Source organism: Schistocerca cancellata, chromosome 2, assembly GCF_023864275.1.
Source record: "Schistocerca cancellata isolate TAMUIC-IGC-003103 chromosome 2, iqSchCanc2.1, whole genome shotgun sequence".
Classification (NCBI taxonomy): Eukaryota; Metazoa; Arthropoda; class Insecta; order Orthoptera; family Acrididae; genus Schistocerca; species Schistocerca cancellata.
In genome coordinates this window covers 807,474,442-807,762,799 of record NC_064627.1, presented here as the reverse complement: position 1 = coordinate 807,762,799, position 288,358 = coordinate 807,474,442, and the positions used below count along the sequence as shown (strand labels likewise).

The window sequence follows — 288,358 nt, the reverse complement described above, 5'->3', positions numbered from 1 at the left end:
TTTCAACGCTGGGCGTCGCGGTTCTGATCTCCATTGCAGAGGCATCAGAAGAAGGGATGGAAGATGGATAAGAAGGGATGTGACGACCTTTCCATCGTGTGACACTTTCACAGTGGCGTTGATCAGGATTGCATTGAAATTTGGTGGCAATGCGAACATGCACTGAGGTTACGAAACTTACGGGTATCTCCTTATATCATGTGGGACAATCATTTTGCCATGCGTATTGCAGCAACTCGACGTGACATGGGCTCAACAAGTCGTTAGAAACCCCATGCAGAAATACTGAGCCATACTGCATCTATAGCCATTCATGATTGGGAATGAATTGCCGGTGTAGGATTTTGTGCACAAACTGACTTCTCGATAATGTCCTATAAATGTTCGATGGGATTCACGTCGGGTGAATCTGTGTGGTCAAATCATTCGCTCGAACTGTCCAGAATGTTCTTCGAACCAACCGCGAACAATTGTGGCCACAAAAATTCCATCGTTGTTTAGAGACATGAAGTCCATGAACGGCTGAAAATGGTCTTCAGGCAGCTAGACATAACAATTTCCTGTTAATGATCGGTTCAGCTGGTCCAGATAACCTGGTTCATTTCATGTAATCACAGCTCACACCGTTATGGAACCACCATCAGCTTGCAGAGTGCCTCGTTGACAACTTGGGCCCATGGCTTCGTGGAGTCTGCGCCACACTCTAACTGCCATAATCTCTTACAAGCCAAAATCGAGACCTATCTGACCAGGCTACGGTTTTCCAGTCATCTAGCATCCAACCGACATCGTCATGAGCCCAGTAGAGGCGCTTTAGGCGATATCGTGCTGTTAGCAAAGGCACTCGCGTCAGTCGTCTGATGCCACAGCCAATTAGCGCCAAATTTCTCCGCACTGTCCCAATGGGTACATTCGTCGTAGGTCCCACATTGATTTCTGCTTTTATTTCACGCAGTGTTGCTTGTTTTTTAGCACTGACTACGCAAACGCTGCTGCTCTCGGTCTTTAAGCGAGAGCCGCCAACCACTGCGTCGTCCGTGATGGGACGTAGTGCCTGAAATTTGGTTCTGTCGGCATACTCTTGACATTCTGGATGAATTCCTTAATGTCCTATGCCTCTAGCTCCAGTTTTCATTACGCATTCGAAGTCTGTTACTTCCTGTCATGCGACCATAATCATGACTGAAACCTTTTCACATGAATCATCTGAGAACAAATGATAGCTCCGCCAATACACTGCCCTTTTGTACGTTGTGTACGTGGTACTACCTCCATCTTTGTATGTGCATATCGCTGTCCCGCAACTTTTGTCACTTCAGTGTAATTATCCCGTCCTACACGACTCATGGATTTACGAAGTCTGGCTGTGTTTTCGCATGCGACGACACCTAACTGTTTCAAGCGTCGTCGAACTCGAGGGTGACGTCACAGGGTTCCACGCTTTTTCACCGTTATAGAGGAAGGGTGCAGGCACCTTTGGGCCAAATTTAAAACTTCTGAGTTACAATGGGAGACGTAGAGTTTCGAACAAGTGATCCTTTAATTCTGTTGCCTAGTAAATAAATGTAAACGTCGTGTGACTAGGGCCTCCCGTCGGGTAGACCGTTCGCTGGGTGCAAGTCTTTCGATTGGACGCCACTGCGGTGACTTGCTCGCCGATGGGGATGAAATGATGATTAGGACAACACAACACCCTCTCCCTGAGCGGAGAAAATCTCCGACACAGCGGGGAATCGAAGCCGGGCCCTTAGGATTGACCTGCTGTCATGCTGACCACTCAGCTACCGGGGAGGGACTGCTGCCTAGTGTAGTAATTTTAAAAGAAAACTGTGGGTCCTTCAATTTTCGGCCGAACAAAAACCCTTCTTCCCAACTGTTAATTGACTTCGACATTTTATACTGCGCTATGAAGACTGCGCGTCTGCACTGTATATCTCTAGCCGTACTCCGCACTCCGCACTCGCGGCCCGCAATCTGGCCGCCCACACCAGACTAATGCCGACTGTCATCGCTCCCCACATGCTTCCGTTATCTGACTCGCTTCGTGTTTGTTTAATCTTTTTCATTGGTTGTAAACATTCATGAAATTGTGCTCCAACTGCTCTCTAGACTCCTTCTCTGGTCCCACTATAGGTAATCCGGGCTGAGTTGCCTGATACGCCTATCGTCAGGGAACTACAAGTATTACTTTTCAAAAGGAAAGCAACACTTTGCAGCTAAGTGCATCTGTTTTGTGTTCACAAATAGTCGCTGAGTTCTCCGAGCTGCTATCGTTCCAGTACTATTTCTATATCGCACAGGCTTCGTAGCAAACACTACTGTGGATGGCTTAACTTAGCTCTGTCTGGAGTTCCCTAGACTCTTCTACATGACTGCGTAAGTAAAAGATTCTAGCGTCATCACGTCGCTGCACAAGATAGAATCTTTCACTGGGGACGATTACGAAGGAAGATATGATTCTAAGCTTCTATTTATTTTTGATACCATCACTTTTTATGACACAACCGTAAGCAGTTTCGGTTCACAATAGGCACTTTCAGACCCCACTATATGTAAAATAAATAAGGCTTTTATTAAGACCTTCAACCAAGTGAGAATGTTTTTACCAGGTTCAAAATAAAATGGCTCTGAGCACTATGGGACTTAACATCTATGGTCATCAGTCCCCTAGAACTAAGAACTACTTAAACCTAACTAACGACATCACACAACACCCTTTTACCAGGTCTACTTGTGAATTACGTATGTGAAATTAAAGAACATTCATGTCATGATGCCTATGGGAGGTGTTTGGTCCACGAACATTCGTGCCTTGTCAAACGGAATGTACGTAGTACCAGCCAGCTATCAGTTTTGCGTGTCCTCTAAAATATAAATCATTAATTGTAAAAACTATAAAGGTCAATTTCACAATAAAAGTTCAATCAACTATTCGTAAAATATAAACGTAGAATACAGGTCATTAAAGTGGTAACACCATATATAAAACAGAGTAAGGTCTTTATAATCAAAGGAACAAAGGAACAATCGTTTGATACATATTTCGTATGGCTGATGACGCGGTACTTCTGGTTGCTAGGGCCGTGTGGGATTGGCCGAGCGCTCTCAGGCGCTGCAGTCATAGACTGTGCGGCTGGTCCCGGCGGAGGTTCGAGTCCTCTCTCGGGCATGGGTGTGTGTGTGTTTGTCCTTAGGATAATTTAGGTTAAGTAGTGTGTAAGCTTAGGGACTGATGACCTTAGCAGTTAAGTCCCATAAGATTTCACACACAACTGAACATTTTTTGGTTGCTAGTTGTCTACCCACTGGCCATAATCTCAGAAGAGACGACGCACAGAGGATGACAGGGTATTATTCTGCAAAAGTGAGAACAGATTGCTCAACAGCGCGCAAGAATGTCCGCCACGGTAGCTGCGGGATCAGCGCAACAGACTGGTAACAGAAGGGGCCCGAATTCTATTCCCGGCCCGGTCTGAGATTTTCTGCACTCAGTGACTGGGTTTTGTGTAGTGCTAATCTTCGTACCGCCAAAACTAATGCAAAAATCACCTTAACGGCGTCACATGACAACTCTTAAGTATACATAGCTTTGCACCGGGTTACAGGTTGGCTCTAATGTAAGATCCAAATTGTCGAAACATTTGACGTCTCTGGCACTGTTGACATGGCTGTATCGGTTCCCAAAAGCCAGTTTATTATAAACAAAAAAAAAAAAAAGAAACAAACAAAAAACTGCGCGAGGGTAGATTCTACATTGCCTTAGCAAACAGGGCACAGCACGTGTTTTATTTTCTATTTGGTAATGTTTGCACCGAACTGTTGGTGACACTATAATCATTAGTCACTTTCTCCGAGTGTGCCAGTTCCTACTCCTCGTATATGACTACTAAGACTGTAACGTTCCAGTGGAGCGTACGTCAAGTGAGAGGGGCCACGTTGATCTTTGTTGAAAGAAATAATTCTCGAAAAGATAGAGAAACAACGTGCAGCAGCATTCCGATGCACAATAAAAGCATGTAAATCACATATTTATTTAAACGACTCTGCAATCAACATTCTGTTGACTAATGAAGTCAGTCGTAACAATGAAACTATTGATAATTTTATTCCAACTAAAGCAGTGCATGTGAGTTATTTCACAGGGCTTTCGGCCTCAATTTTCAGATTGCACATCCACATATGCATCATTCTGTTGACGCTGTCGTTTAAACTCAGACAACCACCTACTTTAACGCGAATGATATAGAAAGGCCTAATCGATCTAATACTGAACTTAAAAAACATGTGCAGTATATACAGGAAATGGTTTTAAAGTACAGAAATGGAATGGATCTCATCACCACGCCCCCTCCTAGCAATGTCAGTGTCAGAACTACCTTCCTGATGGACCTTGGCGTTGATATCCCATTCTCGTGATGTCCTATGTGACTATGAATGTGACCATTTGAAATGCGTGGTTCAAATTTTTTTTAAAGCGTTTTTTACTATTATAAAAATAAAAATAGTTTCCGTGACTTTTTAAATACATTGTCGAGTGTCCAATTATGGGCATGAGTATTTTATCTCACATTTTTAACCGCACCTATGACTGGTCTAGCTTAGCAGTCATAGAGACGCTATGTCTCTGAAAGTGGGAAGGAAAGTACTGTAGTGTCAACTTGTGTTTTCCTCCACGTGCAGTTGACCTGACTCAAAAACTGATCACCACGGTCATTTGAGCTACTTCGAAAAGTGACCCGAGGCGCAGCTGACAACCTCAGGAACAGGTAAAGTATGGGGTCTGTGCGCAGTCTGGATAATCCATTCTGCAAATCGCCGTCACTCCACTTCAGCCTGCGAGGTGTTTACATTAGCTGGGCAAGTTTTCGGCAGTGCAGCGTGGCCCGGACGGCCTAGTGAGGCACGCGGTCACAGGAGGCTTCATCATCAGCTGGAGCGTATATGCAGGACGCAGCGACCAACTCAGCTGAATAGATCGTCGTAGATATCAAAATAGACACGTACGCAAACTTCTTTATGCTCATTGAACATACTTCTCAAATAAATAGCACTTCATGAATAAATGACGTACTGCCTTAAAACAAATGCCGGCCGGTGTGGCCGTGCGGTTCTAGGCGCTGCAGTCTTGAACCGCGTGACCGCTACGGTCGCAGGTTAGAATCCTGCTTCGGTCATGGATGTGTGTGTTGTCCTTAGGTTAGTTAGGTTTAAGTAGTTCTAAGTTCTAGGGAACTGATGACCACTGATGTTAAGTCCCATAGTGCTCAGAGCCATTTGAACCTTAAAACAAATGTTCACTTTTCCAAAAGATACTGTCCCGAATGCGGCCGAGGTGTGGTCGCCATCCACAGCAAGATTCACCCCAGTGGCCTTTAAGCAAAGAATGACAGGTAATAAGTTGGCATATACCTTGCAATTAAGTCCTCACTAAACGAACTTCCTCATCCCACGGGGTAGCCTCGCGGTCTTAGGCGCCTTGTCACGGTCCGCGCGGCTCCCCCGTCGGAGGTTCGAGTCCTCCCTTGGGCATGGGTGTGTGTGTTGTCCTTAGCGTAAGTTAGTTTAACTTAGACTAAGTACTGCGTAAACTGAGGGACCGATGACCTGAGCAGTATGGTCCCATAAGACCCTACCACAAATTTCCAAATTTCCTCATCCCTTTCCACCATATTATCTTCAAGATCGTTTGCTTTGCATATGGTTTATTGGCTATGAAAGGTAATTGTTTCTACTCCATTTTAGACCGGTATTTGGTACACCGACAGTTCCATATATAAGTTTCCTTTAATTTGAAAAATATGTAAAAATCAGCCAACCGGTTGCATAGATTTTCTATATACCTTGACCAGGTTTCGTCATCTCTAAGGTTGACTTCATCAGAAGGTAAGACAATTACATGAAGTGTCCGCAGCTCGTGGTCGTGCGGTAGCGTTCTCACTTCCCACGCCCGGGTTCCCGGGTTCGATTCCCGGCGGGGTCAGGGATTTTCTCTGCCTCGTGATGACTGGGTGTTGTGTGCTGTCCTTAGGTTAGTTAGGTTAAGTAGTTCTAAGTTCTAGGGGACTGATGAGCATAGATGTTAAGTCCCATAGTGCTCAGAGCCATTTGAACCAATTACATGAAGAACATATCGTCAAAGATGTACAGTGATTTAAGAGCTGAGTTGCTCAAGTCATACATTAAAATATAAGACATAATGTCTCCTCACACCACACCGGTGTTACTTATGTTTTAATGTTTGAAGAACATTATGTCTTATACTTTAATGTATGACTTCAGCAACTCATCTTTTAAATCACTGTACATCTTTGACGATATGTTGAAAGGTGGCTACACTGAGTCACAGCGCCAGAGATTGCGCCAGAGAGTATTATTCAGCCGCCTCGACAGGCAGTAGTTGTTCAGAAGCGGTGGTAGGCAGAGTGCTTGTCGTGAAGTCGTAGTGGAGAGTTCTTGTCGAGAAGCGGTGGTAGAGAGTGCTTGTGGAGATGTTGCAGTAGCGTGTCGTTGTTGAGAAGTTCCCATGGAGAGTGCTTGTTCAGATGTTGTCATATTGCTTTGATGGACTAAAGTGTACTTTTCGTCAATATATATGAAGGTAAAAAATTCCTTTTTTTATTATTTCAATGTCTTAAACGATAATGCCTCTTGGTAACAGGTTCAGTCAACAAAGCATCTGGCTCGTGTTCTTGTATCAGACTGTATTGTGGTTTCTATGTGCAATTATAGTAGTTCAGTTTTATTTAATTAATTCAGTGTAAATGGTATTTAAAATATCTTGTCTTATTGAGGAAGAACCGTGCCAGATGAGTACGTTGAATCACACTTCAACACACAGAACAGCTACACTTGTGTTTTGTTGTTTCGTAAGTTTTATAGTTGCTGGGGACTTAATTAATTAATTGTGTTAACGGAAGTTTTGTTTCATCCTTTGTTGTTGTTCTATGCAGTCAGATTGCGTACAAATGCTGGTCAGGGCCAACCGGTTACTAGACTGCGTGACCGTACAGACAGTAAAAAATTATTTGCATAATATTTATTTAATTAAGCCCCCATGCAATGTTCTTCATGTAATTACCTTCCCTTCTGATGAATTCACCCTTATAGATGACGAGACTTGGTCAAGGTATATAGAAAATCTATGCAACCGGTTGGCTGATTTTTACATATTTTTCAAATTTGTGTATACGGTTGCTGCAAACGTCAGCCATGTCCAAAATTGTTTCCTTTAATTTACGTCTATGGTCACAAACTTTTTGTTAACAGATTACCGGTTTCGGTCTTTAACGACCATCATCAGATCTGTTTCATAAACACAAAGTCCTAATGTACTGCAGCCATAGTGGCTGGTGCTGATTTCGCATTCAGCATTTGACGCTGGTGCTGATTCCGCATTTAACATTTGACGATGCCACTATGGCTGTAGTACATTAGGACTTTGTTTTTATGAAACAGATCTGATAATGGTCATTAAAGACCGAAACCGGTAATCTATTAACAAAAAGTTTATGACCATAGATGTAAATTAAAGGGAACTTATTACACATACGGGCCACAGTTTTTTCGGCGACGATGTCGCAGCTTATGAAAGTTCCATATATCTTTTACCACGGCACAACAAGCTCAGTGCTGGCTTTAACATCAGATACAAACTGTGTTTGAATCTCTGACTTATGCCTTATATCTGAGCGCAGCCCGTGTTGTGAAAGCTACTGCATGGTGCTGGGCAGTGCCAGGCCAAGTGCTGTGCCCCCTGCCGTTCTCTTCACTTCTCTTTCCTCCGGACGGACAAGCGGAACCGCGAAGTTTGCCGTCGCAGTTCTCAATTCGAGGCAGCGGAGGTGCGGCCACTGTCTCTGGGGAAGCAGATTAAACTTGGGCTGGCTCCGCTCCCTCCACTTCCACTGGAGGACGGCTCTCCCGACTTCGCATGCAGCAGGCGGCCTCTTTGCCACAGAGATAAGCCGCGAACTTGTTGCTCCGTCGCCGACCGTTGTGACCGAGAGGTTCTAGGCGCTTCAGCCCGGAACGGCGCTGATGCTACGATCACAGGTTCGAATCCTGCCTCGGGCATGGATGTGTGTGATGTCCTTAGGTTAGTTAGGTTCTACATCCAGGGGACTGATGACCTGAGATGTTAAGTCCCACAATGCTCAGAGCCATTTGAATCACTTTTTGTTGCTCCGTTCTTATCGATGGTTTCTGAGGAACGATAGACAATAGTAGCTGCTGCGTGTGGCGTCTCATACATTCCAAGTGTAATGTCTGCTACGTGGCACTGTGTTGGTAGCACGCCCGGATCTCTGTGGGAGAGGCGTGGGATGGGGATCATGACCCTCCGCCCTCCAAACAACATTTTATTGAATGCATTCAGATTTTTGTATACGACGGTGTGCTGAAAAGTAGTTGCCTCTGAATTTTTATGTAAAAATTCTTGAAGTTTTTTTTAAGTAAAACCAACGTTATAAACATTCCACATCTTAACTCTTCGTGTTTACATATTTGCAGCCCTCTGCCGTAAGAGGACTCGGAGTTCAAAAATGGTTCAAATGGCTCTGAGCACGATGGGACTTAACATCTGAGGTCATCAGTCCCCTATAACTTAGAACTACTTAAACCTAACTAACCTAAGGACATCACACACATCCATGCCCGAGGCAGGATTCGAACCTGCGACCGTAGCAGCCGCGTGGTTCAAGACTGAAGAGAATATCGTACAGCTGTGCTGAAAGGCTGCCGCGGGTGACAACCGAAGCAAGTGTCCTATGAAATGAAACGGCACTCCGGACCATCACACCTGCTTGTTGGGATGTATGGCGGGCGCCAGTCACGACGCCCCAGGCAACCAATGGTGGGATACCATCCAAACTGTCGCCTGCCGTATGGCCCAGTAGCCAGGGCCACTCCATTTCGTAGGAGGACCCGTGGTAGCGTCTTTGATTAGTAACTAAAACGTCCTCCGTAGCGGATTTGAAAACCGCTACCGCTTAACTTTTGATTAGTAATCAGCATTGGCGGTCGGAGACTTCTGGCATAAGAAGTCACCCTCATTCTGCCAACGGTTTTGTCAAAGAGGGCGGAAGAGCAGACAGAGGTTCAAGGCAGTCTCTTGTCCTAGGGGTGGGAAACTGCCCCTAAAGGCTGAAGAATCAGCAATGATCAACGGCATGAGGATGCAGAAGGCGTTGGAAACACTGCATTAAAGGAACATGTGGCCCCAGGACATATGGCCTCTAATTGAAAAAGTGTCATGATCTCTCCACTTGCAAAATGTTCCGGAATAGTCCACCATTCGGATCTCCGGGACGGAACTGCCAAGGAGGAGGTGACCATGAGAAAAACATTGAATAATCACCGAAATGAGACCGTTCGATGAGTTGGGGGTGTGTAATGTCAGAAGCTTGAATGTGGTAGGGAAACTAGAAAATCTGAAAACGGACATGCAAAGGCTCAATCTAGATATAATAGCAGTCAGTGAAGTGAAATGGAAAGAAGACAAGAATTTATGGTTAGATGAGTGCGGGGTAATATCAACAGCAGCAGAAAATGGTATAATGGGAGTAGGATTCGTTATGAATAGAAAGGTAGGACAGAGAGTGTGTTAATGTGAACAGTTCAGTGATATGGTTGTTGTTGTCAAAATCTACAGCAAGGCAACACCGACAACGATAGTTCAGGTATACATGTTGACGTCGCAAGATGAAGATGAAGAGATAGAGAAAGTGTATGCGGTTACTAAAAGGGTAACACAGTACATAAATTGAAATGAAAATCTGAAAATATTACAAGAGGATATGAGCTTGGGACAAGGAATGAGAGAGGAGAAAGAATAATTGAGTTCTGTAATAAATTTCAGCTAGTAATAGCGAATACTTTGTTCAAGAACCACAGGAGGAGAAGGTATAATTGGAAAAGACCGGGTGATACGGGAAGATTTCAGTTAGATTACATCGTGGCCAAACAGAGATTCCGAAATCAGATACTGGGTTGTAGGGTGTACCCAGGAGCAGATATAGATTCAGATCACAGTGTAGTAGTGACGAAGAGTAGGTTGAAGTTCAAGAGATTAGGCAGGAAGAATCAGTACGCAAAGAAGTGGGATATAGAAGTACTAAGGAATGACGAGATATGCTTGAAGCTCTCTAAGGCCATAGATATAGCAATAAGGAATAGTCCAGTAGGCAGTACAGTTGAAGAGGAATGGATATGTCTAAAAATGGCAACCACAAAAGTTGGAAAGAAAAACATAGGTACAAAGAAGGTAACAGCGAAGAAACCATGGGTAACAAAAGAAATACTTCAGCTGATCGGTGAAAGAAGGAAGTACAAAAACGTTCAGGGAAATTCAGCAATACCGAATTACAACTTGCTGAGGAATGGAAGACATAGGACGTGCAGGGAAGCTAAGACAAATTGGCTGCATGAAAAATATTAAGAAATTGAAAAAGAAATGATCGTCAGAAGGACTGACTCAGTATACAGGAAAGTCAAAACATCCTTCGGTGAAATTAAAAGTAAGGGTGGCAACATTAAGAGTTAAATGCAGAGGAGAGAGCGGATAGGTGGAAAGAGTACATTGAAGGCCTGTATGAGGGGGAAGATTTGTTTGATGTGATAGAAGAAGAAACAGGAGTCCATTCGGGAGAGATAGGGGATCCAGTATTAGAGTCAGAATTTAAAAGAGCTTTGGAGGACTGAAGATCAAATAAGGCAGAATGGACAGATAACATTCCATCAGAATTTCAAAATCATTGGGGGAAGTGGCAACAAAACGACTATTCACTTTGGTGTGTAGAATATACATATCATGTGACTTTCGGAAAAGCATCATCCTTACAATTCCGAAGACGGTAAGAGCTGACAAGTGCGTGAATTATCGCACAATCAGCGTAACAGATCATGCATCCAAGTTGCTTACAAGAGTAATGTACAGAAGAATGGAAAAGAAAATTGAGGATGCGCTAGACGACGACCAGTTTGGCTTTAGGAAAGGTATAGGCACGTTTTCTTCAGTCTTGCTTCCATCATCAGCCGCAACGTCAGAATTGCCTTTCTCGTGCAGCATGAGAGAGGCAATTCTGACGTTACGGCTGATGGTGGAAGCAAGACTGAAGAAAAATCAAGACACGTTCATAGGATTTGTTGGCCTGGAAAAAGCGTTCGACAATGTAAAATGGTGCAAGATGTTCGAAATTCTGAGAAAAATAGGGATAAACTATAGGGAAAGATGGGTAATATAGAATGTGTACCAAGGGCAAGAGGGAATTATAAGTGGACTACAAAGAACGAAGCGCTCGGATTAAAAAGGGTGTAAGAAAGGGATTTAGTCTTTCCCCCACACTGTTCAATCTGTACACTGATTAAGCAATAATGGAAATAAAAGAAAGGTTCAGGGGTGGAATTAAAACTGAAGTTGAAAGTATATCAATGATACGATTCGCTGATGACATTACTATCCTCGGTGAAAGTAGTGGAGAATTACGTGACCTTCTGAATGGGATTAACACTCTGATGAGAACAGAATATGGACTGAGAGTATATGAAAGAACTACGAAAGTAATGAGAAGTAGGGGAAATGAGAACAGTGAGAAACTTAACATTAGGATTGATGGTCACGAAGTAGACGAAGTTAAGGAATTCTCCTACGTAGCAGCAAAATAACCAATGATGGACCGAGCAAGGAGGACATCAAAATCAGTCTAGCACTGGACGAAAGGGGATTCCTGCCCAAGAGAAATCTATTAGTATCATACACAAGTCTTAATTTGAGGAAGAAATTTCTGAAAATGAACGGCTGGAGTACAGCATTGTATGGTAGTGAAACATGGACTGTGGGAAAACCGGAACAGAAGAGAATCGAAGCGTATGAGATTTGGTGCTGAAGGCAAATGATTCAAATTAGGTGGACTAATAAGGTAAGGAATGAGGTGGTTCTGCGCAGAATAGAAGAGGAATGAAATATGTGGAAAACGCTGACAAGAAGATGGGGCAGGATGATAGGACATCTGTTAAGACATCAGGGAATGCCTTCCATGGTACTACAGGGAGCGGTAGAGGGCAAAGCTGCAGAGGAAGACAGAGGTTGGAATACATCCAGAAGAGTTGAGGACGTAAGTTGCAAGTGCTACTTTGAGACGAAGAAGTTGGCGCAGGAGAGAAATTCGTGGCGGACAGCATCAAACCAGTCATAAGATTGATGACCCTAAAAACAAAGGAGGACCCTTTTGGTTGTCATCCGCGGCACCCTTACAGCACAGCGGTATGTCGGCGATGTACTAAGAACCGTTTTGTTGCCCTTCATGGCAAATCATTGTGGGCTTACCTTTCAGCAAGATAATTCCCGCCCGCCCGCTACGAGAGTTTGTGCTGTTGTCTTCGTGCTTGCCAATCCCTACCTTGGCGAGCAAGGTCGTCAGGTCTCTCCCCACTTGAGAACGTTTGGAACTTTATGGGCAGGACCGATATTAACTACTTGGCGAAAATAAAAGAATGTGCGGGAGCATGTTGCCAGATATCTCTCAGTCGTGCAGAGGAATCTGGACGTCACATGGCGTGAGCTCAATGTGTCTAAAGCGCCAAATGGGGCTGATCTGGCGACACGAGGGAGTTGAAGGAACGAGAAGAAACAGTGTGTGCCAATCAGTGAGTCTTTATGTTTGTGTTCATCACTACATCATGGCCTGGAGACAAGGTCTGGATGATTTCACTCGGAGAAGAATCATCAGGAAAGTGGAAGGAGGACGAAACGTCGCCCAGGGGTATCTTATTGCTCACAGAATAGTTTCACGTGCATGGAGAGCGTTTCGAACTATAGGAACTGCTGCCCGATGGAACGGAGGTGGTCAGCCATTGTCAACTACAGTACCTAATGATCGCTGCATTATGCAACAGGCAAGAACGAACCCACGTCAAACAGTGGGTACAATTGTGAGTGTATTTAAAATGACTGCACTGCATACACTCTCACGGTCCACAGTGGCATGGCAAGTGCATTGTGTGGTCTCTTTGCCCGAAGACCAGTACGATCGGTTCCGTTGAAAGCTGCGCATTGCCGGCACCGTTTGCGATAGGGTCAAGAGCATAGAGACTGGACCAACGAGGATACGGTCACATTCTCTTCTTGGATGGGAGCAGATTCAGTCTGAATAGTAATTCTGGTCATACCCTCATATGGCGAGAGTTGGGCTTACGTAATGCACCGAGGAACATTGTCGAGCATGATCGTTTTGATCGTCAAGGTATTATGGCGTTTGGAGGCACAATGTTGCAAGGGCGAATTGAACTTCAAATCTTTGAACGTAGTACACTCAACGGCTAATCTTACTGCCACTCTACTCGTTCCCACCAGAGTATTTTCAGAGGTATGTTCTTCTCTGATTTCCTTTTCGTGGATGACAGTGCGCGGCCGCAACGAGCAGCGGAATCTGAGGAGCTGTTGGAACGACACGACGTACGACGAATGGATTGACCTGCCCGTTTCTCCGACTTACATCCCATCGAGCACGTGTGGAATGCGTTGGTGAGACGTATTTCAGAACGTCCAGATGCACGAAAAGCTATCCACTAGTTGTCAACCACACTGGTGGAAGAATGGAGCGTCCTACCACAAGAACTCCTTACCAACGTCGGTGCCAGCAAAATGATCGCGTTGCAGAGCCTGTACTGTTGTCCGTTCTGATCACATACCCCATTAAGAACCATGTCCCGTCTTTTGCAATGTCCAGCGGACCACCATAAATCGCTCTGAGTTCACTGTAGTTACTGTCTTGGAATAAAAGTATCATTTCTATTCCTGTTACTGCATATTTCTTTCAGTTACCTTCTGTTCTTTGCTTTACTGTACTGTAGCAGTCCTTTTTATTTATAGTCCACGTTTCATCGAGCTATGTTTGTTGGCACTGACACATCATGCGAAATACACTTTCGTTCTAAAGTTTTGCACACAGGCATACATACGGCTTCCAGGTAAGGTACTTTTCTCCGTAACTTACAAAATATTAGGCCATAGGAATATTAATTTATGTAGGCAAACGGAAAAAACTTTACGCTTTCTTGTGAACATAGTATATTCAGTTATTTTGTCGAAAGTTGTCGCAGCGAGTTATAACTCTTTTACCAGAATTTTTTTCTGTCGTGTAGCTGATGTCTTGAAACAAACTGCGTAGAAATTAATTTAAATCACGTGTATCAAATTTAATTCTGGAGCTAGAAACATTCAGAGTTTTAAGGTTGAATGCAGTGTGCTCCAGGTAGCGGAATGTTCATTTAAGTGACGTGTTCAAACGAGTGCTAATTTTCGTGAATGCACAACTCAGATCGACTACTAATCGTGCACCGAACACTGTACGAAGCGCTGGGAACTGCACTACGTCGACATGCATCAGCGACCATCCGACAGTTGTCAATGGCGCTGATGGAGGAACAAAACTCCCTATCAGTTTTGTAGCCAACGTGGGAGCACGTTGCAGAACATGCACTGCAGTCGGTGGTGATCAGACACCCTCTTAAGTGGGGATGAAAGGGAAAAAGTAAATATTTATTTAAAAATCATTACAGCCATATTTATTAGTGTACAAATCTACAATTTTGCAACCGCGTGGAATTAGCCGGGCGGCCTAAGGCGCTGCAGTCATGGACTGTGCGGCTGGTCCCGGCGGAGGTTCGAGTCCTCCCTCGGGCATGGGTGTGTGTCCTTAGGATAATTTAGGTTAAGTAGTGTGTAAGCTTAGGGACTGATGACCTTAGCAGTTAAGTCCCATAAGATTTCACATACATTTGAACATCTTTTAAAATTTTGCATCTGTAAAGAAAAAGAGCAGTGTTTTAACGGAAATGTATAATAAAATAGGCAGGATTACTATTTTGCCACAAATTTGAATTTTTAATTTTTCTATTGTCTTTCTTATAAAAGCCATAACTCAAAATCTAATCGTGCAATTAAACTGAAAATTTTATTGTAGTGTTCTGAGAAGGTTATAAGACCACTGAACTACAGTTATTAATTTATGGTACAAATTGTATCATTAACAGAGTTTTTAATTTTCACATCCAAAATTAACTTCTTTTTCTACATACAATCATCTAAAGATCAGAACGCAATTGCAGGATATCGTATTTTTTAGTTCCAGGGAGACAGCAACACGTTGTCAATAGTTCCTGAAAATTTCATAGCATTAGCGCACATACTTTTTGAGAAAAGACTTCTAATATTGTAAAAAATGTAAAACAGAGAAACAGAGGTTCAAAGATTTTCTACTCATACTTCTGCATATAATAAACGTATCTCAATTTTAAAATCCTCCATACTGATACTCCTCATCCTCCAGGTTTCTCGTCTCTCCTCTTCGAATCTGCCTGAACTATATTTGCACGTAAGACATTGATCTGTTAGCTTTCTTCACCCTGCTCTCGTCGATGTTATAAAATGCTTTTGTTGTAAACACACCAGGTTCTATACCAACTCTCTTCAGCACTTCAATTCTGCCATTATTTGCTTTACTTTAACATAAAACTTCAACTCAAGAGAATGTCCTTCTGGAGCATGTAATCCAATGAGGCTTTCATTTGCATTTTGTGTCTTTCCGTGAAGACACATCCTCAATAAATCAGGGTTTGCAAGAAACTTGAATATGGGCTTGATTGCATTCATTATAGGTTCTGGTAAAGACTGTTTGTGTGAATACGTCTCATTTCTGTTGCTGAACCTACACCAGTCGTCTTTCAGACAAAGAGTCTGCATTGATGTTTGGCCAGCGGATAGTTCGTGGAAAAAAATTGCCCACACAGCACGCCTTGTTGTTGTGGTCTTCAGTCCTGAGACTGGTTTGCTGCAGCTCTCCATGCTACTCTATCCTGTGCAAGCTTCTTCATCTCCCAGTACCTACTGCAACCTACATCCTTCTGAATCTGCTTAGTGTATTCATCTCTTGGTCTCCCTCTACGATTTTTACCCTCCACGCTGCCCTCCAATACTAAATTGGTGATCCCTTGATGCCTCAGAACATGTCCTATCAACCGATCCCTTCTTCTGGTCAAGTTGTGCCACAAACTTCTCTTCTCCCCAATCCTATTCAGTACTTCCTCATTAGTTATGTGATCTAACCATCTAATCTTAAGCATTCTTCTGTAGCACCACATTTCGAAAGCTTCTATTCTCTTCTTGTTCAAACTATTTATCGTCCATGTTTCACTTCCATACATGGCTACACTCCACACAAATACTTTCAGAAACGACTTCCTGACACTTAAATCTATACTCGATGTTAACAAATTTCTCTTCTTCAGAAATGCTTGCCTTGCCATTGCCAGTCTACATTTTATATCCTCTCTACTTCGGCCATCAGCAGTTATTTTGCTCCCAAAATAGCAAAACTCCTTTACTACTTTAAGTGTCTCATTTCCTAATCTAATTCCTTCAGCATCACCCGACTTAATTCGACTACATTCCAATATCCTTGTTTTGCTTTTGTTGATATTCATCTTATACCCTACTTTCAAGACACTGTCCATTCCGTTCAACTGCTCTTCCAAGTCCTTTGCTGTCTCTGACAGAATTACAATGTCATCGGCGAATCTCGAAGTTTTTATTTCTTCTCCATGGATTTTCATACCTACTCCGAATTTTTCTTTTGTTTCCTTTACTGCTTGCTCATTATACAGATTGAATAACATCGGGGAGAGTCTACAACCCTGTCTCACTCCCTTCCCAACCACTGCTTCCCTTTCATGTCCCTCGACTCTTATAACTGCCATCTGGTTTCTGTACAAATTGTAAATAGCTTTTCGCTCCCTGTATTTTACCCCTGCCACCTTCAGAATTTGAAAGAGAGTGTTCCAGTCAACATTTTCAAAAGCTTTCTCTAAGTCTACAAATGCTAGAAACGTAGGTTTGCCTTTCCTTAATCTAGCTTCTAAGATAAGTCGTACGATCAGTATTGCCTCACGTGTTCCAACATTTCTACGGAATCCAAACTTATCTTCCCCGAGGTCGGCTTCTACTAGTTTTTCCATTCGTCTGTAAAGAATTCGCATTAGTATTTTGCAGCCGTGACTTATTAAACTGTTAGTTCGGTAATTTTCACATCTGTCAACACCTGCTTTCTTCGGGATTGGAATTATTATGTTCTTCTTGAAGTCTGGGGGTATTTCGCCTGTCATCTTGCTCACCAGATGGTAGAGTTTTGTCAGGACTGGCCCTCCCAAGGCTGTCAGTAGTTCTAATGCAATGTTGTCTACTCCCGGGGCCTTGTTTCGACTCAGGTTTTTCAGTGCTCTGTCAAACTCTTCACGCAGTATCATATCTCCCAACTCATCTTCATCTACATCCTCTTCCATTTCCATAATATTGTCCTCAAGTACATCGCCATTGTATATACTCCTTCCACCTTTCTGCTTTCCCTTCTTTGCTTAGAACTGGGTTTCCATCTGAGCTCTTGATATTCATACAAGTGGTTCTCTTTTCTCCAAAGCTCTCTTTAATTTTCCTGTAGGCAATATCTATCTAAGCCCTAGTGAGATAAGCCTCTACATCCTTACATTTGTCCTCTAGCCATCCCTGCTTAGCTATTTTGCACTTCCTGTCGATCTCGTTTTTGAGATGTTTGTATTCCTTTTTGCCTGCTTCAGTTACTGCATTTTTATATTTTCTCCTTTCATCAATTAAATTCAATATTTCTTCGGTTACCCGAGGATTTCTACTAGCCCTCGTCTTTTTACCTACTTGATCCTCTGCTGCCTTCACTACTTCATCCCTCAAAGTTACCCATTCTTCTTCTACTGTATTTCTTTCCCGCCTCCTTGTCAATTGTTCCCTTATGCTGTCCCTGAATCTCTGTACAACCTCTGGTTCTTTTAGTTTATCCAGGTCCCATTTCTTTAAATTACAACCTTTTTGTACTTTCTTCGGTTTTAATCTACAGTTCATAACCAATAGATTGTGGTCAGAGTCCACATCTGCCCCTGGAAATTTACAATTTAAAAGCTGGTTTCTAAATCTCTGTCTTACCATTATATAATCTATCTGAAACCTATCAGTATCTCCAGGCTTCTTCCACGTATACAACCTTCTTTTGTGATTTTTGAACCAAGTGTTAGCTATGATTAAGTTATGCTCTGTGCAAAATTCCACCAGACGGCTTCCTCTTTCATTCGTTACCCCTATTCCATATTCACCTACTATGTTTCCTGCTCTTCCTTTTCCTACTTTGAATTCCAGTCACCCATGAGTATTAAATTTTCGTCTCCCTTCACTATCTGAATAATTTCGCACGATCTCGACGACGGCTCACTGATGTGGTCCGCATTGGCGGCGAGCGAGTCTGCCGCGATGTCTGCTTAATCCTGGGTTGATGATTGACAGCGGCAGCAGAGAGGACCAGAGCTGGTACTGTCCCCTCACGTCTGCTGTTGGATGGGCCACCCTTACTACAACATCTCCTTAATAAAGGTTAACATGTCGATCACCGAGCTGAGCGCTACGCAGCGACCCAGTACACAACTGCAAGTCTAACTGCGAGTGCCCTGTTGCTATCAAAGCTGACGTATTTAAAGGAAGCACGAGCGACGTCCTGACGTCATGCTCGTTTGTAATGACCGCATTCGTTCCACTTATACTGCTGATTCATCTGTCGTACTCGCCCCTTAGGTGTTCTTGCGACAGAGTTACGTGTTGTTACGACAGTCTTACGCGAAGTTGTGAAATGCAATACAGCTGACGCTATACCTCTGTCTTGTACTCTACGAAAGTCTCCGTCTAACACAAACCCACGTGCGAAGCAATTGTCTCTCGCCTGTTGTGCGTAACCATTTTACTATTCCGCGACACTACAGTACTTTTCAGCGCTGATTTCGAAAATGCAATCCATTTTTTCTACCACGTCAGGTTTTCTCACCAAAAAGGGAGTATTTTTGGGTATAATAACAAAATTTAAGCAATTTATCACATTTTTCCAACGTAATAAAATTTTATTTTATTTATAAATCATGTTCTAAACTACATTTCCAGTACACTTCCACTTCTCTTTAAGCTCATAAGCCCTTATAATAACGCTTTCGCTTTCTGTCGAAGCTTCTTTTGTTGCCTTTCTGGCTGTGGTCTCGTTGAGGATCATCTCTTTTTGTCATCCAGCAGTAATCCGCTATCGTGTTGACGTTCCATCTTCCTTGATATCTTCTTTCCATTTCTTTAATGTCTTGGTGGAATCTTTCGCCCTGCTGTTCACTTACATCACCAAAGTTTGTAGGGAAGTAGTCAAGATGTGAGTGGAGAAAATGAACTTTAATGCTCATGTTACAGCCCAGCTTCTTTTTGGGATCCACAAGACTTTTCCTCTCAACATATTTAACCTCTACCTGTAAGGTTTTTCTTAAGGGTCAAGCTTTTTTTATGTAGTGTTGCTTTCTGTCTCTAATGTCCCATTCACAGAGAAAACAAGGGAACTTCGTATAAGTACTTTGTTGACCAAGCAGCAATGAAATCACTTTTAGCCGGCTGAAGTGGCCGTGCGGTTCTAGGCGCTGCAGTCTGGAACCGCGAGACCACTCCGGTCGCAGGTTCGAATCCTGCCTCGGGCATGGATGTGTGTGATGTCCTTAGGTTAGTTAGGTTTAACTAGTTCTAAGTCCTAGGTGACTAATGACCTCAGAAGTTGAGTCCTATAGTGCTCAGAGCCATTTGAACCAAATCACTTTTAAATCGCCACATAGTTACCACAAATGTAGCAGAAGCAATCTGGTGAGTTTATACATTCTCTGGTAGCCATTGTCCACTGTCGATAAAACATCTTCACAACACAAGAAAAGTCACTACTTTAAAGCACTAGTAACAACAACAAGTAAACATCACAGAGTGAAGAGGTACTGTGAACTGAAGGACAATAGCAGAAGCTCACTGCTTCAGGACTCCAACGCAGAGCCTCCACGCGTAGCAGCTTGCTGCCCCAGCCGGGCACCGCCAGCCACGCGCGGTCGAAGTAAGGGCATTCCTCCGCTACGTCACACCACGCGGCGCTGCGCTAGCAAGACTGGTGCGGCCCGGATCTGGTGTCATCGCTACGAGCCAGCGAGGACTCGGGGAAGGTCGTTGATATCACCAAGCCACATTGTACTCGGCGGGAATAAAGGTGTTATGAATTATTAATGTTTCTTTGGCGTTTCTGACGCTTCTACAGCCATTTCCTAGCATCCCGACAACCGGAGAGGTCACCGCTCGGCCATCCAGTCCACCGTAGTCAGTTATCAAATTTCAAACAACTTTCAAAAAATATTTTTTTACAGACCTGTGTAATAGATATAACAATATACAGAGATGTGTGACCCCTTTTCATCCAGCTCCCATCTACAGACACACGCAGCTCAATAACTTTTATAGGAGATTCACTGACGTGAATATCTACCCCAGGATCTATTTCTTTTTGGTTTATTTCCACCGATTCCACCACTCCTTCCTTCATAGAAAATTTGGCAGTATCGCTTACAGCATCAGACATTTATTTATTTATTTTGTCAAACCTTGCACAAGGTGGAGGCATGTCCAGAAAACCACAAAATAAATTAGCTCGGTCCCTGCCCTGTCCAAGGCATCTCAGAGCATATGCTAACCTAAAATTGCCTTCATAGGTACCAGTGTCAGTTTTTTTGGAGGAGGAAAACGAAAATTCATAGCCACACGAATTACAAATTAATTTAAAATCACAAGCTATTCTCACTCTTCTTTCTTCAACAACAATCATGCATTCCGTATTTTTTCAGCTAACACATCAACATGAAAACTTAATAGCCTGGCAGAGAAGTTCTAACTCAAGAAGTCTGAACCCAGTGGAATCCATACGAACATCATTCACGCATCTGTACAATTCTCCTGTCCCATGTTTCTATGCTGAAGCTGAGAGCTTATGTTCTTCATTTCGAGCTCCTTCCTCTATTTTGCTAGTAAACCGATTTCCATGAAACCTCCGTTTCGTAAACACTGTTTTTCCACCACACATCATGCATAAATCTTGACTTCCACGTAAAGGTTTGCGAATTCAACCTTCCACCTACTCATATGTGTTAGTATTGCCAAAACGTAAATAAACCACATGAAAGAAAGTTTTCAAGCAAAGATATAGATGTCAGCCAGAGATATAGATGTCGGCCAAAGATATAGAAAGAAAATAGCCTTCACACTGACAAAAATTCTGCTGAAGCAAGCAATTTCGCAGATGTCGGAAAAAGTAGGAGTGGCCGCCGGTGCAGAGTTAATCAGTTTAACAATTTAAAGGCATTTCTAAAGCTGCTATCACGATAACACTCACACGCAACATAGATTAAACTGTTTAGAACATGAAGAAAATATTTTTGAAAAATTGACTTTTTGGACCAAAATCCCCCCCTTAAGAACCATTTCACGCATTTTGTAACGTTCAGGGGGTCATCATAAATCCCAATGACTTCATTCTAATTACTGTCTCCTCCTTGTTTTGCAAACCAGAATAGATGCTTCTTGTCTTGCCTACCACACTCCAAATGCTGAAACAGTGGAATTAGCCGAACTACCGTCTTGCATGCAGTTTCCTTAAGAGACGAATTGGACTTTCCCAGAACGCTCCCAAAAACTTTAAGTTATCCATTTACTTTCTCTAATACTGATTTTACTTGATCTCTCATTTCGTTTTGCTTGTTATTGCTATCCTAAGTACTGACTCGATGATCGTACTCAAAAACGTTCACAAACAATCTTCTGTTCGGATACTATCTGTTTCTTTCTTTTTGTTATAAGCATTATTGTGCTTTTATCCACATTTAGAGCAATCTGTCATTTTGCCTTTCTTCTTTTGCTTACGTTCGTCCAACGACGATAGCTTTGTAAGGACAACAGCGTCATCAGCGCTATTGCTATTGATACTACGTGAATCCTCTATGTTTGTTGAGAACATCTGAGGACCTTTTACACTTCTCTGGGGCTCATCCGGTGGTACGTTTGTACCTGAAAAATTTCCACGTGTGATACGACGTACTAGGGTTGTAAGTAGGCTGTTTAGGTTCTTATATTGGTAACGCCACCGCCACCTAGCGCTCTGTATGAAAATCACTGGCTGTGCTGTGTGCAGTCTGAGGCTGGGTGGCATTGTTGGAATTTGCTATTGTAGTGTTGGGCAGTTGGCTGTTAACAGCGCATAGCGTTGCGCAGTTGGAGGTGAGCCGCCAGCAGTGGTGGATGTGGGGAGAGAAATGGCGGAATTTTGAGAGCGGATGATCTGGACGAGTGTCCAACAGAAACAGTACATTTGTAAGAATGGATGTCATGAACTGCTATATATATTATGACTTTTGAACACTATTAAGGTAAATACATTGTTTGTTCTCTATCAAAATCTTTCATTTGCTAACTATGCCTATCAGTAGTTAGTGCCTTCAGTAGTTAGAATCTTTTATTTAGTTGGCAGTAGTGGCGTTCGCTGTATTGCAGTAGTTCGAGTAACGAAGATTTTTGTGAGGTAAGTGATTTGTGAAAGGTATAGGTTAATGTTAATCAGGGCCATTCTTTTGTAGGGATTATTGAAAGTCAGATTGCGTTGCGCTAAAAAATATTGTGTGTCAGTTTAAGCACAGTCATGTATAATTTTTCTAAGGGGACGCTTCAGGGTCTGGTAGTCAAATGCTCATAAAGCGAATAACATATTTGCGAAGGTACTCACGATCGTATCTTGAACATGTTGGAAGATGGAATCTATCTCTTGGCCTGCATCTAATTTCTGCAAGATGTCGTGCACTCCTTGACAATTGCTTAGGAACGACAGACCGCTGTCAAAGAGCAGCTACCAGTTGCTGCGGAACAACCGACAATGTTTACGGAACACTGACCAATGACAGCCGGCCGTGTGGCCGAGCGGTTCTAGGCGCTGCAGTCTGGAACCGCGCGACCGCTACGGTCGCAGGTTCGAATCCTGCCTCGGGCATGGATGTGTGTGATGTCCTTAGGTTAGTTAGGTTTAAGTAGTTCTAAGTTCTAGGGGACTGATGACCTCAGATGTTAAGTCGCATAGTGCTCAGAGCCATTGGAACTATTTGACCAATGATAGTAAAAGAAAAAGCAGAGGGCGGGACGTGTTCACTCCATCGAAACCTGTGCGCGAACGCTCCGTGTGCATTCGACAGTTCATGCGTTACGGTGTTTAACGAAGTTTGTTGTGGAACCGATTAGTGCGTCATCCCATGTGATACAGCAAGACGTTTGTAAGTCTTAAATTGTGTGCTTACGATCGCTTACGAGTAGTTGGACGGCTCGAAGCAGGTCAAACTGTCACTACTGTGGCCACAGTAATGGCTGTGTCCAGAAGACCACTTAAGGTCGAAATGCTATTCGAAAGTATGTCACTGGGTACAGACCGCCAAACCGCAAGAGCATCGATAAATAGCGCTAGTGGCGAAAAGTAACAGACCTCTCACTCTTAGGCATACGTGTATCTGCCAGCACCATTTCGAGGCAATGAAATCAGGCTGATTTGTATGCCCGGAAGCCTGGTAATGCATCCTACTTCGTCCCCGCTATCCTAGAGATGAGCACGTTGGTGTAGAGAGCATATTGAGGTCGGCAGCAGTGGTCCAGGGTGATGTTCTCCGAAGAATCCAGTTTCACTGTGGTAAGTGATTCCGGCTGCCAGTTGCTGCGGGGAGAGAGGGGAACAGATACCACACAAAGTTCACGAACGTGATCGGTATGGTCTAGGCGTGAGCACGCATTATGCACAACGGCCGAACATGGTTGCATATCTTTGCGCTATGTACTGTTACAGCACAGCGGTATTGTAGTAAGATTATTCTGGACCATGTCCGTCTGATTATTGGTGCGGTAGGGTCCGACTTCCTGTTTATGGTCGATAATGCCGCCCCCTCCCCCCCCCCCCCCCAAACGCACACACACATACACAGGACCGCTGAGGTGTCAGGCACATTAGAAAGTGAAGCTATTGAATGTGTAGAATGGACTGCGTATTCCCCTGACTTGAACGCTATAGAGCGTGCCTGGGATGGTCTTGGTATATGTTTTTCTGAAGGCACATCCCCTCCACAAAACGTTCAAGAACTGAAAACCGACTTGAGAGAGGAATGGGACAACATCCCCGAAGGACTCCTCAATAATTTGGTAGCCAAATGAATAACAGTTGCAAAATGTGCGTTAGTGCCCGAGGAGGGCAAATTCCTTACTGAGCGTCCGATATTGGCCTTTATGTTGGGAGTTTAACCTGTATCAGATATGAACGTTATTCATGTCTGCTATCTTGCTTTCCCTTGTGGTGAAATCTGTAGCACTTTTCGTTATAAATCTACAACTCCACATCTATGACGAATATACTGTGTTTCATGTCGCGCATCATTACCTGTAATTACTTGTATGTAACAATGTCTCTGTTCCTTAGCAACTGTCAACCCTGTATATGAGTATTAGTCATAATTCTCTACATCCGATCATTTGTACATTTTGTAAACACGAGAATCCACACGTCTTTCCCAGTAATGTGGGTCTATGAAGCAAAGGTGTGTTGTGTATGTGTGTCTGTGCGCGTGAAATAAATTTTCTTACATTCGTTTAACACCACCCGCCAGGGTAACCGAGAGCGCTAACGCGCTGCTTCCTGGACTCGGGTAGGCGCGTCGGCCCCGGATCGAATCCATCCGGCGGATAAACGACGAGGGCCGATGTGCCGGCCAGCCTGGATGTGGTTTTTAGGCGGTTTTCCACATCCCGCTAGGTGAATACCGGACCGGTCCCCATGTTCCGCCTCAGTTACACGGCTCTCAGACATCTGAACACATTCGCACTATTCAATGGTTTACACTCGATGCAGACAGCTGGGGTACACTAATTCCGTCCCGGGGGGTACGGAGTGGCGTCAGGAAGGGCATCCGGCCGCCCCTTAACCATTAACATGCCAAATCCGATTAACGATAGCTGACCCTGCGTAACTGCGGGACAAGGCTCAAGCGACAGATAGATAGATTCGTTTAACACCGCCACGACAAAGCTAGATTAGAACGGCTTGCCGTTGATGCTCCGCTCCTCCGGAATGAAACTCCAGTTGTCTTAACGAATCAGCCATGTGGCCAGAAGTAACAAGTGAGCGGGCTCAGAAAAGGCAACGAGCAAGCAAACACAATAAAACACAAGGATGAGAATAAACTGGAGGGAATTCGTGTCCCCCTATTTCGCTGCTTACAAATAGACAAATTCGCTTGACATATACAGCAAGACTCCAGCCGTTAACGATGAAAGAGCTGACACGATTATAACACACAGTCTGCTCATTTCCTCCCGCTACACGTTTCTATTGTTCCAGGGAACGGTGTGACGCGCGACCTACTTTTGCTATGTAGTTCAACTGTCCGCCAGAAACAGCTCCGCTAACCCCCGATATTGTCTGGTTTATACGAGAAAAACGAGACGTTTCTCTTTGCCGCTCCGTGTGTCGATACTGTCCGCGCCATGCTGAGCTGCAAGAGTACCGGACTGCATTTTATTCACAAGTGCGGATCGTCTAGTAAGTCTAAAAGCAGTGCCCCGCATAAAAATTTATGTCCCTCTGAGAACTCAACTATGTGCTATCTGTGACAGTCACAGGTTCCTAGGCGATTTAATGGGTCTGCTTTTTCTTTGTTTAACCAAGACGTTAAAGAAATAACTATTCAGAAGATGAAAGCGGACGTAAAATGTAAACCCAGTCAAAGTCGAGATGATTGCGTGGAGTATGAGATCATTCGTAATAGGGTGAATTTAGATATTCTAAAACTAAGACGGTTATTCGGAGCGATATACAAAAGATGTGAAACTAGAGAGATCTTTATGGAACACAAAAGAAAATATTATGAATGCTCCAAAACCAAAAGAGGGATGTTAATGAACACGTTGAAATACAGACTGTAATCAAAATTACATGGGAAAATTATTTTAAATTACAGTATAACAACTGTGTAAATTGAAATTAGACTCCAAAGCATAGGATAAAATAAACCTCTCAGTAGAGTGGATATGCACTCCAATAAAAAGACTTACAAACAGAAATCACCCATGGTTGCCCGGGTCAGTATACATGGCATGCGAGAAGCCGTGAGTATCATTCTAGGTATGAGATGCATACAGACTTACCAGAGGTAACAGGGCACTGGGTGTTTCATGTGGAGCGTGTCTACTGTAAACGGTAAATTACCTCGATTATGGGTGAAACAACTGCTGCCGCCTGAGCCAATTGACGTGTGCAGGAAAGAGTTGACACGTTTGCCGACGACTTTTGTGGAATTGTGCTAGGGGATGGAGGTTCAGCTTTGTGAGTTTCATACGATCGTTGTTTGCGAAATCTACATTTATTTCAGCAAAGGAGAGATTCGGTATCCAGATATATTATGTCACGTGTTCCAAAATTCTACAATAGACTGACGCGAGCTGTATACGCCTACAAGCAGTAGTCACTGAGTTTTTATTACTACCTCAGAAATAAAGTTACGTAATTAATTTCTTTGTTTGTGTGAAAGTAAATGTCTCCAGTTCTGCTACACAATGAAGGCGCTGAGCCGCAGTGATAGCGCGCCGCTGGATGTGGTGTAACCAGACACCAAGGCAATTACAGCATTCCCCTTACAGCTCAGTTTGCGGGTAATACACTCATGCTCATAAATTAAGGATAATGCTGACACATGGCGAAACAACGCTCTGGTGGGCGGTTTGTGGGCTTAAATCATCTCAGGGTATGACCATGCAGTGCACTTGACTTGCGGTCATCGCACGGTGGCGCTGGCAACAGTCCACATACGCTGAGGTGTGTTGGTGAATGTCAGAGTACGGTGCAGCGAGTAAGTGTGCAGACGTTTTCAGACGTGATAATGGTGACTGTGTGTTGAAAATTGCTCAAAGAACACATATTGATGACGTTATGAGGGGTAGGATGCTAAGGCGACTGGAGGCTGGTCAAACACAGCAGGTCGTAGCACGGGCTCTCCGTGTGCCACAAGTGTGATCTCAAGGTTATGGCAACGATTCTAGCAGACAGGAAACGTGTCCAGGCGCTACAGTACGGGACGTCCACAGTGTACAACACCACAAGAAGACTGATATCTCACCATCAGTTCCCGCAGACGGCCACGGAGTACTGCAGGTAGCCTTGCTCGGGACCTTACCACAGCCACTGGAACAATTGTCTCCAGACACACAGTCTACAGGCGACTGAACAGACATGGTTTATTCGCCCAGAGACCTGCAAGGTGCATTCCACTGACCCCTGGTCACAGGAAATCCCGGAAAGCCTGGTGTCAAGAACACAGTACTTGGTCATTGGAACAGCGGTCCCAGGTTATGTTCACAGACGAGTCCAGGTATAGGCCGAACAGTGATTCTCGCCGGGTTTTCATCTGGCGTGAACCAGGAACCAGATACCAACCCCTCAAAGTCCTTGAAAGGGACCTGTATGGAGGTCGTGTTTTGATGGTGTGGGGTGGCATTATGATTGGTGCACGTACACCCCTGCATGTCTTTGACAGAGGAACTGTAACAGGTCAGGTGTATCGGGACGCCATTATGCACCAATATGTCCGCCTTCTCAGAGGTGCAGTGGGTCCCACGTTCCTCCTGATGGATGATAACGCACGGCCCCACCGAGCTGTCATCGTGTAGCGGTACCTTGAAACAGGAGATGTCAGGCGAATGGAGTGGCCTGCCTGTTCTCCAGACCTAAACCACAACGGGCACGTCTGGGATGCTCTCGGTCGACGTATCGCTGCATATCTTGAAACCCCTAGGACACTTCATGAGCTCCGACAGGCACTGGTGCAAGAATGGGAGGCTGTACCCCAGCAGCTGCTCGACCACCTGATCGAGAGTACGCCCACCTGTTGTGCGGCCTGTGTACGTGTGCATGGTGATCATATCGCATATTGATGTCGGGTTACATGCGCAGGGAACAGTGGCGTTTTGTAGCACATGTGTTTCGTGACGGTTTTCTCAATGTATCACCAATACCGTGGACTTACAGATCTGCGTCGTGTGTGTTCCCTATGTGCCTATGCTATTAGTGCCAGTTTTGTGTAGTGCCACGTTGTGTGGCAGCAAATCCTGCAATTATCCTTAATTTATGAGCATGAGTGTAGTATAAGTATGTTTAGTAGGATTATTGTTAATGCTATTTTTGTAACCCTTAAGTTTGAATTGCGTACTTATTTTTTTGAATCTGTTTCTCGTCGAGGGATAGTGCCTTAACATCATGTCGGTAGCATTTTCAATGCCGCCTCCAACAACAGAGAGCTGACCAAGTGAAGGCGGTCACGCTTACGAAGATTCTGTCTTCTTTTGACTTTCATAAAAATGAATCGGATTAATTGTCTTTAACAAATATAATAATGCACGATTAATACTGTTAATGGAAAAGACAATGATGATTAAGTTAACTCATGTCTTGACCTCATATGATTTTGCATCGATGTTATTGTATGACATACGTTGTAATAAAGTAAATGGGTGAAAGTGAAAATTTATTTACGCATCCTTCAAGAATTTTAAATTTCAAGAATGTTGAAAAGTACTATGAATTTTAATCTGAATTCATCAACAGAAGAGTAATTTTGAGGAACAGGTCTTGCTGATACTTTTTGGAACTTGTCGAAGTTTGAAGTGAGTCAGCGAACGATATGCTTTTAGTCAAGTTCAGAGACAACAATTAACTTTGTTAAATTTTGCTACGTATGGATGTTTGCGGAACAGTTGATACGCAAATGATTGAAATTTTGTCACTCAAGTAAATCAAATTCGTTGTGGCACGCCCTTCTGGAAAGGGAGTGTGATACGGTTAAGCTTAATTTCCTTACATAACTGGTTGAGAGTATTCATCAAATGAGTGCAAATAAGGGAGGGGGGACGGACACACACAAAAGCCAAAACAAAACGGCGCGGTCCAGTGATCAAGCAGAGTATAGTGCGATAAAAGAGGAAAGGAAACAAACGCTGCAACAATCCATGTAGAACATTTAGAAGAGTACTGGAACTCTGAATCATCATATGACACGGTGAGTAGGAGGTGCCTGCACTTTCAGTACGGTCAGACAAGGCTGAATCACGAAGAAACCGTGGAGGACTGGGATTCGCAAGGGAAGTGGAGGCTCTGGTGCTTGAAGATCTGCGTATCAAAGTCGAGCCACTAGTGGGAAGTGTGAAAATCAGCATATTGCACGACATTTTCATTATGAGAGAGGTCGCCGCGTGCTAGTTTCCACCACTGCACAAAACCGTTTAAAAAACCCACTGAACAGAGGCGGCAGCGGAAATGTTTCAGCTGTTTCAAGCCAGTTCTGACGACTTCTTTACCAGCCCACTCATCGCCGACGAGCTGCGGATGTATCACATCATGACCACGAGATAGGAGCAGTGCAAGTACTGGAGACATGTGGATTAACCGAAGCTGATAACGGTGAAGGCTCAACCAACATCTGGTAAGTTGATGGAGAGTGTCTTTTGGGAGTGCCATGGTGTGCTACTGACAGATTATGCCTGTAAGGATGAACCATCGCAGGAGCATACTGCTGAAATCTCCTAACGAGGTTTCGAAGGCTTTCAGGACGTAGCGCCCAAGGGGACGTTGTTGCTCCACGATGTCACTCCAGCTCATTATGACTGCTTCGTTGGGCTGTAGAATTTTGCCTTGTACCCCGTATTCTCCTGACATGGCACGCAGTAACTTTTTCCTGTTTCCTCAGTTGTAGAAACCATTGCATGGCAGGCATTTGCAGATGACGGCAAGGTGACCTTCGAGGTGGATCCTTTCCTGAACGGCCGAAATGCAGACTTCTACAACCAAGATTTCCGCAAAGTTTACCATCGTTGACAGAAATGTGTCGCATTGAAGGGTGAATACGTAGGGAAGAACTAACACCATCACGAAATAATTATGCCTCTTATAGTTCTGTGCATCTGTTCGACGACTCTTCTTGCAGCCGACCAGGGTGACCGAGCGGTTCTATGCGCTACATTCTGGAACCGCGCGACCGCTACGGTCGCAGGTTCGAATCCTGCCTCGGGCATGGGTGTGTGTGATGTCCTTAGGTTAGTTAGGTTTAAGTAGTTCTGAGTTCTAGGGGACTGATGACCTCAGAAGTTAAGTCCCATAGTGCTCAGAGCCATTTGAACCATTTTTGAACCCTTCTTGTAAACAGGAATGAGCTAAGCATTTTTGCAATCATGTAGAACGTTTCGTCTCTTCAGTGATCTACGACAGACTGCTGACGAAGACATTCTTTCTCATTCTTTGTGTGGTATTGTACAAGCACCCTGTGAGGTCCAGTATGTCATTAGCCAATTCAATGCTGGGCCAAAGCACAAAAATAGCAACAACCGGTAAGTAGCCACAACATCTAGAACCAACTTCTCGCCAAATGGCACAGAAACCAAAGCGCCGCACACGAACCGGGGTGGTTAAAATTGAAGTGCAGCTAATCAGAGAAGTCATGTATGAGCTGTAATTATCATATGGCAGCGCAACTTGGTAGATATTCTAATCTGTTAATGCAGAAAATATTTACGCTGAAAAAAATCAGTTCCAAAATGGTACTGCGAATGCAGGAAATATGTATAGAAAGGTTTCCATACCTAATGGATTAGGAACACGACGTGTGCGAAAAAGGTGAAACAAATGATGAAGGCATAACGTTGATGTCGTTATTCACCGTAACTTAACACAATTTGTTCAATATGAGCACCGGAGACATCAACGAGATTCTGCATTTGTAAAACGACGTGATAAACGGTTGCTGGCAGCAGTTACAGTGGAACCTGAGCAGCGTATTTCTATATGCTGTCCTTCACATCAGGCAGAGACTGAACACGTCCCTGACAAACAAGTTCTTTTACGTGTTCCCAGAGCCAAAAGTCACACTGATTTAGATTATGTGATCTTGCAGGGCATATATCTGGAAAACCTCTGGTGAAAGGTTGCATTAAGCAGGTCTGTTACTGGGTAAGGACATGAAATGTTGCCCCATCTTCCATGAAAATAATGGGCTCCACACAACGGCGCTTTTCCAAAATAGGAATCACATGCTGTACAAGGTGGTATCGACAACGGTGCAGTCGTCACGGTACACCTGACAGAACCTCTGGGTGTGTTCTCTTCAAAGAAGGGACCGAGAAAAGTTGCTCGTGAATCCACACCACACCACACAGTCACATACGGCGAGTACAGTAGTTCTTCGCAAACAACACTCGGTTTAATAGTACCCCAAATTCGACAGTGCCGTGTATCCACTGCACCCTGTAAAATGTGACTTGTTACTTCACAGAATATTGCCCGGTCATATATCATCGACTATGATCTATGTAAGAAACCGAAGGGCAAATACAGATCATGAGGTTTCAGTTGCTGCACCGTCTGGATAATGCACTGTACAGGGGTAAAATAGACCGCGAAACTTTCAGTACTGTTAACCATGGGGATGGACAATCCTCGTGACACTGCACCAGCACTAGTGTTACCTGGAGCACATGCTGCATGGTTAGTTACACCGAAGCAACCTCTTCAATAACTTTCGCTGGGATAGACACATTTCTCTTCGAGGTGCCACAGCAAGGTCACCCATGTTTTCGATTTATATTATCACCTTGCTTAAAACATTCAATGGCATCGAGCTTCTCCTCAGACCTTTCAGTTGGCGATACTCTTTGAATTCAGCACTGTAATTGAAGGCAGGCACACAATCCAGCACTGTCGTTTAACATAATATTAATAAGTGAATAAGAAAACTGAAGTACCGATTTTTAAAATTAATTATACAAGGAGCCCAATGATATTTAAGAAACACGAAGATAAGATACGAGAAGTTAGGGCTCATACGGAGGCATATAGACAGTTGTTTTTTCCTCGCTCTATTTGCGAATGGAACAGGAAAGCAAATGAGGAGTAGTGGTACATGATACCCTCCGCCACGCTCTGTACGGTGGTTTGCGGTGTATCTATATAGATGTAGGTATAATTCGAAAGGTACTTTGCCACAGATGTCCACAAAAAATCATGCGTGTACATAGCCATTAAGACAGGTAAAAGGAAGTAAGCATACACACATGACAAAAGACAAAAGTTTTCTCTGTCTCTCACATTGCTACTAACTTCTACTACGCATACCAGTCAGGTGCTGTGGTATAAATGACACACGAAAGTAACAACGTTTCGTGAAATCGCATTCTAGGGACGCTCAGTTTTAATGTTGCTGAGGGTTCATTTTCAGTAACACTCGCATGACGGGGAGCTGCAATGCCGCAACTGATACTTCGTTGGTGTCAGCACAGGGAAACGAAAATCAGTAACGAAGTCGTCGGGGGCAACGAAAGTTGTTTATTGGAATCGTTTTTTCCCTTATTGTCGTCTAAGAGTAAACAGAACTAACTTTATGTTCATTTGCCGCCGTCACCACAAAATCAGGTGTTCCAAAATTTCAATATCTTCATTCTGAATAGCTACGGCTTCATTTATTACACGGAAGTTGTATCTGTTTTAGGGTATCCCTCGAAGAAGAATACTAACGGGTCGCGGTGAAAGACTAAAAGCTAAAGAGACCATTTTTACGTAGACGAAGTAAGAGGACTATTGTGGATCCCTATTGTTGTTTTGAAAAATATATTTAAATATGCACTGAAACACTGCAAACTTGTAATTGCGGTCTGATGAATTTACAGTCCAGATTTCGTAATGCAAATCATTTCACATCTGACGTTACATTACACGATACAGCGGCATTCACATTGTGTTGTCGTAAGTAAATTTTCCGCCTTAACACAAAATTTATTTTTCAACGCACTGAATGAAGGGCACACTTCAAATGATGAAACAATCAAAGGAATCAAAGGACCGTTTCAAGAATACTCGTGGCTACAATGCAGCATTTGCTATGGGTCACTTCTGAGGCTACAATTTCATACTTTTACGTGGAGTGTATCACATAAGACAGATGAAATTTTTTATCAGAGATCAGGTCCACTGACTCAGTTGACCGAATTTCGACCATAGGTGACACTAGTTTAATGAAATACGATCGTATGGACTATCAGACCAGATCTGTGACTGGATTGAAGAATTCTTACCAAACAGAGGACAGGGTGTCACTCCTAAGGAAAAAAAATCTTCAGATGCAAAAGTACACTACTGGTCATTAAAATTGCTACACCAGGAAGCAATGCAGATGATAAACGGGTATTCATTGGACAAATATATTATACTAGAACTGACATGTGATTACATTTTCACGCAATTTGGGTGCATAGATCCTGAGAAATCAGTACCCAGAACAACCACCTCTGGCTGTAATAACGGCCTTGATACGCCTGGGCATTGAGTCAACAGGTACATCTGCCCTTGAAGCTTCAACACGATACCAGTTTATCAAGAGTAGTGACTGGCGTATTGTGACGAGCAAGTTGCTCGGCCACCATTGACCAGACGTTTTCAGGTGGTGAGAGACCTGGAGAATGTGCTGGCCAGGGCAGCAGTCGAACATTTTGTGTATCCAGAAAGGCCCGTACAGGACCTGCAACATGCGGTCGTGCATTAGCCTGCTGAAATGTAGGGTTTCGCAGGGATCGAATGAAGAGTAGAGCCACGGGTCGTAACACATCTGAAACGTAACGTCCACTGTTCAAAGTGCCGTCAGTGCGAGCAAGAGGTGACCGAGACGTGTAACCAATGGCACCCCATACCACCACGCCGGGTGATACGCCAGTATGGCGATGACGAATACCCACTTCCAATGTGCGTTCACCGCGATGTCGCCAAACACGGATGCGACCATCATGATGCTGTAAACAGAAGGTGGATTCATCCGAAACAATGACGTTTTGCCATTCGTGCACCCAGGTTCGTCGTTGAGTACACCATCGCAGGCGCTCCTCCATGGTCTCCGAGCTGATAGTCCATGCTGCTACAAACGTCGTCGAACTGTTCGTGCAGATGGTTTTTGTCTTGCAAACGTTCCCATCTGTTGACTCAGGGATCGAGATGTGGCTCCACGATCCGTTACAGCCATGCAGATAAGATGCCTGTCATCTCGACTGTTAGTGATACGAGGCCGTTGGGATCCAGCACGGTGTTCCGTATTACCCTCCTGAACCCACCGATTCCATATTCTGCTAACAGTTATTTTATCTCGACCAACGCGAGCAGCAATGTCGCGATACGATAAACCGCAATCGAGATAGGCTACAACCCGACCATTATCAAAGCCGGAAACGTGATGGTGCGCATTTCTCCTGTTTACACGAGGCATCACAACAACGTTTCACCAGGAAACGTCGGTCAACTGCCGTTTGTGTATGAGAAATCGGTTGGAAACTTTCCTCATGTCAGCACGTTGTAGGTGTCGCCACCGGCGCCAACCTTGTGTGAATGCTCTGAAAAGCTAATCATTTGCATATCACAGCATCTTCTTCCTGTCGGTTAAATTTCGCGTCTGTAGCACGTGATCTGCGTGGTATAGTAAATTTAATTTCCAGTAGTGTAACTTCGGATGTACCCCGCCCATACCCAAGGGAGTGTTACAGGGCTGTTACTTTTCACAATACATACAAATGACCTGTTGGCCAATGTCGTAATTCCATGAGGTTTCCGCGGATGATACTATTATACACTGTGGTCAGAAACAGTCTTACAAACTTGTAAGGTTCTTGCAGGGTTGGTTGTGCTGAGAAATGACTGTTATGAATGAAATTCGATACGTCGCACCGTTTCTGAGTTAATTAACACTGCAGTTAGCCAATGAGACCGTAGCGCGTGTATTGGATAACTTTGGTGCTAATTAACTCAGAAATGGTGCAACGTATCGAATTTTGTACGAACAGCTTTTTCTCAGCACCATCTCCCTTGCAATACTCACAAACTTTTAAGCTATTTTCTGTCCACCTTTTATATTGAGTAGTCACAACGCTAGAAAGCTGTAGCGAAATGGTGGAAGACCTGCAGGGAACCATGCTGCGTGGACTTATTGGCAGTTGGCGCACAGCATAGACAAGTGTAACGTGCTGTGCATAAAAAGTCAGAAGGACCCATTATTGTATGATTACACGACTGCAGAACAATCACTGGAAACACTGTCACCCACTAAATATAGGGGAGCACGCGTACGAATTATTTAAAGTGAGACGACAAAACTAACTTCAGATAAGACGGATGTCACACATTCCTTAGAAGAGTCTTCAGGACGGTCTTCAGGAACTATAGTCCAACGAGGAAGGAAATATGTTACAAAGCTCTTGTTCGACTAATATTTGAATACTGCCCTTCAGTCTGGGATCAATATCAGATAGAATTTACAGAAGAAATACAGGAGATCCAAAGAAAAGCAGCGCATTTCATCACAGGTTAATTTGGTAAAAGCGAAAACGTCACGGAGATGGTTATCCAACTACAATGTAAACGTTATAAGAGGGGCCTTGTGCATCAAGATATGGTGTATTGTTGAAATTCAGAGAACGTATGTTCCTAGTATATTGCTTCCTTCCACAAATAGCTCACGAAAAGCCCGTTAAGGCAAAATCACAGATATTCGGACTCACACGGAGCTCACCAGCAATCGTTCTTCCCACAAACCATTTTCTACTGGAAAAAGAAATGTGAGTAGTGATAGTGTGTAAGACGTCGTGGTCTCCTGACCTTCATTGCTTACATATTCCGCCCTCACAATCATATTCCACACATCAAGAAGCTTCATTCGAACCTAAGATAAAGTCAATGTTGTATGAATTCATGTAAACGATATGCAAATAACAAGTAAATCTTGCGAGCCACATATTTCCTCCACAACAGTACACTTCACTGCATTTCACACGCGACGGCCTCGACCATACCTAGCAACATTCTAACGGATAATTATTCGAGTAGGTGCGGCTCTCAGCCATACTGCCAAGTCAATAACAATCTTAAACTTTGTATAGAAATTTCATTAGCGAATCCTATCCTTAAGAGGTAACTTCAGATTCCGAAAAGAACCCGGAAATAACTTGTTCAGTTCATAACTAAAAGTGCCATTGTGATTCCACAGAATTTTTGCAAAAAAAAAAAAAATAGTTTTCGTTAGTTTCATGTTTTTCTTACACTAAGTAGCACTACTCGAGTACCCAAGTATCCCACTAGTTACGTAAGAAATTTTGTGAATTTTTGTGTCATTTACTTACAGCGGGCGACTCCAGAAGATATTTATTGCTGAAAGTTTTTCAGACATTTCTCTTTAGAACGTTAGGAGCGTCTGTCTGACTTCTGTAGTAGTGTGGGGGTGGAAATTGCATCTTGCAGGAGCCACAGTGTAAAGGGTACATCTCAGATTAATCCATTGCGCAGAATGACAGAATAGCACCCACACGCTCACGAGTACTACACAATGTACCCACCACCACACACCATAAAGTGGCTTGTGGGGTATAGATGTAGATGTATATGTAATTGGTAAGTGGGAACCATGGAGAGCCACGGAGAATGCTGGATGTGCGTGTGATAATGTTCCCATCGGTTGGCATTGAGGGAGGTGGGGGCCTCTTTGAGGGACTGCACTTGGGTTTGTGAGGAGCGGGATTTAGATCCCAGTAAGAAATCCCTGGTTTAGGTCTTCCGAGGTTCCTCTTAATAGATCAAGGAAAATGTCGGGCTACCTTCTCTGGAAAGCACAGGAACGAATTTATTTCCACTCCTTGCGCCATCTGAGCATGTAAGTCAGCTCCACAAGAACGTTTACGCCATAATTTTAAATGTAACGTTCGCAGCGACATCTGTAGTATTGGTCTCGAATCTGTAATCAATGCCCTTTTGCACAGAGTGTAGATAAACAGTGTGAGAGATTAATGTTTTGTTTTGTCGGTTGGAGTTTAATATGAGTGCAAAGTATCTGAAGCGTCACGAGGCAGTGTTCCTTGCAAATCGTCTTTCTGGGCCTTGTCTCCTCTTTCAAAAGCCTGGTGTACGGAGTTTGAAAGATTGCTTCAACGGACTGTCGAACACCGGGTAAAAGTGCATGTTTGGGGATATTTCTCTAAACGCGGTTTTGGCTAATAATCACTTATTTACATCCAATTTAAACGCTGATAAAATGTGCAATATTTATCAAAAATTCCTTCTGAGGTCCGTTAAGAAGCTATTTGGTTCGAACGAGGCAAATTGGGCGCTTCAAGAGGATAATGACCCGAAACATCGCAGCCGTCTCTGTACAGCGTGGAAACAAAACAGTGGGATGTCCAAGATGGACTAGCCTGCAACGTCTTCGGATGCAAAGGAAGTTTAAAGGAAAGCCGATATATATTTTGAAGCAGGTTTCATATAAAAACAAGACGATATAGATATCGTTACCGAGAGAATATGCAGAAAATCTCGTAAAAAGCTTGCCCGAAAGGTGCCAATCTATAATCGATAATGGCGGGGATTGGATCAACTATTAGGTAATTGTGCAGTTAGTAATAACATGTATTTCCATGTAAACATATATTTATAAATCTGTCTTTTATCATACACATAACGGCGTACACTTTCCTGTAGGATTCTGTAACTAATTTATAATGACGAGGCGGAACTAATGAGAAATTAATGAATAGAAGCGGGTAAAAAATAAATTCATGGCACAACTTGATTGAAAGGAATCGTCAGTTTGTAACGGAGAGAAGTGTGGGGAATAAAGACTGTAGAGGGAGACCACGGGATGACAACAGTAAGCAGGTTCAAAGGGATGTAGGTTACGGTAGTTATGCAGAGATGAAGAGGCTTGTCCATGACAGATTAGCGTAGAGCGCTACATCAAACCAGTCTTCGGACTAAAGGCCACAACAACAACAACAACAACAACAACTGCGAACAAGCTACATGAAGCCCTAAGACAAATTGAAGAAAATGCCCAGTACCAGACGGTTTTAATGCAGAGTTACTAAAATATGAACGAGAAATTCGGGAACTACTTTCATTTAAAATAGTGAGTTCTTGTTGGGTAACAAAAGTAATATCGCAATCCTCGACAACAGCCGAAGGAATAATAGTTTACAGGAAAAATATCTTCTTTACAACATTTATAAGCTATAAGCACGATTAAATCAACAACCATCTTAAAAACATTGCCGATTCCCTACCATTTGAAGATTAGAATGGGCTTAGAAACAGAAGGTTCTGTAGCGACAACGTAATTCTAATGATACAGACCGTTGAAAAATTGAGGGATTTTAATATGGAATGTAGGTTTTATAGACTACGAGAAAGTTTTAGATCGGGTCAGCTGACATAATTTGCAGAGCATTTTAGAAATATGAGGGTACCCCAAGTACGTAAGGCAAATTATTAAGAGCCTGAAGCGATAGGGAGGTGTTTGGGGACTGGTAAGGTGCTGAGATAGCAAAACTGTATATTTTTAAACAGTACTTTATTATCAAAAACAAATGAACACTTTATAATTAGTAAAATACACAATTTAACCGTGGGAGCACTGATGACTAGTAAATAAGGCAATTAAACCGAAGGCTCACCACATGAATAAATACAGTTATTAAAATGCATGAGTGTAAGGTGATAATAAAAAAAATTACACATTGCGGACACAAAAAAAAAATTTAAAAAATCTCCATCCGTTTCTAACTAAAAAATTCATAGTACTAAGCAGTTGCAGCAAGAGTTATTAGTTACCGTAGGGCGTTGATCGTTAATAGACAATTACAGGTCAAGAATTTCAGTGGTCAAACAAATAATTACATTTAGCAACTGCATAAATGACTTAAGGCCCAACGACAAGTGGTTATTATGGTGAATCCCTTTCAAGTAGTTAAAAGTTTCATACAAATTTAATGAAGGAACATAATGTGTCGTCACTAAAAAGCAGCTTATGGCGACATTGACCAAACTGAAGTGAATAAAATTTCGGTACTAAAAAATCGTTAATAATTTTAAGAGAGATACAAGGTAACAGAATCAATGGCCGGCGGCCGTGCTATCAGTATTTACAATGGGCGAAGGTGCTTTATGATTTACACGAACTTTGGTTAAGGATACAAGATGCCCATTAGTATTTATTTTAAGGGTCCTTAAGTTTAAATTCAAACACACCTCTGTACGCAGCCAGGCTATCAGGGGGATTTAGGAGGAATCAGCTATAGTAAATCATAGAGAAAACTAATTGTAAATGTGAAGGTTCCCTGGCTTGTATCTTATACAGGGTGTCACACTTAACTCTGCCACCTCATATACCTCTGGAATAACAATAGATATTCAAAAACGGTTTTCACCAGCATAAATGCACGGCAGGGACTTAGGAAATCAAATGCTACGCGAAATTTTAAAACGTAAACAAATACTATTTTCAACACAAACTTGTGTATTTTTAAATAAACACCCCCTATTATTTCGCAAGCAATCAATAGCATGAAAAATCACAAAAATAATGGCATTGGTTGCATCGCAATACGTCAATTACACCCCGAGAAATTGCGAAGCGAAGTTGACGCTTGAAATAAATGAAGCGCACAGCTAGCGCACGTCCTGAGACTCAAGCGTGCACCTCACGCTGCCTGTGTCAGGAGCTCACACAATGGGAAGGTATGCACAATCCACAAAAATAAACAAGTAACACATCCAACGCAAAGTTACGTTTTTCAAATAGTAAATGTATGTTTATTCTAGCGAAATGACAACTAGAGTTACAATTAGATGGTTCAAATGGCTCTGAGCACTATGGGACTTATCATCTATGGTCATCAGTCCCCTAGAACTTAGAACTACTTAAACCTAACTAACCTAAGGACAGCACACAACACCCAGTCATCACGAGGCAGAGAAAATCCCTGACCCCGTTACAATTAGGGATAACACACTTGAATTCACTTTGCTAAACACATTTGCTAGTGCCCTGTCCCCCACAGAAACTGCATGGTTGTGCATTATATCCAGCATAGAAAATACACTCACATCTTCAGCAATGAAACTGTGTCATGTCAACATATGTTCGAAGTGCCCTCCGTTTGCATCAATAAACGTTTGCAGACGGGTAACGAGAGAGTGTTGCACAGATTGTAGAGTTTCTACAGATATTGCCGCACACGCCGCAGTAATACGATGTTGCATATCCTCTACTGTCGTTGGCGGTTCTTGATACACTCTGTCTCCCACTGCGCTCCAGAGAAAGAAGTCTAATGGCGTCAAGTCGGGAGACTGTGCTGGCCATCGCACATTACCTCCCCGCCCCATCCACCTATTTGTAGATGTCGCATCTAGAACGTCTCTGGCAACTTTTGCATAGTGTGCGGGACATCCATTATGTTGGAACCACATTGACAGACGAGTTTCCAAACCTAGATCCTCCATGAGGAGCGCTAGTGTGTGTTGAAGAAATGATGCATATCGCTGTCCATTCAATGTTCCACGGTAAAAATAGAGACCTACAATACAGGTAGCAATGATACCGCACCAAACATTGACACACCATTGGCGTTGATGAGCAACCTGGTGAATCCAGTGGGGATTTTGCACGGACCAGTAGTGCATGTTCCGCAGATTCACATTACCATGATTTGTAAATGAAGCCTCGTCCGTAAACAATGTATTGCTTAGGAATACTGGATTACCTTGCAACTGCTGAAGTGCAAAACGACAGAATGCAAATTGGGATTCAAAGTCATTCCCGTACAGTTCTTGGTGTAGTGAGATATGGAACGGATGAAACCGATGCCGATGCAAAATTCTGCACACACTGCTGTGGCTTATCCCTACACCTCGTGCAATTTCTCGAACACTCGCCTGAGGATTGTGCGCTACAGCAGCCAGAACAGCAATTTCGTTTCCATTGCCAGTGGCTGACGTTGTGTGGGAGCCCAGCTTCCTGTTTCCGTGAGTGTCTTGCAAATGCTGCCAACGGTTCGACATGACGAACACCGCCGATCTGGGTAGCGTTCAGCATACAGTGCTACAGCTGCGATTGCATTTCTGTGACATTTGCCATAAATTAAAATAACATCTACTTTTTCTTCGTTACTGAAAGCCGGCATATCGACTAGATGACTGAAAATGTAACAAGCCACAAGAAAACAGGTTTTAATGTGGCAACGTATGTGTTACGCTACAGTATGAGAGCAGTTCAGCAGACCAGATTAGGAGACACTTGTACACTGAAGGCAGAGCGAGCCGTGGTCATATTGGCATGTTTACGGCAGGATACAGGCGCCAGTGCAGGCAACCCGTGCTCCGAACACAAAAAAATGGCTCTGAGCACTATGGGACTCAACATCTTAGGTCATAAGTCCCCTAGAACTTAGAACTACTTAAACCTAAGGACATCACACACACCCATGCCCGAGGCAGGATTCGAACCTGCGACCGTAGCAGTCCCGCGGTTCCGGACTGCAGCGCCAGAACCGCTAGACCACCGCGGCCGGCCTCCGAACACAGTACTACATGCGATGCATTACGTCAGAAACTGTGATGCCGTTGCTATCCTTTACAAGCCACATATTTCAGAACTTACGTGGTTTAGAAATGTGAAACCAAGTGTGTTACCTCTAGTTGGCATTTCGCAACAATAAACATTATGCGTAGGACATCCATCATTCTGATACCGCATTATTTTACACATTATAAGAGGTGGATCGGTTCAAGTAAGGTACAGCTCAAGAAGGGGCTAAACTAGCCCCCTTTAGGAGTGTCGTCAATGAAATATGGGCCAATGATGTGTTGTCATGCAATACCACACCATACATTAACACTCCACTGACGTAGTACGTCAATCACATTACGATTACCTGCAGCGTGAGGTGCACGCTCGAATCTCAGGACGTGCGCCAGCTGTGCGCTTCATTTATTTCAAGCGTCAACTTCGCTTTGTAATTTCTCTGGATGAATTGACGTATTGCGATGCAAGCAACGCCATTATATTTGTGATTTTTCATGCTATTCATTGCATACAAAATAATAGGGGATGTCCATTTAAAAAAAAGTTTGTATTGAAAATAGTATTTCTATGCGTTTTAAAATTTCGCACAGTATTTGGTTTCATAAGCCCCTGCCGTAAGTTCATTTTGGTGAAAACAGTTTTTGAATATTTGCTGTTGTTTCAGAGATATTTGAGGTGGCAGAGTTAGGTGAGACACCCTGTATAATTGAAATACAGGACGCCAACGTGAGGCAGTTAATCTCAGGAGGTTAGTGGCAAGAAAACAAAGGCAATAGCCCATCAAATATATAGAAAGAATCAGCTAAGCACGGCGGGCAGAAACGGCAAACAAACAAAACACGATATAACAATTACACAGGTGGCTAGTGCGACAAATAGAATTCCGGTTTGCTAGAATCAGCTGGTCAGCTGTCCTACGAAAACAGACACCTTTTCATAGATGTACGAGTAATTTATATTACCAAAAATGATCTGATGAAAACCACAAGACCAACTAAAGCATACAGTGAGGCCTCTTTCTGCGTTGTCTCTTTAATTCGGTAAACAACGTACGAAGTAATGGCTGATATTTCTTGTAACAGAACACATAAGTAGAATTAAACACTGTTCTAACAAAATACAAAACATCAATAAATAAAACAAGACTGGCTAAATAGGTAGCACGCCACACAAACAACTCACAGAAAAATCTAACAGTAAGCATGGGCTTGCGCACACAATCAGCCAAGCCACGCTCCCAAGTAATGTGGTAAGTAACACTCGAAATCCAAATTACAATCTACATTCGCCACAAATCACGAATCCCTGTCTAGAAAATCAGCTAAGCACACCGTTTTAGAAAAATACGAACAAGCACGCACACATAATATTGGAGGAAGGATAACAAATAACACTTGGATGAACGGATACATTGGGTCACGTGTCAGTTCAGAACAAAATTATTGAGGAGAATTTGATAATTTTTTTTTATTTTGTCCGTCCCAGTTACATGAATATACAATTTCCTGCTACAGTGGTTACCGGTTCCGGACTGACTCTGCCATATTCTCCAACCACTCACCTCATTACTGTGGTTCAGATATCACATGCACGACATGGAAAACGCGTCGCGGTCTTAGTAACCCTTACGTATACAGGATAGCACCACCTGATGACCAAAGATAATTTTGCTTAATAACATTCGCAACGCTCGATGTAGTCAAATAATAAGTAAAAGAGACAGAGAATAAAAGAAAATTCCTACCAGATTAATTATCAGTAAAAGAATTAAGATATTTTAATGAGACTCACTACTTCCAAATTAAAGATTTAAGGAATTTAGCAAACATCTAAGTAGTTCAGCCAATTAATGAGAAGAATATTATCTGTTAAAGTACTACTGGAAGCAAATTTACCTACTTACAAATTTGACCGCCTCCATCGCTGAGTGGTCAGCTTGACTGAGAGCCATGTTGAGGACTCGTGTTCGTTTCAAGGTATGCTAGCTGTATTTCCTTGGTGGGAGGACAGGAATGGCGTCCAATCAGCCTCGTGATACTTCAGTAATGGATCTGGAGAGTGCTGTGCTGATCCCACGCCCCTCCATACCTCATCTAAGTGACGCCATCGCCTAAGAATGATACAGCCGACGGTCAGACCCGATTGGTTCGCCTAAGGTGATCACCGCGGAACCGAATTAAAGGATCACATTTTAGAAACCCCTGAATTCCCAACCACTGCGACGCGTAAGTTTGAAATTAGACTCAGAGTTGCCTAAAACCTTCCTCCCTAATGGTGCAAAAACGATGTCACTCTCTAGCTCGACGACGCTTCAGACTGTAAGGCGTTGACGCATGCAGAAAAAAGACAACATTTCAACAGTTCATGCGACATGTAAGGTGGGCTAATGATGTCGCATTGACACCAAACGTCACCGCAATTCTGCCCAGAGCTGCCGTGAACGTGTCACATCATGAGAAGGGGGTCATAGTCCTCTTACCCACATTTCAGTCCTTGTTTTGACGCCTCTGCCATGGAGGCCTGAGAAGCGACATCCGGTGATGAAATCACCTGGTTTTCTTATGAGTGGACGAGAGAAATATTTCAGTCACACCGCCTCTCAGAATGGGCACGAAAAGGCATCAGTGTGTGTGTGTGGCGGTGGGAAGGAAGGGGGGGGGGGCGAAAAGACCTACAATCAACCACACCTCTCCCTGGGGCATTGATTGTCACACATTTCATAGTCGACAACAACTGTTCGCAATGCAATCAGCAATAGGGAGATGTTCTTGACTATATTTGACGCTGCTGGCACCTTCTCTAACAATATTGTGGGGTTGCCTCCCCACTAAATGCGTTCTGACCGCTTCGTAAGGCACCACGACTGCAGTTTTGCTATCGTGTACGGTCTGGAACCACTAGGGGCCGCTCAAAAACATTCCACGAAATTCGAGCATGGCCCGTAGCAGGAAAGGGTACTTATGAATTTTCATCTTTCTGTTTTCGCCCCTCGTGTTGCCTGATCACATGATGGTGCAACATTAAGATCTGCGTGAATAAAACGGCGAATGGTCCCTCTAAGACCCCCAAGTTCGGCAACAACCTGGGTACCACCTACGTATTGTACACTAGTGGCCATTAAAATTGCTACACCAAGAAGAAAAGCAGATGATAAACGGGTATTCATTGGACAAATATATTATACTAGAACAGACATGTGACTACATTTTTACGCAATTTGGGTGCATAAATCCTGAGAAATCAGTACCCAGAACGGCCTTGATACGCCTCGGCATTGAGTCAAACAGAGCTTGGATGGCGTGTACAGTTACAGCTGCCCATGCAGCTTCAACACGATAGCACAGTTCATCAAGAGTAGTGACTGGCGTATTGTGACGAGCAAGTCGCTCGGCCACCATTGACCAGACGTTTTCAATTGGTGAGAGATCTGGAGAATGTGCTGGCCAGGGCAGCAGTCGAACATTTTCTGTATCCAGAAAGGCCCGTACAGGACCTGCAACATGCGGTCGTGCATTATCCCGCTGAAATGTAGGGTTTCGCAGGGATCGAATGAAGGGTAGAGCCACGTGTCGTAACACATCTGAAATGTAACGTCCACTGTTCAGAGCGCCGTCAATGCGAAAAAGAGGTGACCGACGCGTGTAACCAATGGCACCCCATACCATCACGCCGGGTGATACGCCAGTATGGCGATGACGAATACACGCTTCCAATGTGTGTCGCCAAACACGGATGCGACCATCATGACGCTGTAAACAGAACCTGGATTCATCCTAAAAAATTACGTTTTGCTATTCGTGCACCCAGGTTCGTCGTTGAGTACGCAATCGCAGGCGCCCCTGTCTGTGATGCAGCGTCAAGGGTAACCGCAGCCATGGTCTCCGAGCTGATAGTCCATGCTGCTGCAAACGTCGTCGAACTGTTCGTACAGATGGTTGTTGTCTTGCAAACGTTCCCATCTGTTGACTCAGGGATCGAGACGCGGCTGCACGATCCGTTACAGCCATGCGGATAAGATGTCTGTCATCTCGACTGCTAGTGATACGAGGCCGTTGGGATCCAGCACGGTGTTCCGTATTACCCTCCTGAACCCACCGATTCCATATTCTGCTAACAGTCATTGGATCTCGACCAACGCAAGCAGCAATGTCGCGATATGATAAACCGCAATCGCGATAGGCTACAATCCGACCTTTACCAAAGTCGGAAACGTGATGGTACGCATTTCTCCACCTTACACGAGGCATCACAACAACGTTTCACCAGTCAACGCCGGTCAACTGCTGTTTGTGTGTGAGACATCGGTTGGAAACTTTCCTCGTGTCAGCACGTTGTAGGTGTCGCCACTGGCGCCCACCTTGTGTGAATGATCTGAAAAGCTGATCATTTGCATATTACACCATCTTCTTCCTGTTGGTTAAATTTCGGGTCTGTAGCACGTCATCTTGGTGGTGTAGCAATTTTAATGGCCAGTACTGTAGCTGAACACATTACGAGTGTACCTGTGAAACTTCGAGGCTCGTGGTTGCTCTAGCGCTTGGCTGTTAGGCAAGCTGTTCGACACCCCTCAGGCGGTGTTTGTCTCCCTCAGGTGCTAGAGCGGCTGCAAGATAAAATGAGTGTCGAAGTTTCAGACAGGTACATTTGTAAGGTGCTCAACTGAGGTGCGTGGGTGGGATCCAGGGTGCTGCCGAAATGGGGGTCTTATAGGGACCCTTTGCCGTTTTATTCACGCAGATCTTCAAGCTGCACCACCATGTGATCAGACCATAGGAGGGCGTGAAAATGGAGGGATGAAAATGTGTAATTATTGTTTACTGCGACGGATCACGTTCAAATTTCGTGGAATGTTTTTGAACGGCCCCTAGCTGTCCTAGCCTGTATACAAGAGCAAAATTGCAGTCGTGCTACCTTCCAAAGGGGTGAGATCACGAGATCACGTTTAATGTTGAGACAGCCCCACAACGACCTTGGACTGAAACATCCAAGGGTGTCAGCAATGTCAAATGTTGCCAAGGACATGTTACTGTAGTTCATCGTACTGCGAACGGTCGTTGTCGACAGCGAAATGTTTGGGAATCAATGCCCCAGAGAGAGACGTGGTTTCATTGATGCCCTTTCATGCCGATTCTTTACGGCGGTGTGTCTGGAGCTCGGACACTCATAAGAAAACCGTTGATTTCAACGTTGGGTGTCACAGGGAGTCTGTTTTTGTACCATTAGAGAAGAAGGTTGAACGCTCCTCTGAGTCAAATTTTATTCTTACGAGTCACAATAAGTGAGAGTCAGGCAATTTTGAAAAAGTGATTCTCTTATTAAGTTGCGCAGTGTTAATTTATTTATGCAGGTTATTTCATTAGAGCAATGATACGCTACTGTATTTAGGGTTAGGTGTAGGATCGTGTCCAAGGTAACTGATCGACTATAATGGCAAGCAATAACTATAACATTACAACTGCAGTAACAGCAGTATGTTACGATTATTTATCCAACATGCGCACTGTGACTGCATTTTACACGCGAAACAGCACACACGATCTTCGCTACAAATTATCAACGTCTTGAGATTACGATGGCATCGGGTTTTGATCTTACATGCGAAACGGTACCCACGATCTTCGTAACAAATTGTCAACGTCTTGAGATTAGAATTGCATCGGATGACGATCGTCTTCAAGAATCCGCCGTGACCCCGTGTTATATACTGAACCGCTAAAGAAACTGGTATAGGCAAGCGTATTCAAGTACAGAAATATGTAAACAGGCAGAATACAGTTCTGCGGTCGGTAACGCCTATAGAAGACAGCAAGTGACTAGAGCAGTTGTTAGATCGGTTACTGCTCTTACAATGGCAGGTTATCAAGATTTGAGTGAGTTTGAACGTGGTGTTACAGTCGCAGCACGAGCGATAGGTCACAGCATCTCCGAGGTAGCGACGAAGTGGGGATTTTCCCGTACGACCATTTCACGAGTGTACCGTGAATGTAAAGAATCCGGTAAAACATCAAATCTCCGACATCGCTGCGGCCGGAAAAGTTCCTGCAAGAACGGGACCAATGACGACTAAAGAGAATCGTTCATCGTGACGGAAGTGCAACCCTTCCGTAAATTGCTGCAGATTTCAATGCTGGGCTATCAACAAGTGTCAGCATGTGAACCATTCAAATAAACATTATCGATTTGGGCTTTCTGAGCCGAAGGCCAACTCGTGTACCCTTGATGACTCCCCGACACAAAGCTTTACACCTCGCCTGGGCCTGTCAACACCGATATTGGACTGCTGATTACTGGAAACATGTTGCCTGGTCGGGCGAGTGTCGTTTCAAATTATATCGAGCGGATGGACGTATACGAGTATGGAGACAGCCTCATGAATCCATGAAACCTGCATGTCAGCAGTGGACTGTTCAAGCTGGTGGAGGCTCTCTAATGGTGTGGGGCGAGTGCTATTGGAGTTATATGGGATCTCTGGTACTTCTAGATACCACTTTGACAGGTGGCACGTACGTAAGCATCCTGTCTGATCACCTGCATCCGTTCGTGTCCGTTGTGCACTCCGACGGACTTGCGCAATATCAACAGGACAATGCGACAGCCCACACTCCAGAATTGCTACAGAGTGACTCCAGGAACACTCTTCTGAGTTTAAACACTTCCGCTGACCACCAAACTCACCAGACATGAACATTATTGATCATATCTGGGATGTATTGCAACGTGCTGTTCAGAAGAGATCTCCACCGCTTCGTACTCTTATGGATTTATGGGCAGCCCTGCGGGATTCATTCGTCAGTTCCCTCCAGGACTACTACAGACATTAGTCGAGTCCATGCCATATCGTGTTACGGCACTTCTGCGTGTTCGTGGGAGCCCTACACGATATTAGGCAGGAGTACCAGTTTCTTCGGCTTTTCATTGTATGTTAGGCTCGACGCACACAGCGTGCGGTAATTCTTCTTGGAACGCTTTCCAGGCTGCACCTGGTTTCTGACTGCCCCCGGAGGTGTCTTATTACGCGGGTACTGTCCGATTAGCAATAATGCCAGCGCCCCTCGGCGCTAGACACGAGCGCTGCATGTCGCTAGCTCACTTTTTCGCAGCCAGCAATGGGAGATTGTCGGAAGAGCATTGCGCAGCTCATTTGTTCAGTGTCCAAGGAATTTCGGAAGAGCATATACTCCCAACAGTTTTAATTTACAATACTATGGCCCGAGAAGTCCCAATGTACAGGGCTATTACAAATGATTGAAGCGATTTCATAAATTCACTGTAGCTCCATTCATTGACATATGGTCACGACACATTACAGATACGTAGAAAAACTCATAAAGTTTTGTTCGGCTGAAGCCGCACTTCAGGTTTCTGTCCCCAGAGCGCTCGAGACCGCAGTGAGACAAAATGGCGACAGGAGCCGAGAAAGCGTATGTCGTGCTTGAAATGCACGCACATCAGTTAGTCATAACAGTGCAACGACACTTCAGGACGAAGTTCAACAAAGATCCACCAACTGCTAACTCCATTCGGCGATGATATGCGCAGTTTAAAGCTTCTGGATGCCTCTGGAAGGGGAAATCAACCGGTCGGCCTGCAGTGAGCGAAGAAACGGTTGAAAGCGTGCGGGCAAGTTTCACGCGTAGCCCGCGGAAGTCGACGAATAAAGCAAGCAGGGAGCTAAATGTACCACAGCCGACGGTTTGGAAAATCTTACGGAAAAGGCTAAAGCAGAAGCCTTACCGTTTACAATTGCTACAAGCCCTGACACCCGATGACAAAGTCAAACGCTTTGAATTTTCGGCGCGGTTGCAACAGCTCATGGAAGAGGATGCGTTCAGTGCGAAACTTGTTTTCAGTGATGAAGGAACATTTTTTCTTAATGGTTAAGTGAACAGACACAATGTGCGAATCTGGGCGGTAGAGAATCCTCACGCATTCGTGCAGCAAATTCGCAATTCACCAAAAGTTGACGTGTTTTGTGCAATCTCACGGTTTAAAGTTTACGGTCCCTTTTTCTTCTGCGATAAAAACGTTACAGGACATGCGTATCTGGACATGCTGGAAAACTGGCTCATGCCACAACTGGAGACCGACAGCGCCGACTTCATCTTTCAACAGGATGGTGCTCCACCGCACTTCCATCATGATGTTCGGCATTTCTTAAACAGGAGATTGGAAAACCGATGGATCGGTCGTGGTGGAGATCATGATCAGCAATTAATGCATGGCCTCCACGCTCTCCCGACTTAACCCCATGCGATTTCTTTCTGTGGGGTTATGTGAAATATTCAGTGTTTAAACATCCTCTACCAAGAAACGTGCCAGAACTGCGAGCTCGCATCAACAATGCTTTCGAACTCATTGATGGGGACATGCAGCGCCGATTGTGGGAGGAACCTGATTATCGGCTTGATGTCTGCCGAATAACTAAAGGAGCACATATCGAACATTTGTGAATGCCTAAAAAAACTTTTTGAGTTTTTGTATGTGTGTGCAAAGCATTGTGAAAATATCTCAAATAATAAAGTTATTGTAGAGCTGTGAAATCGCTTCAATCATTTGTAATAACCCTGTACATCTTTCACAAATTTGAAACCGAGTATGAATGTGATAGATATTGTTTATTCGCATAAAACCTGATTTCTATAAAGAACATATTTGTGAAAATGGCAACAAAAATATGGTATTTGTGGTTTAAACTCCGTTGATACATTATTGTCTGCTGTTATCGCTTCTTCATGAGTCGTCACCTCGGGTTGGCAGCCTTTATTCTGACATATTCTTAGCAACACTTCAGCAGTCAGTTTCCATAAGAATTCCGATTCCTGACTGATGTCTAGCGCCGGCCGCTGGTGGCCGAGCGGTTCTAAGCGCTGCAGTCTGGAACCACGCGACCGTTGCGGTCGCAGGTTCGAATCCTGCCTCGGGCATGGATGTGTGTGATGTCCTTAGGTTAGTTAGGTTTAAGTTATTCTAAGTTCTAGGGGACTGATGACCTGAGATGTTAAGTCCTATGGTGCTAAGAGCCATTTGAACCATTTGATGTCTAGCTATGTTTGCTTCTTTTCAATTGTAGAGGGAGACCAAGACCTGAATACAGAATGCAGGCTTCAGTGGATGAAGATCGTGGTAGTTACGTAGAGATGAAGAGGTTTGCGCAGGATAGACTAGCACGGAGAGCTGCATCAAAGCAGTCTTCGGACTGAAGGCCATAGGAGGAACAACAAAACACAAACTGCATTATACACAAAGTTCCAACTGCAACTACTTTAATCTCACACTGCGTCCCTGTGTTGTCAACACAGTGTGTTAATTATGTTGGGGATGTTCCGCCACGACCTAACGACACAACGAATGCTCGTCTGGCGCCACCTTCTTCGACACAAACGCATCATTAATATCAGCGGGTATCTGTGTTTGATTACTGTGAAATTTGTCCCATAGGCTGGGCATCATCGTTAAATAATCAGGCGAAATTCATTTATTTCCTCAGTAATTTCATCAAGTCTCGCGAAATGGGCGAATTTATTGCTGCAAGTGGTCGCAGAATCGACTACCTGTTGAAGCCATTCATGGCAGGCCGTGGTGGCGTGGAGTGCACAGGCCGCCGAGGAAAGGAAGTTATTCTTGTGTCATTTGATTTGCTATACCTTGATATCATACCAAAGAAGCGCTATTACCCACTATTTGTTGGAACACTGTTACCGTTCACTTTATTTAAACACAAAGTCTGGTTACAAATTCAATTCAAGTAAAGAATTCGGAGCGCAACACAGAATTCTACTCGACGACAATATCGTACTCGTAAGGAATCAGCACTGTGAATTACTACACAAGTCCGTTGTAGCTCTATCACAATTTCAGGTGCACTCGACTACTAAGCCCAGACCAAGTTCACATCGTACGAGTATGCTGTCTGGAGGACGGAAGCCGACGTGTATCTGGTAATCATAAAGGTGAAATACTAGACTGCCTTGCCATCTGTGTGTGGGCCACTGTATCCCGCTCCCGAGATCATGTCACGTGACGTGGCAACAGGGGGCGTGTCCCCCTCAGCGACTTTGTAGCTGACGGTCGCGGGCCTGCTGTACCGCCGCTTGTTACGTTACATTACATAAATACTTGTTCCATAGATCATGAATACGACATTACGTGATGATGTGTAACGTGTCAGTTTAAGATGAGGTTCCCTTGTACGATGTAGTTAATACTCTTTTTGACAATTATTACAATTACTACAAATTCATCTGTTGAATAGAAGGAGTTTTCATTCAGATTTTTTTATTTTATTTTTATAGTTGCTGGTTAGCTATCTGTCAGTCTTCTAATGCTATTTAGTAAATGACTAAAGACTTTTGTGGTAGCATAATTCACCCCTTCCTGTGCCAGAGTCAGATTTAACCCAGAATAGGGAAGATCGTCCTTTCTTCTAGTGTTGCAGCTATGCAATTTGCTATTATTTTTGAACTGGGATGGGTTATTAATAGCAGATTTTATAACTGAATATATGTGTTGTGAAAGTACTGTGAATATCCTTGGTTCCTTAAATAAATGTTTCCCAGACGATCTTGGGTGGGCTCCTACTATTATTCTATTACAAGCTTTTGTGCAATGAATACTTTTCTCTTAATGATGAACTACCCCACAATGCGATGCCATATGAAAACAGTGGATGAAAATAGGGATACTAGGCTAATTTGCTGTATCGTTTATCATCACAATGTGCAATAACCCTTATGTCATAAGCAGCTGAGAAACGTTTCAGCAGATCATCAATGTGTTTCTTCCAGTTCAATTTCTCATCAATGCCAAAACCAGAAATTTTGAATATTCTGCCTTAGCAACAAACTTGTCATTTACTGTACAGAAGTGTGATACTGTCATTTCTCAAAATTTTGTGAGAGTCCTTTTTGGAGACAACCACTTAATAATTTTCTGAAAAGTTTGTTTACAATTTCCTCAGCTAATTGTCGTTTGTTGCATGTGATTACTATACTTATATCATTAGCAAAAAGAACTAGCTTTGCAGCTTCATGAATGGCACATAATTAATGTATATTAAGAATAAGGGACCCAAGATAGAACCCTGTGGGACACTGTTCTTGATACCTTCCCAGTTAGAGGACTCTGCTGATTTATACAGACTAACGTGTGGTTCCTGAACAGGGGCAGCAGCCTTTTCAGTAGCTGCAGGGGCAACAGTCTGGATGATTGACTGATCTGGCCAGTAACACTAACCAAAACCGCCTTGCTGTTGTGGTACTGCGAACAGCTGAAAGCAAGGGGAAACTACAGCCATAATTTTTCCCAAGGGATGCAGCTTTACTGTATGATTAAATGATGATGGTGTCCTCTTGGGTAAAATATTCTGGAGGTAAAATAGTCCCCCATTCGGATCTCCAGGCGGGGACTACTCAGGAGGACGTCGTTATCAGGAGAAAGAAAACTGGCGTTCTACGGATCGGAGTGTGGAATGTCAGATCCCTTAAGCCGGCAGGTAGGTTAGAAATTTAAAAAGGGAAATGGATAGGTTGAAGTTAGATATAGTGGGAATTAGTGAAGTTCGATGGCATGAGGAACAAGACTTTTGGTCAAGTGAATACAGGGTTATAAATACAAAATCAAATAGGGGTAATGCAGGAGTAGGTTTAATAATGAATAAAAAAATAGGAATGCGGGTAAGCTACTACAAACAGCTTAGTGAACGCATTATTGTGGCCAAGATAGACACGAAACCCACACCTACTACAGTAACACAAGTTTATATGCCAACTACCTCTGCATATGATGAAGAAACTGATGAAATGTATGATGAGGTAAAAGAAATTATTCAGGTAGAGAAGGGAGATGAAAATTTAATAGTCGTGGGCAACTGGAATTCGACAGTAGGAAAAGGAAGAGAAGGAAACGTAGTAGGTGAATATGGATTGGGGCTAAGAAATGAAAGAGGAAGCTGTCTGGTAGAATTTTGAAAAGAGCATAACTTAATCATAACTAACACTTGGTTCAAGAATCATGAAAGAAGGTTGTATACATGGAAGAATCCTGGAGATACTGATAGGTTTCAGATAGATTATATAATGGTAAGACAGAGATTTAGGAACCGGGTTTTAAATTGTAAGACATTTCCAGGGACAGATGTGGACTCTGACCACAATATATTGGTTATGAACTGTAGATTAAAACTGAAGAAACTGCAAAAAGGTGGGAATTTAAGGAGATGGGACCTGGATAAACTGACTAAACCAGAGGTTGTACAGAGTTTCAAGGAGAGCATGAGGGAACATTTGACAGAAATGGGGGAAGGGAATACAGTAGAAGAAGAATGGGTAGCTTTGAGGAATGAAATAGTGAAGGCAGTAGAGGATCAAGTAGGTAAAAAGACGAGGGCTAGTAGAAATCCTTGCGTAACAGAAGAGATACTGAATTTAACTGATGAAAGGAGAAAATACAAAAAAGCAGTAAGTGAAACAAGCAAAAAGGAATACAAACGTCTCAAAAATGAAATCGACAGGAAGTGCAAAATGGCTAAGCAGGGATGGCTAGAGGACAAATGTAAGTATGTAGAGGCTTATCTCACGAGGGGTAAGATAGATACTGCCTACAGGAAAATTAAAGAGACCTTTGGAGAAAAGAGAACCACTTGCATGAATATCAAGAGCTCAGATGGAAACCCAGTTCCAAGCAAAGAAGGGAAAGCAGAAAGGTGGAAGGAGTATATAGAGGGTCTATACAGGGGCGAAGTTCTTGAGGACAATATTATGGAAATGGAAGAGGATGTAGATGAAGATGGAATGGGAGATATGATACAGCGTGAAGAGTTTGACAGAGCACTGAAAGACCTAAGTGGAAACAAGGCCCTGGGAGTGGAAAACATTCCATCAGAACTACTGACAGCCTTGGGAGAGCCAGTCCTGACAAAACTCTACCATCTAGTGAGCAAGATGTATGAGACATGCGAAATTCCCTCAGACTTCAAGAAGGATATAATAATTCCAATCCCAAAGAAAGCAGGTGTTGACAGATGTGAAAATTAACGAACTATCAGTTTAATAAGTCGCATCTGGAAAATACTAACGCGAATTCTTTACAGACGAATGGAAAAACTGGTAGAAGCCGACCTCGGGGAAGATCAGTTTGGATTCCGTAGAAATGTTGGAACACGTAAGGGAATACTGACCCTACGACTTATGTTAGAAGAAAGATTAAGGAAAGGCAAACCTACGTTTCTAGCATTTGTAGACTTAAAGAAAGCTTTTGACAATGTTGACTGGAATACTCACTTTCAAATTCTGAAGATGGCAGCTGTAAAATACAGGGAGCAGAAGGCTATTTACAATTTGTACAGAAACCAGATAGCCGTTATAAGAGTCGAGGGACATGAAAGGAAAGCAGTGGTTGGGTAGGGAGTGAGACAGGGTTGTAGCCTCTCCCCAATACTATTCAATCTGTATATTGGGCAAGCAGTAAGGGAAACAAAAGAAAAGTTCGGAGTAGGTATTAAAATCCATGGAGAACAAATAAAAGATTTGAGGTTCATCGATGACATTGTAATTCTGTCAGAGACAGCAAAGGATTTGGAAGAACAGTTGAACGGAATGGACAGTGTCTTGAAAGGATGGTATAAGATGAACATCAACAAAATCAAAACGAGGATAATGGAATGTAGTCGAATTAAGTCAGGTGATGCTGAGGGAATTAGATTAGGAAATGAGACTAAAGTAGTAAAGGCGTTTTGCTATTTGGGGAGCAAAATAACTGATGATGGTCGAAGTAGAGAGGATATAAAATGTAGACTGGCAATGGCAGGGAAGAGAAGTTTGTGGCACAACTTGAATAGAAGAAGGGATCGGTTGGTAGGACATGTTCTGAGGCATCACAGGATCACCAGTTTAGTACTGGAGGGCAGCGTGGAGGGTAAAAATCGTAGAGGGAGACCAAGAGATGAATACACTAAGCAGATTCAGAAGGATGTAGGCTATAGTAGGTACTGTGAGATGAAGATCCTTGTTCAGGATAGAGTAGCATGGAGAGCTGCAGCAAACCAGTCTCAGGAGTGAAGACCACAACAACAACAACAACAACATCTGTACATTAATTTCAATTTCTGTATTCTTCCAGTTAAATGTGAATTAAAGCATTTGTGCACTGTCCCATTCATACTATGATACTTAAACTTATCTTGAAGAATTTCACGATTCACACGATCAACAGCCTTTGGGAAATCACAAAAATTCCAATTGGTTACGTTTGGTTATTCAGAACATTTAATATTTGATCATTGAAAGCATGTATAGCATTTTCTATTGAAAGATTTTCTGAAAAACAAACTGACTTTTTATTAGTACTTCATATTTACGAATATGGAAGCTACTCTTGAATACATTACTTTACAATGATGATGGATAAAGCTGTGAGAATTGAGATTGGGCGGTGGTTGTTAGCATCAGACCTGTCCCCCCTTCCTACGCAATGGTTTATCAATAGTATGTTTCAGATTAATTGTAAAGATGGTGTGCTATTTCATTTGTGGATGAGAATGTTACTTATATTTTGGGAACAAGCTTTTTGTACTCTGCTGGATATGCCGTCCATACCATGTGAGCTTTTAATTTTGAGTTAATTTATTATTTTCCTAATTTCAGTAGGAGAGGTGGATTGAATTTCAGTTTTATCAAATTGCATAGGTATTACCTCTTCCGCATACAGCGTTGCATTTTCCAATTAACAGTGGGATCCTATTAGCTCTACAACACTTAAAAATGATTATTTGAAATATTTTCTGCTTCTGACTTGGTCTTAACAAACTTTTCATTGCGTTTGATAGAAATACAGTCTTCCTGTGCTCCTGGCTACCCTGTTCCTCTGTTAACAGTGTTCGAAATAGTTTTAAGTTTACTATTGGAGCTGATAATCTCAGACATAAGGCACATAATTCTGAACACTTTAATAACTTTTCTTAATATAATGGCCGTTTATATAATGTTTGTTCCTGAATCCTCACTCCTTCCAGCTATAAGATATATTCCCCTTTTCTGTTTACAAGGTATTTTTATCCATTTAGTATGCCACGGCTTACAACTACACTACTGGCCATTAAAATTGCTACACCAAGAAGAAATGCAGATGATAAACGAGTATTCATTGGACAAATATATTATGCTAGAACTGACATGTGATTACATTTTCAAGCAATTTGGGTGCATAGATCCCGAGAAATCAGTACCCAGAACAACCACCACTGGCCGTAATAACGGCCTTGATACGCCTCGGCATTGAGTCAAACAGAGCTTGAATGGCGTGTATAGGTACAGCTGCCCATACAGCTTCAACACGATACCACAGTTCATCAAGAGTAGTGACTGGCGTATTGTGACGAGCCAGTTGCTCGGCCACCATTGACCAGACGTTTTCAATTGGTGATAGATTTGGAGAATGTACTGGCCAGAGCAGCAGTCGAACATTTTCTGCATGCAGAAAGGCCCGTACAGGACCTGCAACATGCGGTCGTGCATTATCCTGCTGAAATGTAGGGTTTCGCATGGATCGAATGAATGGTAGAGCTACGGTCATTACACATCTGAAATGTAACGTCCACTGTTCAAAGTGCAGTCAATGCGAACAGGAGGTGACCTAGACGTGTAACCAATCACGCCGGGTGAGACGCCAATATGGCGATGACGAATACACGCTTCCAATGTGCGTTCACCGCGATTTCACCAATCACGGATGCGACCATCATGATGCTGTAAACAGAACCTTGATTCATCCGAAAAAATGACGTTTTACCATTCGTGCACCCAGGTTCGTCGTTGAGTACACCATCGCAGGCGCTCCTGTCTGTGATGCAATGTCAAGGGTAACCGCAGCCACGGTCTCCGAGCTGATAGTCCATGCTGCTGCAAACGTCGTCGAACTGTTCGTGCAGATGGTTGTTGTCTTGCAAACGTCCCCATCTGTTGACTCAGGGATCGAGACGTGGCTGCACGATCCGTTACAGCCATGCGGATAAGATGTCTGTCCTCTCGACTGCTAGTGATAAGAGGCCGTTGGGATCCAGCTCGGCGTTCCGTATTATCCTCCTGACCCCACCGATTCCATATTCTGCGAACAGTCATTGGATCTCGCCCATCGCGAGCAACAATGTGGTGATACGACAAACCGCAATCGCGATCGGCTACAATCCGACCTTTACCAAAATCGGAAACGTGATGGTACGCATTTCTCCACCTTACACGAGGCATCACAACAACGTTTCACCAGGCAACACCGGTCAACTGTTGTTTGTGTATGAGAAATCGGTTGGAAACTTTCCTCATGTCAGCACGTTGTAGGTGTCGCCACCGGCGCCAACCTTGTGTGAATGCACAGAAAAGCTAATCATTTCCATTTCAAAGCATCTTCTTCCTGTCGGTTAAATTTCGCGTCTGTAGCACGTCATCTTCGAGGTGTAGCAAGTGTAATGGGCAATAGTGTATGTTTTACTTTTTTCTTAGGGAATCTCCTTTCAAATATACTCACAAAGGTGTCATTGAATAGGTTAAAATTTAAATTAGCATCAGGTTCCGTGTTCCCAGTCTAATTGACGCTGGCTTTCCGTAAAATTTGCAATTGTTAAACGGTTAATTGAATGCACTATTTTGGAGAACTATTTTGGACTACTGTGTGTCAATACTGTAACTCGCAGTGAATCATGGTCAGAAAGGCCGTTCTTAACATGTAATTTTTTGTATTTGATTAAATTTATCTAGAACCATAAAAAATTATCAGTTGCGTCTTTCCTGTGCTACCCGAGTAGGAAAATCAATAACTGATTTCAAACTGAAAGAACCAAGTAATACTGCAAGGACATTCTTTCTATCAGACTCTTTCAGAAAATCTACACTGGAATCTCCACAAACAATATTTGCTTTCCTCTGACAGACAGCACAACAAAGAATCCTAGCTTTTCAGAGATAGCTGAAAATTTCCCAATAGGGACCTATACACAGCTACAATTATAAAAGTATCATTATTTAGTTTAAGGTCACAGGCACATTCTTCTAATGTTGCTCTACACAAAAAATTTTCGTTTCTAAATTTTTCACACTACGATAAATTTTAACATATATGGCGACTACTCCTCTCTCTGTAATATCTCTACTTACATGTGCTGAAAGCTGGTATCCACCTACGTTTAACTTATCCATATCTGTGTCTATATGAGGTTCAGACAGGCATAGTACATCCATTACACTCTCAGTTTCTAAATGTTGTAAACAAACAAGAAACTCATCTACTTCGTTTTGTAATCACCTGATGTTCTAATGCAATATAGTAACATTATTTTTGATTCTACTTTTACGAAATTCTTGTGGTATACTTACATTATTTTTCACTGTACTTTTATGAGACTCTTGTTTCTATAGAGCGACAGAAAAATAAAGGGAGAGAATTTTAAATTGCGATTTTTTCAATGAATATTAAACTTGAAATTTTAAAGGTGAAATGAGTGTCACGTGAATACTAAGTTACGTGTTAACGTGCTTCACAAAGAAATTAAGAGTGCTTAATTAAGAGCGCTTTTAAGTGAATTTAAGATTTCAGGACTGTCAAGCACTACCTATGTTTCATAAGTTTACTAGTATAATGCAGGTTCGTACAGTTGCCACAATGATCAAATGGTAGCGATACGAAGCTGTAGCCTCCACACTCCGACCCCTTCTGTTGCACGCCGCTCTCCTGAAAAACTCATCTGAGTTTATTTCCCTTGTCAGACATGCGTGGCCACCTCCACTCGTAGCACGCTCTGAGGTGTATGAATTAGTCATCTCAGTTTTTGGAGGAGAAAAATTAGAAAATTACGGTTCCAATGCAAAGCTGGCCTATTGCGACAGAACCGGACCGCATGCAGGCTCGAAATAACACCCATAAAGCCGCAGAGATGAATGTCTAATCATACGTATGTGTAGGCTTGAAGTACAAATTTCTAGAGTTATTAAAATGATGAAATTTCTGAACTCTGAATAAATATTTGTTTTTACTATAGCTTCCTCTAAGAAAATAACTCTTTTCGTATTTCAGTTCACAAGATATTACGCCTCAGCGTTTAAATAAACTTAATTCTCTAACTGATTCCATAATAACTGCTATGCAAAAATTCAGTTAGATCTGATCCGAGAATACGTATCCCTATTTGAGTATCTCAAGCCATAGGCGTAAAGCACTGTTAACACATTTGATATAGGCCTACACAATCCATCTCAAAAAGAGCATATTTATCATCTACAGTCTTTGCCGTAAAACACTGCAACACAGCTGGTACAGTTCATCTCAAAATTAGGACATTTCTCATATCTTACGTCAGTTTATGTCACTATATTGTGATACATTAACATCCCTCGACTGTCTGAGCTTCTTATTAAGCTTTATTTCATTCGAAGCTGAATCATCGGACACTTTGCCTAATACAGAGGTATTCTCATGAGTTTCAATGCTCTGCATCGCCCCCCCCCCCTCCCTCCCCTTTAAAGATTTTGCTGTCATCCCAGCCAATTTACCCTTCCCTTTCCTATTGAGATGCAGTTAAGTTCAAATGGCTCTAAGCACTATGGGATATAACATCTGAGGTCATCAGTCCCCTTGACTTAGAACTACTTAAACCTAAATAATCTAAGGAAATCACACACATCCATGCCTGAGGCAGGATTCGAACCTGCGACCGTAGCAGCAGCGCCGTTCCGGACTAAAGCGCGTAGAACCTCTCGACCACAACGGCCGGCCTGCAGTTAAGTCCCACCTACCGATAGTATCGGCAGGGACTAAACATACGTCTGACAAAGTAGCAGCCCGAAGCAGCTAAGCTAACGTCATATTCACCCTCTTGACAGAGCTGTTCAGCTGGGCCGATCACACGGGATGAAAGCAGGAATCATGCCAACATTTGTATGGCTCGTTGCGGATGCTACTTCTATCAGGCCACACTGAGTTTTGTAGGCCTCGTCCCTATCAGCACAGTTTCCTACTTCACCACTATCACAACATGATCCACTTTGCACAGTGAGCCTCCATACTCTATCACTTGGCAAAGACATACACTGGGCTTGAAAAACTTGTGACCTGGTACCTGTCACACAATTTTTCCTGCGAGATCTGGCCCACATCTCTTCCATGGCTACTGCCTAAGAACAGAACTTTCCTGCTATTTTCTACTTTTTTTTTGAAACAGTTGGTTTCTTGGTGAAATTTTTTTGAGATTAACTACACTTACATCAACCTCACCCTCTTCCTTGGTTAACTTGCGGAAGCCAGCGCACAATCTCGTTCTCTGAGTCGAGATCGGAATCGCTGGATACAGCTCTATTCTTCCAGAATTCTTTCAGTATTTTAGAAAATGCATTTTAGCGTCTTGAAGCTATTTTGAGTATATTATTTCTATTACTAACAGTAGGAATTTAAAATTTCTGTGGCTGTGATTTTACTGGTTGGTATTAATCGTAACTACTATGACAAGCTCTTTCCTTCCGATTTTGCACAAAAATCACCTGCATCCGAACATAATCTATTGTCATCTCTACACATTCTAGTGAAATAACTAACGAACGACTTATCCAAATATAGAGCATGTTTCAGGTAGTTCGGCGAGAAGTTTCCACGTCTATCACAATACCAAATTGAAGGATTGCGTGTTTGATGGGTCTGACATTCGAAAAACTACGTCCGAACTGTGAGAGGGAAAGATAGAGAGAGGCAGAGAGAGAGAGAGGCAGAGAGAGAGAGAGAGGCTTCAGTGCCACTGAAGGACATTACTAATTGCTTAGACAGCAAAAAGGTTGCACACTATATTTATGTTATAGCCAACACGCTGGAAAAGTTCAAGAAGTTAGACAAATTTATGAGGCTCAGGACTTACTTTTTGAAGAGTCACATAGATTTTATCCCTGAGCATTTAGATAGTATCCGTGAGGAAAGAGGTGAGAGCTTTCATTCAGGGACTAGTGGTGGGCAGACGGTATAAGGACTGTTGTAATGCCATTATGATGGGAGATTACTGTTGCTCGCTTCCCAAAGACAAACTACAAACCATTCATTGGAGAAACAGCTACATTTGATGCTAAAGGACACATAAGACGACGAACACACAATTCATGTGTAATAAACGTGTTTTCAAACTTATACTTCAGTGAAATCTTTTTCTATGTTGAAAAATTAAATTACTTTTCGTTTTATATGTTCTTCTAACTTTCTCCTCCACATAGACTATCACTGTAACGTTGTGAGGACGTTTTTGTGTCTCAGTCATCCACAGAGCTACGCTGGCGTGAGCTATGCTCCTGGCAGGGTCACCTGTGCCAGACTGATCAGCATGTGACAGACCAAACAAAGAGTAATCCTGTAGGGGGCTCCCTTCTTGGGAATATGTGGGCGGCAACAACTAGGGCCCTTATCAAAGTTTGACATTGTTTCCATTTACTTGTGTCAGACTTCTATTCCCCTTACTACGAATCACTCTGTCAACCAACTCTTGCTTTTTTGACCCCAAAGGTATTAGGTTGCGAGGCCCCAGTGTGTGACTTTCGTTTTCATTCTTTAGTCTTCTCTTCCAGAGGAGAGAAAAGCCTCCTCAAGTGTGGTGAAGCCCACCTTCCTAAGGGAGAATACCTGTAACAGAAAGCCTGGTCCTCCAACCTAGGGGTTATGTAAAAAATTTTATACTCGCAAGCCTCAAAACAAGCTTTGAAGAGGAGAGTGTGGGAAGACTGAGGATTAAGTCATTATATAACACAAAGTTTTAGGTCACCTGTGGCATACAGAACGCCACGATTTCATGTTCCAAGAGAGTTCATTCCTTTGGCAGTCTGGTGTCCTCCAAAAGAAGTTAGACTACTGTCCTGACACCCCGACCCATCCACCCCCTCACCCTCCCAGCTCTTCCAGCAATCACTGCAATTATCGATTCCCATGCCCAGTGGACCCATTTAGCCGTTAATATGTTGAGTCATGTGACTAGCATAACAGGAAGTAACCTGCCAGGGCTGGACATGAGATTCAAGGCACTTGCTAATGTTCAGAATTTCTTTGCATACAATAGAAGTGATGAACCAGCGCCTCACTCCAGCTGGTTGCCTTCACTTTCTGCTTCGAGAGTCGAATTCGACTAATTTCAGGCATTTAATTACAATGCACCACTCTGCAGTGTAGCCAGATGCCCCTCCACTCCCTACCCTAGCCTCATACACGACACCTCACCCCTTCACCTTCCTCATCTCCCCTTCTCTCTGGGCCAACTGTGTGAGTCTTGTCACTCATCTTCTTTACACCGTAGTAAAAGGATGATGACGTGCCAATCTGCCAGGCAAAATAAGAAAACAGTTAGTTGTGGCATTATCGTGTTACTTACTAACCAATTATTCTGCTATACATTATAGCATTGTGACAACCTGCACTCTACGCCAAAGTACCATTATCGAAGATGGCGGCGATGACGTCATCCAAGATGTCGAATTTTGGTGGCAACTTTGAATTTTGTGGTCAAGATAGGTCAATTGGGCTACCTCCACTAACTTAAGTCACCCGACCACCACCTCTTCCTAGGGATTGGCAGGGAGAGAACTTGACCTGTGCTTTTCATAAGTCTTTATTATTTTGCATACACTATTTCAGTTAAACAATTAGAGGCACTAGCACCATCTAGTGTGGTTGCCAAGGGGTCTGGACTCCAACTGACCTAGTACACAGCACCACCACCAGAGGGTGCTGTCATCCCTCTTGTGCCATAATCCAAGATATTGGGGGGAAATGGTGGGAAACAGTGTGATCGCCATGGGGTCTGGACTCAAACTGACCTAGTACATAGTACCACCGCCAGAGGGCGCTCTCATCTGTGACATTATCCAAGAAGGCCACCACGATGTCAACTGATGACTCAAGTACCATTATCCAAGATGGTGGGAAACAGTGTGTTTGTCACGAGGGCCAGGTCTAGTACACAGTACCACCACTAGAGAGTGTTGTCATCTGTTCTGTGGTGTAATCCAAGATGACAGTCCGGGGTGGGGAAATGGTGGGAAAAGAACTCAGCCTGTTCTGATCATAAGCCTTAATTTTCAGGCAGGGTCTCTACCACAAGACCTAGAGTCCAACTGCCCTAGTACACAGTACCACCACTAGAGTGTGCTGTCGTCTGTTAAGTCATGAAACCCAGGATGGTGGGGGGAAATGGTGGAAAACATTGTGGTCGCCACCTGGTATGGACCTAGTAAACAAATCTGTCACCAGAGGGTGCTGTCACTCGTTGTGTGACATAACCCAAGACGACTGTCTGGAGGGGAAAATGACTCAGCCTGCGCTGGGCTGCTGGAGAGAGGAAGGAGTATACTTTATTTGTTTTGGAACAATTTATTTAGGGAGAGATTTTGAGAGTTAGTATATTTATCACACTGACACGAAACACTCGCCCTGATATGCTTGGGGTCACAATACACAATATGCAGACCTGCAAACTACTTGTAAATAATGCAAGAGACGTGCTTGATAATTGTAAACTGTCAAAATAATGCATTCCACAGCCTACACATATGAAAACCACTACACCAAAATAATTTCAGTACACAGCTCACTGACGTGTAAACTGCTCCTAAATAATACAGCACACTGATGTGTAGACACACTCAGTACTCGTAAAGTGTACAAATAATGCATAGCACACCCTACAGACCTGCTCACAAAATAATGCAACAGACACACATAGGCACTGCCTGCTGCCTCCTGTCCATTGGACCTCACACGGTCCCAGAAGTCAAGATGCACCATCACCCCCAGCGAAAAAAGGCACAGGTCTCGCAAGCATGAGGTGGTGGCATCCCTTTCATACTCAACACCTGAGAAATTTCTCTCAAAATACGTGATCACCTAGGCACGGTTGATGACATGACCTCATGTGAGCAACGACTCATTTGCATAGCGCAGATGTACCAAGGGTATGTGCAGGTCAACTCCATCTAAAAGACTTCCAAAACACGCTATCTAATCGTCAACTTTCGAAATCATGCACTGCACACCTATTCACAAAATAATACAACAAACACCAAAACAACTACAAAATCCTCAAAGAACATTGCATGTCTAATGCTCACAGTGCTTAAACAGCAGGGAAAAAATCCAGTGCCCAAACACTCAGTGCATGTAAAAAATGCTTCCAAACTATCATCAACTTTAGCTATCAGGTCAGCCAGCATGAGCCAGTGCAGGAGCGTGTGTTATACTATTGTCACATGTCTGTCTATCTAAATACGCACCAAGTCATCCTCAGGACAGCGTGCATATGTCAACCCTCTCTCTACCTGTGGTCCAGCGAAGACCTAATTGCCTAGTATCACCCTCACAGGCATTACAGAAATTGTTACCAGAATACCACAGGGTCCTTTGTTCCTCACGTTCCTAATGGAACATGCAAGCTGTGTCTCGCCATGCTTGCATACCCAGCATGGCTCACACTTCACAGTGGAATGTACATCCTGCTGTCAACATACTTCTCAGAAACGTTAAACGTTCATACAGTTAAAAGCCTGTGCACACTTGCAAAAAAAACCCTTAATCATTAATGCATTCTCCTTCTTTGGAAATAGATCACTGTCTAAGCATAGGCGGAAGCAATTCAGAACAATTACGCAAACAGAATTCGAAGCACTGTCATGTAGAAGAGGTAAAAGGTATCCTACAGCGACAGGTCTGGAGATATCCTATTACCATAGTGGTGGATGGGAGATGGCATCTCGGCCAGAGATGGATGGTATGCTTCAACTTGTCTTTCAACACTTGCTTTCTCGTAACTTTCCGTAGATACCTTCCCTCCATCTTGTTCACATCAATTTGTAGACACTCCTAACTCCTGGCACAAAGGATGTCTTGTGAATGAATCTAGCATTATGATTGGCTCTTATCGAATTTCCCTGCCGAATTACTGGTGTGGAAGCACCATCCGCCTTTTTCCTTCTTTCTGCAGACAAGACTTTCAGCAACCAAATACTATTTTACACAGATCACCATATTGCACCGACAATTAAACCCTGCAACGTGCCCTACATATCGTCAAATACGGAAGACTCTTACTCAGTTACACTGCTCGCCCACTGAGGACAAGTACTTGAATATTAGAACATGAAACTGATCTCCAACCCGTCAATATATCACTGCGAACCCTACAAATCATCAAATACAGAGAGACTGCTACTTAATTACACTGCTCTCCCACTGGGGACAGGAGCTTGATTATCAGAACAAGAAACCAATCTCCAACCCATCAATATATCACTGTGTACTGTATCGATCTAGTAAACATGCAATTCGTTTACTGTGCCATACAGACTCAGCCCTTTTACATCATTCGTTCATCTACCACAAAGACAGACAGCACAGTACGTATACTCGTGGCACTAGTATTTACTGTGAGATTGGGCGGGCATCCAACCCCAATGCATGATCAGAGACCCCTTAGTGGATAAAAGTCACTCTCAGAACGGAAATTCAGGCTCGTTTCCCCTCGGCAGAAAAGCGTTACTGTTTCTGGTCCAGACCTGCTTGCTAGCTTGCTCGCTTTTCTACAACCATCTCCAGACTCTTAGATTACAAGAACATTTCTAATCTCGCATGGCTTGCTAGAATATCGTACCATTTTCGCGGTACTTCTCGATATGAAGCACACAGCAGTATCCTACTAATCTTTCCTATCTTATAGTTTCATATCACAGCTTGATGATGAAGTGTATATTTTTTTCGTTACGGCTCATAATTGCTGTGATTCTTAATTTCCAAGTACTCTGTAGCACAAAACTGAAGGGTTTGCAGTGAGAAATGTCTTCACTGGCTTCTTCACGTCTGTTTCATTTTAAGTACAAGTTACTGTATACTAAATGAAGCTAACGCACCGTAATTGTTTTTAAAGTTGGAGGGAGACCCAGTCTCACTCAGTATGGAGAAAATAGAAATTAAAAGTGTTTCATTTGAGCGCGCCACGCACAAGCAGCATGCAGCTCACTGAGGAACCGCACTTACTCTCCATCACCGACTTCGTCCATATTTGTGGTATGTTCAGGGACAGAAGTGGTAGCTCCACATGGCCAGGCGCTCAAAAGAAACTAGCATATCTGGCTCGACTCGGGTGTGGTGAAATTCGTTTGTGGGAGCGCAACACGAAAGCAGTGCGTGGCATAGCGGAAAGAATGTGTAACGGCAAATGAAGGGTAGCGCGTTCGATTCCATCTGTGTAAAGTACTTTATCTTCTCTATTTTCAGTTTTTACGTCATTTATTCTGAAAAATAAACGGAAATAATGTTTAATATATTGTATTTATTAATACTTTAATAACAGGCATGAAGAGGAAAGGTAAACAAAAATTTGGAATTACAAATAACTTTCCAGGAAACGATTATAAGCTGTACACGAGAACTTCGTAAATAAAATTAGATGCTTTCGTTATTTTACAATTGATGATTTACACTTTATGGCGTCATATTCCTCTTTGAAACAGTGGTGAACAGCACGTAGAAGTAAATGCACGCTTCTCAAACTAGTGATCGCCATTTATTGTAGTACTTATTGCTGGAAGAAAATGATTAAGAAGAAGACATCCTACATCAACAATTACGTAACGCAAAAGCTGACCACATCTCATATTTAGCAAGAAGCTGGACAAGTTTCTTTGCGGTACTTATCAATCGCCATTTATTAACTGAATATGGTTCGCATTGCGTAATACCACTGTGGTTTCTACCATTAGCCTAGAGAAGCGGCCGGCTAGGGCGGTAAAATTCTAGGGGCGGCAAAGGGTGGAAAAAATTAATTTCAAAGAAAACAGCAAAAAAATTCAGAAAATGAGAAGAAAAAATGAAAAAGATGAAAAATTAAAACGCCGAATTGTTTTCAATAGAATACAGAACAGTTACTTAATAAGTCATTATTTACTTTGACAAAAGTAAACACATTTCCTCCGCCTACGTCAAAACTAAAGCAGCTGCTACTGAGTGCGAAAAGGAAACTAACATGAGCTTGGGTTATAATAGTACCACCCCTTTATCAGTCTATTTTCTTGCAATTAAATGAAATAAGTCATTTACGCCACATTTCGTTGTACCTGTATACTGAGTTGATTTCAACACCCATGTTCATAAATTAAGGATAATACCGATACATGGTGAATCAACGTTCTGATGGGCGGTTTGCGGGTTAAATCACCTCGGGGTATGACCATGCGGTGCATTTGACTTGCAGTCGTAGCACAGTGGCGCTGGCAGCAGTCCACATATGCAGAGGTGTGTTGGCGCATGTCAGAGTACGGTGCAGCAAGTAAGTGTGCAAACGTTTTCAGACGTGCTAATGGTGACTGTGTGTTGGAAATGGCTCAAAGAACACATATTGATGTTATGAGGCGTAGAATACTAGGGCGACTGGAGGCTGGTCAAACACACAGGTCGGAGGACAGGCCCTCCATGTGCCACAAAGTGAGATCTCAAGATTATGGCAACGATTCCAGCAGACAGGAAACGTGTCCAGGCGCTACAGTACGGAACGTCCACAGTGTACAACACCACAATAAGACCGATATCTCACCATCAGTGCCCGCAGACGGCCACGGAGTACTGCAGGTAGGCTTGCTCGGGACTTTACTGCAGCCACTGGAACAGTTGTCTCCAGACATACAGTCTACAGACGACTGAACAGACATGGTTTATTCGTCCGGAGGCCTTCAAGGTGTATTCCACTGACCCCTGGTCACAGGAGAGCCCGTAAAACCTGGTGTCAAGAACACAGTACATGGTCATTGGAACAGTGGCCCCAGGTTATGTTCACGGACGAGTCCAGGTGTAGTCTGAACAGTGATTCTCGCCGGGATTTCATCTGGCGTGAACCAGGAGCCAGATACCAATTCCTTAATGTACTTGAAAGGGACCTGTATGGAGGTCGTGGTTTGATGGTGTGGGGTGGGATTATGATTGGTGCACGTACACCCCTGCATGTCTTTGACAGAGGAACTGTAACAGGTCAGGTGTATCGGGACGTCATTTTGCACCAGGATGTCCGCCTTTCAAGGGTGTAGTGAGTTCCACCTTTCTCCTGATGGATGATAACGCACGGCCCCACCGAGATACCATCGTGGAGGAGTACCTTGAAACAGAAGATATCAGGCGAATGGAGTGGCCTACCTGTTCTCCAGACCTCAACCCCATCGAGCACGTCTGGGATGCTCTCGGTCGACGTATCGATTGCACGTCTTCAAACCCCTACGACACTTCAGGGGCTCCGACAGGCACTGGTGCAAGAATGAGAGGCTATACCCCAGCAGCTGCTCGACCACCTGATCCAGAGTATTCCAACCCGTTGTGCGGCCTGTGTACGTGTGCATGGTGATCATATCCGATATTGATGTCGGGGTACATGCGCAGGAAACAATGGCGTTTTGTAGGACATGTGTTTCGGGACGGTTTTCTCAACTTATCACTAATACCGTGGACTTACAGATCTGTGTCGTGTGTGTTCCCTATGTGCCTATGCTATTAGGGCCAATTTTGTGTAGTGCCACGTTGTGTGGCACCACATTCTGCAATTATCCTTAATTTATGAGTATGAGTGTAGTTTAAAATGTTCAGCACGATCTTCCTATTTCAAGAATATTGGAAAATTCCGAAAACTGAGGTTAAAAAATTAGAAATTGAAGGCTTTTCCGTGCTCAATCAGTTATAAAGGGATTGAGGACAAAGCATGACATTGAGGACTGTCCCTAGAAAATGAGGATCTCTGGTTGCTTTTGTTTAATGATTAAAAATATGACAGGAGCTTTGCGTTTTTGTGACGTTGGATGTTGGGGGCGGTGGAGGAGGGGATATCGGGGTGACCGATGGTTATAAAAAAGAGGGGGCGTCATTTTTCTGTTCTCGCCTACGACAGCAAAACACCTAACAACGGTCCTGCGTAATATATTGCAGTGAACTTACAGGTCTGGGCCTAATTCAAAACATATATGTAAATTACATTTTAATCACTCTACTTGCTTCATTTAAAGTAATGCCTATACGTTAGTTTCCGGCTGGAAATATGAGTGAAAATTCCAGCATGAATGCATACTCTGAAACTCCTGCAGAGTGTTCAATAACAGTTGTTTCTGTTTAAAGTGAATTTAGGTTATTAGTTCACAGTCCCAGAAAAAAAGGAGTAAAATAAAATTGATGCAAGGAAAGAACTGTTATTACGAAACAAAGTAGCTTCATTATCATCTGAAGTTAAAAACAGTAGCAGCTCACAGCTTGCTCATGTGATAAGTATTTGACTTAAGATTTATCAAACCTTGATTCATTAGCGCTTCCTTTCGTAAAAGCTTTCATTTCGTCAGTTGGATTGGTTCTGTTTCGTAAGACTGTCCATTTGGAGTCGCAGTAGTAAGCAACTATCATTTCGTGTGTATTTGGTTTCAATATGGCATCGAGCGCAACGCTTGGCTTCATGCAGATCAAAGGAGCCGCCCTCAGCTTTCTTTTCTGTATACTGTCTATTCGGGACTCTGCACTCGACTCACTCATACAGCGGACTAGTATTCCGCTCTCTGGCTCTGGACTCCGAAGGCGGCTGTCGAGTTCGGAGGCAACTTTGGGGTAGTCTGATGGAGTCTGCAGCACAGCATTGCCAGGTGCAAGTTGGTGGCGACCTGCCACGTCATCAGTAGTCAGCTCTTACACTATCATTGAGTATGGTGAGAATATCTCGCAGCATCGGTGTGCTAGGAAATTATCATTACTTCTCCATTAGGGTTCTCCAGGGTCGGCAGGGCAAGGCTATTGGCTTGTATAACTTAATTATCTTCACTGAAAGACGTAAAATCACTTTTACTGAGTCGTAACTGTGTTGCATTAAATCAGTTATGTTATCGAGCTGACGTTATCAAAATTCCACTGCCATATTTTGCCAACTATCTTTGGCTATAACTTAATTCCAAGGTGGTGTTGTTGTGGTCCTCAGTCCTGAGACTGGTTTGATGCAGCTCTCCATGCTACTCTATCCTGTGCAAGCTTCTTCATCTCCCAGTACCTACTGCAACCTACATCCTTCTGAATCTGTTTAGTGTATTCATCTCTTGGTCTCCCTCCACGATTTTTACCCTCCACGCTGCCCTCCAATACTAAATTGGTGATCCCTTGATGCCTCAGAACATGTCCTACCAACCGTTCCCTTCTTCTAGTCAAATTGTGCCACAAACTTCTCTTCTCCCCAATCCTATTCAGTACCTACTCATTAGTTATGTGATCTACCCATTTAATCTTCAGCATTCTTCTGTAGCACCACATTTCGAAAGCTTCTATTCTCTTCTTGTCTAAACTAGTTATCGTCCATGTTTCACTTCCACACATGGCTACGCTCCATACAAATACTTTAAGAAACGACTTCCTGACACTTAAATCTATACTAGATGTTAACAAATTTCTCTTTTTCAGAAACGCTATCCTTGCCATTGCCAAGTCTACATTTTATATCTTCTCTACTTCGACCATCATCAGTTATTTTGCTCCCCAAATAGCAATACTCCTTTACTACTTTAAGTGTCTCATTTCCTAATCTAATTCCCTCAGCATCACCCGACTTAATTCGACTACATTCCACTATCCTCGTTTTGCTTTTGTTGATGTTCATCTTATACCCTCCTTTCATGACACTGTCCATTCCGTTCAACTGCTCTTTCAAGTCCTTTGCTGTCTCTGACAGAATTACAATGTCATCGGCGAACCTCAAAGTTTTTATTTCTTCTCCATGGATTTTAATACCTACTCCGAATTTTTCTTTTGTTTCTTTCACTGCTTGCTGAATATACAGATTGAATAACATCGGGGATAGGCTACAGCCCTGTCTCACTCCCTTCCCAACCACTGCTTCCCTTTCATGCCCCTCGACTCTTATAACTGCCACCTGGTTTCTGTACAAATTGTAAATAGCCTTTCGCTCCCTGTATTTTACCCCTGCCATCTTCAGAATTTGAAAGAGAGTATTCCAGTCAACATTGTCAAAAGCTTTACTAAGTCTACAAATGCTAGAAACGTAGGTTTGCCTTTCCTTAATCTAGCTTCTAAGATAAGTCGTAAGGTCAGTATTGCCTCACGTGTTCCAATATTTCTGCGGAATCCAAACTGATCTTCCCCGAGGTCGGCTTCTACCAGTTTTTCCATTCGTCTGTAAAGAATTCGCGTTAGTATTTTGCATCCGTGACTTATTAAACTGATAGTTTGGTTATTTTCATGTCTGTCAGCACCTGCTTTCTTTGGGATTGGAATCAATAAATTCTTCTTGAAGTCCGAGGGAATTTCACATGTCTCATACATCTTGCTGACCAGATGGTACAGTTTTGTCAGGACTGGCTCTCCCAAGGCTGTCAGTAGTTCTAATGGAATGTTGTCTACTCCCGGGTCATTGTTTCGACTCAGGTCTTTCAGTGCTCTGTCAAACTCTACACGCAGTATCGTATCTCCCATTTCATCTTCATCTACATCCTCTTCCATTTCCATAATATTGTCCTCAAATACATTGCCCTTGTATAGACCCTCTATATACTCCTTCCACCTTTCTGCTTTCCCTTCTTTGCTTAGAACTGGGTTTCCATCTGGGCTCTTGATATTCATACGAGTGGTTCTCATTTCTCCAAAGGTCTCTTTAATTTTCCTATAGGCAGTATCTATCTTACTCCTAGCGAGATAAGCCTCAACATCCTTACATTTGTCCTCTAGCCATCCCTGCTTAGCCATTTTGCACTTCCTGTCGATCTCATTTTTGATACGTTTGTAGTCCTTTTTGCCTGCTTCATTTACTGCATTTTTATATTTTCTCCTTTCATCAGTTAAATTCAGTATCTCTTCTGTTACCCAAGGGTTTATACTAGCCCTCGTCTTTTTACCTACTTGATCCTCTGCTGCCTTCACTACTTCATCCCTCAAAGCTACCCATTCTTCTTCTACTGTATTTCTTTCCCCAATTCCTGTCAATTGTTCCCTTATGCTCCCCCTGAAACTCTGTACAACCTCTGGTTTAGTCAGTTTGTCCAGGTCCCATCTCCTTAAATTCCCACCTTTTTGCAGTTTCTTAAGTTTTAATCTACAGTTCATAACCAATAGATTGTGGTCAGAGTCCACATCTGCCCCGGGAAATGTCTTACAATTTAAAAGCTGGTTCCTAAATTTCTGTCTTACCATTATATAATCTATCTGAAACCTGTCAGTATCTCCAGGCTTCTTCCATGTATACAACCTTCTTTTATGATTCTTGAACCAAGTGTTAGCTATAATTTCAAGGTAATTAATTATTTTTATTGCATGCCAGTTACTTTCATCGTATGTTTGTTCTTTTAATTTTGCGCATCATGTTTTATAATAAAAATTCTGGATTTACTTAGGTCACGCTTTTAATTTCATGGCCAGTAAATCCTTTAACACTCAGAATGAAAATATGTGAATGTCTCAGGATACATTGCTAAGCGCCAAAATGCATTTATGGCCTCAACCACTCCGATCTGTAACTTTTAATCAAGCTCTGAAACCTGAGGAGTGATTTGTCTCTTGCAGAAATTTACGACTCTGATCACTACCACAGTCAGCTCAAGTGGGGCTGCGGAATGTGACAACTGAAATGATCTCTAATGAGTAAACACATATTAGGTAATGGAAATGGATGTGCAATCCCACGCTTCTTGACAGAGCATAGGGGAACGCTAGGGGAGACCAGCACCGCCGTACTAGGCAAGGTCCTAATGGAGGTGGTTCGCCGTTGCTTTCCTCCGACCGTAATGGGAATCAATGATGATGATGAAGACGACACAACAACACCCAGTCATCTCGAGGCAGGTGAAAAATCCCTGACCTCGCCGGGAATCGAAGCCGGGACCAGGTGCTCGGGAAGCGAGAACGCTACCACGAGACCACGACACAGATTAGATAGTCGAACAACAATGACTTCCCACATCGATTGAATTTTCTTATTCCGAGAGTACTGAACGGCGATATGTTTTCATTGTTAAAAACAATTCAAAAGCGAAGATCACACAAAATATTTTTTATTCAAGACAACCGGTTTCAACAGTCTTAGCTGTCATCGCTGACATCTTCACGTTTTAATTTTTTTTAAAAACATGTTCAATTCATGCTGAATGTCATGCACAAGATGTCAAGAGTTTTATCCACTTGAGACCTTGTGCGTGACGTTCAGCGTAAAATGGACACGTTTTACTAAAAAAATGTTTTAGAGCTGAAGATGACAGCTAACATTTTGCAAACGGTTCTCTTGAATAAAAAAATATTTTGTAAGAGCTTGGCTTGTGAATGATTTTTAACTTCCCACATTTTTAATACAGATGACTGTCCCCTTTAATGTATCAGGACAGTGAAGATCAAGTTACGTATCTTACAAACGGATGCTATTAATCATCGTTGATCAACATCAGTCTTAAATTACGGAAGCCTTTTAACGTCATATAAACTTCTTATATAAATCAGGGCTACAAAAGCGGATAATATCAGTTACTTTCATGTACTTCTAGAATTGTATTTAGCATTACTTCCTTTCAAGAAAGATAAATATACTGCTGAAATACATACAATTTTTACTGTGGTACTATCAACTGTAGCAATCTTGAAAACAATGTCCTGGTTGTGCTTTGGTATACTCGTAGAACACAGTATTGAAGTAATTTCGTAGTTTGCCGTTACATACAGCTATTTGAAGTACACTGAAGCGCTAAAGAAACTGGTGTAGGCATGCGTATTCAAATACGCAGATATGTAAACAGGCAGAACACGGTGCTGCTGTCGGCAACCCCCATATAAAGCAACAAGTGTCTGGCGCAGTTGTCAGATCGGTTACTGCTGCTACAACGGCAGGTTATCAAGATTTAAGCGAGTTTGAAGTAGTACTATAGTCGGCGCACGAGCGATGGGACACATCATCTCCGAGGTATTGTTGAAGTCGGGATTTTCACGTACGACCATTTCACGAGTGTACCGTAAATATCAGAAATCAGGTAAAACATCAAATCTCAGACCTCTGCGGCCGGAAAAAGATTCTGCAAGGATTGGACCAACGACGATTGAAGACAATCGTTCATTGTGACAGCAGTGCAACCCTTCCGTAAATTGCTGCAGGTATCAATGCTACATCATCAACAAGTGTCAGCGTGCGAACCATTCAACGAAACATCATCGATATGGGCTTTCGGAGCCGAAGGCCCACTCGTGTATCCTTAATGCCGTGTTCCTGGATTTCAGTAAGGTATTTGACACCGTCCCGCATTGCCGTTTAATGAAAAAAAAAAAATACGAGCTTACGGAGTAACGGAGCAGACCAGCGATTGGATTCAAGGCTTTCTTGCAGATAGAACTCAAAACGTCGCTCTTAAAGGAACTAAATCGGTATATGTAAAGGTAATATCCGGAGTCCCTCAGGGAAGTGTGATAGGACCGTTGGTGTTTACAATATATATATGTGAATGATCTAGTAGAAAGCGTCGGATGATCTTTAAGGCTATTCGCAGATGATGCAGTTGTCTATACCAAAGTAGCAAAGCCAGCAATAGTAAGAATTTGCAGAACGACCTGCAGAGAACTGATGAATGTTGTAGGCACTGGAAGTTGACCCTAAACGTAAATAAATGTAACATATTGCGCATACATAGGAAAAGAAATCCACTACTGTACAGCCACACTATTTATGACAAACAGCTGGAGACAGCGTCTGCCGAAAAATATCTAGGCGTTACTATTCAGATTGACCTTAAGTGTAATGACCACATAAATCAGATAATGGGAAAAGCAGACACCAGACTCAGATTCATCGGAAGAATCTTAAGGAAATGTAACTCATCCAAGAAAGAAGTGGCTTATAGGGCTCTTTTTCACACGATTCTTGAGTATTGTTCATCTATCTGGGATCGCAATCAGGTAGGACTGATAGAGAAGATAGAGAAGATCCAACGAAGAGCGGCGCGTTTCGTCACGGAATAGTTTAGCTGGTGAGAGAGCGTTACGGGCATGCTAAACATACTCCACTGGCAGACGTTACAAGAGAGGCGTTGTGCATCACGGAGAGATTTACTATTGAAATTTCGGGACAACACTTTTCAGGAGAAGTCGGACCACATATTGCTTCCCCTCCTCATACATCTCGCGTATTGACTACAAGAAGCAAATTCGAGAAATTAGAGCCAATATACTTATCGACAATCATTCTTTCCTCGCACTATTCGCGAGTGGAACAGGGTCAGAGGGATCAGATAGATGTACCGAAAGTACGCTCCGCCACACGCCATTAGGTGACTTGTGAAGAACGGTGTGGATGTAGATGTAATGACTGCACGCCACAGAGCATTACACCTCGCCTGGGCCCGTCAACACCGATATTGGGCTGTTGATAATTGGAAACATGTTGCGTAGTCGGACGATCTCATTTCAAATTGTATCGAGCGGGTGGGCGTGTGCGGGTATGGAGACAACCTCATGAATCCATGGAGCCTGCGTGTCAGCAGGGGACTGTTCAAGCTGGTGGAGGCTGTGTAATGGTGTGGGGCGTGTGCAGTTGGAGTGATATGGTACACCTGATACGTATAGAAACGACTCGGAGAGGTGACACGTACGTAAGTATCCTTTGTGATCACCTGCATCCATTCATGCCCACTGTGAATTCGGACGAAGTGAGGCAATTCCAGCAAGACAACGCGACACCCCACACGTCCACTATTGCTACAGAGTGGCTCCAATAACACTCTTCTGAGTTCAAATACTTCCGCTGGCCACCAAACTCTCCAGACATGGACAGTATTGATCATACCTGGGATGCCTTGCAACGTGCTGTTCAGAAGAGCTCTTCACCCCCTCGTACTCTTACGGATTTATTGACAGCCCTGCAGGATTCAAGGTGTCATTTTCCTCAAGCACTACTTCAGGCATTAGTCGAGTCCATGTCACGTCGTGTTGCGGCACTTTTTCTTGATCGTTGGGGCCCTACACGATATTAGGGAGGTGTATCAGTTTCTTTGATTCTTCAGTGTATAACAGCATATCGTTAATGTTTAAAGATGTTTCCTGTGTTCGGCGTCGGTCAAACGCTACTGACCAGTAAGCACATCCAGAAATCAAATGCGGCGTGACTATTTGTTTAACATCTATGAATATTATGAAAAGATTAGATTCCTTGTTTGAAAATGATGCGAAATTTAATCAAATGGCAAAATCACCCTTCACGTTTCACAAAGACAGAAGAAAAATCATTAATAAACGGAAAACAACATATAGTATTCATCCTCCGTACTCGGCCTTGGGATGTAAACCTGACACTTTATAGTGCATTATGTAATTCCTTAAAATGGCAGTCGGTAGCTCTCAAAGTATTTGTATTGCCAAATAATACATATTTCCGAATCCACACCACATTCAAAGCTTCTCTCTAGCTTATTAATTACATGTCAATTAAATTCAAACCACTTCATGAAATATAACGTATTTCCAGACTGCGAAGTCTATTTATATTTCCCCGAGTCTGCATATACCGTTCACTTCTATAAACGCAAACACAGTTAATGTAAAACTAGGAACTCTAATAAGCTCACCGAAATAGAACATAAACAGTAAACCTTCACATCACTAGTGCATTAATTAGAACAAACACAATTTAAGCAAAATATACAATCTTGCTATGTCAGCAATGAAATTCCAGAGAATCTATTAAAAGTTGTGAGTGTGGCGAGCGATGCATCGATCAGAAAAGGTGCAGGCGACAGTTTACCAAGTAACGACGCACATTATGTTGTGGCGAGTACGTCGTGACAGTCTTAAAAATTTGTGCCACACCGAAAACGGATTTCCTGCCTATCTCGAAGAGTTGTCATCGGAGCACTCTTCCATGTGTGACTCAAACTGTTTTAATCACTGGTGATTTCCCTTACAGTTTCGGCACACTACTACTAAGGGTTCTCCCATACGGCCTGAGAGAACAGAACCACTAGGAGAGCAGAGTCGCCAGAGCACCGTGGGCCACCCTGCCACAAAGGATATACATGAAATGTATTGTTGTTGTTGCGGCCTTCAGTCAGAAGAAGCTCTCCAGGCTGTTCTATCCTGTTCAAGTCTCCGTCTCTACACAGATACTGCAACATATATTCGCTTAAATTTGCTTATTGTAGTCAAGTCTCCTTCCTCTTCCTATTCTACCATAGCATCATATTTCAAAACCTCCTATTCAGTTTTGTCTGTTTCTTTTATCGTCCAAGTTTCAATTCTGTTTAAAGTGTACACTCCAAACACTTTCAAAAAAATCTTAATTCTTAAATTTACACTACATGTGATTTGAATATTGGAACAATATTTCATATAGCTGTTGATCGCCAAATCATATGTAAATATCATGAGCCGACACGGGGCAACGACGGTCTGCATTACTTGTGGTACTGTCATTCTTCCCGAGCGAGAATCAAATAATGTTGCGAACTTAAAGGAAGACGTACGTAGGAAGGAAGAGGACAATGGCTTACGGAGTTTTGGGTGAGACTGGGCAGCGTGCCGAATTGGCCAGGTTGGTGTCCCAGTCCGGCACAAATTTTCGTTTGTGACGGTTAGGTAATATATCCATATACATTGCAGCCGATGTCATAAAATTCGTATTCAGCGAATAACTTGGAATAATATCTTAGATTTATATTGCAAGTTTACATTATTTCTCTACCAGAAACGCTTGTTTTTACATTGTCTGTCTTTACTACGATTATTATCAGTTCTTTTTGCTCCTAAATAAAAAGTACTACTACTTTTGTATTCCCGTACGATACAAAGGACAATATATTCGAGACTCGACACAGCGTAGCCGAATAACGACACTTTTTGTACAAAAGATACACAGTAACAATAACGCGTCCGCGTTACAAGGAAACATGATCGCCCTCTCTCTCTCTCTCTCTCTCTCTCTCTCTCTCTCCCTCTGTCCGTGCAGCAGAGTCAAAGACGGTACTCTGTGAAGACAGTTCATTTGTCAGTGGCGTTACTTTGCGTTTCGTTCCCATACTTTCAATGTCTCGTTTCCTAATCTAATTCCCTTAGTGTCACCTGATTCAATTCGCTTACATCAGCCATGTTTTACTTTTATTTATGTTCATCTTGTAACTTATTTTCAATACTCTAACCATTAGATTGAGCCTATCTTCCTTTACCGTTTTCTCTATAGATTTCAAATTCCTTGCCTACTTTTCCCTTGGTTTCCTTCACTTACAAAGTTCCAGAAACCTGTTTAAAATGAGAGTATAAAGATGTTCATCCATCTCATAAGTTTCTCTCCCATAGGGATCGTGAAGACAGGATGAAATTACATCATGCATAGAGGCCTGGTATAATTATAATGTTCTCAGTACTACTGAGGATAGTGATGAGAACAATCAAATGAAAACAGTTAACACAGTCGGTTGTTCGAAAACCAACGACTCATTCTGTTGTAGTTTTATGTATTGGTTGAGTTATCCGTCTATTGTTTTGAGTGAAACGGTCTATCGGAACAATCGATTAAAAACAGTCGATTCAGTTGGTTTTAGTATTACGTTTAACATCGGTTGGATTATCACCCTTTCATTCATTTCGAGTGAAACCAGTCTGTGGAGGCAACAGTCCATTATAGTTGCGCATATTGACTGATATATTCATTCTTTCTTTTCAAGTAAAATTAGCTGTAGTCTTTCTGTCGGTTCTGCTGGTCGTATGAGTGCAGTTTTATGTCGCTTCCCCACACTCCTTCACCAGAATGCTCGGATGGTTAAGCGTTCGCAGGAAATTAACGAAAGATAGCAAGTATTATACGAGAAAAAATACTTTCGACAAGTGACAATATACGCTCAAAAAACAAGCGATTAAGTCATCAAAAAATTAAGAAATGTTGCATTCTGAATGCTTTCTAGTACCGTCACTTCACTATTTATAGAAAGAGGATTATTAGATTCAAGCCTGCGGGAAGAGATTATTCCCTTTTAAGAGAGCGATTGATCTTGAGTAGTCATGATGTCTTCTTCTTCCTTCGTTCTTCACAAATTCTCTTCATACGCTCGCTGTGCTCTCTCGCTCATGTTCTTCCGAGCATTTATTTCCTGTTTTTTCTCTGTGTGTTTTTGTTTAAACGTATGTTTCTTTATGATATTTTTGAACTTTTCTCGGTTATGTTGTCTTGTATGATTCCCAGTTCCTTAATATCTTCTTCTGTTTCAATAATCCACTTTATCTTGTTCTTGCTAGTGTTTTCTATGTCTAAGATTTGCCTTATGAGCCTGTCCTTCTTCATTCTGCTGATATGTCCATAAAACCTCATCCTTCTCTTTCTAAAAGTGTCCTTTATTGTTCTTCTCTCTTTGTAAAGCTCTCTTGTTGGCCTCTTTATCCAAATTCCTTCGTGAAACACTGGTCCATATACACTCCTGGAAATGGAAAAAAGAACACATTGACACCGGTGTGTCAGACCCACCATACTTGCTCCGGACACTGCGAGAGGGCTGTACACACTAGGAACCGCGGTGTTGGCCGTCGAATGGCGCTAGCTGCGCAGCATTTGTGCACCGCCGCCGTCAGTGTCAGCCAGTTTGCCGTGGCATACGGAGCTCCATCGCAGTCTTTAACACTGGTAGCATGCCGCGACAGCGTGGACGCGAACCGTATGTGCAGTTGACGGACTTTGAGCGAGGGCGTATAGTGGGCATGCGGGAGGTCGGGTGGACGTACCAACGAATTGCTCAACACGTGGGGCGTGAGGTCTCCACAGTACATCGATGTTGTCGCCAGTGGTCGGCGGAAGGTGCACGTGCCCGTCGACCTGGGACCGGACCGCAGCGACGCACGGATGCACGCCAAGACCGTAGGATCCTACGCAGTGCCGTAGGGGACCGCACCGCCACTTCCCAGCAAATTAGGGACACTGTTGCTCCTGGGGTATCGGCGAGGACCATTCGCAACCGTCTCCATGAAGCTGGGCTACGGTCCCGCACACCGTTAGGCCGTCTTCCGCTCACGCCCCAACATCGTGCAGCCCGCCTCCAGTGGTGTCGCGACAGGCATGAATGGAGGGACGAATGGAGACGTGTCGTCTTCAGCGATGAGAGTCGCTTCTGCCTTGGTGACAATGATGGTCGTATGCGTGTTTGGCGCCGTGCAGGTGAGCGCCACAATCAGGACTGCATACGACCGAGGCACACAGGGCCAACACCCGGCATCATGGTGTGGGGAGCGATCTCCTACACTGGCCGTGCACCACTGGTGATCGTCGAGGGGACACTGAATAGTGCACGGTACATCCAAACCGTCATCGAACCCATCGTTCTACCATTCCTAGACCGGCAAGAGAACTTGCTGTTCCAACAGGACAATGCACGTCCGCATGTATCCCGTGCCACCCAACGTGCTCTAGAAGGTGTAAGTCAACTACCCTGGCCAGCAAGATCTCCGGATCTGTCCCCCATTGAGGATGTTTGGGACTCGATGAAGCGTCGTCTCACGCGGTCTGCACGTCCAGCACGAACGCTGGTCCAACTGAGGCGCCAGGTGGAAATGGCATGGCAAGCCGTTCCACAGGACTACATCCAGCATCTCTACGATCGTCTCCATGGGAGAATAGCAGCCTGCATTGCTGCGAAAGGTGGATATACACTGTACTAGTGCCGACATTGTGCATGCTCTGTTGCCTGTGTCTATGTGCCTGTGGTTCTGTCAGTGTGATCATGTGATGTATCTGACCCCAGGAATGTGTCAATAAAGTTTCCCCTTCCTGGGACAATGAATTCACGGTGTTCTTATTTCAATTTCCAGGAGTGTGTTTTCCTAAGAATTGCTCTTTCTTGCTTTTAAATCTCTCTGATTTTGGTCTGACCATGAATCACTGTAGTTTCTGCAGCGTAGAGGGCTTCCGGTAGAACCAACGTGTTGTAATGCCTTAATTTTGCATTGGTAAAGTAGATTTCTTATTGTAGTGATTCCAAGTGAGCTTGTATGCTTTCTGTAATTCGCAGAGTCTCTCTTAATTGGATATGCAGTTCAGTTCTGATCGTTAGTTTATTTCCATGATTGAGTCTTCTCGTAGAACATTTGTTGGCCACTTTTCTGTGACATATCACGAAGTTTTCCAGGGCAAGTTGGGCTTCTTCTATGTTGTTGGTTAGAACGGCAAGATCATCCGCGAAAGTCAGGCACTTCACATTAATTCTCTGCTCTAGTTTAATCCCGAGATAAATCCCCTTTATTTCCTTTTGCCATGTCCTCACAATTTTTTCCAGAACCATGTTAAATAGAGGAAGGGAGAGACCATCTCCTTGGCAAACACCGGTATGAATATGAAATGCTTCGGACGTTTGTCCCGTGAATTCAGCTTTGGAGGTTGTACGTGTTAATGCCTGTTGGATAACTGATCTTGTTTTCCTATCACTCTTGAATTCCTCTAAAGCGTGGAATAATGTTTGCCTATCTATTAAATCATAAGCCTTTTAAAGTCGACAAAAGCTACCACAGTACTTCTGCACCTTCTCATTAAAGTGGTTAAGAATTTCGCAAACAGTGAGGAGTCAGCCTGCAGGACTGCATTCACTCCCTCCCAAGCTCACTCGCGGTCAGCCTGACAAGCACACTATCTCACGTCACTGAAGAACCGCAAAAGCGGTTAAATCTGCTAACCGGCAATGAAAACACAAGTAAAAAGAATGATTTAAAACTACAGAGGGAAATACGACTGACCGACACATATAGGAAAATATGGATAAGACAACGGCCCGGATAACACACTAAAAAGTTCTCCCTAAAATTTTAGGGAACAATTCGGTCAATATATAAAAAAATTAAAAAGTAATCATTTGTTAATTTAAACATAAATTCACAATACAGCACCATTCATCAAACTTTTAAAGCAACTGAAGGTTGATAGTTGATACCAACATAAAAATTACGAAAAATTCCAATGTACGTAAATAAATACTTATATATTGAAAATAATTTATTTATAGAAATACTCGTATGCATTTTATTTACTTATCCTTGACATGCAATGCTTTATTGGCTCTAAAAATTAAACAGTAGGATTGCAACGGTGATTCGGGAACAAAAACATCTCAGATAAATACGAAATAGAACATGTTGAGCCGAGTATCAGCTACTTTTCTAGATCGCACTACTTCCAAATTTCGGCTACATAAAGAGTGTTTTTAGCACTAGAGCTGCGTGGCCGAGGGCCCTTAGTACTACTGTTGTATAATGGAGGATGATTCTAACCAATGTTATGTGGCAGAGGGTGGTTCTTACCAGTGTTGTGTGGTAGTGGATGGTTCATATCTGTGTTGCATGATAGAGGATGGTTCCAATCTATGTTTCGTGGAGGGGGCTGCTTCGTACCATGGACTGTGGCGGAAGGTGTTTTGTATTAATGTTGCATGGTGGAGAGTGTGTCTTAACCAGTGTTACGTAGCGGAGGGTGCATCCTACCAGTGCTGTTGCTTCCTACAAATGCTGCGTGGCAGAAGGTGTTTTTTTAACAACGTTATGTGGCAGAGGATGCTTTGAGCAGATGTCGCGTGGTCGAGAGTTCTTGTTACCAATATTACATGGCAAAGTCCTACCAATATTAAGTGACAGAGGGTGCTTCGTTCCAGTGTTGCATGGTGGGGGGTTTGTCCTAGTAGTACTACGTGGCAGAAAGTGCTTCCTGTCGATGTTACGTGGCAGAGGATGCTTTTTCCCAGTGTTACATGGTGGAGTGTAATTCTTACTAATATTATGTGGCGGTTGCTTCTCCTACCAATTTTGTGTGGTGAAAGGTGCTTGTTACCAGTGTTGCTTGGCAGAGGATGATCTGTACCAAAGTTGTGTGGTTGAGGATGCCTCCGAACGAAGTTACATGACAGAGAGTGCTTCGTGCCAACGCTGTATAGGGGAGAGTGCTTCTAACCAATTTTACGTGGCAGAGGAGGCTTTGCAGCAGAAACCTGACGCAGCTTACACACACACACACACAAACATATATATATATATATATATATATATATATATATATATATATAGGGTGAGTCACGTAACATTACCGCTGGATATATTTCATAAACCATATCAAATACTGACGAATCGATTCCACAGACCGAACGTGAGGAGAGGGGCTAGTGTAATTGATTAATACAAACCATAAAAAAATGCACGGAAGTATGTTTTTTAACACAAACCTACGTTTTTTTAAATGGAATCCCGTTAGTTTTGTTAGCATATCTGAACATATTAACAAATACGTAATCAGTGCCGTTTGTTGCATTGCAAAATGTTGATTACATCCGGAGATATTGTAACCTAAAGTTGACGCTTGAGTACCACTCCTCCGCTGTTCGATCGTGTGCATCGGCGAGCACCGAATTACGTAGGGATCCAAAGGGAACGGTGATGGACCTTAGGTACAGATAGACTGGAACAGCACATTACGTCCACATGCTAACACCTTTTTATTGGTCTTGTTCACTGACGCACATGTACATTACCATGAGGGGTGAGGTACACGTACACACGTGGTTTCTGTTTTCAATTACGGAGTGGAACAGAGTGTGTCCCGACATGTCAGGCCAATAGATGTTCAATGTGGTGGCCATCATTTGCTGCACACAATTGCAATCTCTGGCGTAATGAATGTCGTACACGCCGCAGTACATCTGGTGTAATGTCGCCGCAGGCTGCCACAATACGTTGTTTCATATCCTCTGGGGTTGTAGGCACATCACGGTACACATTCTCCTTTAACGTAACCCTCAGAAAGAAGTCCAGAGGTGTAAGATCAGGAGAACGGGCTGGCCAATTTATGCGTCCTCCACGTCCTATGAAACGCCCGTCGAACATCCTGTCAAGGGTCAGCCTAGTGTTAATTGCGGAATGTGGAGGTACACCATCATGCTGTTACCACATACGTCGACGCGTTTCCAGTGGAACATTTTCGAGTAACGTTGGCAGATCATTCTGTAGAAACGCGATGTATGTGGCAGCTGTTTGGGCCCCTGCAATGAAGTGAGGACCAATGAGGTGGTCACCAATGATTCCGCACCATACATTTACAGTCCACGGTCGCTGTCGCTCTACCTGTCTGAGCCAGCGAGGATTGTCCACGGACCAGTAGTGCGTGTTCCGTAGATTCACTGCCCCGTGGTTTGTGAAACCCGCTTCATCGGTAAACAGGTAGAACTGCAACGCATTCCCTGTTAATGCCCATTGACAGAATTGCACTCGATGATTAAAGTCATCACCATGTAATTGATGATGTAGCGACACATGAAACGGGCGAAAGCGGTGACGATGCAGTATGCTGCTCGCCGATCGTGGCCCATGTTTGTTACAATACGCAACTGAACGTCGGAGGTTTCAAGCGTCAACTTTAGGTTACAATATCTCCGCATATAATTAACATCTTACAATGCAACAAACGGAACTGATTACGTATTTGTTTATTTGTTTATATGTTCAAATGTGCTAACAAAAATAACGTGGTTCCATTTAAAAAAACGTAGGTTTGTGTTAAAAAACACACTTCCGTGCATTTTTGTATAGTTTGTATTAAACAATTACACTAGCCCCTCTCCTCACGTTCGGTCTGTGGAATCGGTTCGTCAGTATTTGATGTGGTTTACGAAATATATCCAGCGGTAACGTTAGGTGACTCATCGTATATATATATATATATATATATATATATATATATATTCCACAGACCGAACGTGAGGAGAGGGGCTAGTGTAATTGTTTAATACAAACTATACAAAAATGCACGGAAGATATATATATCAAGCACAGGGCAGTATTTTGCCAGTAATTAAAATGAAATTCACGCACGCAGCCCTATATTTTACCAGCCATTAAAACGAAACAGCCCATTAGTACGTATTACATTTTTGTTATCCGCACCTCTCACTTGGCAACGAGCAAACTTCTGTGTTCCTACCTCACTTGGTGAAAGGCAAAATGAACCCCTGCAAATTACATATTCATGCATCTTAACCTTGTGTATTTTTTATCACCATACATATAGATTTCCTCTAAAGCAGTACAAAACACACACAGCTCACTTATTGGCACTCGTGGTCTAACTTACAAGTAGAACTGCACTTGGCAACGATCGTAGTTCAGTCTTCTCAGGGTTAATTGTCAGTCCCACCTCTCGCAGTCATCTGAAAATCTCTTTCAGATGCTCTAGGTATTGCTGCAGATTGGGGCCGTAAATAACTAAACCATCAATGTAATGGCACGTCAATTTATTTTATTTGACGTCAGAAAGATCTTATTAATCGGCTGTAATATAACTCTGATTCCAATGGACAGTTCAGACGACACGAGGGTGAACTCAAATACACTGACGGAAGAAAAATGTCAACTGTAAGGAGGAGTTACGGCATATCAAAGGAAGCTGACAGGTGTGTTTCTGCATCTGAACGTGATGTCTGTTCAAATTTCGCGCCGGCCGGAGGAGAGTGGCAGTGGTAGCGGCACTATGAGGATGAAAATCAGATTTGCTTTAAATATACGCTGTAACGGTCGTGAACGCTAGCCGTCTTTGAGACTGGACGTGGTGAGCTGATGTTCGTAAATAATACCTTTAATGCGACAAAGACGCCATTATCAATACCTCACTGAGTTTGAACGAGGTCGGGTAATAGGGCTAGGAGAAGGTGGATGATCCTTCTGCGATACTGCTGAAAGACTTGGCAGGAGCGTAGCCACTGTACATGAGTACTGGCAACGGCGATCACGAGAATGTACGGTTACAAGAAGACCGGGCTCCGGAAAGCCACGTGACACTTCCAAGAGGGAAGACCATCGAAATCGGAGTATGGTTCTGGCGCACCGTACTGCATCTGCAGCAACAATCAGAGAAGCAGTTGGCACCACAATGACGCAATGAACTGTTACAAATCGGTTACTTGCATGACAGCTCTGAATCACACTCTCTGTAACGTGCATTTTACTGACCCTGTATGGGTCCACAGTCATTGTGAATATTTTATGAACAAGGGGACTATTTCGAAACGAAACAGAACCTCCTTTTATACTTAGATTTTTCATATCTGATGATTGCAGTAGCCGAAATGTCGAAATAAACATAGCAATTTTAAGAAGCGATTTAGACGGTTTTATTCACAAAAAATCCTTCTTCACAAGCTACAACCGCTGTCTCCGTGTGCGGCACTGCTGAGATCCACTCACTCACTCTAGCCTGTGCACACTGCACCAATATACGCCTCAGCATATAAGTCATTCCCAGTAGGTAGCGTGGTATGGACTTCATTCAAACGATTGCCCAAGCGGCAGATTTAAAAAATGTCACAACACTTTTATTTGAATGCAAGCTGGCAACCTGATGAAGCTGCTCCAATTAAAATACGCTGCGAGTGCTGTAAAAAAGGAGTAAACAAAATAAACTTTCATATATATATATATATATATATATATATATATATATATATATATATATATATATATATATATATATATATATATATCAAATACTGACGAACCGATTCCACAGACCGAACGTGAGGAGAGGCGCTAGTGTAATTGCTTAATACAAACCACACAAAAATGCACGGAAGTATGTTTTTTAACACAAACCTACGTTTTTTTAATGGAACCCCGTTAGTTTTGTTAGCACATCTGAACATATGAACAAATACGTAATCAGTGCCGTTTGTTGCATTGTAAAATGTTAATTACATCCGGAGATATTGTAACCTAAATTTGACGCTTGAAACATGCGACGTTCAGTTGCGTGTTGTACCAAACACGGGCCACGGTCGGCGAGCAGCATCTGCGGGGACATGTTTACGATGACGACCGTGTATGAGTGTGGCTATAGTGCACTGTTGTGGTTTGGTATAGCTGTCGCAGTGTCCGCATGTAGCGCTTGCTGCTATTGTTATTCTGCATTCGTCTCCGCACGCAGACCAACTGTAGTACACCGTGTTACCAGACGTCTGTGATAGTGTAGTGTTGTAGGAACTGTGACCATGGTGTATTCGAACTCTGAAAAGGCGGAGATGATACTCATCTATGGCGAGTGTCGACGAAACGCAGCTGAAGCCTGCAGGGTGTATGCAGAACGGTACCCGGACAGAGAGCATCCAACGTGCCGCACATTGCAAAACATCTACCGCCAACTGTATGCAACAGGTATGGTCGTAGCACGCAAACGGGTCCGTAACAGGCCCGTCACAGGAGAAGCGGGTGCAGTTGGTGTGTTAGCTGTTGTTGCCATGAAGCCACACATGAGTACACGTGACATTGTGAGAGCCGGTGGACTGAGTCAAAGTAGTGTCATGCGCATACTGCATCGTCACCGGTTTCACCCGTTTCATGTGTCGCAAGATCACCAATTACATGGTGATGACTTTAATCATCGAGTGCAATTCTGTCAATGGGCATTAACAGAGAATGCGTTGCAGTTCTACCTGTTTACCGATGAAGCGGGTTTCACAAACCACGGGGCAGTGAATCTACGGAATATGCATTACTGGTCCGTGGACAATCCTCGCCGGCTCAGACAGGTAGAGCGACAGCGACCGTGGACTGTAAATGTATGGTGCGGAATCATTGGCGACCACCTCATTGGTCCTCACTTCATTGCAGGGGCCCAAACAGCTGCAACATACATCGCGTTTCTACAGAATGATCTGCCAACGTTGCTCGAAAATGTCCCACTGGAAACGCGTCGACGTATGTGGTATCAGCATGATGGTGCACCTGCACTATTCCATAAGCGCATCTTCGAATTCGTCCCTTTTCTCAGAAGGCAATCCTAGACAAGCTATATGGATGTGCACGACGCGGCTATGCAGTTTATATAGTGTCTGTAAACTGCATAGTAAAGGTGTTTTTAAAAAGTTTCATCCGATTTCACAGTACCACAGCTTCTACAAAAGAAGATATACAAACTATAATTTGAACTTACACATCGAAACAAAAAGTTTACCTTTCAGCTATTTGTAGGTTATTTGTTTATGTGGGAGCTGGTAGTTGATGAAATATTCCTTTATGGCACATTGACTACCGAATGGTATGTGAAGATTTGGGAAGATGATTTCATCCCCATTATCTAAAGTGACCCTGATTTCAAACAGATGTGGTTCATGCAAGACGGAGCTCGTCCCCATCAAAGCTGGAGAGTGTTTGATGTCCTGGAGGGACACTCTGTGGACCGCATTCTGCTCTGGAGTACCCGGATGCCACTGGCATGGGCCTCGATTGGTCGCAATGTTCTCCTGATCTGAACACAAGCAACTTCTTTTTGTGGGGCTAAATTAAAGACAAGGTGTGCAGCAGTGATCCCAAAACCATTGTTGAGCTGAAAACCGCCATTCAGGAGGTCATCGTCAGCATCAGCATCAATGTTCCGATACTTCAGCAGGTCATGCAGAATTTCGCTATTCATCTGCGCTACATCATCACCAATGATGGCAGGCATATCGAACACGTCATAACCCACGTCTGAATATCTGTAATGATGTTTACATGTTCAATAAGTGTGTTCACGCCATAGTTATTAACTAACTAACTTTTCATACGGTTCAATAATTGCCACCCTGTAAACATATTCCACATGAACTGCATGGTACTGTGTCCTACTTCTGAAGGAGGAAACCATGTGGCTCTCTGAGAGCAAGTTTTCATTCTGCCTCGGTGGTTGGAAGGAGCTATGTCGTGGTAGGAGAGCTAGTTTCATTAACTAGAACATTTTTTACTCGGTTCTAGACATTTCACTCAATGGCACATGATCTTGCTCCTCATGAGGGACGTTACAGCTTGTAAGGCTATAGCAATTCGGCACTGCAGATGTACAGGCTTCCAGCCTATACCTTGAATTCTTACATACATTGGTATCCAGCAAAATATGATCTTCCCAAATGACTGAACGCTGTGCAGGTGGTTTACAAGAGCAAATTGCGCACTGTGTTGAGGAATCAGGTAGAATGCCAGTGACTGAGGACCAGATAAGAATGTATAGGCTTGTCGCAACATAAGGAGTTGAACAGATGTCACCACCAGCCTCAGCAGAGTTTGGTACTGTGGGCACCTGAAGCCAGCATAATACAGTCATAGATGAGTAGCCTATGCAGTTTATACAGTCTCACTGCAGAAGCTACCTCGTTCACTCGTCGAGTCGGGGTGCTAATGAACAACACAACACATTTCTGCTTAATGAGTAGTGACGGTGCAGACATTAGAAATTCAAACAGCTGTGTGTCCTGTTTTATTAGGAGAGCTGTTGCACACAAAAAGGAGTTTTGCGTTCTCCGTTTCAACAACTTCAAGGCAATTACAACTGTGCAGCGTTACCAGCGTCAAGAGTCCGACGCTGCAGCCCTACAGCTGAAAGCATTCGACAAAGGCAGCAGCAGACTCGAGACACTGGTTGGCTTTATAAGACTTGGATCACATTCAACAGCGGCTCGCACGGAATTCACAGACGTCTACTCGCCATGTCAGCAGAGGGTTGACCAATCCTTGTGGTCTGTCCGGCGTGTTTCGGTGTGACGATAGTTCTCCAAACCATATAGGATTCAGCAGCTACAAACCGATCATCATGTTGGTGAACAAGTATGTGTAGAGTCCAGTGAATTCATTCGGGGCGCGGAGATGGAAGATAGTAATTTCCCTTCACTCTGAGTGTCCACTGATGAAGCTATGTAGCACAACGTAAGACTGTGGGGAATACACATCAGGCACATACCACACTAGAGCACGAGAGAGACTCTCCAAAGACCAAAGATTCATGTGTTTGGCGCCGTTTCCCGAGAAAAGACTTACGTCCTGTTCTTTTCAGCGGAAAAGATTTTTACAGGAATCATGTTCCTGGATCTGTTGGAGATCTGTCTTCTTTCATAATTACGATGACAACGTGCTGCAAATATCATTTTTCAACAGAACGGAGCACATGATTTCTGTATATACGAATAGCAATAGAACTGACCGGCAAAAATAGAGACCAGCATACTTAACATCAATTTGCTACAGAATTCTTCGAGATATTCTCATTCCGACTATAACAAATTTCCTTGAGACGCGAAAGCTTCTGGACACAAGTCAGCACAGATTTAGAAAGCATCATAACTCGAGCGAAACTCAGTTTGCCCTTTTCTCGCTCGATACCCTGCGAACCACGGATGAAAGGCAACCGTCAGATTCTGTATTCCTAGATTTCCGAAAAGTGTTTGACACGGTGCTCCTCTACAGACTGTTAACTAAGGTATGAGCAAACGGAATAGGTTCCCAGACGGATGAGTAACTCGGAGGCAGTACGCTGTCCTCGACGGCTAGTGTTCATTAGACGCAAGTGTAGCGTCAGGAGTTCCATAGGGAAGTGTGATACCACCGCTCTTTGCGGTTCTAGGCGCTCCAGTTCGGAGCCGCGCTGCTGCTACGGTCGCAGGTTCGAGTCCTGCCTCGGGCATGGGTGTGTGTGATGTCCTTAGGTTAGTTAGGTTTAAGTAGTTCTAAGTTCTAGGGGACTGATGACCACAGCAGTTGAGTCCCATAGTGCTCAGAGCCATTTGAACCACCGCTCTTATTCTGTATAAACATTAATGATCTGACAAACAGGGTGAGCAGCAATCTACGGCGGCTTGCTGATGATGCTGTGGTACACGGCAAGTGGTAGTCGTTGAGAGGCTGTAGGATGACACATAATTTTTAGGTGGTGTGATGAATGTTAGCTTCCTCTAAACGTAGAATAGACCTAAGTGAATACAGATGAATGTGGAAAAACAATTCCATGATGTTCAAAAAGATTTCGGGCTTGCAGCCGGTCGTCGTAAACTTCATTGCACGATATTTCAGTTGGACAACTACCAACCATCTTCAGGTGAGCCGAACGAGTACAGACGGACGTTCTCCGCTCCGTCTTATATAGTGCGCTGATAGTACTGCCGCGCATGCGTTACAATCGCGGAGACAGAGGGACCACACTGCCCAGCGACAGCGTCCTCTCTGGTGGAACTCCAAGACTCAGCTGCCGTCGGTGTTGTCGCTGGCCGCAGCTATCGAAGTCTTCTGGCGTCTTCGACTCGAGCAAATTTCGGAGATGACGGGATTCCACTCGTTATTCAATTGGTAACCACAGTCACGCTTCATTAGATTTCCCGCAATGCGTATTTAAACGGATTCTTTCATAATGGTGTCCCAAAAAGTTGTTGCTGTGGCCAAAATCGAAGTTTTGTCGTACTCTATTGAATGTCCGTTAGAAATACAATCCGCAACTACAGACTTACTGGGTTGCAGTAATCGAGTACAACGTTGATGTTGTGTACAACACTCTTCCACTGTACGCGTTGTCTGCCCTATGTAGGCCGTACCACATTGACTCGGTATTTTGTAAATTCTCGCCTTCCGCCGTAACAAATCATCCTTCACCGATCCCAGCTAATCCGAAATCTTAGAAGGCGGACGAAAGACCACTTTCACATGAAAATTATGAAGAATACTCGCTATCCTGAAGGAGATATTTCCAACGAAGGGAAGAAAAGCTAGGGACTTGGCTGGCGCGTTCTCCTCTTTATCCACTTCCCGGTTCCTGGCTCTAGTTGAGAAGGCCCTGTTAATTTGCCGGGTCGAGTATCCATTGTCTCTGAACACCGTCCTTAAATGTGCAAGTTGCTTTGGCAAATTCTCAACATCCGATGCCGTATGTGTCCGCCTCTGCACAAGGGTTTTAAGTACACTCATTGTCTGGGATGGGTGATGACAACTTGAAGAATGCAAGTACAAATCAGTGTGAGTGGACTTACGATAGACAGAATGTCCCACCGAGCCGTCACACTTCCGTTTAACCAAAACATCCAGGAATGGAAGGCAGCCATCTTTCTCTAGTTCCATAGTAAATCGAATTTTCTCATGGATGGAGTTAAGATGATGAAAAAACTCCGTTAACTTTTCTTCTCCATGGGGCCGCACTATGAAAGTATCAACGAAGTACCTCCAAAATGATGCTCGAATATAGCATTAGTTGTGTACTGATTGACACTGTCACGTCGATTGAATATCTAGTCATAACATTCAATTTGAAATGGAACGAACACTTAAAGAGGGTAATAGTGGATGCGAATGGTCGATTTCAGTTTATTGGGAGAATTTCAGGGAAGTGTGGTTCATCTGTAAGGAGACGGCGTATAGGACGCTGGTGCGACCTGTTCTTGAGTACTGCTCGAGTGTTTGTGATCCCCACCAGGTCGGATTAAAGGACGACATCGAAGAAATTTATAGGCAGGCTGTTAGATTTATTACGAAGCATTCGATCAACACGCGAGTATTACAGAGATACTTCGTGCACTCACACGGGAGTCCCCGGAGCGTTTCCAATTTCAATTTTTTCAATTCAATTTATCGCCACGAATTTTAGACCTGTTATCTGGAAATTCTAAGCAGGTCGTGCATATTCAATAAATGTGGTGACTTACGATGTTTTGTATTATGTATGTAGTAAAAAATCATGTTAACAACAACCATTGGCAATATTAATGCACAAGTGAAACAGAACATTTGAAAATTAAGAATCAGTTAAAAAATCTTAATATAAAAGTGACTAACTCAAGTGCCAAGTGAATAACTTCCAACTTATGTTATTAGATATGTTACTGGTAGCCTCGGAATAATACGAGGTTTGCCGACTAGCTACAACTATACCTACTTTTAAACCTATTGTTGTTACAGTATTCTACGTCACCCCAACACTAGTGTGTGTGTGCCTCGGCAATCCTCCAGTCTGAACATAACCGTGTCGGTGGCCATAGCGTCTTTCTTTTCTTTTTCCTTCCATTTTATTTTTCTTCTTTTGTTTATGTATTTGAAGTTTTTCTTAATTAAATTTGTATATGCCTATCATTGTATATAATCGAGGAAAAGCTTCTTCTGACCTGTTGGTATTATGTTTATATTCAGAGCATCCACTTGATCTTATCTGAAAGTTAAGCAGTTGACGTTTAGATATTCGGTGTGATGTCATATTTGCTGTAGTACACAAGTTTTGGTCACTTACAATTGTTTGCACATCGCATTCTAATTGTCTGTAGTCTCTCTCTACCTGAAAATGGGAGCATCTGAGAACGACATGATAAGCGGAATATTTCTCTCCATATCCACAAAGTGGTGTGTTACTACGTCACTCTCGATGCAAATGTTTGGGATATAATAGGTGCACCATACTTCGACAAGCGGTAATGTGGCGCAGTTTGATCCCGTTCCTGATGCTTGGGAATACGCTGCAGACATACTCTGCAGTGCTCCTAATGGAGTGAAGACAAATATTTTCGCTAAACACTATTGAGAAAATTTGGAGAACCGAAATTTCAAGCTGACTGCAGAACGATTTTATTGTCGGCTACGTAGATTTGGCGTAAGTTCCAGAAAGATAGAGGAAGTTAGGCCTCACAGGGAGGCATATAGATAGTCGTGTTTCCCTGGCTTAGTTGCGAGTGGTACAAGGTGTCCTCGGCCACGCACCATTCGGTGGCTTGGGGAATATGTATGTAAATGTAGATGTACAGCACTGCCATCTGCATTCCTTGAGAATGAAATTAAATGAGCGTTTGGCGTCATTGGCCGGGAGGCCCGTTACGGGCAGGTCCGGCCGCCTTGGTGCAGGCCTTATTACATTCGACGCCACATTGGCCGACCTGCGCGCCGGATGGGGATGAAATGACGATGAAGACAACACAACACCCAGTCCCTGAGCGGAGAAAATCCCCGAACCAGCTGGGAATCGGGCCCGTAGATTGCTGCTCATCCTGCTTGTCACGCTGGCCATTCAGCTATCGGGTCGGACATTCTTTAACAATGACCCGCCTCGACGACACGTCGTCCACAACGGGCGAAAAGATCTTGCATTGCACAGCTGGCCCGTAAGAACGTCAGGTATACGGACGTGATTTATTTTTCGGGGTTTGTGAAAGACTCGATAAGTTTCCTCTTTTTGTAACAACCTTGGGTGAACAGTGACGTCACATAGCAACTCCATTGAGTGCAAAAATTCCGGATATGCTCGCGTACGTTTGGAACGCGTTAGTCTGACGTCTGAGTGATAGTCGTGAATCCGGTGTAATGCACTTTGAACGTTTCTGAAAGCCAAATGGAAACTCGGATGCTAAACTTAATTGTACTAAACACCCGGAAAAGATATCTACAGGTTCTTTATAAGCACTAATTTCTTCCCATACGTAAGTTAAAATTCACCTAAACTTTTTATCTACAGTCGAGAGGAATTAGTCTTATGAAAATGGAAGAATCTTTTTGAAAAACCTTGTGTTTGACAAAAACTTTACTGAAACTGGACACTGCTTCACGCTGATCGTTTTTCATTTTCCACCACTCTAAGTGTAGCACCATCACTCATGGGAAGAGGAATTCCGCCTTATGCAAGACGCCTTTTTTCTGTTTTGTTTCACCCAGACATGTTTCAGCACATTTTGTGCTATCTTCAGTGGGTTATTTTTTGATTTTTTAACTGTAAAATCGTTGTTACATATTACAAAGACCGGATTTCTTGCTTTATCCACATGATTTCAGCCTTACGTTTTGTCTGCTGTGCTCCTGATGACATGTTGTTTGCAAAACATAAAATCTTGTTTACAAAATGTTGTTTACAAAACATAAAATTCAACAAACTTTCTTTGGTTTATAAAATAGAACCTAAATATGTAACCATAACTGCAAACAACATGTCTGGGTGAAACAAAACAGAAAAAAGGCGTCTGGCATAAGGCGGAATTCCTCTTCCCATTTCGTAGCAAGCACGGAAATAACAAGATGAACTGCAACACCACAAGATGATTATCACCATCACTCAATTTATGAACTGCTGTAATTTTATAAGGAATGTGGAATGAACGAGAGTAGCGTCTAACAAGTGGTGGTAAAGGTGAGAGGCGTGCTAGGTTAATCTGAGACGACGATCGGCAGGCCGTGGAGACTGGGACACCTACATACACAGGAAGTGTTTACACGGGGTGCCAGGGACAGACAGATAAACAAACACGCAAACACGCGCACAGATGCACACAGACACACTCCCAGGCAGCCGCTATGACTGCTCCCCTACGTTTTATTTCTGTCTTTAACAACGTGTATTCAGGCGATGATTAATAAACCGTTCCCAGTTCAAAAAACTGCGGTTTACACAACAGTTCCCTTGCCCATTTTTCACATCATTTGTTCTACATACTTTGATGAACTTAAATTTTTTATTGATGTAGCATAGATGAAGTCTCCAAAGTCGTCTTGTAAACGACATGTTTTCGTTCCTATTTAACACATTCAAAGTAACTCAATATTACGAGCATTCTTACGATTATAACCTTATATTACATGAGTATGTTGAAAAGCGATGCATCTGAACTGATGTGAATAACAAAACCAACTTTATTAACATTCTACATCTTTATTCCTCGTGTCTACATATTTATTTCTCAGCGTAATCACCCTGTAGACGAACACATTTCTGTCAACAAGAGACCAGTTTCTTGATATAATGTGTAGAATGGTTGACTTTTGTTCGTGGAGTCACAGCCTCACCTATGCCTGTAACGCTTCGTCACTGTCAAAGTGAAGTCCTCGAAAGCGATCTTAAAGTTTCGGAAACAGATGAGAATCGAATGGGACCAAGTCGGGACTGTACGGAGGATGATCGGCGACTGTGAACCCAGGGCTTCGGGTTCTTACGAGTGTCGCAGCGCTTTTTCTCACACACCTACACAGTTACGTCACAGACCGCCACGATACACGCACAAATTGGAGCTCTTCAGCGGCAGAGCGCTACAAATTTGTAGACATGATTAATAAAGGTGTAGAGTGTTAATAACGTTAGTTTTATCTAAAAAGCGTGAAGAATTTTCACATAAAAATTTCAGAGCCATTACATTTCAGCACTTGCAAATACTCTGCAACATAGCATGTGAAACAGAAAGACCACTCAAATTTACAATTGTTAAGTACTACTAAGTGCAGGTTGCGGACACTACATAATCATCACCAGACAAGACTTAATATAAGTACTAAAGACAACCATGCGGCAAAATGCAAGACACCGATATATTTACACATACCTACGCAAGATCATCAAATGGTTCAAATGGCTCTAACTAACCGAAGGACATCACACACATAGATGCCGGAGGCAGGATTCGAACCTGCGACCGTAGCAGCAGCGCGGTTCCGGACTGAAGCGCCTAGAACCGCTCGGCCACAGCGGTCGGCGCACGATCATCGTTGCCTTATTTATGCAGTCTGACTTACTGCAGTATCATCTACATCAATCACAACTGTGTAGTTTGTAAGACATTGATTCGCTGGTAACATAAAAACCGACCAACAGTTTTTTTTCTTTTCTAAATGAAAACATTATGGATTCTACAGAAAAACAAAATTTTAACGACCAACAAATCTTAGCTATAATCCAAATTAAACTGAAAAAAAGTTATAAACTGAATAATCTTAAGCAAATAACTAATTTCCGTTCATTATTCATAATATTATAAAAAATTAAAAAATATGTTATATTATTATTTTACTTTATTTTCATTTCCATGTAAAAAGGCAGGAAATCAAATTAAAACAAGTGATACTATATAAACATTTTTCTTTGTAGCTGCATTTCTTATTGTTCTTTTAATAATGCAGCTGCAAGGAAGATTGTTTACAAACTGAAATCATCAACATATGACCACGTCCCGTTGTGGTCTTCTGCCACAGTAGAATGAACTAGTTTAATAATTATAGAATTAAGTCTGGACCATAAGTTAGCAAGAACTGAAAAATTATAAACAAATATTAAATGCAGCAATCATACGCCTGTTAGAACTGGCGCACTCAGCTGCCTGCCGAACTTTTCTACATCTACATCTACATCTATACTCCGCGAGCCACCTTACGGTGTGTGGCGGAGGGTACTTATTGTACCACTATCTGATCCCCCCTTCCCTGTTCCATTCACGAATTGTGCGTGGGAAGAACGACTGCTTGTAAGTCTCCGTATTTGCTCTAATTTCTCGGATCTTTTCGTTGTGATCATTACGCGAGATATATGTGGGCGGTAGTAATATGTTGCCCATCTCTTCCCGGAATGTGCTCTCTCGTAATTTCGATAATAAACCTCTCCGTATTGCGTAACGCCTTTCTTGAAGTGTCCACCACTGGAGCTTGTTCAGCATCTCCGTAACGCTCTCGCGCTGACTAAATGTCCCCATGACGAATCGCGCTGCTTTTCGCTGGATCATGTCTATCTCTTCTATTAATCCAACCTGGTAAGGGTCCCATACTGATGAGCAATACTCACAGCTGAAAATGAAATTGAAGAGGAAAAATGATATCGCCAGTTCTTTACCTTCCTTCCTACGTTGAAGATGGGTCTTCTGGTTGGCGACACTTATCTTGGACCTCTTGCTGACTTGATTGGTTCTGATTGTGTGCTGCCTGATTATTTACCTCGGCTCGGCTTACAGACTTGATTTGGCGTCTCATCAGATCGCCTCACACTTAATACACGGGGAGTGGCTATGTTCTGTTTTTTTTTATGACCATCCTGCTATTTTTTTGTATATTCCTAGACTTAATAAATAACTGTGCAAGCCCTCAGGAAAAAGATGTTCGTGATATTATAACAGTTTCGTGGTTGACAAGCTGGTTATTCGGCTAACGTTTTATGTGATGCAGGGAGATCTTTGATCGCGAGCTAGAATAACCAGTTAAGAAAAATCAGTCGCACTGGTCGTTCACGTAGCTCATGTTTAAGAGTGATTTACTGCTATTAATGACTGTGAAATGAATTATTTAAAACTGAGACCCAAACTGTCTGTTATTCACATCTGGGCGAAACAATCTATATTAATTTCCATGTATTGAAAGGTCAGTCTTCCGTCTACAAATAACCTGGTAAGATATAGGAATTATGTGCATACGACATGGACACCTAAAAGGGTACAGGTCTGATGCCGTAATACTATGAACTGACAAAATGCGTAAATGTTGACGTTGAAGTACCTGAGGAGGAGGAATGGAAAGGAGGTGGGGGGGGGGGGGGAGTGAGGAATCTTTCAATTTTACTTATTGTCTGCTTGATGCATGATCATTTGATCATTTGACAACTGAAATAAAATTTTTGGATACTAAGAGACAATAAACAAATCCACTAATAACTGTTTATAAGTATTCATTCAAATTTCGTAAAATGTCTTATCTTCATCATGGAGCGATTTTTTCCATGAGAATTATATCTCTCTCAATGTTAGCATCACACACACATATAAAGAATCAGAAGAACTCGTTTCTAAAGACGTTTTCAGTAAAGAAAATGCAATTAGAAGCGATTAGTTACAATTTTCCTGATGCTGCAGTCACGCACAAGCTTTAGTTCTTGCTACTACATTGAACAAAAAACATATATTGCACAAAATTTCAGGATCATTGCAAATCGGAGGGAACCAAAAAACTGTTGAATTTACCTACATTAATGGAATAATAACAATCTTCCTGCAGTACAGTATGTAAGGCATGGGAGCTGAGGCAATCAAAGTGGTAAGAATTTGTGCTGTGTTAAGTTGAAAGCTGTCCCAGTATCACCTTTAGTTATTGAAATTTGCATACGGAAATATCAGAGAAATGTAAAAATTAATTTTTATTATACTTTTCTGATATGTGTTTTGTAACTGTTTTGTAAAACTGGAAATTTGTGGTAAGGTCTTACGGGACTAAACTGCTGACGTCATCGGTCCCTAAGCTTGCACACTATTTAATCTAACTTCAACTTACGCTAAGGACGACACACACACCCATGCCCGAGGGAGGACTCGAACCTCCGACGGGAGGAGCCGCGCGGACCGCAACAAGACGCCTTAAACCGCGCGGCTACCCCGCGCGGCTGTTTTGTAGATTTCATTATATGTGTGTTTGAGAGTTGCTGCGGTGCACTACAACCTCTCGTCCTGCAGTCTAGAGAGATTACGACCTACCATTGCAGCTTCCTGCCGAGAGTGCAGCCGACAGCCTTCAACAACAATATTTGAATTGTTAAAATTAATGGTTCGAATCCTTTTTCATGTGGTCTAGACTGGGAGTACCATTTTAAGCATAAGAGAATTTCGTTCAAGTCGTGAAGGGGGATAGTCATCAGTACTGTAGTTGTCAGGAGCGAGCCATCACATGCGGTAAGTCTTCTTTGGAAGAGAGTAGCCGACAAAACATGCTGCCTCGAGTATTATGCCAAGATAAAATTAGGAGGATCTGGTTTATTAGTTTCGTGGCCGACAAATCGGGATCGCCCTTTTTAGCAGAAGGTGCCGCTGTACTCGAAATTTAGAAAGCTGGCGTTTCCCAGAAAGCACCGAAAAATGGTTCAAATGGCTCTGAGCACTATGGGACTTAACTTCTAAGGTCATCAGTCCCCTAGAACTTAGAACTACTTAAACCTAACTAACCTAAGGACATCATGCACATCCATGCCCGAGGCAGGATTCGAACCTGCGACCGTAGCGGTCGCGCGGTTCCAGACTGTAGCGCCTTTAACCGCTTGGCCACCACGGCCGGCAAAAAGCACCGAAAGCTAGAGATAAACACCTCTAAGATAGGTTAGGGACCGCAGTCCTTGGCCGTTGAAAATGTGAGACACTGCCAAACGTTTTGAGTATGGAAAGTACAAAAGTTTGCCCAATGTAAAACCCACCAGCATTGGCTCACATAAATAAATTATAAGGCAGAAATAGATGAGACACTAGATGGTGACGATCCAGAGCATCTCATTGGTCAAAGAAAGAGGCAGAGAGAGGATGACCCAGCGATACTGATTGACTGGCTAGAAGAAGGGGAGTAGTGTTTCACAAGCAGAAGTTTGATCAGTCAGAACTCAGAAGATCCAAAGGTGAGACAATGAATATTCAATGAGAGATGCAAAACGTGGCACTGTGAGGTATCCCTTTAATTAACACTCAGTCAGGAATCAGACTTCGACTTCAGCTCCAACCTGCATAACGATGTTTAGTAGCCTCTGCCACCATACTTTTACACTGAGAGCCGCTGCCGGCCTGCTGATCTGTCTGAGTTGATGCATTGGGGACTTAGAAAACTGTTTGTTTTATTTTTTTAACTTACTATGATAGGCAACGGCCTTGCCGCAGTGGCTACACCGGTTCCCGTGAGATCACCGAAGTTAACCGCTGTCGGGCGCGGTCGGCACTTGGATGGGTGACCATCCAGGCCGCCATGCGCTGTTGCCATTTTTCGGAGTGCACTCAGACTCGTGATGCCAATTGAGGAGCTACTTGGCTACGGTCAAGAATACCATCTTACGACCGGGAGAGCGATGTGCTGACCCCACGCCGCTCCTACCCGCATCCTCCACTGACAAGGGAACCTCCCCATCGCACCCCCCTCAGATTTAGTTATAAGTTGGCACAGTGGATAGGCATTGAAAAACTGAACACAGATCAATCGAGAAAACAGGAAGAAGTTGTGTGGAACTATGAAAAAATAAGCAAAATATACAAACTGAGTAGTCCATGCGCAAGATATGCAACATCCAGGATACTGAGCGCTCAAGAGCGCCGTGGTCCCGTGGTTAGCGTGATCAGCTGCGGAACGAGAGGACCTTGGTTCAAGTCTTCCTTGGAGTGAAAAGTTTACTTTCTTTATTTTCGCAAAGTTATGATATGTCCCTTCGTTCATTGACGTCTCTGTTCACTGTACTAAGTTTAGTGTCTGTGTTTTGCGACCGCACCGCAAAACCGTGCGATTAGTAGACGAAAGGACGTACCTCTTCAATGGGAACCGAAAACATTTGATCGCAAGGTCATAGGTCAACCGATTCCTCCACAGGAAAACACGTCTGATATATTCTATACGACACAGGTGACGGTATGTGCGTCACATGACAGGAATATGTTATCGACCCACCTAACTTGTATACTTGGAGAATGGGTTAAAAGATTCTTCTACCTTGCCCGATTTACGTTTTCTTGTGGATGTGATAATCACCCCCCAAGAAAGTGATGAAAACATAAGAGTTTGTGACATAAACTGTAAATAAAAAATTAAACTTTTCACGCGAGGGAAGACTTGAACCAAGGACCTCTCGCTCACGCTAACCACGGGACCACGGCTCTCCTGAGCTCACCTTCTCCTTGATGCTGCATATGTTGCGCATGGACTACTCAGTTTGTATATTCTGCTTATTTTTTCATACTTCCACACAACTTCTTCCTGTTTTCTCGATTGATCTGTGTTCAGTTTTCAAGGCCTATCCACTGTGCCAACTTATAATTAAATCTGAGGGGGGTGCGATGGGGAGGTTCCCTTGTGAGGATGACATGGCCATCGGATGGTCCCGGTAGGCCACTCGTGGCTTGAAGATGTACTGCTTTTTTAAGTTACTGTGATACACATGCAAAGAGAATATTATTTGACCTTTGTGGTAAAACTGTGAAGTGTGATTGTATCTTAGAATTTCTTGGAATGTTTATTTAGCACATTAGGCTAGGCCATATTTACTTTACTGGTGGCAGGAAATAGTTAACCTATTGTCTCTTTAGAGACGATAGCAACAATTATGTAGAAGGTATTTTTGGTGCATTTATACACACTGCTACACAGACAATAGTTGGGCCTGGTAGGATCATCTGTGTGCACTAACTTACTAATACCAAATACAATGTAGTATACCAGAGATTATTTGTGTGGCTACCCATCTTATTCCTTATGTTATACATCACACGTGACAATGGACGCAATCTGATGCATCTACTGGCCATCCTGTGAACATCTCTCTAACAACACAAACAACAATAAGAAAAACAAAATTTCACATAAGAACTTCGTGAGCAAAGTATGCAGGATCTCGTTCTCATTGCTGTGCTGATGGGGGCTCAAAAATTTGTGGTTACATACCTTTTATAGGTGAATGCTGACAACTACTGACTTGCTGGTTTTCTCAAACTTTTATCACTTTGTGTAGTTTCGTGTCACATGATAATAACGTCTACGGCAATATATTTATTTTCTGTAATTTTTTTCCCTTGTATCTTCGAAAACATGTAACTCAGGTGTATACATTTATTATACTGTACAGACTACCAACGAATACAAAATTAGTGTTAACATACCCAACATCATTCATCACTGTTAGTAAGCCGATGCGATGACTGTCATGTGAGTATGTGAGTGTGGTGAGTATGATTTCCCCTCTTGATTGAACATATCCTACAATATTACAAGCAGAGTTTCTACTCACATTGTCTCACACTGTCCATGCAATATAACACATTTCTCTGTGGAAAAAAAAACGCAAATCGCATCACATAGTGTGACAAGAGGCTCTTGGAAGTAACTCGCGTCATCGACAAACATGGTCCCAATGCTGCTCTGCCATGGACGTAACTCAGTGGCTCATATTGTGTCAGGCACACATCCTTGGCATGCACATACCAAAAATTCCCTCAACGATACAACTTGACCACAACGCTTGTCATGCGTGGCCACGATAATTACAGAACTAAACACCAACAACACAATCGACCAGCGAAATGACGACCATGTCTTGGAAAAATAAAACAAACTAGACACTCATAACCTAGAGTAGCATGATAATGTCTCCCACATAACACTCAACCTAATTCCAAACAAACAGGGAGCACACCTCTATGACCTCTATGTGATCATGTTAAAAAAAAATTGATTCATACTAATGAATGTGCAGCACATCCATTAATTCTTTCTATCAAAACAATAGCTGAATGACACCACATCTGAACAACAATAAAAATATTTTATAGTGCTAGTTATTAACTAGTAAGTAACCACATATTAAAAACATCTGCCGACTAAATTTTTAAATTACAATAACAAATAAACCGAAACAGAATAATCCTAGCATAATTGAATCTGTCCCCCCCCCCCCCCATGAACCACGTACCTTGCCGTTGGTGGGGAGGCTTGCGTGCCTCAGCGATACAGATAGCTGTACCGTAGGTGCAACCCCAACGGAGGGGTATCTGTTGAGAGGCCAGACAAACGTGTGGTTCCTGAAGAGGGGCAGCAGCCTTTTCAGTAGTTGCAGGGGCAACAGTCCGGATGATTGACTGATCTGGCCTTGCAACATTGACCAAAACGGCCTTGCTATGCTGGTACTGCGAACGGCTGAAAGCATGGGGAAACTACAGCCGTAATTTTTCCCGAGGGCATGCAGATTTACTGTATGATTAAATGATGATGGTGTCCTCTTGGGTAAAATATTCCGGAGGTAAAATAGTCCCCCACTCGGATCTCCGGGCGGGGACTACTCAGGGGGACGTCGTTATCAGGAGAAAGATAACTGGCGTTCTACGGATCGGAGCGTGGAATGTCAGATCCCTTAATCGGGCAGGTAGGTTAGAAAATTTAAAAAGGGAAATGGATAGGTTAAAGTTAGATATAGTGGGAATTAGTGAAGTTCGGTGGCAGGAGGAACAAGACTTTTGGTCAGGCGAATTCAGGGTTATAAATACAAAATCAAATAGGGGTAACGCAGGAGTAGGTTTAATAATGAATAAAAAAACAAACAGCATAGTGAACGCATTATTGTGGCCAAGATAGACACGAAGCCCACGCCTACCACAGTAGTACAAGTTTATATGCCAACTAGCTCTGCAGATGACGAAGAAATTGAAGAAATATATGATGAAATAAAGGAAATTACTCAGATAGTGAAGGGAGACGAAAATTTAATAGTCATGTGTGACTGGAATTCGGTAGTAGGAAAAGGGAGAGAAGGAAACGTAGTAGGTGAATATGGATTGGGGGGAAGAAATGAAAGAGGAAGCCGCCTGGTAGAATTTTGCACAGAGCACAACTTAATCATAGCTAACACTTGGTTCAAGAATCATAAAAGAAGGTTGTATACATGGAAGAAGCCTGGCGATACTAAAAGGTATCAGACAGATTATATAATGGTAAGACAGAGATTTAGGAACCAGGTTTTAAATTGTAGGACATTTCCAGGGGCAGATGTGGACTCTGACCACAATCTATTGGTTATGAACTGTAGATTAAAACTGAAGAAACTGCAAAAAGGTCGGAACTTGAGGAGATGGGACCTGGATAAACTGAAAGAACCAGAAGTTGTACAGAGTTTCAAGGAGAGCATAAGGGAACAATTGACAGGAATGGGGGAAAGAAATACAGTAGAAGAAGAATGGGTAGCTTTGAGGGATGAAGTAGTGAATGCAGCAGAGAATAAAGTAGGTAAAAAGACGAGGACTGCCAGAAATCCTTGGGTAACAGAAGAAATATTGAACTTAATTGATGAAAGGAGAAAATATAAAAATGCAGTAAATGAAGCAGGCAAAAAGAAATACAAACGTCTCAAAAGTGAGATCGACAGGAAGTGCAAAATGGCTAAGCAGGGATGGCTAGAGGACAAATGTAAGGATGTAGAGGCTTGTCTCACCAGGGGTAAGATAGATACTGCCTACAGGAAAATTAAAGAGACCTTTGGAGAAAAGAGAACCACTTGTATGAACATCAACAGCTCAGATGGAAACCCAGTTCTAAGCAAAGAAGGGAAAGCAGAAAGGCGGAAGGAGTATATAGGGGGTCTATACAGGGGCGCTGTTCTTGAGGACAATAATATGGAAATGGAAGAGGATGTAGATGAAGATGAAATGGGAGATATGATACTGCGTGAAGAGTTTGACAGAGCACTGAAAGACCTGAGTCGAAACAAGGCCCCGGGAGTAGACAACATTCCATTAGAACTACTGACAGCCTTGGGAGAGCCAGTCCTGACAAAACTCTACCATCTGGTGAGCAAGATACATGAGACAGGCGAAATACCCTCAGACTTCAAGAACAATATAATAATTACAATCCCAAAGAAAGCAGGTGTTGACAGATGTGAGAATTACCGAACTATCAGTTTAATAAGTCACGGCTGCAAAATACTAACGCGAATTCTTTACAGACGAATGGAAAAACTAGTAGAAGCCGACCTCTGGGAAGATCAGTTTGGATTCCGTAGAAATATTGGAACACGTGAGGCAATACAGACCCTAAGTCTTATCTTAGAAGCTAGATTAACGAAAGGCAAACCTACGTTTCTATCATGTGTAGACTTAGAGAAAGCTTTTGACAATGTTGACTGGAATACTCTCTTTCAAATTCTGAAGGTGGCAGGGGTAAAATACAAGGAGCGAAAGGCTATTTACAATTTGTACAGAAACCAGATGGCAGTTATAAGAGTCGAGAGACACGAAAGGGAAGCAGTGATTGGGAAGAGAGTGAGACAGGGTTGTAGCCTCTTCCCGATGTTATTCAATCTGTATATTGAGCAAGCAGTGAAGGAAACAAAAGAAAAATTCGGAGTAGGTATTAAAATCCACGGAGAAGAAATAAAAACTTTGAGTTTTGCCGATGACATTGTAATTCTGTCAGAGACAGCAAAGGACTTGGAAGAGCAGTTGAACGGAATGGATAGTGTCCTGAAAGGAGTATATAAGATGAACATCAACAAAAGCAAAACGAGGATATTGGAATGTACTCGAATTAAGTCGGGTGATGCTGAGGGAATTAGATTAGGAACTGAGACACTTAAAGTAGTAAAGGAGTTTTGCTATTTGGGGAGCAAAATAACTGATGATAGTCGAAGTAGAGAGGATATAAAATGTAGACTGGCAATGGCAAGAAATGCGTTTCTGAAGAAGAGAAATTTGTTAACATCGAGTATAAATTTAAGTGTCAGGAAGTCGTTTCTGAAAGTATTTGTATGGAGTGTAGCCATGTATGAAAGTGGGCGATAAATAGTTTGGACAAGAAGAGAATAGAAGCTTTTGAAATGTGGTGCTACAGAAGAATGCTGAAGATTAGATGGGTAGATCACATAACTAATGAGGAGGTATTGAATAGGATTGGAGAGAAGAGAAATTTGTGGCACAACTTGGCTAGAAGAAGGGATCGTTTGGTAGGACGTGTTCTGAGGCATCAAGGGATCACCAATTTAGTATTGGAGGGCAGCGTGGAGGGTAAAAATCGTAGATGGAGACCAAGAGATGAATACACTAAGCAGATTCAGAAGGATGTAGGTTGCAGTAGTTACTGGGAGATGAAGAAACTTGCACAGGATAGACAAGCATGGAGAGCTGCATCAAACCTGTATCAGGACTGAAGACCACAACAACAACAATTGAATCTGTATTTCCCAACGTTGCTCAACATATGGTTTAATGTGACATAAATGAAGTACTCCAACCGATTTCTTGGTTTTGAAGGATTCAGTTCCATCTTGCATTTGGGTGTGCGATCCTCCTGATACGCATAGGTCCATTATAAGCCGAAAAGAATTTGTGACACAGTCGTTTATGCTTAGTTGAGGGTCAAAACGACATCACTAGATCATGCTCACCAACGTGGAACTCACGTACTCATGCCTTCTTGTCTGACCATTCCTATTACTTCCTTGCTGCAACCTAGATCTTGTGGAGTTCATGCTCCAATTTCTTTTTATGTTGCTGTCTTATCCTTGATAGAAAGTCGACAACTTCTCAGATAAGATTCCTCAGTTGACAGTTACTTAACACTGTAACTGAAGCCAGCATTGTGATAATATGGGGCACCTCATTCGCTACAACCAGGAAACCTCTCAGGAAAAATTCCATGTAGTACGCTGTTTTGTTCAGATATTCTCCATAAATTACCTAGGTCTTTCATTATGCTTGCATCTGGTTTATAAGCTGGGTGATGTGAGGAGATGTAAATTAATAGGTCCTATTCTGCGCCTCTTAAATGTAGCCTTCCATCTATCCAACATAAACTGAGGACCATTATCATATTACCCACAGGTCCTACTTGTGACAAGAATTCCTCATGTAAAGCCCTTACACAGTCAAATCTGTTATTTTCTTCAATGGTCTGAGAGTGATAAATTTGGATGTCAGCTTCACAATCATTCTTATGTATCATAATTCTCTGCATATGCATGGAAGAGGTTCCATTAAGTCTGTCGTGGCTAAATCGTTTGGCTACTTGGGCACAATAGGGTACAATCGTGCCTGCACTGTTATCATTGAATGTTTTGTTTTCTGGCAAAACTTACAGACAAAACACTCTGAATTCATCTCTCGATATTATTAAAGATAACAAAGTGTCCTCTGTTTTACGAAAAATTTTCTGGGTCCAAAATAAGGTCAGAAAAGTTGTGTGTGTCAGATGACTGTGTAGATGAAATCTTCAAGTATACACAGTCACTAAAACGAATCTCCCACATTGCTGCAATTGAATACAATTCCATCGCGCAATAAATAAAATTGCCTATTGGCTGCCTGGCTTCAGTCTTCCCACTTTCATTTTAATGTTAAAAGCAAAGGATCCTTGCCCTGCTCTCTCCCAATGTCTTTCATACTGGTGGTCACATAATTATCAAACTTGACAATACACATGTAAAACAGGCTGAAATGGTTTCCCTCAAGTTCTTCATGTACACTTTAATGTTACAAGCATATAGGTGTGTTATTTGTCCACCTAGGGCTGGTACTGAGGGGAGCTATGTCTGCTTGCCTTGCTGGATGTGAGTCGGCAGGAAGACTATGTCACATGGCCGCCCCATGTGAGCTTAGATGCAGGGACAAGGAGCACCTCACCGAAAACTGGTAAACGCCAAACCTGGGAATTTGGACGGTTGTTGCTCGCATGGCCTTTGTGCGGGAGACAATGCTCCAAGAAATGGCGGTGTGTCAGACAAGCTGATAGATGAATTCTTACAGCTCTTCAAAAATCTAAACTAATTCAGTCAAGTAACAAAACAAATCTGAATACATCAGCAATCTCAGATAAATGAGATGGATCCAAAGACGAAAGAATATTTAATTATCTTTTAAACTAAAGAAATTAAAATTTCACAATGAAAAATCATTTACACAATGAAACTCTGAATTAACAACTTTTAATCGCTTCTTGCGATTTCAGACAAACGAGTTCACAGATGATAGCATTGCACTATAGCGGTCATCCCTGAAAGCTATGCATATGTATCTATTTTGTTTATTGATTTACGATGTCTTTTATATCTTTTCCATTCTGCAAATGTTTGTTAGAACGTCGTATTCTCCACAGTAACACCATGCAAATGAATGCTAAATGAATACCTCACATTTTGTCACACATGTGTATTTATTTAATGAACAGTTTACTATTTTTCCAGTAACTTTATATAAACACTGGTTGCAATTGCTATTAAAAAGGGGGCTAATTTAAAAGTGGTGAATCCTATGTGTTAGTGGACACCACAGTTGAAAAGAGAACTGAAAGACATTTCTGTCACGAAGGCATAAATGATTTTTTTAAATAATATTTAAAGTCAGTTCATTGACATTTAACCTGAGTACGCTTGTACGAGAACACTAGCTTATTTATTTATGAACTATCCTTTATTTATAAAATCAAATGGCTCTGAGCACTATGGGACTTAACTGCTGTGGTCATCAGTCCCCTAGAACTTAGAACTACTTAAACCTAACTAACCTAATGACATCACACACATCCATGTCCGAGGCAGGATTCTAACCTGCGACCGTAGCGGTCGCGCGGCTCCAGACTGTAGCGCCTAGAACCGCTCGGCCACTCCGTCCGGCCCCTTTATTTATAATTATTGTGAATGATACAGATGTGATCTCATATTTACAATAATTCCTTATTTAAATATTGTTGCAGGCTGTTACTTTAGTCCAAGGGGTAGTCATGTTGAATTAGATAACGTGTGTAGAGATTAAGAACGATGTATTTTTGGTGGAGACATCCTTCAGCCAGTGGAAAAGCAGGCAGTAGCTAACATTATGGGAGTGGAGACTGGGACTTTTCGAGTGAAAATCTCAAGGGAACGATTCCTGGCACTCTTACATTTGTTCTTGAAGAGGGGAGACCTGCCAGAGGTGAAGTGAGCTATTTGATCATGTGAGTGATTGATTCAGAGCGATGAAGAGCTGCTATGGGACTTTAACTTTGAGGTCATTTTACATTTGGTTGTTCTGTGAAAGTCCCACTTTTTATCAAAGAAAGAAACCTAAACTTCTGAAATCCCAGACTACTGGCAGAGTTCCAGCTCAGTGATTGAACTTGTTTGAAATTCTGCTACCAAAAGCATCATGACACTCAATCCGGTATAGGTACTATATATGGCCATTCAAAACATTCTGATAAACTGGAGTGTGACATTGTCAGTGCTCTTATTAATATTGACCTTAGAGTTCGGAACTCATGTCTGCCACAGCATTCCAAGCCCATGGAGCCATATAATTGGAGAGTAGAGGTGTGGCCTGTGTGTCTACATTTATAAACGTATTATAAAAATTAATTATTTCAGGGACTCCTCCTAATCGTTTCTCTGTGGTGGGCATCACAGATTCTGTGGTGGTCTCAATCATATCTAGGTTTGGAGATATCCCATCCACCGTGATAGGCTGAGTTCTTTGAATCTTCGTACTATAGCACTTAGAATATTATTGTGACTCCCTCACGACTTCTCTGCTATCAGTAGGTCGTCTATGTAGCTATACACATGTTGTTTGAGCTCCGTATACTGTCTAATCTGTGTACAAAGGCAGACCACGTTCTGCATTCTGAGAGCTGTTCTGTTAGAAAATGGATCACAAGTCTGTAGATAAAAAAAAAAAACAGTGACTGCATGAAAATTTTACAAAAGTTCTTGAAGTTTCTTGGCTCTATCTGTTTCCAGATTTAATATGCGTTCATTTGCCTAAATCTAATGTAACAGCTTAAACATCAACAACTGGAACTGCAGCTCAGCTACCAAAACTAGGTCGAAGTTACCAACCTATGCCCTGCTAGCTCAGCAGCATAAGCAGACGTATCTTCTGCAGCTGGTGCTTCTGCATGAGGGACATCACGTGGACTCCCATTATATGAGTGACCGACTTACCAACAATACCACACCATGCCACTGACCTCGCTTGAGATGTTTCGACGCGGCCTCAATACAGGTGCCCTCCCAAAACTGTGAGAACTTGCAAATAGAATTTAAACCAACAGGACGAGCACATCAGCAAATTATCACAGCTGGGGCGTCTGATGATGAAAAGCCTGTGTCAGCTGTCAGTGCATCTATGATAATGTCTTTGCTGGGCCGGGAGTGTCCAACCTGTGCTTACAGATATCACCGCACTGCTACACTGCCACCCCGCAGGCATCAGCCACCATCTGCCAAGATACTGTGACAGGTGGGCCACCACTACCATCCAAGAGAAATGACTGTGTCGGCACACCTGTACTGGTGTGCTGTGTTTGGTGGCTCGCCTTCCGTCATCTGAAGTCTGTCTGTTTCAGATGTGCTGAATCATGTCTGTTTATGTTCATTAATAAAGTATTCTGTCAAATGATTGGCTGCCTTCTTTGTCCGCATCATCACTATCCTCCAGCAAAGAACCACTCGCCCTCTCCTACACTGGAATAAACCCTATTACACTACGGTGAAGTGAATGGAACTGTCCTCCTCAACCACCCTGATGGGCTGTTATACATTGACAAGGCAGGTTGATTTACACCATCATCTAACAGCCTACGAATTTCTAGGATCATCTTGTACCTGTAGGTGAGTGGAGTGGGGTATGGCCGTATGAAGAACTTCTTGTGCTTCTACACTTTGAATTCGTAGTGGAAGTTATTTATGGTGCCGGATTTTGACGAAAAATACTTCCACATTTTGCAACAAAATTTCCTGTGCTTCCTCTTTCTAAGTAGACCTAATATTCCGCAGGATCTGTGCCTTCTCATCGACTGTGTCACTTATTTCATTCCTCGTCCCCACTTCTTTTTTCTCCATGTTCTTGGACTCTCCATCTCCCTTCACCCTCATCTTCACTGTTAACATAACTCAACCTTAAACAGTTGGCTGGAATCTGAATTCCAATAGTGTGCTATTCAAAGCATATACGAATGGCTGAACCATTTTGTATTATGACTTCACTTCTTCATGGTGTAATATTGCTTGGTGTTCACTCAGAAAATTTATGCCAGGGGTCAGATCAATTGCTAATTTCTGCAGTACCAGGAAGTTTGCCTCTTAATGTTTGTCCCTCTTCTTCTTCTTCTTCTTCTTCTTCCTCACGCGATCAGGCCCAGAGGACCGCGCGCCACCACAGTTAGAGCTCTCCATCCGTCTCTGTCTTGCTATCTGTCTCCAGTTTTCCGTGACTCCCAGCTGCGACAGGTCTTCTCTCACTCCATCGATCCACCTCTTTCTAGGTCTTCCCACTGGTCTGCTGTCTGACGGGATCCAGTCCATTGTGATTTTGGGCCATCTTGTTGCCTCCATTCTAACAACATGTCCAGCCCATTGCAGTCTTTTGCTTCTCATCACTCCCAAGATGTTAGGCTCCTTGTACAGCTCTTCTAATTCAGTGTTATGGCGTCTTCTCCATTCTCCAGTAGTCTGATCTCTGACTGGTCCAAATATTTTCCTGAGGACTTTCCTTTCAAATGTTAGCAGTCGCTTAAGGTCTTGTTTTCGAGTGCCCCAGGTTTGAGAACCATAAAGTACTACTGGCATTATTAATGTCTTATACAACCGTAGCTTTAGTTGTTGCGAGACACTTCTACATTTTAATATAGGGTCTAGAGAGTGATAGTATCTGTTTCCCGCCTGCAGTCGTGCTTTTATCTCTGCTTCAGTTGATGTTACTTCTGTAAAAAATGATCCAAGGTATTTGAACTCTTTCACATGTTTATACCTGGTGTTCTTCACAATTAAGTCTTGAGAGTTGTGGATCTTTCTTCCTATGGTCATATACTCTGTCTTTTCAGAGCTAATTTGTAGACCGATCCTAGCTGCCAATAACTCCAAGGTCTGTCCCTCAAGGTTTGTCCCCCACACAGAAATTATATTCATGTCTGGAAGTTTATCTCCATATACTTGCCTGTCAATGCGCTTTTGATCCTTGTCATCCTAAGTGACAGAGTCAGCCAACAACGATTTTCTGTAAAGCTTTGGTATGTAATTTCTGATATGACAGTGATGCGCCCACTGCCTAAAATTCCTCTTAATCGACCATCTGTTACCATGACTTGTGTGATGGGACGCAGGTCCTGCTATGAACTTCATCTTTCTCTTCTACTAACAACTGTCCTATATCTTCATATTTCAGCATATTCATGTAGCTCATTCCAATTAATGCTCTGTGTGTATTGTGATACTTTTCTGTGTGCACAGTCTGTAAATCACGAGAAAGGCTGATCGCTTTGTAAGGTGGCGTGGTCTCCTGAGCTTCATTTCTTAGATATTCCAGACCTCACCATCGTACTCTGCGTGTCAATACGTTTCATTCGAGCCCAGAGTCGATAGGGTAGAGTCAATTTTTATATATTTCAATTTAATCGATATGCAAATCTAATAAACAAATTGCAAGTGCGCACAGAGATTAAAAAGTCGAGGATGGTGTACACAAACATTTAAGATATGACGGCCACAGGAGTTTTTGTTCGGCGGAGGCAACCAGCCCGCTGGAAAGTCCATAGGAGGGTGAGTTAGCATGCAGCTGCACTGGCCGGCTGACCGCCCATGGACCAAAACAGTTTTTCCAGAGAAAAGGCATAATGCCCTGCATGTTCACCTTAAAAGCAAAATCCACTGTATTATTTGGGAGAGCCCCAGCATACGCATTTTTGACGGACCTAGCGCACAGTTCAGAGTTCTGACAGGTGGACAGTAAATGTCTAATGCAGATGGTATATATTTCCGGATTGGTCGGCTTAAACAGAGCGCCATTCTCCCGTTTGTAAGAGTAACGCTGATTAGCGGACTATTTCTGACGCAATGGGGTGGAGTAGTGAGGGAAAAACAGCGGATGATATACCCTTTTGCTTTTTTGCGTGGAGAGGGGTCGTTCTGGTGACGCTCTTGAAGTGGGAACACGTAACGGGAGCGAGTGCACTCGTGCTTGCACACAGAGAGTGAGGAACAAAGTCTCTACTCAGTCTTGCACTGAGAGAGCACCTCTGTTGCTAGCGAATCGGAATGATACTCAATATTGAGTCGCTCGCGATTAAGCGTTTGTTCACTGTGTTGGCCGCGACACTTAATGTGCGGTGTGAACACAGAGTATTAGTTAGCGCCTGCGAGCGAACATTGAGTGGCATCGTGGTGGGCTGGTTATCTGACCGGTGTATCACGCCAATAGTTAGACTAGGGGCAGATAGGAAAGTCCTTGACTTCATCAAAGTGTAGTGAGAGTTCGATTGGCGAAGGTCACCCAGACAGAAAGAGATAGTTTTGTTATTTTTCAGCGGCGAACGACACAAGCAGCAGTCGTCGCAGCTCATGGTATTGTGCGCTACAGCGTAGGCGAGCCCCATCCTTCCTCCATTAGAAATAACATACTTCATTCAAGTCACTCCATTACATTTCTCACGTGACAGCCTCCACCGTACTTGAAAAAATTCAATCGGATAATTATTCAAGTTTAGTAGGCACAGCTCTCAGCCATTCTGCTGAGTAAATAACATTCTTAAAGAAAAGGGATAAAAGAGCTTTCGCACACTTTGTATATAAATTTCATTAACAGGGTTCCTATCCGTAAGAGGATACCTCCTATTCCGAAAAGAACCCGGAAATTTGTGTATCAGTTTATAAATAAAAGTTTCACTTGATTTTCTCAGGCTTTGCAATGAATAATATTTTCCGCTCGTTTTTCTCATACAAACTAGCAATACTCCAGGACCCAAGTATGCCACTAGTTACGTAAGAAAATAGAATATTTTTGTGTCTTTTCCTTACAGCGGACGAATTTATTGCTGAAAGTTTTTCAGGCATTTTTAGTACGTTAGGAGCGTCTGTCTGACTTCTGTAGTAATGTGGGGTGGAAATTGCTTCTTGCAGGAGCCAAAGGGTACTTGTCAGATCAATCCGTTGCGCAACTCGTCAAAATTAAAGCCACATACTGACAACTTGTCCGATTTGGTGGTCGAATCTCTACACTTTCTGGCAGTTGATGACTCCTTCCCGGTTCTCTCCAGTTCTGTTCAAATTGGCAACTGTTGTTTCCCCATGAAAATTGCCCCAACTGGCTCTTCTGGCTGGTTGTGGTCAGATGAGGCCATGTCCTTCCAATGTCCCATTCTCATCATTCCTTCTATCATATTTCTGCATTATGGCTCACGATGGTTTCCTTTATCACCTCTCTTCTTTCTCGCATTATGTGCCTCATACACTCACGATGGTTTCCTTTATCACCTCTCTTCTTTCTCGCATTATGTGGCTCATACGCAAACTGTAACTCATGGAGAACTCTCTTGAAAGCTTACGCATCAACTCTGAATCTGCCTGCAAGTACTTTTTGGAAACTGATGAGTAGCTTCACATAATAGAATCTGATTACTTCACTCGTTCCGCCGGCCGGAGTGGCCGAGCGGTTCTAGGGGCTACAGTCTGGAACCGCGCGACCGCCACGGTCGTAGGTTCGAATCCTGCCTCGGGCATGGATGTGTGTGATGTCCTTAGGTTAGATAGGTTTAAGTAGTTCTAAGTTCTAAGGGACTGATAACCTCAGCAGTTATGTTCCATAGTGCTCAGAACCATTTGAACCACTCGTTCTACATGGCACATCCATGAACTGATTCTTGTTAACCAAGGACTCGAAAAGCTTCACGGGGCTTTTGAACTCTGATAATTCCAAATCTTCTGGTTTAATCTGATCCTGCATCTTACACATCTAATAGGTGGTGAGGAAAGCCTCTCTGAACTCCCTGTCTGATGTGCAGGCTGTCGGAATACTTTATATTTTTTCAGCAGGCACAAATGTACTCTAATTTATAATAATCTAAGGGCCAGGATGGTCATACTGATCGATCAAATTGAGTGACCCAAGACTTTCGATGCAGTGTATTCGTGCTATCGCGATAATTTTTGAAGTTCTGCACAGATATGAAGAGTTTGTGGTCGAATACCATGTCGTCTCTTGCGCTCGTTCTTATTCCTGTTTTGGATACTCCACTTTCCTCCTGATGGTGCATACCCTAACGATACAGGTTGCTATTACTTGGTTGCGCATTATTTTCATAGCCACCTTACCTTTTGCATCTTCTAAGTGGCATACAGTTGAGTGGCAGTTCAGTCTCCACGTCATGGTTCTTGGCTTGCAGAGCGCTGACTGGTGGGGGACATGCATGTAAAGATCGACGTCCTAGGAACTGTGCCACATGCACCGATTGTGTTATGTCGGATCGCGATCATCCTTTCCTTATTCTCTGCCCCATGTATTTTTGACGGTCTACATTCTCTTTAATTTTCTTCAAACTTTATCTTCCACCTACTTTACTCAATTCCTCAAGGGCTGTTAGTATAAATTTGGTTGGATGAGTCAAAAGCTTAATCAAAATCTCTAAGAAAATGGGAGTTTACAGTCATAGGTTCATTATACGAGGGTTGTCCAGAAAGTAAGTTCCGAAGGGCCGCGAAATAGAAACCACAGTGAAAACCAGAAACGTTTTATTTGCAACAGATAGGTACACCTTGCACGTACTTCTCTATACAGTCGCCGCTCCAACTTCGAGTTTTTTCGGAGTGTTGTGTCAACTTTCCAATTTCCTCGTCATAGAAAGCAGCCGCCTGTGCTTTCGGCCAGTTATCTGCACTGGTCCGCAGCTCGTTGTCTGTCGAAAATTTTTGTCTTCATAGCCAGCGGTTCTTGTGAGCAGAGATGAGACTTAGGGGGAGCCAATTACGGACTGTATTGTGGCTGATGAAACACTTCCCATCGGAAACGCTGCACGAGGGTCTTCATTGCCCCTTCAGAGTGCGGCCGAGAATTGGCATGAAGAAGGAACTGCTCGGCAGTTGTGTTATGTCGACTGCATGACAGGTAAAATCTCTAACCAGGCCCTCAGACTTGGCGGGTGACGCTGTTCCCTATGCATCTTCACGTGCTCACTGTTCACTCAAAACTGAAAAGAGCGACGTGACGTGATCGACGGGCATACTAGAGACACTGCCCAACATGTCTGTGCAAAGCTTTACCGGATTTTCCCAGTGGTTTCCATTTCGAGACCGATCGGAACTTACATTCTGGACAACCGTCGTACAACTCCAGTGTGTGTATTTTCCGGTGGTGGTTCCCGACAGCATTTATATGCCTGAAAAAATGCCATATTACCACTTTGAGCTGCTTGTAGAATGCTTTAATAACGTAACCAGTAGCAGTCGTCTGACCATCATCAGGCTACTACATACCGATTAAATAGTACGTAAGTAGCATTACAGGTTTAAACTGTCAAGAATCTGTTACTGGAGTAAATGTTGACAACAACACACACATAACAAAATGTCACACACTCATATAAAAATATTCACAACATTAGTTTAGGCGAAGTATAACATAGTTATTGTCATACAGAAAAACTAAGAACTGTAGGTTGAAAACAAAAGTGTACAGTAACACAGTGGTGTGACTCATTAAGGAACCCACATATCATAAAAGTATCATCAACACATTTCATAAAAATATAAATTACATCATCAATCTACAAAACTGTGCTGTGTTTTGTACTCGTTTACGTTATACACTCCTGGAAATTGAAATAAGAACACCGTGAATTCATTGTCCGAGGAAGGGGAAACTTTATTGACACATTCCTGGGGTCAGATACATCACATGATCACACTGACAGAACCACAGGCACATAGACACAGGCAACAGAGCATGCACAATGTCGGCACTAGTACAGTGTATATCCACCTTTCGCAGCAATGCAGGCTGCTATTCTCCCATGGAGACGATCGTAGAGATGCTGGATGTAGTCCTGTGGAACGGCTTGCCATGCCATTTCCACCTGGCGCCTCAGTTGGACCAGTGTTCGTGCTGGACGTGCAGACCGCGTGAGACGACGCTTCATCCAGTCCCAAACATGCTCAATGGGGGACAGATCCGGAGATCTTGCTGGCCAGGGTAGTTGACTTACACCTTCTAGAGCACGTTGGGTGGCACGGGATACATGCGGACGTGCATTGTCCTGTTGGAACAGCAAGTTCCCTTGCCGGTCTAGGAATGGTAGAACGATGGGTTCGATGACGGTTTGGATGTACCATGCACTATTCAGTGTCCCCTCGACGATCACCAGTGGTGTACGGCCAGTGTAGGAGATCGCTCCCCACACCATGATGCCGGGTGTTGGCCCTGTGTGCCTCGGTCGTATGCAGTCCTGATTGTGGCGCTCACCTGCACGGCGCCAAACACGCATACGACCATCATTGGCACCAAGGCAGAAGCGACTCTCATCGCTGAAGACGACACGTCTCCATTCGTCCCTCCATTCACGCCTGTCGCGACACCACTGGAGGCGGGCTGCACGATGTTGGGGCGTGAGCGGAAGACGGCCTAACGGTGTGCGGGACCGTAGCCCAGCTTCATGGAGACGGTTGCGAATGGTCCTCGCCGATACCCCAGGTGCAACAGTGTCCCTAATTTGCTGGGAAGTGGCGGTGCGGTCCCCTACGGCACTGCGTAGGATCCTACAGTCTTGGCGTGCATCCGTGCGTCGCTGCGGTCCGGTCCCAGGTCGACGGGCACGTGCACCTTCCGCCGACCACTGGCGACAACATCGATGTACTGTGGAGACCTCACGCCCCACGTCTTGAGCAATTCGGCGGTACGTCCACCCGGCCTCCCGCATGCCCACTATACGCCCTCGCTCAAAGTCCGTAACCTGCACATAAGGTTCACGTCCACGCTGTCGCGGCATGCTACCAGTGTTAAAGACTGCGATGGAGCTCCGTATGCCACGGCAAACTGGCTGACACTGACGGCGGCGGTGCACAAATGCTGCGCAGCTAGCGCCATTCGACGGCCAACACCGCGGTTCCTGGTGTGTCCGCTGTGCCGTGCGTGTGATCATTACTTGTACAGCCCTCTCGCAGTGTCCGGAGCAAGTATGGTGGGTCTGACAAACCGGTGTCAATGTGTTCTTTTTTCCATTTCCAGGAGTGTAACTGTAGTCGGCTTTAACACTGTGGAAAGGTTCATACCACACAGAGCCAACTGCGCAGCTGATCACTGTTTACTAAAAAACTAAACTCCTCCCGAACAGGCCATGAAGGCCCACTGGTACCGACCGGCCGCCGTATCGTCCTCAGCCCATAGGCAACACTGGATGCTGATATGGAGTGGCATGTGGTCAGCACACCGCTCTCCCGGCCGTATGTCAGTTTCCGAGACCGGAGCCGCTACTTCTCAATCAAGTATCTCCTCAGTTTGCCTCACAAGTTTGCACCCCGCTTACCAACAGCGCTCGGCAGACCGGATGGTCACCCATCCAAGTGCTAGACCAGCCCGACAGCGCTTAACTTCGGTGATCTGATGTTTACTGGTAGAGTCAAATATGGTCATAGAGGTATATATACATCGATAGTGACTAGCACCTTACTATTAATAAGCAGTGTGTTGTGTGCTACAAAAGTACATGTGACGGTCATGGCAGATATTCTGTATATTTTATTTAACAGCAACCTACGCGTGTTACAATCACAGTTGCAGTGAGAGAAAACAAAATGCGTAGAAGTACAAGAACCTGGTAATGGTGAAACGACTGAAACTGGTTGTGTAAGTAAAGAATCTCGCCAGCAGTTCAAGGCAGCAATATGACAATTTTTTATTATATGATATCGTTACAAATGATCAACAGCAAAAGCCAACACTACCTTTTCCCTGATTACAATGTCTTTTCTATCTGACTGGTACGAATGGTATAAATCTTCACAGATATAAAAAGTTAAACATTTTATGCTGAACATTTTTCTGTCAGTCTTCTGACTGGCTTGATGCGGCCTGCCAGTCTCTTCATCTCAGGCCTAGAACTTACACACCACGTACTCAGTTATTTGTTGGTTCTATTCCAATCTCTCTCTCCCCCTCCAGTTTTCTTTCTATATGGCGTCCTGTAGTAAAACGGGAGTTGTTCTCTGATGTCTTAACACACGTCATACATCTTGCCCCTTCTTCTATTTTGTTTTCTCATCGATTCTATGGACGAACACCTCATTTTTGATCGTAAAAGTCCGCTTAATTTTCTGAATCCTTCTGAAACACCATGTCTCAAACCCTGAGAGTCGGTTCTTTTCCGGTTTTCCTACAGTTAATGATTCACTTGCATACTGTGATGTACTGTAAACGCACATACACAGAAATTTCTACCTCGAGTTGAGACCTATGTATGATACTAGCAGACATCTTTAAGTGAAGAATGGCCTTTTTCCTTGCCAGTTTATTTAAAATGCCGAACTATTTGTTCGCGGTGTAAGGGATGCGTACTCTTAAGTACATGACCTTATAATGGTCGCCTAGTCGTAGATATTGCTTTAATCGCACTATTTCACTTCCATTTACGGAGCTTGTTAGCACTTGATGTTAGGTTGGCACCATTAAAATGCATTGTGATAATCGCTGCTGCTTGTTGGATCGTTGCTATGTCTCGATGCTAATGCTGGCTCTAAATCTGGTTATCTAGGGGTAAGAAGATGAGGTCCCGTGTTTTTGATGTGCTTTTGATGATAAATAATGAGCGAAAGCAACAAATATTTAAACTTCAAATATTTATTACTCTGGAGGCCATCTTAATTCCACTGTCCACCAAAGACAATGATACAACACAAAATAGCACTTCTTTTACATGTTCTTTGCAATGTTTATCCACCTCGAACAATAACACACATACACTTTACTAAAGTGACATTCAGACTCCGCTCCCAACCCTTCTTGCTGCTTGTATTTATAACCTTGTCAAAGAACTACTAAAAAGAGATATAGTTCATAAGTCACATGTAGATCTGTTATCGTAATTTGTGCAGAAAAGTTATTAATTTATATCGAGTGACAATTTAACAGGTTATTAAAATGACAGACAGATTTGTTTGACTTGACAGAATAAATCTTTGTTAGAAAAGTGCCGTTTTTTAGAAGTTTATCAATTGACTTCTCTAATTTGCATAAATAAGTAAATAACATGAATTATTAAGAATTACATTGGTTTTCGTCTAAAATAGGAGTGTTTACATGAATACTGAGTGAAAACGGTCCTAGTGAACAAATAGGTTTCACTGGGTGATTTTTATTTAAGGAGATCCAAAATATGTAAGGTAGCCACTATTTTTCGTACTTCATATTAATTATTTAAGATGAACTTAGTGTTTTTACATGATGACATTTGCTGTATCAGTGATCAAGTGATATTAACTTTTGTGTGGGTCAGTTATTCAGTATAATTTAATGGGTTGACTGTTTATGGAGACATGTTATGCAATCATTGTTAACATGCACAATTACTTCTCTATAATCATACATACTCGTTAAACTGGTTGAATTTGGAGGGTGTCGCATACTTAGGTAAAGTAAAGCCTTTAATAGGTTCCGTTACAACCTACTGGAGCCAACATTCGGTTTTAGGAATGTCTTGAAGGAGCAAAGAGCGTGGGTGAGTATTTTCTTCTTTGCTGGGGCAGCAAGACTGTACCCAGGAGAGAAAGACCGCGGGCTTGATTTGTCTATAAAGACGGATTGCGGGCAGCCCGGCGAGTGATAACCGCTCGTCCTTCTGGTTCCTCTTTTTCGTTTAACGGAAGCCTCCCTTCGCTAGGAATGGAGGGTACTGGCTAATGTTAAGAGAGCTATGAAAGAGCTGCAATTCCCAGCCTGGAAGTTATGGAGCAATAAACCGCTAACAGCGCACTGCCAAGAAAATGACACCCGTAAAGCAGCGACACGTGGCCTGCATGCGCCCTCTCCAGGCCGCATGAGCCGCCGCTGGACTACAAGTTAAATCACCCGGCCCTTCGCTAAAGTGCGCAACACAGTGAGGTACCCACACCGCTTACTCCTTCCCGTCCAGAACCAAATCAAAACGATATATTGTTTCTCATTAGATTACAAAGCAGTAAACAAGAATGAACTTTAGCTCCAGCAGAAAAATTTCTGAGATTTTTCATGGGCATTTTCTTAGTATTTTCATATAAGGGACCTGCTGTCCCTGATGGCTCGGCGTAGCGTAATATTGTACGAGATGCGTTCAGTTAAACTACGCAAAACTTTTTTTCGGCCAGTTTCGGTTGAAGAAATGTGGATGGAATTTGTTGTGGAACATTGTAGGTTATTTCCTCTTCAGTTTGGAAAGTTTCATGTCGTTCAGATAGGTGGCGTCGCCATACGTAGCCTTCAAAATGGCGTCTGTAACAGAGATGCGTTCCAAGCAGAAAGCTGTCATTGAGTTTGTTTTGGCGGGAAGCCAGAGCATCGCAGATATTCATAGGTGCTTCCAGTACGTCTACGTAGACCTGTCAGTAATCAAAAGCACGAAGAGCCGTTGAGCGAGGTGCCTGTCATCGTCACAGCAACGAGACATACCAGTGTTGATGATGATTAGTGTTTTAGGGCGCACAACCAGTGTTGAGTTTGTGTCTGTTCTGAGACGACATGGCCGACCTCATTTAAACTCTTCAGTCGTGAGAGTTAATTTGGAGTTGGAACGGCTGCTTGGGTGGGGTGCGGGCGGGGCCACATATTGGTTTGGTTCTTGTTGATTCTCTCAGTAGGTGGGATTATACTAGACATGGCCTGCACCTCAGCAGGAAAGGAAAGGGTAAAGTGGCTGGGCTAATAGCAGGAAATGTAAGGGGGGAAGGCACTGCGATGAGTGGTAATATACCAGTGGTCATACGTGTTGGAGCAGCACCTTTTTTTAGGATAGGTAGGACAGACCGAAGTCAAGTTCTGAGAAAAGTAAAGATTGAAACAAACCTTCCGTTTGATAAAGAAATCAAACAGCATAATCCCGGCACATTGGGTCAGCGAACACAGCTGTTGGTTAAAAATTTACAGCAATCAGCAGAAATTTTATTTCTGCCCGATTTCATCTCGGTAAATGAGAAATGCCAATTATCTTTAGTGCATCAAAATATTCGAGGGCTTGGAAGTAAAATTAATGAACTACTTATGTCCACTGATAAATTAGAGTCATCGAACCCAGTTGATATAATCTGCCTCTCTGAACATCATGTGACCACTGGTATAGATATGTTAAACCTTACAGAATTTAAGTTAGCCTCCTACATCTGCAGACAAAAGATGGAGAAAGGAGAAGTTGCCACATTTGTTAAAAACAGTTTTAAATTTAAGAATATTGACATTAATAAATTTTGCTTAGAGCAGCACTTAGAAGCATGTGCAACGGAGATTTCATAAAGAGGTCCTTTATAATAGTAGCCATATACAGAGCACCTTCAGGAAATTCCAACCTGTTTATAAACGGTCTTGAGATTTATTATCTCATCTAAAATTGAAAAAACGAAGAACTAGTGGTTGCTGGTGATTTTAATATAGATGTCCTGAAAAACACTGTCAGTGAACCGTTACTGAAATCACTTACATTGTCATTCAGTTTAATTTCTACTGTAAATTTCCCAACTAGGGTGTACAAATGTTCTAAGACTGTAATTGATAATATATTTATATCTCTAGGCAACTAAGTCATATTACAAAACCAGTAGTAAATGGGTTATGTGACCATGACATGCAACACCTAACATTAAATTTTGAAAATTGTCTGGGCAAAATATCTAATAGAACTGAGTACAGAAGGCCAACAAAACAGTCGAAAACTGAGAAATTTAGGAGATTGCTCGAAGAAATTAATTGGAAGGATGTATACAGCACCCAAGGCACAAACAGAAAATACAAAACATTCTTTAATAAAGTTAGCACCTTATTTGAAAATTGTTTTCCCCTGGAGGTAACTCAAATTAAGCAGAAGTCTAATAAGAAACTATGGATCACACAAGGGATAAAGATATCATGTGAGACAAAAAGGAAACTCTATCTGATATGTAGGGACACCTTTGATACTAGCATTATAGCTCATTACAAAAATTAATGCAAAATATTAAAGAAGGTTATCCAGAAATCTAAACACCTGCATTATGAGAAGAAGATAAATACACCCAGCAATAAAATAAAAACAATATGGGATACAGTTAAGTCAGAGACAGGTAGGACCAGAAATGAGGAGGAACAAATGGCTCTAAAAAATAAATGAAACCCTGGTAACAAACGCATGTTGTGTTGCAAAACATTTAAACAAGTATTTTGTCTCTGTTATTGATACCATGGGGTTGTCAGGTTCAGTAAATAATGCAATTGGATATCTGAGACCAGTGCACACAAGCAATCTCAGTAAAATGGAATTGACACTTAATTCACCTAAAGAAATAGAATCCATCATGAAGTCCTTGAAATCAAAGCATTATAGTGGTTATGATAACATATCAACAAAATTAATAAAGGAGTGTTCATGTGAGCTTAGTCATATCTTAAGTTACTTGTGTAATCAGTCACTTGTCACATGAACATTCCTGGACTGGCTTAAATATGCTGAAGTTATACCTCTCCACAAGAAAGGGGACAAAGAAATGCCAGCAAATTACCGACCGATCTCACTTTTTCTGTCAAAGTCACAGTTTGGGTTTCTTAAGGGTTCTGATATTGAGAAAGCTATTTACACTTACAGCGAAAATGTCCTTAATTCTTTGGACAACAAATTAGAGGCAACTGGCATGTTCTGTGACCTGTCAAAGGCGTTTGACTGTGTGAATCACAGAATTCTTTTAAGTAAATTAAAATATTATGGCGTCACTGGTAGTGCTGCAAAGTGGTTTCAGTCATATCTTACTAATAGAAAACAAAGGGTGTCATTACGTAACACTTCAGCAATAGGCAATCAGACATCATCTGTCTGGCAAGACATTACACGTGGTGTTCCCCAAGGTTCCATACTAGGCCCACTACTGTTTCTTGTGTATATTAATGACCTGTCATCTGTTACATTACCAGATGCCAAGTTTGTCTTGTTTGCAGATGATATAAACATTGCAATAAATAGTAAATCAAATATAAATTTAGAAAGGGCAGCTAATCAAATTTTTACTGACATCAATAAGTGGTTCACAGCCAGTTCAGTGTCATTAAACTTTGAAAAGACCAAATATATGCAGTTCAGAACTTCCAAGAGATTTCCTTCTGGTGTGTGTCTAAAAGGTGATGACATGGAAATAGGAGAAGTTGAGAGTGTAAAATTCTTGGGATTACAACTTGATAATAAATTCAGTTGGGAGCAACTACTAACGAACTGCTAAAGTGCCTAAACAAGTCTGTGTTCCAATGCGAATGATGTCAGACATAGGAGATATAAATATAAAAAAAACTGGAAATTTTGCTTATTTTTACTCCATTATGTCATATGGTATCATATTTTGGGGTAACTCCACAAACAGAGAAAAAACTTTTAGAGCACAGAAGCGTATAATAAGAGTAATGAGTAGTGTAAATCCAAGAACATCATGTCGAAACTTATTCAAAGAATTGGACATATTAACCAGAGCTTCTCAGTATATTTATTCCTTAATGAAGTTTGTTGTAAATAATACATCTCTTTTTCCAACTAACTGCGTAAACACAGTATCAATACTAGGAATAAGAACAATATACATAAAGATTTAAAATTACTTACTCTTGCCCAGAAAGGAGTGCAGTATTCAGCAATGCATATTTGCAATAAGTTACCAGCAACCATTAAGAGTTTAGTTTCAGACAAGGTACAATTTAAACATAATTTAAAAGAATTTTTGGTGGCCAACTCCTTCTATTCCATCCATGAGTTTCTCAACAAGTGCACTAGACCATTTTAATGAAAATTTATTATAGTTTAATTTTTGACAATACTTGTTTGTAACAGCCAAGTAACTACCTACTGTGTGAATGATGGATGTATGGAAAGCAGATGTAAGTCTTAAGTCTGTAAATAGTGGAAGTAATTTTAAATCTTGTACATAATCTGACTGTTCTTAACTGAAGATCACTGAAATGAATAATTTACTTTAATTTTTGACAATACTTGGTTGTAACAGCCAAGAAACTAGCAAATGTCTGAATGATGGATTTAATGAAAGCAGATGTAAATATTAAACCTGTAATATTAGAAGTTTAAATTTAATTCGTGTACATTATATTACTGTTTATTGATTGAGGATCATTAAAATTAATGAAACTCAAGTTTTTATTATTACATTTTTGTAATGTGTTTATCTGACATGTCCCACACCCAGGAGGATTCCCCCTTTTATGGATTTATGGAATGAATAATTAATCTAATCTAATCTAACCCCACGCAGACCTGTCCAGTCTTCTGCTTGATGGCCGGCTGCACACATCGCACAGCTTTGACTCCTGCAGTGTTGGAAGGTGTGGATACTCTCATTCGAGGTGATCGACGGATCATAATCAATCACCTCGTTGCTCAGCGAGACATCTCTGTTGGTACTGCTGAGATACTCGTTCACCAGGTGGTGTACTCAAAGATGTGTGTCCACTGGCCTTCTCGCCGTCTATCAGAAGACCATAAAGAGCAACGAAGGACCATCTTTGCGGAATTACTTCCGCGTTACGTGGCTGATCGTGACAATTTTTTGTCAATGATCGTCACAGGCGATGAAACAAGGGCTCATTACTTCGAACTGGAAACAAAACGGCAGTCCATGGAGCAACACTACACAATCTCTCCTCCGAAGAAAAGGTTCGAAGTCGCACTCCCAGCCGGTAAATCATGGCGATGGTCTTCTGGGACTCTGAAGGGGTTATTCTGTTTGATGTCCTACCTCATGGTGCACTCTGAAGAGTACTGTGCTACCCTCAGGAAATCGAAGAAAATACTTCAGTGTTTTCGTCGCTACAAAAGTATTAATGAACTTCTCCTTCCGCGTGGCAACGCAAGGCCTCACACAAATGTGTGTACCAGTGTGAACCTCACAAAACTTCACTGAACTGTTCATCCTCATCCACCCTACAGCCTGGACGTCGCACCTTCCGACTTCCACCTGTTTGGCCCAATGCAGGATGCAGTCCGGGTGAAGCATGGGGAGGTTACTCAGACAGCAAGATGTTGGCTCCGACATCGATCTGTTGAGTCGTACTATGCGGTCATAGAGCCCTTCCTAGTAAGGTGGCGTAAGGCTATTTCACTGAATGGAGATTATATTGAAAAATAGGGTTTTGTAGCCAAATGAGTGGCGAATAATATGGAATTCTGAGTAAAACAACTTGTTTTCAGAAAAAAATGTGTTGCAATACTTACTGAACGCCCCTCGTACTAATTACAGAGATCAGGCGCTCTAAAAGGGAACAAAATGCGAACACCATTTTTTACGGCAGCGCAATAATTTCCACCCCTACTCACCCCATTTGTGAACAGCGCGTGGGAAGCCCAACTGCTGGTGAACCGTAATTTCTCTGATTTTCTCGTTGTGGTCGCTTCGTGAGACATATACATTAGGAAAAAATAGTTGCCCGTCTCTTCTTGAAACGTATACTCTCGGAATTTCAATAATAAACCTCCCCGTGATTTGCAATACCTCTATTGTAGCGTCTATCATTGGAATTTGTCGAGCAGCTCCATAACATCCTCGCACTTAGGACTCCTTGACCGAACTGTTGTATCGTTTAGCCATATGTGTGTTCTAAGGCAGAAAGCAGAGAATGAGAGACACAACAAGGTAGGTAAAGATCTTGTACTTCAGTGGGTTGCAAGACAACTGTTGTCAGATTCAAATACAACTGAAACTATCCAAGTCCGTAGCCAAGTCCATAATACACTGTAGTCACCAAGAGAGAGGCGATATCACAAGACCAAAAGGGGCTGTTGATGGCTTGTGGCGGCCTCTTATTGACTTCGATAGCGGCTCTGCCTGCCTCTGCCGGCCGTCTTGGGCCTGGAATCTCATTGACTGCAATATAACTGTTTTCAGTGATGAGCCCAGTTTCGAACCAGCCCCGTTTCGAATGAGTCGCGGTGACCAATGAAGACAGCGGGCCGGCCGCGGTGGTCTAGCGGTTCTGGCGCTGCAGTCCGGAACCGCGGGACTGCTACGGTCGCAGGTTCGAATCCTGCCTCGGGCATGGGTGTGTGTGATGTCCTTAGGTTAGTTAGGTTTAAGTAGTTCTAAGTTCTAGGGGACTTATGACTTAAGATGTTGAGTCCCATAGTGCTCAGAGCCATTTGAACCATTTTTGAAGACAGCGGTGGGATACCAGTTTGAGTGTCGCCCGCCTTATGGCCAGAGAACCAGGAGTGATGACCTGCGGTGGCATCTCTTTTCATAGCAGGACTCTTTTGGGTGTCATCCTCGGCACTCTTGCAACACATTTGTATGCGGACGATGTTCTACGCCCCGTTTTCCACCCGCCATAGCCGGCAACGGTGACCGAGCGGTTCTAGGCGCTTCAGTCCGGAACCGCGCGACTGCTACGGTCGCAGGCTCGAATCCGGCCTCGGGCGTGGATGTGTGTGATGTCCTTAGGTTAGTTAGGTTTAAGTAGTTCTAAGTCCTAGGGGACTGATGACCTCAGATGGGCAGGGCTGGTGATTTTGACAATCTAACGCTCCAGTTGGACAGAATTTGGCACGATGTCCCTTGTGAGGACACCTAACTACTCCATCAAGCAGAACTATGCCGTAAAATTGCTTTCTTAAGGGCCAGAGGTGGACCAACGCGTTATTGACTTGCTCAATTGGTGAAGTTATTTCTTTTGAATGAATCATCCAGTTTTCCTGAAATTGTAATTGCTTCTTTGGCTGTACATGTACGTCACTCCTACCGGTTTCCGTCACATCCGGATAATGTAGAATTTTAGAACATGGTTTTTGCTCGCGTATCACGTCATTTCTGGAAACCCAGAATCTACTCAATAGGACTCAACGAGGATTCCGGAAACAGCGATCGTATGAGACCCAACTCGCTTTATTTGTTCATGAGACCTAGAAAATATTAGATACAGGCTCCCAGGTAGATCCCATTTTCCTTGACTTCCGGAAGGCGTTCGATACAGTTCCGCACTGTCGCCTGATAAACAAAGTAAGAGCCTACGGAATATCAGACCAGCTGTGTGGCTGGACTGAAGAGTTTTTAGCAAACAGAACACAGCATGTTGTTCTCAGTGGAGAGACGTCTACAGATGTTAAAGTAACCTCTGATGTGCCACGGGGGAGTGTTATGGGACCATACCTTTTCACAATATATACAAATGGACTAGTAGGTTGTGTCTGAAGTTCCATGCGGCTTTTCGCGGAGGATGCTGTAGTATACTGAGAAGTTGCAGCATTAGAAAATTGCAGCGAAATGCGGGAAGATCTGCAGCGGACAGGCACTTGGTGCAGGGAGTGGCAACTGACCCTTAACATAGACAAATGTAATGGATTGCGAATACATAGAGAGAAGGATCCTTTATTGTATGCTTATATGACAACGGAACAAACACTGGTAGCAATTACTTCTGTAAAATATCTGGGAGTATGCGTACGGAACGGTTTGAAGTGGAATGATCATATAAAATTAATTGTTGGTAAGGCGTGTGCCGGGTTGAGATTCATTGGGAGAGTCCTTAGACAATGTAGTCCATCACCAAAGGAGGTGGCTTACAAAACGTTCGACCTATACCTGAGTATTGCTCATCAGTGTGGGATCCGTACCAGGTCGGGTTGACAGAGCAGATAGAGAAGATCCACAGAAGTGCGGCGCGTTTCGTCACAGGGTTACTTGGTAAGCGTGATAGCGTTAGGGAGATGTTTAGCAAACTCAAGTGGCAGACTCTGCATGAGAGGCGGTCTGTATCGCGGTGTAGCTTGCTGTCCAGGTTACAAGAGGGTGCGTTTCTGGATGAGGTATCGAATATATTGCTTCCCCGTACTTATACCTCCCGAGGAGATCACGAATGTAAAATTAGATAGATTCGCGCGCGCACGGAGGCTTTCCGGTAGTCGTTCTTCCCGCGAACCATACGCGACTGGAACAGGAAAGGGAGGTAATGACAGTGGCACGTAAAGTGCCCTCCGCCACGCACCATTGGGTGGCTTGCGAAGTATAAATGTAGATGTAGATGTAGATAATTCCCTCGTATTTTTTTTTGTCTTAGAGCGTATTTATAACATGCGTACTCATGACGCATTAACGTGACGGTGTGCCAAAACCCTGAATAACCACCTCCTGCAGTGTATGGGTACAGGAAGACAGTCAGTGAACTTTGGTACCAACACGGATGTGGACCCATGTTGACTTCAATGTCGTGGCCGACTGGGCTAGGTTTCTCGATTGATGCTCCGTGGCCCGAACAGCCCGATCGAAGTTGTTCCATATATTCGCGACGGGGTTTAAATCCGGGGACTTTGATGACTGGAGGACTACGGTAAATTCATCCTGGTACTCTTCGGACTATGTACGTGCACTGAAAGCTGTGAGACACTTTGAATTGCCCTGCTGGTGACTGTGATCGTGCCGAGGAAAATACAAACTGCATACATTGGTGGACACGGTCCCCAAGGACAGTTGTACATTTGCCTTGATCTATAGTGGCTTCCTGAATGATGACATCACCCAGGGAACTCCACAAAAACATTCCCCAGACCTTAATTCCCCCATCCTCCGGCCTGGACTCTTCTGACAATTATTACTGGGGCCATACACACCAACAGCTGTCTGTCCCATGGAGCACAAGTCACGAATCACCCGAAAAGGCCACCTGTCGTCACTCAGGGGACGTCCACCTGCGGTATTTGCATCCGAATTCCAGCCTTCGTCGCCCGCGAACAGCAATCAGCATGGGCTCACGAATCAGACACCTGGTGCGGAGGCCCATACGGAGCAATTTTCGTAGAGGAGACACTGTTGGTAGCCCCATATGTTTATCTCGGCCGTCAGCTTCTCAACAATTGCACGTCTGTTCGCCCTTACGCATCTCCGCAGCCGTCGTTCAGCGTCTCATACTGCACCACAGTTGCCTCACCACCAGTTTTGGACGGTGCCATTTTACCATCTGTGGTCTACTTTAACCATTGTAAGTTGCCTGTTAATATGTTAGCAGCGCGATAGACTGCGTTAATAACTCAGACAGCGTTGTGTGCCCTCTCTAAGAGACTCTGTGGCTGGTCGGACTCGCAGTTAGAGGTGAATAGTCAGCAGTGATAAAAGTTAATAGCCAGCAGTGATGGCAGTTGGAAGTTAATAGCCAACAGTGATGGAGGTTGTATGTTAATAGTTCGCAGTGATGGAGGTTGGAGGTCTAAGGTGTTAGCGCATCTGGACGATTTGGACGTGTGTCCGTAATGGAAATGTATTATTGTTGATGATTATATAATTTTTTTGAACTGGATGTCACATTATTAAGGCAAAATTTGCTAAATTCATTATTTGCTCTGCAACAAAATCTGTCCTGTGCTAACCACATGCCTATTACTAGTTAGAACCTACAGTAGTAGGTTTTATTTAGCTGGCTGCATTGCTGCTTCCTGTATTGCTGTAGTTCGCGTAATGAAGATTTTCTGCGAGGTAAGTGACTTATGAAATGTATGGGTTAATGTTAGGAGTTCTTCTAATTCAGGGCCATTCTTTTGTGTTAATTATTTGTGTAGTCAGATTCCGTTATCGTTGTATATTGTGGGTCATAAATAAATAGAATAGCTTTGAGCTGAATTTGACAGGGAAAATTCTATAGGTCAGTGTTGAAATGATAAAGACAAGCAAAGTGACAGTAGGTTCAGTTTGGCTCAGCAGTTTCAGAATTAAATAAAGAAGTTTCATCATGGCGGAACGCAAACAGTTTACAAACTTTCTCGTTTCGGAAATGCTTCCACCGTTGGTTCGAAAACCAATGATCGTGCTGTTTTGGACGTCAGATAAATCGATCCGTGTCCATATTACGACAAAGATTACGCTCTTGTCCGCGTCCATCAGCTCCACTACTAGTGCTGCCACCTACCACCTATGAGTGGTAATTGCACGTTGATGTCGAACATAGATGTTGGGGACATTACTGTGACTGGATCGTGTATTTAAAAAGTCCTTCATTAAACGAGAGGCCAAACTGAGGGTTTGTGTATTTATGAGTACCCACGTGTCACAGAGATAACGTGTTTGTTATGAGTGTGTGCGTCATGATGTGGAGGCTCTGCCTGATGCTGCAGTGCAGTGATATGTTCGAATTATTCACTCTCTGTTGGAGCAAACCGACGTGGAGCAAAATCCGACAATTCTAATGAGATGTCCTCGTTCACAGGTGCTGCTGTGCAGCGTCACCAGTGGTCCCCCAACGCATACTCTTAATTAACTAGCCGGCCGCGGTGGTCTAGCGGTTCTAGGCGCTCAGTCCGGAGCCGCGCGACTGCTACGGTCGCAGGTTCGAATCCTGCCTCGGGCATGGATGTGTGTGATGTCCTTAGGTTAGTTAGGTTTAAATAGTTCTAAGTTCTAGGGAACTGATGACCATAGATGTTAAGTCCCATAGTGCTCAGAGCCATTTGAACCATTTGAATCTTAATTAACTCATCCTTGATGATGCGAAATCCCACACTGATTAACTGACTAGGCAATCATATAGTCCTTAATTACCGTAAATGCGCATTTTTCCTCTCAACTACAATTAGTAAATCAGAACAGACCAGCGGTTGTGAACGATTTCAGCAATGAAGGCGCGCCGACCGTGGTGGCCGCTCGGTTCTAGGCGCTGCAGTCCGGAACCGCGCGACTGCTACGGTCGCGGGTTCGAATCCTGCCTCGGGCGTGGATGTGTGTGATGTCCTTAGGTTAGTTAGGTTTAAGTAGTTCTAAGTTGTAGGGGACTGATTACCTCAGAGGTTTAGTCCCATAGTCGTCAGTGCGATTTGAACCATTAACTTTCCCTGTTTACTCACTGAAATCACAAAATTAACCTCAATTAGACAGCTGTAAACAAGTGATATATTAAAATCTCATAACCGCTAGAACCATTTTAAAAAGTTATTAGAATTCGAAGTAAAAGCACGATTCAGATATGAAACGAAACAACACAGTGATGGATAGAAATATTTCCAGATTACAGTCACGTAACCTCTTAATATTTCGTCATACCAGATTTTTATTGACATCTGGAGTGAAATAATTTTGTATACCTTCATTCGGTAAATTATTTTCATGGTCGTTTAATACAATGTTTGTTAAGCTAGCTACTCTATCACAGAAGCGATGTCCAATTCCAACCTTACTTTTTACGATATTTACGTTCTGAGGTTTGATCAGTTTACTCAATTTTGTCTATTTGAGATTTTCTCAGCAGTACTCATGTCCATATTAGAAAGCTCTTGCTAAGCAAAATGAAACTGAGTACAAGAAAGTTGCTTACTTGGTTGCAAATATTCTAAATCTGATTTACTTAACAAGTCATTATGTTCATGTTTTATGTTCCTGTGATTCACATAACTTGGCCTAAATCCATTTGATCTCACTTTTGATTTTAATGGATAAGACAAGCGTTGAACGCTGTTTAATGTTCACTTTTGCATAGTTTGACGCCAGCTGCAAGTCACTACTTCCTTAAATTTATAATCGTCAGTTATATTTACAGACTTACACATGCGACATCTAACGAACTTACGATACAAATATATTTTGTGGCTGCTGTGCCGTAGTTCGTTACCAACAGTAGCGCTGTTAAGAGGGTAACTCCGGTGGCACTCAGACGTACACTGACCAGCCAGAACGCAATGACCACCTACCTAATAGCCTGTACGATATAACGATATGTTTACGTAATGTGTATACATAAACATACAGTTATAAATGTCCCCGTTCGTAGTCTCTAATTATAACAATATGTTACTTTTGTGCTGTAACATATAGCTATAATCAGCGGTGGAAACATATTTGCGAACGCCGACCGTGTGCGGCTATTTATTGTTGGATCGTCTGATCAGTCGGAAGTTGCATTGCTTAGGAGAGTAAATGCCTATTCAAAATATAATTATTTTGGATAGCTCAACATGAATTTCCTAAGGGACCGTAGTTTATCATGCATTTACCAGTAGAATATGACGCGGAGAAAATATTTCGCCGCATGCAACTTCCGTCCGAACTCGACGAAAGAATTCGTGACTGTGAACTCTCTATTTGGCAGAAACATATAGAAAATTAAATAATTTCATGAAGAAGTGCGACATAGATTCTATAGTAAATGAATAGTCCATACACCAGTTCCGTTTAACTCTGAATTTATGGCAAGTAATAGACAAACTTACATTGCAATGAAGGATTTAACATGGATGCCGTTTTGACTGGCACTTCTCGTAATGAAAAACAATTCCTTCGACGTTTTCACATACACGTCGCACAATAAATCTACTGCTAGGCACTTTTAGTATTACACATTCACTTTTCACTAAAACAATATTATTTTTAACAATAATAATACGGCGGCAAGACATGCGCGTCCGACACAAGTTACAGGAGACAAGAGAAGAATGAGTAACTGTTCATCGAGAATATCTCGTAAAAGTGTTCTTCTTCTGTCCGTTTTTCGCGCCGCGGTTTTCAAAGTCAATAACTCACTCATCTCTGACGGCGCTTCGACCATAAACAAGTTACGTCACAGGTCGTTCACCTTTTACATTCTCGCAACATTATTTGCTAACTGTAGCTGTTGCCGAGCGACTGCTCGATTAGTGAATGATTTAAAATGATAAGACAATCACATAATGTTACAACGTCCACCTTTCGCACGGATAACAGCGGCGTCTGGCGAATGTTTTCATGGAATTCTCTGGGTGATCTCGTCATTCACTAAGGCACGAAGGGTCAACACAAGCATGCATCATCCTTGGGGACCATGTACACCCCTCAGCAGAATGGTATCTACCAGTAGGACAGCAGCATTGAAGCAATGAGACCTCGGGAGGTCGCTGGAAGAAGTTCGTACCACATCTGCACACACAAGTCACGTAACTACCGTAAGTCCCGGGGATGGGGGCGATAAGCTCTGACGCCACATTCAGCCACATCCCATATGTATGCGATCGGTGTCAGATCTGGCGATTTGCGGGCCATCACATCAACTGGAACACGCCACTGTGTTCCTCGAAACACTCCATCACATGGCCCACGCATGTCCACATGAATGTTCCCCAGAATACAGAGCATCGGTATGGTGAAGAAGATATCGGGATTCATTAGATTATACAGTGCTCTGCAACCGCGCCAACGTCCAGTGCCGATGGTCAAGTGCATACTTCAGTTGTAGTTGCCGATCTCGTGGTGTTAACACTGGCACATGTATGGGTCGTCGTCTGCGGAGGCCCACCGATAGGAGTGTTCGGTGCACTGTGTGCTCAGACGTACTCTGCAGAATGAGATTTTCACTCTGCAGCGGAGTGTGCGCTGATATGAAACTTCCTGGCAGATTAAAACTGTGTGCCCGACCGAGACTCGAACTCGGGACCTTTGCCTTTCGCGGGCAAGCGCTCTACCATCTGAGCTACCGAAGCACGACTCACGCCCGGTTCTCACAGCTTTACTTCTGCCAGTACCTCGTCTCCTACCTTCCAAACTTAACAGAAGCTCTCCTGCGAACCTTGCAGAACTAGCACTCCTGAAAGAAAGGATATTGCGGAGACATGGCTTAGCCACAGCCTGGGGGATGTTTCCGGAATGAGATTTTCACTCTGCAGCGGAGTGTGCGCTGATATGAAACTTCCTGGCAGATTAAAACTGTGTGCCCGACCGAGAATCGAACTCGGGACCTTTGTCTTTCGCGGGCAAGCGCTCTACCATCTGAGCTACCGAAGCACGACTCAGGCCCGGTTTCACATCAGCGCACACTCCGCTGCAGAGTGAAAATCTCATTTTGGAAACATCCCCCAGGCTGTGGCTAAGCCATGTCTCCGCAATATCCTTTCTTTCAGGAGTGCTAGTTCTGCAAGGTTCGCAGGAGAGCTTCTGTAAAGTTTGGAAGGTAGGAGACGAGGTACTGGCAGAAGTACAGCTGTGAGTACCGGGCGTGAGTCGTGCTTCGGTAGCTCAGATGGTAGAGCGCTTGCCCGCGAAAGGCAAAGGTCCCGAGTTCGAGTCTCGGTCGGGCACACAGTTTTAATCTGCCAGGAAGTTTCATACTTGTACTCTGCCAGCATTAAAGTCTGATGTTAGTATCGTCACAGTTCGCCCCATGTCTGCCCAGCCTACGACGTCCGACACCTGCAATCAGGGGTGGCAGACCAACCCCATGACGTCTGGACGTGGTTTCACCTCGGTTTCGCCACGTGTGAAGACACTCACCACAACACTCCTCCAACACACGACAAGACATGCAATTTCCGAAATTCTCGTGCCGATCCTATGGGCCATCACAATCTGCCGTCGGTCAAACTGAGATAGTTCGCGCGCCTTCCCTATTCTGCACATGGACAGCACGCTCACTTATAGTACATGGACCGTGGGTGTATCTAACTACTAGCCATTCCTTGCCCGCTGACGCTACTATCGCCAGGACAGGTTTACATCAATAACTGGTCGGTTCTGTCTTATCAGTGTAGTTTATATCATTTGTTAATTACGTGCGACGACGCCAAATTGATTTTGAGTGCAATTTTTTGACGATGCTACGATGGCTTCATTACATGAAGGCATGTTTTAAACTAGGTTTGCATCGTCATATTTTAAGCGCATGTTCCTACATGTATAGAAGTAACACTTTTCACTCTAGCGCATTTTCTTATTTTAAAATGTATAGTATCCACTAGTCGTTTTTGGTTTCCCCATAGTTTGCTGCAGATCTGAATATTGTCATCGCCCGTCAAACAGTTAGTCTGAGGACGAAACAATTATTTTATCATAGACGGAAATAAATGAAATCTATTGTAGATGCTCTGGGCCACTGTCCTACTTGCGACTATGTCTGACCTTGTGAAATATACAAGGTTTCCAGCGAAGGAGGCCCTGATTTCAAAATTAGTTACCTAAAGCGCTACTGTTCAAAACAAAGTGTCCATTTGTTTTGAATAGTAGCGCAGTGAACAAAATGACCCTTGAATATACGATATTTCATGTATTGCGACGATGCTGAGCTGATTTTGTGTTTCTCTTTCACAATGCCACTTTGGTTGAATTATATTAGGGTATATTTTTAAAACAGATCTGAAAATGTTCATTGCTGACCGAAACCGGTAGCGTGAGGACCTAACAAGTTTGTGATCATAGACAGAAATATACTTTCTGGATCGCTGTTCGTTTCGCGACCATGTCCCACCTTGTGTAAAACTTATCTCCTGGCACGAGTATGGCTTAATCTGTTCGATAAACCTCAATTGCCGATCACCAAGCAACACATTATGCATTTGTTAGATATTTCGGTGATTTCAGGTTCGGACCATATTCAAGAAAAATGCGGGCGCATTTCAGTGCAACCATCAGTTTCTAGCAGATTTCTCATATGCAATTATCAGCTCTGGTAGTCAGCCGTCAAAACCAAAGAATTTTGTGATGGAGCAGTTCTCCAGCATACGCATTTGAACGAGTCACACGAAACTCTACCACTTCAGAATGGCAAACATAGGGTGACCATATTTTCTTCGGACAAAAGTGAGACTTCCATACATTTTCTTAGCCAAAAAGAGGGACAATTTTTATTTCTCGTTAAATATCACTTTTAATGCTAACATTTCTTCTTCCTCTGCAAATACAGCCTTCACTGATATGTGTGTGTGTGTACAAAACCAAACAAAGAATGGAGACTGGAAAGAAGTACATTTCAAAGTTTTCAGAAATATACTTATTAAGAAATGTAACATTTACAACACAGAATGTAGAAAGACATACAGCAACAATCACTACAAAAAACGTGCATAGTGAACACAAGGAATTTATGGTTTTGTGGATTCCACACTACAATCATATTTTTTCGAAGATGAAATTTCATTCAGCAACTCAGGTTTGCCTAATAGGTATGAATAGAAGGCAGTGCAACTGTATTTACTGAAGTTTAAACAAGTCAGTAAATACACTTAACACTCCTCGCCGTAAATCTATTCCTCTCATCTGTCCAGTGTGACGATAGTAAGCTGAAAATTCTTTCAACATTTGCATTGTGGGCAGGGAGTGAAAAGAAGTACTGTGCTATATTAAGCGATTCTCTGAACTGTCCATTACACTGGCAAGATCTGAAAAACCTACACCATTTTTCATGTGCCATCAACTGATTCCATTGTTCACTGTCTGTTTCCATTTGTTGTTTTACAAATGACTGTATATGAACTATTTCATCAAATAAGAGGCTGTCGTTTACTAGAATGCCCTTTTCATTTAGCCACATTAAAGTACACTCCTGGAAATTGAAATAAGAACACCGTGAATTCATTGTCCCAGGAAGGGGAAACTTTATTGACACATTCCTGGGGTCAGATACATCACATGATCACACTGACAGAACCACAGGCACATAGACACAGGCAACAGAGCAAGCACAATGTCGGCACTAGTACAGTGTATATCCACCTTTCGTAGCAATGCAGGCTGCTATTCTCCCATGGAGACGATCGTAGAGATGCTGGATGTAGTCCTGTGGAACGGCTTGCCATGCCATTTCCACCTGGCGCCTCAGTTGGACCAGCGTTCGTGCTGGACGTGCAGACCGCGTGAGACGACGCTTCATCCAGTCCCAAACATGCTCAATGGGGGACAGATCCGGAGATCTTGCTGGCCAGGGTAGTTGACTTACACCTTCTAGAGCACGTTGGGTGGCACGGGATACATGCGGACGTGCATTGTCCTGTTGGAACAGCAAGTTCCCTTGCCGGTCTAGGAATGGTAGAACGATGGGTTCGATGACGGTTTGGATGTACCGTGCACTATTCAGTGTCCCCTCGACGATCACCAGTGGTGTACGGCCAGTGTAGGAGATCGATCCCCACACCATGATGCCGGGTGTTGGCCCTGTGTGCCTCGGTCGTATGCAGTCCTGATTGTGGCGCTCACCTGCACGGCGCCAAACACGCATACGACCATCATTGGCACCAAGGCAGAAGCGACTCTCATCGCTGAAGACGACACGTCTCCATTCGCCCCTCCATTCACGCCTGTCGCGACACCACTGGAGGCGGGCTGCACGATGTTGGGGCGTGAGCGGAAGACGGCCTAACGGTGTGCGGGACCGTAGCCCAGCTTCATGGAGACGGTTGCGAATGGTCCTCGCCGATACCCCAGGAGCAACAGTGTCCCTAATTTGCTGGGAAGTGGCGGTGCGGTCGCCTACGGCACTGCGTAGGATCCTACGGTCTTGGCGTGCATCCGTGCGTCGCTGCGGTCCAGTCCCAGGTCGATGGGCACGTGCACCTTTCGCCGACCACTGGCGACAACATCGATGTACTGTGGAGACCTCACGCCCCACGTGTTGAGCAATTCGGCGGTACGTCCACCCGGCCTCCCGCATGCCCACTATACGCCCTCGCTCAAAGTCCGTCAACTGCACATACGGTTCACGTCAACGCTGTCGCGGCATGCTACCAGTGTTAAAGACTGCGATGGAGCTCCGTATGCCACGGCAAACTGGCTGACACTGACGGCGGCGGTGCACAAATGCTGCGCAGCTAGCGCCATTCGACGGCCAACACCGCGGTTCCTGGTGTGTCCGCTGTGCCGTGCGTGTGATCATTGCTTGTACAGCCCTCTCGCAGTGTCCGGAGCAAGTATGGTGGGTCTGACACACCGGTGTCAATGTGTTCTTTTTTCCATTTCCAGGAGTGTATTTTCAACTATTGACCATTCTGTTGGTTCTGTGAGCATCATCCATGAGAATACAGAAAACTCAGCTATTCCCTGTAACCATGAGGATAAATAGTCTACTGAATCATCATAAAACATTGATACTGCTATGTCAAATTTCTTAACAGACTGGTCATCACAATCATTCAGCAGTTTTTTTACACTTAGTGGTACAAAATGTTCATGTTTCCTTGAATTTAGACTTGTAAAAGCTTTATTTAAGACTGCTAATACTTCACATATGGGATTATTCTGTTTCTCAATACTCAGAATGGGTTGTTGGTAAACACTCATTTGTGAATGTACAAAAAGTAAATAACATTCATTTATAGGATCACTGAAAAAATTCTTTAAGATTGCAGGGCACTTTGAGTTAGACCGTGACAAAAAGTAAGATTTCAATGGTTCATACATTTTCAAGGTCCTTTCTATTGCTGGCAACAATGAAAGCCACCTTGTTTTGGAAAAGAAAAGTAAATTTTTGTAAGTGACAACAACAAATTCACAGAATTCAGTGAGTTCTGCAACACGAATAGAAAAAATATGAAAATGGTTGTACAACTTCATGACAGTGCAGTCAATATCAAGAGGTAAAACATCACAAGCACTTTGAAGTGTGTTATGAACAACATGTGCTGGACAACAATGTTAGTTTTTTAATGGGAGTTTTTTAATGGGGAAAACAATAGTACCCTCTTTTTTCATTAACCCCCAGAATTACAATTAGTATTGTCTGCACCAAATGCAACACACTTTGAGATGATACTGAATGACTATATAACATGAGAAAGATAATTGGAAATTGTTTCGAACTTTTCGTTCTGCAACTCATCAAGATCAAGCAATTTCGTCTGCAGTCCACCCTCACTTACAGAAAAATACTGAACTATCACACGAAAAATTTTCTGATGCCCATGGTTGCTAGCATCAGTAGATATTGAAAAGTATTTTGCACTGTTTACATCAGCTATTATCCTGTTTCTAGGAATGCGGAGCTATAACATTGTTGATAATTGCTTCACACTTTGTTCTTCCACACGAAACATTTTCTGCAATCGTAGAATCATGAAAAATTTTTTTTGTTTAGTTGGACACTGCAGTCAATAGAACGATAGCTTTGGTGGCGTTTAACATCATGGAATGACAGGGTTCCTTCTGCTGCAGCTACGTTTGTTTGTTCCTGTGTATTTGAAGTTACAAAATATCTCGTAATTTTTTGCGAGCAACCTGCCGATCGAAGGTTCTTCCTGTGTTTCTCTGATTCCATAATATGGTTGAGATCTGCAGCACCACCATGAGACAGGGATACAGCACAGTTACATACGTTACATTTTGCTGAACAGTCATTGTCTGTAGTAGTGAAGCAAGAAAATTTCCTCTGAAGCTCTTCCGAAAACTTCGATTTTCGTTTCGGCATCGCCACGACGTGCTAGCACTTCACGAAACTGATACTGAGTGCTGACGAAAAAAAAAAAAAAAAAAGAATACATAACAACTATAGTGCTTAAGCTGTACATTATCAGGGGGGGCAGTTTCAATTTATAATTTATAAAATCGACAATCAGAAAATATTTTAACCACTTTGTAAATGTCTGAAAATAATCCTTGAAAATCGGAACAAATTTCTTGTATAAAAAAAAAAGTCAGGACAAATTTTTGAGCCTCAGAAAACGGGGCGATTCCGATTAATCGGGGTGTATGGTCACCCTACTCGTAACATGACTCCAGCATTACAAAAATTTAACATTACTTTATATTCACGTAGGAATTCCACACCCAAAATCATTTCTGTTGATAAAAGAGGGACTACTAAGAAATTTGCAGAAAACTCGTATCCTTGACACCTGAAAACTAAAGAAGTCTGATTGCGTACGTCTATACTCTTTCCTAGAATGACTCCCTTTAATTTGGTCTTTAATAATGGCAAGATTGGACAAACAGACGCCTGTCTACACTTCTTAAACAGTGTCTCCCTAATTACATTCACAGGGCTCCCAGAATCAAGTACAGCTGAAAGTAGGATATTTCCTACCAAGATTTTTATAATTGGATGAGTATACATAATTTAGCTGTTGTCATTTTCTTGTAATAATGTGTCTCTAATGTCCTCCAGTCCAACAACGTTAACATAATTTGTGTATCGGCTTTCCGTCGCTACAAACGGTTCGTTTGTAGTCGTTATTGCCGGCCGGAGTGGCCGTGCGGTTCTAGGCGCTACATTCTAGAGCCGAGCGACCGCTGCGGTCGCAGGTTCGAATCCTGCCTCGGGCATGGATGTGTGTGATGTCCTTAGATTAGTTAGGTTTAATTAGTACTAAGTTCTAGGCGACTGATGACCTCAGAAGTTAAGTCGCATAGTGCTCAGAGCCCCCTTTGTAGTCCTTGTTGCTAGTCATTGTTGTGTTGGTTCGCGTTGCCGCGAATTATTGCTTGGGTTTTGTGGTCTGATTTCTACATTGTCACCACGCTCTAAATTGGAATTTCTGTGATCCTGCCAATTCAGATTTGTCCCCTCATCATAACTGTTTTGGTTCTCATAATTGTTATGACCATAATTATCACGTGGGCACGATGCCCTGTATTCTGCATGAGCACCGCGTTCTGATTTGTAACTTGCGTACCCGCGCCAATTTCGGTTATGTCTATCGCGACCATTCCTTCTAAAATAATTTTCATTTCCATAACGCCTTTGCTCTCGCGGTCCGCGATCTCTATTACTGTACTGAGAGTTCCTATGATCATAAAAATCATTTCTCTGGCGTCTATGATCTGTCTTATACGGTTGATGCCGCATATCGTGCCTATCTTCTTCCGCCCTGTACTCGTGAGGTTCGAGTTCCATACGCGTTTACGGTCACGCCGTGGATTGTGATTTTCCCAATACTGATTACTATTATCTCTTTGTGTGTTTTCATAGTTGTCAAATTCTAATTCTTGCAGAAGAGCTTGGAATGCCTCCAAATCATCTTTGCACCTACCTGCCAAAATTATGTGGCGTAATCTGATCGGCAGTTTTGTCAAACAGATACGAATTAATTCCGACTGACTGTACGGATTCGTTAAATATCTGTTCATGCGCATCATGTTTTCAGAATATTGCACTGGAGTTGAAAATTTCGACTACTCATAACTTTGCATCATAATGATGTAATGTTTTACACGATCTTGTGTAGTCTCTGACCAGTAAGCAGATAAGAATGCGTGATAAAAATCACCATATGTGTGACGTTCACGTACTATTGAGCGCATTCTTGTTGCAGGCTCTCCTTCATGATAACTGCAAATGAATTCCAGTTTGTGGCCAATTGGCCATGTTGGTGGTAAAGAATAGTCAAATTGTTGTAACCACTCTCGAGGGTGGATTTCGTGACTAGCATTCCGAAAAATTTTAAATTTCCTAACTGTGAGAAAATGCTTATAGTCAAACTCGTCTTTTTCTTAGCGGATGAATTTTCTTTTACAGCATGACTCACGTTTCCTTCATAACGTCCCGCAAACCGTGTCATATTCGCGAGAAAAGTGGTCAGCATTTCCATAATTAACGCGCTCTTTGTCGTTACCAATTTGGTATCGGATCTACCAGTGTCATTGCTGCGATCGATCTTTTCTTCGATGCTGGCAAGCTGTTCCTGTATATTTTTCACGTCACATTTGTTTTGCTGATTAATTGTCATCTGCCCTTGTTTAAAACGTGGCAGAGACTGAAATTCTTCGGTATCCGCGATCGGTACCGGCTGAGTGCCATCTGACCTCGTATCTAACCCGCTACTCAGTTCCGTCACTTTCATGGATAATTCATCTACCTGTTTAGCTACTGTCGTTAATTGAGTTTCTATCTTTGAAACTTCATTGGTGGTCTGTAATTGCAATGAATAGACATTTTTCGCTAATTCCTCTAATTGCAGTTCTAGTTGTGACGTCTGTCGTTTCACTTCAACAATATCAACATTTTGTACGTGATCAAGTCGGGATACAAGATTATTAATATCTGATTTAAATTCTTCACGTACCTGACTTTTCAACTGACTGGTCATTTCTTCAAATGTACGATTTAAATTGTCATTCACCTCACCCCAAAACAATGTGAGATTGTCGTTAATTTCGTTCTGAAACGATTTGAAATTCTTTGCATTATTGTTGTTAAATTCAGTGAGTTTACTCTCCTGTCTGTTGCCGGCCGGTGTGGCCGTGCGGTTTAGGCGCTTCAGTCTGGAACCGCGTGTCCGCTACGGTCGCAGGTTCGAATCCTGCCTCGGGCATGGATGTGTGTGATGTCCTTAGGTTAGTTAGGTTTAAGTAGTTCTAAGTTCTAGGGGACTGATGACCGCAGATGTTAAGTTCCATAGTGCTCAGAGCCATTTGAACCATTTGAACTCTCCTGTCTGTCATTAAATTCAGCGAGTTTATTCAGTAATAATTGTAAAACATCATTACTGGGGGCCGGGGGTACAACGTTACTCTTCTCTGTTAAAGCAGAAGCAGTACCTGCATCTTCAAGACAAAATTACTCCGCTCTATCGGAGTGGTAACGAGACCTGAATTTCCACCGAAAGTGGGGAAAACAAAATTACTCTGCACTTTTGAGGCGGAAGCAACGCTGGAATTTCTCATAATGAGTTCGGTTTGCGTCACTGTATTGTCATGTCCTAAGTTGCGTGTAGCACACAGTTGTTCATCACGCATTGTTGGCAAATGATCGCCTACATTCCGATTCTCCGCAGTATTGTTCAAAAATTCCCGGATCTCAATATTCTCAAAAGAGCTTTCTACTCTCTATTCCGAATTTTCGGGAAATCTCGTGCTTGTACTCTTGTTAACTTTACTATAACAGAGATCGCTAAAACTTTTAGTTGGTTCTGTGCGCAACAAACAACTTACTTGGTCTTTCTGCTGCCACAGCTCGATCTGCTGCATTCCATTATTTAACAAAAACATAAAAAACCTATTATTCATGCTGAGTGCAATGCATGTTCTGTATGGCGGCTCCTGCTGTTACTGCTGCTGCTTACTACAACTACATATAATTCAAGAGAAAGGGTTTGATCAAATCTAAACTCGATAAATGATAACCCAAACAGGTAATTCCTTATTTCAAAAACTATATTCTGAAAGCGATTCTTTCTCATTCAATTAACAAAACGCTAGAAGCTCTTTGAACAATTGCTTCGTATGTAAATCTGCCTCCAGTGGCATTAAAGCAATATTACAAATTAATCAAACTCTTGAGACAGACTGAAACACTTCTCAATTAAATACATAGTGAAACGATTCCCTGACAATTACAAAAGAAATCAATGACAAAAATCAATACTTAATCTATTCGCATAACAATGGTTTTCCTTAAGAATTCAACTCCTATCATTATCAAAATTACCGTCTGCTGCTACGGACATGCACAAACCCTTTTCTTTAAATTAATAAGCGCGCTGCAAATTATAAAAAATATCAACTCAATACCAAATCCTGTGTCGCTGCTGGAAGACACGGCAGTACGGCAGCTCGACGACGACCCCTCGCCTAACTCAGGTGCGCACCACAGCAGGCGGGCTCCTACACTGGCTTCAAAACTGCCACTTGTTAATCCGTGCGCTGCGAAGCGCGACAACAATATCTTAGATTCCAGAGCTTGTGTGTGCGTGTTGTAGCCAACCTTTAAATCCTAAGAAAGTATTTCCAACTCTCAGACTGATGACCTCTGAAGTTAAGTCCCATAGTGCTCAGAGCCATTTGAACTCTCTTTCAAATTCTGAAGGTGGCAGGGGTAAAATACAAGGAGTGAAAAGCTATTTACAATTTGTACAGAAACCAGATGGCAGTTATACGAGTCGAGGGGCATGAAAGGGAAGCAGTAGTTGGGAAGGGAGTGGGACAGGGTTGTAATCCATCCCCGATGTTATTCAATCTGTATATTGAGCAAGCAGTAAAGGAAACAAAAGAAAAATTCGGAGTAGGTATTAAAATCCATGGAGAAGAAATAAAAACTTTGAGGTTTGCCGATGACATTGTAATTCTGTCTGAGACAGTAAAGGACCTGGAAGAGCAGCTGAACGGAATGGACAGTGTCTTGAAAGGAGGATATAAGATGAACACCAACAAAAGCAAAACGAGGATAATTGCATGTAGTCGAATTAAATCGGGTGATGCTGAGGGTATTAGATTAGGAAATGAGACACTTAAAGTAGTAAAGGAGTTTTGCTATTTGGGGAGCAAAATAACTGATGATGGGCGAAGTAGAGAGGATATAAAATGTAGACTGGCAATGATAAGGAAAGCGTTTCTGAAGAAGAGCAATTTGTTAACGTTGAGTATAGATTTAAGTGTCAGGAAGTCGTTTCTGAAAGTATTTGTATGGAGTATAGACATGTATGGAAGTGAAACGTGGACGGTAAATAGTTTGGACAAGAAGAGAATAGAAGCTTTGGAAATGTGGTGCTTCAGAAGAATGCTGAAGATTAGATGGGTAGATCACGTAACTAATGAGGAGGTATTAAACAGAATTGGGGAGAAGAGGAGTTTGTGGCTCAGTTTGACTAGAAGAAGGGATCGCTTGGTAGAACATATTCTGAGGCATCAAAGGATCACCAATTTAGTATTAGAGGACAACGTGGAGGGTAAAAATCGGAGACCAAGAGATGAATACACTGAACAGATTCTGAAGGATGTAGGTTGCAGTAGGTACAGGGAGATGAAGAACTTGCACAGGGCAGAGTAGCATGGAGAGCTGCATCAGACCAGTCTCTGGACTGAAGACCACAACAATAACGTCGTTACAGGCGATGAAACAGGGGTTCATCACTTCGACCCGGAAATAGAACAACAGTCCATGAAGCGGCGCCACATCACATCTCATCCTAAGAAAAATTTCAAAGCCGCATCCACAGTCGGTAGAGTCATGGCGACAGTCTTCTGTGACTTATTATTTATTCTTATTATTTATTCTGTTTGATGTTCTCCCTCATGAAGCAACGATCAAGTCTGAAGTGCACTGTGCTACCCTCAGGAAATTGAAGAATGACTTCAGCGTGTCCGTCACCACAAAAGTGCAAACGAACTTCTTCATGGCTACGCAAGGTGTCACACAAGTGTACGCGCCCGAGAGGAGTTCACAAAACTTCGTTGAGCTGTTTTTCCTCATCCAGCCTACACCCCTGATGTTGCACCTTCCTGTTTCCGTCTGTCTGCCGCGAGAGGCAGTACGTGGATGATGGCGAGGCTACTGATGCTGCCAGACGTTGGTTCCGACGTCGACCAATAGAGTAGCACCATACAGATCGTCCCAGTATGGTAATGTAAGACCGTCGCATTGAACGGAGATTGTGTTAAAAAATAGGATTTTGTAGCCAAAAGAGTGGAGAATAATACACTCCTGGAAATGGAAAAAAGAACACATTGACACCGGTGTGTCAGACCCACCATACTTGCTCCGGACACTGCGAGAGGGCTGTACAAGCAATGATCACACGCACGGCACAGCGGACACACCAGGAACCGCGGTGTTGGCCGTCGAATGGCGCTAGCTGCGCAGCATTTGTGCACCGCCGCCGTCAGTGTCAGCCAGTTTGCCGTGGCATACGGAGCTCCATCGCAGTCTTTAACACTGGTAGCATGCCGCGACAGCGTGGGCGTGAACCGTATGTGCAGTTGACGGACTTTGAGCGAGGGCGTATAGTGGGCATGCGGGAGGCCGGGTGGACGTACCGCCGAATTGCTCAACACGTGGGGCGTGAGGTCTCCACAGTACATCGATGTTGTCGCCAGTGGTCGGCGGAAGGTGCACGTGCCCGTCGACCTGGGACCGGACCGCAGCGGCGCACGGATGCACGCCAAGACCGTAGGATCCTACGCAGTGCCGTAGGGGACCGCACCGCCACTTCCCAGCAAATTAGGGACAGTGTTGCTCCTGGTGTATCGGCGAGGACCATTCGCAACCGTCTCCATGAAGCTGGGCTACGGTCCCGCACACCGTTAGGCCGTCTTCCGCTCACGCCCCAACATCGTGCAGCCCGCCTCCAGTGGTGTCGCGACAGGCGTGAATGGAGGGACGAATGGAGACGTGTCGTCTTCAGCGATGAGAGTCGCTTCTGCCTTGGTGCCAATGATGGTCGTATGCGTGTTTGGCGCCGTGCAGGTGAGCGCCACAATCAGGACTGCATACGACCGAGGCACACAGGGCCAACACCCGGCATCATGGTGTGGGTAGCGATCTCCTACACTGGCCGTACACCACTGGTGATCGTCGAGGGGACACTGAATAGTGCACGGTACATCCAAACCGTCATCGAACCCATCGTTCTACCATTCCTAGACCGGCAAGGGAACTTGCTGTTCCAACAGGACAATGCACGTCCGCATGTATCCCGTGCCACCCAACGTGCTCTAGAAGGTGTAAGTCAACTACCCTGGCCAGCAAGATCTCCGGATCTGTCCCCTATTGAGCATGTTTGGGACTGGATGAAGCGTCGTCTCACGCGGTCTGCACGTCCAGCACGAACGCTGGTCCAACTGAGGCGCCAGGTGGAAATGGCATGGCAAGCCGCTCCACAGGACTACATCCAGCATCTCTACGATCGTCTCCATGGGAGAATAGCAGCCTGCATTGCTGCGAAAGGTGGATATACACTGTACTAGTGCCGACATTGTGCATGCTCTGTTGCCTGTGTCTATGTGCCTGTGGTTCTGTCAGTGTGATCATGTGATGTATTTGACCCCAGGAATGTGTCAATAAAGTTTCCCCTTCCTGGGACAATGAATTCACGGTGTGCTTATTTCAATTTCCAGGAGTGTATGATCTACTGGAGTCCAGAATAAAATCAACATGCTTTCAGAAACATTATTTATTGAACGCCCTTCGTATTATTTTCTTTTTTTCTTCTGAAACGACAGTGATATTTTGAACATTGTGACTGGGATGTACGGTAGTTGAGAAGGGTGAGGTGCTTAGATGAGTTTGAATATCTATGATGATGATCCATAATTCGCCTTCCAACGTCAGCTCACCATACGACATTGAAAAAACGAGGGGCAACCTACCATGCTAAAACATATTGAAACATGATAATCAGGTTGGACGAAAAGCAATAATGTGTGTGGGCCTCATGTGCGATGCAAAACCACCATAGTAAAGAGTCTTCCAAAAAGATTCAACCGATTTCATAAGACTATATCTGCCATCTGAATGAAGATGTAAATTGGGGATTAACTTTGATTTATGTGTAAGACTCAAAAGTTTTAATTTACATAAGTGGCATCCGTTTTGAGAAGGGTACAGCTTTTCCACTGAAATGCGTCGGCCAGCAGTATGCTCACACGTTTCATGACTTGGCTCACACTAAGCTCTCATTATGAAGACGAACGAGACTTACCAAAGTTGAAAATAACTGGTACTTTCTGAACCTGAAGTCATTCCTCGCCATTTTTCTATCCTTATCAACCCGGTTGTCGTAGCTGAAATTCTGCCTTAGCTGTCTCCAGTAAAACCACAGTCTAACGTATACAGTTACGACACAAATGTAGCAATAGTTGGGGAACTGGTCTCTTTGCGTTGGAAAACAGTTTTACTGTTCCAGTCGTTCTATTATCAGTATGTGTGGTTTTCCTTCGGATAAAATTATGGTGACTTATTTGGTACATTAAATTATGTAGGAACTGCATTCCATTCAAGCATCCTACGTTCCCAATTCACTGATTCGTTTGGGAGTGTAGTGAACAAAATTTCACGAGTTTGAGTACATATACGACGTCTTTCTGCAAAATGTCAGGTCTTTTGCTGTTTAATAGCTATTTTCTGTTAAAAATACAATCTTCAGTGAATATCTGTACCTTACGAGAGAATCCTACAACGTACAGTTTCATACTACTCCAGGGTCCGTCGAAAACTAAAGAAAGACAAAATGGGGTGCCTTCTTGTTGTTGCTGCAATTTACTGCAAGCCACAGGCTCCCGTTTGTAAAAACCATACTAAAAGCCAATACAAATAATTACTATTAGCTTTCCCTTTTACAAATTCCCGCCGAACTCAACAGAGTAACTTACTGGCCGCTTGGAGCGCTGCTATCGCAGTGGGTAACGAAAACGAGACAGTGTCCCGACTGTTAGACTGTGATAATACCGCTAGTATTTTCAAAAGAAATGAGTAGTGTATCTTTGATTTTGTATTTGCACACACAAGTCTTTGAGCGAAGAAGTTTGTGAAGCAACCCCGTAGCCTAAACTAGCAATAATCGTAATGGTGAAACTCTCTTTGGGTAGCAACCGACTGAGAGAGAAGGCGCCCACGAACGATCAAGGAGACCTACATTTTGGGAGCGAGCAGAGGTGGACGTCTGTACGCACGCTGTCCACACAAGGGTATACTAGGTCAGATCCGTGAGGAGCTAGCATGTGCTGTGTCAGGCCCCAGATGCACGAATTTTTATTTTTTTATTTATTTTGTGCCGCCTTCACATATTAATTCAGCATCTCGAAATATGTTTCGCACCCAAGTAAACGTGAAAAAAATGCCTGTAAAAGTTTTCTTGTATATGTATCGTATTTGGGTTGTAGATCCCATAAATTAGAGATGCAGTACACCAGTGTTCGAGCATTGCCGCGGTGCGCTACAAACTGTCACCGCGCAGTCGAGAAAACTTTGCCGACCGTAGGAGCTAGCCACTGAGAATGAAGCCAACGGCCTTCAATAACAATATTAAGATCGTTAAAAGGAATACTGGTGCTATACATCTGTCCTAATTAATGGTTCCAATTAGTTTTTTAACATTGTCCAGATAGACAGTACTGTTTCAGGAGAGCTGGTGTTTGGTGTGAATCTTGAAGGGAGATTGTCTTGAAGGGAGACGATGTTGCTTAAGATCGCTATCGGGAGTGAACTATCGGGTTCGGGTAATCACACAATAACAAGAGACTACCGACGATATTTAAAACTTCTCTCATTGTACAAGATAAATTTTTGTAGAAATAGGTTTCTGTTTCCGTGGTTAACAGAATTCGGATTCACCTAACGATTCGTATGGTAAAGGAAAATTTCTGCGGGAGTTAATATTTAACGTTAATGTTCAACGCTACTAAGTAGTTATTTGTCGTTGCAATAGCATTTTTATGCGGCTGTAGGAACAAGTTCAAATGGCTCTAAGTACTATGGGACTTAACATCTGAGGTCATCAGTCCCCTAAACTTAGAACTACTTAAACCTAACTAACCTAAGGACACCACACACATCCATGCCCGAGACAGGACTCGAACCTGCGACCGTAGCAGCAGCGCGGTTCCGGACTGAAGCGCCTAGAACCGCTCGGCCACAGCGGCCAGCGTGACAGGACTTTCGAACCTTACTGTATATTGACCCAAATGATCGTAAGTCAATCTGAACATTGTAATGGTCGCCTAGTCGTAATTATTGCTAATTGCTATAATCGCACTATTTCACTCCCATTTACGGAGCTTGTTAGCACTTGATGTTAGGTTGGCACCATTAAAATGCATTGTGTTGTGGTAATCGCTGCTGCTTGCTGGATCGCTGCCGTGTCTCGATGCTGATGCTGGCTCTAAATCTGGTTGTCTAGGGTTAAAAACATGAGGTCCCGTGTTTTTGATGTGCTTTTGATGATAAAGAACGAGCGAAACCGACAAATATGTAAACTTCAAATATTTATTACTCTTGTGGCCATCTTAATTCCACTGTCCACCAAAGACCATGACACAACACAAAGTAGTACTTCCTTTACATGTTCTTTGCATTGTTTATCCATCTCAAACAATAACACACAAACACACTTTACCAAAGTGACATTCCAACTGCGCCCAACGCTTCTTGCTGCTTGTATTTATAAACTTGTCAAAGAAATACTAAAAAGAGATATAGTTTATAAGTCACATGTACATCTGTTATCATAATTTGTGCAGAAAAGTTATTAATTTGCATCGAGGGAGATAATTTAACATGTTATTAAAATGACAGACAGATTTGTTGACTTGACAGAATAATTCTTTGTTACAAAAAGGCCGTTTTTTAGAAGTTTGTCAATTGACTTCTCTAATTTGCATAAATAAGTAAATAACATGAATTATTAAGAATTACATTGGTTTTCGTCCAAAATAGGATTGATTACGTGATTACTGAGTGAAAATTCTCCTAGTGAACAAATAGGTTTCACTGGGTGATTTTTATTTAAGGAGATCCAAAATACCTAAGTTGGCCACTATTTTTCGTACTTCATATTAATTGAACTTAGTGTTTTTACATGATGACATCTGCTGCATCAGTGATCAAGTGATATTAACTTTTGTGTGGGTCAGTTATTCAGTATAATTTAATGGGTTGACTGTTTATGGAGACATGTTATGCAATCATTGTTAACATACACAATATTTTTTCTATAATCATAAATACTCGTTAAACTGGTTGAATTTGGAGGGTATCGCCTACTTCGGTAAAGTAAAGCCTTTAATATGTTCCGTTACAACATCCTTCAAGTCGAGAAAATGTTTTTCATAGTTCCTCTTTCACTCTTTGTTTTAGGAATGGTTCGCCACTATTTTCTGTATATTGCCAGTCTAATTGTGTGATTTCGTGATATTTCCTTTGTGTATTTTTCCACGTCGCCGTAGCTCAGTTATATGTGCCGCAATAGTACTATTTGTTTTTATAGTTACAGTAAAAACAGTAAGAGATTTGAGTCTTACATAAAATCAGATATGTTTCGAAATGTTCCATTCAGTCACTCACTGAGCATACCATCACCGAAACGATTTTTGGTAGGACACTGGACAGGAAGTGTTCTGGCAGCATCGAGCGCTTCAACTTTGCCTATGCTTAATGACCTACATGGAAAGACAACTCACTTTTCAATTCAGAGATGGCTGTGTGATTGGCAGTCGCATATTAACTATTCAGTTTCTACGTGACCTTCTATTGCTGATCTGGAACCTTTCCGTGTCGTGTCTGATCCCGTAATGAAGGTACTTCACCATGGTATACCTGGTGTGAGATCGTTGAAACAGTCCCATCCTTCAGGTGTCGCAGAAGGATGGTGTCGTCCTTGATGTTTACATACAAGTTGTATATACTCTCCGTGTTTTACCCCTGCTACCTTCAGAATTTCAAAGAATGTATTCAGGTCATCATTGTCAATAGATTTCTCTAACGCTGTAAATACTATAAACATAGGTTTGTCTTTCCTTTCCTTAATCTGTCCTGTAAGATATGGCGCAGGGTAAGTATTGCCTCTTGTGATCCTTCATTTCTGTGGAACCTAAACTGATCTTCCTCAAGGTCGGCTTTTACCAGTTTTTCATTCTTTTTCAAAAAATTTGCGTCAATATTTTGCAACCATGACTTGTTAAACTGATGGTTCTATAACATTCATAGATACTGGTATCTGCCTTCTGTGGAACTGAAACTATTACATTCTTCTTGAAAGATGATGGTATTTCGCCTACCTCATTTATCTCACACAGTAGGTGCAATGCTCTTGTCACTGATGGCTCTTCCAAGGATACCAATGATTCTGAGGCAATGTCGTCTATTCCAGAGGTTTTGTTTCCACTTATCTCTTTCAGTGCTCTGTCAAAGTCTTCTAGCAGAGTGATACGTTTCATCTCGTCTTCCTCTTCTTCCTGTTCTGTTTCTGTAATATTGTTCTCAAGTTTTCATTATATAGAACGTTTATACATTCCAACATTCATCTGATTTTTCTTTCTTTGTTTCGTACTAGGTTGCCATCAGGGCTCTTTATATTCACATAGCTGCTCCACTTTTCTCCAATAGTCTCGGCAATTTTTCTATGGGTGGCGTATGTGTCTCCCCTATATATGTATGCTTGTATGGTCTTGCAATTGTTCCGTTCCCGTTCCAGCTTAGCCATGTTATGCTTTCTGTCAAAGTCAATGTTTAGGTGTTGTATTTCCTTTCGTCAGATTCATTTGTGAAAAATTTAATATTTTGTCCTTTCATCGATTAAATTCAGTATCCAGGAATTTCTACTGAATATTGCCTATGTATTCCTCTGCTGCCTTCCTTATATCATCTCTCAGAGCTAGCCACTCGTCTTCTTCTGTATTCCTTCCCCTTCTTTCAGCTCAACATTACCTAACGCACTCTCCGAAACTCCCAACAACCACTAATTCATCTTACTTTTCCACCTTTCTGAAATTTCTTGAGTTTTACTCTTCAGTTCACACCCACCAAACATTCGTCAGAGTCCACATCTGCCACTGGTAATATTTTGAAGATTAAAATGTGGTTCTGAAATCTCTGTCTCATTATTATGTAATCAGTCTGAAACCTTCCAGTGTCCCGAAGCCTCTTCTATGTATACCACTATCTTTCACGATTCTTAAGCCAGGTGTTAGCGACGATTAAATTACAGTTTGTGCAAAATTCTGCCAGGCGGCTTCCTTTTTCACCCCTTTCCTCCAATTCACGTTCTCCTACTATTCTTCCTTCCTTTTCCTGTTACCGATTTACAGCTAGCCTGACAAGTACATTCACGTCTTCCTTAATTATCTGAATATTTCCTTTACGTCATCACACATTCTTCCAATCTCTTCAGCACCTGTAGAGCTAGCTGGAATATAGAACAGTGGGTGTTGGCTTTACGTCTGTCTTCGCTGTCATAGTGGATTGACTATGCTATTCATTGTAGCTTACCAACAGCCATACTTTCTTATTCGTTATTGGGTCTACTCCCGCATTATCCCTATTTGATTCTGTACTGGTAACACTGTACTGACCTGTCCAGAAGACCTGTTCTCCTTCCACTACACGTAACTATTTCTCATTATATCTAACTTCAACCTGTCAATTCTCTAACCTACCTACCCGAGTAAGGGATCTGACACTCTACACTTCGAACCACAGAATGCCAGTTTCACCTAACCTGATGCCGACATCCTCCTGATTAGTTCCGCGCGGAAATCCGAATAGAGGATTGTCTTACCTCCAGAATATTTTACTCTTTAAGCCATACAGGACAGCTGAATGCCCCCGAGAAAAAATAATAACTGCTGTAGTTTACCCTTGTTTTCAGCCATCCACAGTACCAACACAGCAAGGCCATGCAGGATAATGTTACAAGGACGTATTAGTCAACCATCCAGATGTTGCCCATGCAACTACTGAAAAGTTTGCTGTCCCTCTTCAGGAACTACCGGCTAATCTGTTCTCCCCACAGATAAACCTCCGTTGTGGTTGCACCCATAGTAAGGCTAGCTGTATTGTTGAAGTACGCAAGCCACCCCACCTCGGCAAGATCGATGATTCATGTTTCAGTTTAAAGCATCCAAAAGGAGATTGTCCAGTTAACGTGTGGTTTCGACAGAATGTTTTTTTTTCTTTCATGGATGGAACTGCGTCCAGGGTTTAGTTTGAAAGCAGGAGGCACGGAAAAAAAAACTTATTGAGACTTAATGGTTTTCATGGACAGTAAAATTATGTGAATGGTGTAAAATTAGAGTAGATGTGGCGTCCTGTACTCCGTTGGTATTTCTGAGAAACAGACGGAAATAAAACTTGATGTTATCATTCGAGAACTAGAACAATGCGGGATGTAAGAAGCTACTGTCGAAACACAGAACTAAATAGTTTTGGAAGTCTGGTAATTAATCAGGCAAGATACAACGTGGAGTCTGAGAACCTATGAGAAAATGTGACCACAACAATAATTAGCAACATGTTTTCGAGCACTTGCCGATTGTACGTAATTGTTGGATGTCTGTCTTAATTCGGCTGGGAAGAATTAGGGGAGCGCCTAATAAAAGAGACGTGCGGTTGTGACACATATTGGCTGTTCATCGCGGCCCTGCTTTCTCCTCGTCGCGTTATCAGCCGTACAGCGCCAGCACTAAAGCCGAGTCGAGGCAGTCGTAATTCTCTGTGGCGGAGTTATGAAGCAATATCCCGCTAAGATGTGGCACTAAAGAAAGTTGAGCACTAAAGCGGCGACAAGGACCTGGCGGGATTATTGCCGCCAGCCACGTGCTCCCGATCTCAGAGACGTCGTCACAGAATCCAGTTATCCACAGTAGCGCCCTCTGTCACTGGCTAACGCATACGAGCGCGGAACGGTCTAGTCTGCTTCGGAACCAGTCAGAGTAACAACTCCATCCTGTTGGTGTGAGCTGACTGTTATAGCTTACTGAAGCAGCGCCGTGAAACACGCTCACCGTCAAAATGTTAGTCACTGCCTTAAAAGAGCGCACTGGCCTCTTCGGAGAGCTGTATTCGGTGTAGATCTGGTCCGAGGCGGTCACGTGATCTTCCTACGTCGACTAACTCATGGCAGTGAAGTGCTGTGTATGAGACAGTCGGTAGAATGGAATCCACACAGTAAGAAGGATCGTCGTGGAGACGTAACAGAATGGCAAAAAGAAGCTACTGTGTTTACCCAAAACCGTCAAAGAAGTTGATCGATTTGACGTTGTATCAACGCGGGCTGTCCAAAGGGTCTACAAACAATAGTGTACAATTCGCAGTCAGGTACACTGTCCATCCAAAAAGTTCAGAGACTGATTCACTGCTCGCGGACAAGCTGTGGTGGCAGTTTCAATTAGCAACTGCAAACAATAGATGTGCATTTGACAAGGCAGATGTGAGCAGGCAGCGTTAAGTAGTGGGCGTGCAGCTGTTGTGTCACAAATCGCAGTGGTGCAACGGAATGAAATAAATCACGTGTTCAAGACTTCCTCCGGAATGATTTGAAGAAGAGAAAAGCATATTCAGAATCTGTGCCGCACACTTTGACCTCCGATCAAAAGCAACGAGGCGACTAGATTGAAGTGTAAAATGGGGACATTTCTTTTCTCGAAAAACGTTCATGGATGACGAAGCTTGGTGTTATCAATACGAATGCACTACAAAACGATAAAGTGGTGAATGTGTTTCTGATATTTCACCAAGACCGAAAAAGGTGTGGATGTGACGCGATAGTTGAACAAAATTCCAAATTTCTGACAGTTTCACATAGTTATATGAACGTTTTGTTGTTTGTGCTCAAGTGGAGGGGCCGTTTGTGACACCTGAAGCATTAAGACCTAGATGTTAACGTTTCTGTATTTTTCATTCATACAGTCTTGACACTTTTTGGACAGACGTGCTAATACAGCGTATGAACACTGGTCGTGAAAAGAATCTAACTGACACGCATCGAAAACGAATGTCACTCCTTGTTAACGATAATACGTTCCAAAGCTGAGAGAAATTTCCGAGTAGATAACCCAAGAGGAACTGCACGCAGTGGGTGTTTGAAGACAGATACCTCGTATGAGTCTATTGCTTACAGTGGGCACACATAACTGCATGTCTTCATGAATCAAAAACTCACAAAGTTGACAGTAACTGATTGGTGGCGTGTGTTGTGTTCTGACGAGAGGCTATTTTGCCTCTTTCCAAATGAGGAAATGTGTCGAATGCAATGACGGTTCCATGGGATTCTTAATACAGAATGTAAGGAGAGTGTAGTTTAGGTCTCAGGGGAGTTTCTAATATTTTGGAGGTGTTTTTCGTACCATGACTTCGACCCACTCAATCACGTTTCCATGAAAATGAATATGGGTGCTTGGTGACCAAGTGCTGACCTGTCTTTTACGCGCATCAACAGAAGTCTTGCACCACCTCGATATGTTTTGCAGGTGTGTTGCTACTGTGACTATTCCTGTACCGGTCTGAAAGTCACCTCTCTGACAATGTTTGTAAACAGACACAATTACCATGAGCGCTTCCTACAGGTGTAACACTGCACTCGAATGGACTGCAGCATTGCAGTTGGAAGTTAAGCACCAATAGGTCTTTGAAACAGTAGAGGGAACATTCATCATGCCACGAAGGAATTTACGACCAGTGATCGTGTAAGCATCATGAAGATCCGTGTAGAAGGCGTATCAACCAGGGAAGCTGCTCGACGTGTGCACCAGCATCAAAGCGATGTGACGCGGACATGAAATCCGCTCCAATTGACATGTGGTGATGAGAACTTACACTGCACAAGTCGTCCAAATTTTTGACGGGTCCTCGGTATGATCGATATTTACGATTTCTGATTCACAGGAACCGTGGGCTGAGCGCTTCACAACTGAATACGGATTTCGAAGAGGCTACAGGACTTCATGAATCGCATCGAACTTTACAAATGATTTCATGATGTGAATCTCCATTTCACACAACCAGGCGAGCACCACGTCGTGGACCACAACACCATATGCTCCGTTACGGATAGACAAGAAATCACGCAGAATGGAGCCCAAGGATTGGCGCCGGGTGTTGTTTACAGACGAAATTCGGGTCTGTTTGTGCGCTAATAATCGCAGACACGTGTTTTGAGACAGTCTGGTAATACTGAATGCTTCCAACACTGTGTCCCTCATGTGCAACAAGTGGTGCTGGAGTTTTTATATAGAGATGGGGCCCCTCCACGCCCGCACCAACGTGGTGACCAAACCAAAAGTTCTACTGTCACCTCCGTAAACATGTTAGTTATCTAGTAAGTGGATCACAGGATGCTGGGCTGTGATGTTGTCCGTGCGTCTGGGTAAGGCTACGCATTAACACGGTCCATCAGGTGATAGACAGTGGACGAAACGCGAGTGAGGGTAGCGATTTGAAGAGCACAGGGAAAAAAGTGCCATGGCTCGTGCCGTGGGAAAAAAACCTCTGCGACAGTGGGATGGGTAGTAAGAGCAGTAGTGGATTACTAGCTGCGATAGCTCATGCAAGGTTGGATTTGTTAGTATAGCAAAATCAGATGAATGTTGTTAGTATAGGTATCATGCATCATTACCGTGACAAGCGATGGCGATGTGTCCAAGTTGCTGCAGCTGCTACATTCCTGGAACAATCAAGATCGTTATACAGTAGTGGGAGATCGGCCATAGATCATCTCACTGTGTGGGGGATGTGTGGAAGTCCAAGTTGCTGCAGCTGCTACATTCCTGGAACAATCAAGATCGTTATACAGTAGTGGGAGATCGGCCATAGATCATCTCACTGTGTGGGGGATGTGTGGAGCTTGTTTGCATGCAGTGTACGGTACGGCTTCCCTGTGTGGTGCCAGTTATTCGGCAGTGTATTTCAGCTGGATATCCAGTAAATGCGTCTGATTAACAGGGGCTCGCCTGTGCCGTTATGTTTGCGTATGCTTGGCCATAGATGTTATGTCCTTGCAAGTATGTCTTTTGGTCTTTTATGTTTCCATCTATGGTTGTGGTCGTAGTTCCCCAGATTCAGAATAAACGGGTTGGAGTGATATTCTGGGATAGCATTATATGGGGCCACCGTGCACTTCTAGTACTGTTGAAGGAATGTCACTGCTGAACTGTACAGGGACTAGATTCTGCATCCAATATCAGATCGTTTCACCAACAGTTTGATGACAGTTTCATCATGATGGATGATAACGCGTGTTCTCAACCTAGTGATAACGTTCCTTCGGCAAACTACGATCTACAGAATGGAGTGGCCTGCCTCTTTCCTGACCACGAATCCAATCGTTGATATGTGGGATCAATTTAAACGACCTGTTTCTCGATGTCGAGAACGACTACGTACTCTGCACTTCTCACGCAGAATCGCCATTGAAAAGTGGCAGAATCTGGACCAGGACTGACTTGATGATCTCATCGAGGGTGTGTGGCAGCAGATTGAAGCCAGCGTCCGAGCAACGGAACGTTCCCTGACCTACTGACGTTGCTCAGGAGAGTTGTGAAAACCCCTCGGGAAGCAGACGATTTTATCGTTAAACAAATGTTTGTGTTTTTCATTTGCCTATCTGGTTCTGGCATCTGCCTTATTACAACCACGGGAAACCACATGGAAATCTAGACCAGAACCAGGCGATGGGAACTATTTTCAATTTTATTCTGGGACGATGAATCACAGTCAAATACATAAGAGGCGATCAGAAAGTATCCGTTTGAGTGCGTGCTGGAGCGTATGTCCAACGTAGCGCGACTCCGACACGGGTATACAATTACTGACATACAGGCAATTGGTTCGTGTGGCATTCGTGTCTTTCCGACGTGCCTTGGGTAAATGAGGGAACGTGAACTATGGCGATGTTATTACCACATACGTCCAAACAGGGTCAATATGCTGTTATTCATTACTTGGCTGCCGAAATCCTGCCACCGATATATATCAGTCGGAGAACGGAGAGTGTGCATGAGGCAGCACGTCTGTTGAAAATAACCGTTGTGGTGTGGTGCGACTAGTTCCCTACTGCTGCTTCGATGATAACGCGCGACCCCATACCGCAAATGTCGTAACACAGAAGATACGCCAGCTCAGTTGGAGACAGATACCCGCCTTATATCTTCATCGGTTCTCGGGCGTCGGGCCGGATACTGTCGTGGAAGCTGCACAACATTTCAACGAGATAGCTGCTCGTCGTCTTCAGATGCTTACTGGCGTGTTGCTGCAGTGGCTCGCCAATATATACACTGGCTTGCTGGAAAAGCGCAGGCGCCAAAGGGTGGGGCGACGTCCTGTGCTACCTGCCGAAGAAACAGACCACGGGCTTCGCAACCGCGACGCGGGGAAAGCGTGGCCGCAGTTCGCAGCCCAGCGCGCGTGCGTACAGAGTGCTGGCGCCCAGTGTGCGAACTCCCATTCCCCCTCTGCGTGGGTTCGGATTCGTTCGTCTGCGACCGACAATGCTTTGGTACCGCTAATGCTGGCTCCCATGCCTTGCTGAGTTGAAATCCCGTGTCTCTGTTAATCACGTCGTTACTTCTACCTACTTCGACTGCTTCTTTAATGATGGAATTCCAGTACGTGGAAGGGGACGAAATGATTTTTGTTTCTCGGTAGTTCATGTTGTGTTCCGCGTCAAGACAGCGTTCAGCCACAGCAGCCTTTTCTGGCTGACCCAGTCTTGTGTGACGTCTGCGTTCAGCGCATCTATCTCTAACAGTGCGACACGTCTGGCCAACTTATGATTCCCAACATCGACACGGGATTTTATATACCCATCTCCTTATTCCTACGTAGTCTAACAGAAACCACCGTAGCTTGCATTCGCGCAGGAGTGCGGAAAACACCTTTTATTTGACATTTCTTGATGTACTTGTCAATCTTAAAGGACGCACCACCAAAGTACGATAGAAAAGCCATCCTCGTGGAGCATTCCGTTCGTTCTGGCAGTTCTTGAGTTTCAGTGCGTGCAGGTTGAAATGCATTACGGATCTGTTTATCAGAGTACCTGTTCTGTACAAACAGAGAGTGAAGAAGGTTAAGCTCTGGTGAGAAGCTCCCTGCACCTGAGATAACTCTAGCCCTATGAGGAGAATATACGTCACTGCGTTGAGATGGTTGATGGCAGCACGTAGCTCGTAGATGCAGATCAGTGTGAGATGATTTACGAAACACACTGTCACCCAAGGAACCGTCTTCTTTTCAGCGGGCCAAGACATCTAAGACAGACAGTCTTTTGAAGTACTTTTGAACTCGTTTACCGAAAACTGTCTTGAGCCCTTAGTTCGGCAGCCCACACGCAATGGAAGCATCGTGGACCTTGTAACTACAAACAGGCCGGACCTTATCGATGGTGTCAGTATACAGACGGGAATTAGTGATCATGATGTCATTATAGTGACTATGTTTAGGAAAGTTAATAAATCAGTGAAGAGGGCTAGGAGAGAGTTTCTGCCGGAAAGAGCAGATAAGCAGTTGTTTGCATCTCACTTAGACAGCAAACTACGATCACTTAGTTCCAGAATGATGGACATAGAGGAATTATGGGCAAAGTTTAAACAGACTGTAAATCGTGCTCTGGACATGTGCCTATAAATGGATTAAAGACGGAAAAGACCCGCCATAGTTTAATAAGGAACTTCGGAAAAATGCTGAGAAAGTGAAGGCTATTGCACCCTCGGTTCAAAATAGGACGTGGAAATGACGACAGGCAAAGTTTACTAGAGTAAACAGGCATAAAACAGCTACCTTGGCTAAAGATCTCGCGCAGAACCGGAAAAAATTCTCGTCCTATGTAAAATCGCTAGGCGGGTCTAAGGTTTCCGACCAGTCACTCGTTGACCAATCTGGTTTGGTAGTACAAGATAACAAAAGGAAAGCCAAAGTTTTAAATTCCACGTTTAAGAAATCGTTCACGCAGGAGAATCGTACAAACGTACCGTCGTTTGACCATTGCACAGAGTCCCTTATGGATGACATAGTAATAAGCATCGCTGGCGCAGAGAAACAACTGAAAGAGTTGGAAACAAATAAGTCGCCATGTCTGGATGGAATCCCAGTTCGATTTTATGTAGAGTACTCCACGTCATTGACTCCTTACCTAGTTTTCATTTATCGCGAATCTCTCGATCAGCGCAAAGTGCCAAGAGATTGGAGAAAAGCGCAGGCTACTCCTGTATATAAGCAGGGCATAAAAAAACGGACACGCAAAAGTACACCGATATCCTTAACATCGGTTTGGGGCAGAATTCTAGAGCGTATTCTGAGATCGAATACAATAAATTTCCTCGACACTGACAAGCTCACTTCATAGAATCAGCAAGGGGCTTAGAAAGCACCACTCATGCGAAATCCAGCTTGATCTTTTCTCGCATGATATACCGCGAACTATGGATGAAAGACAACAGGCAGATTCCATATTTCTAGATTTACGAAAAGCATTCGTCACGGCACCTCACAGTAGACTGCTAACGAAGCAGGCTCCCAACATGGGACTGGCTCGAAGACTTCTTAAGTAATAGAACCCAGTAAGTTATTCTCGACGGCGAGTGTTCATCGGAGACAGAGGTAATAGCAAAGTCAGGAATGCCCCAGGGAAGTATGATTGGACCATTGCTGTTTTCTACGTACGTAAATGATGTGGCAGGCAGGGTGGGCAGCAATCTGCGGTGTTCGCTGATGATACTTCGGTGTACAGGTTATGTCGAAGACAAGTGACTGTAATTCGATAAAAGATGACGTAGACAAAATTTCTAGTTGGTGTCTTGAATGGCAGCTGGCTCTTAATGTACAAAAATGTAAGTTAATGTGAATGAGGATTGTAGAAGGGAAGGCAAACGGTCGACTTCGGTTTATTGGGATAATTTTAGAAATGTGTAGTTTATCTGTAAAGCTGACCGAATATAGCCCACTGGTGCGACATTTTCTTGTGTTTTTTTTTGGTAAACATTTTTGGAATACAGTGATCAATGGATTATTATATTTTGACTAAAGTTCAGTCTTGATCACACCATTTATGTTTCAATGACATAGGTAACCGGTTTCGGTTATTTTTACATAACCATCATCAGACCCATGGCTCCCTTAGGATGGTAGGCGGAGCTCTCCTCAGCTGCTACGAAGTCAACTGATGAGCAGTTGACTTCGTAGCAGCTGAGGAGAGCTCCGCCTACCATCCTAAGGGAGCCACGGGTCTGATGATGGTTATGTAAAAATAACCGAAACCGGTTACCTATGTCATTGAAACATAAATGGTGTGATCAAGACTGAACTTTAGTCAAAATATAATATTCTTGTGTACTGCTTGAGTGTTTGGGATCTGCACCAAGTCAGTTTGAAAGAAGACATCGAAGCAATTCAGAGGCGAGCTGCTAGATTTGTTAGCGGTGGGTTCGATTAGCATGCTAGTGTTACGGATATGCTTCGGGAGCTCAAGTGAGAATTCGTGGAGGGAAGAAGACATTGATTTCGAAGAACATTGCTGAGAAAGTTTAGAAATCCGTCATTTGAAGCTGACTGCAGAACGATCCAACTACCACCAACATATATTTCGCGTATGGACCACGAGGATAAGATACGAAATATTAGGACTCATACGGAAGCACATAGAAAGCCGTTTTCCCTTGCTCTGTCTGCAAGTGGAACAGGAAAGGGGACGACTAGTTGTGGTACAGTGTACCCTCCGTCACGCACCATACAGTAGCTTGCGGATTATGTATGTAGATATAGATGTAGAACTGGAGGTCTCCACTTTTCTCCATTTCCATGCTGAAGCAAATGCTCCTATGGAGGGAGTTAAGGTGTTCCTGAAATGCAGGAAGGGTTGCTGCTCTATGTGGCCAAAGCACAAGGATGCCGTCATACATCACTAGCAACATTTGGGTTTCAACAATGCTAACTGAAGTGCTTTTTCCTCGACGCCTTCCATGAAAAGATTAGCTGCTATGGGAGACAAAGGGCTACTCATTTCGCTCAAAATATTTTTTATTAAATAAAGTAAGTCGGGGGAAGTACATGTTTGAATAGATATGAGATGACCTCCTCCATCTCAGTTCCTATGACCAGCAATGAATCCACCAGAAGTACTTGTGTGATCATAGAGACCACACCGAAACTCACTAATACGTCAGCCGGTTAGAGACGCAAAGTCTTCAGTCGTTGTATAAAATCTTCTGAATAGCGAATGTGATGTTCGCATTTTCCTACCAAACTGTGCAGAAGAGAAGCCAGATGTGTTGGTGGATAATATGTTCGGGCTCCTCTATTGCTCACAATTGGACGAAGCAGAATCCCTTCCTTATGGATCCTAGGTAGCCCATAAAGTAGTGGTGGATATGGCGCCTTTACTCCTAAGCTCTTTTTAAGGTGTTCAGGAAACTAGCTGGATTTTAAGAGTGCGGTTGTCTTCCGTTGTACTGCATAAGTTGGATCCTTCTGGAGACGACAACACGCTGGTTTCTGCAGTAAATCCGTCGCCTTGTCGAAGTAAGGTGTTGCACGCATAATAACAGTAGCGTTTCACTTGTTATCAGGTACAATCACAATTTCTGTGTCTTTTCTTAAGGAACGGAGAGATTTCCCTCCTTCAGTGTTGATGTTCTGCTTAGGTGCGGGCATACTGACTGTGGCTCTGCAAATCTGTCGCATTCAGCAGTCTCACTCGGATGTTTCTAGACATCTTGCTCAATAAAACTGATAAACTGTCCTTCATAGGCAAAGTCTTTGGAGTGGGCGCAAAATTTAGTCCTTTTTCCAATACCGATATCGCAGTGTACCACAGTTGTTTATCTGTGAAATTAAACATAGTACGTCTCCGTGGTTTATGTTCTTGGGATGATTGGGGTGCGAAGCGACGGAACTTGGAGTTTGACGAGCCACGGCCTGCTGCTGCGTCCAGTCCGAAAGCGACCACGTAGCACTGTCCACCCACTCCCAGGAATCCGCCGACACACACGGCATGTAGTGAAAGCAAGCTGCTGGAAACTACCTAACACTCGCCTAGTGTAACGGATTCTGTCTCTTACCAATGCCTTGCTGGCTCCTTGTTTGATCCTCTTGGAAAGCGCAAATTCTATATAAGTCGCAGATATTATACACTCCTGGAAATTGAAATAAGAACACCGTGAATTCATTGTCCCAGGAAGGGGAAACTTTATTGACACATTCCTGGGGTCAGATACATCACATGATCACACTGACAGAACCACAGGCACATAGACACAGGCAACAGAGCATGCACAATGTCGGCACTAGTACAGTGTATATCCACCTTTCGCAGCAATGCAGGCTGCTATTCTCCCATGGAGACGATCGTAGAGATGCTGGATGTAGTCCTGTGGAACGGCTTGCCATGTCATTTCCACCTGGCGCCTCAGTTGGACCAGCGTTCGTGCTGGACGTGCAGACCGCGTGAGACGACGCTTCATCCAGTCCCAAACATGCTCAATGGGGGACAGATCCGGAGATCTTGCTGGCCAGGGTAGTTGACTTACACCTTCTAGAGCACGTTGGGTGGCACGGGATACATGCGGACGTGCATTGTCCTGTTGGAACAGCAAGTTCCCTTGCCGGTCTAGGAATGGTAGAACGATGGGTTCGATGACGGTTTGGATGTACCGTGCACTATTCAGTGTCCCCTCGACGATCACCAGTGGTGTACGGCCAGTGTAGGAGATCGCTCCCCACACCATGATGCCGGGTGTTGGCCCTGTGTGCCTCGGTCGTATGCAGTCCTGATTGTGGCGCTCACCTGCACGGCGGCAAACACGCATACGACCATCATTGGCACCAAGGCAGAAGCGACTCTCATCGCTGAAGACGACACGTCTCCATTCGTCCCTCCATTCACGCCTGTCGCGACACCACTGGAGGCGGGCTGCACGATGTTGGGGCGTGAGCGGAAGACGGCCTAACGGTGTGCGGGACCGTAGCCCAGCTTCATGGAGACGGTTGCGAATGGTCCTCGCCGATACCCCAGGAGCAACAGTGTCCCTAATTTGCTGGGAAGTGGCGGTGCGGTCCCCTACGGCACTGCGTAGGATCCTACGGTCTTGGCGTGCATCCGTGCGTCGCTGCGGTCCGGTCCCAGGTCGACGGGCACGTGCACCTTCCGCCGACCACTGGCGACAACATCGATGTACTGTGGAGACCTCACGCCCCACGTGTTGAGCAATTCGGCGGTACGTCCACCCGGCCTCCCGCATGCCCACTATACGCCCTCGCTCAAAGTCCGTCAACTGCACATACGGTTCACGTCCACGCTGTCGCGGCATGCTACCAGTGTTAAAGACTGCGATGGAGCTCCGTATGCCACGGCAAACTGGCTGACACTGACGGCGGCGGTGCACAAATGCTGCGCAGCTAGCGCCATTCGACGGCCAACACCGCGGTTCCTGGTGTGTCCGCTGTGCCGTGCGTGTGACCATTGCTTGTACAGCCCTCTCGCAGTGTCCGGAGCAAGTATGGTGGGTCTGACAGACCGGTGTCAATGTGTTCTTTTTTCCATTTCCAGGAGTGTATAATTAGTAAATTTGGGGAATGTTGGTATAGTTTGCTCGTTCCGATACCTCAATAAAAATGCAAGAGACCACAACAGTCTGTTTCTTCTGTTGCTGAGTTTATCAAACTCAAGACTCTGCTGACCATCTCCTCCCGATACAGGTATCAGATGTACTATTTCACACTTTCCCGACGTAGTAGCTGCTTCACTGGTTCACGGCCATTGCGTTGGATATTGTTGTGGAAGCTGCAAGATATTCCAACGAGACAGCTGTTCGTCATCTTCAGGTGCTTACTGACGCATTGCTGCAGTGGGTGGCAATAAATACGCTGACTCGCTAGAAAAGCGCAGGAACCAACGAATAGGGCCCAACCCTTGGCGCCTGCCTGTTTCTAGCGAGTCAGCGTATTTATTGCCGAGCCACTGCAGCAATGCGTCAGTGAGCACCTGAAGATGACGAACAGCTGTCTCGTTGAAATATTATGATATTTTCACATCATCCGTCGCCACGCCCGTGATACAACAAAGCAGTTTCTACGTCGGGAAAGTCTCAAACAGCATCCGCCTGTTAGTTCTGATCTCTCCCAACACGATTACCACGCCTTCCGTGCTTTAAAAAGGCCTTGAAGCGTCTCCGATTCTTGCCGGGCGTGGATATGCAGCAGGCAGTTACGAACTTCTTCCCGTGCAGGACACTGTGTTTTACCAAACGTGTATCTTCAGCCTGGTGTGTCGGTGGGATGGTTTTCTCAATGCTCTCGGCGATTTTGCCTGAATGGCATAATGATTATGGACTGTACGGCCTTCGGACGGATTTGTTTAAGCGTATGCAGTGTAAAGTCGATGACTTGTGTGACATGTGCAGTATACGTATGTCGTTAGTGGGAATCGTTAGCTTCCGCTCTTCTGTGAAAAATAAGCCCTATGTCTCTTTCTTAGATATTTTGCTTGGTTCGTACTAGCGATCGGTTTGAAGTAGTTGTCACTTGACGGCGAGTGGGCTGGTCTGTCCCGCCAGCAACACACTACTGCGAGATGTGCTAGCACTGCTGGATCCCACCGCGTTGCCACTTTCGTTGAGAAAAGCGTATATACGAAAATTTGACCTATACCAAGAAATTGCATAATGATGGTCCTAATTAAAATTAAGTAAAGCAGTCATCTATCCGAGCACTGTTTTGAACACCACAGTGGCTTACTAGGCATGCTCCTGATGGAAGTGGTATGCTGTTACCTTCCTCAGACTTTCAGCTGACTTACCCAGCAGGTTATAGGGGGCCTTCAGTTTCACGCGGATTACGAACTACCGTGCAACTCCACGTTTGTCATATAAGCAAGCATTGCTAGAGGTGAAAGAAGTGATAAGTGACATAAATATCAAAGAATTGGAAGGGGATCGAAGATGTGAGCTGTGGATTTGTAGTATGATGCTTTACCACTCATCTATCGAACCAATTACGACTCTATATTTAATAATCTTAGACATTATAGAGATCTAGAGTGTGATTTTCAGGGTTCGTATTTCGTTTTTATAAGACATAAACAATTTAAAGTTCATATTTGCAACACTTAAAAATCAAGAAAATTGCAAATCAAAACCATTTACCGATGCTTATGGCGATGGGGTTCGCAATTTCGGAAAGATTAGTTACAGAGCAACATCTTCATAATCAATGAAAAAAGTGTTTCGTGACTTTAATTATTTTATGGATACGACACGATAAGTTTGAAACAGTTTCCCGAACCTGAAAAATCATCAAAGGAAATTAGCGTAACATCAGCTCTAATTCAAAATAAGATTTTTGACACGAATAGAGGTAGTGTGGAGATATATGCCATACTCGAATTTCAGACATTTTTCTGTGATTTTTGTGGGAGACTGAATCGATTTTCTACCGCCTTGGAGAGCTGAGCGCTGAAATGGCTGTCTGCAGCCAGTTGCCGCAACAATGTCGCTGCTTCAGGTCTTAAACACCAGATGCTAAGCAATTTATATAACACTAGCATCCTTCGGTTCTCTTCCATGGAGTCGGTCTAAAACACGCGTACAAATATTAACATCAGTATGCTAGAATTAACATGCTTAGCTCTCCAGCAGGTGTGGACACCTATGGTAGAGCCAGAGGAAGAAGTTCCTTGACAGTCGCTCAGGTCGCGTACCCCAACCAATCACGTAACGTAATTTTGTATATGTCTCTATGGCAATGTTTCATTGTTGTCGCAGCTCTAAGGAAGACTATTGTTTCACATGCAGCAGTTTGTGCTTTGCAGCTAAAAGCTGGCAACAGCGCTACAAGCTCTCAGGGATCTTATATCGCCGGCACTACTGTAGTGTAGTTACTGCGGTGTACTCTAGTGATCACATTGCGGATGTGACGATTCTGTCATGTTCTACATTTCTAGTCTGCGACAAGAGTGACGAGTGACACTTTTGCAGAGAAGGAATGTGCTGACATTTCTGCAGATCCCAAGACAGTGAAGGTATGCTTTCGTTTTCACATTCGTTGGCTTCGCGAACTTACAAACTGTCACATTACGACCTAACCTGGACCTCGGGCTAAGCTACGTCGCCATAACCCGTCTTTCGCTTTCACGTTCGTTATTTTTGTCAGTCTAAACTAGACCTTCCCAGAAAAACGACAAACCAACTTGAAACTTGTAAAATAAAATTAAATGTCATAAAATAATGTGGTCGCAGAATTGGTTGTATTGCTTTATTTATTTGCTATGCTAGTTTCGCCTAAAAGAAGGCATCTTTACATTGACCAGTATGTTGTTAGTAAGTGGGTTCTGAGTGCCACGATTAGGGCATCGACAAAAATAGACTGCCCTCGTTATTGTTGTTGTTGTTGTTGTGGTCTTCAGTCCTGAGACTGGTTTGATGCAGCTCTCCATGCTACTCTATCCTGTGCAAGCTTCTTCATCTCCCAGTATGTACTGCAACCTACATCCTTCTGAATCTGCTTAGTGTATTCATCTCTTGGTCTCCCTCTACGATTTTTACCCTCCACACTGCCCTCCAATGCTAAATTTGTGATTCCTTGATGCCTCAAAACATGTCCTACCAACCGATCCCTTCTTCTAGTCAAGTTGTGCCACAAACTTCTCTTCTCCCCAATCCTATTCAATACCTCCTCATTAGTTACGTGATCTACCCACCTTATCTTCAGCATTCTTCTGTAGCACCACATTTCGAAAGCTTCTATTCTCTTCTTGTCCAAACTAGTTATCGTCCATGTTTCACTTCCATACATGGCTACACTCCATACAAATACTTTCAGAAACGACTTCCTGACACTTAAATCTATACTCGATGTTAACAAATTCCTCTTCTTGAGAAACGCTTTCCTTGCCATTGCCAGTCTACATTTTATATCCTCTCTACTTCGACTATCATCAGTTATTTTGCTCCCCAAATAGCAAAACTCCTTTACTACTTTAAGTGTCTCATTTCCTAATCTAATTCCCTCAGCATCACCCGACTTAATTCGAGTACATTCCAATATCCTCGTTTTGCTTTTGTTGATGTTCATCTTATATACTCCTTTCAGGACACTATCCATTCCGTTCAACTGCTCTTCCAAGTCCTTTGCTGTCTCCGACAGAATTACAATGTCATCGGCGAACCTCAAAGTTTTTACTTCTTCTCCATGAATTTTAATACCTACTCCGAATCTGTCTTTTGTTTCCTTTACTGCTTGCTCAATATACAGATTGAATAACATCGGGGAGAGGCTACAACCCTGTCTTACTCCTTTCCCAACCACTGCTTCCATTTCATGCCCCTCGACTCTTATAACTGCCATCTGGTTTCTGTACAAACTGTAAATAGCCTTTCGCTCCCTGTATTTTACCCCTGCCACCTTCAGAATTTGAAAGAGAGTATTCCAGTTAACATTGTCAAAAGCTTTCTCTAAGTCTACAAATGCTAGAAACGTAGGCTTGCCTTTTCTTAATCTTTCTTCTAAGATAAGTCGTAAGGTCAGTATTGCCTCACGTGTCCCAACATTTCTACGGAATCCAAACTGATCTTCCCCGAGGTCGGCTTCTACCAGTTTTTCCATTCGTCTGTAAAGAATTCGCGTTAGTATTTTGCAGCTGTGACTTATTAAACTGATAGTTCGGTAATTTTCACATCTGTCAACACCTGCTTTGTTTGGGATTGGAATTATTATATTCTTCTTGAAGTCTGAGGGTATTTCGCCTGTCTCATACATCGTGCTCACCAGATGGTAGAGTTTTGTCATGACTGGCTCTCCCGAGGCCATCAGTAGTTCAAATGGAATGTTGTCTACTCCCGGGGCCTTGTTTCGACTCAGGTCTTTCAGTGCTCTGTCAAACTCTTCACGCAGTATCTTATCTCCCATTTCGTCTTCATCTACATCCTCTTCCATTTCCATAATATTGTCCTCAAGTACATCGCCCTTGTATAAACCCTCTATATACTCCTTCCACCTTTCTGCCTTCCCTTCTTTGCTTAGAACTGGGTTGCCATCTGAGCTCTTGATATTCATACAAGTGGTTCTCTTCTCTCCAAAGGTCTCTTTAATTTTCCCACCCCTGCTTAGCCATTTTGCACTTCCTGTCGATATCATTTTTGAGACGTCTGTATTCCTTTTTGCCTGCTTCATTTACTGCATTTTTGTATTTTCTCCTTTCATCAATTAAATTCAATATTTCTTCTGTTACCCAAGGATTTCTATTAGCCCTCGTCTTTTTACCTACTTGATCCTCTGCTGCCTTCACTACTTCATCCCTCAGAGCTACCCATTCTTCTTCTACTGTATTTCTTTCCCCCATTCCTGTCAATTGTTCCCTTATGCTCTCCCTGAAACTCTCTACAACCTCTGGTTCTTTCAGTTTATCCAGGTCCCATCTCCTTAAATTCCCACCTTTTTGCAGTTTCTTCAGTTTCAATCTGCAGTTCATAACCAATAGATTGTGGTCAGAATCCACATCTGCCCCAGGAAATGTCTTACAATTTAAAACCTGGTTCCTAAATCTCTGTCTTACCATTATATAATCTATCTGATACCTACTAGTATCTCCAGGATTCTTCCAGGTATACAACCTTCTTTTATGATTCTTGAACCAAGTGTTGGCTATGATTAAGTTATGCTCTGTGCAAAATTCTACAAGGCGGCTTCCTCTTTCATTCCTTCCCCCCAATCCATATTCACCTACTATGTTTCCTTCTCTCCCTTTTCCTACTGACGAATTCCAGTCACCCATGACTATTAAATTTTCGTCTCCTTTCACTACCTGAATAATTTCTTTTATCTCGTCATACATTTCATCTATTTCTTCATCATCTGCAGAGGTAGTTGGCATATAAACTTGTACTACTGTAGTAGGCATGGGCTTTGTGTCTATCTTGGCCACAATAATGCGTTCACTATGCTGTTTGTAGTAGCTAACCCGCACTCCTATTTTTTTATTCATTATTAAACCTACTCCTGCATTACCCCTATTTGATTTTGTATTTATAACCCTGTAATCACCTGACCAAAAGCATTGTTCCTCCTGCCACCGAACTTCACTAATTCCCACTATATCTAACTTTAACCTATCCATTTCCATTTTTAAATTTTCTAACCTACCTGCCCGATTAAGGGATCTGACATTCCACGCTCCGATCCGTAGAACGCCAGTTTTCTTTCTCCTGATAACGACGTCCTCCTGAGTAGTCCCCGCCCGGAGATCCGAATGGGGGACTATTTTACCTCCGGAATATTTTACCCAAGAGGACGCCATCATCATTTAACCATACAATAGAGCTGCATGTCCTCGGGAAAAATTATGGCCGTAGTTTCCCCTTGCTTTCAGCCGTTCGCAGTACCAGCACAGCAAGGCCGTTTTGGTTAATGTTACAAGGCCAGATCAGTCAATCATCTAGACTGTTGCCCCTGCAACTACTGAAAAGGCTGCTGCCCCTCTTCAGGAACCACATGTTTGTCTGGCCTCTCAACAGATACCCCTCCGTTGTGGTTGCACCTACGGTACGGCCATCTGCATCGCTGAGGCACGCAAGCCTCCCCACCAGCGGCAAGGTCCATGGTTCATGGGGGGGCCCTCGTTATATATAGCGAAAATAAATCGAAGCAAGTCTGTGCTCACGTCATACGTTAAAACATAGTGTATCAGAGCGAAGAACGCTGCTTCCAGCTCATTCACCACGTGACGGACTACGCACAGGCCTGATCCTGCCTTGTATTCACTGGTCTATGCTACAGAGGCTTTCAAGGTTATTGGGTGTTACGCTTTTAACATTTGACGTGACCACGTACGTACTTAGATTTATTTTACTATGTATTTCGTGGACGGTCTATTTTTGACCTTGCCCTAATCGTCTCATACAAATCCCACTTACCAACGCTATATTGGTCAATCTGAAAGTGCCTTGTATTAAGTGAAAGGCGCTTCACAAATAAATAAAGCAAACAAAAAAAAACTATCAGTTCTGCAACCAAGACTGTTCTTTCACCACATTCTACATGTTCCTCTACCAACACGCCATGCTGTGTAAATCATTTTTTGGTAAAAAAATTACTGAGCACAGTTTTTTCACCCTTTCAGTATTTATTAAAACTAATTCCTAGTAAAGTGTCGTAGACTACAAATGCTCTCCTACACTGCTATACAGGACACAAATGCCGTTTCTGGACACGCGAGAATTGTGTTATATAGTTACACTGCACAGCAAAATTAAAGGATCACTTTTTTGAAACCCCATAATTGTCTCTCATTGGGACGCACAAAGATGGCTCAGTGGTGCCCACAACCTTCCTCTGTAACGATGCAAAAGAGTGTCGCCCTGCGACGTTAACCACGGGCAATACATCAAACAGCAACGTGTCGGGAAAAAAACCAGCACCAGATTTCAGAAGTTCATGTGAGCTATGAGGCAGGTTAATGATATCGCACTGTCACCAAATTTCCCCACAGTTCTGCCCGACGCCACCGTGGTCGTGCCACACGATGCGAATAACTTCACATCCTCTCTTACCCACATTTCACCCCTACGTTTAATGCCTCTGCGATGTCTGTGGTAGAAATCACGTGGACTCCTTCTTGGCGGCCGAGAAAATTATTTCAAACAGACCGCCGCTCATAACTGATACAAAAAGTCTCAAGATGGCTTAAAGGGCATGAATGTAACCAGCCCTTTCTGAGGTGTGTTCGCTTTCACACATTTCGTGTTCCAAAACGACAGTTTTCAGTGCGATCAACGTAAAGACGACGTTCTTGATAAATTTTCGCGCTTCTGACACCCCCAGGATGACTCAGCCGTATTCTAAGGACATCGCGGGGCTGCAGCCTCAGTGTATGTGATCTCACTCCTTAAGAGTGTAGCGTGACTTTCACCCATCCTCTTTCACGCCCTTCTGTGACGTGTACACGGGAGCATGCGGCATTGACACAGACGTGAATGAAACGGCGCAGGGTAACTCAAAGATGGTCTCACATCCATTTACCGGTCTCTACCAGCCGTCCAGGTAGGCAACCCTTTCGACAGCTCTGTGATTTCGAATGTGACCAGCAGGCGCTAGTCTGGAGTAGTTTGCTTGTCCACGCTGCGCATAGGCATCGATGAATGAGAATCTTTCTACAGGGACATTTGTAAAATGCCCAACGAAGCTACTCGAATAGCACCAAAGGTGTCGCCAAACTGGTAGGCTTTAGAGAGACCCTTTGCCATTTCATTCAGTCACACGTGTGTCAATGTCGCACCCCTCCATTTACATGCCAAGGAGGGCGGAAGAAAGAAAGAATGAAATAGCATAAACACATTAAAATTTCGTCGAAATGTTTTCAACGTAGTTGTTCCAGCCTTATGTAAAACCAAAGCATACCGTCACGCTTCTCTCCAAAGGTGTGACATCACATTCAACGGTTTTGCAGCATTAGGGTGTCCTTAGAAAAGGGTTGAATCGTCCTGGGGTGTCTGCAGTGAGAAAACCTGTCAAGAGTGCCGTTCTTTTTCACATCGCACTGCAAACTGTTGTTTTCGAGAGTGAATGTGTGAAGATGGAAGGAGTGGAAGTGTATGAAAGCCTAATAATTGTAACAGAGTAAGCTAACTCATTAGCTACCGTTCCCCCACCGCGAATTGTGCCATACGAAACTGCACCAGCCGGCACAGCGCTGAGTTCTCTAGTTTGCTCCAGGACGAGACATCTGAAATACTAGTTCGCTTTATTTGTACAGTCTATTCCCACAGGAATGTTCTGCGTATTTACACTTTTATCTGAATATTAAAGTATCGCTTAATACGGACAATTTTATAACGCTCTTCCTTGACGAATAAGTGGCATAATGTTCACATGAGTTCTGCCTAAGCCATTTAATACTCTGGTAGCCTGTCTCAGATGATGCTGTCTTCTTGATCGTTGACTGCCAACTGGGGCGTGCATTCCTCTGCTCATCCGTAAGTAGACCATTGACTGCAGCGTCGTAGCGAATCTGTTCGAGGCCGGCTACGCCGGCGTTGTTCATTCGTTGGTACAGCATGCAGCTATTGCACTCTTCTGTGGCTTCAGCGCGAGATGCCAACCTTGCTTTTGTACCCTGCTCTTCGAACGACGACACACCGAGTAAATAGTTTATTCACGTAGCCTTATGAGTGGCATGAAATTCTTCTCTTTGAATATTCGTGAAGCCTTTCAATTATTATTATTACCAAAAAATTACTTGCGGTTTTGAGTGAAAGTAATAAGGTAGATGAGGGGACATTTATACATTACTACGTAACGTAGTTGCTACGTTACACGCTGAATTAATGAATATTTGAGAATCACAACCCAACAGGTTATTCTAAATGTCGAATATTCAGCAGAAACTAAAGTAACAACAGGTATGCCCTAAGAAAGCATAACACCCCCTCTAATGTTCACAATGTACATGTAAGATTTATCAAGGTCTCCACCACTAGGGTGGTCGGAAATTCCCATTACAAACTTCTAGGACTTGTTGAGAGTAGTGAGTACAGATCATCTGGAATTGGAACCCATGTCCGGAATCGTATCATTTCCGTTCTACGACCGTTTAAATTCAGATGTGTACCTGGTTAACGTCTGCTTAGGGCAAGAAAAACGTCTCAGAGTTCCCTGTCCTGGTATGCAACAGGGTAGACACAATGACGTGTACGACGTCAAACGATCCCAGGATGTCACTTATTGTCTGCTTTGCTGTGAGACCGAGTCAATACCTGTGCATCACCGATAGAGGAAACATGGTGCAGTACACGTTTGCGGAATAGACAGACATGTTCCTTGTGTATGGCGAAGCTGGAGGTAACGGAAGAGCTGCTAGTCGGCTGTATCACGAACGTTTTCCACGCCGTCACACTCCATCACACAAACTGTTTGCCCAGGTTACACAACGGCTACGAGGAACGAGTACCTTCACCGTGAGGAGGCAGGACTGTGGTGCTCCACGGCGACGCCGCACTCCCGAATTTGAAGAAGGTGCACTGCGTCGCATTGAAGATAGCCCGTCAACGAGTACGCGAACAATTGCGCCTGCTATGGTTGTTAGTCACAGTACCGTCTTGGACGTCCTGCACGAGCAACAATTACAACCGTACCACTTACAAAGGGTACACGCTGTGGGTCCAGCAGACTTTCTACAACGCGTCGCCTTCTGCACATGGTTCCTGCACCGTTGCATCGACTCGCCCCTGTTTCCACGTCGAGTTCTCTTCACAGATGAATGTAGGTTCACAAGGGATTGTGTTCTGAATGCTCGAAATAGCCATGTCTGGGCGGACGAAAACCCTCATGCCGCGCATGTTCAGGGATTTCAAGACAGGTTTGGAATTAACGTGTGGGCAGGTATTCTGGACGGTCGTGTGATTGGACCATACCTCCTTCCATCCAAGCTCACTGGTCCCGCATAATTAGTGTTACGTAATGGACCCATTCTTGGAAGCTGTCAGTAAATGTGGTTTCAGCATGATGAAGCACCACCTCACTTTTCACTGATTCTCCGGAGACATCTCAACAGACGGTATGGTAAAGGATGGATAGGCCGTGGTGATCCAATCGCGTGGCTGCCACGGTAGCCGGATTTAATGCCTATGGACTACTTTTTTGCGGTCGTATGAAGACCTTAATTTATGAGACACCTGTAGAGACAGAGGAAGATCTGCTGGCATGAGTTCTGGCCGCTGCACAAGACACTGAAGAGACACCAGGTGGGATGGAGAGAGAGTACCAGACAATGCTTCGGAGGTACAATGTGTGTAACGACGTTGGTGGTCGCCACATCGAGCCGCTGTTGTAATGCATCGGTACGTTGCGGATGGTGCCGTGGATGCTGGGTTCTTGTTGTTGTCGACTAATGTAAACCATAAGGTGTAAGTTGTAATGCAAATGCGTAAGTAATAACGGAACGAGTCAGTATTCTTTTCAAATGGATTGCAACAATTGTACTGGCTCACGCCTAAGTACATTTCTCACGTGGGTGTGGATGAGATAATCATCTGCATTGAAACTGTCGTAGAACGGAAACTATACGTTTCCGGAGATGGGTTCGTATTCAAAATGTTATGTACTCACTGCCCTCTACATGTCCTAGAAGTTTGTAATGGGAATTTCCGACCACCCTGTATAAGGCTGAAGAAACAGTTCACGGGTCAACAGCTGAATGACAGTGTCCAAAAAACACAATATTTCGGCAAACGACCACGTTGCCAACGTAAGGTTCGCTGACTAACTGAGTGTCCCTCAGCTGGAGCAGGCGTTATGTGTGTTGTCCCCCCTCCCATCCCCTCCCCTCCCCCTCTTCCTACAGCACCTTCTAACGAGGACCGCGCCCAGGCGCGGGAGTGTGTCCTGCAGCTCCTACCCGCTCCTCCCACCACCAAAGCGTTCCGTCCGAGGTTCATGCACAGGGATGTGTGCTGGCGGCGCCTCTGTTGTTGCTCTGCCTGCCCCTGAAATCAGTTCGTTGTGGGTCCCACAGGGGCTCGCTGCTCTTTGGCTGGTTCGTACTTGGCTACTACGGAGCCCCAGCCTTTGCAGCATCTTTTCACTTCCGTGATGCATGTCTATCCTCTTCGTATTCCGTTCCCCTACCTTGAAGAACATATCTGGGATTTTTTTGAAATAGTGTTCTGCATGTTCAGAAACCTATATCGGAACATTCTCTCCACTGTTTTTCGTTCCTTTTTCCTTTCTTCGTTCCCCTTCTCCCATCCTTCCTTCGCTTCGGCGTTTGGGGCTCCTCTTTTTCTTCTTCCTCCCGGTGCGCTCCTGAAGGCCAGCCCATGCGTCTGATGAATAACAGGTGACTGGGTAACGCGTAATTCCCAGCCACAAGTTAACAGGTAGGGTTAGCACGTACCCCCTGGTACAGGCCAGACCCAGGGAGGAGTGATTGCCTAAGCTGCTACCTTTCGAAATCGCCAATTGGTCCCTCCAGACTCCACAAGTCGGGAGATTTGACTTGAGGTGTGAAGAGTCACCTAAGGCGGGTGTGCCGCTCCTGAGGAGGGAGAGGGGGGCAGTTGGAACGGGCGCTCCATAGGAGACGATGGTAATCATGGGGGATTCTTTTTCAGTGAGCCAATCCTCTTCTTCACACTCTACGTCTACTAAACGAAAACGAAGTAAGGCTAACGATTCAAATATTATCCCATCTGCAGCACGGTTCCTTGTGGTTTCACGTACTGAAGTCATTCAGTCCTTTTCAACAGTAAATCCGTTTATTACTCAGAAAGATGCTGATGCAATTGCCAGCCCTGTGAAATTCTGCTCTCGTTTATGCAGTGGCACTATGCTTTTGGAGACGACTTCTGATTCTCAAGCACAACTGATTGCAGCTTCGCTCCTCCATGGCTATCCTGTTCGTGTCAAGGCCCATCGTATGTTGAATTCTTCACGTGGTGTTATTTACACTAGGCTACTCGATGGTCTGAGGAAGGCAGAATCCGAACGTACCTCTCTGATCAGGGCGTCATTGCAATCCAGTGGGTGATAAAAAAGATAGATGCATTCTTAATGCCCAAACGCACTGTGACCATTGACAGAGTAGTGCTTCCTTCCAAGATCAAAGCTTACTATGAAGTTATCGCAGTGTGGCCGTACATTCCGAACCCAGTGCGCTGCGTTGTTACAACCGTACTCGAATGTCCTCTCGACATCTGGCCAATTGTGTAACCTGTGGTAGGGATGCTCACTGGGGTGATTGTCCACCTCCTTCTCCCCACTGCGTCAATTGTAATGGCGACCATTCAGCCTCCTCCCGAGATTGTCCTATGGATCTCGACGAATGGGCCGTCCAGGAGATCTGGGTGAAGAGAAAGGTGCCTTACTCGCAAGTTGTTGGCTAGTTGGAAACCTTGCGTTTTACCATCCATCACTTATAGTACTGTCCTTGTTACATCTCACTCCACGAAGGACATGGCCACGTAGTCATGCGATCTCCAATTCAGCACTGTGATTGTAAGATCGCCCATTGTCTCTGTAGCATCCCTGTCTTCTCCTCCTCCTCCTCCTCCTCCAGCTGTGCGACAGGTAATCAAACTTTCGCCTCACCTGCTACACCCCCGCTGGCCAGAAAGGACAGAAGGATTACTACTGCGATGTCTTCTTACGTCCCACCCGCCAACAAACACCTGTATCGTAATCTGCCAACGCCAACTCAAAATCCTCTTCAATAGGATCGCCACGTGATACCCTCACCTGGCCGACCTCCATGTCACCTGCGCCCACTGCTGGAGGACTGGTATCCTCCATACTCTCTACACATGGGGCCTTCGAGGCCGCATGCCCCGTTTCCTTCAGAAACTTTTTAAAACAACGAGTTTTCAAGGTACGATTTGGTTCTGCCTTGTCAGACACCATTATCCAGGAAAACGGCGTGCCTCAGCGTTCCGTCCTGAGCGTTGTCCTCTTTGCTATTGCTATTAACCCTATTATGGGCCTTCCTCCACCGGACATCTCTGGGCTCCCTTTTCGTTGACGATTTTGCCATCTCTTGCAGTTCTCGACGGACTTGTCTCCTTGAGCGGCGTCTTCAGCATTGTCCCTATCGTCTTTGCTCGTGGAGCATCAACAATGGCTTTTCCACTGACAAAACCGTTTGTATGAATTTCTGGCGATGCAATTGGTTTCTTCCATCGTTTTTACATCTTGGGCCTGTTGCTCTTCCGTTCGTTGAAACTACGAAATTCCTGGAGCTCGTGCTCGATAGGACACTTTCATGGACCTCTCACGTGTCTTACTTGGCCGCCCGTTGTACCCGGTACCTCACGGTGCTACGTGTTCTCAGCGGTACTTCCTGGGGATTGTCCGTTCCAAACTTTCATCTTCGATGACTCCTTTGATAGCCAGTATCTCTCTTCTCTGTTACCTCCTGGAGTTCGCTTTCAGCTATTGCTCCGGAGACATAACTTCACGATACTTGCCACTTTCCCAACGGATGTGAATCTTCTACCACCTTGGCTTCGTACACCAGCCTGTGTTTACCTTGTACGTCACACGCTTCGTAAGAATACTGCAGCAGGTTCGTATCTATCACCGTAAGTTTCTCGATCTTCGCACGAAACTTCGCCATGGTGCCTTTGTATACACTGATGGCTCTCGGACTAACCGTCGTGTCGACTATGCCTTCGTCGTTGGCACCGACGCTTTTCGGTATCGGCTTCCTGAACACTGCTCAGTATTTACATCGGATCTCTTCGCCCGGTATTAGGCCATGCAGCACATCCGGCGACTTAGGCTTTTAAATTGTGTCATTTGCTCCGACTCTCTCAATGGCCTTCAGAGCTTCTATGTGATGTACACCGTGTGCTGTGCAACGGGTCCGGGAAAGCTTTCAATTGCTCACTCTTGATGGAGCCACTGTGATGTTTATGTGGGTCCTTGGTCACATGGGCAACGAGGCCGCTGACGCTGCTACCAAGGCTGCAGTCCTTGAACCTCGGCTTGCTAGTTCTTCCATTCCCTCAGATGATCTCTGTGTTGCCCTCTGTCAGCAGATGGTGTCACTTTGGCATCACCACTGGTCTTCCATTCATGGGAACAAGATCCGGGGAATTAAACCTCTCCCAGCGGCTTGGCCGACCTCTTCTCGGGCCTCTCGCCGCGAGATCATTTCATCTAGGTGGCGTACTGGGCACTTTCTTTTCACCCATCGTCGTTTGTTAAGAGTTGATTCCCCACCACTTTGTGCTCATTGTCGTCAATCGTTGACGGTTCCGCATTTCCTGACGGAATGGCCTTTTTTCAGCCACCTAAGTTCTCATTTATCTTTGTTGTCTGAGTTATCAGCCGTTTTAGCGAATGACACACGGACTGTCGACCGCGTTTTACTTTTTATCCGACGTAACAATATGGCAAACAACACTTACATTCTATTTCAGGACCTCCGTTGTCTCTATGGAATATTTTATGGAACTTCTTCCAAGTCCGTGTTTATAGCTGTCTTCCCTTTCGTCAATCAGGCTTAACGTGTAGAGTTTTTAACTCCTTTTTCATCTTCGCATTCTGTGGTTCTGGCATGGGCGCGTGTGAGCTTAGTTGTTTTTGCGCCCTGAAACAAAAGAAAACACTTCGTTGTGAGGTCTCTCTTTCCTCTTCTTAATCAGACTCGATGCGGTTTCCCAGGCCTTACTAAGGATGTAGCCACTGTCACTACTTATCAGCCGCTTCCTTACTCCGATCGCGATAGATTCTTTAGTTACAGACGTTACATGTCTGTGTCAGAACTTTAGCACAGTCGTAATCCGTTCGATGTAATTCCGGTAGGCGATGTTTCGTGACTGTCGAATTGTTGGGATGCTGAAATCTTGTGTTGTTGGTGTTCTCGGCAAAGAACTTTGACAGTATGCACAGTTTGGCCTATGTAAGTTATGCCACATCGACAGGGGATCTCATAGACACCTTACTTTAGTAGTCCGCGGTCATCCTTGACACTACCTGGCAGTTCCTGAGTAGTAGTTGGTGGATGACAGAATTCGCTTGATGTCTCCAAACAATTCGTCCAGTCTTCCACATAATGAGCCACAAAATTGAACAAATGCAATAACCGCATCCTCCTTAGGTTTCCCTTTTGTTTCCGCCAATTGTACAGTCGATGCAGATCGTAGACTTCACTGAATTTGCCACTTTGTGTAACCGTTTTTCCGAAACACCGTCTCAGATGTTCAGGTTCCTGGTTGAGGCTCTCATCAGCGGAGAGGATGCGAGCCCTACGTACCAAAGTTTCGAGCACACCGTTCCTCTGCACCGTGTGGTGGCAGCTGTCTACATGTAAATATAGGTCGGTGTGCGTGTTACACCTATGAGCCAAAGAAAGTGGTACACCTGCCTAATATCGATCAGCGCCCCCGCGAGCACGTAGAATTGCCGCAACACGACGTGGCATGGACTCAATTAACGTCTGAAGTAGTGCTGGAGGGAATGGACACCATGAATCCTCCAGGGCTGTCCATAAATCCACAAGAGTACGAGGGGGTGGTGATCTCTTCTGAACAGCACGTTGAAAGGCATCCAGATATGCTCAATAATGTTCATGTCTGGGGAGTTTGGTGGCCAGCGGAAGTGTTTAAACTCAGAAGAGTGTTCCTGGAACCACTCTGTAGCAACTATGGACGTGTGGGGCGTCACATTGTCCTGCTGAAATTGCCCAAGTCCTTCGGAATGCACAATGGACATTGATGGATGATCACACAGGAAGCTTACGCAAGAGTCACTTGCCAGAGTCGTATCTAGACGTATCACGAGTCCCATATCACTCCAACTACACACGCCCCACCAACGTTAACAATCCCCTGCTGACATGCAGGGCTCAAGGATTAGTGAGGTTGTCTCCGCATCCGTACACGTACACGTACAATTTGAAACGAGACTCGTTCGACCGCGCAACATATTTCCAGTTACGAATAATCCAATGTCGGTGTTGACGGGCCCAGGCGAGGTGTAAGGCTTTGTGTCGTGCTGTCATCAACTGGACCTTCGGCTCCGAAAGTCCATATCGATGATGTACATTGAATGGTTCGCACGCTGACACTTATTGGTGGCCCAGCATTTAAACCTGCAACAATTTGCAGAAGGGTTGCACTTCAGTTACGTTGAACGATCTCTTCAGTCGTTGTTGGTCCTGTTCTTACAGGATCTTTTTCCGACCGCAGTTATGTCGGAGATTTGAAGTTTTACCGGATTCCTGATATTCACGGTGCACTCTGAAATGGTCGTACAAGAAGATCCCCACTTCATCGCTACGTCAGAGATGCTGTGTCTCACCGTTCGTGCGTCAGCCATAACGCCACGTTCAAATTCACTTAAATACTTATAACCTGCCATTGTACAAGCAGAAAACGATGTAACTGCGCCAGAGACTATTCGTCTTATATAGGCGTTGCCGACCGCAGCGCCCTATTCTGCCTGTTTACATATCTCTGTACTTGAATACGCATGCCTATACCAGTTTCTTTGGCGCTTCAGTGTATTACGGTATGCGCTGTGGTGTAACGTGGCGCAGCATTTCTTTTTACCAGGACACCCAGAAAGGGGAGCACTCCATCCACTGCGACTTCCATATTAAATTTTATGTTGCGTTGTATAGAACTGAGGTATACGAGAAATCATTCAGCTTGCTCTTCCATGTGGCCATAGGCCGAAATGTGTCATCGGTATACCTGAAGGAACAAGTAGATCCCAGAGGTTCCTCCTCGAAATGTTCCATATGCATGTCGGCGACAACTGACGAAAGTAAAGTCCCCATGGCTACTCATTGCTTCCATTCTTAGTAACTACCGTCAAAAAGAAAGTGTGTCGACTTCAAGACATGTCTAAAAAGATTGGTCGCCTCTATGTCAAAATTCTGACCAAAACGTTGCAAAGACACTTGTGAGGGCACTCTGGTAAAAAGAGCGAAAAGTCTAAGCTCACAAGGATATAAGAATCATTAAGCCTAAAGTTTTCAAGGTTTTTCCGAGTGTGAAGACGTTCTGATGTACAATATGGTCATGCACCAAGGAAAAAAAATTCAACTGAAATTTAAATGCTTCGCAATGGAGGAAATCTTATCACTACCATATTTAATAGCAAATCTGTTACATTATTACTCTGCTACACACCAGTAATGAGTAGGCGAAAACAAATTAAACAGAAGTACTATCAAAAACAAGTTAGAAGTTAAACACCTTTTGAAATAGAAGCCACTGGAAAGTAACACAAATTTCCATCTTCAAGGTAGGTAAAATAGTTGTCATTGATGAAGCTCGGCCTATTTTCCAGTACTGTGATACTGTGTTCCGTGGTAAAAGACCTTCTGTTTCAAGGTGCAATATAGTGCACCAGCGACGAAGTATGGCTTACCTGTCAATGTGTTATATAAATAGCTCTAAAGTATATAGGAGTTGCTCACAATAAAATTCTGCAACGACAAAATTAACAACATATTCCCTATAGCTTTAATGTAATATACAGCACTTACATGGGTATAATACGAAACATTTACAATTGCTGCGTAAAACGCAACCTCATGTCTAAGAGTAGATTGAAGTACCGACCGGAAAACGTCGTGTGTTCCTAGGCACAGTATCCTCTAGGTACAACACTCTCCATTATATGTAAACAACAACCCACGGTTGGTTCTAATAATTTTTATCTTATCTGTCGCTTTTTCCGTATATAGCAGAGATCTGTATACATGAAAAATGCAAACTAATGCCGTCGTTCGAACGTTAACCTAAGTCTCCCTGTAGCTGACTGTGTAAGTCACTTCAAAGAGCGCAGAAAGGCAAGAGGGTATCACCTACAAAACAACCGTACTTCATAAATAACTGCAGAGATAGAACCCATCTACACTAAAAGTAATAAGAAAGTCAGACGAATATAATACACCGAGAGATGCAATAGTAGTGTGCTGGGATTTAGACTGAAATAGAATGCTCCTGTTATAACAATAGCCTGAAACTATGCTTCGTAAATAAGCTAGATCTCAAACAGGATTAGGATTTAAAGTCCGCCTCTAGAGTCGTGCAAGCACTTTGCAGCGTTCCTCAGCGCACGGCCTTGCAGCCGAGAACGGTCTCAGAGGAGCATAAATTCCCGTAGCAGGAGCCATTTCAACGCCAGTCGATACTTGGCCTGATTACTCGGCTCGATTTATTGACCACACACAGACACGGGACACGTTTCAACTTCGCCGGAGCACTGTACAGCACACTAAACCAGAACTAATCTCCTGATACTGTAAACGAATGCATAAAGTGAATCATGTGGTGAAGATTAATACCGAGAATGTAACTGAAAGATCGTATTAATCTTTCTCACGCATATGAAATTCATTTCCGTCTAACTATCGAGCCACGTGTTTCCAATACACTAAGTGCAATGATATATTTACTGAAACAACTTGTTTCTTCCTGGCATAAATCAGATTTAATTCCGGGGTCCATGCCTCAAAAACAATCGGGCACTTCTTCCAGTGCGTTGAAGACTGGCTTGCGGATAATAAATTTACAACCAACTGAATTATACACATACCATTAACCCTGTCCCCCCCAGCTGACTCCTTAAAGAATTGAATCTTCTTTCGCTTGCGCCTTTGTCCCACAGTTTTCGCAGGGTCGGCATGGTTACAACGGATTTGGCAAGGTTGATTTAAAGGGGTGGCTGAATGCCCTTCCTGCCACACCACATACTCCCTGGGATGGAATCAGTGCACTCCAGTTGTCTGCATCCAGTGTAAACCATGAAATAGTGCGAAGTGTTACAGATGTCTGTGAGTCATGTAACTGAGGAGGGATATGGGGCCAACCCGGTATTCACCTAGTGAGATGCCGAAAACAGCCTGAAAACCACATCCAGGCTGGCCAGCGCACCGGCCAACGTCGTCCATCCTCTGGGCGGATTCGATCCGAGGCCAGCGCTCCTACCAGAGCCCAGGAAGCAGCGCATTAGCACTCTCGCCTAACCTGACGAGTCTGCTTAAAGAATCGAATCCGATGTATAAAACGCATCTCAATGTTTATGGTATATATCTCCTGAACTACGTGTGATACAGTGATGTAATTTTCCAGGTACATTCAATAAAATATATGGGTACTCTCTGAAATGTGCTGCGAATGGATTTAGTAGTAAAGAAGTAGCAAATTAAAACGTAATGCCAGATGCTGAGATGTTGCTGCATGAACAACGAAAATGTAGTAAGCAAAAAATATTTTTCCATTCATCATTTTGTGCCAGAAAATGTTTCCTAAAGGTTTGAAATTATGTGTGAAGTTTCTTGAAAGTCACTCAGTGTTCTCATTTTCAAATACTGGATGAATATAGCCTGGATATTTTCACGCAGTGAGTTACACTGCGTCAAGATTTACACTGAGCTGACAAAAGTCATGGGATACCTGTCAATAACTGGTCGGACCTACTTTTGCAGGGCGTAGTGCAGAAACTCGATGTTGCACGGGCTCAATAAGTCGTTGAAAGTCCTTTACACAAATAGTGATCCACGCTACCTCCATAGCCGTCTATAATTGCGAAAGTGTTGCCAGTGCAGGTTTTTGTGCACCAACTGACCTCTCGACTACCTCCCATAAATGTTAGAGGGGGTTCATGTCAGGCGATCTGGATGGCCAAATCATTCATATGAACTGTCCAGAATGTTCTTCATACCAATGAACCATGGACCTTGCCGTTGGTGGGGAGGCTTGCGTGCCTCAGCGATACAGATGGCCGTACCGTAGGTGCAGCCACAACTGAGGGGTATCTGTTGAGAGGCCAGACAAACGTGTGGTTCCTGAAGAGGGGCAGCAGCCTTTTCAGTAGTTTCAGGGGCAACAGTTTGGATGATTGATTGATCTGGCCTTCTAACACTAACCAAAATGGCCTTGCTGTGCTGGTACTGCGAACGCCTGAAAGCAAGGGGAAACTACAACCGTAATTGCAGATTTATTGTATGGTTAAATGATGATGGCGTCCTCTTGGGTAAAATATTCCGGAGGTAAAATAGTCCCCCATTCGGATCTCCGGGCGGGGACTACTCAAGAGGACGTCATTATCAGAGAAAAGAAAACTGGCGTTCTACGGATCAGAGCGTGGAATGTCAGATCCCTTAATCGAGCAGGTAGGTTAGAAAATTTAAAAATGGAAATGGATAGGTTAAAGTTAGATATAGTGGGAATTAGATATAGTGGGAATTAGATATAGTGGGAATTAACTTAATCATAGCCAACACTTGGTTCAAGAATCATAAAAGAAGGTTGTATACCTGGAAGAATCCTGGAGATACTAGTAGGTATCAGATAGATTATATAATGGTAAGACAGAGATTTAGGAACCAGGTTTTAAATTGTAAGACATTTCCTGGGGCAGATGTGGATTATGACCACAATCTATTGGTTATGAACTGCAGATTGAAACTGAAGAAACTGCAAAAAGGTGGGAATTTAAGGAGATGGGACCTGGATAAACTGAAAGAACCAGAGGTTGTAGAGAGTTTCAGGGAGAGCATAAGGGAACAATTGACAGGAATGGGGGAAAGAAATACAGTAGAAGAAGAATGGGTAGCTCTGAGGGATGAAGTAGTGAAGGCAGCAGAGGATCAAGTAGGTAAAAATACGAGGGCTAATAGAAATCCTTGGGTAACAGAAGAAATATTGAATTTAATTGATGAAAGGAGAAAATACAAAAATGCAGTAAATGAAGCAGGCAAAAAGGAATACAGACGTCTCAAAAATGATATCGACAGGAAGTGCAAAATGGCTAAGCAGGGATTGCTAGAGGACAAATGTAAGGATGTAGAGGCTTGTCTCACTAGGGGTAAGATAGATACTGCCTACAGGAAAATTAAAGAGACCTTTGGAGAGAAGAGAACCACTTGTATGAATATCAAGAGCTCAGATGGCAACCCAGTTCTAAGCAAAGAAGGGAAGGCAGAAAGGTGGAAGGAGTATATAGAGGATTTATACAAGGGCGATGTACTTGAGGACAATATTATGGAAATGGAAGAGGATGTAGATGCAGACGAAATGGGAGATAAGATACTGCGTGAAGAGTTTGACAGAGCACTGAAAGACCTGAGTCGAAACAAGGCCCCGGGAGTAGACAACATTCCATTTGAACTACTGATGGCCTCGGGAGAGCCAGTCATGACAAAACTCTACCATCTGGTGAGCACGATGTATGAGACAGGCGAAATACCCTCAGACTTCAAGAAGAATATAATAATTCCAATCCCAAAGAAAGCAGGTGTTGACAGATGTGAAAATTACCGAACAATCAGTTTAATAAGTCACAGCTGCAAAATACTAACGCGAATTCTTTACAGACGAATGGAAAAACTGGTAGAAGCCGACCTCGGGGAAGATCAGTTTGGATTCCGTAGAAATGTTGGGACACGTGAGGCAATACTGACCTTACGACTTATCTTAGAAGAAAGATTAAGAAAAGGCAAGCCTACGTTTCTAGCATTTGTAGACTTAGAGAAAGCTTTTGACAATGTTAACTGGAATACTCTCTTTCAAATTTTGAAGGTGGCAGGGGTAAAATACAGGGAGCGAAAGGCTATTCACAGTTTGTACAGAAACCAGGTGGCAGTTATAAGAGTCGAGGGGCATGAAAGGGAAGCAGTGGTTGGGAAAGGAGTAAGACAGGGTTGTAGCCTCTCCCCGATGTTATTCAATCTGTATATTGAGCAAGCAGTAAAGGAAACAAAAGAAAAATTCGGAGTAGGTATTAAAATTCATGGAGAAGAAGTAAAAACTTTGAGGTTCGCCGATGACATCGTAATTCTGTCAGAGACAGCAAAGGACTTGGAAGAGCAGTTGAACGGAATGGACAGTGTCTTGAAAGGAGGATATAAGATGAACATCAACAAAAGCAAAACGAGGATAATGGAATGTAGTCAAATTAAGTCGGGTGATGCTGAGGGAATTAAATTAGGAAATGAGACACTTAAAGTAGTAAAGGAGTTTTGCTATTTAGGGAGTAAAATAACCGATGATGGTCGAAGTAGAGAGGATATAAAATGTAGACTGGCAATGGCAAGGAAAGCGTTTCTCAAGAAGAGGAATTTGTTAACATCGAGTATAGATTTAAGTGTCAGGAAGTCGTTTTTGAAAGTATTTGTATGGAGTGTAGCCATGTATGGAAGTGAAACATGGACGATAACTAGTTTGGACAAGAAGAGAATAGAAGCTTTCGAAATGTGGTGCTACAGAAGAATGCTGAAGATAAGGTGGGTAGATCACGTAACTAATGAGGAGGTATTGAATAGGATTGGGGAGAAGAGAAGTTTGTGGCACAACTTGACTAGAAGAAGGGATCGGTTGGTAGGACATGTTTTGAGGCATCAAGGGATCACAAATTTAGCATTGGAGGACAGTGTGGAGGGTAAAAATCGTAGAGGGAGACCAAGAGATGAATACACTAAGCAGATTCAGAAGGATGTAGGTTGCAGTACATACTGGGAGATGAAGAAGCTTGCACAGGATAGAGTAGCATGGAGAGCTGCATCAAACCAGTCTCAGGACTGAAGACCACAACAACATAGTGGGAATTAGTGACGTTCGGTGGCAGGAGGAACAAGACTTTTGGTCAGGTGAATACAGGGTTATAAATACAAAATCAAATAGGGGTAATGCAGGAGTAGGTTTAATAATGAATAAAAAATAGGAGTGCAAGTAAGCTACTACAAACAGCATAGTGAACGCATTATTGTGGCCACGATAGAAACGAAGCCAACGCCTACTACAGTAGTACAAGTTTATATGCCAGCTAGGTCTGCAGATGATGAAGAAATTGATGAAATGTATGATGAGATAAAAGAAATTATTTAGGTAGTGAAGGGAGACGAAAATTTAATAGTCATGGCTGACTGGAACTCAAGAGTAGGAAAATGGACAGAAGGAAACATAATAGGTGAATATGGATTGGGGTTAAGAAATGAAAGAGGAAGCCGCCTGGTAGAGTTTTGCACAGAGCATAACTTAATCATAGCTAACACTAGGTTCAAGAATCATGAAAGAAGGTTATATCCATGGAAGAATCCTGGAGATACTAGAAGGTATCAGATAGATTATATAATCGTAAGATAGAGATTTAGGAACCAGGTTTTAAATTGTAAGACATTTCCAGAGGCAGATGTGGACTCTGACCACAATTTATTGGTTATGAACTGTAGATTAAAACTGAAAAATCTGCAAAAAGGTGGGAAGCTAAGGACATGGGACCTGGATAAACTGACTAAACCAGAGGTTCTACAGAGTTTCAGGGAGTGCATAAGGGAATAATTGACAGGAATGGGGGAAAGAAGTACAGTAGAAGAAAAATGGGTAGCTCTGAGGGATGAAGTAGTGAAGGCAGCAGAGGATCAACTAGGTAAAAAGACGAGGGCTAATAGAAATCATTGGGTAACAGAAGAAATATTGAATTTAATTGATGAAAGGAGAAAATATAAAAATGCAGTAAATGAAGCAGGCAAAAAGGAATACAAACGTCTCAAAAATGAGATCGACAGTAAGTGCAAAATGGCTAAGCAGGGATGTCTAGAGGACAAATGTAAGGATGTAGAGGCTTATCTCACTAGGGGTAAGATAGATACTGCCTACAGGAAAATTAAACAGACCTTTGGAGAAAAGAGAAATTCATGTATGAATATCAAGAGCTCAGATGGAAACCCAGTTCTAAGCAAAGAAGGAAAAGCAGAAAGGTGGAAGGAGTATATAGAGGGTCTATACAAGGGCGATGTACTTGAGGACAATATTATGGAAATGGAAGAGAATGTAGATGAAGATGAAATGGGAGATACGATACTTCGTGAAGAATTTGGCAGAGCACTGAAAGACCTGAGTCGAAACAAGGCCCCGGGAGTAGACAACATTCCATCAGAACTACTGACTGCCTTGGGAGAGCCAGTCCTGACAAAACTCTACTATGTGGTGAGCAAGATGTATGAGAAAGGCGAAATACCCTCTGACTTCTAGAAGAATATAATAATTCCAATCCCAAAGAAAGCATGTGCTGATGGATGTGAAAATTACCGAACAATCAGTTTAATAAGTCACAGCTGCAAAATACTAACACGAATTCTCTACAGACGAATGGAAAAACTGGTAGAAGCCGACCTCGGCGAAATCAGTTTGGATTCTGTAGAAATATTGGAACACGTGAGGCAATACTGACCTTACGACTTATCTTAGAAGCTATATTAAGGAAAGGCAAACCTACGTTTCTAGCATTTGTAGACTTAGAGAAAGCTTTTGACAATGTTGACTGGAATACTCTCTTTCAAATCCTAAAGGTGCCAGGGGTAAAATACAGGGAGCGAAAGGTTATTTACAATTTGTACAGAAACCATATGGCAGTTATAAGAGTCGAGGGGCATCAAAGGGAAGCAGTGATTGGGAAGGGAGTGAGACAGGGTTGTAGCCTCTCCCAGATGTTACTCAATCTGTATATTGAGCAAGCAGTAAAGGAAACAAAAGAAAAATTCGGAGTAGGTATTAAAATCCATGGAGAAGAAATAAAAACTTTGACGTTCGCCGATGACATTGTAACTCTAGAAGACCAGCTGAACGGAATGGACAGTGTCTTGAAAGGAGGATATAAGATGAACTTTAACAAAAGCAAAACGGGGATAATGGAATGTAGTCGAATTAAGCCTGGTGATGCTAAGGGAATTATATTAGGAAATGAGACACTTAAAGTAGTAAAGGAGTTTTGCTATTTAGGGAGGAAAATAACTGATGATGGTCGAAGTAGAGAGGAAATAAAATGTAGACTGGCAATGGCAAGGAAAGCGTTTCTGAAGAAGAGAAATTTGTTAACATCGAGTATAGATTTAAGTGTCAGGAAGTCGTTTCTGAAAGTATTTGTATGGAGTGTAGCCATGTACGGAAGTGAAACATGGACGATAAATAGTTTGGACAAGAAGAGAATAGAAGCTTTCGAAATGTGGTGCTACAGAAGAATGCTGAAGATTAGATGGGTAAATCACATAACTAATGAGGAAGTATTGAATAGAATTGGTGAGAAGAGGCGTTTGTGGCACAGCTTGACAAAAAGAAGGGACCGGTTAGTAGGACATGTTCTGAGGCATCAAGGGATCACAAATTTAGCACTGAAGGGCAGCGTGGAAGGCAAAAATCGTAGAGAGAGAACAAGAGATGAACACACTAAGCAGATTCTACATCTACATCTACATCCATACTCCGCAAGCCACCTGACGGTGTGTCGCGGAGGGTACCTTGAGTACCTCTATCGGTTCTCCCTTCTATTCCAGTCTCGTATTGTTCGTGGAAAGAAGCATTGTCGGTATGCTTCTGTGTGGGCTCTAATCTCTCTGATTTTATCCTCATGGTCTCTTCGCGAGATATACGTAGGAGGGAGCAATATACTGCTGGACTCTTCGGTGAAGGTATGTTCTCGAACCTTTGACAAAAGCCCGTACCGAGCTACTGAGCGTCTCTCCTGCAGCGTCTTCCACTGGAGTTTATCTATCATCTCCGTAACGCTTTCGCGATTACTAAATGATCCTATAACGAAGCGCGCTGCTCTCCGTTGGATCTTCTCTATATCTTCTATCAACGCTATCTGGCACGGATCCCACACTGCTGAGCAGTATTCAAGCAGTGGGCGAACGAATGTACTGTAACCTACTTTCTTTGTTTTCGGATTGCATTTCCTTAGGATTCTTCCAATGAATCTCAGTCGGGCATCTGCTTTACCGACGATCAACTTTATATGATCATTCCATTTTAAATCAATCCTAATGCCTACTCCCAGATAATTTATGGAATTAACTGCTTCCAGTTGCTGACCTGCTATTTTGTAGCTAAATGATAAGGGATCTATCTTTCCATGTATTCGCAGCACATTACACTTGTCTACATTGAGATTCAATTGCCATTCCCTGCACCATGCGTCAATTCGCTGCAGATCCTCCTGCATTTCAGTACAATTTTCCATTGTTACAATCTCTCGATACACCACAGCATCATCTGCAAAAAGCCTCAGTGAACTTCCGATGTCATCCACCAGGTCATTTATGTATATTGTGAACAGCAACGGTCCCATGACACTCCCCTGTGGCACACCTGAAATCACACTTACTTCGGAAGACTTCTCTCCATTGAGAATGACATGCTGCGTTCTGTTATCTAGGAACTCCTCAATCCAATCACACAATTGGTTTGATAGTCCATATGCTCTTACTTTGTTCATTAAACGACTGTGGGGAACTGTATCGAACGCCTTGCGGAAGTCAAGAAACACGGCATCTACCTGGGAACCCGTGTCTATGGCCCTCTGAGTCTCGTGGACGAATAGCGCGAGCTGGGTTTCACACGACCGTCTTTTTCGAAACCCATGCTGATTCCTACAGAGTAGATTTCTAGTCTCCAGAAAAGTCATTATACTCGAACATAATACGTGTTCCAAAATTCTACAACTGATCGACGTTAGAGATATAGGTCTATAGTTCTGCACATCTGTTCGACGTCCCTTCTTGAAAACGGGGATGACCTCCGCCCTTTTCCAATCCTTTGGAACGCTACGCTGTGCTAGAGACCTACGGTACACCGCTGCAAGAAGGGGGGCAAGTTCCTTCGCGTACTCTGTGTAAAATAGTACTGGTATCCCATCAGGTCCAGCGGCCTTCCCTCTTTTGAGCGATTTTAATTGCTTCTCTATCCCTCTGTCGTCTGTTTCGATATCTACCATTTTGTCATCTGTGCGACAATCTAGAGAAGGAACTACAGTGCAGTCTTCCTCTGTGAAACAGCTTTGGAAAAAGACATTTAGTATTTCGGCCTTTAGTCTGTCATCCTCTGTTTCTGTACCATTTTGGTCACAGAGTGTCTGGACATTTTGTTTTGATCCACCTACCGCTTTGACATAAGACCAGAATTTCTTAGGATTTTCTGCCAAGTCAGTACATAGAACATTACTTTCGAATTCATTATAGGATGTAGGTTGCAGTAAGTACTGGGAGATGAAGAAGCTTGCACAGGATAGGGTAGCATGGAGAGCTGCATCCAACCAGTCTCAGGACTGAAGACCACAACAACAATAACCAATCACAAACAACTGTGGCCCAATGAGATGGCGCAATGTCATTCATAAAAATTCCATCGATGTTTGGGAACATTAAGTTCATGAATGACTACAAATGGTCTCCAAGTAGTCAAACGTAACCACATCCAGTCGATGATCTGTTTAGTTGGACCAGAGGACTCTGTTCATTCCATGTAAACACCGCCCACGCCATTATACAGCCACCATCAGCTTGCACAGTGTCTTGTTGACAACTTGTGTCCGTGGCTTTGTGGGGTTTGCGCCACGCTTGAATCCTACTACCAGCTCTTACCAACATAAATCGGGACTCACCTGTCCAAGCCTCCATTTCCCAGCCGACTAGTGTCCATCCGACTTGGTCACGAGCCCAGGAGAAGCGCTGCAGACGATGTTGTGCCCTTTGCAAAGGCACTCGTGTTGGTCGTCTGCTGCCACAGCCCATTAACGCCGGATTTCGCCGCACTGTCCTAACGGATATATTAATCGTACGCCCCACATTGTTCCACGCAGAGTTGCTTGCCTGTTCGCACTGCAACTCCACCCAAACGCCGTTGCAGATGGTCTTTAGGTGAAGGCTGGCGGCCACTGCGTTGTCTGTGGCGAGGGGTAAAGCCTGAAATTTGGCATTCTCAGCAGACTATTGACGTTGTGGGTGTCAGAATACTGAATTCCTTGACGATTTCCAAAATCAAATATCCCATGCCTATAGCTCAAATTACTATTCTGTGTACAAAGTCTATTACTTCCAGTCGTAAAGCTATAACCACGTCGGAAACCTTTCCAGAACAATCACCTGACTACAAATGACTGCTCCGCAAATACACTGCCCTTTTATACCTTGCGTACAGTACATCACTGACATCTGAATATGTGCATACACCTACCCTTGTCTTTTGGTAAACTCAGTGTACGAGTATATAAAGTTTCCAACTATTAATATTTGTGTTACTGTATTTAATCGTGGACATAAAATTACCTTTTAGTCATTAGATTATGCCTGATTTTAAACTTTTAAATTCGGTAATAATTATTCGAAATACTCAGAATCAAATTTTTGTTGACCCTGGAAGGCGCTAGATAGGGAACCTGCAACTGACGCTGTGAGCAGTGGGAGTCTGGTGGCATCACCCCACTCCGCATTTTTGCGAAATTTATTCAAGATGGCGGATCAAAGATGGCGGCCATACATGTGGCAATGTCACCACGATGTCATAAAGGGAAAGTGGTGGAAAAACAGGTCAACTGGGCTATCTCCACAAACCTAGATCCACACCCCCACCCCTCCCCTCCTTTCCCCTCCCCACCTCCATCTGGAAATTGGCAGGAAAATGACTGTCTGTGCTGGGCTGCCAGATAGAATGAACGTAAGTCTTTATTTTGCCTCCCGTGCAGTATGTTGTTTATTTAAATAATTTTAGTTGTCATTGATCAATCACTAGACAGTAGCTCCATCTACTGTATTTTTCTTCAGGACCAGATTCTAATTAGTTCACAACAAAAATACCAGGGGATGCTGTTGGCCCACCACTCTCTCCCCTCCTGTGACGTAATGTAAGTTGTCAGTCCGGGAAAAATGGCGGGAAGTACACTCAGTCTGTGCTAAGGTTCCCGAGAGGACGTACGTAATTGTTTATTGCGTACACTGTGTTCAGTGTATGAGATGTCTGTGATGGAGAAGCAGGAGTTTAGTGGGTATATTAACTGCATCATGTAGCTGAGGACTGTGTCCATAGCCACCTGTACAATGCTTGGAAAGCAACAATATTTGGTGAATGTATGAAGAAGATGAATTGCTTAATCAAATAATAAAGATGCAGCAGGAACGGACTACATCACACATCGCAACACATGCTGACAAATGCGTATGCTGTAACTGTAGAGCATTCGATAAAAGTCGAGTCAGTCTTCTGAAGAGCAAGAGGCATGACGTTCACTCACTCCGACGCAAGCGCTCTACACCATACAAAATCATCACTTCCGCAACCTGCATATAGCTATCGACCACCAGCCACTCATACATACACTGCGAAGACAGACAGATAAAAAAAAAAAAAGAAAGACGTATGCACCGTATATAGTCGCAGCACTAGATATTTCTTGCATGGTTGGACAGCCATCCACCGCGGTCAACAGTTATGAGGTAACTGCCCCCCCCCCCCCCCTCCCCACCGCAACGCGCTTGTATCATGCGCAGTCAGAGCGCCTTCCATGGACACTCAGTCACTCTCTAAACTTGTGTACAAATGCTGGGCTGGTTCCCCCTTCACAAAGACATCCTCCAACAGTATTATTTCCGATATGGCCTGCTTGCTGTCGTAGTTTCTTCACCGAGTTGCGATCACTTCCAGACTCGGAGATTACAAGATTTGCCAGAATATCATACCATCCACGCGATAGTTCTCGGTATCAGCCGCATATCAGTGCTACCGATCGCTAGCACACTACAATTCCGAATACAAAGAAAGGAAATTATATTTCTAGAAACACGAAACTTTAGCGAGGTCATTATGTCTGACATCTACTACATCTACATCTACTTGGTTACTCTGCGATTCACACTTAAGTGCCTGGCAGAGGGTTCATCGAACAATTTTTATATTACTTCTCGACCATTCCACTCTCGAATGGCACGTGGGAAAAAGGAACACCTAAATCTTTCCGTTCGAGCTCTGATTTCTCTTATTTTATTATGATGATCATTTCTCCCTACGTAGGTGGGTGTCAACAAAATATTTTCGCATTCGGAAGAGAAAGTTGGTGATTGGAATTTCGTAAATAGATTTCTCCGCAAAGAAAGCCGCCTCTGTTTCAATGACTGCTACCCCAACTCGCGTATTATATCAGTGACACTATCACCCCTATTGCTCGATAACACGAAACTAGCTGCCCTTCTTTGCACTTTTTCCTCCGTCAATCCTACCTGGTAAGGATACCACACCGCGCATTAGTATTCCAGCAGAGGATGGACAAGTGTAATGTAGATTGTCTCTTGAGTGGGTTTGTCGCATCTTCTAAGTGTTCTGCCAACAAAGCTCAGTCTGTTTCGCCTTCCCCACAATATTATCTATGTGATCTTTCAAATTTAAGTTGTTTGTAATTGTAATTCCTAGGTATTTAGCTGAGTTTTCAGCCCTTCGATTTGTGTTATTTATCGTATACCCAAAATTTATCTGGTTTCTTTTAGTACCCATGTGGATGACCTCGCACTTTTCCTTGTTCAGTGCCAATTGCCACTTTTCGCACCATACAGAAATTCTCTCTAGTTCATTTTGTAAGTGGAATTGATCGTTTGATGATTTTACTAGACGGTAAATTACATCGTCATCTGCAAACCATCTAAGGGGGCTGCTCAGATTATCATCTATATCATTTTGTAAATCAGGAATAGCAGAGGGCCTGTGACACTACCTTGCGGAACGCCAGATATCACTTCTGTTCTACTCGATGATTTGCCGTCTGTCACTACGAACTGTGACCTCTCTGAGAGGGAATCACGAATCCATTCACACAACTGAGACGATGCTCCATATGCACACAATTTGATTAATAGTCGCTTGTGAGGAACGGTATAAAAAGCCTTCTGGAAATCTAGGAATATGGAATCGATCTGAGATCCCTTGTCGACAGCACTCATTACTTCATGGGAATAAAGAGCTAGCTGTGTTGCACAAGAACGATATTTTCTGAATCCGTGTTGGTTATGTCTCAATAAGTCAATTTCTTCAAGGTGATTCACAATGCTCGAGTACAGTATACGCTCCAAAATCCTACTGCAAATTGAGGTCAGTGATATGGGTCTGTAATTAAATGGGTTACTCCTATTTCCTTTCTTCAATATTGGTGTGGCCTGTGCTACTTTCCAGTCTTTAGGAACTGAACTTCCGTCAAGTAAGCGGTTGTATATGATTGTTAAGAAAGGCGCTATTGTGTCTACACACTCTGAAAGGAACCTGATTGGTACACCATCTGGACCGGAAAACTTGCCTTGATTAAGTGATTTGAATTGTTTCGCAACACCTAAGATATCTACTTTTATGTCACTCATGCTAACAGCTGTTCCGGTTTCGAATTCTGGAATATTTACTTCGTCTTCTTTCGTGAAGGAATTACGGAAAACTGTATTTAGTAACTCCGCTTTAGTGGCACCATCATCGGTAACATTTCCATCGCTATCGCGCAGTGACGGTATTGAATATTTATTGCCACTGGTGTACTTTACATACGGCCAGAATCTCCTTGGATTTTCTACCATATTTTGAGACAAAGTTTCATCCTGGAAACTATTAGAGGCATCTCGCATTGAGGTCCGCACTAAATTTCTAGCTTCCGTGAAACTTAGCCAGTCATCGGGATTTTGCGTTCTTCTGAATTTGGCATGCTTTTTTCGTTGCTTCTGCAACAGTGTTCTGACGTGTTCTGTGTACCATGGTGGATCAATCCCGTCTCTTATTAATTTATGCGCTTTGAATCTATCTACTGCTGTCGATACTGTATCTTTGAATTTGAGCCATATCTAGTCTACACTTACATAATTAGCTAGGAAGAAATGGAGACTCTCTCTTAGGAAGACACTAGCGAATTTTTATCTGCAGTTTTAAATAGATATATTTTGCGTTTATTTTTAGTGGTTTTGGTTGATATGGTTTTGAGCCTCGCTACAATGACCTCGTGCTCACTAATCCCTGTATGCGCCGTGACGCTCTCTATTAGATCAGGATTATTTGTGGCTAAGAGGTCAAGTGTGTTTTCGCAACCATTTACAGTTCGTGTGGGCTCATGAACTAACTGTTCAAAGTAATTCTCAGAGAAAGCATTTAGTACAATTTCGGAAGATGCTTCTGTCTACCACCGGCTTTGAACATGTATTTTCGCCAACAAATCGAGGGCAGATTAAAGTCTCCGCCAATTATAACTGTATGAGTGGAGTACTTATTTGTAATGAGATTCAAGTTTTCTTTGAACCGTTCAGATATTATGTCATCTGAGTCGGGGGGTCGGTAGAAGGAGACAATTATTATTTTGGTAGGGCTGTTGAGTATAACCTCTACCCATAGTAATTCACCGGAACTATCTATTTCAATTTCAATACAAGATAAACTAGCACCAGCAGACGCAAACACACCACCCCCTACTTTATTTAATCTATCCTTTCTGATCACGGTTTGCGCCTCGGTAAGAATTTCGGCAGAATTTATCTCCGGCTTTAGCCTGCTTTCTGTTCCTATAACGATTTCAGGATTATATAATGGTAAGACAGAGATTTAGGAATCAGGTATTAAATTGTAAGACATTTCCTGGGGCAGATGTAGATTCTGACCACAATCTATTGGTTATGAACTGCAGATTGAAACTGAAGAAACTGCAAAAAGGTGGGAATTTAAGGAGATGGGATCTGGATAAACTGAAAGAACCAGAGGTTGTAGAGAGTTTCAGGGAGAGCATAAGGGAACAATTGACAGGAATGGGGGAAAGAAATACAGTAGAAGAAGAATGGGTAGCTCTGAGGGATGTAGTGGTGAAGGCAGCAGACGATCAAGTAGGTAAAAAGACGCGGGCTAATAGAAATCCTTGGGTAACAGAAGAAATATTGAATTTAATTGATGAAAGGAGAAAATATAAAAATGCAGTAAATGAAGCAGGCAAAAAGGAATATAAACGTCTCAAAAATGAAATCGACAGGAAGAGCAAAATGGCTAAGCAGGGATGGCTAGAGGACAAATGTAAGGATGTAGAGGCTTGTCTCACTAGGGGTAACATAGATACTGCCTACAGGAAAATTAAAGAGACCTTTGGAGAGAAGAGAACCACTTGTATGAATATCAAGAGCTCAGATGGCAACCCAGTTCTAAGCAAAGAAGGGAAAGCAGAAAGGTGGAAGGAGTATATAGAGGGTTTATACAAGGGCGATGTACTTGAGGACAATATTATGGAAATGGAAGAGGATGTAGATGAAGATGAAATGGGAGATAAGATACTGCGTGAAGAGTTTGACAGAGCACTGAAAGACCTGAGTCAAAACAAGGCCCCGGGAGTAGACAACATTCCAGTAGAACTACTGATGGCCTCAGGAGAGCCAGTCATGACAAAACTCTACCATCTGGTGAGCAAGATGTATGAGACAGGCGAAATACCCTCAGACTTTAAGAAGAATATAATAATTCCAATCCCAAAGAAAGCAGGTGTTGACAGATGTGAAAGTTACCGAACTATCAGTTTAATAAGTCACAGCTGCAAAATACTAACGCGAATTCTTTACAGACGAATGGAAAAACTGGTAGAAGCCGACCTCGGGGAAGATCAGTTTGGATTCCGTAGAAATGTTGGAACACGTGAGGCAATACTGACCTTACGACTTATCTTGGAAGAAAGATTAAGAAAAGGCAAACCTACGTTTCTAGCATTTGTAGACTTAGAGAAAGCTTTTGACAATGTTGACTGGAATACTCTCTTTCAAATTCTGAAGGTGTCAGGGGTAAAATACAGGGAGCGAAAGGCTATTTACAATTTGTACAGAAACCAGATGGCAGTTATAAGAGTCGAGGGGCATGAAAGGGAAGCAGTGGTTGGGAAAGGAGTGAGACAGGGTTGTAGCCTCTCCCCGATGTTATTCAATCTGTATATTGAGCAAGCAGTAAAGGAAACAAAAGAAAAATTCGGAGTAGGTATTAAAATTCATGGAGAAGAAGTAAAAACTTTGAGGTTCGCCGATGACATTGTAATTCTGTCAGAGACAGCAAAGGACTTGGAAGAGCAGTTGAACGGAATGGACAGTGTCTTCAAAGGAGGATATAAGATGAACATCAACAAAAGCAAAACGAGGATAATGGAATGTAGTCAAATTAAGTCGGGTGATGCTGAGGGAATTGGATTAGGAAATGAGACACTTAAAGTAGTAAAGGAGTTTTGCTATTTAGGGAGTAAAATAACCGATGATGGTCGAAGTAGAGAGGATATAAAATGTAGACTGGCAATGGCAAGGAAAGCGTTTCTCAAGAAGAGAAATTTGTTAACATCGAATATAGATTTAGGTGTCAGGAAGTCGTTTCTGAAAGTATTTGTATGGAGTGTAGCCATGTATGGAAGTGAGACATGGACGATAACTAGTTTGGACAAGAAGAGAATAGAAGCTTTCGAAATGTGGTGCTACAGAAGAATGCTGAAGATAAGGTGGGTAGATCACGTAACTAATGAGGAGGTATTGAATAGGATTGGGGAGAAGAGAAGTTTGTGGCACAACTTGACTAGAAGAAGGGATCGGTTGGCAGGACATGTTCTGAGGCATCGAGGGATCACAAATTTAGCATTGGAGGGCAGCTTGGAGGGTAAAAATCGTAGAGGGAGACCAAGAGATCAATACACTAAGCAGATTCAGAAGGATGTAGGTTGCAGTAGGTACTGGGAGATGAAGAAGCTTGCACAGGATAGAGTAGCATGGAGAGCTGCATCAAACCAGTCTCAGGACTGAAGACCACAACAACAACAACAACGATTTCAGCTTCAGTGCTTTCTATCAGCGATTGAAGCTCTGGTACTTTTCCAGCACAGTAACGAGAATTTTCAACTACAATACCGACTGTTGCTTGGTCGATTCTCGTCGTTTCTTTGCTCTGTACCCTTTGAGACTGGAAATAGCGTTGCATTTTTTAAAGTGATTCATCACATAGCACATCACCTACTGTATGTGCATCGTCAGTCAACCATCATCCTCCCTCAACTATAACCCAGTGGATATATCGCAGAACCTCTGACATGACATCGAGATAGAATGCGTTACAAATACTGTTTGTTAGCTTATGTACTGGTCATAGCATTTTGTACATTTCTTATGATCTCAATATAGCGTAAGAAATACCTAGCAGCTGCATGAGGGAGTTGCACGTACTGGCTTCATGTCACACTGCTTAGCTGAATCACTTTCAAAATTCGCCGAGAACAGTGATTTTGTTACGAGATCACACCGCTGGCGACGTGCACCCGCGCTTTTGGTCTGTTAATACACACCCCAGCAATCACCGTCAATGTTCAATGTCGCGGTTTTTGTGCGGAAGACCACTTCATTCGGATGAAAATCGTTAACGGCATTTGTATGTGCCTGTAAATTTGAGACCGTTTTCTATGCAGGGTGACAGTAACATAGCCGTTACGATCGTGTTTTTAATAGCTCGTCTCTTATAAGACGATTATGGCGGCAGGAAAAATGTGAAGACATCGAAAAAGATATGATTGTCGGAAGGACAGACTCAGCATACAGGAAAGTCAAAACAACCTTTGGTGAGATTAAAAGCAACGGTGGTAACATTAAGAGTGCAACGAGAATTCCACTGTTAAATGCAGAGGAGAGAGCAGAGAGGTGGAAAGAATACACTGAAAGCCTCTATGAGGGTGAAGATTTGTCTGATGCGATAGAAGAAGAAACAGGAGTCGATTTAGAAGAGATAGGGGATCCAGTATTAGAATCGGAATTTAAAAGAGCTTTGGAGGACTTACGGTCAAATAAGGCAGAAGGGATAGATAACATTCCATCAGAATTTCTAAAATCATTGGGGGAAGTAGCAACAAAACGACTATTCACGTTGGTGTGTAGAATATATGAGTCTGGCGATATACCATCTGACTTTCGGAAAAGCATCATCCACACAATTCCGAAGACGGCAAGAGCTGACAAGTGCGAGAATTATCGCACAATCAGCTTAACAGCTCATGCATCGAAGCTGCTTACAAGAATAATATATAGAAGAATGGAAAAGAAAATTGAGAATGCGCTAGGTGACGATCAGTTTGGCTTTAGGAAAAGTAAGGGGTCGAGAGAGGCAATTCTGACGTTACGGCTAATAATGGAAGCAAGGCTAAAGAAAAATAAAGACACTTTCATAGGATTTGTCGACCTGGAAAAAGCGTTCGACAATATAAAATGGCGCAAGCTGTTCGAGATTCTGAAAAAAGTAGGGGTAAGCTATAGGGAGAGACGGGTCATATACAGTATGTACAACAACCAAGAGGGAATAATAAGAGTGGACGATCAAGAACGAAGTGCTCGTATTAAGAAGGGTGTAAGACAAGGCTGTAGCCTTTCGCCCCTACTCTTCAATCTGTACATCGAGGAAGCAATGATGGAAATAAAAGAAAGGAGAAAGACGAAGGTAATGAGAAGTAGTAGAATTGAGAACAGCGAGAAACTTAACATCACGATTGATGGTCACGAAGTCAGTGAAGTTAAGGAATTCTGCTACCTAGGCAGTAAAATAACCAATGACGGACGGAGCAAGGAGGACATCAAAAGCAGACTCGCTATGGCAAAAAAGGCATTTCTGTCCAAGAGAAGTCTACTAATATCAAATACCGGCCTTAATTTGAGGAAGAAATTTCTGAGGATGTACGTCTGGAGTACAGCATTGTATGGTAGTGAAACATGGACTGTGGGAAAACCGGAACAGAAGAGAATCGAAGCATTTGAGATGTGGTGCTATAGACGAATGTTGAAAATTGGGTGGACTGATAAGGTAAGGAATGAGGAGGTTCTACGCAGAATCGGAGAGGAAAGGAATATGTGGAAAACACTGATAAGGAGAAGGGACAGGATGATAGGACATCTGCTAAGGCATGAGGGAATGACTTCCATGGTACTAGACGGAGCTGTAGAGGGCAAAAACTGTAGAGGAAGACAGAGATTGGAATACGTCAAGCAAATAATTGAGGACGTAGGTTGCAAGTGCTACTCTGAGATGAAGAGGTTAGCACAGGAAAGGAATACGTGGCGGGCCGCATCAAACCAGTCAGAAGACAAAAAAAAAAAAAAAAGTCTCTCTTCCAAAGACGCACTGGTACTACTCGCAAGAAAGACAAATGAGGCATGTCCATCCATTGCGGATTTTGGCTCGGTATTGGTTGGTGTCACCAGCAATAAGTTACTGGCGAAGTATTATACGGTACTTAGCAGGGGATTTTTGACAGACTCACAGTGATCAGAAGGCTTATAAATTATGTGTTGGAGAGTAAAGTTACTGTAATCATTGATCCAACAAGTGCAAAGAAAATATCTATATCCTGTCGTAAGGAAGGGTTGGATTTCACGTGGAAAAATTCGATTTCAGCGCATCGATAGCTGTAAGGGGAAATTATGCCCAATTATAAGGAGGCTGTAGATATTCAAATTTCCAGAACTACAGTTGTCAGGAGGGGATATTTCCAATCGCAATTTTACACTGTAGTTATAAAACTGAAGACTCGATTTTATGCCCCAATATTTGATAGATCTGATCTTTTACTATTCTATACCGGACAAGCAAACGAACCGAAGGCTGCGGCCAGGCAGTGACGACACAGGCCTAGTGGAGTTGGAGGAAGAAGCGCTCGCTGGAGGGTGACGGCACGTGAGCCATGTTTTGCTGGGTCTGATATAGATAAACGATATGCACGTCAAATTTAATCCTCCTTATGACTATAAAGACTCTAAATGAAAATACTTTATCAAACATGGAATTCAAATCAGCTTCCTATGAAGTCATTTTTTTATCTTAGACATGTAGGAATCCAGTACTTGAACTATTAAAGGAATGAATGTAAATCAGCAAGCATGGTTGAGAGCCCGCCATCTTACTTGAAGACGCCAAGATCAGATTCTTCAGTCCTCTAAATAAGACTGTAATTAGATTTATACTGAGATAGTTAAACACCGCGGAAGAATGTCTTGGAGAAGACCAAATTACCGCAGGGATATGGGCCTTCCTTTTCATCGGCGTCTGTACGTGGTTTAAATCGTTTCATTCTTATTGATGAAAAGTGTCGATTAACAAACCGTGTCAAATTGACCCTCCGGCGATGTTGATGCAGGCAGTAATTCAGAGCTTGGGATTTTATTCGAATTTGAGACAGCGAGTAAACCCAGAAACTTTTATCCAAGTATTCCCTCGCAAGGGTCTACGTAGGCATTTCGTTCCTCTGATTTACATTTTTTTCCCACAAACTAATGATTTTTTATAGCAATACAAGGGAAATGGAAATGCGAGTAAGAGAATTCCTGGCCTAGTTTATTGTTGGGACTGACAACAATGAATTTCATCTCTTTCTAATGGTATATGTTGCATAATGGTGTAAATTGAGCGTCAAGCAGATCTGTGTAATAGAGCTGTTACAATTAAATCAAATGCTAGTCACACTTAAATTTCAAGGATGGTTAACAAAGGAGCATGAGGAATTGAATTTGCATGGGGGCTTAATTAAAATAAAATGCAAATATTTTTTAGTAGCAGTAGCGATTACGCATGTCTCGTAAACGGCTGGCCCTGACTAGTATTATTACGCAATCTGACTGCATGAAACAACAACAAAGAATGAAATGAAAATTTCAGTTAATACAATTAATTAATTAAGTCCCCAGCAACTATAAAACCTACGAAACCAACAAAGCACAAGTGTAGCTGTTCTGTATGTGGTAGTATGACTCAACGCACATCTGGCACGGTTCTTCTTCAACAAGACAAGAATTTTTAAATACCAATTATACTGACGTGATAAAAGAAAATTAGAAATACTATAATTGTGCAAGAAAACCAAAATTACACTCTAATACAAGAACACAAGCCAGATGCTTTGTTGACTGAACCTGTAATGACACATTATTCAGGACACTGAAAGAATAAAAGAACATAGTGTTGTATTACCTTCATATATATTAACGAAAAGCACTCAGATCATTACAATATCTCCATTGGAATAACATCTGCTATCTCTCCCATCAAATAACTGCATAAACATGGAACAACACTCTCCACTACCACATCTCCCTCCAACTTCACGACAAGCAGTGTCCACCACAATTTCTCGGCAAGAACTGCTTGCCGCTACGTCTCAATAATCACTGCCAGTGGAGGCGGCGGAACAATACTCTCTGGCGCGATCTCTGGCGCTGTGGCTCAGTGTAGCCACCTTTCATATGCCCCTCCTCCACGGGATAGAATTTGATGGTATTTTTGCCAGCATTGGTGGTGAAAATACCACCAAATTCGTCAAAAAAAAAATACAGACCAAAATAAAAGATAATATTAATACATAAATATCATATAACTAGATAAAATTTTGGCTTTGCACTGACCTTACAATAGCCTAATATATAAAATACAGTAAAGAATACAAATTTTTTCATACATATGACTTTACATAATAGTTTACACAAATATCATGTGGTTAAACAGTTCAATCAATAGCGTCAGCAATGACGAATATGTACAGGTAAGAGTCTCATAACTTTTCACAAACAGTAATACACAAAAAATCAGTTTATACAAATATTCACATAAATCCTTTCCATAGTTCAAGAAACAAGTAGTTGACAATTCCAGCAGTAGCACCCAGCAATGTTGAATAGGTGCTACAGCAACAAGTGACATCATCTCAGTAGAAGCAGTCCATCAGTGGCACCCAGCAATGTCGAGTAGGTGCAGACACCATCAGGTGACATCATTTCAGTAGAAGCAGTCCATCAGTGGCACCCAGCATTGTGGAGTAGGTGCAGACAGCATCAGGTGACATTTCAGTAGAAGCAGTCCATCAGTGGCACCCAGCATTGTGGAACAGGTGCAGACAGCATCAGGTGACATCATTTCAGTAGAAGCAGTCCATCAGTGGCACCCAGCATTGTGGAACAGGTGCAGACAAGCATCAGGTGACATCATTTCAGTAGAAGCAGTCCATCAGTGGCACCCAGCAATGTTGAGTAGGTGCAGACACCATCAGGTGACATCATTTCAGTAGAAGCAGTCCATCAGTGGCACCCAGCATTGTGGAACAGGTGCAGACAGCATCAGGTGACATCATTTCAGTAGAAGCAGTCCATCAGTGGCACCCAGCATTGTGGAACAGGTGCAGACAGCATCAGGTGACATCATTTCAGTAGAAGCAGTCCATCACTGGCACCCAGCATTGTGGAACAGGTGCAGACTCCAACAGGTGACTTCATTTCAGTAGAAGCAGTCCATCAGTGGCACCCAGCATTGTGGAACAGGTGCAGACTCCAACAGGTGACTTCATTTCAGTAGAAGCAGTCCATCAATGGCAACCAGTAGTGTTGAGCAGGTGCAGAAAGCAGTCCATAATATTCACTATCACTGATCACACTGTTCATCAGAGTTTATAAGCAGAAAGTAAACATGTCCTATTGGCACCAATCATGTAGAAAAAGTACAAGTAACAGTCCATAATATTCACTATCACTGATCACACTGTTCATCAGCAGAAATTAAACATGTCCTAGTGGCACCAATCATGTAGAAAAAGTACAAGTAACAGTCCATAATATTTACTATCACTGATCACACAGTTCATCAGCAGAAATTAAACATTTCTAAGTGTCACACATCATGTTGAAAAGTGCAGGTAACAGTTCATAATATTCACCATCCCTACTCAGACAGTTCAAGCATGAACAATAGTATGAATACACATACAAATGCTTTTACACTAAACATACAGATCATAACAAACACACAAATGATGTCAGATAATTGTCATATTAACTATTACAAGTACACAAACATCAGTAAACCTATAATATTTATGGGTGTCAGTGCAAGCCACTACAAACAAATAAAATAATATTTAGGAGATAGGTGGGTAGGATTAGGAAAGGAAAACACACAAAACAAACTCACTCATCTTTCATCCACATTAAGTACTACTGTGTAATTGAATAGTGTTAACTGTGTAATTGCAATTCTGTCAAAATTTGATGTTCATCATGTGTATCAAGTGGTAGTGGCAGCAATGTATAACAGTCAATAATAGTTAAGTCAACGTCATAGTTATCATGTCAAGACCAATGTTTGCCAAGCCAGATCAAAATGTACGGTTGCTGAACAACTGTCAGTGAGCCAAGATATGCAAACACTTCCTCTCTCCCAAAAAAAAAGTACATACTGCTTAGTGATTTAACAAAGTGTGTGTAGACAATCTTCCTTCCACTTTAGTGTTCTAGTCTGCTATCTTCAGCCTCCTTGTTCCATATAGACCAACAAAAAAAAAAATATGCACCTCATTCACTTTACCTCTTATCCACCAAAACTCCAATAATCATTAGCATCACATCAATAATGCCTCTTACGTCGGGCCTCGAGATGCCTGGGTGTTTGTGTTGTCCTCATCATTTCATCATCATCCAGGAAAGTGGCGAAATTGGACTGTGCAAAGATTGGGAAATTGTACGGGCGCTGATAACCACGCAGTTGAGCGCCCCACAAACCAAACATCATCATCATCATCATCATCATCTTACGTCGATACATATAAATCTTATCATCAATATCATAATCTCAATAATACCTCAATAGTACCTCTTCAATACGTCGATACATATAAACCTTAATACATATAAACCTTATTACCAATATCATTTCACTTCCATAACAACTCTTTCCTCTAGTCAGTCTCCTCGAACAAGTACAGATAAAATCCTAATGCAAACCTCCACATCCCATACAATCCGAAGGCACATTGTCAACACACAACCTCTGTGTAATCCATCTGAGCCAAAATCTTCTACTCATTATGAATTATAAACAAAAGAAATGCATACATGACCTCTAACAGACTTAGTTCGAATAACTCTCAGTAATTAAGTACAATTACGGAGTGTGAATGATCATAATATTACACAGTGTGTATACCACTTCAAGAATTATGGCAAACAGAAGCAAACATGTGGAGTATTTCTTGTGTCAAGTGTCACTTCCTATTTCAATTGCTCACGAAGAATGCAGTGTAATAACTGTCAATGGTCTAAACCTAGTTTTGGTATGTCATGTCGTTAGCTTCCTTCCTATTAGCATAAATTTATACAGATTCCATAAAACCTCCGCTCATGTGACTTCTATGAAGTTTCTTGTACTAATGTCGTTCGTCGAATTATAGCAGTTCATTTTCTTATCTTAAAAATATAAGGCACTGAGCGTAAGCAAAACAAGCAATAGCGAGTAAACATACCAGTGGTGAACAGAATGTCAACAAGTGGATGCAGCACAATTCTTACAACGAGGCTCTGCCAAGCGAACAATCTGTAACTAATACCATAGTGTAACCTAAACTCTATGTTTGTACACTGTACATCAGCATTGCTATATACCAAATTAAAGAATAGTTATGACAACAAGCAGAAATGTGTAAATATGCAATCCATACGCAATGCAGCAAATATGTATCTTACATAATAAACAGGTCATTAGCATCGTATCAGCGTAAGCAAATAAATGTTCATATGTAATCTTAATAAATAAACATGAAGGCGCAAGCAGATAAATCACAAAGTATAACTTACATACCCAACCACATCAGCACAATTAATCAGGTGACAATTATAATTTAAATAAATAAGCACAGCAGGCACATAATAAAAAAATATGACATCAGTGAAAAAGCAGTGCAGCCAAGCGATGCATAATATACACAAGTTACAACCCAGTTCATTAATAATCATTGTCAAAATCCGTTAACGTACGCAAGCACGTCGCTTCACAAGTAATTTCATAGAACATGAAATTAGCACAAAGTATGAATCACGTAATCGCGAGCAGCAAATTACGTCTAAAGTACGTACATAAGTGGAAATATGTTACCTGAAAAATAAACTCAATTAATAATTACCTTTTTAGTTTATTACTTTCTTCTTCGAAATGACATTTTTCTTGAAATTTTCTCGATAGCAAGTCGTCTTAACGTCGGACACGCACAGAATTTACCTGAAGTTCTTAAATATTTTATAGAACCGTATCCTGAAAAATACTGAATGTTAATAACAGAATTCGTCAAGTCACTATAGCATTATACTGAATTTAGTCGGAGAAATTAAACACTGTGTATTTATTTACGGCTGTCAGTGCATTCGCACTGAGCGCTCGATCAGCTGTAGGCGCGTGACGTAGGAAGTGATTGTTTGCGGTCAACGACTGCCTTGTGCGGCGCGCAGACTTGACTGTTGCTTTGAGTATATGCCGCCGCCAAAACACAGCGCGGTATCCTTGTACTCTCTGCGTGTTTACATGTAGCTGTTAGTTTCTCACAAGTATGTCATTCTACAAAAATTTTTCAAAAGTATATCATTCCACAAAAATTTTAACGTTAGATATATGATGTATTCCCTTAGAGCGTCGTGATTTCAGAGTTTCTACTTCAACAGTGTTATCATGAATAATTTTGCGAATTCTATATGGACCGTTATTTTAAAGCAGAAAAAATTTGCGACATAAGCCTTTTCCTTTGTGCGACAAACGATGAGACTTAATTAACACCTTTTGACCAACTGACAAGATTTTTAAACGACCAGGATGCTTAGCTGATTTCTCTCTTTTAGCAGCCGCAGAGGCAATATTTTGTAGAGCCAGATTGACAACTTCAGAATGCCGCAGTTTCCGTGTAGGCGGAAAAGGAACGATTTCAGAAATGCGATTTGTCGGTGCTTTGTTTTTTAATATCAGTATAGGCGGTAAAGAAGTTGAATCATTAGGGAGTTCATTCAGAATGTTTTGAAAAATATGAAGATACTGATCCCAAGTTCTGTGATTCTGATGACAATAAAGACGATACAATTTATTGATTTCCTTCATCCATCTCTCTGAAGCGTTAGATTGAGGGTGAAAAAGTGAAATGAAGATTGGTTTAATTTTACGACGCCGTAGAGTACGAAGCCAAATTTTAGAACGAAACTGTGATCCATTATCTTATATAACCTTATCAACATGACCCACTTCTTTAAGAAAATGTTTGATGAAAGCGTTAGATACTGAACGAGCTGTTGCTTTGCGTAACGGTGTAAAACACACATATTTTGATGTCAACTCCACTGCTACGAAAATGTACGCAAAACCATTAGTAGATCGAACCACTGGACCGAACAAATCAACTGCAGCCATGTCCTTTAATTTCGCTGGAATGATAGGAAACAACGGTGCTCTGTGAGAAATTGTTGGCGGCTTAGCCTTTTGACATAATTTGCATTTGGCAAGAACAAATCGAATATGTTTTTCCATATTATTGAAGTAGCAATTTTCTCGTAATTTATGAAAGCATTTTCTGGGACCAAAGTGTGCATAACTGAAATGCGTATTCCAAATCAGCTTATTAACCCACTCATCAGGAATACAAACCAACCAAACAGAGTTGTCGACCGATTTTCGTTTAAAAAGAATGTCATTGCGAACTAAATAATGCTGCCTAATCGCTACGCTTTCCTTTCTCCTCCACTTCTCCTTAATGTCCTTCCAGATTGGATCCTTATTTTGCTCCTTAGCGATGTCCTGGAGCGAAGACGAAATAAAGTTCTCAAACGCAACACCTTGAATATACATCAAACAATAATTGTTTTCTATGCAGTCCTCTTCAGCACTTTGTTTCAAACCCACAGGTGCACGTGATAAAGCATCAGCAACAATATTTGAAGAACCCTGTATGTAAACAATACTAAAATCAAATTCCTGTAGGTACAACGCCCATCGTGACAATCTGCCATGAGTTAATTTTGTCGACGTAAGAAATTCCAGAGCTCGATGATCGGTGTAAACCTTAGTATGTCTGCCAAACAAAAATGTCCGAAATTTTGTAAAAGCCCAAACAACCGCCAAAGCTTCAAGTTCCGTAATTGAATAATTCTTTTTTGATTTAGAAAGAACACGACTTCCAAATGCAATAGTCTTTTGTACTACAACGCCGTTTACTTCTATCTCTTGAAATAAATGTGCACCTAGGCCTTTGTATGATGAGTCCGTCGCCAAACAAAAATCTTTAGATAAATCCGGGTGTGAAAGAAGTGGAGCAGCAACAAAAGCATCACGGAGTTGTTCAAATTCTGACTGAGCTTCCTCATCCCAACACCAATTAGATTTCTTTCCAGATAGTTCACATAAACGAGGTGTGGCCAAATTGTCCAATCTAACAAAGCATCTAAGAAAATTACAGACACCAAGGAAACTACGAACATCACGTTTTGTGGTAGGAACAGCATAATTACGAATAGCGTCTAGTTTTTCTGGATCAAGAAGAATACCTTCTGTAGAAATAATGTGACCGAGAAATTTCACCTGAGAACGACCAAATTCAGATTTTTCTAAGTTCACCGTAATGCCAACTCTTGCAAAAATACGTAATAATGAATCCAAAATTTTGTTGTGCTCACTCCAAGAATGTTTAGCAATAAGAATGTCGTCAACATATGAAGTAATATTGTCACGAAGATAAACAGGTAAAATTTCATTTAAGCTACGAATGAATGCTGCTGAAGATACAGTAAGTCCAAACGGTAATTTCCGAAACTGGTAACAGTTACCAAAGGCTAAAAAGGCAGTATATTTTCTACAATCAGGGTGGAGTTCTATTTGCCAAAAACTTGCGCGCATATCAATCGTGGATAAAACTTTAATTCCATGAAAATGTTGAAGAAGTTCATCTAAATTTTGTGGACGGTCAGTTTCAGGAATGATGACATTATTTATGTCTGGAATCCAGAACCAAACGAATTGACCCATCCTTTTTAAGAACAACGTGTAATGGGCTAGTATAAGGACTGACTGCAGGCTCAATAATGCCCTGATCTAACATGTATTGAAGTTCATTCTTAACCTTGTCTCTGTAAGCCAAAGGAATAGCGTACGTTTTCCCGCGAAATGGTGTGTGTTCTTTTACCTTAAATAAATATTGTAAGCCTTGTATAGTTCCTGTGTGATGTCTAAATACTGTAGCATGTGAAGTCAAAATGTGGTGCAGCTCTTCTCTTGCAACGTCATCTGGCACTTCAGCTTTCTTAGCCTTTTCATTAATTAATTCTTCGCTATTAATTATATCATCCATCGCGTCTCTGTATCTATTGTCATTGTCATGAATAAACACACTGTCGTCATAATGCTCAACGAAAACATCAGAAGTAAGAAACCTGAAACATTTTGTATCTGACTCAGATCTTGTTAAACACTCGAAAAATTTCAAACATTTCGGCATTCCGGCAACAGTCAAATTCACACTTCCTTCTTTAAAGTTCAGAATTGCCTTATGTGCGTTAAGAAACTCCATACCTAATATAATTTGTATACTGAGTAATGGAACAATAATAAAATTAGCAGAAAATTCGTATCCTTGACAATTGAAATTTAGGTTGGTCTGTTGTTTAACTTCTACACCTTTTCCAGAAATCGCTCCTCGAATTGTAGTTTTAGAAATAGGTAACACAGGACAGGCAATAGTCCTTTCACATATACGAAAAACTGATTCACTAATGACGTTCAATGGGCTCCCAGAATCTAAAACTGCAGTGAACTTATTCTTACCCACACATACTTCAATAACAGGATGTAAAAATGCGTCTACATTATTTTCCTTTTCGTCTAACAAAATGTCTCTCATGTCTTCCAGGCGTACGTAGTGTAAAGCCGTAGTGTCATTACTTTCTGAACCGTCTATATTGCTGGCAGAAGCCGAAGCTGCTAGTCATTGTCGATTGTTTGCGTCACGTCTTTGATTATTCGCGTCATTTCGCGGATCCATTTCTACGATTTGCACTTGTCTCTCTGAAGTTCTGTCACGTGGAGGATGCCAATTAGGTCCCTCCTGTCTGTCAGATACAAATTCTTGGTTGTGTCTGTTATTAAAATTTCTGTTTTCCTGTCTGTCTGCATAACTACTTGTTGTATAATTTCAACTGTCACTTCTGAAATTATTGTTGTATCTACTACTCTGATTACTTCTATAGTAAGAATTTCTATTACTGTTTGAATAATTTCTGTCTTGATAATACCGACTACTGTTTCCGTATGATTGATCATTCCGGTACGAATTACCGTTGTTATAATTGTCTGTGTAATTTCTGTTAGAACGTCTGTTATTGTCATAAGGCTGGTATCTATTGTCCTGTCTGTTACGTCTGTCATTCTCAAAGTTACCCATATAACGCCCGTTCCGATCACTATCCCTTTTCTCTGAAAATCTATTGTAATTACTGTTACTGAAAAAATTACAGGAAGTCCCATCGTCGTTGTCATACTCAAGTTCTTGCAACAAAGTCTTAAAAGTCTCAATGTCGTCTTTACATCTTCCGGCTAAAGCAATTTGTCTTATGGATTGTGGCAGCTTAGTTAAACAAATGCGAATTAATTCAGTCGGGCTATAAGGGTTGGAAAGGAACTGATTCTTTCGAATCATGTCTTCAAAATATTCCGCTGGCGTGCGGAACTCAGACTGTTTGAAATTACGCTGCATAATAAGATTGTGTTTGACTCTGTCTTGCGTGTTTTCGGACCAATATGCCGATAGAAATGCATGATAAAAATCATTTAGGCTATTACAATCTCTAATGAGTGGGCGCATCCGCGTCGCCGGTTCGTTTTCTAAATATCCACACATAAATTCCAGTTTGTGACTTAGTGGCCAATTTGGTGGAAGTGCGTACATAAATTGATCTAACCATGCACATGGATGTATGTCATTCTTAGAATTGCGGAAGATCTTAAATTTCCGAACAGTCAAAAAGTGTTTATAGTCAAAGTTTTCGCCTCGTGGCGACAAAGACCTACCGCGTCTGTCCCGGTCACAATGACGATTATTGTTAAATTCACGCGTCTGGCGCTCTCTTGTTGCATCCCGTACACGAAACAAATTACTTTCTTCAAACCCCTCTGCTACCTGTGATTCTAAATTTCTTCTGCTATCTTTTCCTACGATTTCGCCTTCAATTTGCTTGACTTGCTTTCGTAATGCCTCAACTTCCCTTTTAACGCGTTCATTAATTTTTCCCTGATTTTCAACATGCTTATTTATGTTCTGGTACTCTTCGGTTTCTGCAAATGGCAATGGTGCTGTATCATCTGAATCTCTGTCCCCATTTAAACTAAGATTTGTCAATTTATCTGAAATCTCCTCCACTCTTTCCGATAAGTCACCTATTTGTTCTTTCTGTTTATTTACGTCTTCCGTAAGTGTCGCGACTCGGGTTTCGGTATGGTAACATTTAGTAGTTAACTGTTCACACTGTTGTGTTAGGTTATTTATCCTGTCATTTGGTACGGATTCCTCGATTCTTTCAAGTATTTCTTCCTTATCGTGTGCACATTGTAAATTTAATTCTGAAAATTTCTGTACTATCACGCGATCTCTTTCCTCCTGTTCTCTATCCTGTTCCCTTTGTCTAATCTCTACTGTAATTAATCTATTATTGTGAGAATTCAAAATCGGTTGTACTTCTTCTCTGATTTCTTTCTTTAATTCATCTTTCATATTTTTGAAACATGTCCCTATTCGTGAATCTAACCGTGTTTCCAAAGTTCCCATCTCTGTTTTTAATTTAGATCCAAACCGTGTTTCCATTGTTCCCATCTGTGATCCAAGTGAGTCTAACCGTGTTTCCATTGTTCCCATCTGTGTTTTTAATTCAGATCGAAAATTTAATATTGCACTCATCAACTGCTCCATATTAACTTGTTCGAGATTCCTTTCGCCCCTAACATTTCCCACAAAACCAGCTTCCTTCGTCATGGCTGTAAAGCTATCTGTGTTCGATACTATTCCAGAATCTTCTATCGTTACTCTCGTATTCTGTGAATTTTCTGATTGAGAAAAACCTTGAACTGGTTCCGGACTGTCTTCCCGACTTATTAAATTGTTTTCAACTCCATTATTCATGATACTGTTGTCCTGTGTTGGCGAGTTCGCCATGTCAACAATTTCGTCATTCTGACTATCCATCATTTTCGCCTTTTTCATCGATCGCATAATCATTTGCAAAACATACAAAATTCGTCACAATACGAAAATTACGGAGAATTTAACACGTTATCACCAACAATACCATTCACACGATATGCTTCCCTCAAACACGATTAACGAACAATTGAAATAATTGCACTAAATTATCAAACCCGTAGACAAGGCAACAAAAAATAAATAAATTTTGAAAAATACCATTAGAAGAATACCAATTACCAAATCTACACATGCAATATAGACTACAATTACTAACTCAAATTACTACAACAATACTACGGTCTACTATTTTTACAATCAGAAGATTCCAAGGGACGATCCGAAGCAGCGGTCGCCACGTGCATGGGGGCTTAATTAAATAATAAAATGCAAATGCAAATAATTTTAGTAGCTGTAAGTCCGATTACGCAAGTCTCGTAAACGGCTGGCCCTGACTAGTATTATTACGCAATCTGACTGCATGAAACAACAACAAAGAATGAAATGAAAATTTCAGTTAATACAATTAATTAATTAAGTCCCCAGCAACTATAAAACCTACGAAACCAACAAAGCACAAGTGTAGCTGTTCTGTATGTGGTAGTATGACTCAACGCACATCTGGCACGGTTCTTCTTCAACAAGACAAGAATTTTTAAATACCAATTATACTGACGTGATAAAAGAAAATTAGAAATACTATAATTGTGCAAGAAAACCAAAATTACACTCTAATACAAGAACACAAGCCAGATGCTTTGTTGACTGAACCTGTAATGACACATTATTCAGGACACTGAAAGAATAAAAGAACATAGTGTTGTATTACCTTCATATATATTGACGAAAAGCTCTCAGATCATTACAATATCTCCACTGGAATAACATCTGCTATCTCTCCCATCAAATAACTGCATAAACATGGAACAACACTCTCCACTACCACATCTCACTCCAACTTCACGACAAGCAGTGTCCACCACAACTTCTCGGCAAGAACTGCTTGCCGTTACGTCTCAATAATCACTGCCAGTGGAGGCGGCGGAACAATACTCTCTGGCGCGATCTCTGGCGTTGTGGCTCAGTGTAGCCACCTTTCAAATTATCTGCGTTTTCTCTTTCCGCTTGAGGCACAACAATCACTTAATTTGTCTAACAGTTGCACAGATAACATCACTACGTTTTACTGTGAAACAAAACAACCCATTAATACAGAACAATTAATTAAAAGGAAAGTTTACCGAGATGAAGCAGATCCTAATGCAGGCACTGATGAGTTATTTGAAATATTACAAATAAATTGTAGAGTTTTTTTCCCACAAGACAGGAACAATACGTAACTCTCTTTATGAATTCAAGGTCAAGGAACATTATAAATTTTTTGTACCACCATACGTCATCCCACTGACATACAGAGACAAAGTCAAACAGGAAATATAATCCATTTTAGAGCAGGGAATCATCGAACCTGCTGTGAGTTCATATAACAACCTATTACACGTGGTTAAGAAAAGGGATAATTCCATTAGACTGGTTCTTGATTCCAGACAAATTAACACAGTAATCCAACCTGAAACCGACAGACCACAGACACTTAATGAACTATTGCAAAAATTCCATGGAGTGAAGGTGATGTCATCTTTGGACTTACGAAGTAGTTTTTGGCAAATAGAATTAAATCCAAGGTGTAGGAAATACACAACTTTCCTCTGTTTTGGAAACTGTTACTAATTTCGAAAATTTTCATTTGGTCTCAATGTTTCGTCAGCTGCATGTATCCATGGTTTAAATATAATATTACCAACACACTTAAAAGACAGGATCACCACTTACGATGACGACATTTTGATCGCAGAAAATTCATCGACAAATCACAACCAAGTATTAAGTGAATTATTACAAACATTTTGGGAACATGGCATTACAGTCAATCTAGAAAAATCGGACTTTGGTAGAACACAAATCAAATTTCTTGGCCACACTATTACAACAAAAGGCATTCTACTCAATCCAGAAAAATTAAATGCAATCAAAGAAATGCTCCTACCAACAAACAAGCGACAATTAAGAGGATTTTTGGGACTAATAAATTTTTATCGTCGTTTTATTAGCTTACAAAGCTTGTCAACACCTAGATTATGTCAACTAACAGGTAAGAATACAGTTTGGGACTGGGATCATGTTGCTCAAACAGAGTACCACTATTTGAAAACTGCACTACTGAATGCACCTATATTGTCATACCTTGATTTATCCCTTGATTTTTGCCTTTCGATAGATAGCTCAAGATCTGGGCTTGGTGTCCATTTGTTACAAGAAGTTGTTGCAAATGGAATTCTTACTCAGAAAAGTACAGCTTTTACCAGTCGAGTGTTAACAAAATCAAAGCGCAACTTTTCAGTCACGGAGCTGGAAGCATTAGGCATAGTATGGGCATTTGATAAATTTCGTTACTATCTGCAAGGCAAGCACAAAAAAGTATACACCGACCATCGGGCGTTACAATTTCTCATGTCAGCCAAATTAAATCACGACCATTTAAAACGTTGGGCTTTGTTTGTTCAGGAATTTAACTTCACTGTTATATATATTCCAGGTTCACAAAATATCATTGCTGATGCTTTTTCATGAGGACCTGTTGGTTTAGCTCAAAGTAACGAGGAATATTGCCTAGAAAATAATTACAGCTTACAATACATGCAGAAGGTTGCTTTTGAAAACTTTTCATCCTCATTTAGTGACATTGCTCGTGAACAAGAAAAGGATTCGATTTGGAAGGATATATAAAGGAAGTGGGAGAATAAATCACATCCTGCTATAAGACAGTTTTGTATCATACGTGATAACATCTTATTCAGACGCAGACGTCCTGACAGTCCTTCTAGGGTTTTATGCATATCAGACGAACTTGTAAATTATGAGACACATATTATTTTTACAATGTGGAAAAGAGAATCCGTAAAGTCCTGTCAATATGCAAGTTATGTCAGAAAGCAAAACTACCAATAGTGACATACAGAACACCACTATTTCCAGTCATCCCAGTGAAATTAAAAGAGATGGCTGCCATGGACATCTTCGGGCCGGTAACAAGATCTAGACAACGGCATTCATATGTTTTCGTAGCTGTTGAGCTTACTTCGAAATTTGTCTCATTCACACCTTTACGAAAAGCTATAGCAAAATCAGTTTCTACAACATTCGCCAAGAATTTCTTGAAGGAAGTGGGGCACGTTGACAAGGCGATTTCTGACAGTGGCCCACAATTCCGTTCTAACAGTTGGCTGAAAACCTTGCGACGCAAGAAAATTAAACCAGTGTTTATATCACGTTTTACGCCATCATGTAACCCATAAGAACGTACCATGAAGGAGTTAGGTAAACTTTGCAGATTGTACTGCCATCGCCAACATAGCAACTGGTAAATACATTTATCCGATTTCCAAAACATTATTAATAAACTACCTAATGATTCCACTACCCTGCCTCCACTGCTTATGTTGAAAAATAAACAACCACCAGATAGGATAAAACAATTAGTAGCCTTCCCTGCACAGCGACGATCAAGACACCATGAAGTGGTAAGTATAGCATTACAGAACATTAAGAAAGCTGCAGACAGAAGAAAGAAGCTGCGTAATCCACGAGTCAACGTCAAGAATTTAAAGGTAGGTCAAAAAGTGTTGCTTAAATCACATCGACTATCTCATAAGGGAAAATATTTGAGTAGGAAGTTTTTCTTGGTGTATGAAGGACTCTTCCGTATACGACGCATTGCACACACAAACGCTGTGGAACTTGAGACAATACGAACACATAAATCGCGAGGTCTTCATCACTTACCACACATTAAAATTTTCAAGGAATAAGGCACTAGGGGGTTTACTGATCTTTAGTAAATATATGTTTGGCGACCGTAGGTGCCCCATCCGTTACAGTATATTCTTCCGATTTTAATTTTCAGTACTGTTTCATAAGCTTTGACTAACCTGTTTATCTAGTAATCTTTTACTATCAATCTATCCTGTATGAAAGAGCAAGAATGAATGATTATGAATGATTTGTATTGTTTGAGAGAATGAGAACTTTGCAAAGGGACATTTCTGACGAGAGGATTATACCAGCTGTTGACGTCTTGCGATTGTTCACTGGAACAATGAAATTTTCGTGACTTATTTGAAGGAAAATGCAAGAAATAACTATGTACGTTTTTTAGGGAGAAATAACATGAGATACAGAAACTGTTGACATTATTTTCAGGCAAAATATAGTCTATAAGTGGCTCTGAACTGAGAAGGAATATTTGATGGACAATAGTATAATTAGGAATCCTTCGAACTGACACTTGTCCTGATTTATTAGGTAGTTTGAAGACTGATGATTTATTGGATTTTTCGTGTTTATTAGTTTGCCAGGTAAGGCGTATTAGGATTTATGGACCACTCATGAATAGTGTGACACAATGAGGAAGCACTTTGCAGACATTTATAGAACAAGAGAAGGTAAGAAAGATACACTTCTAAACGAAGTAACCCTCAACGGTATTCTATGAAGGAAGATATAGCTTATACACATTTGCGTAAAATTTAAGTCACAGTAATGCTAAGATAGAGTACAAACTTACTTAAAATATAAGTCACAGTAAAGTTAAGACATAGCTATGAGTCACGAAAGGAGTTATGATACAAATACACAGCAAAGTGTTGAATTATGTGATGAATGAGTGCCAAGAATATTTTTTGCTCTGTGAAACTGTGGAATGGTTAGAATGATGTTGTTGTTTCTCTTCTTATTGTTGTTAAGGTTGACTTTATTGCATTTCTTACAGGAAAGATGATCGCAACGGAAGTTTTCTCCATTGCAGAAACGAAAGCACTTAACGTGACGTAATTTTGTGTAGTACACGATATTTTCAGATCAGAGCGTAGCTTGCTTACCGTTAAGGGTCACGAGAAGAAAGACGTTCCAGATACAGAAAAAAAAGAAAAAAACACTGAGCTATGACCGAGATAATTATGTCGTGCATTAAACGATTTCTTTTCTCTTTCCAGAGTGAAATGACTCTTACGCCAAGAGGCGAGAGTATCTGCCATATTTTATGAATGTGTAAATAGTAGTGTAAAATAAGTCAATTTAATATTTATTTTGTGTTTTTCTATTTCATTATTGTCATTTAGTGATGCAGTGCCGATTTCAGCACGAGGTTAATTGGAAGGTGATGATTTTTCTCTTGTCATGTCAAATTTATTTCTTGTAACCTTGATGAATAAACCATTTCTTTCAGTTTCTACTGGACAGATGGAGGGGTTTTGTGTGTTTTATTTTGTGAATAATCTATTTTTATTATTATTTTTTTATTATATGCTTTGTAGGTTGTTTCTTTTTCTTGTTCTTTGTGACCATCCAAGGTATGGCCACACAGATTCATACAAAGACTAGGGAGGCCTCCAAACAGAGACAATGAGGACTCCATATAAAAACGATTGAGACGCTATACCACAGACATTCACGTTTGACATCAGAAATATTGACAATCATTACAGACTGATAATTATAAATTTGGTATAACTTAATAATTACACGTAATTATTCACGAAATTTTGTACATATTCATGAATTGATTTGGCAAGCCGTTGGCTAGACTTTTACTAAATGATTCTGTAACTTTTATTATATATAATAGCATCACTATGGAATTACTTTTCTATTTGTAGGATTATTTAAATATTTTATAACCAAAATATACATAACAATTATTGAAACAAATATTGTAACATTCTTTTTCAGCATCACTAGTAATGTAAAAATAGTAGGTAATTAGAGTTCGATGGCACAGGATTTATGCCTTGAAATTAAAATAATATTTCTTGTATGGTGCCAGATTTGTAATGATTCGTGGACACAATCAAAACTTTGCCACTGTTATTGGCCAAACTAATCGTAAGAAAATTAACCTGCCACCGTGTGGTGAGCCTCATATTATGAGTGAACTGAAAAATACATGCCACAAATCTGTGATTGCTGTGGCGAGAAATTTAAAGAAAACTGACTTTGCCACTGTGTGGTGAGCCTCACATTATTCATGACTTGAGATATATGCCACAAATCTGTAATTGCTGTGGCAATAGAGTTAAAGAAAACTTTTAAATGAGCTCAGAGCTCACATGCCTGTTTATATGATATAATATTATTCCTTGCTTAATTTATGTAATTAGGTTAGAGATACCGTATTTTAAAGGGAGATTCTATTTTCTATAAAACATGACGTTTCCAGTATACAGAAATACTCGAGCTAGACTTGTACTACATAAGTTTGAGGAGGTACTTATGCAGTAACGCAGTGACATGTGATTGTCAGTGGACACGAGGTCCCTGAGTCTGCCAACACTGTCAAACTGTGTCATCCTGGGAGAATGGACCGCAAGTATGGTTGTCAGTGGACACAAGGTCCCTGATTCTGCATACGTTGTCAAACTGTCTCACCAGAGGAAAATTTGACTTCAGGTGTGGTTGTCAGCGGATATGAAGTCCATGAGTCGGCCTACACCTTAAATTAACTGATGATGGAAGACAGGTGTGGTTTTCAGTGGATACGAAGTCCCTGAGTCTGCTTACACTTAAATGAACTGATGTTGGAATATTAGTGTGGTTGTCAGTGGATATGAAGTCCCTGAGTCTGCTGCACTTAAAACATGTAGACCTGGTTTCTTTTGACCAGAGGAAACTGCGAGCACAAAAACATAAAATATCATGTAGTCAGACCACTACTGATTAATGTCATGGAAACGCAAGTGCCCAAATGCACAAAATAAAATATTGTTTTTAATGGTTATTAGGATATGTTAGCCTATTGAAGACTATTCAACGCTTAAGTAGTTATTGTTACACATCTGTTAAAAATTATATGATCTTTTTTACCTACTTATGTAAGAAACTTGTTGTATTTCCTTTGATGTTTTCTTATTAAATACATATTAGGCTAGCAACATTTTCATATTATTTTTGTAAAAGGAGCCATGTTTTCTCCTTTCCAATCAATTTGGCAAGCAACACTTCCGCCATTTTGTATAAAATTTTAACATTTTTCTCTTGCCTATATGCCATGCAAGAAAACTTTCGTCGTTTTGTAAAAAAAGTTTATTTAGATGCTAAGCAAGAAATACTTTTAGTCACTGGATATAAATTGTAACATTTTTTTTCTCTTTGCCAGATTTTTTCATCGTTTTGTAAAAAAAATTTACTGTTTGTTCCTTGCCAATATGATAGGCAAGAGTCACCCCGCAAAATTTTCAAAAACGGGGTTGGGGGTTATGAGGGTTGGCAATACTCTCTTAGGATTTAAAGGTTGGCTACAGCACGCATACACAAGCTCTGGAATCTAAGATATTGTTGTCGCGCTTCGCAGCGCACGGATTAATTAGTGACAGTTTGGAAGCCAGTGTAGGAGCCCGCCTGCTGTGGTGCGCACGTGTGTTGGGCAAGGGGTCGTCGCCGAGCTGCCGTACTGCCGTGTCCGCCAGCAGCGACACAGGATTTGGTATTGAGTTGATATTTTTTATAATTTGCAGCGCGCTTATTAATTTAAAGAAAAGGGTTTGTGTATGTCCGTAGCAGCAGACGTTAATTCTGATAATGATAGGAGTTGAATTCTTAAGGGAAACCATTGTTAGGCGAAAAGATTAAGTATTGATTTTTGTCATTGATTTCTTTTGTAATTGTCAGGGAATTGTTTCACTATGTATTTAATTGAGAAGTATTTCAGTCTGTCTCAAGAGTTTGATTAATTTGTAATATTGCCTTAATAGCACTGGAGGCAGATTTACATACGAAGCGATTGTTCAAAGAGCTTCTAGCGTTTTGTTAATTGCATGAGAAAGAATCGCTTTCAGAATATAGTTTTTGAAATAAGGAATTACCTGTTTGGGTTATTATTTATCGAGTTTAGATTTGACCAAACCCTTTCTCTTGAATTATATGTAGTTGTAGTAAGCAGCAGCAGCAGCAACAGCAGGAGCCGCCATACACAGCATGCATTGCACTCAGCATGAATAATAGGTTTTTTATGTTTTTGTTAAATAATGGAATGCAGCAGATTGAGCAGTGGCACCAGAAAGACCAAGTAAGTTATTTCTTGCGCACAGGACCAATTAAAAAAAAAAATAAAGTTTAGGCGATCTCTGTAATAGTAAAGTTAACAAGAGCACAAGCACGAGATTTTCAGCAGAAAACACGTGATAAGAAGACAGAGCTCGCGACTTTCAAGTCCCCTAGAACTTAGAACTACTTAAACCTAACTAACCTAAGGACATCACACACATCCATGCCCGAGGCAGGATTCGAACCTGCGTCCGTAGCGGTCGCGCAGTTCCAGACTGTAGCGCCGAGAACCGCTCGGCCACCCCGGCCGGCTTGAAAGAGAGTATTCCAGTCAACATTGTCAAAAGCTTTATTTAAGTCTACAAATGCTAGAAATGTAGGTTTGTCTTTCCTTAACCTATTTTCTAAGATAAGTAACGATGTTCGACAAAAATTGCCATGATCTGCCTCGTAACGCTCAAGAAATTCCGCACAGATGGTTCTTCGCTGCTCAATAATTTTCTGTTGCGAAGCGAGGAACCTAACGTACTGCCAACTGAGACATCCACCTGAGAGCGAGGTGTCCCATTGTCATCTGTCGATCACCTAGAATGAGAGTGAGATTACAATTAAATGAATACCATTAGCTGCTGACAGGCATTGATATGCATCAACGGGGACAGTTGAAAATGTGTGCCCCGATTGGGACTCGAACCCGGGATCTTTCGCTTACGCGGCAGATGCTCTATCCCTCTGGCACAGAGGATAGAGTGACTGCAGGGACTTATCGCCGGCGCGCTCCCCGTGAGACCCACATTCTCAACTTACAGTCCACACACTACATTCGTAGTGTCCGAAAGAACAGATGCCACCTTCATATAGAATGAGAGTGTCTGCACGATCCAAAACTACTGGATTTACAGCTGCGTGCTGATCGGACAGGATTGCGCTACCTTGTTGTGATGATGAGGGACGCCTCGCCCAGCGACTCACCTCGCTTTTGTACGCTATCAGGTCCATAGATATTCTGCAAGCGCCCATGAATATCTGCGACGCCCTGGTTTCCGCTGAAAGAAACTCAGTGACAGCTCTCTGCTTGGAACGGACTTCCGTTACAGACGCCATTTTGAAGACTGCATATAACGCAGCGACCAGCCGGAACTTCATAAAACTATAGGTGCTGAAGTGACAATGTTTCACGATGTCCCACAACAAATTCCGCATTTTGTCATCCAAGTAGCGAAGAAAATGTGTTGCGTTACTTAATGAAGGCAGTTCGTGTAACGAAAAAGTTCCCATTTGTTTATACTTATCAGTAGAAATAACAGCGGCCCATAAACACTTAATTAAATAAACTTAGAATTAAGAAGATACTGAGACCTACCCATATCGCATAAATCAAGTGCGCTATCTTGCGAGACAGAGAGATGAACTAAATCCATATCGATTCCGTGCGGTAGATTAACGACCGTGGGATGCTACATTGGCGACCCGGAGCGTGGCTTTTGGGAGTTACCCGCGCTCATTTAGGCAAATGATGGCTGGTTCCCAAATTCTGCCTCTTTGAATACGATACATAACAAGTTAAAATTGGTAACACACTAAACAAAGTTGACACGTTTCACAGACGGATGGTCCACACGAGTTTCCTCACTTAGGTTGCCTTCACGACTGATGTCAGGAAGGGCACCCAGCCGCCAAGTCGAAAAAAAAAAGAAAGAAAAAAGGCACCATCGTCGGGTACGTAAATGATAGGATTTGCTGTTCTCTGTGACAAGTGGGACGGTCACCAGAGTGCATCAGTGATGTTTCCGTTTAGTGTTGTTAATTGGTCAAGTAGGGTGGATAAGGGGTGTGTACAGTTCACATATCAAGTTATCACTATGAGGGACATAGAGAGCTGCTGCGTCCCTGTGTCAGACAGCGTTATCAGCACCTGACAGAGTTTGAAAGGGGCTTCCATTTGGCCTGCTGGTCGAATCGTGCAGCTTCCAGACTTTTGGGGCATTCAGCTGTGACAGTGTATCCAATGTTGGACTTCATGGGAACGCGATGGCAGGCACACTCGTTGAGATTCTGTTCGACCACGTCTGACCACAACCTGTGCTCCAGACGTACATTCTCAGAAATTTATTCCTCAAATTAAGAGCTATATTTGATACTAGTAGAATTCTCCCCCTAGGAATGCCCTTTTTGCCAGTGCTAGTCTGCTTTTAATGTCCTCCTCTCTCCGACCGTCATTTGCTATTGTGCTGCCTAGGTAGTAGAATTCCTTAACTTCATCTACTTCGTGACCATGAATCCTGATGTTCTCATTTCAGCTGCTTCTCATTACTTTCGTCTTTCTTCGATTTACTCTCAATCTATATTCTGTACCCATTACACTGTGCATTCCATTCCGCAGATCATGTAACACTTCTTCACTTTCACTAAAGATAGCCATGTAATCAGCGAATCATGTCATTGGCATACTTTCACCTTGAATTTTAATCCCGCTCTTGACTCTCTTTTATTTCCGTCATTGCTTCTTCGATGTACAGATTGAAGAGTAGGAGTGAAAGGCTACATCCCCCCTTACACCCTTTTTAATCCGAGCATTTCGTTCTTAGTCGTCCACTCTTATTATTCCTTCTTGGCTCTTGTGCCTATTGTATATTACCCATCTCTCCCTATAGCTTACCCTCATTTTTCTCACAATTTCGAACATCTTGCACCATTTTAAATTGTCGAACGCTTTTTTCAGGTCAACAAATTCTATGAAAGTGTCTTCATTTTTGTTTAGTTTGGCCTCCACTATCAACCGCAACACAGGGATTTTACTCTGGTGCCTTTACCTTTCCTCAAGCCGAACTGATCATCATCTAACACATCCTTAGTTTTCTTTTAATTGCCATTAACGCAACGCATACCGCTGCATTTGAAATGGTGTCGTGACCAGGAATCATGGACTGCTGGTGAAAGCCGTCGCATTGTGTTCAGCCGTGAACTGCGGTTCTGCACTATCCCAGATGAGCATTGTTGGCGAGTATGGCGGTGACGTGGCGAGAAGTCCTATTCTTTTAAAATTAAAGCAATAACAGCCCTCGGTCACAAAAATTAAGTGTTTTGACCTGGTTTCGGCACTACTATGAGTGCTTTCATCTGAAGTAAAACATTCAAATGGTCTATAATATAATTACAAAAATGACGGGAAATTTTTTTTGTAAAAGTGTAAGTACTGACTAACAGTACAAGAAAGAAACAGTACTGACATGTCACATATAAAATAAATATCAAGCGATAAAGGTTTAGTCACAAAACTTTGAAGTAGAATGCGGGGAAGGCAAGCCGCTATGGGCTGCTCACACATGTCGAGCTACAGGGAGCATCAGACTGAGGCGCCCACGTTAGCAATTGCGGGCAGGTGAACATTACACTAAGAGTGCCATCTAGTAGCCGCAAATACAGACTGGCTACTTAAGTTCAGAATATTGACAGACGAATATTATGGTGAATATTATTTAGTACATGAAGTAAAAGGCAATATTATATCTGACAGCAGCAAACATGGTAACATTTTGTCTGGATAAGAGATTAGAAGTAGAGTTTAAAGGCTGAAAACACCATTATAGAATTACAAAGGGGGCTGAATGACTCACGATATAACATGGAACTCAGCCAACATAGACCATTAATAAACAAAAAATTATGATTCGACTTAGATAGAAAAAAGCATTTCGGTAACTGCACGAGGAAACACGAAATTAAATATCAGGTGACAGCTTTATACTGTTGAAGAAGTTTTTATTACGTAATTGTAGCTCCTCATTAAGAACGAGGCCATCATATCGAGAAAGATGTTTAATAGTTTTTCTAATTCTTCGACAACATCTAATCTACGCCCTTTCTTCTCGATGTGCAAAATGTTGATATCGTGAACAGCTTTAGACGAGTGACCTGTAATCACAAGGTGGCCGGCAAAACCCAAATTTTGGGTGCTAGTGCCATTTTTTCCTAAAAGATGTTCTTTGTATCTGACTGTACGGGCACGTCCTGTTTGTCGTATGTAGTGAGAAGAGCAAGTGTCACAGAAAATCTGATAGGAGAGGACCCCAAGAAAAAATAGGAAAAAAGTTCTTTAGGTTGGATTCAATGATAGAGGTTCCTAGTGTAGTAACCCTTTTAACAGTTTTCTTTTTAAGGATGTCATCCACTATGACAGATTCATATTCGTTATTGACTGCTATCGTTTCGATTAAATTAATTTCTTATTCGAATTTTTCTTTCGAGAGTAGAATAGAAATATCTCTGTGTATAGAAGAGTGAAAGAAAGCGTTTTTATGACACTGTGGGTGCATGGAAGACGCAGGTGCGATCTGATAAGTATATGTTTCTTTACGAAAAACATTGAATGAGATTTTATTTTCTTCTACTGTAAGCGTCAAATCAAAAAAGTTCAATTGACGGGCCTCGTTTTCGAGTTCACTGGTGAAGGATATTTTCTCGTGAAGTTCATTAAAGAGATTGAAAATACGGTCAATGCCATCAGCAGGTCTTTTGTAAGTGACTAAAATATCATCAACATATTGAAAGGTCTCTGTTGGATTCCGTTCATGTTAATTTCTTAAATCTGTTGTCATTTACGCCATACATTCCACTTCTAAATTTACTGTGGTGTTTCCGACTATCTGGGAAGAGACTGAGCAGTGAAACGTGTTATTTTTACACATAAACAAGAACGATCTGTCACACTACTAAACTTTAAAACACAGTTTATATGTTATTCATGTCACACAGTCTCATATTGAACCTACATCTGCTTTCTTTTATATACTGTATATGATAAGATACTGTCATCCCCCTTCCCTTCTGTGTGAAAGAATGAATGAGCAAATGTATTTCTAGTTGCATGTTTGATGGTAGCAGACAAGCTTGTCTGCTAGAGAACAGTAGGACCAACGTCGGAACAGGTAGCTACGCTTTCTAGAAGCAAAGATGTTTCTATTATTAGTATGGTCCTGTCCGTCCCTTGTCATGTTGGTATAGGAAGCTGCCTCTCGGGTCACTTCCATTTGTATTTGTGAGGCACCCCTCCGGAGGGACCCACGGCAGTGTTTCCGCGGCGAGCGTCTGAAGTGGTAAGATCTCCGGCTAAGCGCGTCTCTGCTAAGTCCGTAGGACAATGGATTTCTTAAGTTCAACCTAACTGAAAATTTAATCACCTTTATTTCAGGTTTGGGTCTAAAATATCTAATGTTATCTTAAATTGCAACGCAGTGTATTTCGAGTGTGAAGTTCAGAATATCTTCCAGTAGTTGCTTTGTCACTACGATCTGAGTAAAGTGGAACCATGTGTTAATCAGTAACTCTAACTAAGTTCATCAATCTTAAATGCGAATGTGCGTGAGATTATAACGTCTCGTCTTGACAATATTTTTCAATATAGCAACTTTTCTTCATGTTCAACCCACGTGGGGTGTACTTTGTGAGACCAGTACCACGTGCTTATACAATTGTTTGACCCATCAGGTTAATAGTAAGACGATAGTAACCAGTTCGATGTTTTTCTTTTGTAAATTGCTTTTCGATCTAATTTATTTTAATTACCAAAATTACTGTGGAGTTACACTCTTTATGTAAACCAAGTTGACCACGTGAAGCGTGTCGTGTAAGATTTCACAGAGAGTTAGTATGAATTTAGTATACCAGTGTCTGGTAATTACATGACGGACAGAATTGCGCTACGAACGTAACTTCTTTGGGTGAAAATTGAATCGGTTGGTTGTGGTTAATTTCCTCTTGCATATGTTTCAACGTTCTTCGTGTGTTATTTTATGAATGCAGTGTTGTATGCAGTCTCCCAATCTTGGCTCCATATTTGCTGTGTTACATAAGATTACAAAGTCACATTTTCACAATCCTAAATAAGGCACCAGTTTAGTTATGAATGAAGTTTAATATGCTGAAATTTCAATGATCAATGTTAAAATAAATTTCCAAATATAAACTGATTTATTTCTTTTTATCTAAATTCTCTTTTATATATATCACCAGTTGTCATATGACTATTAAAAGATTATAATTAATGTTATTCTGGTTGGGAATTTGGTAAGCTAGACTGAATACCAGGTGAAACAGTTGCTCAGTAATGCAAATTTAACTTCCCCAGACAGCTCACAGCTTTTAACCCGCTTTTATTGTCTTGAATATCAGCACCGCTTACACCTCAAATTAATGCAACAACATTACAATATCTGAAATAGGAGGAATACCTAGTGCTGTACCTGAGAAACAGTATTTGGCTACAACTGTGATTAGATTCATAAAGTCAGTGATTTGTTCGCCTGAAAGTTGTTTTTTGAAATGACGTAATTTGTTTCCTACAATCCTTACCGTTTCTTGTACAGGAACGATTGTATAAAGATTTCTGATGTCTAGTGAAAACAACATGGTACCTGGGCTGTATTCTAAATCTTATTTTACGGGCTAAGGCGTGACTATTGGGGATGGAATAATTGTTCTCGAAGATGAATGTTTTTTTTTTCAGAATTTCATGCAGATATTTGGCTAAATCATGGTACGCGCTATTCATACGATCAGCTACCGGACGTATCGGTTGGTTAGGTTTGTGAATTTTGAATTGAGAACGAAGTTTCGTATTTTCAATCTCTATAATGAATTGCTACTCATAGAGCTACTTCTATTCCACTCTCGAAAGAAAAATTCGATGAAGAAATTAATTTAGTCAAAACGATAGCAATCAATAACGAATATGAACCTGTCATAGTTGATGACATCCTTAAAAAGAAAACTGTTAAAAGAGTTACTGCACTCGTATTCTCTATCATTGAATCCAACCTAAAGAACTTTTTTTCTATTCCTTTCTTGGGGCCCATCTCCTATCAGATTCAACGCCTTCTTCCTGATAAATATAACTGCAATGTCGCCTTTTTAATCAGTAATAGTTTGAAAAAAAATTTATTCATAATTTCAAATCGACTCTTTCCCCTTTCGAAAAATCTGGTGTCTATAAGATTTTCTGCGGCACTTGCTCTTCTTACTACATACGACAAACAGGACGTGCCTGACAGTCAGATACAAAGAACATCTTTTGGGAAAAAATGGCACTAGCACCCAAAATTCGTCTTTTACCGACTACCTTCTGATTACAGGTCACGAGCCTAAAGCTGTTCACATCAACATTTTGCACACCGAGAAGAAAGGGCGTAGATTAAATGTTGTCGAAGAATTAGAAAAACTGTTAAACATCTTTCTCGAAATGATGGCCTCATTCTTAATGTCAGATAAAAAATTGCCTTTTACTTGTACTAAACAATGTTCATCATAATATTCATCTGTCTATATTTTGAATGTTAAGTAGCCTGTTTATATTTGCGGCTACTAGATGGCACTCTTGGTGTAATGTTCACCTCCCGCAATTGCTAACGCTGGTGCCTCAGTCTGTTGCTTCCTGTGGCTTGACATATGTGAGCAGCCCATAGTGGCTTGCCTGTCATGTATTCTTTTCAAAATTTTGTGTCTAAAGCTTTATCGGTTGATATTTATTTTATACGTGACATGTAGGTACTATTTCCTTCTTGTACTGTTAGTCAGCACTAACACTTATATAAAAACGTTTTCCTATTATTTTTTTTATTTATGTTGTAGGCCTGTTTGAATGTTTTACTTCTGGTGAAGGCATTCATAGTAGTGCCGAAACCAGGTTAAAAGGCTTTATTTTTGCGACCGAGGGGTGTTATTGCTTTAATTTTACTTTGTAAACTGTCGCTGATCGCGCAGCCATGTTTAAATACCATCCTTATGTTGTTTTGGTGCTGAACAGCAGTGTTACTCCTGGCTACATGGTATGGGGTGCCTTCGGTATCACTTCTGGACACGGCTGCTAGTGGTTGAGGGAACTCTGGCGGGACAAAGGCACGTCACGCACATCCTGCATCCTCGTGTGCTGCCTTTCATGCTACAGTATCGTGGTGCCATTTTCCAACAGAACAATTCTCGTCCACACAGGAAACGTATCTCTATGAAGTGTTTGCTTGATGTAGAGGTACTGCCGTGCTCAGCAAGATTCTAGATCTGTCCCCGATACAACATGTGTGGGACCAGTTCTGACGATAACTCACGTCTCATTGGCAGTATCCAGCATACCACGGAGTAGTTGCAATCATTGTGGGCGTGATTGCTTCAGGCGAGGATACAATGGCCTTATGATTCACTTCCCAACCGAATCAGTACACGTATCAACGACGCAGGTGCAGCGTCATACTGATGACTGCGCTCATAGTGCCACTTGTAAATTTGACTCGAGTTTTTAATGAGTGAAATAACATTACATTATCATTTAATCTGTGAACGTTCATTCCGTTTGGTCCTCTCGTTCTGAGCCGGCCTCGGTGGCCATGCGGTTCTAGGCGCTGCAGTCCGGAACCGCGGGACTGCTACGGTCGCAGGTTCGAATCCTGCCCCGGGCATGGGTGTGTGTGATGTCCTTAGCTTAGTTAGGTTTAAGTAGTTCTAAGTTCAAGGGACTGATGACCTAAGACGTTAAGTCCCATAGTGCTCGGAGCCATTTTGAGCCTCTCTTTCTGAATGTTTCAGTTCTTTTTCAACAGTCTAAAATTTGACAAATCCTGAAAAAGTGGACAGGTCATAGTATAGGAAACAGGTAGAAAAGAAAAGCAAAGAAAGGAAAAGCGTTAAGGAGTAATTCAGCAATTCCTTAGAAGCGGAATGGCTGCGTCCACTACTAGAGGCAGATTTTCTCGTATGTTACACATAGAATTTCAAGTTACATATTAAATTTTAAGTGCATATACCTTTTCTTGTAAAGTTATAAAATGCATATTCCGCCAAATTTACTTCCCTTTATTATACATTTATTTACGTTTTGAAGTGCCATGTCAAAAATTTTTGGGTGATAATAGACAGCTTTAAAAAGGATCCGAGTAGTTGATCACTACAATAACAAATCTGTAGGTAAAGAATATTAAATTATTATTATTTATTTATTTGTTTCTTTTGCTATTGGAGCTTAAATACGCAGTTTACGTTTATACATTTGACTGCAATTATAAGCTTGCCTCATCGAAACGTTTGTATTTAAAATACATTAATTGCACTAACTGACGTTGAAAAGGATGTTTCAGATCCCTTTCATATAATTAAGTCTCGATGTTGAGTTATGTCTGTGTTTCGTTGCCTCTAGATGCCTTTATGCAAAGAAGAAAGCCTCAAGAAAGGAAAAGAGTCGTTGCTCACAGTTATTGCACCTAAATTTTGTGTACCAGCATTTTCATGTGTCCTAATCCTGTGACTAAACCCAGAAGACATGACTGTATTTGATCTGAATGTGTATTTCTCGCGGGTGACAGAATTCTTTGGTCTGCAATAACAGATATGCGAACTTGAGTTAGTGTAGGTAGAGAGACAAGAAGGTTTAACTGTATCGACAGGTTGTTGGCCAGGGATTTGCCATTATTTTGTTTTAAAGTAGGACCGCTGGTCAGTATCCTAGGAAAAGGGCAGCTGTGTGTTGATAGACACAGCCATGGCATGGTTACAAGCAGCTGAATGTTTAATGAGTTATGGTTCTGTTTAACAATTTTGTTTCTGCTTTTGCATGTTAGTGAGAAATAATGGTAGTCAATTTAAGTGAGTTTTACGTGTGCACGAATAATTTTGCCATCTATGGAAACACTTTGTGTGCAGATCGAATTGCTACCATGTGCGATGGTAGCAGAAACACATCATGTCCTTTTGATCGACTGATAACATATATTGAGTATCAATATAGTAAATATATTCAAGTGAAATATTTACACTTAATGCTGTACTAAATTTCTAATCTTTAACAATTTGTGGGAACTCGAAAGTTTGTGCCTTTGTCTAGCCACATTCCGACATAGGCCAGTGGTAGGAATTGAGTCTTTTACTTCCAGATCAGTATTAACTATCTGCGCCTTCAGCGACTGTTCTGTACGCATGTGAACTTATGAACTGCAGCTTCTTTTGTGGTGAATTAGACTGTTTTTGGTCTGTGTCACTGCTATTTACATCCATGTGCTTCACATTAATTAATAAATAGCTCTAAATTTTCCCTATCGAAAAAAGCCTATATGTGTGTGGACAAGTTTTAACCATTTTCAATAATTTCAGTTAACTATATTTTCCGTGGTTTGCGACTTGTCCATTATTGAAGTGCCAATTCTCTGCCAAGCAAGAGGCAATTCTTGTAGATATTGTTTGGAGTGGAGGACACTGTTTGCTATGCTTATTTAATGAACGAACGAATGTGTGACTGTTTTTCTTTGTATACTGTCCTCAAGTGCTACAATGTGAACTTTCCAGACCTTCCTGATACAATGCTGTACTGTGAACATTTATGCATACAAAGAAGGATGTAGCTTCCTTGTAGTAATGTGCTACTGTTTTATTTTATCATAGATTTATTTTCTGAGAGTACATACTTTGTGTCCACCAGGATCTGCCTTACTTGTAAATAATCTGTTTACTGGAAAATTTAAGAAATCAAGATATTTGATCTTACAAATCTCCAACACATCCTAATTTAAGTTCATAAATATAGATATTGATTGCTTTGTCTGTTACTCTTCTTCTTCACGCGATCAGGCCCAGAGGACCGCGCGCCACCACAGTTAGAGCTCTCCATCCGTCTCTGTCTTCTGCTATCTGTCTCCAGTTTTCCGTGACTCCCAGCTGCGACAGGTCTTCTCTCACTCCATCGATCCACCTCTTTCTAGGTCTTCCCACTGGTCTGCTGTCTGACGGGATACAGTCCATTGTGATTTTGGGCCATCTTGTTGCCTCCATTCTAACAACATGTCCAGCCCATTGCAGTCTTTTGCTTCTCATCACTTCCAAGATGTTAGGCTCCTTGTACAGCTCTTCTAATTCAGTGTTATGGCGTCTTCTCCATTCTCCAGTAGTCTGATCTCTGACTGGTCCAAATATTTTCCTGAGGACTTTCCTTTCAAACGTTAGCAGTCGCTTAAGGTCTTGTTTTCGAGTGCTCCAGGTTTGAGAACCATAAAGTACTACTGGCATTATTAATGTCTTATACAACCGTAGCTTTAGTTGTTGCGAGACACTTCTACATTTTAATATAGGATCTAGAGAGTGATAGTATCTGTTTCCCGCCTGCAGTCGTGCTTTTATCTCTGCTTCAGTTGATGTTACTTCTGTAAAAAATGATCCAAGGTATTTGAACTCTTTCACATGTTTATACCTGGTGTTGATCACAATTAAATCTTGAGAGTTCTGCATCTATCTTCCTATGGTCATATACTCTGTCTTTTCAGAGCTAATTTGTAGACCGATCCTAGCTGCCAATAACTCCAAGGTCTGGATACTTCTCTTCAGATCTTCTTGTGTGCATGATAATAGTGCAATGTCGTCTGCATAGGCCAGATATGTAATGTGTTCATTACCAATTTGAATGCCCTTGATGTTTTCTTTGTCGAAATCCCGCATTACCTTCTCAAGTGTCTGTTACTCAAAATTTAAAAGTTGATTCATTATTTCTGCCAGGATACTTCTCCTGTTTTATGTTTAACCTCCCACAGTAGAAGTAGAAACCATTTACACAACTAACAGGACAGCTCTAACTATGACGACACTGATAGTACTAAAGGAACCAACTAAACGTCTCTGGCAGTCTGTAACTACACGTTCGCAAATATCTCTTATGTGGCTCGGCTGCGGATTCAAATTTGCTGGAAGAAAAACCACAAATTTCGTAATTTATGCTAATCCCAATAGAGGAAGTCCACCAAACGATTTTGAATCAGGGAAATTTTCAAGTCCCAGATTTAAACACTCGCTTGTTCAATTCAAATACATTGAGGTGACAGGGATAGCTATATGCGCATACTCGTACATAGATGGCGGTAGTATCACGTACATAAGGTATAAAAGGGCAGTGCATTGGCGGAGCTGACATTTGTATTCAGGTGATTCCTGTGGAAAGGTTTCCGACGTCATTATAGCCGCGCGACGGAAATGGTAATTGCAGCTAAACGCGTGGGACATTCCGTTTCGGAAATCGTTAGGGAATTCAATATTCTGAGATCCACAGCGTCAACAGTGTGCCAATAATGTCAAATTTCCGGCATTGTCTCTTGCTACAGACAAAGAAGTGCCCGACCGCCTTCACTTAACGACCGAGAATAGTCGCGATTGCCTAGAATTGTCAGTGATGACAGACAAGTAACGCTGCGAGACATAACCGCAGAAATTTCGGGTGAGTGACGAATGTATCCTTTAGGCTAGTGCGGCGAAATGTGACGTTAATGGACTGTGGCAAGAGACGACGAACGCGAATGCCTTTGCTAAGAGCACGAAGTCGCCTGCAGTGCCTCTCCTGGGCTCGTGACCATATAGGTTGTACTCTAGACAACAGGAAAATCGTGGTCTGGTCAGAAGAGTCCAGATTTCAGCTCCTAAGAGCTGATGGTAGGGTTCGAGTGTGGTGCAGAACACACGAATCTATGGACCCAAGTGGTCAACAAGGCACTGTGCTAGCTGGTGGTGGCTCCATAATGGTATGAGCTTTGTTTATATCATATGAAATGTGTTCTCTGGTTCAACTAAACCGATAATTGACTGGAAATGGCTAAGTTCGGTTACTGGAGACAATTTACAACCAAACAAGAATGGAATTTTTATTGAAGACAATCCGCCATATCACTGGGCCACAATCGTTCGCGATTGATTTGAAGAACATTCTGGACAGTTCGTGAGAATGATTTGGCCACCCAGATCACCCGACATGAATCCCTTCGAACATCTATGATACACAGTCGAGAGGTCATTTCGTGCAAAAGGTCCTGCACGGGCAACCCTTTCACAAATTATGGACGGCTAGAGAATCAGCACGGCTCAGTAATTCTGCAGGTGACTTCCAACGACTTGTAGAGTCCAAGCCACCTCAAGTTGCTTCACTACGCCAGGCAAAAGGAGGTCTGACACAATATTAGGAGGTACCCCATAACTTTTATCAGCTCAGTTAGTCCAAGTTGGCCGAATTTTCCATCTTTTTAACTAGTAACTATACACTGTGAGTTAGTGACTTGGAAAATAACTTGTTCTGAAAACATGGACGACATGTTTAGATGACTCCTGAATTTGGTGGCAACAATAGCAGCACCGACAACAAAGTACAGTTAATGGAAATGTACACTACTGGCCATTAAAATTGCTACACTACGAAGATGACGTGCTACAGACGCGAAATTTAACCGACAGGAAGAAGATGCTGTAACATGCAAATGATTAGCTTTTCAGAGCATTCACACAAGGTTGGCGCCGGTGGCGACACCAACAACGTGCTGACATGAGGAATGTCTCCAACCCTACTTCTCATACACAAACAGCAGTTGACCGACGTTGCCTGGTGAAACGTTGTTGTGATGCCTCGTGTAAGGAGGAGAAATGCGTACCATCACGTTTCCGACTTTGATAAAGGTCGGATTGTAGCCTATCACCACTGCGGTTTATCGTATCGCGACATTGCTGCTCCCGTTGGTCGAGTTCCAATGACTGTTAGCAGAATATGGAATCGGTGGGTTCAGGAGGGTAATACGGAACGCCATGCTGGATCCCAACGGCCTCGTATCACTAGCAGTCGAGATGACAGGCATCTTATCCGCATGGCTGTAACGGATCGTGCAGCCACGTCTCGATCCCTGAGTCAACAGATGGGGACGTTTGCAAGACAACAACCATCTGCACGAACAGTTCGACGACGTTTGCAGTAGCATGGGCTATCAGCTCGGAGACCATGGCTGCGGTTACCATTGACGCTGCATCACAGACAAGAGCGCCTACGATGGTGTACTCAACGACGAACCTGGGTGCACGAATGGCAAAACGTCATTTTTTCGGATGAATCCAGGTTCTGTTCACAGCATCATGATGGTCGCATCCGTGTTTGGCGACATCGCGGTGAACGCATATTGAAAGCTTGTATTCGTCATCGCCATACTGGCGTATCACCCAGCGTGATTGTATGGGGTGTCATTGGTTACACGTCTCGGTCACCTCTTGTTCGCAATGACGGCACTTTGAACAGTGGACGTTACATTTCAGATGTGTTACGACCCGTAGCTCTACACTTCATTCGATCCCTGCGAAACCCTACATTTCAGCAGGATAATGCGCGACCGCATGTTGCAGGTCCTGTACGGGCCTTTGTTGATACAGAAAATGTTCGACTGCTGCCCTGGCCAGCACATTCTCCAGATCTATCACCAATTGAAAACGTCTGGTCAATGGTGGCTGAGCAACTGGCTCGTCACGATACGCCAGTGACTACTCTTGATGAACTGTGGTATCGTGTTGAAGCTGCATGGGCAGCTGTACGTGTACACGGCATCCAAGCTCTGTTTGACTCAATGCCCAGGCGTATCAAGGCCGGTATTACGGCCAGAGGTGGTTGTTCTGGGTACTGATTTTTCAGGATCTATGCACCCAAATTGCGTGAAAATGTAATCACATGTCAGTTCTAATATAATATATTTGTGGAATGAATATCCGTTTATGATCTGCATTTCTTCTTGGTGTAGCAATTTTAATGACCAGTAGTGTACTTTTATTTATGTAATTAGCTCTCAAAGAGCTTAGTAGCCACCTGAACATTCGGAGTCACCGAACTGTACCAGGTGAAGCGAAGTCTTCCCACGGTGGTGGCCAATTTAAAAGGCGAAGTAGGTCACCGATATACAGTACACGACAGAGGAAGTTAGAGAGGTGCTGCAAAAGGCACCCAGTATTGTTCCCATTGCAGAAGGGAAAGATACTGTCCTGTGTCCGACCTTCGCCACGGAACGCTTCCGTCACTAGAACCTCGGAGTGGGTATGCGCAGCTGTACGAGTCACGGAAGGAACGGGACGAACACATTCCCGGCACGTTTTAGTAGAAAAGCACCGACATAGCGATGAAGCTTATGAGAGTTTCATAGGACGTAACTTACGGAATAGTTTAGCACCCCGTTGCATTATGGATTCCCAGCGACGCCAGGCGACCGCCACAGCTGCGACTCATCATGTCAGCGGTCGTACATGTTCGCCTCTCGCTCTCTTTCTCTCTCTCTCTCTCTCTCTCTCTCTCTCTCTCTCTCTCTGTGTGTGTGTGTGTGTGTGTGTGTGTGTGTGTGTGTGTGTGTGTGTGTGTGTGTGTGTGTGGAGGGGAGGGGATGCGTGTGCTGCCTCATGCTGAAGTGCGTATGCCAGTGTACAAAGCCTTCGGCAACCACTATTAAAAAAAGACCTCTCACAGATTCTTGATACAGTCTGGTTCCGCGTAAATACACTCAGTGGTTCGGAAGTTACCATTACCTGGTTGAGCGTTTGTTGAGTTACTTCAGCTGGCAACTGTTCTTCTCCTTAGACCACATTCTCGTTTGGACGAAGTGCGTCATAGTCGCTGCAAAAACCCGCAGCAATCCAGGATGGTATTTATGGACGACAATACTTTATTCCAGGCTATTAATTTCGTACTATGGAGGCCATCTTCAGACCCAAGTATCAACTATTTTTCGACTGAATAACCTGGTATGGTCCGTAAGGGGAATTGTTGTTGTCGTTGTGGTCTTCAGTATACTCCCTGGGAATTGTCAGAAGCGAACGATGTCCTACGACAGGACATACCCTGCCCTCGCGTCTACAGAATTAAAGACGCAAATTAAGAAATGAAAAACGTGTCTAGTGGAGACATTGTTTCTCCCGGAACAGGTAAACAGCGGCCATAGAACTGCACTGAATGCACATAAAGAAACTTCGGATAAAGTTCCGCACGTCGCTTAATGAACAAAACACCAGCATACGCAGTATCGGATCAGAGTTGCAAATGGTTTGAAGAGTAGCTAAGAAAAAGAATATAGTATGTCAATGGAGAGAAATCTTTAGACGTAAAGGAAACTTCGGGCGCAACTCAAAGGTGTTTATTAAGACTATCAATGTTCATATGTAGGGTGAACCAACTTCCAAAGGATGTTCACGGAGATTTTCTGAGTATTTTGGTGTAAGAAACTCTGTCTCCGGCGGCTTGTTGCAGAATTATTGCATTTCGTTTGGTTTCTTGCCCCAGTTATCTTTGTATCTGTATTTGTTCAGCGTATCTTGTTCCTAACCGCTCCCGGTACCTGCTGTAGACGACAGTCATGTTCTCTTTAACTCATTACCCTCGATTTTGCATTCAGTAGTGCCCGATTCCGTCTAGGGTTTTGTTTTTGGGCAGTGTTCGTTCTGCATTAATAGAAATACACAGCTGTACTATGAATAGGCTTAGTGATGAGTAGTTAGCCGAAATACATCCCGTCTATGGGTTCACTGAATGAAATGGAGAAGCAGCGTACAGACGCCACGCGGAGCTGTTCACGCACCGATGGAAACCACATTGCACTACTTTTGAATCTGAGAATGTAGCATTACTCAGTTTTTTGTGTTGTACGTTTTCATGATTGCATGTTCCAGACTTTTTTAAATGTTGTCGAGGTATCTTTACGAGCATACAGATAACTCGGGTAACTAACTGAATAAATCAAAATTACATTATTACTATATAATGAGTCATTGGAGGTCACGGGTACCTTATATCAAAACACCCATAAGCTGTCCCTCAACCACCTCTGAAAGTTTGTCAGTGGCGTTCTGATTCATCTTACACGTGCCAGGTGATTAAGGTGGAACCGGCCAGAGTGGCTAAGCGGTTCTAGGTGCTACAGTCTGGAACCGAGCGGCCGCTACGGTCGCAGGTTCGAATCCTGCCTCAGGCATGGATGTGTGTGTTGTCCTTAGGTTAGTTAGGTTTAAGTAGTTCTAAGTTCAAGGGGACTGATGACCTCAGAAGTTAAGTCCCATAGTGATCAGAGCCATTTGAACCATTTTCTGATTAAGTGGAGATACTGACGGAGGACCAGTGTGGGCTGTAATTGTCATATGGCGGCGATACTTGGTAGATATGTAAAATGCGGAACCGATTTAAGCTGGAAAACTTTAGTTCTAATTTTGGCCACCAGGTGCAAACGTGGCGCTGTACAGCATCTCGTCGATGTCTCTGGCGCTGATATTGAACACACTTTGTAAGCAGCGGTTAATAACAAAATCAACATTATGCCTTTCTCATTTGTTCGACCTTTTATGCCATGACCCGTTTCAAATCCATTACGTACGGAAATATCTCTATATACACTCCTGGAAATGGAAAAAAGAACACATTGACACCGGTGTGTCAGACCCACCATACTTGCTCCGGACACTGCGAGAGGGCTGTACAAGCAATGATCACACGCACGGCACAGCGGACACACCAGGAACCGCGGTGTTGGCCGTCGAATGGCGCTAGCTGCGCAGCATTTGTGCACCGCCGCCGTCAGTGTCAGCCAGTTTGCCGTGGCATACGGAGCTCCATCGCAGTCTTTAACACTGGTAGCATGCCGCGACAGCGTGGACGTGAACCGTATGTGCAGTTGACGGACTTTGAGCGAGGGCGTATAGTGGGCATGCGGGAGGCCGGGTGGACGTACCGCCGAATTGCTCAACACGTGGGGCGTGAGGTCTCCACAGTACATCGATGTTGTCGCCAGTGGTCGGCGGAAGGTGCACGTGCCCGTCGACCTGGGACCGGACCGCAGCGACGCACGGCTGCACGCCAAGACCGTAGGATCCTACGCAGTGCCGTAGGGGACCGCACCGCCACTTCCCAGCAAATTAGGGACACTGTTGCTCCTGGGGTATCGGCGAGGACCATTCGCAACCGTCTCCATGAAGCTGGGCTACGGTCCCGCACACCGTTAGGCCGTCTTCCGCTCACGCCCCAACATCGTGCAGACCGCCTCCAGTGGTGTCGCGACAGGCATGAATGGAGGGACGAATGGAGACGTGTCGTCTTCAGCGATGAGAGTCGCTTCTGCCTTGGTGCCAATGATGGTCGTATGCGTGTTTGGCGCCGTGCAGGTGAGCGCCACAATCAGGACTGCATACGACCGAGGCACACAGGGCCAACACCCGGCATCATGGTGTGGGGAGCGATCTCCTACACTGGCCGTACACCACTGGTGATCGTCGAGGGGACACTGAATAGTGCACGGTACATCCAAACCGTCATCGAACCCATCGTTCTACCATTCCTAGACCGGCAAGGGAACTTGCTGTTCCAACAGGACAATGCACGTCCGCATGTATCCCGTGCCACCCAACGTGCTCTAGAAGGTGTAAGTCAACTACCCTGGCCAGCAAGATCTCCGGATCTGTCCCCCATTGAGCATGTTTGGGACTGGATGAAGCGTCGTCTCACGCGGTCTGCACGTCCAGCACGAACGCTGGTCCAACTGAGGCGCCAGGTGGAAATGGCATGGCAAACCGTTCCACAGGACTACATCCAGCATCTCTACGATCGTCTCCATGGGAGAATAGCAGCCTGCATTGCTGCGAAAGGTGGATATACACTGTACTAGTGCCGACATTGTGCATGCTCTGTTGCCTGTGTCTATGTGCCTGTGGTTCTGTCAGTGTGATCATGTGATGTATCTGACCCCAGGAATGTGTCAATAAAGTTTCCCCTTCCTGGGACAATGAATTCACGGTGTTCTTATTTCAATTTCCAGGAGTGTATTTCGGTTGGGTTCATAGCGTCATATTTGCACCTGCTGGCCAAATAGGAACTACTTTTTTCGAGAGTAAATCAGTTATGCGTTACCGTGTTAGAATATTTACCAAGTTTCGCTGCCATACGATAATTACAGCTCACGCTGAACCTCTGTGAGTAGCTGCAGTTTAATTATAATCACCCGGTATAACCAAGCGGATACAGTATGAAGTTCCATGAGGCTTTTCGCTGATGACACAGTTGTACGCAAGGCTTCGCAACAGTTGAACATTGTATCGAAATGCAAGAAAACGTGGAAAGGAGCGACACTTGGTGCAGAGATAGAAAACTGATTCTCAAAATAAATAAGTGTAACGTACAATAGGCGATCAAGAAGTTTCCATTCGAAGACCGTAGGAAAAATCGCCGTGAGCATTGAGGCAATCGTCACACCGAAGCACCAGTTTGAAGGTACCAGTTCTGTAGAAGACCATGTCGTGCTGTGTGAAGTCCGTAGCTGCCTCCTGCATATCCTCATCTGACAGGAATAGTCGAGCCTTCGCGGCCTCTTTTGAGGCACCGGGGCCGTGATAATCGCATGGGGAGAGATCAGGACTACAGGGAGATTACTCGACTGTCTCCCACTTGAATGACGTGGCTTCTGCTGGCCTCCCAGACCGACCGGCGACTTGTGTCGAATCGCGACCAGCACAGAACTAGTCGCACCATTCCACAACCGTAGTTCTCGACAGACGTGCTGCCCCATAAACATTCTTCTTTCCCCAAAGGATGTCTAACAGTGTTTGTCCTTCGGCAGTCAAGAAAGGAATAATAGCACGTTGGTCCTATTTAGATGCATTTGGTAATAACACCACCATAGTTCACGTTTCCGCATTTACTGCTCACACGTCAATAAGACGCGAATCCCACACTAATCGCTTGCCTTCATGTCAGTGCTTATATGCTCGCTTCGGAGTCACACTACGTTGCGTACACGCTGAAGCAACGCCCTGAAACAGAAACTTGTTGATCCTCACGTTTTGCATACATAGACAGAGATTCCCGTTATTGTGTGATTATACGACTGCAGAACAATCGCTGGAATCAGCTACGACCAATAAACATCTGGAAGTATCGTAAGGACCGATTTAAACTGGAACGACACATAAAATTAATGGCAGATGAGGGGGATCATAGATTGTGATTGATTGGAGGTATCATCAGGACGTGTAGTGTGCCCAAGAAGGAAGTAGTTTCACAAAATCCTCGTCCGACCGTTACTACAGCATTTCTCGTCAGTCTCCGATACTTACGAGGTAGGTTTGATAGAAGAAATAGAGAAGATTGAAGGAAGAGCAGCGCCTTTCTTCACTCGTTCGTTTAGTAGCCAGCCGCTGTAGCTGAACGGTTCTAGCCGTTTCAGTCCGGAACAGCGCTGCTGCTACGGTCGCAGGTTCGAATCCTGCCTCAAGTATGGATGTGTGTGACGTCCTTAGGTCCGTTAGGTTTAAGTAGTTCTAAGTCCAGGGGACTGATGACCCTAGATGTTCAGTCCCATAGGGCTTAGAGGCATTTGAACCATTTTTTTTTTTTTCGTTGAGTAACCGCGAGAACGACAAGGGAATGCTCATCCAGCTCCAGTGTCAGAAGCTGCAAGAGAAGCGTTGCGCAGTACGGTGCCGTTTAGTGTTAAAACTTCGGGAGAGTACTTTCCTAGAAGAATCAAATACACTCCTGGAAATGGAAAAAAGAACACATTGACACCGGTGTGTCAGACCCACCATACTTGCTCCGGACACTGCGAGAGGGCAGTACAAGCAATGATCACACGCACGGCACAGCGGACACACCAGGAACCGCGGTGTTGGCCGTCGAATGGCGCTAGCTGCGCAGCATTTGTGCACCGCCGCCGTCAGTGTCAGCCAGTTTGCCGTGGCATACGGAGCTCCATCGCAGTCTTTAACACTGGTAGCATGCCGCGACAGCGTGGACGTGAACCGTATGTGCAGTTGACGGACTTTGAGCGAGGGCGTATAGTGGGCATGCGGGAGGCCGGGTGGACGTACCGCCGAATTGCTCAACACGTGGGGCGTGAGGTCTCCACAGTACATCGATGTTGTCGCCAGTGGTCGGCGGAAGGTGCACGTGCCCGTTGACCTGGGACCGGACCGCAGCGACGCACGGATGCACGCCAAGACCGTAGGATCCTACGCAGTGCCGTAGGGGACCGCACCGCCACTTCCCAGCAAATTAGGGACACTGTTGCTCCTGGGGTATCGGCGAGGACCATTCGCAACCGTCTCCATGAAGCTGGGCTACGGTCCCGCACACCGTTAGGCCGTCTTCCGCTCACGCCCCAACATCGTGCAGCCCGCCTCCAGTGGTGTCGCGACAGGCGTGAATGGAGGGACGAATGGAGACGTGTCGTCTTCAGCGATGAGAGTCGCTTCTGCCTTGGTGCCAATGATGGTCGTATGCGTGTTTGGCGCCGTGCAGGTGAGCGCCACAATCAGGACTGCATACGACCGAGGCACACAGGGCCAACACCCGGCATCATGGTGTGGGGAGCGATCTCCTACACTGGCCGTACACCACTGGTGACTGTCGAGGGGACACTGAATAGTGCACGGTACATCCAAACTGTCATCGAACTCATCGTTCTACCATTCCTAGACCGGCAAGGGAACTTGCTGTTCCAACAGGACAATGCACGTCCGCATGTATCCCGTGCCACCCAACGTGCTCTAGAAGGTGTAAGTCAACTACCCTGGCCAGCAAGATCTCCGGATCTGTCCCCCATTGAGCATGTTTGGGACTGGATGAAACGTCATCTCACGCGGTCTGCACGTCCAGCACGAACGCTGGTCCAACTGAGGCGCCAGGTGGAAATGGCATGGCAAACCGTTCCACAGGACTACGTCCAGCATCTCTACGATCGTCTCCATGGGAGAATAGCAGCCTGCATTGCTGCGAAAGGTGGATATACACTGTACTAGTGCCGACATTGTGCACGCTCTGTTGCCTGTGTCTATGTGCCTGTGGTTCTGTCAGTGTGATCATGTGATGTATCTGACCCCAGGAATGTGTCAATAAAGTTTCCGCTTCCTGGGACAATGAATTCACGGTGTTCTTATTTCAATTTCCAGGAGTGTAATATAGTGCTCTTTCCTACGTACATCTCGCGAAAAGGCCATGAAGGCAAAACTGTAGAGTTACTAGCTCACACCGAGACCTACCGACGATCGCTCTTCCCGTGTAGCACTAGCGTCTGGATTAGGAAAAGGGGAAAATGACAGCTGCACACGAAGTACCCTCCACCACACACCTTTATGTGACGTTTGGAGTACACGTGTAAATGTTAATAACAGTACAATTCAGGAATGCAGCGATGTAGGCAGCCCTTGACAGAAATAATTATTAACTTTTAGGTCAGTAGCCCGGTTTGGATCGTAACAGGTAGGCATACCTCAGACGAAAGAGTAACAGAGACGCTAAGGATATACGTGTATATGTATAGGAATATCTGGGAGAAAGGCGACATTATTCTTTCGAAACGCTGTGGGCTAAGTTTAAGAGATCCGGTATTCGGGCGAAATGTGTTCGCGTGTTCTGCTGGTACCATCGAAAATCTCGCATAGGCATCACGAGAATAACACAAATGACACCTGGGCGCGCGCTAAGCATGTACATATAGTCATTTTCCCCGTTTAATATGCGAGTGGAATAGAACACAAATCAGCTAATGACATCTCCTCCCCGACTCATTCTGCAGTGTTTCAGAGAGGCGCTGAAAACCATAAGGGTCCAAAGTACAGACAAAGCGTTTGAGAAGAATAGATGTTTGTGAAAACCAAAATTGTACACAAATCACAAGTCTCATAGGACTGACTAGGTTTCTTAACTAAGTCTGAGTTTCCCATAGTTCCTATAAAAAATACTGTACCGCCTTTATATTAAGAAATATTAATTCATGTTTAAGATCACATTTATTATTAATGTTAAATTACAACATACACTCTTTAAAAAAAAAAGAAAAAGGTGCACTGCAAAGGAATTAGCCAAATGGGGCGGAAATCGGCAATGTGATGTTCATGTGTAGACACTGCTGTCAGGGACGTCTCCAGACACATCTTCGATAGTCATTGGGGATCAGTTCGAAGCGGGACTCATCACTCCAGTCAATGAGACTACAGGCCGAAGCAGTGTTTGGAGAGACGTCCCTGACAGCAGTAGGATATCAATCTGACTGTCGCCCGCCATATAGCCCAGACAATCACGAATGTTATTTATTTATTTACACATCTAGTTCCGTAGGACCAAAATGAGGAGCAAATCACCAGGGTCATGGAACGTACCAGTACATGAAATTACAACATAAATGTAACAACAGATAAAATAAAATGTTTATGAACCCAAAAAAGTCAATCCATAAGCTTAAGTAAACGCAAACAACAATACAACATAAGTAGCTCCTCAACGGAATAGGATTGACCCATGAGGAAACGCTTTAGCTTCTATTTGAATGGGCGTGGATTACGGCTAAGATTTTTGAAAATGGATGCAGCAATATATTGCACACCTTTCTGCACAAGAGTTAAGGAAGTGCGATTCAAGAGCAGATTGGTTTTCTGCCGAGTTAATTGAGTGAAAGCTGCTAATTATTGGTAATAAGCTGATATTGTTAACAAGAAACGACAGTAAAGAATATATAAACTATCCGATCAAAAGTATCCGGACACCCCCAAAAACATACGTTTCTCGTATTAGGTGCATTCTGCTGCCACCTACTGCCATGTACTCCATATCAACGACCTCAGTGGTCATTAGATATCATGAGACAACACAGTTAATTTAACGAATTAAGTTTTAATTGTACTTTCTGTAAATTAAACTTTAAACAATGTGTAGTTTCAGCACCTATTATTGTGATAATATATAAGGGCACGGTTTTTGATCACGAGTCAGTCAGTTCACGGCTGAGTTTCTGACGAGTAACCTGTGCTGGTTAGAACAACAACAATGCTTCAAATTAACTGTGGAATATACATTAAACAAGCAGGCCCTGTGTAAAAACAGTGACAATGTCTGCTCCATACATACCCGATTATTCTTCAAGAACTGTGAACTTTGTGGTTAGGTTTTATTGCTCATAGATGCTCAACAGTGAACTGTTGTAGCAGTGTGTGGAGTTTCACCTGCAAACTACTAATGAGGCTTATCGCAAGTTAAGCAATAATGCACTGGCCATATAACTGTGTATTATTGGTGGGTTGTGAAATTAAAGTACTATGAAACACAACTGTGCACCTATCGGCTACATAATTTGCAGTAGTCAGTGTCGGAATCCACAACCCATTTTTTCAGCCAGTGTAGCAATGCAGTACCTCAACACTGAGGACAATCATCAGCAAACGAAGAAATAAAAGCAGGTGGAACCGCCACAAGGGGTAGGGGAGGGTGGATAACAATTAAGAAAAAGCAGCACCTTTCAGAGCGTTTCTGTTTCTAAGCTCTCGGTGAACAGTGTTCACTATTCTCAGAAGAACAGGAACAATCCGAATGAGGCGCTGAGAGACATAAGGTCCTAAACCACACCATCGTCCATTTTGAGATTGTAGCACGTACGCTTGCTCATGACATTCGTGGATCTTATGGTGAACCAGGTTTGTGTATACTGTTGACCCACACTGTGTATATGAACATTCACGAAAATGTGCCTCACCGATTTCTCTGGTATTCATTTCCATGTGGGCCCAGGCACAAAGCATAATACCTGTTTCTCTGCACTGCTCAACGGTTCTGTATGGTTACCAACATAATTTAGTGTTTGCGTTATGTATGTAGTAGGAGTACTTCGTAATCGGAGGTAGACTGTTAGTTTTATCTGAACCTCAAGCCACAGACTGTGCTTAATGAAAATGATGATGACAAATACCTTGAAATGTTGGTATTGGTCCTAATTACGTGTGTTCTCAATTAGTATCTATTCTTTATGTTGTAGTTGTACCTTTTCATTGATTAAAAACTGTGAAAACACGCTATCATCTCCAGCTTATGAAAACTTCTTTTGCAGTTGATAGTGTTCTTTGGTGTCCTCATGATGGATATCGTGCCATATTCTATCCAATTAGCGCAAATAGATCTCAAAATACAGAACTAGTTGGAAGGCCCTGCGCATAATGCTCCGAACATTCTCAATTAGGGAGAGATTCGGCGACGATGATGACCAAGGTAGGGTTTAACAAGCACGAAGACAACCAGTAGAAAATTTCGCTACGTGCAAGCAAACTTACTGCTGAAGTATAAGCCCAGGATGGCTTGAATGAAGGGCAACAAGTATCGTCAGTGTACCAATGTGCTGTATGGTTGCCGTGGTTGACAACCAAAGAGGTCTGTTATGACAAAAAAATGGAAGCCTTCACTAGGCATGGCTTGCACCTCAATAGGTATGGGAAGGGGAAGCTGGCAAAGCTTATAGTTGACAGTGTAGTGGATGGTGGTGGGATCACTTATGGAAAAATTCCTATAGTAGTTGGTGTTAGAGCTGAACCTTTTTTAGGTTGAAGTCAGCTGATAGGTATACCTGCTTAAAGAAAATATCACTAAGAAATCGCCTTCAGAGGAGGTCAGGTATCCAAGTAGAGAAGGAATCAGCGCATTTCATCAAAATATAAGAGGTGTTGGAGATAAAGTTAGTGAACTATTTATAGATGTTGACTCTGATGTTATTGGTACATCAGAGTACCACTCAAATAATCTGACAATTCAAAGGTTTCCTTTACCAGGACACAGATTAGCTGGCTGTTTTTCAAGGAGTTTCTTCCAGGGTGGGGAGTGGCCATGTACATAAAAAACAGTATTCCATTTAAGTCCATAGACGTATCACGACACTGCAATGAACAGATATTTGAATGATGTGCAGGGGGAGTTGAATTTAATGAAACTAAACTTTTAAATGTTGCTGTTTATAGGTCCCCTAATCTGATGTCAGAGCATTTCTGCTCAAGCTAGAGAAGGTTATTGGTTCAGTTAATAGGGAGCACAAATAATTAGTTCCATGTGGTGACTTCAATATTAATTTTGTACATGATTGTGCAAGAAAAAGGATGTTGATAAATCTCCTAAACCATATGACCTGATACAGACTGTGTTTTTTCCAACTGGGGGGGGGGGGGGGGGACACAGTAGCACAGCCATAGACAATAATTTATTCATTCTTCATTATTGGATGGGCATTCTATTAGTAAAAGGGTGAATGACCTTTCAGACCATGATGCACAAATTTTAACACTAAAACGCTTTTGTATTCAAACAAATGTCACATACAATTACGAACTATGTAGGAAAGCAAATCCAATGACAATATAGGGTTTATTTAAATCTCGTTATGGGACAAAAGTGGCAGGATGTTTATAGTGCCGATAACATAGATGACAAATATATTGCTTTACTTGACACATTTCTCATGGTATTTGAGAGTTGCTTTCATTAGAATGTTCTAACAGGGGGTACTAGCAGTAAAAGGCAGCGTGGGTCGCTGACTGGTGGGATAAGGATATCACATAGACCACAGCAGGAATTATATCAAAATGTTAGAAGTAGTCACAATTAAGCTACAGTAGCCCTTTACAAACAGTACTGCTTAAAATGTTATTAGGAAGGCAAAGAGTATGTGGTACGCAAATGAAATAGTTAATTCAAAGGATGAAATTAAAACCTTTTCAGTTGTGAAGGAAGTGCCTTGTCACCAGCACGAGGCTGGCAATATGAAGTCAGTTCGTAGTAAAAATATTTCTGATACTGATAAGTCAGATATATGTACAGTATTGAACAACTAATTTCTGAGCATTGCTGGTGAATTAAATAAAACTTAGTTTTCACAGAGAATCATAACTCTCTTGGAAAATGCCTTTCTGAGGTTGATGTCTGAAATACTACTCTGAGATACTGTCATGGGGGAGATTGAGCCAATAATTAAATCACTGAAGACTAAGGACTCCCATGGATATGATGGAGTGTCTAGCAGAATATTAAAGTACAGTGCTGCACATGTTAGCCCTATGCTTAGCAATATTTGTAAATTTTCCTTTAAGAATGGTCAGTTTCCTCAATGATTAAAGTGCTCAGTAGTACAGCTACTTTATAAAAAGGGAGTAATAGATAATATAGACAATTCTAGACCTATTTATATGCCATCAGTATTTGCTAAAGTTACTGAAAAGGCTGTTTATGTAAGGATAATTGATCACTTTATGTCACATGATTTGCTATCAAATGTACAGTTTGGCTTTAGAAATCATTTAACAACTGAAAATGCTATATTCTCTTTTCTCTCCGGGGTACTGGATGGACTAATGAAAGGTTTCGAACGCTAGGCATATTTTTTTGATTTAACTAAGGTGTTTGATTGTGTTGATCACAAAATATTGCTCCAGAAGTTGGACCATTACAGAATTTGGGGAGTAGCTCACAATTGGTTCACCTCTTACATTAACAACAGACAGCAAAACGTCATTATTCACAGTATTAAGAATGGCTGTGATGTGGGGTCTAATTGCAATATGGAAAAATTGGGGGTGGCCCAGGGATCAGTGTTGGGGCCGCTCCTGTTCCTTATTTATATAAATGATATGCCCTCTAGTATTACAGGTAACTCTAAAATATTTCTGTTTGCTGATGACATTAGCTTGATAGTAAAGGATGTTGTGTGCAGCATTGGCCCTGTTTCAAATAGTGCAGTTTATGCCATAAGTTCATGGCTTGTAGAAAATAAACTAACGCTAAATCACAGTAATACCCAGTTTTTACAGTTTCCAACATCCAATTAAAAAAAACAACATTTGAATTTCACAGAATGGACATATGATTAGTGAAAATGAACAGTTAAAATTTCTAGATGTTCAGATAGAAAGTAAAATGCTGTAGAAAGCCCACGTTCAGGATCTTGTTCAAAGACCTAATGGTGCCACTTTAACTATTCGAACGGTACCTGAAGTAAGTGGTCGTTAGACACGAAAATTAGTCTGATTTGCTTATTTTTCATTCGCTTATGTCGAATGTTATCATATTTTGGGGTAACACTTCCCGTTCTAAAAGGACACTTTTGGCTCAGAAACGGGCAATAAGTGGTGTAAGTTCGCGAACCTCTTGGCGGCCCCTGTTCATTAATTCTGGGTATTTTGACACTGGCCTCTCAATATACATGGAAGAAGCCTGGAGATATTGACAGGTTTCAGATAGATTATATAATGGTAAGACAGAGATTTAGGAACCAGGTTTTAAATTGTAAGACGTTTCCAGGGACAGATGTGGACTCTGACCACAATCTATTGGTTATGAACTGTAGATTAAAACTGAAGAAACTGCAAAAAGGTGGGAATTTAAGGAGATGGTACCTGGATAAACTGAAAGAACCAGAGGTTGTACAGAGTTTCAAGGAGAGCATAAGGGAACAATTGACAGGAAGGGGGAACGAAATGCAGTAGAAGAATGGGTAGCTTTGAGGGATGAAGTAGTGAAGGCAGCAGAGGATAAAGTAGGTAAAAAGACGAGGGCTGCTAGAAATCCTTGGGTAACAGAAGAGATAATGAATTTAATTGATGAAAGGAGAAAATATAAAAATGCAGTAAATGAAGCAGGCAAAAAAGAATACAAACGTCTCAAAAATGAGATCGACAGGAAGTGCAAAATGGCTAAGCAGGGATGGCTAGAGGACAAATGTTAGGATGTAGAGGCTTATCTCACTAGGGGTAAGATAGATACTGCCTACAGGAAAATTAAAGAGACCTTTGGAGAAAAGAGAACCACTTGTATGAATATCAAGAGCTCAGATGAAAACCCAGTTCTAATCAAAGAAGGGAAAGCAGAAAGATGGAAGGAGTATATAGAGGATCTATACCAGGGCGATATACTTGAGGACAATATTATGGAAATGGAAGAGGATGTAGATGAAGATGAAATGGGAGATACGATACTGCGTGAAGAGTTTGACAGAGCACTGAAAGACCTGAGTCGAAACAAGGCCCCGGGAGTAGACAACATTCCATTAGAACTACTGACAGCCTTGGGAGAGCCAGTCCTGAAAAAACTACCGTCTGGTGAGCAAGATGTATGAGACAGGCGAAATACTCTCAGACTTCAAGAAGAATATAATAATTCCAATCCCAAAGAAAGCAGGTGTTGACAGATGTGAAAATTACCGAACTATCAGTTTAATAAGTCACGGCTGCACAATACTAACGCGAATTCTTTACAGACGAATGGAAAAACTAGTAGGAGCCGACCTCGGGGAAGATCAGTTTGGATTCCGTAGAAATATTGGAACACGTGAGGCAATACTGACCCTACGACTTATCTTAGAAGCTAGATTAAGGAAAGGCAAACCTACATTTCTAGCATTTGTAGACGTAGAGAAAGCTTTTGACAATGTTGACTGGAATACTCTCTTTCAAATTCTGAAGGTGGTGGGGGTACAATACAGGGAGCGAAAGGCTATTTACAATTTGTACAAAAACCAGATGGCAGTTATAAGAGTCGAAGGACACGAAAGAGAAGCAGTGGTTGGGAAGGGAGTGAGACAGGGTTGTAGCCTCTCCCCGATGTTATTCAATCTGTATATTGAACAGGCAGTGAAGGAAACAAAAGAAAAATTCGGAGTAGTTATTAAAATCCTTGGAGAAGAAATAAAAACTTTGAGGTTCGCCGATGAGATTGTAATTCTGTCAGAGACAGCAAAGAACTTGGAAGAGCAGTGTCATAAAAAAAGGGTATAAGATGAACATCAACAAAAGCAAAACGAGGATCATGGAATGTAGTCGAATTAAGTCAGGTGATGCTGAGGGAATTAGATTAGGAAATGAGACACTTAAAGTAGTAAAGGAGTTTTGCTATTTGGGGAGCAAAATAACTGATGATGGTCGGAGTAGAGAGGATACGAAATGTAGACTGGCAACGGCAAGGAAAGCGTTTCTGAAGAAGAGAAATTTGTTAACATCGAGTATAGATTTAAGTGTCAGGAAGTCGTTTCTTAAAGTATTTGTATGGAGTGTAGCCATGTATGGAAGTGAAACATGGACGATAAATAGTTTGGACAAGAAGAGAATAGAAGTTTTTGAAATGTGGTGCTACAGAAGAATGCTGAAGATTAGATGGGTAGATCACATAACTAATGAGGAGGTATTGAATAGGATTGGGGAGAAGAGAAAGTTGTGGCACAACTTGACTAGAAGAAGGGATCAGTTGGTAGGACATGTTCTGAAGCATCAAGGGGTCACCAATTTAGTATTGGAGGGCAGCGTGGAGGGTAAAAATCGTAGAGGGAGACCAAGAGACGAATACACTAAGCAGATTCAGAAGGATGTAGGTTGCAGTAGTTACTGGGAGATGAAGAAGCTTGCACAGGATAGAGTAGCATGGAGAGCCGTATCAAAACAGTCTCAGGACTGAAGACCACAACATCAACCTCTCAATATGCACTGTGTGATCAAACATATCCAGACACCTGGCTGAAAATTACTGAAAAGTTCGTGGCGCCCTCCATCGGTAATGCTGGAATTCAGGATGGTGTTGACCCACCCTTAGCCTTGACGACATCTTCCACTCTCGCAGGCATACGTTCAGTCAGGTGCTGTAAGGTTTCTTGGGGAATGGCAGCCCATTCCTCACGGAGTGCTGCACTGAGAAGAGGTATGGATGTCGGTCGGTGAGGCCTGGCCCGAAGTCAGCGTTCCAAAACATCCGAAAGGATTCAGGTCAGGACCCTGTGCAGGTCAGTCCATTACAGGGATGTTATTGTCGTGTAACCACTCCGCCACAGGCCATGTATGTAGGCCTGTGCTGTGATAGTGCCACCCAAATAACAAGGGGTGCAAGTCCCCCCCATGAAAAACAGGACGACACTGTAACACCACCACCTCCGAATTGTACTGTAGAGACGCTGGTAGATGACGTTCACCGGGCATTCGCCATACCCACACCCTGCCATCGGAAGGTCCACATTGTGTACCGTGATTCATCACTCCACAGGACATTTTTCCACTATTCAGTCGTCTAATGTTTACGCTCCTTACACCACGCGAAGCGTCGTTTGGCGTTTACCGGCGTGATTTGTGGCTTATGAGCAGCCGCTCGACCATGAAATCCAAGTTTTCTCACCTCACGCTTAACTGTCATAGTACTTGCATTGGATCCTGATGCAATTTACAAATCCTGTATGATGGTCTCGATAGATGTCTGCCTATTACAAATTACGACTCTCTTCAACTGTTGGCAGTCTCTGTCAATTAACATACGAGGTCGGCCTGTATGCTTTTGTGCTGTACATGTCCCTTCATGTTTCTAGTTCACTATCAAATCGGAAACAGTGGACCTGGGGATGTTTAGGATTGTGGAAATCTCACGTACAGTCGTGATACCCTATCACGTGACCACGTTCTAAGCCCGTGAGTATTGTTGTTGTTCTAACCAGCACAGGTTACTCGTCAGAAACTCAGCCGTGGACTGACTGACTCGTGACCAAAAACCGGGCCCTTATTATCATCACAATAATAGGTGCTGAAACTACACATTGTTTGAAGTTTAATTTACAGGAAGTACAATTAAAACTTAATTCGTTAAATTAACTGAATACATGGAAAAATTGCCTCTTTAACAGTTTCTTCTCCTACAAAAGTTAAGCCGAATCATTTGTTTAAATAATGAAATTAACAAATATAGTTATGCAAACAATACTTTTCACAAAACTGTTAATTACTTTGGAATTAATTATGGGCTGGTTTTGCTATTATGTTTTCGAAGAGAGTCAAATAGATACTTTGAGATTACTAGCATTTCGTGTTCCAAATGTTTACAAGTATTACAGAATTTATATTTGTTTATATGTCAACAATAGAATTTAAATTACGAAACAATTACTGATTTCACCCTATAATGAAAGTTACTAACTAGGAATAACCAAAATAAATTAGAAAAAAATACATACATAAAAGTAAGCACAAAATTAGATCTGGTGTTAAATCTTTTAGAATTGAGGGCCAACCTTCCTCTTTTATGAAAATACAGATTATATTCACGTATGTTAATGGTAAATTGTAAGAAGTGAAACAACGAATTTAAGGAGGCAGATAGCAAAACAAGAGGGTGACTTAAAATTATCCCATTTTGCTTCGTACCCCCCCCCACCCCCCACCCCTCCCCAATCGTACATAATTTGCTGTCGCTCTCACTTTTAAAGTGCCACAGAGCCCAAGAGTTTAACAATAAAATTAAAAAAAATTTATAATAATAACAATTTGCTTAGTGTAGTGCTTAGCACATAACTTTAGTATAACTTAAAATAATAATAATGATGTACAAAATATGAAATCGAAATGTGCACTCACCATGGTCAGTACTTCACTCAGCACCACGACTGCGAACACAGGTCTGCAGACAACGACTGTGCGAGAAGAATGCTTGTTCTCCTACTCGTTTTTGCCTTTGTTAGGGAAATCTGAATTGGTGTTCTTTTTCGTAATGTGGGGGACTTTCACTTTATGCAGGTCTGCTATTAATGATTCATTCGTTCTTAGAATTCTGTATTTGCATCTGCAAAGATGACTGAAACATAAATAGAACTGTAAACTCACCGAGTTCACACTACGCTCACCAGTAGGCGTCACGAGCCTTGACAAAATGGCGACAAAGCAAGGAACCAACATCCGAGATTTCACCTCTACGCTGATACTCAGCGACAAAGCAACCTTCAATTTATTTGGATAAGCTTAATTGGCACAATGTGAGAATTTGGGCACTGTACATTCTTACGAAGTTGTGGCACGTGAACAAGATTCGTCTAAGGTTTTTCGCGCCATTTTTCTTCCATGAGAAGACCTTAATATGTCGCAGGTGTTGTGACTGCTGATTCCGAGAATTTCACCTACTAACAAGAAGGGGCACGCCTCATTAGAGCACCAATGTTCCTCACTACTTAACAGCGAACTTCGTCATTGCTGGGTTAGGGATAATGGTGAAGGTGATGCGGCTCTGCACGCTTAGTTACTACCGCATTGTGACTTTTCCTTTGGGGATGCGTTAAAGAGCATGTTCTCACTGCCAAGAACACTGGAACAGCTGCAGTTCTGACCACTGCAGGATGTTACTACATAAGGTATCGGAAGAACTTGACTACCACTTGGCCGTGTGTCGTGTGAGCTGAGAAGCTTTCATAGAGCATCTGTAGTGTGAAAAAAGCAAACTCGATTAGTTTACGATTCTATCCACTCGTCAGTCATATTTCTACATACGATACTTTGCAAAATATAGAGCTTTAAAAAACTAGTCAGTAATTTATAGTAGCCCCGTATCTAGCTTTTATCATTTTCCTGCCCTTTGCCACTGCTACCTATGACTCAGCATAAGTTCGTAGTATATTTCCGTAAGTTTAATAAACACGACAGATAGACATAACAGGGATTTTAGTCATCAATAATACATTCACCTTCACTATTTAAAACAGAATGCCAACGCTGGGGCAACTTTTAGATTCGACGACTGTAGAAATCACGTGGTTTTAACGCGAAGAACACGTCGAGCCATGTTCGGAGGGTATTTGCATCCGGAAAGGCTATTTGTTCGACAGAGAGCGGAAAAAGTGAAAATCTGAGGGTTCAAGGTCAGGTGATTGAGGTGGGTGCGGAATGACTCCTCTACCCAACTCCTGTGCAGTGTTTTTTGTCAGCCTAGCAAAATACCTAGCACAATACGTGCCGGCGTTATCGTGGAGTAGCATCACTTCAAGCAATCTTCCTCGTCGTTGTTCTTGGATTGCGTCTGCAAGACGTCTCAGATGTTAACAATTAATGTCAGCAGTGATGGTTACACCTCGGGGAAGCGATTCATTGTATATCACATCGTTGTTGTTCCACCAGATGCATAACATCTTTTGTGGATGCGCGCAGGTCTTTGTACAAGGAGTTGCTGCTTTGCTTGGGCTCAACTATTGCCTTCTTTTCCTTATGTTAGTACACTACTGGCCATTAAAATTGCTATACCAAGAAGAAATGCAGATCATAACGGGTATTCATTGGACAAATATCTTATACTAGAACTGACATATGATTACATTTTCACGCAATTTGGGTGCATAGATCCTGAGAAATCAGTACCCAGAACAACCACCTCTGGCCGTAATAACGGCCTTGATACGCCTGGGCATTGAGTCAAACAGAGCTTGGATGGTGTGTACAGGTACAGCTGCCCATGCAGCTTCAACACGATACCACAGTTCATCAAGAGAAGTGACTGTCGTATTGTGACGAACCAGTTGCTCTGCCACCATTGACCAGACGTTTTCAATTGGTGTGAGACCTGGAGAATGTGCTGGCTAGGGCAGCAGTCGAAAATTTTCTGTATCCAGAAAGGCCCGTACAGCACCTGCAACATGCGGTCGTGCATTATCCTGCTGAAATGTAGGATTTCGTAGGGATCGAATGAAGGGTAGAGCCACGGGTCGTAACACATCTGAAATGTAACGTCCACTGTTCAAAGTACCGTCAACGCGAACAAGAGGTGACCGAGACGTGTAACCAATGGCACCCTATACCATCACGCCGGGTGATACGCCAGTATGGCGATGACGAATACACACTTCCAATGTGCGTTCACCGCGATGTCGCCAAACACGGATGTCACCATAATGATGCTGTAAACAGAACCTGGATTCATCCGAAAAAATGTCGTTTTGCCATTCGTGCACCCAGGTTCTTCGTTGAATACACCATCGCAGGCGCTCCTGTTTGTGATACAGCATCAAGGGTAACCGCAGCCATGATCTCCGAGTTGATAGTCCATGCTGCTGCAAACGTCGTCGAACTGTTCGTGCAGATGGTTGTTGTCTTGCAAACGGTCCTATCTGTTGACTCAGGGATCGAGACGTGGCTGTACGATCCGTTACAGCCATGCGGATAAGATGCCTGTCATCTCGACTGCTAGTGATATGAGGCCCTTGGGATCCAGCACGGCGTTTCGTATTACCCTCCTGAACCCACCTATTCCATATTCTGCTAACAGTCATTGGATCCCAACCACCGCGAGGAGCAATGTCGCGATACGATAAACCGCAATCGCGATCGGCTAGAATCTGACCTGTATCAAAGTCGGAAACGTGATGGTACGCATTTCTTCTCCTTACACGAGGCATCACAACAACGTTTCACCAGGCAACGCCGGTCAGCTTTCCTCATGTCGGCACGTTGTAGGTGTCGCTACCGGTGCCAAACTTGTGTGAATGCTCTGAAAAGCTAACTATTTGCATATCACAGGATCTTCTTCCTGTCGGTTAAATTTCGCTTCTGTAGCACGTCATCTTCGTGGTGTAGCAATTTTAATGGCCAGTAGTGTATAAAGACACCATTTCTCGTCACCAGTAACAGGAATGGCCGGTATTGTTCACGAGCCAATTGATGACTAGCAAGCAAAGATGCAAATATGGCCACCCGCTGATTTTTATGGTTTTGGATTAGAGCATGGACTACTCACATACACACGATTTTTTAACCTTCCCCATTGCATGCAAATGTCGCACGATGACGGAATGATCACTGTTCATCAGATTAGACAGTTCTGGAGTATACTGACGGGGATCATTGTGGTTTAATGCATTTAAACTATCTTCATCAAGCCCCGAATGCCTTCCTAACCATGGGGAGCCACTAATGTCAAAACAATCCTCCTTGAAACGAGAAAGCTATTTTGTTGCCATACTCTGTCCGACAGCATTATTCCCATACACGGTGCAAATCTGTCTACCTGCCTCCGCTGCTGTTACCCCTCTACTGAATTCAGCAGAAGAATATGTTGGTAATGTTCCGATTTCTGCACTTGGCGCTCCATTTTCTAGCATCCACAGCTCCTTCCACTACCTGCAAATAACAAAATGACGATATGTAAATTCAGATAGCAACGATGAACTAAAAATAAAAATGACAATCGTTAAATAAACGCATAGCAACCGGAATACCAACAAACAAACTAAAACGCTACGAACTTATGCGTCAACCTAATATATCCGATTTACTTCTGAAAGCTCATATGGCCAGGCTGTGAACGTTGCGCCTCTCTCTGACTACAATGTTCGTTGCAGTCGGTAGGTACATAAGGACAGCGACGTAGGCTAGTCCTCAAGGGAGTAGCTGAAAATTATTCTGTTTAACACAGAATGTCATTTTCTAGAAATCCTTGCCGTTTTAGACTGCTTTAACGCCTCTTTACTTTGCAAAGTTATGTAGCAAACTAGGAAAGCGATACTCGTAAAAATAAAATGATTTTAGTGAAATACCAGGTGTACCGGTATGAAATGAGCGTTAAGATACAAATGTGTCGATAGGGAAGATTTGTTGTGAAAGTGCCTTAATTTTTTTTGTTTGGTTAGTGTGACATCAGTCAAAGATATTTAGTATACATCATATGTTTTCATCGTGTTAAGAACGTCAAATTTTGTACCAGAAAGTGATGATTTGCGGAAAGCATTAACTTTTTTTCATTTGAAAAAAAGTGCTGCAGAGTCGCATCGAATGCTTGTCGAGGCATATGGTGATCATGTTCTATCAGAAGCAGCATTCAAAAGATGGTTTCAACGGTTCAGAAATAATGATTTTTATGTAAGAAATGAAGAACTTAGAAGACCACCAAAATAGTTCGAAGACGCCGAATTGCAAGCAATATTGGATGAAGATGATACTTTGAGTCAGAAGCAAATGGCAGCAATGCAAATGTTGCACAACAAACAATTTCTGGCCGTTTGAAAGCTATGGGGAAGATCGAAAAGTGTGGAAAATGGGTGCCACATGAATTTAATGAAAGACAGATGGAAAACCGAAAAACCATTTGTCAATTTTTGCTTCAAAGACATGAAAGAAAATCAATTTTGCATCGAATTGTTACTGGCGATGAAAAATGGATTTATTTTAAGAATCCTAAACGGGAAAAATCACGGGTTAATCCGGGACAACCATCAACATCGACTGCAAAACCAGATCGATTCGGCAAGAAGATAATGCTCTGTGTTTGGTGGGATCAGAAAGGTGTGGTGTATCATGAGCTTCTAAAACCCGGTGAAACTGTGAATACTAATCGCTACAGACAACAGATGATCAATTTGAACTATGCATTGATCTAAAAAAGACCAGAATGGGCCAGAAGACATGGCAAAGTAATTTTTTTACACGACAATGCACCTGCACACAAAGCAAAACTGGTTCAGGGTACAATCAAAACACTTGGCTGGGAGCTGCTACCCGACCCGCCATATTCACCAGAGTTGACCCCTTCCGACTACCATTTGTTTTCATCAATGGGAGACGCATTGGCTGAGGAGCACTTCGATTCCTACGAAGAAGTCGAAAATTGGGTGACTGGTTGGTTTGCTTCAAAAGACGGACATTTCTATTGGCGTGGTGTCCACAAATTGCCAGAAAGGTGGTCAAAATGTATAGAAAGCAATGGTCAGTACTTTGAATAAAATGTTTTTACTTTTCAATTCAAAATTAGTGTTTCATTTTCACAAAAAAAAACGCTCATTTCATACCGGTACACCTGGATTTCTCTGTGAATTGGGGTGAGGAAGCTTCATCATACACATGAACGCCCCTTCTCTCCCCCCCCCCCCCCTCTCCCCCTCGGTTAGCGCCTGAGTGCACCCAGGAGAGAAAAGCACGCACAAAAAGGAAAATATCATCTCTTGCTCCAGCATTCCAGATCGTTGTTTCTCCGAAGCACCTGTAGGGACTATACGCAGGCGGAATGGAATCTACCGATTCCTTTGTACAATTCCGGCTGGCATGTTGGTATCCAGCGGGCGCACCTCTCGTAAATTCTGTTCTGGGAAGTTCTCCAGGCGGCCAGGGGCACGTGCTAACGCGGCAGCGCCTCATTGCCGCCTCTCCTGAGCTGTACACTGTAGGGACTGAACTATGTGCTCTGTTTCCATAGTGATCTTATTATGCAGGAGCAGAAGACGTCAATAAATCTTGGGGATTCTGTTTTGTGCCGGTAGGACGGCTACCATTTATTTATTTATTTTTTTCTCGGATGCCTCAACTAGGGACTACGCGCCAATTTCAGCTCCTCATTCGTTGTTCTGTCCTTTTCTTATTTCATGTAATAAAGGGTACATCAATCAGTCACAAGTAATGTTTATTGGAAATCCATATTTCGGTTAATTTGTGGCCATTTCCAGTGCAGAGAGACATACAAAAAACCAGTTACAGTAAAGTAACATGCATGCCTCATTATATGTACAGTTGTATAAGTTTTGAATGTGAGCCAGTGATAAAATACATACCCGTAAATTTAAGTCAAAACAGTAAAACCATTGACATATACATATAGCCGCTGTTTACAGTTACAACACAGCTGCCTTCAGCGCATGTCATACAAATTTCCAGCGCCCTCTTTACGTGTGTGATGCACTGAGAACATGAATTAACTTTATTTTACATCCCTTTATTTCTTACTTGATATCATTTTACGTGTTTGTGTTATTTTATACTTAAAACAAAAAAGATGAGTGTAATTAGAAACAGTGACTAACGTTTTACAGTTATACACAAGTGGTGGTAACTGTGTGAAATAATCACAGTCGTCGGTTATTACTGCACAGTTTACAAATGAACATAGTTTAAAAACATGTAACATTTCTTCAAAAGACCTCAGTTAACGAATTTTTTATACTAAAACACTGTTATATTCTAATAGCAGTCGAAAGAATTGGAACAGTCAAGAATGGTGTTATAATTTATCGTAGCAACAGCGGTACGTCGAAAAGATGAAAAATCTTTTTGTTTTTTTTTGTGTCCTCTCTTAGGTTCCACATTAAAGTACATTATATTTTTCATAGTTCTATGTTAACACTAATAAAATTTCAACTATATCACGTAATGATACTGAAAATACATTATATTTGCTCTGAGAAACTGTGTACTCATACGCGATCTACAAGGACCGTAATCATAATAAGTCGCTATTTTCAGATCAGTGCATCTGTTGTTATCGGTCCATAATAGCCCCATCCCCATGATTTTTAAGCAATTCCCAAAGCAGAGAGCTCCTAGTGGTCACTTGCTTATTACTCAGTTTCATACCAGACGACGCCTTATGGTAAAAATTTTCAAACTCATCCAATAAGTCCATTCGTCTACCCTTCTTGCATCGATCGAGCGTACTCATATGTGAGGACAAAACTGATACTCCGTGCCCTCTTTCGGAGAGATGGGCAGCTAAATGAATTTCCTGTCGCGTTTTTAGCAGCTACTGCGACATGTCTGCTAAACCTGGCTTCAAGTCGTCTACCAAGTCGTCCCTCGAAGCAAGTATCGCAGTCGGGAAATTCAGTTTTATTGAAGCCTGACCCGTGGTTAATACATGTTGTCAACGCGTCACACATGTAAAGAGGGCCCTAGTACAGCGTAGACTGAAACCAACTTTGTTTTGACTGTAAACATCAGCTTCACTGTGAACTCAACCTTTGCCATGAATAGTCCACTATGGACTATATATATATAAAGTCGTTTTAATATTTTAACTTATGTTTTATCACTGACTCACATTCAAAGCTTATATAATTGTGCATATAATAATGCATGCATGTTACCTTACTGTTACAGGTTCTTCGTATGTCTTTTAGCACTGAGGATGACCACACAGTTGAGCAAAATCAGGATTTGCAATTAACTTCATTTATGACTGATTGCTGTACTCTTTGCTACTCTTTCATTTTTCCATTATGATTTTGCTTCCTCTCATCTGATCACTTCGGTTCCTTCATTCCCCTACTTCGAATCCTTCCACTTTTTCCCTAAATACGTCTGTCCTTTGTTTCTTCATCTTTTGTATTATTTTTTTCTAAATCTTGTTTTACTTCATGGCTTGATGTTGGCTTCTCATCCCACAAACAACTGAAAATCTTTTTGGTTAATCTACTGTTTTACCCTGAAACAAATGTCAAAAAAATAGTAGTCTTCCTTTTCTCATTACCTCTGATATGTTCACTATGTTTCGATGAATCTCATCGTTGGTATGTAGTATCCAACCTTCGTTAGTTATCATGGGCCTTATATTTTCCTAATGATTCGCTTTTCTAGTATTTGTAATTGCGACGGTATCTAACGGCTACCGCTGAGTGTAGTTGCTCTTACAAACAGCAGTCCATACAAGCAAACCAGTTCCGTCTTTACCTGCGGTTACTCGTACTTTAGGTACTGGGTGTATGTACGGATCTGTTTAAAAAGAATAGCTCGACGTAGTCACAGGGTCGAGTCATGCACGTCTGCTTTCATGCCCCGCAGCCAATTATTTGTAAATAATAACCTGTAGCTTTAATCCTACAGTCAAATAGTCTATGCATTGGTTAGAATTGCGAACTGCTAAAATACACATAAATATAAGATAAAAGATAAATGAATAACTTAATTACAAGGGTTCTGTTCTAACGTCTATTATTGATGTAGACGACAGCGAATTATACTAAATAATGTTTATTCAAGAAAAGACATTTCTAATAAACCGGAAGTGGTCTTAAAATATTCAGTTAAAAAAGCGATAGAAAATACCCTTTCAAATGTAGTAATGTTACATTGATAGCGATACGAGAATGTTAACAAAATTCCCAAACTACATAGTCATCAAAGTCTCGCGAAAACTAAGTCCATTTCGTGATCACAATACACGAAATATTCACCAGTTCAAAACAGTTCAAGGTTCAACATGATGGTTCACAAATTAAGACACGCGATACGAAGAATATTAACTCATACACTGTCTACCCTCAGTTCTGTAAACCTAGCGGCAAAAGTTCTACTCTGGAGCACATTCAGACCTCTCGAAATATGAAGTCCCTTTAGAAGCTCACCCAGCATCTGTCATCTATGCATCTAAATCACGCACGTTATCTCAGACAAACCTGTCTTCTTAAGGAACTGGCTATAAAGTCTCCAGAACCGCTCCCTTGAGCTCTTCACTCAAGAAGCCCCCGCCTACCCTGCCTCCCGCAGTCTTCCACTACTATCTGCTTTCCCATTGGATGGAGACCATCCCCACCAAAACTAGATTGTCCTTAAGTCCTACAGACATGATCTGATTCAGGTTGACCACTTCCTGGACTCAACTGATATAAACACAGCAAAAAAAAAAGTTCTGCATTACCCCTGTTCCCAGAACTCCTGAAGATACACGTTAACTGTGGATGTTGTATCACAGACACAGTCCCTTTGAATGTTCAGAGATGTCACTAAACCCGCCCAAAGATATAAACAACCATGCATGAGCAGCGCCTATTAGACGGAGAGGGTCCGACAGCAGATCAGTTCCAGTCATTCCACCAGGAAAGAGGTACACGGCTCGTGTTGTCTGTAGTTCAACCGTGCCTAGACGGTCAATACCGCGGTTCGATCGTGTCCGTATTGTTACTTTGTGCCAGGAAAGGCTTTCAACAAGGCGCCTCGGAGTGAACCAAAGCGATGTTGTCCGGACACGTAGGAGATACAGAGAGACAGGAACTGGCGATGACATGCCCTGCCCAAGGGTTACTGCTGCAGTGGATGACCGCTGCCTATGGATTATAGCTCGGAGGAACCCTGACAGCAACGCCACCATGTTGAATGATGCTTTTCGTGCAGCCACAGGACGTCGGGTTACGACTCAAACTGTGCACAGTAGGCTGCACGATGCGCAACTTCACTCCCGACGTCTAAGGCTAGGTCCGTCTTGCAACCACACCATGCAGCGCGGTATAGATGGGCCCAACAACATCCCGAATGGACCGCTCAGGATTGGCATCACGTTATTTTCACCGATGAGTGTTGCATATGCCTTAATGAACTTATGGATAGTATGCCACGACGAATACAGGCATGCATCAATGCAAGAAGACGTGCTACTGGGTATTAGAGGTACTGGTGTGTACAGCAATCTGGACCACCACTTCTGAAGGTCTCGCTGTATGGTGGTACAACATGCAATGTGTGCTTTTTATGAGCAATAAAAAGTGCGGAAATAACGTTTATGTTGATCCCTATTCCAAATTTCTGTACAGGTTCCGGAACTCTCGGAACCGAGGTGATGTAAAACTTTTTTGATGTGAGTTTTACAACAATATTTAAGTAAACAAATGTTATAAATATTCGGTCACACTCAGATCATTTACAATAAATGCAAGTAATAGTTCCTATATAAATAAGCCAGCACTGTTACGCAAGTGTGCTCACGATAAATGACAACAGATTGCCCTTAAATGTAGTTTAAAAATTATTTATGCCTTCTTGACAGAAGCGTCCTTTGGTTCTCTGTTCAATTGTGGTGTCCGGTAAAACATGTGATGGATCATTTTTAAATTAGCATTGTTTTTTTAATAGCACTTACAGTCAACATTTAAATAAAGTGACTGGCAAAGTAGTAAACTGTTCATTCAATAAATACACAAGTATGACAAAAAGTGAGGTATTCATGCTGTATTCGTCAACCGTGTGAATGTGGAGAATAAGATGTTCTGTGCAAATATTTACATAATGAAAGGGATATAAAATACGTCGAAAATCAATAAATAAAATAGACACAGATATACAGCTTTGAGGGTTGACGGCTATAGTGTAATGCTATCATCTGAGATTTCGTATGTTGAAACTGCATGAAGCGACTAAAAGTTGTCAATTCAGAGGTTCATTGTGTAAACGTTTATTCCTGTGAAATATTAAGCTCACTAGTTTGAAAGATATTGAAAGTATTGTTGTGTCACTGTATGCACCTCATTTTTATGAGATTGCGAATGTATTCAGATCTGCATTACTATTTGATGTGAGATTTTACCGAATTTCAGAGCTGTAAGAAGCCATCTTTCAGTTTATCTCAAAGCCCGCCATTGCTGGGAGCATAGCTGGCCCTACTAAACCATCGACGCGTCGTCCAAAATTCCCGTACAGTGATTAACTCACATCTAGTCCTTTGCTGACGCTCTTGCACCTGGCTCGCCTGGAGCCGTCGCCTAGCTGGAACTGCCGCTTCGCGCTTTGAGGCCTGGACCCGCTAGCGTTCAGCCATACAACAAATAGACCTTACCTCGCATTCTGGGCGTCCGATTACCTGGCCTAAATACGAGTAACGTTACATAATTTATCGGAACTATAATTTAATGCTAGACATTCACTTACATACAAGCACTGTGGCTTCACTACTTGTATTGTAATATGCTACTTTTGTATTTTTAGGCAGGCATTTTTTGTTGTAAGTCTTTAGTTACAACATACTCCCTTTCCATTTTCTGCATGTTTTCCTCTATAGCAGCTTTTTTCAAACCATTTTCTTGAATGATCTCCCCAAGACTTTTAAATTTTTAACCTTTACAAGTTAGCCAATATATTTTTTCAAAAATTTCGGTGAACTTCTAATGTTTGTAAATTACACTGAAGAGCAAACGAAATTGGTACACCTGCCTAATATCGTGTAGGGTCCTCGCGAGCACACAGAAGTGCCCCAAAACGACGTGGCATGGACTCTACTAGTGTCTGAAGTAGTGTTGGAGGGAATTGACCCAATGAATCCTGCTGCAGGGCTGTCCATAAATCCGCAAGAGTTCGAGGGGTGGAGATCCCTTCTGAACAGCATATTGCAAGGCACCCCAGATATGCTCAATAATGTTCATGTCTGGGGAGTTTGATGGCCAGCGGAAGTGCTTAAACTCAGAAGAGTGTTCCTAGAGCCACTCTGTAATAATTCTCGACGTGTGGGGTGTCGCATTGTCTTGCTGGAAATGCTCAACTCCGTCGGAATGCACAATAGACATGAATGGATACAGGTCACCAGACAAGATGCTTAAGTACATGTCACCTGACGGAGTCGTATCTAGATGTATCAGTGGTCTCATATCACTCCAGCTGCACACGCCCCACACCACTACAGAGCCTCCACCAGCTTGAACAGTTTCCTACTGACATGCACGATCCATGGATTGCTGAGGCTGTCTCCATACCCGTACACGTCCATCGACACGATACAATCTGAGACGAGATTCGTCCGACCAGGCAACATGTTTCCAGTCATCAGCAGTCCAACGTCGGTGTTGACGGCCCAGGCGAGGCGTGTCGTGCAGTCGTCAAGGGTACACGAGAGGCCTTCGGCTCCGAAAGCCCACATCGATGACGTTTCGTCGAATGGTTCGCACGTTGACACCTGTTGATGGCCCAGCATTGAATTCTGCAGCAATTTGCTGGAGGGTTGCACTTCTGTCACGTTGAGCGATACTCTTCAGTCGTTGGTCCCGTTATTGCAGGGGCGTTTTCCGGCCGTAGCGATGCCGGAGATTTGATGTTTTACTGGATTCCTTATATTCACGGTACACTGGTGAAATGTTCGTACGAGAAAATCCCCACTTCATCGCTACCTAGAAGATCCTGTGTCCCATCGCTCGTGCGCCGACTGTAACACCACGTTTACAATTACTTAAATCTTGATAAAGTACCATTGTAGCAGCAGTAACCGTTCTATCAACTGCGCCAGACACTTGTTATCTTATAAAGGCGTTGCCGACCGCAGAGCCGTATTCTGCCTGTTTACATATCTCTGTATTTTAATACACATGCCTATACCAGTTTCTTTTGCGCTTCAGTGTATTTGTCTTTTTCTTTCTGCAGAAATTCTTAAGCTGTTCTTATTGGCTGTTTCTTCTGTTCAATTTTTGTTAATAGACTTTTCGGGGTAGTTTCCGTCAATCTTCCACAGTGTGCAAGTTCAGTTCCTTCAGCATTTCAGTGACACACTCCCGCTGGTCAAACAATCCTATGGTCACTCGTTCTACCCTCCTCTGTATACGTTCAGTATCATCTGCCAGTCCTATTTGGTGCGGGCCCACACACTTGAGCAATGCTCTACGACGGGTAGCTCCAGTGATTTTTAAGCTATCTCCTCTGGAGATTGATTACATTTCCGTGGTATTCTATCAATAAATCGGAGTCTATCACCTGCTTTACCAACGACTAAACAAAGGAAAGTGCGAGGTCATCCACATAGGTACTAAAAGAAATCCGATAAATTTCGGATATACGATAAATCGCACAAATCTAAGGGCTGTCAAATGGTTCAAATGACTCTGAGCACTATGGGACTTAACTTCTGAGGTCATCAGTCCCCTAGAACTTAGAACTACTTAAACCTAACTAACCTAAGGACTTCATACACATCCATGCCCGAGGCAGGATTCGAACCTGCGACCGTAGCGGTCGCACGGTTCCAGAATGAACCGTCTACAACCGCTTGGCCACCCCGGCTGACTAAATACATAGGAATTACAATTATGAGCAACTTAAATTGGAAAGACCACATAGATAATATTGTGGGGAAGGCGAAACAAAGACTGCGCTTTGCTGGCAGAACACTTAGAAGATGCGACAAACCCACTAAAGAGACAGCCTACATTACACTTCTCCGTCCTCTGCTGGAATATTGCTGCGCGGTGTGGGATCCTTACCAGGTAGGATTGACGGAGGACATCGAAAAAGTGCAGAGCAGGGCAGCCCATTCCGTGTTATCGCGCAGTAGGGGTGAGAGTGTCACTGATATGATACGCGAGTTGCGGTGGCAGTCACTGTAACAAAGGCGGTTTTCTTTGCGGCGAGATCTATTTACGAAATTTCAATCACCAACTTTCTCTTCCGAACGCGAAAATATTTTGTTGACACCCACCAACGTAGGGGGAAATGATCATCATAATAAAATAAGAGAAATCAGAGCTCGAACGGAAATATTTAGGTGTTCCTTTTTCCCATGCGCCATTCGAGAATGGAAAGGTAGAGAAATAGTATGAAAATGTTTCGATGAACCCCCTGCCAGGCACTTAAGTGTGAGTTGCAGAGTAACCATCTAGATGTAGACTGTGTTTATGCGATTGTTCCACTCCGTGTCCCTACTAAGTGTTACACCCAAGTATTTGTATGAGTTTACAGATTCCACCAGTGACTCACTAACATTATATTCACAGAATAAAATCTCATTCTCTTCTGTGAAGCGCACAACTTTACATTTTTGTACATTTAAAGCAAGCTGCCACTTATTACATCAGTTTGAAATGTTGTCAAGGTTTGACTGAGTATTTGTACATCTCCGTTCAGACTGTATTTTGTTATGGGTAAGTAAATCACCTGCAAAAAGTCTGAGGTTACAGTTAATATCGTCTGCAAGGTCATTAATATAGAATATAAACAGCTATGGCCCCAAAAAAACTTCCTGTGTCACACCCGAAGTTACTTCTACAGCTGTCAATGTCTCTCAATCGAAGGTAACATACTGCGTCCTCCCTACCAAAAAATCCACAGTCCTCTCACAAATTTTGTTTGGTAGGCCATAAGATCGTACTTTTGGTAATAAGCTTAGGTATCGCACTGAGTCAGACGCTTTTCGGAAATCGATAAATACTGCATCTAACTGATTGCCTTGATCCGTGGCTTCGGGAGGTCATGTGAGAAATGTGCGATTTGGGTTTCACATGTTCTGCGTTTTCGAAATTAATCCTGGTTGTCATGGAGGTGGTTGTTCTGTCCTAAATATCTCACTACGTCAGAGGTCAGAATATATTATAAGATTCCAGAAGAAATGTATGTCAAAGATATTGTACGGCAGTTTTATTGGTCACTTCTGCTACCCTTCCTCTAAACAGGAGTGACCTATGCTTTCTTTCAGTTATTGGGGATTACGACTGATTAGAATTAACAGAGAGGCTAACTGAGCTGCAAATTGAGTGTAGAATCCGGGAGGGATTCCATGGGGCTCTGGGACCTTGTTCAGTTTCAATGATTTCAGCTGTTCCCGAAGGCCACTGACACTAATACTTATTACATTCATCTTTTCTGTGGCTCGAGAATTAAGTTGGGGTAATACTCCTGGGTTTTCCTTTATAAAGGTTTTTACTTTTAATTCCTTGCCTAGAGGGCAGGACGGCGTGTTTGAGGTCCTGCTCATTGAAGAACTCGATTAATTTCATTCTCGCTTCCCACGCCCGGGTTCCCGGGTTCGATTCCCGGCGGGGTCAGGGATTTTCTCTGCCTCGTGATGGCTGGGTGTTGTGTGCTGTCCTTACGTTAGTTAGGTTTAAGTAGTTCTAAGTTCTAGGGGACTGATGACCATAGATGTTAAGTTCCATAGTGCTCAGAGCCATTTTTTTTTATTAATTTCAACAAAATCTCAGCGAGTTGAATGTGATAAAATTGTACTAAACCCGCTACTCTTTTTCATAAGTCAGTCTGCTGTGTAAACTATAATCTGAATTTCTACATAGTGAAACTTGGTTCTGTTGGAACATAACAAACGCTTTCAGCCACTAGATAAAATTACTTGAAATTATCTCTTTCCGTATCGATCTTTTTACCTGTATTTACCTTATCAGTTTCCCCCGTGCTGTTGAACGTTTGGCATTTGGTTTCTGCTATAGAAACTAACCCCAGCTGTATTAGCATGTACTGAAAGGCAGAGCCGCCTCTTATTCGCAGAGACGTAATAGGTTTTTGTGGGCATAGGGCTTCCATCACTAAATACCGCAGAAGCACTGCTCATATTGGTTTTGACACTTTCTATTTACAAATGCCTTTTGAAGCAACCGACGTATTTCAATCGAAGCCCGAGGCAAAAACCCATCGGTTCTGGTGCTGTCTGGCACAACCCTTGTAATCCCAGGCTACGTTATGAAAAGAACTCGCTCCAGCTTGCGGGAGATGTAAATATTAACAGGCCGCCGCGATTTCTGGTTTATTTCCGATCCAGTATCAGACGGCCGAGGGCACAGGGTACGTCCTTACTTGCAGGCGGTCGCTAATTTGCTTGGGTACCGGAGAAAGGTGGTAGGATTCGCAGTACTAATAAAAAAAAGATTTAGAAGTGATAAAAACGGATATGTACTCTGAACTTGACGAAAGAAATTTCCCGTTTTTGTTACATTGGAGCACTGAAATAACTCAAGGGCGACAGATGAAAATTTATGTCGTACCGGGATCCGAACCCGGATTCCCCACTTTACACGAGCGCTGAAACCTGCGTTTCTATCCCGGTCGGGCACAAATTTTCATCTACGTATATATGGCTGCCGATCGACACAATGGTGTCTGTTCATTCGGAAATGCCTATATAATATATTCTAAAATTCAAACAGGAAGGGATCGTATTTAGCCAAGGGCAGACTTCACTGACATATAAACGCAAAATGACATAGAAAACAAGTATTGAACTATAACTACACACACACAACTGAGAACACGTCGGAAAGGGAGCACTGAACCATGAGAAGCACATCTAGGCGTAAGAAATGGGAGGAGACTTGGAGGAATTTTACCGCACAGCTGACGCCGCTGCAGTGCCATTGTATCACAAAATAGTCGCGAGGGCCAAGTGAACGAAACAAGGATCGAGAGCAAGAGGCATCGATAAGGTCTGTTCAGAGTAATGAACAGTGAACAGAACTACACCATGACTGCGATTGCGCCTTCAGCAAAGTCGCGGTCCCGGCCTCGGCGATAGCTGCTGGGCCTTCCAAGAAAATCTCACAGAATGGGGCGATGTGGCGGCGGTCAGGGCTTTTAAAAGCAGAGCAGGCAAACGGCTGTTTCTTGCCTGCTGCGACACAGAAACTGGCTACCTCCTTTCTGTCCTAGAGCGTGGTACAGACGTCTCACGAACAGGAAGCCGCTCCTTTGAACTTGAATCGCTTTTGACGGTCGCTGCCATCTTGAGTAAATCTGCAATGGTAGGAAGCTAGGATGTGGGGGTGGTAAGCCTCTGAGCATTAAGGACATTGACTTGAAACATGTTAATTTATTTAGCACAGAGGCCAAATTCTGAGCTACAAACAGAAGTAATATTTACTCGACACGCAGGGAAAGTTAAAGATAGTAAGTACGAATCACTGACTTCAGGACAATGCCGCAAATAAGTTAGCAAAATGTTAGGAAAAGCAGTTTCTATGATAGAACAGAATTCCTTTCTTAAATAAAAAAAAGCCAAACAAATCTTAAACTTTGTAAGCGTTTTCAAATCGCCCCAGAGCCACTTACGAAATTAAACAACGGATCTACAATGTGAATAAAAAGGCCAAGACGCTCGAGATAAAAGAATAAGTGGCTTCTAAAATTACATACATGAGGAACAAAATTCAAGACAGGTAGACGGGCTGAAGCGTATGAATTAGGCAATATCCTGTAATTAGATGGATTTCGGCCGCCGTTCCAGACAGTTGTTCTGTTCAATACAGTTTCTAAAACATGCACACAGAAAAATACATGAAATTTAAATTAAATAAATGGCAAATAGCACAGGGGGCCCAAACGCGACGGACGAAATGAGGGCCGACAGCTGAGTTCGTTTTACCCTTAAGTACTTGTGGTTAACAGAGCAGATGTTACATAAATTACAACACAGGCATGTACCCTTTTAACCTTAACAAGAAATGCAAAATATTAAGGAAAATTTAACAGCGGCAAGCGTACACGGCACTAGGGCAGGTAAGGTTAACAGGCAACGGAAAAATTTAAAAACTTAAAGCTAGAAAACAGACGCATTCGTAGCGCTGGTAAACATAAAAGATTTTGCAAACAGAACACTATAAAATGGAAGCACTCATACACTCGAGTAAATGTGGGGCACTACCCGATCATCAAGATGCTGATTAACGTTAAGGGCTTTGGTCAAACAAGGGCTAGCAGTGCAAGCTAAATCAGCGAATGGAAGAACATCAAAATGGTTCAAATGGTTCTTAGCACTATGGGACTTAACATCTGAGGTCATTAGTCCCCTAGACTTAGAACTACTTGAACCTAACTAACCTAAGGACAGCACACACATCCATGCTCGAGGCAGGATTCGAACCTGCGACCGTAGCAGCAGTGCGGTTCCAGACTGAAGCGCCTAGAACCGCTAGAGCACGTCGGCCGGCGAGGAACATCGAACGAAATTCAGTAGCAGGGGACAGAGGCTTTCACGAACCGCGGGGAACATTTAACTGCATACGAGATTGGTAAGGCGACCGCTAGCGATAACCGGGAATCAAGGTTCGAGTCCCCGTCCGTCACCAATTTTCATTGTAGTCATTCCATTATACAGATGATGCTAGTCCATATTCGCAACTGCGAATAGATTCCTTATATTTAACTGCATAGTGCTCACCTGTTGTTGATGCATCGGGCCGAGGAGAATAAACGTGCGGTTTATGTGGACACGCCCACAACCCAAGGCCGCGGGAAACAGGGCTAGTCGAACTCCAGAGTATGGCTCAGCGCCGTGCAGGCTGGGGAAGCGACAACTCTCGAGTAAATGCAGGTACGCTACCTAGAGTAAACATGACCCACACAAATTCGGCTAGCGGACGCCACGGCTAGCAAAACCAGGTCGCAATCTAGCAAGGCCCCATCCGAGTTACTCAGTCCCCAGCAGGCAGACACTGATGTGAGTTGTGCGTACGCCTAAATGCCGCTCGAGGAGCAGCTAATGTGCCACCTCGTGAGATGCCAGAGAAATAGTAGCTGAGCAACGAACGCCGAATAGGTTCCGCAAGCATGGGTATCGATATGAGAGCGCGCACGGCTCAAATTATTAACTCCTCTCAGGATGAAGACTGCCGGAATTTGTTTCCAGATTTGCGTTACTCCGTATGTCAGAAATTATTATTATAAAGCTTCCTTCCTCTGTGAAATATCTCTAATTCTTTAATTCGTGACTGAATTTTTAAGTACTTCAAAGTAAAACTGATACTGAAGTCATGTACGCGTAGATAGCAGGAGGTTGTTCTTCATCAAAAGATCCTGGTTCTGTTAGCTGACTCATTATTACTTATTGCTTTCTACTCGACTCGGTCTTTGTTTTTAGCCTTGTGCAGCTGCCACCATACGTGTCACAGCACGTGGCGTTCTTGGGAGGGTTTTTAACACGTGCTTTTACTTGAAGGTATTTAATTACTGTTAATTAATTGAAATAACGTTAAGTATTAGACGATAACTCTCGTAATACTTTGACTAGACAAAATACAGCTTCCGTTCACTAATTTTCATATCAAAAGGAATCGTTTGATACACACCGATCAGCCAGAACATCATGCCCACCTGTGTAATAGTCGGCATGTCCAACGTTGGAACGCAGCGTCATGGCATGGAAGCTAAGAGGCCGTGGTGGGTCTCTGGAGGGTATGGGTACCACATCTGCGCACAGAAATCACCTAATTCCCGTAAATCCTGGGGAGGAGGGCTATGAGTTCTGACTCCACATTCAGTCACACCCCAGAGTAAGTAGGCTGTTTAGGTTTTTATGTTGGTGACGCCACGTAGCGCTCTGTATGAAAATCGCTGTCTGCACTGTGTGCAGTCTGTGGCTGATTGGACCCACTGTTGGAATATTCGCTAGTGTAGCGTTGGGTAGTTGGATGTGAACAGCCCGTAGCGTTGGGTAGTTGGAGGTGAGCCTTCCAGTAGTGGTGGATGTGGGGAGAGAGATGCCAGAGTTTTGAGATGTTAATATGAGCGGACGATCTGGACGTGTGTCCCTCAGAAAAAGGAAATTTGTCAAAATAGATGTCAATATATATATATATATATATATATATATATATATATATATATAATGACTTTTGAGCGCTATTAAGGTAAATACATTGTTCATTCTCTATCAAAATCTTTCATTTGCTAACTATATGCATATCAGTAGTTAGTGCCTTCAGTAGTTAGAATCTTTTATTTAGCTGGCAGTATTGGCGCTCCCTGTATTGCAGTAGTTCAAGTAACGAAGATTTTTGTGAGATAAGTGATTCATGAAAGTTATAGGTTATTGTTAGTCACGGCCATTCTTTTGTAGGGATTATTGAAAGTCAAATTGCGTTGCGCTAAAAATATTGTGTGTCAGTTTAGAAATGATCAGAATAAGTAAAGAGAAAACTGTCTGAGTACGTTCAGTTTTGCTCAGCTGTTTCTGTATCAAATAATGTAGGAGTTTACCAGCACAGTCATTCTTTACATTCAAAGGGGAAGTTCACCAGATCTGTTAGATCGGGTTCATAACTGGCCAACTGGGGGTCAGCACCTCAACTGGAACTCGCCACTGTGTTCAAGGGGTGTACGTGGTCTACAACCAATGTACAACACTGCTTTGCCCGTCATGGTGCCTAGCACCAGCTCCACTGGATGCCCACGTGAGTGTGTCCCAGAGCACAATCTAGCCGCCGCCAGCTTGTCCCCCTCCCGCAGTACAGATGTCAAGGAGCTGTTCTCCTACAACGATGGATTCACACCCTCCCACCGGCATGATGAAGAAGGTATCGGGACTCCTCAGACCATGCAACACACTGCCACTGCGGCAACATTCAGTGTCGATGGTCCCGTGCTCATTTCAGTCGTAATTGCCAATATCGTGGTGTTAACATTGACACATGCGTGGGTCGTCGGCTGCGGAGGCCTATCGTTAGGAATGTTCGGTGGACTGTGTTTTCAGACACACATGTACTGTGTCTGGCATTAAAATCTGATGTTAGTTCCGCCTCAGTTCGTCGCCTTTCCTGTTTTAGCAGTCTGCCCAGCCTACCACGTTCGACATCTGTAATGAGGTGTGGCCACCCAACCCCACAACGTCTGGACGTGGACCGAGCGAGGTGGCGCAGTGGTTAGACACTGGACTCGCATTCGGGAGGACGACGGTTCAATCCCGCGTCCAGCCATCCTGATTTAGGTTTTCCGTGATTTCCCTAAATCACTCCAGGCAAATGCCGGGATGGTTCCTCTGAAAGGGCACGGCCGACTTCCTTCCCCATCCTTCCCTAATTCGTTGAGACCGATGACCACGCTGTCTGGTCTCCTTCCCCAAACAACCAACCAACCAATCTGGACGTGGTGTGACGTTGGTTTTGCCACTTGTAGAAACTTACCACAGGACTCGCCGAATACCTCACAAGTCGTGCAGTTTCAGAAATGCTGTGCCGAGCTTCCAGGCCGTCACAATCTGCCCTCAATCTACATCTACATCTACGTACATACTCCGCAATCCACCATACGGTGCGTGGCGGAGGGTACCTCGTACCACAACTAGCATCTTCTCTCCCTGTTCCACTCTCAAACAGAACGAGGGAAAAATGACTGCATATATGCCTCTGTACGAGCCCTAATCTCTCTTATCTTTGTGGTCTTTCCGCGAAATGTAAGTTGGCGGCAGTAAAACTGTACTGCAATCAGCCTCAAATGCTGGTTCTCTAAATTTCTTCAGTAGCGATTCACGAAAAGAAGGCCTCCTTTCCTCTAGAGACTCCCACCCGAGTTCCTGAAGCATTTCCGTAACACTCGCGTGATGATCAAACGTACCAGTAACAAATCTAGCAGCACGCTCACTGTGCATGTGCCTGTATAGCAGTCATTATTCGCCAGGTGACGCTGCTATAGCCTGGACAGGTTTATATCGATAGTAGGTCGGTGATCATAATGGTCTGGCTGATCAGTGTACAGCGTGTCCGCCCCCGGTAGCTGAATGGTCAACGCGAAGAGCGCCCGGGTTCGATCCCCGGCTGGGTCGGAGATTTTCTCCGGGACTGGGTGTTGTATTGTCCTAAATATCATCATTTCATCTCCATCGACACGCAAGTCGCCGAAGTGGCGTCAAATCGAAAGACTTGCACCCGGCGAACGGTCTACCCGACGGGAGGCCCTAGTCACACGAGATTTACCTTATCTAGTGTGCATCGTTATGACGCACTGATTTATATTTAAGAATTTTTCTTGTGATTTTTTTGTGCGCTTTTAGACCTTCCATTCCATTTGAGCACGGTTTAGATAGTGTATTATAAAATGATTTTTATGTGAACAGAACGGACTAATTTTCACAGACCACAACACTAAAAGAAGCAGCCTCAACTGAAACGGATGGGGGGAGGGTGTGTCAGTAGTAGCAGTCTTGGCACGCTACCATTGGATGCACCAAAGAGACGCTTTAACAGTCACAGATGTGCGAATGTTTCAAGATGGTGCTGTATTGTTTTTGCCTAGCGTGATGGTGATAACACTGATGCAACTAAACGTCAGTCAACGCATGAAGCCATAAAATAAGTACAGGGATTGGACAAGAAAATGGAAACACCAAAAACACCACACATTAATACCCTAATACGTTGTAGAAAAACTGTTGTCATTCAAATCAGCTTCCAGTAGTCTCAAGACAGATAAATACAAGTTCTGTGTTGTTAGGAATGTAATACCATTCTTCCTGCAAAGGAGTAGTAAGTTCAGGTAACTACGATAGAGATAAATAGCGATCACGCACCCTTTTGTCCAACGTATGGGATTCCACAATATGGCTGCTCAAATCATCACCAAACCCCGCCATGTTTCACTCTTGGGACGTAAATTCGGCTAGAAGTTGGCAACAATGTGAAAAAAGGCTCATCCGACAAAAAGATTTCTTCCATTGCTCAATAGTCCAGGTTTTGTGGCCTCGGCACCACGTTTGTTACGGCCGTTTGCATCGCTGATGAGCGGTTTTGGAATCCCAGCTCGCTCTGCAAATGCCAGCCTTTGTGGCCGAGAGATTCTAGGCGCTTCAGTCTGGAACCACGCGACCGCTACGGTCGCAGGTTCGAATCCTGCCTCGGGCATGGATGTGTGTGATGTCCTTAGGTTAGTTAGGTTTAACTAGTTCTAAGTTCTAGGGGACTGATGACCTCAGATGTTAAGTCCCACAGTGCTCAGAGCCATTTGAACTTTGATCTGCAATTCCTTGCTTATGGAGCTCCTTTCGTGTTACTTTGGTGCTGACACGGTTCGTAACTGCGACATTCAGTACTGCAGAGACTTTTAGAGCTGCTGTTCTCTTATTTTTTGCCACAACCGTCTTCAATGCCCTCCTGTCACGATCACTCAGCTGACACTTTCGCCTCCTTTGTGAGTTACCGATGCCGGCCGGTGTGGCCGTGCGGTTCTAAGCGCGTCAGTTTGGAACCGCGTGACCGCTACGGTCGCAGGTTCGAATCCTGCCTCGGGCATGGATGTGTGTGATGTCCTTAGGTTAGTTCGGTTTAAGTAGTTCTAAGTTCTAGGGGACTGATGACCTCAGTAGTTAAGTCCCATAGTGCTCAGAGCCATTTGAACCATTTTGACTTAGCGATTGATGTTTTTCCGCTTTCCTGTAAGCGGCATCAATCTTCGATACGGTGCCTATGAAATATCAAACACGTCGGCTACCTTGGTTACGGACACAGCCGGCAATGAGCACCAACAATTTGTCCACTTTCGAAATCACTTAGCTGTGATATAATTTAGTCACAACTGCGCAGTACTACTCTGACCACGATGGAGAGTTGCCGCTCGTGGGCAAAAACAAAGCGCAAACTAAGGCTTCGCTAACACCTGTATTTATGTTCAAGAATGCAGTTCTCGTGGTGTTTCTAATTTTTGTCCAACCCCTGTATATCCACGGGAATTGTTGATTTGGGATTCTACATTGTAAGTGGGGGAAAAGCAGTAATGTCATCTGAAATAAACCACAGGTAGATACCGCGTGGTGAATGCGTGCTGTTCCAGGCACTGCTGTATTAAAAATCTATAAAAAATACTTTCTTTCTGGTGTAATTTGTTATAGTGAAAAGCTAGGAAATAGCATTTCGATGATTTCATGATCGAGGAAAGCTGTATTATGTTTATGGCTTATTTTTGTAAATGTTAAGCGTCACTGATTCCATAGACTCCCCCAATGCCTTTTCAGGATTTTCTTCACTCGTCTTTGTCAGTCAGTAATAAATTGATTTTCCTGATTTTTCCGGTGTGGTTCATTAATGGCGGGCTTTCGAATGCTCAGCCGAGTTGCTGCTTCCATTTTATGCAAAATGTTTCGACGATCAATGCAGTCACCTTCTTATGGTGCTGCCATTTCTCCTTTTATGAGTCATCGAAACATTATGCACGAAATGGAAACCACATCGGGGCTGAACACTCGAAAGCAGGCTATAAATCACTAATCTATTTTTTCAGTACTTCTTCATATCTCCGAGCGGAGACTTTAATAGCTTCAACATACACGTTCTTCAATCAATATCCTTCTCACAGTACTCCCCCTTTTACGAACGACGCAAGAACAAACACACACACACACACACACACACACACACACACACACACACACATATATGGGGTGTATTGTTAATCTACGTTGGCACAGTAAAGGTACGCAGTTTAAATACAGTTGTATCATACGGGGTGTTCAAAAAGTCTCTCCGCAGTGCCGTATGATTGTTAGCCACGCGTGCCGTGTGATTGTTCACCTGCCTGGGTTACCTCCCTTCAATTGGACTCTCCCAACATTCCACTGATTCGTTTATCTCAGCCAGCGTCACTAGTATCGTTGGTGTGTGTCGTTACGTGTTGACGTGAACGTTTAAGTTTAGTTCCTTTGTTCGTTTGTTTCGTTTTTGTCAATGTCAAAATGCTAACCATTGACGAAGTGTGTTTTTAACTCTAACAAGTGTTCAAAGCTGGCGGTAAATACACAGTTTCAGTTCGTCAAACATTTAATTCAGTTTTCCCAGAGTCAACCCTCCCATATCGCGATATTGTGGGACATTTGATTAACAAATTTTGAAGTACAGGTTCAGTGACAGATGCACCGAGAAATGGTCGTCATAGCTTTTTGTCTGAGGATAAACTACTTTGTATTTCCGATAAAATGTCCATGAGTCCGAACAAGTCAGCAAGAAAACTCGCGCAGGAAATCGATGTTAGTGTCGAAACGGCTCACACAACTGTAAGGAAAAGATTAGAACTTTTCCCATACAAGGTGAAAGTCGTGCAAGAACTGAAAAATACTGATCATGGCAAGAGACTGCATTACTGACAATGGTTCAAAAATTTCGTAGAACAAAATGGCAGGGATATTCTTAATGAAACGTTTTTCACTGATGAATCGTGGTTTCATTTATCTGGGTACATGGACTCGCAAAATTCTCGTATGTGGAGTACTGCAAATCCATTGTGTATTCGTGAGGAACTACTTCATTCTGTGAAAATAGGAGTTTGGTTTGCAATTTCTAGACGTCGGATTGTGGCACCCATATTTTTCAACGAAACAGCAAACGCAAAAGGATAATGCAGCGAGTTTCATTTCGGTACATTCACTGCGGCATACGACATGAGCGGATAACGATCATACGGCACTGCGGAGAGACTATTTGAACACCCCGTATTATGGGGTGAGCTGCAATTCAATGAAAATGAAATGTAAGATACGATATATCCCGAAGGGTCTTAGAAGAAATGTGTTGGGATTTGCGAATACGATTAGACTTCAGTTCTACAATTTATTTGTGGCTTAAAAGCATTTGTGCTGGGCTCCAAACCGGATTTCCCGCTTTATGCAAGCAGCAGCCTTGAGCGCTTCAGCTATCCGAGTACACCTCCCGGACCGACCAAACCTCCATTTGTCACCGTGTCTTCACGTCCTGCACTCGCACAGCGCATTTCAAATTGACGGCATATACTTCCGCGACAGCGCTACTCTTACACGAGTTCTTGTGGAGACGAGAACAGCGGCAGCGGCAGCACTTCCTCGAGCCGCCCCGGGATTGCACGACACACAAGGAAGTGAGCTACACGCTCCTCCTTCAGCAGGAGCACAGCTTCCAGAAGCGAGTGCTGAAGCGGCAGGCACGGGTCTAGAATTATGCGGCATCGGCGATGATCTACGAGAGGCGTTGTCCGAGCTGGAGCAGTGACTGCTGAAGAAAACAACGAGAGCTTCTCCCAGTAGCCGTGGTACTAGTCATGCTGAGGCACCGCCCACACTTGGGGCGTTGGTCCTAATCGTCTCAATCACTGTAGCGGACCGAAGACGCCATAGTGGCCGCATTTATTGCTGCAGGGTCATGTGATGGAGTCAGCAGTCTGTGGACAGCGAAGAAAGGAGAAGCCTTCCCCCATAGCTGCTCCGCCCAGGAGTCGAGTTTGGGACTTTGCTAACGGTCAGTGGACACAAGCCGGTGTGTGGACACAAGCAACCCAGTGGGGAAGTTGGTGTCTTTTCCCAGGCGAGTGGACGGTGTTTACAGAGGAGACGCAGACGAAGGCTTCTGTATTACATATGGTCCACTGGTAGAGTGCTTTAGTGACTGACAGTGGTGGTGCTAAGCTCGTATGGGACCAAACTGCTGAGGTCATCGGACCCTAGGCTTACACAACACTTAATCTAACTTAAAACAACTTACGCTAAGGACAACACACACACCCGTGCCCGAGGGAGGACTCGAACCTCTGACGGTGGGAGCACGCGAACTGTGGTAAGGCACCCTAGACCGCGCAGCTACTCCGAACGGGTGTTCAAATGGCTCTAAGCACTATGGGACTTAACATCTGAGGTCATCAGTCCCCTAGACTTAGAACTACTTAACCTGCGACTGTAGCAGCAGCGCGGTTCCAGACTGAATCGCCTAGAACCGCTCGGCCACAGTGGCCGGCGCCGAACGGGTATCAGTCGTATTTTGGTTGTTTGATAGATGCAACATAGTGTACAGTGAACAATACAGACTGTGAATTCAGCGAAAGTTATCAGCAATATTCCACGCTATAGGTTGGTGTGTACCGTACGGAGTGTTGATGTCATTCTCTGGACATGCTTGGTGTGGGATTTTTTTCTTTAAGTGAAAGCAATATTTGTCTTATTCAGATGCGAGTGTGACTGATTTTGTATGTGTCGTCCAGAAAATTATTTTGGTATTACTAAGCTTTGAAAGTGATAGAGTGCGTACGTGCAAATGTACAGAAAAATATTTTGCATGTGCCATTGCACAGAAAAATGCATTTGAAGTGGTGTGGAGGTGGTTTGGGAGTGGAAAGTAACTGGAATCACAGAATAATGAATCTTTAAACAATAGGTCATTAAAAACAATTAAAATCATACAACAAAAGGTACACCACAAGGATATCACAATCAAAGTAGTAATGAGGAACTAAAACAATAAATCTAATAAATGGCTAAGAGGTAAATAACAAGTGCCACACACAACAAAAATTTTAACTCTGAATTGTTGCAGTGGCAAACACAGAATCACAGATCGAACTTCTGCTAAACAGTCAATCACCTTGTGAGTTTGTTCATAGGCAATGACCAACTTAGCAACTGCAAAATTATCTTAAGGCCCAATTAACGGTATGTTTTCTTGAAGGTAATAAGAAAAAATTGTTGCAAGCAGGTATAGTTAGTAAGTTAACCCAAAATTATTTTTAACAGTTGCACCAACATCTTAAGGCCGAGAAACAAAAGCACATTGTTATAGGATTTAGAAATGCGAGGAATAATTACACACTAAAAAGGTAAAAGCTGAAACCAATGATTTACATTTGACAATCTCATCAGTGGGCATATGGCCCAATAAACTTACTACCCACAATGAAGACCACACTAAATTTTAAGAGGGCTAGAGCATCAGTAGTATTCAGAATCAGTCAGAACATGCTCAGAAAGAAGTTTACAACTTGTGAAGGTGCTTTAAGGTTTGCCCCGAAAACGCAAGAAATCCATTAGTATCTATAGTGGTATTCACGGCATTGTGGCCAAGTAAACAATAGGCGGAGCTTATATTGCAGGCTGTCTCTAATTGGCCCTACCTGACTTAATCTTGTTTTTGAAGGTTTTCATATAATCATGTACTATTTCGATCATTTAAAAATTCAAGTACGGTAAGCTGTTGCAGCAAATGTTAATGTCGTGTGACTAGAGCCTCCTGTTGGGTAGACAGTTCGCCGGGTGCAAGTCTTTCGACTTGACGCCACTTCGCTGACTTGCGCGTCGATGGGGATGAAATGATAATGATTAGGACAACACAACACCCAGACCCTGAGCGGAGAAAATCTCCGACCTAACCGGAAATCGAACTCGGGCCCTTAGAATTGACATTCTGTCGCGCTGACCACTCAGCTACCGGGGCTGCACGGCTGTTGCAGTGAGAGTAGCAAAAAGTGTTACAGATTGGGACTATGAATACTAAAACCAAAATTATGGCAAGAAACAAAGTTTAAGATTTACAAGGAATTTTGACAGTATTTAGAAGAAAGACATACAGTAAGTAAGGCCATTTATGCAAGGTTTTACGGTTTGTAACACCTCCGATTTATTATCCCGACCTGATCTGATCGAATAGCAGCCCAATATTTATTATTAACATGACCGTGAACCTAATGGGGCTGGTAATCGGAATCGACTGCTACGGAAGTTGTTACTTTCCAGTTTGTCCTGTTCAATACTATAATACTGCATGTCTGGTAATAAGGAACACCAACACAGTTTACTAATTATGAACTTATATTCTTCTCAAAACAACAAAAAGGAGATAGCCACTTCCTTCGTCATACATATCTAATTACGGCTAATCTCAGCACAGGCTTTCTTCATTTTACATTATCGTCACACGCTAATCCATCACTGCATCCAACATTGCAATCCAAGGTTAGGCCGGCGCGGTAGACGCGAAACCCAATATCGGCACTAGTAACGTCACTGATCACTTTCGTAATGATACTTCTTCACTTTCCCGGTATTAATCTATTACATAGGGGTCTAACCACGGCGATGGCGACACCATTCTCCGTTAAGACCTGCATTTCAACAATGGCCTTCACACACATATTACACCCGCCAACCACAACTGGCGCATCTCGACACTCGCTCTCTCAACACGTCACAATCGATTGTTCGCCCTATCGACCTGTGCCGAGTGCAAAGTTATAGTAAGGGCCTACGGACCCCTTACAGGTTGGCGGAGATGCCTTGGAATTTGCCGTGAAATTTGATAATTATGTACCAAGTTTTTACGACCCAGTGGCCAAGCACAGTAGCAGGATAAGTTTATATTACAGGATGCCATTCGGCAAAAGCAACACTTTACTTAAGAGCAGTAAACAACGGCAGTGGACTCTCAAATGCATACAATGAACACAGCGCAGCGGATAGCATGCCAAAATAAACAATCAAAAATAGTTAAAGACAGCACGCTAGTTAAAGAAACAACAAACGACATAATGTGGATATGAGGTAACCAGCTGGCTAGTCGCCTTGCCAAAGTAGGTATCTTTTATCAGTCATAGTACAAGACTGCATGGTGAATGTCACAGTGAAGTCGCAGGCAAACGATCCATTAAATGGTAGATAAATCTGCATCATTTATAAATAGGATTAAACATCTGTCAACTTAAATATAATCCAATACACAAACTTCAGTTGGTCAAAATAAAAAAAAAAGGTCGAGTGAACAAGTGTTAAGAGTTAAAGGTAAAAAAACTGCTAACATGAGCAAAGATTGACTAATTTAACCCTATTTTCGTTCAAATGCATGACACCCGATAATAGGCAATAAGATACAAGGCATATTGTAGAAAATTGGCAGGTATGTCATTTAAAGACATATGAAACAAAAAATTAAAAAAGACAAGAAATTTACGAAGTGAAATCAGGAAAAGCGCCTTAAAGACACTACAAGCCACTCACGGGGCGTCTATACAACAGACTTGATGCACACTCATGACAGTTTGTGAGAACATATGTAACAGCAACGAGCGCCTTTGGCTCACAACAGTAGACCAGAGTAACGACAGAACTACCAACTAAGCGCAGAGGGAGCCAGGATGTCACAACAGAGCAGAAAATTAAAGCATGTTACGAAAGAGCTCACAATAGTCCACAGTACGGGGACGCAACATTTCCGAAACTGGGTCATATCCTTCAACAACCAGGTAGAAGATAGTCAAGTTGCCAACAGGCATGATGGCACCGATAACATATGCGAGACCGCCACGTTCCAGCAACGTTCGGCCAACGCGGAGCGCTCACACTTTCACAATCAAAAGTGACCCCCAACTATCACCACTGTGTGCCAATTACTGCCCCGCAGCAAGCCGAGCACAGGAATGTATCCCGTCGGTGAGCGCTCACTCGTGCACTCTCGCGACCCAATATCGTTTCCTTGCTCAGCAACAGCCTCAGGCAAAGCTTGCGTGAGTACAGTCAATGTCAGCAAAGACATCACGCGCACGTGGAATAGTCATTGTGAACTTTGTGTGGGTAATACGAGGAGCGTTTGAATAGTCCGTACAAAGTCAGAGAGATGGCACCACTGGTGCGTATCGAGGTCATGTTTAGTTAGTAGCATCTTTGGAAAGAATGCACACCAAGTTTCAGCCATATTGGTCTATTTCTATGTGTTTGGCATTCGTGTGAATCAAGGAAGTCGAGTGATTGTCATAAAATGGACGAAGAAGAATTTCGGGTGGTGATTAAACGTTATTTTATGAAAGGCAAAACGCCTCAGGAGACTAAATAGAAGCTTCATAAACATTACAGTGACTCTGCGCCTTTGATTAGAACAGTTTATAAGTGGTTTCAAAATTTTCGGAGTGGCCGTATGAGAACAAGTGATGTTGAACGTTCTGGACGCCCTGTCGAGGTTACAACTCCAGAAATCATTGATAAAATCCATGATATGGTGACTGATGAAAGAAGAGTTAAGGTGCGTGAGATTGCTAGTGCTGTGAGTATCTCGAATGGATGGGTACAGAATATTTTGCATAAACATTTGGACATGGGAAAGCTATCCGCAAGATGGGTTCCGCGATTGCTCACGCTTAACCAAAAACGGAATCGTGTGAAGAGTTGCAAGGATGGTTCGCAGCTGTTCAGGAAGAATCCACAGGACTTTAAGCGTCGTTTGATCACTGCAGATGAAACATGGATACATTACTATACTTCTGAGACCAAACAACAATCTAAATAATGGGTTACCAAGGGAGAATCTACACCAAAAAAGGCAAAGACCAGTCCTTCGGCCGGAAAGGTTATGGCGACTATCTTTTGGGATTCGCAAGGGATAATCCTCATCGACTATCTGGAAGAGGGTAAAACTATTACAGGAGCATATTATTCATCGTTATTGGACCCTTTTGAAAACCGAGCTCCAAGAAAAACGCAGGCGATGGACAGCAAAAAAGTCCTTTTCCATCATGACAATGCACAAGCACACACCTCAGCAGTTGTGGTCGCAAAATTAATGGAAATAGGATTCCAACTCGTTTCTCATCCCCCCTGTTCTCCAGACTTGGCTCCCTCAGACTACTATTTGTTCCCCAATTTGAAGAAATGGCTGTGGGGACAAAGATTTTATTCAAACGAGGATGTGATTGCAGCAACTAATAGCTATTTTGCAGACTTGGACAATTCATATTATTCGGAAGGGATCAACATATTACAACAGTGTTGGAGACTATGTCGTAAAATAAAAAATGTTTACCCCACGTAAGTAGTTTCTGTTTTTGCACGGACTTTTCAAACGCCCCTGATATTGTAGTAAGTTGATAGTAGCGTTGCTTTCGTGAGTAGTTGGTGATGGGACTGCTGGTAGATCTAAATTTGGTTGACTGTTAATGTAACTAAGTACTAATTAAGCCAGAAAGTTGTCTTCTGATGTTCTGATTATTCGAAGTGGTTATTTGTTTTATTTTTCATTTGCCATCTTGAAGTCTGTAGTCAAGGGCCAAATGTTGTGAGCTATTGGTAGGAAGGCAATGGTGACTCTGAATCAAAAATGACCTTGAACCAAATCAGTTCCAACCACTTTCCCATGACATCAAAGGCCTCACACTTCTTACAGTGATGTCAACGTCCATATCAGTGATGTCATCAAACTGAATCCTCTTTCCCCCTCCTCACCCATCTTTCTACCCAACTACAGAGCAGTATTAAAAAAGAAAGAGCTAATCAAAAAATAGAAGATGGTTGTGGCTTAAGCTCCATGCCCCTGTCCCCATCTTTCCAGTTGAGCACAATGAAGTACTAAAATGATTCGTAAGAATTGTATGAAATTACATTATTTCTATGAAAGTCAGAGATATTTATATACCTCTGGTGTAATATTAAAATGATACATAAAAATGGCAGCAAAATGCATAATTTCCATTAGATTTACATTGCATGAACACACACACAAACACACAAACATTGCATAATGCACCACCTCACTTCACTCTTCTTTCCTCTCCACCAATCAGATCCTAGTATTTTAGCCACCAAAATGTCTGAATTAGTCACCCAAAAGTTACGTTTGCAGTATGAATATATCTCAGGTATTTGAACAGCATAAAATGACGCCAAAAAATTATAAACCGTGTTTTTATAAGTGACGAAAAAAAATCGTTTACAGATTGCCTCAACCACTGCATCTGTGATTTTTCTCCTCACATTTCCCCACAAAGGGGGCTGACTAGCAGTGGACACAAACTGCTCTTCAGCCACAGGTTATATACTGTATATTTACAACATGGTTAATATACAGGGTGTCCAGGCTACAATTATACAAAAAGAAATACTTATAACGAAAGGAGTAGTCATTTTATATTTCTGAGTAAATATGCAGTCAATAAAGGCACTCTCCTAGATGTGTTCCTCACCATTTCATAAACAGTTCTGAGTCGCATGGCGCAATGCACGCAAGTGACAGGACATAGCTATCTTGATGTGTTGGTGAACTATACAGTTCCACATATGCCTCCTGACTTCATTCTCCAGCAACATGATGCCCCACAGAGTGTCATTGGGATGTTACCACATTTCTCTCTGAGACGTTTCCTGAGAGTTGGATAAAAGTGGGGTCCCACTGCCTGACTCCTCAGTCTCCCGATCTCACCCTGCTGAATTTCAGTGCATAAGGTTTATCAAGGAACTTTTTTTGCTGAAACAGAAAGAAGGTTCGAGATCTGGTTGATATGAAAAACTTGTCTACACTGAGTAGAAGCCATAACACCTGCTATGCTTATGAACATGTGGCGAGAGTTGGAGTGCCGTTTCGATATCTGTGGAGCTACAAACAGTGCCCGCATTGAACTGTACAAACATGCACAGAAATGTTTGAGGTCCTACGTACAATGTTGGACAAATAAAGTTGTAAACCTTAATATCTACTGAATTATAAACAAATGTTTTCGTATACCTGTAACGCCGACACCCTGTATATAAAAAGATGATAATAAAAAAGAATTTTTAAAAAATCATACTGGTCACCGATATTTACAATTTTTGCATGATAGATGACAGTAAATGAATATTAAAAAAAAAAAACCTCGCGGATGGGAAATACTGAAAAATTTTTAAATGTTATTTGTAGATTTTGTACCAGACTGGTGATATCGTGGATGAAGCCATGGCGTAATTGTAGTGTCTAGAAACCCTGCATACTCGGTACACTAGACAAACAATCAAACAAGTCGTATTAATGAGTTTTATTACAAAAATAAAATTACAATACTTAGCTTTGGCAATTGTACAGATGTCTTCTACAGTATAGACAATCCGAAGTCTGTGCTACAAAGAGAGTACAAGCGAAATGACTAGCGTTGAAGCTGGTATCGAAGTCGCTCATCTCGAAGCTGCTATTGAACTTGGCCGTCGCCAGTCGGTTGCGGTGCTTATGTTCTCTTCACATAGAGGCCGCTGCTGTCGCGTGTCGCCCTCGAGAGGGGTCGGTCAGCATGTGATTGGCTGACTTCTTCTCTATCGTTCCCGAATGGTGCGCCGGCACTTGACTTTATGCTGTAACAGTAATAGTTAACGTTCGTGATACTTGAAAATTATAATGGTCATGTTGAAGGTGGAACGATGAGCAGCCGGCACAGCAGCTCAGCGTGTTCGGTCAGAGAGCTGGTTGGCCTCTGTTATAAAAAAAAAACTGAGTGAAAGGATCAACAATGAACTTGAACGGATGTCATGTGACGTCGGAAACGACCAAACACAACAATCAGCAAAAAAAAAATTGTGACAATGGGGCGCAGTAGAACTGCAATTAGTAACTAAAAGTCGCCAAGATGGAGGAAGAGGGTAGGAAATAATGGAAGGAAGGTGTGAAATGGAGTGTTCTGACGAGGGTTATCTCAGCATGGATTTCACTGTTGGGGAGTGGGAGTTAATAAGCATCTGCGAATTACATAGAAAGCTATTATGACTTTTGCTATGGAATATTAGAATGAGTATAACATATATGTTCCATAATTGAAAGAAAACTATTTTTGCTTATACAATGTAGGTAACGAATTTGTTATACATAGTATATGAACATAAGTTTCACTTGAAAAAATTCCGGAAAACTTCCAAAATGCAAAATAAAATCACCTTCTGATTTATGCCCCATGTTGCCTGCTTCCACCGTAAGAAAAGTACACTGGTAAAAAGTTCGAAGTCCAATATCTGT

The 288,358-nt window shown here is 42.8% G+C and overlaps 1 pseudogene; it reads left to right on the top strand.

Moving 5' to 3' along the window:
* Nucleotides 1-100,534: 100,534 nt before the first annotated feature.
* Nucleotides 100,535-100,652, top strand: LOC126163653 (5S ribosomal RNA; annotated as a pseudogene).
* The last annotated feature ends 187,706 nt before the right edge of the window (nt 100,653-288,358 follow it).